This window comes from Myxocyprinus asiaticus, chromosome 23 (genome assembly GCF_019703515.2).
Source record: "Myxocyprinus asiaticus isolate MX2 ecotype Aquarium Trade chromosome 23, UBuf_Myxa_2, whole genome shotgun sequence".
Taxonomy (NCBI): Eukaryota; Metazoa; Chordata; class Actinopteri; order Cypriniformes; family Catostomidae; genus Myxocyprinus; species Myxocyprinus asiaticus.
This window is the reverse complement of record NC_059366.1, coordinates 39,118,036-39,345,750: the sequence shown is the minus strand read 5'-3', so window position 1 is coordinate 39,345,750 and position 227,715 is coordinate 39,118,036. Positions and strand designations below refer to the sequence as shown.

At 38.0% G+C, this 227,715-nt stretch overlaps 6 protein-coding genes and 1 pseudogene across 8 annotated transcripts; 2 read left to right on the top strand and 5 right to left on the bottom strand.

The window, feature by feature from the left end:
• Positions 1–15,343: 15,343 nt before the first annotated feature.
• LOC127414420 (dickkopf-related protein 1-like) lies at positions 15,344–18,768 on the bottom strand. Its single transcript, XM_051652440.1, has 4 exons — positions 18,243–18,768; positions 17,756–17,897; positions 17,481–17,648; positions 15,344–16,217 (listed from the first exon to the last, which is right to left on the bottom strand). Exons 1-4 carry the CDS (start codon positions 18,444–18,446, stop codon positions 15,967–15,969), a joined length of 765 nt encoding a protein of 254 aa, XP_051508400.1. The 5' UTR covers positions 18,447–18,768; the 3' UTR covers positions 15,344–15,966.
• A 2,483-nt stretch (positions 18,769–21,251) lies between these two features.
• LOC127414410 (cGMP-dependent protein kinase 1-like) lies at positions 21,252–137,700 on the bottom strand. 2 transcript variants are annotated; one of them, XM_051652419.1, is made up of 18 exons: positions 137,223–137,700; positions 120,522–120,688; positions 101,085–101,198; positions 70,186–70,291; positions 68,519–68,582; positions 52,010–52,087; positions 51,813–51,907; positions 46,024–46,089; positions 44,676–44,750; positions 27,475–27,571; positions 26,880–27,019; positions 26,232–26,321; positions 25,085–25,226; positions 22,764–22,927; positions 22,520–22,642; positions 22,359–22,421; positions 22,211–22,277; positions 21,252–22,079 (listed from the first exon to the last, which is right to left on the bottom strand). In XM_051652419.1, exons 1-18 carry the CDS (start codon positions 137,474–137,476, stop codon positions 21,981–21,983), a joined length of 2,004 nt encoding a protein of 667 aa, XP_051508379.1. In that variant the 5' UTR covers positions 137,477–137,700; the 3' UTR covers positions 21,252–21,980. The 2 variants fall into 2 exon arrangements, with proteins under 2 accessions (XP_051508379.1, XP_051508378.1); XM_051652418.1 differs by lacking the exon at positions 137,223–137,700 and adding an exon at positions 131,191–131,791.
• Positions 137,701–162,557: 24,857 nt separating this feature from the next.
• On the bottom strand, positions 162,558–164,446 carry LOC127413810 (NK1 transcription factor-related protein 2-like). Its single transcript, XM_051651224.1, has 2 exons — positions 164,218–164,446; positions 162,558–163,039 (listed from the first exon to the last, which is right to left on the bottom strand). Exons 1-2 carry the CDS (start codon positions 164,444–164,446, stop codon positions 162,558–162,560), a joined length of 711 nt encoding a protein of 236 aa, XP_051507184.1.
• Positions 164,447–185,062: 20,616 nt separating this feature from the next.
• morn4 (MORN repeat containing 4) lies at positions 185,063–191,507 on the top strand. Its single transcript, XM_051651104.1, has 5 exons — positions 185,063–185,186; positions 185,569–185,647; positions 186,077–186,191; positions 189,989–190,098; positions 190,601–191,507. Exons 2-5 carry the CDS (start codon positions 185,581–185,583, stop codon positions 190,747–190,749), a joined length of 441 nt encoding a protein of 146 aa, XP_051507064.1. The 5' UTR covers positions 185,063–185,186; positions 185,569–185,580; the 3' UTR covers positions 190,750–191,507.
• A 3,328-nt stretch (positions 191,508–194,835) lies between these two features.
• ankrd2 (ankyrin repeat domain 2 (stretch responsive muscle)) lies at positions 194,836–197,419 on the bottom strand. Its single transcript, XM_051651223.1, is given in 9 exon segments — positions 194,836–194,934; positions 195,093–195,191; positions 195,452–195,550; positions 195,740–195,838; positions 195,933–196,031; positions 196,101–196,205; positions 196,415–196,554; positions 196,557–196,572; positions 197,336–197,419. Coding segments are annotated over 9 exon segments (840 nt in total).
• A 1,308-nt stretch (positions 197,420–198,727) lies between these two features.
• On the top strand, positions 198,728–208,837 carry LOC127413808 (lactosylceramide alpha-2,3-sialyltransferase-like; annotated as a pseudogene).
• Positions 208,838–208,974: 137 nt separating this feature from the next.
• On the bottom strand, positions 208,975–222,808 carry LOC127413724 (BLOC-3 complex member HPS1-like). Of its 2 annotated transcripts, none has more exons than XM_051651101.1 (18): positions 222,652–222,808; positions 221,703–221,824; positions 221,354–221,488; positions 220,629–220,771; positions 220,290–220,398; positions 220,043–220,203; positions 218,716–218,818; positions 218,548–218,617; positions 215,576–215,631; positions 215,267–215,434; positions 214,034–214,213; positions 213,261–213,337; positions 212,966–213,097; positions 212,400–212,464; positions 211,757–211,902; positions 210,768–210,881; positions 210,573–210,655; positions 208,975–210,109 (listed from the first exon to the last, which is right to left on the bottom strand). In XM_051651101.1, the coding sequence occupies exons 2-18, from the start codon at positions 221,817–221,819 to the stop codon at positions 209,947–209,949; spliced, it is 2,022 nt and encodes a 673-aa protein (XP_051507061.1). In that variant the 5' UTR covers positions 221,820–221,824; positions 222,652–222,808; the 3' UTR covers positions 208,975–209,946. The 2 variants fall into 2 exon arrangements, with proteins under 2 accessions (XP_051507061.1, XP_051507060.1); XM_051651100.1 differs by having other exon boundaries at positions 222,660–222,808.
• Positions 222,809–227,715: the final 4,907 nt, after the last annotated feature.

Genomic DNA, 227,715 nt, shown 5'->3' with positions numbered 1-227,715 from the left:
GTTTTTCATTTCACTTCTGCAGTTTAATACACTAACAGTTAGGTTTAGGCGTTTGTTGGGTTTTTAACATCTCATTTATATTTGAAAACACTATTGGTTAGGTTTAGGCTAAAGTTTTAGGTTAGGGAGGTATGTTTTAATCATTAAAACATCCATCTAAAATTCACCTTAAAACCTCATCTGATTACGTCATCATTTCAATTGCTTTTGGCACTGCCAGCTGGACATTTCACTGGAAAACTGCAGCCAAACATGTTATACAGTAAATACATTTTGATTTGCAAAAATGTCATCATGGTCACGTAAATGTCATGAGTTCAGGCTGACTATACTTTCGTTGACACAAATTTCATCATCAGCACAGTATGCGTGCCATGTGCAGCCCAGTTTTTCTAGACACATGGACAGTCCGCATAGGCACATGCGCCTCATGTAGACTGTAAAAAGGAGTATCACAAACAGTCTTAGGGCACCTACACACTAGAGTTTATGCTGCATCAGAGAACGCTGAAAATGCATTGATCTCAATGAGGATGGTGCGTTGGAAGGATGGAAAGGGAAAACGCAAGGGTTTCCGATAGTGAAGCTCCATCATCGTGTGACCAAATGTTGAGAACATTTCAATTTTTGCTGCAGCACACTCTGATGTAGGCATCCGTTGACCAATCTGGGATTAGCTGCGCTGTGAAATCGAGAAAACATGGTGGACAATCTCATACATGTGGTTTATTCATTCCCTGTCCTTTTTTATTTTTTTTCTCTACCAGACAAAAAAAAAAAAAAAGTAATTGTAGAGAGAGAGCAAGGAGAAGTATTTTAATGTTTTCTTGTACATTGTTGAAAATATATATTTTAAATAGCCATCTATAAGGGCACGAGAGTATACTTCAAAATAGTGAAGCGCTCAACCGTACGTGAGACGGACATGTTAAGTGTGGCCCAAGTATATCATTGCCTTTAGGGTTAGGGGTTTGTTTGAATTTTGCCATTCTAATCTATCTAGTGACAGATGCCTTTTGTGCTGGAAGCTATTGATCCGTACATATGTAATATGAGGACAGATAGCTTCCATAATCATCTGTTTTCATTTCTTGCTCAGTTATACGTTTGTATGAAGTTTTGGATCGAATGTGAATTTTTCACATATTTCCGTAACTGCCAAAATGATACATATTTAAACAAGAATAAACCATGTATGTCATTTCAGATTTATGTATATGTTTTATGTCAGAAACAGAGTATACAGCTCTGGAGGGAAAGCACTGTAATTTAAATCAGTTTAGCCCTCGATTCCCTTCTTTCTGGATGTAAGCAGCATGATGCTGATACACACACACACACACACACACACACACACACTAGCTCTGCTCCAAAACCAAATAAGCTGCTAGGTTCTAATTGAAACTTAGATTAGATCTTTTACCCAACAGAAAACCCTTAGATTATGCATTATTAGCTTACCAACATGCTAACATCCAAATCCATTTTTAGTTGGGTCTCCTGTGCACTTCACATGAGGAGCTCTATTTCTGTGGCACACAGAGTTGCCGTCTAGTGTCTATGAATAGTGTTCCAAATCGCTCAATTATGAAGCTTTTTATAGGTTAGGATGCCTTCAATTAAGGAAGCTATTTCTCCAAATGAGTGCCACTCACTGATGCTTGTCTGATAAAAATAAAAACAAAAGTCTTTTATACTGACACAAAGGCTTCAAACAGTGCCTTCAACGCAGTGGCATAGCCAGAAACAAGACTTTGTGTGTGCCAAGAGAAAACTGGGGGTGCAAGATATAAAGCACAATTAAGTGAAATATAATAAATTGACCAGTAACAACCATTGCTTCAATTTCCTTTTGGCTATATATATATTTTTAAGCTATGTGTAGTTTAAATGACTGAAAAAATAAACAAATAAATAAATAAATGAAGTAAGATGCCCTATTAATATATAAAATATATGAGGCTTAATAATTCGTCAAAAAGAAAAGAAAAAAAAAAGTGTTGGAATGATTCATCATTATTTTCCAAAATATACTATAGACACAAATATATATGATGGTACAATTTGCACAATACAGAAAAATAATAATAATAAAAAAATACAGGTTTTTGTTACATTAATTGGTTTAAAACTAAATTGTGGAAAAAATACAAAACCTTTTTTGAACATTCTTTGTATTTATGGAGTACAGGGAGGTTTGGTTCATAGTAAAAAAAAAAATAAAAAAAATAATACTGTTGTTATGCTAATTATTAAGCCAGTATAAATAAAGGATAATACCACATCTGACATGATGCAAACAGTAAAGTGTAAAAAAAAAAAAATAATTGGTTTAACGTGTGCAAGCTTACATTTTGGGTGGCAGTTGCACACCCGTGGCTATGCCATTGCTTCCACGTCGTCTCAGTTAAAAGACAGTTTAAACTTATTTCTGCTGCCTTATTCTCAAGAAGAAAAAATATATATATTTCATCTTCAGAATTTCCACCCTGCTATTATTTAAAGTTAAAGGAATAGTCCACCCATAAATGAAAATTCAGTCATTATTTACACCATGTTGTTCCAAATCTGTATGACTTAATTTCTTCAGTGGAACACAAAATGAGATGTTTATAACAGAATGTCCAACCTGCTCTTTTCCATGCAATGAAAGAGAAGGTTGATCATGGCTGGATATTCAGTGAATAATGACTTATCAAATATCAGTCTGTTCCTCATAAGCTACTGTACAAAAGGACCTTATAAGACTTGGAATATAGTGTACAAGTCATATGGACTACCTTATATATATATATATATATATATATATATATATATATATATATATATATATATATATATATATATGTTTTTTTTTGTTGTTGTTGTTGTTGTTGTTTTTGCTTTTTGATTTTTGGTGCATTTTGGAGCTTGACAGCCCCTGATCTCCATCTACTTTCAATGCCCTGTTCTTGGCCAAAACAAATGTGAAAGTGTGCTAATACAGTAGGCCTGGCAGCCATGGACCCCAGGAGCTCTACATTTGTTCTGTTTATTCTGGCAGCCACTCCAGACTATTGTTTTATTATTTTGGTAAACAGTGGCCAGATTGTTGCAGGGAATAAAGTAGCAAACACAACCATAGGCCATGCACAAGACTCACCTGAAGATAGCAGGTGGCACGGTAGTTTCAGCACCTGTGAGAAACACAAGGGAGAGAGGAGAACAACAGCGCATGGGACAGCCTGAGAGATAGGCAAAGGAAACTGTCACAATCCTGCCAAAACAAGTATAAAACAAGACCAAAAATGCAGGATCATGACAGTACCCCTGGCGAGTCAGACCAGAGTGATGCCAGCAGGATGGACCAGGAAGGAGCCGACAGGTTGGACCAGAGTGGTGCCAAAGGGCTGGACCAGGGTAGCACCAACGGGACAGACCAGGGATACACCAACAGGACAGACCAGGATAGCGCCAGCGAGATGGACTAGGGAGGAGCCAGCAGGTCAAACCAGAGCAATGCCAGCAGGATGGAAAAGGATATAGCAGCTTGGCAGGATTTGGCAGCTGTACTGTGCTTGGCTGCTGGACTTGGCTTGGCTGCTGGAATTGGCTTAGCTGCTAGACTACTCGAGATGACTTGACGTGGCAGTGACGACTTGTTGGCACGACTTGGCATGTCTGCTTGACTAGGTATGGCAGTTTGACTAGGCATGGTGGTTTGGCTTGGTGTAGCGACTTGACAAAGAGTGGTGACTGGACTTGGCGTTGCAACTTGTCTTGTTGTAACAGCTTGACTGGATGAGAAGACTTGACTGGACATGGGGGCTTGAACAGGCTCGTCGACAGCCACAGGGAACTGGACAGGCTCAGGGAACTGGACAGGCAGCTCCAGGACAGGAGTGAGGACAGGCGGCTCCAAGACAGGAGCAAGGATAGACGGCTCCAGGATGGGAGCGAGGATAGATGGCTCCAGGACAGGAGCGAGGACAAATGGATCCAGGACAGGAGCGAGGACAGCCTTGATGACCACAGGGAACTGGACAGACTTGTCAAAAGCCAAAGGGAACTGGACAGGCTGTGCGGCAACCGCTGTGGTCGAGAGCGCTGGCACTGACTGGGGAATGACCTGACATGGGCAGGGTAATGGCCTCTGTGGCTGTGAGCACTGACGGGGCAGGGGAATGGCCTCCATGGCCGTGAGCGCTGACAGGGTAAGGTAACGGCCTCTGTGGCCGTGAGCATTTACAGGGGCAGGGGAATGGCCTCCGTGGCCATAAGCGCAGGCGGCGACAGGGGAACAGCCTCCATGGCTGTGAGCACAGGTCGGCTACAGGGGAACAGCCTCAGTGGCCGTAGCTGCTGGTGGCAAAAGGGAAACGGCCTCAGTGGCTGTGAGTGATGGCTGCGACAAGGGGATGGCCTCCGTGGCCATGAGCACAGGCGGCGACAGGGGAACGGCCTCAGTAGCCATGGGCACTGGTGGCGGCAGGGGAACGGCCTCAGTGGATGCTGGAGGCAGCAGGGGAATGGTCTCCGTGGCTGCTGGGGACAACAGGGGAATGGCCTCCGTGGCCGTGAGCAGAGGTGGTGACAGGGGAATGGTCTCCATGGCTGCTGGGGGCGACAGGGGAACGGCCTCCATGGCCGTGAGCAGAGGTGGTGACAGGGGAGCGGCCTCCGTGTCCGTGGGCACTGGTGGCGACAGGGGAACGGCCTCCATGACCGTGGGCGCTGGAGGTGACAGGGGAATGGCCTCCTTGGTCGTGGGCGCTGGAGGCGACAGGGGAAAGGCCTCCGTTGCTGCTGGCGGTGACAGGGAAACGGCCTCTGTGGCCATGGGTGCTGGAGGCAACAGGGGAACGGCCTCCATGGCCGTGGCAGCAACAGGGGAACAGCCTCAGTGGCTGTGTGCGCTGGCGGCGACAGGGGAATGGCCTCCTTGGGCGCTGGCAGCATCAGGGAAACAGCCTCCGTGGCCGCTGACGGTGACAGGAGAACGGCCTCTGTGGCCATGGGTACTGTCGATGACAGGGGAATGGCCACCACCTCCTGGTGGTCATAAGCGGGTACGGGCGGGAAGACTGCAGCAAGCTCAACTGACGACAGGGGAACGGCCTCCGTGGCCGTGAGCAGAGGTGGCAACAGGGGAGCGGCCTCCGTGTCTGTGGGCGCTGGTGGCGACAGGGGAACGGCCTCCATGACCGTGGGCACTGAAGGCGACAGGGAAATGGCCTCCTTGGCCATGGGCACTGGAGGCGACAGGGGAACGGCCTCCGTGGGCGCTGGCGGCATCAGGGGAACAGCCTCCATGGCTGTGTGCACTGGCGGCGACAAGGGAATGGCCTCCATGACCAAGGCCGCTGACGGCGACAGGGGAACGGCCACCGCCTCCTGGTGGTCATAAGCGGGAACGGGCGGGAAGGCTGCAGCAAGCTCAACTGACAGGTTAGGCTACTCTCTCCTCCTTCTCCGGGACTTGGAGGAAAAGGATGAGATGTCTGCCTCAGGTGGGGGAATGAGGTTGTTCTCGGACTGGGATGAAGACTGGAAACCTCCCGAGACACAGGCTTAAACGACCACCTCCCATTTCATGGCCAGTCTGATAGTCTTGAGAAAGTCTCCATCATTACCCTCCTCTGGAACACAGGACCTAATGGGCTCATTAAGGCCCTCCCTAAAATGCTCAATCAGTTAGGCCTGACTGTATCACAGATCCGAGGACAGCGCCAAAAACTCAAAAGCATACCCCCACACAGACTTATCCTCCAGCCGTAACCTATAGAGCTTCTCGATCCGTGCCACTCTCTGATGAACAGAAAAACCGGGATTGGGGGAAAAACTAAAATTCATCGCTGCTGGGTCCATAATAATAATAATAATAATATTAGATACACACAAAGAGCATTTTCTAGCCAGTGAAATGTTTTAGAGCATAGCACAAATTATATTCACAATAAAAAATTTACATGACTTTTCCAGGCCTGGAAATCCCTATTTTAAAATTCCTCAATCAAGTTTTCCATGACCGTTCTTTAAAATAAATGCCACTTGGTTTGTATCTAAAGCAATGACATTCATACATTTTTAAGTGCACCTTATGTGTCCAAATACTTTTTAGGTCCAACTGTACATCAAATCTCCTGCTTGAGTGGAAAATGTCCAAAATCCTTAATTCACAGATATCCATGGGAGAAAGTGCTGTTTTGTTTTATGGCACATTACATTAAGAATGCATTAGTCTGTTTTTGTGTGTATGAGTCTGTGTGCTTGAATGCATCATACAGGGACACCGGCATGGATCAAACCAAAAGACTGTCGTCTCAGTGAGAGCTCTGCTGGCTGTCTGTCTGTTTGCCTCCTGGATGCCACATGACAGTCTGATGTCAGAGAGACGCCTCTCCAGACAGACATTCCACCATGAAAACTACACAGCGTGGTGGGTGAGTTAAGAAAAACATATAATAATGACTTACAATCAGGGACTAAAAATGGTTCAAGGAACGAAAACCAAAAATGAATGCAGTTTTTTTGCAGAATGTAACCGAAAATGGGAACAAAGTGATTTTCAATTGTTCCGGGGTGAAAACGTTGCTGGTAACCGGTTATAACCGGTTAATTTCGTTCCAATAATTTTTTCGTGAAACCAAAGGCCAAAGGGTTTATCACAGTAAATATTCTGCAACTACACCACGTTGCCCATGTTGCCTGAAAAAATGAAACATGCTTTGATTCTGAAGGAAACTGTTGCAACACACATCTCTTAATTGCCAGTTGTGGATGTTGCATTCTGTGAATGAAGACATTTTTTACAGCTATGTATAATTACTATAAAAAACTGTACATGCATGGCTAATCCAGACACAAGAAAAACATTATTAGAGGTAAAAGTATATTTCTGTTACTGAATTATTGTTAGATGTCATGCATTAATATAGATCTGAGGCTGCTGGGTTTTGATTTAAATTGATTTTTTAATTAAAATTATACTTAACTGTTAATCAGCTGTTTGCTTGTTATGATTTCTATGCTGATAAATAAAAAAAAAATAGCTTTTAGCTTATTTTGATGAGGCAAATTGCTTATTTTGTGCTTGTTTTTCCAGACCATGTTGCTTGTTTCTCTTGTGAGATTTAGACTGCAACAGGTATTTCACCCACCCCTTAGCACAGAGTATTGCCATTTAAAAAGATTGTTATTAACTGTTCTTTTATTTTGTTCTAACCGGTAACCTTTTGGAAAGAATTTGTTTTTGCTCAGAACGAACCGAAATGAAAAACATTTTGTTTTCAGTCCCTGCTTACAACTGAGGTTTTCAAGCAGTGATCTATACAGTATAAACATGTATGGATACCCTTTGTATTTCATAAATGGATTCTAAATGAGGTACATTAATGATCTGGCAGGCGGGTGATTCTCATGAAACCTTTTTTGCATTCCGGCCATGAGCACTGGGGTCTGGGGGTAAAATGTGCGTAACTATCATGAAAGTAATGTCACAGTGTAAAAAATCGTAATCTCCCTAAAATAGGCATCGTTGTCTACTTATTTGTTTCTTTTGAATTGAGAGTAAAATAGGACCAGGAATTTTTCTTGACAGCTTTTGTGAGAATCACCCTGCCATTACAGAAGGCAATAACATTTATTATGGCAATAATATCAACTTTCAGTTAATAATGAAAGATTGTATAAAATTTTACAGAGAAAATATGGTGCTTTTTTTTTTGTAACTGGGGTCCTTGGGAAGTCTGACTCAGTATGAGTGTCTGGATGGGTTCTCCCTGGGTTTGTAAAGGTTGATAACAAACTTAAAATAACGAGTGCATTCAAACAAAATCACAAATCTCTTTAATAGCACATTTTTCTCCTAAACACCAACAAGATCAAATAATAGGCAAATGGCAAATTAAAGGATAGTTCACCCAAAAGTTCACCACAATCAAAAGTCAGAGATTTCTCATCATATTCTTCCAATACTAAATTACAGTATATGAGCTGTGCTATTCACATTCATTTTATAGCTCTATACTCTTAGTATACTGTATGTCTATTTGTATGTCTCCAAAAGACTTTAAGGGGACAGACACATCTGAGAAAAGTTGATATTTAAATAAAACATAACAGGGAACACCATTAGGCCTCCTGAGTCATGAAAGAGCAGCCTCTGAGCAAAACAATCTTTCATAGTTCCCTTGTGAAATATGAGCAGTCCTGAGGCTGTTTACTATTCACTCAGAACAAAAGTCTTTTTAATGATTTGTTTTGATAAGGAAGTTCAGCTAGCTTTGGAATGAAAGGGGTTTAATTAGTAAGTGCCAATCTCTTTTTACGCAACTGCCTTCATTTACCTTCCTCTGACCATCAGGGAGACCGTGGCACAAAGATGAATGGAGTGTATTGTTTAAGAACAGATCTGTTGGGTGTAAGAATGACACCCGTTCTAAGACTATTTTGATAAGCTCTGTATAAACGGACTTGTGCCAGGTGAGAAGCTGCTTTGATGTGTCTAATGTACGTTCCCACCAAGAACAAGGCCCACTTCTTCTGTCGAACATTGTTTGTGTGGTACAACCAATCACAACGGCAGATTAACAAAGACTCTTTGAATTAGGATTGAATTGCTGTACACCTGTGCCAAAGAAATCAACAGTGAATCAATTATTCCGAGATATATGAGAGGTTTGTTGCCACATTATCTCTAGAATCAACCATCATCTTTGTAATTTCTCTTCAAAGCAGGCTGAAGCTTTGTACACAGACAAAAAAACACCCCGCCCATGTTTCACAGTCAGAGAGGTGACACAATTCTGTATTGCGCCCCAACACTTAAGAAAAACTTGTCCCACGTAGATGAATGAGATAATTGTTGTCGCGCAAATCTTGAATATGATGTATCTGGCAGTGAGATCTTTGCTTTGGCTCAGTGCTGAAGTTCTGCCGTATTTTAGAGTAGTTCACTCCCACCTCAACCATCACCACAAACACACTTATACACACACTCACACACACATGCCTGTGGGCAGCAGAGGTTTGTGGTCAGCCCAATAACGAGCAGTTCAGCGTAAACACGGTTTCTAGACTGCCCCAAACCCCAGAACCCACTGCTGCTGAAATATTGCTCACAGCAACTGTCACACAGAGTGTGTTCATGCAAAACACTTGCGACTTTCTAAAGGAAATATGGCACATAAAAATATAAAGGATATAAAATATGCAACATCAGATTTCCAATTTAACACGTGAAGTTACAAAATTAACTGCAATGCAGACTTAAAGGTGCACTCAGTAAATTGTTCCCCATTAAAAAAGTTTAACTCCTCAAGAATTGAATTGTAATGTATAAAATCATGAGCACTCACAAGAGATGAGGACTCTAGTCATATCAGTAACCTTATAAAAGCTGTTTTATTCTACATGGGGCAGGGGCACCTCATAGGGGCTGCCATTTTAGAATCACATGACCAGCTGAATACTACTCGCTTAATTTCAGTAACCGTTGATATTGGACACTTTCACTCTTGGATTAAATAAATCACTTTTAATCAATTTCAAGGGGGCCAATTTTTGGAGGGTTTAAATGCAGAAATATGAAGCTTATAATTTAATAAAAGCACTTGCATTCATTCTTCTGTTAACACTTGTGTATTATTTGAGCTGTAAAGTTGTTTAAATTGTAATTTTTACAGTCATATTAAGGTTTATTGACATTACATCATCATGGCAACAATGTTGTAAAATTGGCTATAACTTTACACAGAAAAGGTTAGTAAGTGATTTTATCACACTAAACCCATGATTACAGGCATATTGTTTATGTCTTGTGGCTATACTTTTGAAACAGTGATAATTTTAACGTTCAAACATTGGCCCCCATTCACTTTCATTGTAAGTGCCTCACTGTAACCCAGATTTTTTTATTTAACCCAGAGGGGCAAGTCAAAATGTATTTTTGTGGTAATCAATACTATGCCACAAATTCTGTCGATTGAACTTAACTTGTATTGAACCCAGAATATTCCTTTAATTCAGCTGTTGGACTCTGGTAGGCTTAATATGTGTGTGATATTGAACCCAATCGCTGTCTGTCTGTCAAGCTCTCTAGATTTTGAACATTTTGTGGTCACATAGAATTGCGTTAATATACCTACATTCTTTGATAAATGATTTTTACGTGGCTCATTGTATGTATTGTGGCAGTTTCCTGGTGAAATGAACACCAGAGGCGCTAAAACAACAATGACTTTTAATCCATTTCATACAAATCATGACAAAAAGGGCAGATTATCAGTTCATAAACACTTACCTTTTGCGCTGTTGCTCTCACAATGCTATATTATGACAACTAAACACTTACTATAGCACATGATTTTAGATTTTTGCATTACATAACCAACTACATTTAAAAGCTGTTTGAGTGTGATCAAATTGTGATTCAAAGGACTGGGGTAAGAGTTCTGATGAGCATTCGAGTCGACACATGCGCCGAAAGTGTGGTAGAATTGCCACAAAATGACGTGATTGCTACAACAAATGAGTGTTTCATCTCAAATTTGCTTTTATGAGACTATCAGTTAGATTTAGGTTTAAAGTTTAGGGTAGGGAGGAAGGTTGTGTTTGGGAGCTAACTCACTTTGAGTGCCACTCAGTGAACATTTAACCTCGAAACTGCCACGATACATTTAAGAAACCACGCAATATAATGTTGCAAAAAATGTCAGCACAGTCACATAATAAGATCAGGATCTTTCTGGTTGTCAAAATTAGTAGAACCTTGTTGACCATGTCCGTGTGATGAACTGCAGGTCAAGGTCTTTATTGTCTTTAGAGGTACAACAGGATAATTGTATTAAATGCATTAAATTGTAATATATAGTAGAAGTATATTAAAAGTTTAAGTTAAAGTCAAATGCAATGTTATAGATATTTACAGTATGTAAAGACAAAACATATTTAAAAGTAATAAGAAATATTAAATAAACAAAAGTACAAATATACTACAAAAGCAATGGATACAAAAAGCACAACAAATAATAAATAAACAAACATGAAGGTGCAGTATCCATGGAATGATTTAACCAAGGCTGTATAAAATACATCCATGGTTACTCTGCTAGGACATCTATGTGAAGCGGAACTGACTTCACATTCACTAAAAATGACCTTTGCAGTAGTTAGTTAAAAGTATTTGCTAAAATGGCTCAGAAAAGTAGTTCTAAGGTAGGCTCTAGCATCATTTGTTTGCATATACCGATTAGTTTGATATCTTGTTATTAAATGTAGTGGAATTCATAAATATTTATGTCACTTAAGTGTCCAAATACTTTATGTGGCCACTATACACAGATCAGTTCTATTTACCTCTATCCAGAAACTGCCAAATGTCAAAACAAGACTCTTCATTAGGAGGATGATTGAATTTTCTACTCTTTCGTTAAAACGTAACCCTTCTATCCATCAGTTGACCCTTCTGTCTCTCTTTCCCTCTGTCTGTCTCTCTTTCTCTCTGGTGACAGACACTGTGGCTGAAAATTACAGACAGGCAGATCTGTTTAATGATGTCAGGCGTCACAGATTCGAGGGCTCAAGAAAACTGACTATTTTAACTGTGCACACGGAGACTAGAGGAGGAGATGGCCTTCACACACACACACACCACACACACTCATGCACACACAAATCATGATTGCACGTACACTCTAAGAACAAGCTTTGGTTTTCTGAGCTGTTCTCCTTGTGCGCTGTCAAAGTTACTCACCTCCTATCGAAGCCAAATGAGAAAATTATTCAGAAACAAGTCCAAACAAAACCGCAGAAATGCATTCAGTTTCATTTCAGTCGAGTTGGCCAAGTATGTGTGTATGTGTACATGTCATTCTGTGTTATTTGTGTGTAATTTTTTTAAATGTTCCCTTTTAAAGAAATAGTTCACCTAAAAATGTCAATTCTGTCATCATTTACTCACCTTAAGATCGTTCTGAACACATATTATTTTCTTTCTTCTGTGGAATTAAAAAAATTGATTTTTAGCATGTTTAGCATTAGATGTTGAGAAAGTTCAAGTTGCTCTTACATACAATAAAAGTGAATGTGACATTTCATTTGGTTTGACTTCAAAACTGGCATGACGGGTGTTGACATGCCATGTTTGAATGTACGCAAGCTTGAATGAGATTTGAGAGCTATGACAGAGGGAAAGATTTTCAGTGAATAACAACTTAAATTTCAGTTTGTTCCTCACACAAATCTGTCCTATGAATTTCATGGTGCCTTTTTTGCCCTATTTGGAGCTTGAGAGTATAAATCACCATTCACATTCATTGTATAGAAAAGAGTAGTGCACTTATGAAAACAATGGTTATGGAACCACATGAAGGTGGGTACATGATCACATAATTTTTTTTGGGTTGGGGGGGGGGGATAAATTATTCCTTTAAGTGTCTAAATTATTTTGGGGGCTACTGTATTTTAGATATGTCTTCCATCAACTCCCTTAATAATGGTGTCTTGATCCCACCATGGAGAAAAAAATAAATAAAGGTAATTCTGACATTTGTGACTTTATTTGTTGCAATTGTAACTTTATTTCTCATAATTGCAACTTTATGTCACGGAAATGCCACTTTATTTCTTGCAATTTCAACGTAATTTCTTGCAGTTTCAACTTTATTTCTCACAATTTCGTCTTTATATTTTGCAATCGCAACTTTACTCATAATTTATCATTTATATTTCACAATTGACCCTTCACTAAGCCCCGGCTTAAAAGTGTTTCTGACCAATCCTGTCTTAGCATATGTTGCCCTGCCGCCATTTCTCTGACAAGCGTTTGCCTTTTTACAATGAGATCCTACGGGAATAATGTGTGTTTGAGTAGTTTTAAGCAGGATTTTATCGAAATGATCCACAAAAAAAAAATAATAATTAAAACGTTGTTGCTACTGTAACGGTTGCCAGCTGGAAGGTAGCTGAGCAGTGTGTAAACCTCACTCCCCTGGCCTCAAGAGGCGCACTAGAAATTGATGCTAGAGGCTGTAGCCTTTAGCCTCCTCGTTGGCACGCCCACCTCCCATGCCGGAGATGCTGAGCAGGAGTGGGTTGAGTAGGACCGGTTACAGTGGTGCCATTACCTGATTGGGAGTGAGGTTTAGGGGGGTGAGTGTAGGTAGCTAAACATTGTTGCTAGTGTAACAGTAGCCAGCTGGTAGGTAGCTGAGCAGTGAGTAAACCTCACTCCCCTGGCCTCAAGTAGCACACTAACAATTGCTGCTAAAGGCTGTAGCCTCCTTGTTAGCGCACCTGCTTCCCATGCTGGAGACCCCAGTTCAAATCACACTTGGAGCAGATAGAGTAGAATCAGTTACACTGGGTCACTTGTAATAGTGACATGTGGTATCTAGAGAGGAAACACACAGTGTTTTTTCTTTCTTTTTTTTAAAAAAATCTTTAAACAAATATTAAGAAGAGCATGCTATGGCTTAAAGTGTGTCACTCCTCATTCCCAAATGAGCATTTATAACACCAGCGAGGACACCTACATTTCCTCCAAAGTCAATTAAAGCTAACAACTTAACATTAATTCATTTACTTATTGATTCAGGTCTGAGTAAAGGTGATAGTAATTAAAGAGTTCACAGCATCAAAATGAGTGTGTTATGAGACATTATAAGCAGTTCTTTTCACTTAAACTGATGTTATGAGGTGAAGTGATCAAGTGACACTTCTCTCTTTTTATGTGACTGTGATGATCTTTTGCCTCAGTTCTGATTTACAGTCTGCACAGTTTTCAATCAAATTACTGTGTAATTTAGCAATTTATTTTACAAATACATCAGATAAATATGCTTTACAATGTCACTCTTCATTCCAGCCCACATAATATTATTATCCATTCCGTTTATGGGAATATTTTGCCAAAAACTGAACCGTTCAGAGAAATCTCCCATTCTTTCCTATGGGGAGATCTGCAAGGCTTGTCAGTGCGAGTGACCGTAACCAAGGGAGGTGGAGCTTAGCGAAGGGTCAATTCTAACTATTTCTTTAATTACAAGATATAAACTAACATTTATGAGAGATAAAGTCAGAATTACTTTCCTATTAATTAATTTCAAATTAATTCCAATTAATTTCCTTTTTTGTGTGTGTGTGAGATCTGGCATCCATACTACATGGCCTAATATCGATGGAATATATTCAGGTGCAGTTTAACTGCAAATACAGGCTGCACAAATCATAAATATTGGTAACCTCAAATGCAATTGCTTAGTGGATCCAGAACTCTTTTTTTTTTTTTTTTTTTTACTAAACTATACATGCTACCTGCGTGCCAAACAGGCTACATAATAAAGTAATGAAAGGTTCAGATATCTTTATGATTAATCTGCACTTCAGGCCTGACTGCAGAACTAATTACAAGTTAGCCATACACACCATAGGATTTGTAGCTGATCCTCTTGTAGTTCCTTGGGATTCTACTCGTTTGATATCCTCCTGTCGGCTTTGTACTTCCCTGCTCTTTGGACCCATTCAGTCTTTCATGTGGTCAGGTGTTTTTCTGTAGACAGGGATATGGCTACTCGGAGGATTACATCTCTTTAAGAAGAGCTCTGAACTTGTTTATTTGCCATGATAACTTACGCCAGGGGTCAAAAACCAGGCAAGTACATCGGGGGGTTGTGGTGCAGTAGGAGGCTTTTATTTTAAAAGCAGTGTTGTCACCGCTCAGCTTGTTTTTCAGTAGGACAAAAATGCACGCTGTCCACAGCTCGGCAGACACCTGACCTCGCTGTTATGTCCTCATGTTCCACATGCATTATAAAATCACGATTTTTTCTGTGCACTGCATGACTGCACATCAAACTCAAAGAATAAAGCATGGACAACTATGTACTTCCAGTGCTGTGGAAGTCTTTGGGATGAAGCAAACAATGATTTTAGAAAACTTTACAGTCTACATCACCTACTGTAGTTTACTGTGCAAGCTTACAATGGTTGGCTCATAGACCTCCATTGTAAATGCATTTCTGTGTGCACTTTTTCTTGTAGCTGATTTTACAAACTAAGGTACGAGTCTGAATATTTTTTGTGTTAATCAACAGCAACTTGCTGTTTTGCAGTGTTTTGTAAAAACTGAGGTATGCTGTTGTCGATTAGATTGTAAAATAAACTGTACAGTGTACAACAATGCAGGAAGACAACACAACTCAAAACATATCTTGTTTTTTACTTGAGCTATACGCCTCTACTTTGCCTTTACATGTGCATTCATTAATCTAGCAATTGCTTTTATCAAAAGTGACGTTCATATGAGGAACGCTACAACTCAATATACAGCAGATTTTTGCTCAGTCAGTGATTACTTTCCCCATGTTTAGTTTATTTTCTCTTTGGATGCTGCTGGAAGCTACTGTAAACTTGCTGAATATTATGAACTGTCATTAGACTAAAGAGAGTGAAGTGTATTTTAGGTTGCAGCTGTGGCAGTATGGATCAGAAGAATCCATCGAGAAAACATAGAGTGTTCATCATTTATTATTATTACATTAATATATTTTAATAACACAAATATTTTTTACAATTTCCTTGAAATAAAAAGAGTACTGATAACACAATCTAAACCATATGGCTTGCATATTTACAATATGGAAGTGTGTGAATCATAAAATGCTATTTTTATAGAATCCATATGCTCAGTGTTAAGTGCAATATCTGACTACGTATTTACAATACAGTAATTTACTGCAAGAAGAATAAGAAGTTCCTTATAAAGGGAAACAAAAGCATTCTGCCTTTTGTGATGACCCAGGAAAAAAGTCTTAATAGCAGAGTGTACTATAGAAACATCCATACGGTGCAGTTTCTCTGCATCCGTCCAGGAAATGTGATCAGTCCTTTTAATGGTGCATCCTTCCGTGGAGTCAGTTTTCCTTTGTCTCCACACAGCATGTGTGTCTGCATGCATGCGTGTGTTGTGAAAGCAGTTATGCAGCGTCAGCGCGGTTGGCAGGTATGGAGGTTTCGGCTTTCTGCTCCAGCTCTCTCTCTCTGGCCTCGGCAGGCCAGACCAGCCCCGCAGTCACAGCGCTGGAAGATTTCCAGACCGTGAGCCCCTTTCCGCCGGTGGCGTGTGCACATCTGCCCCTCTGTCAGCACAGGTTTACAGATCCGTGACCAGAAGTGCCGGGCACAGCACAGCCCGTCCAAACAGTCCGAGGACCTTAAACACGTCTCGCCCTCGCCACCTGCGAGAGATAAGGTTTATATCAAATTGATGTACATTAGTTCTGTGCTGTAAAGATTGGATGTCATTTATAACAGCAACAAGAAGTTGTGGTTTTTTGGCAATTAACTTCCTGGTAAAGTTAATGTGAGAAAAGAAGAGACATGATGAGAAGTGAAGAGACGAGGAGAGGCAAGAAAAGAACAGAAGATACAAGAAATTAAGTAAAGAGACGTGAAGAGAGCATTAGAGATGAGGAAGACAAGATGAGATGAGGAAACAGGAGACCAAGATGAAAAGATATAGGAAAAGAAAAGAGGTTGAGAAGAAATGAGATGAGATGAGATGAAAAATGTCCTTTGTAAGGTGGATCACTGCAATTGATTTTTATTTCAGATAGAGAAGAGAAGAGGCCAGATGAGACTAGACCAGATTATACCAGACGAGAGAAGAGACCAGAAGAGAAAAGAAAAGAGACCAGACAAGACTAGATCAGAATAGACCAGAAGAAAAGAGATAGAGACCAGACCAGACGAGAAGAGACCAGACAAGACTACACCAGAATAGACCAGAAGAGAAGAGACCAGATGAGACCAGATTAAAAGAGAAGAGGCCAGACAAGACTTGAACAGAATAAACCAGAAGTAAAGAGACAAGACAACACTAGACCAGATGAGACCAGATTAGAAGAGACCAGACAAGACTACACCAGAATAGACCAGAAGAGAATAAAAGAGACCAGATGAGAAGAGAAGAGACCAGACAAGACTAGACTAGAACAGAATAGACCAGAAGAGAAGAAAAGAGACCAGACAAGAATAGACCAGATGAGACCGGATTAGAAGAGACCAGACAAGACCAGATGAGAAGAGAACAGACAAGGCAAAACCAGAATACACCAGAATAGAAGAAGAGAGAAGAGACCACATGAGACTAGACCAGATGAGACCAGAAGAAAAGAGGAGACCAGATGAGACTAGACCAGATTAGAAGAGAAGAGATCAGACAAGACTAGACCAGAAGAGAAGAAACCAGACAAGACGATGTGAACAGATTAGAATAGAAGAGACCAGATGAGAAGAGATGAGACCAGACAAGGCAAAATCAGATTACACCAAAATAGAAGAGAAGAGACCAGATGAAACTAGACCAGATTAGAAGAGAAGAGACAAGACTAGATGAGAAAAGACCAGACATGACAAAACCAGATTACACAAGAATAGAAGAAACGAGAAGAGACCAGAAAAGACTAGACCAGACCAGGAGAGGAGAGAATCACAATCACCTTTCACTGGCTGCTGTGATTTTGTTTGGATGGTGTTTCTTCTAGGATGCGGCACTGTTGTGATGTTTTGTCCACGTGTGACAGCCATAGTAGGAGCATCCGTTTTGCCAACCTGCTGGGTGGCATTTACCCTTCCAATACCATCTGTATCAGCAGACTGACACACGCCTAAGAAAGGAACAAGATGCATGTGAAAAGTTTAACTTTATGCAAACTGCAGCAGCAGTAAAATTATTTCAGCCCTCAAAATATAATAAGCATTAGGTGGTTTGTACCGTTAATGCATTGGTTTCCAGCGCAGCACATCCCGTTGCGGACGCAGCGCTTCCTCCGCCTGCGGCAGGTATGACAAACTCCCCGAGAGCCGTTACAAAATTCACCGAACTTGCACTCAGCATCAACGGCGCAGTGTGGTGACTGTGGACGAATATATAATAATTATAAATTTCATTCAAAGTGCGCCTTTTAAAACCAATGTTTACAAAGTGCTTCACGGGATGCATATTGCATATATGTACACACACACACACACACACACACACAAAAAAAAAAAAAAATATATATATATATATATATATATATATATATATATATATATATATATATATATATATATATATATATATATATAATTATTATTATTATTAATATAACGAGCTTTTCAAATGAGCTCAATAAAACACAAAGTCTAATTGCAAACAGTTGTATCCTCATAGTCTAGATCCTCTTTGAGTCAACGCATCCAGTGATGAGCACACGTACCGCCGGAGCGTCGCTGTCTCCGGTGCGGGTGATGCGCGGACTCACGCTGACCGCATCACTCGGGCTGGATGCGGCGGGCACATGCCTGATGGAGTTCCGTAACACTGGTCCTGCTTGAGCATCTGCAGTGTTTCCTCCGCAAACAGCGAGATAAACAGTCGCAACAGTGAGTAAGTAGACCATTCTCATGTTCTTCTCTGACATTATGTTTAGCAGTCCAAGTTGTTGAGTGAATGATTAAAGTCCAGAGCACTTCACGTGTCTCCAAGAGTTTGCGTTGGGACACATGAGTTTTATACATGCGGGACGGTTTGTATGTTCCCGCCCCTTTTAAATAACTTTTAAATGAGTGCATCACGACGCTCTCCACCTTCTCCCTGCCATCGACTGCGCAGACACGCGCCGTTTAAAGGCGTGTGGAATAGTTCTGCTTGGCGCACAGCATCCCCTGCTAATTAATATTAATTTGGTCACGCTGACGCCGCTTTTTAATATATAATTATATTCTTAATATATAATCAACGAAAAAAAAAAAAAAAAAATACAAAACGAAATGCTTTTTAACCTGATACTGCGTCTAAAAACGCGACACAACGATCAAAGACATACGTCTAGCCCATATTTACGACCCCCCCCCCCACAAAAAAAATAAAAAAAACAAAAAAAAAACAGTAGACACAAAATGAGTATATATATATATATATATATATATATATATATATATATATATATATATATATATATACATACATAGAATATTGAGTCACTACTTAAAAAATGTTCGAAGAAAACAGCTTTTTAAAAATAAATAAATAAATAAAAGAATATTGAGTCACTACTTCAAAAACAAAAAAAAAAAAAAAAAAAATATATATATATATATATATATATATATATATATATATATATATATATATATAGTGACTCAATATTCTTTTATTTATTTATTTATTTATTTTTAAAAAGCTGTTTTCTTTTTTTTGATTCACAGGTGCTAATTTTGCTTGGAAAAAATAGTAAATTATTAATAATAAAAAAAAGGGTCTAACTTCAAAGATTTTGACAAATAGAGAATTAAGGTATTCTCTCTTTTTTAGTTTAAAAATTCAATCCAAAACAGATGGTCATGTTTGATGACAAACGGAACAAATTAACTTTGCTAATCTATAATTTACTAGGTAACAGTTATAAATCCCTTTGCGATACTTTAACTATTTTGTTAGATAAAAGAAATGCCACAATTCTTTCCATTCTATACTCATACTGACGATGCTTGGTAACATCCTGTTGCATAGCCTATTGAATATTCATAAGTCACGCTCTCATTATAATAGGGATTGCGTCGTCACATCTTTCGCAATAGTTGTGCGTAATTACCGTCGTGCCCCCTCAGAAACGCAAATCTATTAAAGTGGAATATAAGGGTATCATTATACACGACAGTACCTGTCAGCAGCCCCTTGTTAACTATGTCCTGAGCTTCAATCTAACAACTTGTCGGTTAGCACATCAGACAAATACGTGCATTCATGTTTCATGTGCTTATCCAACTTAGTGTAATAAAAGTAAAATAAGTTCTTACTTCACCGAAATTAAGTGCATCTTCTATGTGAGGAAAAGTAGGCTATTGGGTAAAACAGTCATAAAGTTTATTCTACTTAATCTCAATTAACTGCGCTAATGGCATACTTGTTATGATAATTGAACAAATGTGAAATGACCCACAAACCTACTTTAAATATCTATTTTGTTCAGCTTTGGAGATTTGTTAATATTTATGCTGTTCTTTATTCATTTAATAATAGCCTTATAGTAAACATTAAGTACCCTAATTACAGTTTTATTAAACAGGTACATAATAGTCTGAAATAAAATGAAACCCGAAATCAGAATAAATTGAAACCTTTTCCATAGTTTCAATAACTGTCAGTTCAAGTGCGCATTGTTGGTTCATATAAATTCTTAGTATTCAGGTGTCACAGCGCTGAAATTCAGTGATGAACTGGTGCCCTCTACTGATCATGATGAAAAAAGCATTAACATTTTTTAAAGCAGCCATTAAGGTGCACACAATGGTAGCATCCCTGCACACACATGCAAACATCCCATTTAAAGTCACTGCAGCTATACGCCTTTTAAGTAATTTACTCACCCTCATGTCGTTCCAAACCCTTTAACTTTCTTCTGTGGAACACATAAGGTGATTTTTTTTTTAGAAGAATATCCTGGCCCCTCTTCAATATAATAAGGTGAATGGGTACAGGCTGTTAAGCTCCAAAATGAGAAATACAACTTATATAAATACTATATAAATCCAAACTTCATGTTTTGTGTTTAAAGAAGAAAAGTCAAATGAGTTTGTATATGACAGATTTTTGTATTTCTTTAAATTTCACACAATGAGCATTTCAAACATCATGCGAGGACACTGGGAGTGTCTAAAACACTTTTATTGTGTAAAAAAAGGAAAGAGAGCGTCTGATGGATAGCAGCAGGCTGAAGGGGTCATATACTGACATGCAGCATGAGGAGTGTTTCAGAATGCCAATGATTTAAGGCACTAATACTGTTCATGATCTGATACAGCTGAATCTCTGGAGAAATTATTACATTGTACCTGCATTCAGATTAGTCCTTAGAGCATACGAGTTTCAGAGATGGCCATAAAAGGCAAACCAATCCCAGTTCTGTTCCTGTTTTGACTCTGCCCTGTTCCTTTTTAAAATCTGGCCATTCACAGTGGTTTAAAACAGTCACTTCCTCCTGATTGTAAATGCATATGGGACAATAAATACAGTTCACTATTAACGGAGCTATGAATTTGAGATTACAATTTGAGAAAACCAGTGCAGGTCTCAGAATATCATAAACCGTAATGGCCATCATACTGGACAATAAATTAGTGGCAAAAAGAGGTGAGATAATGTGTCTAAAGATGCCTGTGTATGTTTGCAGAGATGATTTTAAGCCTGGTGCACAAGCCTGGTGGTATGTTATGATCATACAATGAAATGATCTCCGATTCACTCTGTGCGTTTTTTGCTTTGTTTTCTGCTCATTCTTCAGAGTGCACCAGGCTTTTGCGTGAAACTGAGCCATAAGGATTTTATGATTGACAGATTATGATACATGTGAAAGATTAACTGATACATGACATGAATGTCAGCATACGTGTGTGTTTTTGGGGTAGTGATACTATGCTACTATGTACATGTGCTATAATGAATGAGTATTACTTTAAGAGTAACATTCAGGTCTGTCTGGACTCCCTCGACACGTAGCTTTGACATACAGTGTTGTTTTCACATACATAGTCTTTGTAAGAGTAGTCTGCACAGGGATTGGTGAATAAGGAGTTTGCAGCCAATCAGGGAGAAGACAAAGCACTGAGGTCACAACCTTTTCCCTAAATGGACTGCCTCGTCAGTTACCTCACAGTAAAGGTGGTTATCTGGGTCAAAGGTGAGCACACACACACACACACAAACACACACATACACACAAACAAGATTCATTTTTTTGACTCTGCATCTCTATAGTCAGTTTAGTCACTCCATGAGAACTTCATTTCATGGTGAACAAAAATCATTTTTCACTCCGGCTTCTTCCTTAATTTCTCCTCAAGTCCATACAGTAGTGCAGCACTCGCAAGAGAAGCAAGTCTATCCCAGGCAAAAGTCCCATGTGAGCAGTGTTGAGTGTCTGTGCATGTGTGTTCATACGTGTGTTTAAGTCTTTTTAGAAGTCTATATCCCAGCCTGAGTTATCATCAGGTGGTGGATCTTCATTGTCCTCTGGAAAGCTGTCAAAGTTACTGGTGTCCGTAGATGATGTTACCTGCATGATGGAAAAAAACAGGGCAGAAAATGTTAGCTTGTAACATCCTGAACATCATGCTTACAATGTGTGTGTAATTTTGTAGAGTATGTTTCTGGCCTAACATCAGTGTCTAACATATAAGCACTTACACTGGGGATGATGGGGGGTATCAGTGTTCCTTTTTTCAATCCGTCCCAGTTAAACCCTTCAAACCATCTGTAGACACATTCACTACATGAGATGATTCTGAGATTCTCTTTATTCATGTCCATGTTTTAATGCATATCTCATACTCACTTGTGCTTTTGGATGTCTTTGACACCGTTTTTCAAGTTTCCTAGTCTTTCAGAGGGAGCATCTCTGAGAACAAAGAATAATGACATAAATCTGTGTTGTTAAGAGCCACCGACAGAGAGAAAGAATGTCTGTTTTTTCCCCATTTGTTTTGATGGACATACCTGCATAGCTTTTTGATGAGATTGGCAGCATTTTTGGTGATTTTTTTGGGGAATTCTATCATGTCAATGCCTCTTAGAATGATGTTGTACGTTTTCATTGGATCAGGGCCTGAAAAAGGAGGACTGAAAAGTATAAGGGGAAAAAAGTGTTGAAAAAAAGTAAAGAAATTACTTTGAATGTATATAAATTTGCAATCGTAATACTTGCTAATGTTTAATGGCGTAATGTACCCCTCTGACTTACCTTCCGGTCAGTAGCTCGTACATGAGTATACCGAGGGACCAATAATCTGCTGAGATATCATGTCCTTTGTTCAGGATGATCTCTGGAGCCACATACTCTGGAGTACCGCAAAACGTCCACGTCTTCTTCCCAAAGCCGATCTTCTTAGCAAAGCCAAAATCCACCTTAAACATATTTACACACAATGTGAAAGTTAGGCTCTTTTCAAAATTGGGGTCTCTTTTTATTTTCTCCACTTTTCTCCCCAATTTGGAATGACAAATCCTAATGTGCTCTAAGTCCTCGTGGCGGCGTAGTGACTCGCCTCAATCCGGGTGGCGGAGGACGAATCTCAGTTGCCTCCATGTCTGAGACCGTCAATCTGCGCATCTTATCACGTGGCTTGTTGAGCGCATTACCGCGGAGACGTAGCGTGTGTGGAGGCTTCACACTATTCTCCGTGGCATCCACGCACAACTCACCACGCGCCCCACCGAGAGCGAGAACCACACATTATAGCGACCACGAGGAGGTTACCCCATGTGACTCTACCCTCCCTAGCAACCGGGCCAATTTGGTTGCTTAGGAGACCTGGATGGAGTCACTCAGCATGCCCTGGCTTTGAACTCGTGACTTCAGGGGTGGTGGTCAGCGTCAACAAAATTGGGGTCTCTTGAAAGAAATCAACTCGGTAACACATTAGTTTAGGGATCAGGAATTAGACAGTAATTCTTGACTAATAATTACACTTGTAAGTGACTAGTTATGGACTTGTTTGGCATTATAACGTATTTAATTAACCTTTTATTGGCTGATTTCTTATTCTTGCTTTATAGCACCTTTATATTTGCTTTTGTCATAACAATGAATTTCTTAGCTAAAAACAAAACATGTCAATAGATAGTATGATGCAAAATACACCCTTTATAGGTTCTCAGGACTCTGTGTGAATGCGCGGCTTATAAGTATGAAATACATGTATAATGCATATAGTATTTCAACAAAGCAAGGAATGTTAAGTTTAGGCGTAGGGGTTGGTGTAGGGTGTTTGTGGGACTCTAAATTAACACAATAAACATGTGATCCCCCTATACTGTATGGTAGTATTTAATTAGGGATGCAAATAGCATCTAACACTATTTGCCCTTAGTGCAAAGAGGATGCTTTTTGTTGCTATTTACACTAAGCAACACAAGTCTCTGCCTTCTATATTTATTTTATACTTATAAGCTGCACAATCACATAGTGTAATGAGAACCTATAAAGGATGTATTTTACATCTTACTAACTATTGGTATCATTTGTTTTTACCTAGTAAGTTCATTGTTAGTAAAAAACAATTGTAAAGAGGCTATTAGGCAAGGGTAAGAAATCAATGAACAAAGGCCTAAAAATTAGCCTGTAACTAGTCCCTTAAAAGTCCAATTATTAGTCATTAATTACTGTCTAATTTCTGATCCCTAAACTAAAGTGATACCATAAACTCAGGCCTTTTTAAGTGAACCAAAAATTGTACAAAATGAAGAAAAAAAAAAAAAGAAAAAAACAACAACATCCAGTTCTCTTTGCCTTTACATTGTTCCTGGCCTTTAAAGTGGACTCTGAACTCTTTTTGGTCTACTTTGAGTTTCTCTGTGTGATGATAGTTTAAAAGAAGAAAAAGAAAATCAAGAAAAAACTTGTTTTGTGTGGTAACAACAAAGTATCTTTGGAATTATGTGAATGTAAAAATAAAATTAACCTTGAGCATGCTATAAGTGAACCGGACAATACTGTATGTTTCTTTGGCACTATTTATTTTAACATTTCATAAATGCATTTACAGTGGCCCCAAAAATATTTGGACACCAAACGTATGAATTTTAATGCAAGTGGAATCTGCGAATAAATGATGCTAGACATTTTCTCAGGACTAACCACTTTTTTAGTCATTGAAAAGAGATTTTTAGTGGATGTCTAAAGTCAGTTCCCCTCAAGTTTGTTGACACGGGTGTCCTCTCAGAATAAACACAGGTCTAGTTCATCAAATCAACTATGGACATGTTCCACTAAGTAACCACAAACTGTCCAAATACTTTGTCTTCATTTTGAACTGTAATACTATTGGTTTTATTGTTTTGCTTGAAAAGTGGGCTTGAGCATCTCTCTTAATAAATGCCACTTGGTTTGATATTTTGTAATCTAATTAAATGAACTTAATTCATTAATACAAGTGTATCTTCAGTATCCAAATACTTTATGGAGACTACTTTATGCTGTGCTCCCCCTGAAACTACTGAAGGGTGAATACTCGGTATCAACATGGGTGGCTTTAGGACACAGAAATCTCTTTCTGTTCTCACTAGTTTGGCATAGCCTCTGTGGTCCAGTATCAGGTTCTCTGGTTTGAGGTCTCTGTATATGATGCCTTTGGAATGCAGGTAAGCAAATGCCTCCACTACACATGCCGTGTAAAACCGCGTAGTTGAATCATCAAAGTTGCCCCTGTGATTAGAAAAAAACAAAACAGGTAATACTTTACAATAAGGTTGTATTCATTAAAGGAATATTTCACCCAAAAATGAAAATGATCTCAACATGTACTCACCCTTATGCCATCCCAGATGTGTATGACTTTCTTTCATCTGCTGAACTCAAATGAAGATTTTTAGAAGAATTTTGGTCCATACAATGCAAGTGAATGGGCGCCAAAATTTTGAAGCTCCAAAATCACATAAATCAGCATAAACGTAATCCACAAGACTCCAATGGTTAAATCCATATCTTCAGAAGTGATATGATAGGTGTGGGTGAGAAATAGATCACTTTCACATTCTTCTTCTCTTGCTTTTGGTGATTTACATTCTTCATGCATATCACCCCCTACTGGGCAGGGAGAAGAATTTCATGCAAAAAATGACTTAAATATTGATCTGTTTCTCACCTATACTTATCATACCAGTTCTGTAGATATGGATTTAAACACTGGAGTTGTATGGATTACTTTTATGATGACTTTATTTGCTTTTTGGAGCGTAAAAAAATTGTCACCCCTTCACTTGCATTGTATGGACCTACAGAGTTGAAATATTCTTCTAAAAATGTATGTTTTTAGAAAGAAAAGAAGAAAGAAAGTCATACACATCTGGGATGGCATGAGGGTGAGTAAATGATGAGAGAATTTTCATTTTGGGGTAAACTATCCCTTTAACGTTAGTTCACTACATTAGTTAACATGAACTGACAATGAACAATACTTTTACAGCATTTGTTAATGTTAATTTTAACATTTACTAATACATCGTTTAAAATAAAAGTTGTACACGTTAACAGGTGTTAACACGTTAATGCATTATGAACTCACAATAAACAATTGTATTTTTATAAACTAAAAAATGTATTGTTCATTGTTAGTTTATGATAACTAATGCATTTACTAATGTTGACAAATACAAACAGCAACCAAAAGAGAAAACATATTGATAATGAGTGAATGAAGGCAGCTCTCACTTATCTCTGAGAATTGTCCACAATTCTCCACCCAGACACGCTTCCATCAGCATGTAGAGGTATTTACTATCCTTAAATGTCCTGTAGAGTCTATAAAAGAACAAAAAGCATGCAGTCAGAAACACAAGACATTTTGAACCCTGATATAGTGGAGCGTTTGCTCATTTCCACAACAAAACTAGAATGTTAACACTTTATTAATAACTTGACTAAATTTCTGAAATAATATAAACAACAATTTTAAAAGCACACTGAATGGCTTTTTGCGACATAATTTCTCGGAAGTTTCACAGTTCTTTTCAATCAGCTCCAGTGCTTAAATGAACTTGCATATGACTTGCATGTATTTTGTCTGCTAGGGACAGAGTAAAGTAGGTCAGTGGATAAATACTTAGATCAGACACTAGTGTTCAGTCAAGACTTGTTGGCATCTATTCTTACTATTACAGCAGCTATCGTTAGTAAATGAAATGCCATTTTACACATTCAAGGGCAAAAGTAAAGTACTGTATTGTCACATACCTGATGTCACTGCAAAAACTACCCACAGTACACCACACTTTATGTTAATGACTTAAGTCATAAACAGGGCATCAGTTGTCAGAATGGATGAAGTTTAATGTACTAGATGCCCGAAGCTGGAAGTACCTGACAATAAAATCTGAGTGTGCCTCCTGCATGATGAGTTTTTCAGAGCGAATGTGCTCCTGTTGTCTCGTGTCCACAATGTGACACTTCTTCAGGATCTTCATCGCAAACGTCTTCAGCTCATCACTCTTAAGCTGCACCTGAGAACAAAAGAAGAGAAGGATATATCATGTAAGTCATTAGCTTTGCAAAATAATAATAATAATAATAAAGTAATAAGCAAACCCACATGGAATCAGCACACATTTTTCAACTTTTGTGTTATTTGTGGAATGGATTTAAAAAACTTTTTTAAACAGATCTGAGAGTATTACACTCTTGTTGGAAGATGAAAGCATATACCAGAATATTTAACAAAAACGCAAAGCTTTTCTGCAGAGTTCTGTGTGGGCCTGCTTATTAGGTAATAATTCCTGCATGAGTATGACTATAATATCTTTCTTTTATTGTTAACACAATAGGATCAAATAAATAAATACATACTAGCTGACTTAATCTATGCTGACATAATACTTTAGAAAACAACATAAATACACTTATTTAACAATTATATTATAGATATATTATTATATATTTTATATATTTTTGCATTTACCAGTTCAACACGTCCAAATCCTCCAACTCCAAGAGTGTCAATGATGTTGAAGTCAGACAGGTTTAGGTTTGAGAAAAAGGCATTCTCTGCTTCGTACCTGCATTTCATAAGCAGAACAATAAGTGAAGACTGAATGGAATGGAAGATTTCTTAAAATCATTGTAAATAACATCTTGAAGATAGGATAACTTTACAGTTGTCTTGAATCCCAAAAGGTAAGATGTTTAATGAATTTACTGGGTTGTTTCAAATGTGACACATTCTATCATGTTGGAAGTTGCAATGGGCTGATTAGAAACATAACAATTATATTATTAGAAAGCTGAGACTGTCCTCCACCACCCTTTACCATGCCTGCCTCTTACTTTCTGATGTGATATAATTATCAAGCTTCCCAAGGAGAACTTTTTTCCTTGTAGTAATTTACTCACAGTAAAACCTCTTTTTTCTCTCTTTCTTACCTCCATGCCAAATTAAAAGTTGTCAAATGGTTAAGAGCAAGTAAATTCTCCTATGATGGTGAATGTCATTAAACTAACACATCTCATGCACTTTACAAAAAAATAAATAAAATAAAATAAAAAAAATAAAAAATATATTGCAAGGTGCAATGGTTAGTAGATAATAGTTAATCGATAAAAATCGATTCTATCATTAAGATTTACCAGTGTTGATGTATTGAATTTGTTGTATTAGACAAGGTAACCTCATACGCAGGCTATAATCAGACAATGTCAAAGCCTGTCATTTTACTCTTAAGGAAAAAAATAAAATAAGACGTTCTTAAGAAAATATTAGAACATTTCTAATTAATTTTTCAAGAACTGCACTTGCACATTCTTACAAACTTCTTATAATTTATCCTAAGAACTTTTTTTTATTTTTTTTTATCCACTATAGTCACCAAGTGCATTTTAGGTCATAAAGCTTTTACACCATTAAACAGAGATAATTAACCTTAGAAGCCAAAAGTGTCACATTCAAACAGCAACAGATGCAAAGGGCCGCAGTTATTTATTCTCTGTGAATACCAGTATGGATTTAAACAAGTGTATGTCTTTGAATGGTAAGGGGTGGCTGAAAAATAACCTGAAACAAGGAACTTTATAAAGTATGTGAAATTATTTTCATGATAAAGTTGAAAGTGAAAGTGGAGATTTAGATTAAAAAAGGACTTAAATATTGTTCTGTTTCTCACCCACACCTATCATATCACTTCTGAAGATTTAACCACTGGAGTCATATAGATTACTTTTATGTTTCCTTTATGTTATTTTTGGAGCTAGAAATGTCTGATCACCATTCACTTACATTGAAAGGACCTAAAAAGCTGAGATATTCTTCTAAAAACCTTTGTTTGTGTTCTGGAGAAGAAAGAAAGTCATTCACATCTGGGATGGCATGAGGGTGAATCAATGATGAGAGAATTTTCATTTTTGTGTGAACTATCCCTTTAAGCGATTGAGCATCTTTCCACGACTAAAACCTGACGCCACATCCACACCCACTTTCCTTGTCTTTGTCGCCATCAATTAATGTGTAAAATATCACGCTGGTTTGACTGTTGAGCTCTTGCGATAGTTAACATTCACGTTGTCGGTTAGAATGATACTGTATTAGACGTTATTGCATTACACACTCATTAATAGGCATGTTGTGGGGGACAACAAAATAAAAGCTGAAGGGCTGGATGTGGCCCTTGGCTTTAGTATATGAGCTTGAAAGTCAGTTCTTTTAGCTCAGTGACAAATGATTCACTATAAAGATCAAGGAGGAGTTCTCGTCATAATCTTACAAAGGTGTTTTGATTTTGTTCGCCACTGACATTTCCATTGCATCATACTAAAGCAGGTTCAAGAGAGGTCAGGATGAAGTAGCGGTTCTGTTACACATTCTAAATAAAACTCTGCTTGATGTCTATTTACAAACTGTATTTTTATTCAGTCAGAGCCCTTAAAAGGGCCCATGACGCAGGTCTGGGCAATCTAATCCCCTTAAAATAACTAACTTGAGCGAGTTCATCTCGTGAACACAGACATGATTGAACTTGTGTTTGGCTTGGCAAAAATTGCTTTACAGTGTCACACCGAGGTTATGATTTTCCATGCACACTTCCAAGGGTCCTAAAAACCAGCATGCAAACACAAAGCGTAATTCAGTTATTAATCAGTCCCTTTCACATAATCATGATTAGGCTGGCTGATAGAGGGGAAAATCTTTTCTGGGTCAGAGATGTGGATCCAGGCTGTTGAACGCTGGCATGTTCTGCAGATACAGAGCAAAAATAAATAACCTCCATGCTATTTAGGGGTATGTACACTATACGTATAAGCTTATGTAGATGTTGACTTCTGTTCATACAGCACACAACTGAATTTCAAAATGTATTTTGCCGATCTCCTTAGCGAAGCCAAAATCCACCTTAAACATATTTACACACAATGTGAAAGTTAGGCTCTTTTCAAAATTAGGGTCTCTCTCTTTTTTTTTCCCTCCCCTTTTCTCCCCAATTTGGAATGCCCAATTCCCAATGCGCTCTAAGTCCTCGTGGTGGCATAGTGACTTGCCTCAATCTCAGTTGCCTCCGCTTCTGAGACCGTCAATCTGCGCATCTTATCACGTGGCTTGTTGAGCGCGTTACCGTGGAGACGTAGCGCATGTGGAGGCTTCACACTATTCTCCGTGGCATCCACACACAACTCACCACACGCCCCACCGAGAGCGAGAACCACATTATAGCGACCACGAAGAGGTTACCCCATGTGACTCTACCCTCCCTAGCAACCAGACCAATTTGGTTGCTTAGGAGACCTGGCTGGAGTCACTCAGCACGCCCTGGATTCAAACTCGCGACTCTAGGGGTGGTAGTCAGCGTCTTTACTTGCTGAGCTACCCAGGCCCTCTGAATTTTGAAACAAGTAGTCACTTTGGATGTGAATGCAATTGTAACAATTGACCATAACAGAACAGTGTACTGAACCATATTTAGCACTTCAAACACACCCAACAATATCTGCAGTATCACACTGCCAAGTTCCAAGAGTAGCTAGTACAGAAGCTACAGCAGAAGAAAGAAACGCATAAAAAGAGAACGATTTTTTTGTATCTTTTTTCCTAATATTTCAGTTTTTTTTTTCGTATTAATCTTTAAAATCAAATCAAAATAAAATAACAAAGAGATCATCTCATGTTTCTGATCATCAAATGAATTTATGAAACAGGTTTTGTTCAGATGCTGATGTGGATAAGGGTTAAGGTCATATAAATGGACTGATCTGATAACTATGTCTCTTACAAAAAGAACAGCTCATTATATATGAGTGTGAAAATGTCTGAATCTGTATTCAATTACACGTATAAAGCCAATCAACCCAAACATAATTAAGACTAAAGATCCCATAAAGGAATACATTGTTGGTGTATTTGACAGTCACGGCTGTCTGAAATCTGAAATGTACTATGATGTCACTTGTTCACAGGTGTTTTTTGTTTTTTTTGTTTTTTTAATCAGCATGCTTAACACTGTTTACTGTTTTGTTGGACAATTGATGCCCCAGGAATCAACAAAATACTCAGTTTTAAAACTGCTTTGAATAAATACAACAAACTCTCAAGCCACTGCTGATTGAGCATGTGTGTGACCAGGGGCAGCATTTGTGTATGGCAGTTGCCATACCCTAACATGCAGATAAAACCGGCAAAAAATATGCCTCATTAAGATGCAGTTTGCTCGTCACTTCAGTCTGTGTCGGCCTCGTTTCCCCAGAGCATTATAAGCCCAATTATATCGTAGAAATGACCGTACAAATCATCTTACAATTTTGGGCTTTTTCCAAAAGGCATCGTAATTTAAGTACATGAAAATGGTCGTAGATCTAGTGTTCTGGTGTAAGGACATATCTGAATTATGCAGACAGCTATAAGACAATCACAAAACTACACCTCATACAATTTAATACAGTTAATGTCTTACACATTTATGCACTTTATGCAGACGTATACAATGTGACCATGATAATTATTATTTTTTTAAATTTATATTTTAATAGAATATAGCCTAATTATAAAGGCCTACTTATATCAATTAACCTACATAAGCATATTTTTTATCTACTATATAATAATATATATTTTAAAATTAAGGCATAAAAAAGATCAATGAAAAAAAAAAAAGAATGTTTGATAAAATAATTAAATAGCATAAATCAATTAATTACTGACACATATTTGTGTGCAGGACCAAAGTGGCCACATGATTGAATTACAAATTAAATTCAGAGGGAATTGATATTGTGCACTTGCAATAGGCCCACTGACAACACGGTAAACATATTTGTGTAAATGAAACACTGAAATGAACAAAGCATTGATTGTGTAAAAATAATAGATCGTAATGTACTGATCAAACAGTAATAATAACAAAAATATGTGTAGTTAGTTTGTTGAAGAGAATTATTTTAAACCTTTCCCAGCCTGATAAATTACATGTATAATTTATAAAGTTATGCGGCAAGCTATAAAAAAAATTACAATGACGAGAGACTACACGGTCACATTTCAGCATTCACACAGGGATAGTGACTCTTAAGAAGCACCTGTGAAGTGAAATTTTGGGTTGGTGTTTGGTTGCCATACCCTAAGTTTTTGTGAAATGCCACCACTGTGTGTGATGCTGCTTCAGGCTCAAAGTTCCTTTAATTCATTATGAATAAAAAAGACTCTGCCAACACTCGCTCTCAACTGAAGATTTAATCTGATTGACCACAAGGTGGCAATATGGAGCTATATTTATCTAAATGCTATTGTGATGCATAGAAACAAACTTGTCACACACACTGACTTTTCATTAAATAAGAGTAAAGGCATGTTTTAAAACTCTGTTGAATTGAAGAATGAGTCTAAATTATATAGTAATAATAATATTAACAATAATTCTATACATTTTGTGTTTATATATTGTGACAGTTGGAGGGACCTGGTGGTGGATGGGTATTATGTGGCCACCAGATAGCGCCAATATCCAGGCCTCCAGAAGAGTACACACCTGTAGCGAATTTCTCATTAACTTCACTCTGAGTAAGGGAAAACCAGCTGTAAGTACTGCAAGTCTGCCCAAATTCCCCCAAGTTGTGTTTGGACTCTGAGATTTTTGTTGTTGTTTCAACCTGCTGGGACCTTTGTTGAAGCTTTTTCTTTTTTGGTTATGTTTGTCCCTTGCAAATTGCCTTAATAAAATTGCAAACTGTGGACTTGACCTCAAGTGTGTCCTGATTCTAGGGGTGTGCATCGAAGCCATTATCTCTGGCTGTGTCTCGTTTCGAAGGCTGCATGCTAGATAGGATGCGTCCTTTGAAGGCTGCAGTATACCGGCAGAGTATCCTCCTTTAAACAAGCCTCGTTTAAACGAGATGGCCTTCGTAGGACAAACGGAAACGGAACATAACATGGTTGCTATGACAGCACTCCACTCTTTAACAAGCACAAGCGCTTTGAGTGAGAAGGGAACAAAGTCCCTCTGGAAGGGAATGTATGAGGTACATTTTAGGAGAGTTATAATGATGTAAAGAGAAAAGAAAACAGATTTTACAGGTGTACTTTTAGTCTAATACTTTATTTTAATTATATATTAATATAATTATACATAATTATACATTTTAGACATTTCTGTTGAAGCAAAGAATTGTGGGTTGTGAGTGCCCACGAAGGATACACCTCATGCATTCTCCAAATTCCCGTGATAGAAGGTCGCATTCGAAGGCTGCATTCGAAGTGTCCTACTCAGTTTTATGAAACGAGACAGCCTCGATGACGTATGCGGCCAACAAATGCGACCTCCGGAGGACGCATCCTTTCAAACGAGCCTGTATTTGTATCTGTTACTATGACAAAATTATCTGTATCTGTCTCTGTATTTGGATAGAACCGGATGTGGGCGTGGCTTAAACAGGAAGTGTCTCAAAACTAATTTTTAAATGTAACTCTCTTACATTATCTGCATATAAAATATGCATCGGATAGGCCTATTTAATTATTAGTATTAATATTATTTAATTATATTATTGATATATTCTTTATTTTTTCTCGCCAGATGAAGCTGGATATTTAGGCTACATTAACTGTGGAATGTGCTTTTAGCTTTGGTTTCTCCTGGTATTTTTGACTAATATCTGCTGAAAAAGAATTTTGGTTTACGTCTGCAATGTGCAAGTATATGTTTAAGTTTATGTGCAGTGTGCAAGTATAACAATGTTATTCTGGAGGCACGAGGTGTCAAGCAATTGTGAAATGTCTAGCACACATTTTGCAGTGAATATTAAATACAAATACAAATATTAAAATAAATAAGAAAACAATTATTAAGCCTACAAACAGGTAAAAGCACCATCAATTTATATCAGAAAGTTTTATGATAGGCTACACTTGAGGCTTATTTTGTGTGCATATATTTTAACATAGTGTGGAGGGCATAATTATTTAGTTAAATTAAATGTGCAGAATAAGCTAAATGCAGTGGAATAAATAGCAAGAGTGAGCCTCTATAAATTTCTAGAAGGGAAAAGTGGGGGAAAATGTGCATGTTTTGTTTTCTCTGCAATCCTCCATGCATGTGCAGGAATGTTCTGAATAGATTTACAAGTATTTACTTTAATTAATTAATTAATTAATTTAATTAATTTAATTATTAATTATTTTTAATTTTTTTAATTAATTTTTAATTAAACATCTATGGAGCATTTAAACCGTTTGGGAATAAAGGCTAAACCATGCAGTTACCTTAACGGGTGAGGTGGATATAAATGTGGTCAGCTTTAAGAGACGGACAGATGAGCTCTGCTATAAAATCATCACTTCTCTGGTCAGGAACTCAACATCGTGCTCAGGTTGGTTTATGAATCCTTTTGTGTGAATTGTGTGCAACAGTTGGTGTTAATGTGTTAACAGGCATTTTAAGAAGTGTAAAATGTTTATGATATTGTCTCTTAGTTAATGTTACTCTTGACAAGATTAGACTTCTGAGATGTGCACAATTAACGGAGACAGAAACGGAGTCGAAACAGAGACCATCCGATGAACTTGAAATCACACCGTGTGCATTTCCATTCATACGGTTTACACTGTAGTAATACTGGCTTCACAGACTCATCATCACTTTGTAATTTTGGTTATGTTAATTTAAAATATCGCGTAATACCTGTGCTCCTTGGATGATCAGTCTTCCTAATATTTTTTGTATTATTTGGATGAATTCGTTATTCGTTTTGAAGTCATTATTCGTGCCTTTTTGAATAAGGTTTCGGCTTCGGGCACATCCCTACCTAATTCCTACTGTTTTGGGGACACAAACATACAGATTTGTTTTTTTATTTGTGCCACAATATACAGTGGCCCCAAAAAGTATTTGGACGCTTAAGCTGAACTTAAAAATGCATGAATTCCTTTGCATTTGAGAACAAAACCTCAAACCAATTTGCATTTATTGTAAAGGAAGATAACATAGGCACACTTTTCAAGCAAAACATTTCACAAAAAGAAGCTTATTATGTTTTAAATGATCAAACAACAGATATATGGTTTAAAATTAAGACAAAAAATGATTTGGACACTTGATAATGGCTTCATTAAAGATTACAAGTTCAAGTATTTTAGTGTTAGATTGCAATCCTTTCATTTGCAGATCTTCTTGACAATGTCTGGGCATAGAATCAGCAAATTTCTGTAAAACCTGTAGTGAAAGTTTCTTCCAGGTTTCAACCACCAAAGCTTTCAGTTCATCCACACTAGAACATCAACGACATTGTTTTCATAGGTGCTCTGGCCAGGTAAGCAAAAAACTAAATCTTCCATCCTCCACAATTGGGTATATTGCAAAAAAGTTAAAGGATGAAGGACTTAATGTGAACAGAAAGTGCACAAGCAGACACAGAAATGCAACCAGCAGTTTGGGCAGTATAATTGTGAATAAAATCAAAACAGTATCAAAGAGTATGGGTACACAGGGAGAGTAATGCGGCGAAAACCATTCATTAGCTTAAAGAATAAGAAAGCCAGGATAAAACTGGGAAAATAACATGCACAGAAAGACAGAAGCTTTTAGAGAACTGTCTTATTATCAGACGAGTCCAAATTGAACCTGCATGGATCTGATGGCAGAGTATTTTGTGTGAAGGCGGGGGAAGAATTCCAGCCACACTGCACTAAGGGTACTGTAAAGCACAGAGGTGGAAACGTCAGAGTCTGGGGCTGTTTCTCCTACACTGGTGTCAGTGAGCTTGAGGTCAATGATGAAATCATGAACCCTGAAGTGTAAAGAGAAATTCTGGATGCAAACTTGCCGAAATCAGTGAAGAAATTAAGACACAGAAGTGGCTCTTTCAACAGGATAACGACCCAAAGCATACCAGCCGTCTATTGAAAGAATACTTTGAAAAAATAAAATAAAAATAAAATTACAGTCCTAGAATGGCCCTCCCAGAGCCCTGACCTAAACCCTATAGAGCACCTATGGGATGCAATAGAGAACAAAATGTCAGATTGTCTATGTTCTAGTGTGGATAACCTGAAAGCTTTGGTGGCTGAAACCTGGAGGAAACTTTCACCACAGCTTTTACAGAAACTTGTAACACACTTTATGCATTTTTAAGTTCAGCTTAACAGAATACTGTGTATATATATATATATATATATATATATATATATATATATATATATATATATATATACACACACACACACACACACACACACAGTATACTGTATATGGCAATCGACACAGAAGCCACAGATACTGTCGAGAGACCTTCACTTAAATTGAACCCAAAATATTTCTTCAATAGACATAAAACTGCTTTTCCCAAATCAAGACACTCATCCAGACTACTCACTGCAAAATATAAATAAATAAAATAAATAAAAAATCTTTTTCTTCATTAAATTTGTCGTTTTCAAGTTACGATATTTAAACCCCCTTAAAACAAGAAAAATTTACTTGAGAAAAATTACATAAAATATTGTCTTGTTTTCAGATAAAATCTAGTGAGGTTTTGCTTAAAATAAGAAAAATATGTGAATGGAGTAAGAAAAATATATTTATTTCAAAATTTGTTTCTCTTCGTTGGCAAATAGTTTTTCCTTTTTTAGTTTTAGGTGTTTTAAATATACCTCACTAAATTTGTTTTAAATGTACATTAACAAATGAATTGTGTTTTTGTGAATAGTGATCTGAATGGTGTACACTCACATGAGATGAAGACTGTACTCATAATAGTTTTGTATAAAAAAGTGTTTTTATTATACATGGTGTGGGTCCCCCCCTTCAATGTGTTACGCCATGTTGAAATCTCATAACCCGCTGTATTTCAGTAAACGTCCAAGAAGAAAATCCTCGCGCTCATTGGCAGCCGCCTATGTAGATACACTTGTCTATGCTTAGCGCAGTATGGTTTGGTGACGCAAAGAGCGAAAAGAACATAATGGAACATACTTATTATCATGCTTTAGAAGCAGAGACAACAGGAGGTTCAGTAGCTGCACTACCGAAGAAGCGAAAAAGGTCAGAAGCAAGAAGACAGAAAGACCGGCAAAGGCAAAAAACTAGAGTAAACCTCGGTATGGCATACACAAGGTGGAAAGATTTGATGACGGAGAAAAACCTGAGTAGTGATGCCGATGTTGCTGCTTCTTTGTTGGACAGATAAGGAATTATTAATTGTTTAGACCACTCTCTAAAATAGTATCAGTGGAATTTACAGAAAACTACAAGTTTCCCTTGAACTTTTTAAAATTATATGTGTAGTCAACGTGTTAGTGATGGACAGTTTTCAGCAGTTTACAAACGCAACCGGAAAGCCACATGTAAATGTATTTTCTTTGTTATCACAGCTATAGTAAGAGGGGCCCACCCTACCTCCACCTCTATGAAATGGCGTACATCTTCATTCGTTTAGTAGCTTGGCACAGCGATTGTTGTGGATTTTGCGTAAACCATGACTTTGGTTTGCTTGGAAACAAAACGAATTCTTCAAATACAATATTAATGAACATGCTAAATTTGATCATCAAAAACAATTCTAATCTTTCCTTTACCATGACATCGTTAGATAATTGAGGTTTATTTTACGCTAAGCAGTTCTCTAATAAAGATTATAACTGTCTTTAGAAATAATGTGAAATATAGACAGTCTCCAAAGATTATTGATATGAGGGACAATAATAATCTGTCCTTAACTGTAGAAGTCTGTTCGCTTGAATTCTGACTTCTAACTCCACTGTTGTGTTGATACTTAAAGTGCACGAAGAAGAGCAATGCTAATGCTAGCTAGATAACTACTGAATGCCCCTTTAAGGGTGTTTACCTATTTTTACTGGACACCAAAACAAAAATACTAAAACAATATTTTTTTGCAATGCATACCTAATCTAAAAACAGTAGATTAGTAGATTAAATCAGCAGGCCCAGAAACAACACTGATCTACAACTGACTGTAAAGATATAGTGAAAGGTAATAAACAAAACTTTAACAGCGGGGCCAGACATAACTACGGACAAAAGTTACAAACATACCCTGGAAAACAGTTTTTGGTACTGTATCTAGTTAAGGGTGTATTTTGTCTCATTAGAGTGTTTTCTATCTGTCAGCGTGGCAGCTGGAGATTCATTTATTAGTGACAGGTTTGTAGTTTAGATCACAGGGGATGCAGAGCAGGAGGTGACAGCTGTAGAATTCTCTTAATAAGCTTTAATCTGTGACAGTCACACAGTCACGCTGACAGGTTTTCATTATTTATCAGCCGTAATTTACATTACAGATGAGCAGATAAGAGTAAAAAAAGTTAATATCTCTTGTCAGATGTAAGACATAGGGGATTTTTAAAGAGGAAAATTAGTTTCTATCCTGTCCCAGAATCCTTCTTTCTGTGTTTGTTTGTTTGTGTGTGTGTGTGTGTGATATTCTCTCTATGAATTCTGGTGTGATAAGGTTTCACATTTCTCTGAGCGTATTATTTTCTCATCGCCACACACTGATTGCATCTAGCTCTCATCATGTTTCTTGTGATAATGAACTGTCTGCTCTTATGCAACATGTCTGTATGCTCTCACAGCCTTTCCTACTTTAGAGTTTTAGTACACACTCTTGTGTAAGGAGAAATACTTGACTGCACTAACTAATACATAGTAATTCTGAAATAGAATGCTATTGATACAAATATTTTGAGGTAAATTGTTATTGCAACAACTCACATTTCATTTGGATGGGTTTAATTGTCATAATAAAGTATACTAATTTAAATAATAATGAAATAGTCTCACATAGCCAGACATTTGATAATCAGCATGAAGTCTGATCCACATTGCAGCTTATTCTGGTCAAAAACCACCCACTTAAACAGGAATGGGCCATCTCACCGACATGTTAATTGACAAATATAATTTCACTTGTTTATATGTGATTTCTGAGGTGTAAACACCAATCTGTCCTGATGCGTACAGCCTCAGTAACCATTCACTTAAATTGTATGAAAAAAAGATGCAATGAAAGTGGTGACTGTGAACGATCATAGAACCTAACATCTCTTGTTGTGGTTTAAGAAAGGTTAATTTAGACAGCCGTAAAGTATGGAGAGCAATAATATAAGTTGTATACACAGAGAATTCAATAAGCCATGACAAGAAAAAGGAATAGTTTTCAAGAAAAGAAAAGAAAATAAGGGGGACAGACCTTTAATTCAATTATTGATTCATGCTACCTTGACTCTGAATGGGAAATAAGGGATACAAAGGGTTTCCTGACTCTTTCAAAAGTAAATTTTTATCTTTCAGTACATACGTTATCTTTTCCATTGCTAAACAAAAAGACATATTATTAATTCACTGCACAACAGATGGTCTTTCCACTTTCTTCCAAAACAGAGCTATCAGACCTTTTGCTTCAAGTATACTTATGTCAATAAGTTTACGAGTGTTGCCACCCATGACAACATTCTCAGGAGTGATTCCCAAAATAAAAATTTCTGGATTCATAGGTAGGTTTACAGAAACCATCTGAAAAATTAATTGAGCCACCTCTTTCCAAAACTCTGCCTTAGGACAGCTCCACATGCAGTGTAGAAGTGTACCTTTAGCAACAGAACATTTACTGCAGGTATCTGGAATGTTCGGGTCGATTTTGTTTAGTCCAACTGGAGTAATGTACGTTCTCATAATCCAACTGAATTGTAATAACTTCAACTGAGTGTTAATAGTTTGTGACTGGGCTTCCATACATATTCCCTCCCATGTACCGAAGGAGATATCTACATTTAGGTCTTCTCTCCAGGAGATCAATTTAGATTCAGAAGTTTCTTTAGAATATGAAACTAACATATTATAAAACTGAGATAGTAAGCCTTTAGATTGAGAAGGTTTTGATAATAAATCTTCTAGTGGTGACCTAATGGTTTTGCAAGCTTTGTTCCTTGGTAAGAAGATATATAAACTCAGCAAAAAAAAAAAAAAAAAGAAACATCCTCTCACTTTCAACTGCTTTTATTTTCAGCAAACTTAACATGTGTAAATATTTATATGAACAAAAAGATTCAACAACTAAGACATAAACTGAACAAGTTTCACAGACATGTGACTAACAGAAATGGAATAATGTGTCCCTGAACAAAGTGGTAAAAGTAACAGTCAGTATCTGGTGTGGCCACCAGCTGCATTAAGTACTGCAGTGCATCTCCTCCTCATGAACTGCACCAGATTTGCCAGTTCTTGCTGTGAGATGTTACCCCACTCTTCCACCAAGGCACTTGCAAGTTAACCGGACATTTCTGGTGGGAATGGCCCTAGCCCTCACCCTGAGCCCTTGAAATCCGGGCTCTTCGCTGGCCATGGCAGAACACTGACATTCCTGTCTTGAAGGTAATCATGCACAGAACGAGCAGTATGGTTGGTGGCATTGTCATGCTGGAGGGTCATGTCAGGATGAGCCTGCAGGAAGGGTACCACATGAGGGAGGAGGATGTCTTCCCTGTAATGCACAGCGTTGGGACTGTCTGCAATGACAACAAGCTCAGTCCGATGATGCTGTGACACACTGCCCCAGACCATGACGGACCCTCCACCTCCAAATCGATCCCGCTCCAGGGCACAGGCCTTGGTGTAACGCTCATTCCTTTGATGATAAAAGCGAGTCTGACCATCACCCCTGATGAGACAAAACTGCGACTTGTCAGTGAAGAGCACTTTTTGCCAGTCCTGTCTAGTCCAGCGAAGGTGGGTTTGTGCCGATAGGCGACCTTGTTGCCGGTGATGTCTGGTAAGGACCTGCCTTACAACAGGACTACAAGCCCTCAGTCCAGCCTCTCTCAGCCTATTGCGGACAGTCTGAGCACTGATGGAGGGATTGTGTGTTCCTGGTGTAACTCGGGCAGTTGTTGTTGCCATCCTGTACCTGTCCCGCAGGTGTGATATTCGGATGTACCGATCCTGTGCAGGTGTTGTTACACGTGGTCTGCCACTGCGAGGATGATCAGCTGTCCTTCCTGTCTCCCTGTAGCGCTGTCTTAGGCGTCTCACAGTACGGACATTGCAATTTATTGCCCTGGCCACATCTGCAGTCCTCATGCCTCCATGCAGCAGGCCTAAGGCACGTTCACGCAGATGAGCAGGGACTCTGGGCATCTTTCTTTTGGTGTTTTGGAGTCAGAAGAAAGGTCTCTTTAGTGTCCTAAGTTTTTATAACTGTGACCTTAATTGCCTACCATCTGTAAGCTGTTAGTGTCTTAACGACCGTTCCACAGGTGTATGTTCATTAATTGTTTATGGTTCATTGAACAAGCATGGAAAACATTGTTTAAACCCATTACAATAAAGATTTGTAACGTTATTTGGATTTTTACAAAACTGTCTTTAAAATACAGTGTCCTGAAAAAGGGACTTTTCTTTGGAGTTTAGCTCCTAAATTGAAGAAATAAAAAATAATAATAATAAAAAAAAAAAATGTTTTTTAGGAATACCAAATTGTGTTATCTCTGTAAAAGACATTAGATCATTATCCTTGTAAACGTCCTGGATTTTTTGCAGCCCTTTGTCATGCCATAATTGAAATCCTAAATCTGAACTAGCTGGCTTGAATTTTTCATTTCCCCATATTGGAGTAAAGCATGAAAGGGTATTCGGCTGACCTAGACACTTGTGTACTTCACACCAGACATTAATTGCATTTATTAAAATAGGGTTAAAGGAAACCATATCTTTGCATTTTTTTAAGGGCTTTGGTATCTGCCAAATAGAGGTATAGATTAAAGTTTATTATAGTTTTGACATGATAAGGAGAGATTCGATTTCCATCCAAGATGGATGACATTCAGAGGTGAAATAATACAAAATAGTTTGTAACTGTGCAGCCCAGTAATACCAATGTAAATTAGGAAGTTGGAGACCACCCCTGTTGTAAAGCAAGTATAATAGAGACAAATGGACAAGCAATCTTTTACTATTTCAGATAAAATCAGTGAGACGCTTTTGAAGATTTGGGGGCATAGGTGAATATTTTGAAATAAATATAATATTTTAGGTAATACATTAATTTCTATTACATTTATACACCCTATCAGGGAAATGGGCAAACTTTTCCATCTATCAATAGATTTAGAAATAGTGTCTAAAAGGGGTTGATAGTTTAACAAAGATATATGATATATGTTAGCTTTAATTTTAGTTCCCAAGTAAGTAAAAGAATCTATAACATTGAAGTGTGTTACAACTGTTTTTTGTTTATCATCATTATTCAATAATAGGATACGTGATTTTGAATGGTTTATTTTGTCAGCAGAGAAGTTACCAAAAAGTGAAATAAGTTGTATTAGTGAGGGGATTGATTTCATCAAGTCTGACAAGTATAATATAACATCATCCGCATACAGAGAAATTTGTTGGTCCAAGGTGCCGAATCTGATACCTTCTATATTATTATTAGACCTTACTGTCATGGCAAATGGCTCAGTAGCCAAAACAAAAAGAAGTGGTGAAAGGGGACACCCTTGACTTCTGCCTCTTTGAATATTAAAAGCCTTGGAAACTATGTAATTAGTCAACACTTCAGCCGTTGGATGTGTGTAAAGGATATTAATCCATTTACAAAAAGATTCTCCAAATCCAAATCTTTTAAGAACCTCTAATAAATAAGGCCATTCCACCCTGTCAAAGGCCTTTTCAGCGTCTAAGGACAAGATGGCTGTATCTAAAGCCCGCTTTTTTAGATGTAATATATTAAGTACTGTCCTAACATTCTGGAAACCCTGTATGCCCTTAATAAATACGTTTTGGTCTCTATCTATTATTTCTGGTAGAAGTGCCTCCAGCATCCTTGCCAAAATTTTGCTTAATACTTTAACGTCTGTGTTAAGCAATGAAATTGGTCAAAATGATTCGCACTTGGATTAATTTTATTAGGTTTAGGGAGTAATGTAATAAGAGCACTTCTTAGAGAGACTGGGAGTACACCATTTGCAAACGATTCTTTAAACATGTTAAAAAGTGGAGGGACTAGTTTTTCTTTAAATTATTTGTAGACATCTACATTAAGGCCATCCGGCCCAGTGTCCAACCTGCCTTTAAACTATCAATAGCCTCTGAAATTTCCTCTTCTGTTATATCTAAATCCAGAGATGTTTTTGTCTCTTCAGAGATAGTGGGTATGTTCAGACCATCCAAAAAAGCCGTTTGTGCAGTAATATCTATATATTTTGAGCTGTATAAAGTTTCAAAAAAAGTGTTTAAAAGTATAATTTATCTTTACTGGGTCAACTGTTATTTTGCCATCACTATCTTCAATAGAGTTCACTGTTCTTTCAGATTGTATTTGTTTGATTCTCCAAGCTAACAATTTTCCAGCTTTTTCACCTTTGTCATAGTAATTGTGCTTTAACTTCATTAAACTAGCTGCTGCTTTGTTGGCAGACAGCTCGTTGTATTTAGTTCTGAGATTCAACAGTTCTTGATGGATGGCTTAATCGTTTCTATATGATAAATTCTTTTCAATGAGATTAATTTTCGAATCAAGTGTATTATTTTCTTTTTTGAAACTCTTTGATTTACTGCTTGTGACACTTATGATAGCACCTCAAATAAAAACTTATTTTTATTAAAATGCTTCCCATCAGATAATAGCTGAGGTTTATGTTGTGTTAATATCAAAATACATTTCTATCTGTTGTGTAACGCGTTTATTAAATTTTTCATCTAGAAACCATTTTAAGTGGTGTCTCCATTTTGGAGGGTTACCTAATAAACTAGGGTCCTTGTAAGTGAATAATATAGGAGCATGATCCGATATAACTATAGCTTCATAAAAGCAGTCAGCAATATTGGACATTAGCATTGCTAATATAAAGAAGTAATCTATCCTTGAGTAAGACTGATGTGTTCTGGAGAAACAGGAATACTGGATATCTTTAGGGTGTAACTGTCTCCATACTTCTACATGGTTCAAGTCATCTATAAAATAATTTAGGGGCTTTCTTGTCTGTTTATGTGATTGATCTAGGTCAGATGAATGGTCTTTTGTTGGATCCAGCATACAATTAAAGTCCTCCCATCACATAGAATCCAGAAAGGGTTGATAGAGTTAGAAAGAGGTTGCTGTAAAATTTTGGGATATCATCATTAGGGCCATAGATATTAAAAAGAATCAGTGTTTTGGTTAATAAAGTCCATTGAACAATTAAATATCTACCTAAAGGGACTTTTATTATTTTAGCTATTTGAAATGGTATTGCTTTATGCATTATGATAATAATCCCTCTTGCATGGGAACTAAATGAAGCTGAAAACACCTGACCAGGCCACCTTTTGCGCATTTTCTGATGGGTTATTTACATGTGATGTCAGTGTGTAAATGCAGTGAGTTTACGCACCCATCTCTAGGATCTCTACAGACATCCCTTTTCCTGTGCGCATCTAAAGTATACATTACAGACGTCCGCAGTAATAATTAATCTACAGTCAAACATTTGTCAGAAAAACTAATTACATCCAAATAGGGCTTTACTTAATAGCACCATCAACTGTTGGATATGGTAAATGCATTCAGTCTGACTAGAAACAGCTCAACGTATCCCATCCGGAGATAAAAGAAAATCGGGGGGATACGTTGTATGACACTTTTCGCACCCTGGTTATATGACACTTTAAAAAGGTTTTCAGAAAAGATTTAACCTACTCTGCCTTTGCCTCTGCGTCTTCACAGCCTTTGTTAGACACGTCTTCAAGACCTCCAATCAAGTGTTTGTATGAGCTGGAAAGAATGGCAAAAACAGCATTTTTAAAACAAATTTTGTGACAAATTGGTTTGTTTATCAAAGGCACCATTTGATGTCCCATGACTCTTCTCTATGAGGTTTGAAGCAAAAAAAGAAAAAGTCTGTCTATCTGTATGACTGCGCTACCATGTTTATGACCAACTGTCTGATAGTTGGCTAATCTAAATATTGTTTATTCCTGAAGTTGAGGAGAAGTGGACAATGTGACAATGTTCTTACTGAACTGTCATAAAATGAAGAACTTAATTCATATTTTACCCCAAAATGAAAATTATGTCATTTACTCACTCTCATATTGTTCCAAACCTGTATGCTGTTATTTTTTAACACAACACAAAAGTAGACATTTTTAATGAATGGTTACACAGCTCTTGCCATACAACTATAGTTCCACCAAAGCCTGCGTGTAGCCCAAATCTGCGTCCAGATTCAAAAATGGCACGTCAACGTCACTGACACCAAAATGACAGTATTACCCAAATTTAGGAACAATTTTAGAATCTGTACACGAACATGGGCTAAACGTGAACTAAACCCCTGGTTTCAGTCTTTGTATGGCAATTTTTTTTTCTTAAATTCTTAACAAAAATTGTCTCTTTATAACATAAAAAAAACAAAAAAAAAAACAAAAAAAAAGAAAGAAAGAAAAAGAGACAAGAGGGTGTAAATATGAGAGGGTGTTTTTTTTTTTTTTTTTCACTTCCATTTGTCTATCCAGGACCTTTAGGTTGAAGATCTATCACTCTAACTTTTAGGACTCTTAATTATCACTTTATGTGACATGCTAAATTTAGAAAGTCAGTAATATAGTTTAGTGAAATTTTATTTAAAATGGAATAATTCTCGAAAAATGTAATATACTGTCTTCAGCTAACACACAGATGGCTTATGGTGTCATGAGAGTCATACAGACTGGAATGAGAGTTTCCCCTAATGGAGGGCACATGTCTGCCTCTCTTTCCCTCTGTCTCACTCTCTCCAGCTTATTTACACATGTGACTCCTTAGCTATTTAGGTTGAGTTGATTTATTGACTTCTATGACTAACCTACAGATTCTGTGTCCCTCACACACACACAAATAGAAAGACAAGTGTAAAATCCAAAAACGTTCATTGAAACGTAAAACCTAGACTGAATTACTTCTGCTTGAATGTCAATGAAACTTTTAATGTTTCAAGCGGCATATATTTATATACAGAAACTTATGCCGAAACACATACCACTGAATAAATCTGACATATACTCACTCTCTGTCAATCACAAGGCAGGTGACAGTCTCTGCTGCAATGAAGTTAGCTGTTCTGATATCCTCCCTGTTCAAAAACAGATATAATACATGATATTTTTTTTATTATGGTGTGATAGACAGACAGACATGCAGACATACAGACAGATAGACAGACAGACAGACAAACAGACAAACAAATATGTTCACAAATGTAAATTTTTCACAAATTAATAAAATCACAAATCACCATTTAGCAATTTCAGTAAATAAGAATGAAAGAATGAAATTAATAGTAAACCTAAAGCCTAAAAATAATTGGCTGATTTAGATTGAAGAAATATCTAATCATGCCTCAGAATTTCCTGATTGTCCTCTTCCTCACTGTCGCCCCAGTCGCAGTCATCAGAGTCTGAAAGGCACTCTGACCTCATGATGCTCTGTGGGTGTTCACTTGCTACAGTACAGTACACCTCTACAAATGCTGCAACAATCACTTTGTGACATCTGCCCCACTATCGGATGTTCTGTTGAGAGGAAAAGCTCTCACACACTGACTGTTTGAATGCAAAGAGGGCTGGACACAAAACACACATGCACGCACATGCCGTATGATCCTGAGTCCAATCGCAAATAGTGCCGCACAATGAACACACACACGCTGTTGGATCCATTTCCAGTGAGGCACACTTGTATATGCAGAGGTGAGAATTCTTTACAACCTAACGGCTCTAAAGCTGTCACAACACAAATACATAATAACACTGCTGCAAAGGTCACAGCTGCTTAATGCAATACTACTGAATAGAGGAGAGGAGAGGACAGGAGAGGAGAGGAGAGGAAGAAGAGGACAGGACAGGACAGGAGACGAGAGGAGAGGAGAGGAGAGGAGAGGAGAGGAGAGGAGAGGAGAGGGGGATTAACTCACTCTCATGTTGTTCCAAACAGTATGACTTTTTTTCTTCTGTGGAACACAAAATGAGATGTCTGCAGAATGTCCAAGCAGCTACTGTGCATTCAATGAAAATGAATGAGGACAGGGGCTGTCAAACTCCATATTACTCGTGCACTGTATTACAAGTGCTAAAATTCTTCCTCTCCACTGTGGCTATAAAACCTCATTCACACCTGTGTGTATTCAGACATGGTGCTCAAATCATGTTCTGCCAGGTTTGACGTCAATGAAATCAATGTCAAATGCCATTAGATGGTAAGTATCTTGTGACCAATTATGATCATGTTTTTATATATGCAAGAATAAATGTAACAGCGGAGGGGAAGATTTTCAGCAAATAATGTTCCTCACACAAAGGTATCATATAGCTTCAAAAGATTTGAAATATAGCATACAAGTCATTTGGACTGCTTTTATGATACTTTTAGGGTTTTTTTGTTATTTTTGGAGCTCGACTTTCACAGTTGGAAAAGAGCAGCTCGGACAGTCTGCTAAACTTCTTCTTTTTGTTCCATGTAAGAGTCCACAATTTTCATTTTTGACTAAATATTGTGGGTTAGTGCATCTTTATTGGAACACATCCACCTGCTTGAGGAAATGCGACATGAAAAACTGACACCAACATCACTGCCAAACATTTGTTCATGATCCAATCAGTGTCAAATGCTTCTATGTACACATACACTCACACATGAATTTAATCCTGGGATCAAGAGATTCTTTGATCAAGTTCTGGTCGCTGTTAATATTGATCTCTGAGCATCATGACACACTCACACACACACGCAGACACAGTTTTCTGAGTTATACAAGGGCATTACATGTGCTCTTAAAGGAGAGCTTTAATTGATCCCTGAAGAATTGTGTTAGGAATCATATGGACCGTGTAAAATGTTCTGAACTTCAAAACCGTGGCCCGTTTTTCACCTCCATATATCACACAATTACACTCACAGCAGAAGACTGCCAGCACCAGGACACCTGATACACCAGAGCGTATCAACATGCTCTCAGGATCACTGTTTCCTAGAAACACAACCGGGGTAATCGGGGGTAAACAGTCCCCTTACCACAGACACTAGAATATAATATAATATATTAGAATAGAATAGAATGCAATATTTTATTTTATTAAGCCTTGCAATGCTATTTAAAAATTTGCTCAAGACCATAAAATTGTTTTGTTTTGTAATTAGATTTATAGTGCAGTCCTAAATAGAATAGAATATATATATATATATATATATATATATATACATATATATATATATATATATATATATATATATATATATATATATATATATATATATATATATATATAACTGAATAGAATAGAACAGAAAAAAAAATCTTACAACAGAACAGAACACAAACGAATAGGATAGAACACAATGGAATAGAATGTAGACTATATTTTATTTTTTTATCTAGTCTTTTGCTATTTAGCATTTACTCTGTCAAAATGAATGCTTTAACACATGTGATTAATTAAAAAACTTGTAGCACGTTAAATTTTCTTAATCGTGATTAACGCATTTACAGATTTCACATTTTATTCAGCTCCACGTGAGTTCTAAACACTGGTTGGAGTAGGGTGGAACCTTTGCGATGTGTCCGCTTGGGGTCATTACACTGACACACACACTACAACACACACAACAGCGATTCTGTGTCAGTGATCAAGTGATAGAGAAAGGACCCTTTTAATGCTATTTGTTGTATCAAACAAACCCAGAAGGGACTTGTGACAGAAATCAAGTACTTTGCAGCCTCTTTTTGGCGCAATTTAAATACTACAGAAGCACATCATTTCTTAATTATCACGTAAACGCAGAATGAGACGTTGTATGAAGCCCTGACTTGAATCATGAATGCGGCTTTACGATTGCTGTAACAGGCGGATAGCCAGTCTGCCGGCTGATTAATATTGTGAAGGATGAGAGTTTAAGAGATTTAATGTGCATTGCAATAAACACGTAACCTATGCTATTTCAATTAGTCAACCTCCAACTTAAACTTAGGAAACGTTTAATGTTGCTTGAATTGGTATTATAGTGCATTTCTATCTTTATACTGTGGAAATCTTTGTTTGGAAAATGTTAATGAAGCATTATTGGTACATATTGTTTTGTTTTCTTTCTTAAGAAGGAAATAAATGCATTTTGACAGGAAAAGAAGTATCGTCAAATTTCAGCACTTTCAAAATCTGTGATTAATCACGATTAGCTTTGAAAAACTATGTGATTAATTGCAAAAAAATAAACTAAAAATTAAAATATTCAACTGACAGCACTGTGTTTACAAAGTCATTAAACTATTTTGTTTTATAATTAATTGTGTAGTTCTAAATAGTATAGAATAGAATAGAAAAAAAAATTAAGAACAGAACACAATAGAATAGGACAGAACACAGCAGAAATAAAACAGAATAGAATACAATAGAAAGGAACCGAATAGAAAATAGCAACTCAATCAAATATAACAGAATAGAATGTAGACTATATATTTTTTTCATTCATTTTGCCTTTTCCTCTTCAATATTTGCACAAGGTCATAAAATGGTTTTGCTTTGTAATTAAATTAATTGTGCAGTCCTAAATGGAATAGAACAGAACGGAACAGAAAAGACTAGACTACACTAGACTAGAATAGAATAGAAACAAATCTCAACAGAATAGAACAGAATGCAGAAAATATTTATTTTCTTTATTTTGCCTTTTGCTATTCAATTTGCACAATATTTGCAGTCATAAATAGAACAGGACAGAACAGAAAAAAAAAAAAAACGTAGAATAGAATAGAACAGAACACAATAGAATAGAACAGAACACAGCAGAAAATATACAATACAATAAAAAGGGACAGAATAGAAACAGCTCAATAGAATAGAACGGAATAGAATGCAGACTATATTTATTTTAGTCCTCTTATGCTCTTTATATTTTCTTTAATATTTTATATTTGCACAAGCTCATAAAATGATTTTGCTTTGTAATTAAATTAATTGTGCAGTCCTAAATGGAATAGAACAGAATGGAACATAAAAGACTAGACTACACTAGACTAGAAAAGAATAGCAAAGAACAGAATAGAAACAAATCTTAGAAATAGAAAATGATAGTATAGAACACAACTGAATAGGACAGAACACAACACAAGGATAGATAGAATAGAATAGAATAGAACAGAATAGAACACAACAGAGGGGACCAGAATAGAAAAGAACAAATCTCAACAGAATAGAACAGAATGCAGAAAATATTTATTTTCTTTATTTTGCCTTTTGCTATTCAATTTGCACAATATTTGCAGTCGTAAATAGAACAGGACAGAACAGGAAAAAAAAAAAAATCGTAGAATAGAATAGAATAGAACAGAACACAGCAGAAAATATACAATACAATAAAAAGGGACAGAGTAGAAACAGCTCAATAGAATAGAACAGAATAGAATGGAGACTATATTTATTTTAGTCCTCTTATGCTCTTTATATTTTTTTTAATATTTTATATTTGCACATGGTCATAAAATGATTTTGCTTTGTAACTAGATTTATTTTTTAATTTCTTTTTAAAGACTAGAGTAGAATAAAATATAATAGAAAAAATATTAGAAACAGAGCAGAATTGTATAGAAAACAAAATAATAGGACAGAACACAATAGAAAAAAGATCAGAATAGAATGCAGACTATATATATATATATATAGTATATTGTCTTTTGCTATTTAATATTTTGCCATGAATTTATTTTGTTGTGTAATTAGTGTAGTCCTAAATAGAATAAAACAAAACAATAGAACAGACTATATGAGATGCAGCAGCCATATCAACCTGTAGCTCTAGAGTGTGGTCACTAACTGGATGGGAGACCTCCTGGGAAAACTAAGGTTGCTGCTAGAAGAGATGTTAGTGAGGCCAGCAGGTCTGTGTGGGTCCTATCACCCCAGTATAGTGACGGGAACACTATACTGTAAAAAGGCACTGTCTTTCAGATGAGACATTATACCGAGGTCCTGACTCTCTGTGGTCATTAAAAATCCCAGGGCATATCTCGTAAAGAGTAGGGGTGTAACCCCAGTATGCTGGCCATATTCCCCCCATTGGCCCTTATCCATCATGACCTCCTAATATTCCCAATCCATTAATTGGCTGTATCAGTCCACTCTCTCCTCTCCACCAACAGCTGGGGTGTAGTGAGTTTACTGGTGCACTATGGCTGCCGTTGCATCATCCAGGTGGATGCTGCACACTGGTGGTGGTTGAGGAGAGTCCCTTGTTCACTGTGTAAAGCGCTTTGAGTGTAGTATCAGAAAAGCGCTATATAAATATAACATTCATTCATTAGACTAGACTAGAATAGTACAGAATCAGACAGGAAACAAACAAACAAGCAAAACAAAAAAATCTTAGAACAGAGAAGAATAGATTAGAACTCCATAGACTAGGATAGCACACAGCAAAAAACAGTATAGAACAGAATAGGATAGAATAGAATTAGAGAAATGTAAGAACTAGAAAGCTCCCAGGGTAACACAGATTATCATGTATCTGATCATTTCTGATGGTAAAGTGGTAAGAGCATGAGAGAGTAATGTGTTAAAAGCTGAATGTGTAGTCATGTGGTTGTTCTGTAAGTGCAGCTACTCTAAACATTGTATATTACAAGACTTTTTCCAATTCCAAGAGTGCTTTTCATAGCTGCCACAAGATGGCACAACATCCTATAAAAGCTAATAAAAGATCTTCCATTATGCGTCTTCAAATATCTTTCTGTTTGTTTTTGAATTAAGAATATTTAAAAACAAATCACACACACACAAAAACAAAAAAACAAAGGGAAGACAATCTCACCCTTGTAGGGCTTTTTCCCCAAATGAGTCGCCCTTCCCCAGGGAACGCAGATGGTCTGGATCCTGACCCGGACATTCTTCTTGAGCCACAGTTACCTGAGCGCAGACAGCGTGGACAGGAGTGAGAACAAGAGAAAGAGACATCAACATGTTGTCTTCATGAAAACAGTGCTTGTGCTTTTTTTCAAATAGACTTACTTTTCCTTTACTGATAATGAAGAAAGTGTCTCCTCTTGCACCTTGTCGAATGATGTAATCGCCATCCTCATAGTGTGTCTGTGAATGAGACAGAGAGATGAATTGAGAGTTGTAAGCCACAAGTTGTGAATTTGCAGTCTGAATTTAATATAATCAGTTAAACTGAGCAGGATACTGCACAATTAACCAAAGAAAACACATTGTCTTGACGGGCTGTGCATTCTGTAAATGTAAAAAAAAAAAAAAAAAAAAAAAAACTCTGATTTATTAGTTACAGTTTTTCTCAGTCGATTGTATACATTTCTCCAAACTATAATCAGTGCTCTCAAAACAATTCACACAGCGGACGAAACAGACACACAGTTTTGCAAAACAATTCAATTTCACTGCATAATGATGCAACATATTCTTTCCTGATAATGCATTTATTAAAACTAAATACTAACATCAAAACTATAGATGTGTTCTCTGTTGAATTCATACAATTTTCAGCTATAGACATGCAACTATATGATTGAAATAACACATTTATCATAAAAAGCCATAGTAAAGAACTTTTTCCATCTGTTTTCATAAAATGCCTCTAAATTTCTAGTTGTTCTTGCTCTTCCTCTGGAAAGATGATGAAGTTTGCTGTAAAAAAACAAACAAAAAAAAACAACAAACAAACAAAAAAATAGCAGTCTTGCTAAATTGTATGAACCTAAGGCAGCACTATAAGCACAGATGGTACAGTAATTGTGGACACTGATTGACTGGCATGCAGAGGAATGGCATTTCTCCCTCTTCTTTTTTGTTGAGACTGAAGTCACATTAGGCCGAACACTTTGTGTGTCTCAGAGAGACTGTGATTCATAATATGATAAATTAGAGGAACTATCAGATCATTTGAGCCTCTTCTGTGTGTTCTTCACTCTTCCAGCCTACTGTCCTCTTTCTCTCTGCTCACCATCATTACACCATCTCCGTTTGGTCTTTCCTCAACTCTTTCAATGCAGTGGTCACCCCTGAAAGAGTTGAGAAAACCTTCCCCTTTTCTCATCTCTTCTTCCTCCTATTTTCTCTTCCTTTAACCATTACCTTTACCTACCTCTTCTCATTTTGCACCTCTTCTTCGTGTTGTTCTTCCTCTTCTTCTTCCTCATTGTTTGTTTGCTCTGAATTTTCATATTTGACCTCTTTTATAGATAGCAAATCATGACAGTTGTGTGAAAAATTTAGTAAATTGCATTTTCTTTGTTGTGTGCATTACTAACACAGCAGATATCAATAGGAAGGCATTTGACAACCTGATGTGCATTTGAGAGTTGTTTGTGTTAACTGTTTTAAAAGCATGAATTTTAGATCAGAGAAATTTGTATGTAGTGTTTTGAGAAAATGAGGAAAATCAAGAAAAATGCACAATCTGTTTAGGACAATTACAAAGTGTTCAGATGGCTGTGTTAATTGTATTGAGAGCAGTGACCCGAGTTTAGAGAAATGCATAAAATCAATTGAGAAAAACTGTAAATGGAATATTTGAAAATTGAAAATTCTCTCTTCATTTATTCACCCTCATGCCATCCAAGATGTCTATGACTTTCTTTCTTCTGCTGAACACAAATATTTTTAGAAGAATAGCTCAGCTCTGTAGGTACATACAATGCAAGCAAATGGTGACTAGAACTTTGAAGCTCCAAAAAGCATATCAAGGCAGAATAAAAATAATCCATACAATTCCAGTGGTTAAATCCATGTTTTCAGGAACAATATTATAGGTGTGGGTGAGAAGCACACCAAGATCAATATTAAAGTCCTTTTTTACTATAAATTCTCCTCACTGCCCAGGTGGCAAAGAAGAAGAATGTGGAAGTGAAAGTGGATATTTATAGTAACGAAGGACTTAAATATAGATCTGTTTCTCACCCACACCAATCATATGGCTTCTGAAGACATGTATTTAACCACTTGAGTTGTATGGAATACTTTAATGCTTTCTTTATGTGATTTTTGAAGGTTCAAATTTCTGGCCACCATTCACTTGCATTGTATGGACTAACAGATTTGAAATATTTTTCTACAAATTTTAGTTTGGGTTCAGCAGAAGAAATAAAGTCCCACCCCTGGGATGATGAGGGTGAGTAAATGAATTTTTTATGGGTCAACTATCCCTTTAAATTAGTCTACTGAAGCATTTACTGAATCCAACAGAGCGGTTACTGAATTAACACATTTATTTAATCAGCTGATCTGCATGTCAAATATGTGGATTAACAAGTGGATCTGCAGTCAAGACCCAGCAGATCTCTACACGGCTCGCTAGACAATACAACATTTCTCTGACCCCCTGTGTGCTATCCTTGACCTCCAGACAAATCAGTATGAAATCAAATATGACCAGGAACCTGAACCCCACCCAGATTTTGACACAAACAAACACTCTGTTTCAACATCACCTACAATCTGTCCTCTAACAAAACACACATACACCTCCTGCAGTGTGAGGTCTGTTAGTGTTGAGACAGATATTGTGATTTCTTATCCGGTTATGCTAGATAAAAAAGAGGAGGCTAACAACTTAGTGATGTATGCTTTTGTATTTTTCCTCTCTTGACCCTCACTATGGATTAAAGGCTTTCCTCTGTGTCTTAAATTACATTTAGAATGGCCCAAAAATATTATTGGGAAACATAAGTCAAATTAAAAAATTTATGAATGTCACTGCATTACATAATAAATATCAAACAAAGTTGCATCTGCAAACAAATGAGGCTGAGCCATTTTTGCAATTACTTTCCGATGGTCCCAAGATCATTTTAGTGGATGTATGAAGGCTCAAGTTCACACAGGTGTCCTAACAGTGTAACACAGGAGCAGTTAATCACATTAACTTTGAACTACTAACATTTGACAACCAGAAAGTGTAAAATACTTCTTAATTTTTTAACAGTATATTTGTTATTTTATCATTTGAAATCTAACAAAACTCTTTTTGTGAAATTATTCAATTGAAAAGTTTGTTTGTGCCATCTTAAAAAAAAAAAAAAAAAAAAAACCTGCCACTTGGCTTGATATTTTGTTACCTATGCAATGATATTAATACATTTTAAGTGTCCAAATACACACAGGGAAGTTATGAAGCAAATATATCTGGATTTTAAATGACATTGTATGCTCAATTAATGGAGTCGCTTCAAATAAAAGTAAAAAAAAAAAAAAAAAAAACAATAGAGGGAAGACTGATTCAATCCATGTGTTCAGACTGTCAATCCCCAGAGCACTCCAGCACAATTACATATGCAAAATTAATGTTCCAAAAGCTACAGCAAATTTCAGTTCCTCATTTAAAGTTAATTATTAGCTGAAGAGACTCCCTTCACTCCCTTCAAATTCATAACACTTGTTTTACAAATCATGTCACGATGTTATTCAAGGAAGGGATGAACGTTTGACCTGTGACTTTATACTGAGGGAGAGAAAAAAGTGATTGACAGTTTAGTCATTTTAATGGCACAGAAATCACGGTGGCATTCAAAACTCGCATTATTTCATTTTGCTTTCCTCAGCGGACATTTGTTGGTGATTTGATGGTGTCCATGTTAGACATATTACACAAACATGTAATAAATAATAATAGCAAAACCACTATGTGTAATTACAGAATGTTCCTTGACATAATTACATATTAAAATTGACATGTGTAATTATTTCCTTGTTTAAGTCTGTCTCGTATTCTAGCTTAATATGGAGAGTCAACTATAAGTAAGCCATTTGTAGGTCAATTTCAGCTGAGTGTAACAAGCTGACTATCAAAACATTAGTGTGCTTCTTTGAGCGGCCCATTAAGTCTGACACAGCAAGATTGGCTCAACCAATATTGTGAGTTTGGAGCGGGAAAATCTGTTTGAATGACCACTGGCAGACAGGGGAGATATTTCTAAAATCTGTTTGAAAGCAGTGATCTTTTTTGAAATTCCGTTGGGTGAAGCTGGTGCCGCAAAAATTACACACTTACAGTACTGACTTATGAATAAAACTGTAACATAATATTATGGGTCTTGTGTTGTGAATGTTTTATGATGTGATATTTTGAGTTGAGTTGTGCTGTGATATTTTGAGCTGCTACGATGAGTTGTGTTGTGCTGTGATGTTTTGAGTTATTGTGTCGTCCTGTGATGTTTTGAGTTGTTGTCTTGTCCTGTGAAGTGTTTGAATTGTGTTATGATATTTTGAGTTGTTGTGTTTTCCTGTGATGTTTTGAGTTGTGTTATGCTGTGCTGTGACGTTTTAAGTAGAGTTGTGCTGTGATGTTTTGAGTTGTTGTGTTGCTCTGTGATGTTTTGAGTTGTTGTTTTGTCCTGTGATGCTTTTGAATTGTGTTGTGCTGTGATGTTTTGAGTTGTTCTGTTGTCCTGTGATGTTTTGAGTTGTTGTTTTGTCCTGTGATGATTTTGAGTTGTGTTGTGCTGTGATGTTTTGAGTTGTTGTGTTGTCCTGTGATGTGTTTTTAATTTTGTTGTGCTGTGATGTGTTAAGTTGTTGTGTTGTGCTGTGATGTTTTGAGTTGTTGTGTTGTCCTGTGATGTTTTTTTAATTTTGTTGTGCTGTGATGTGTTAAGTTGTTGTGTTGTCCTGTGATGTTTTTGAATTGTTGTGTTGTCCTGTGATGTTTTGAGTTGTTGTGTTGCTCTGTGATGATTTGAGTTGTTGTGTTGTCCTGTGATGTTTTTGAATTGTGCTGGGCTGTGATGTTTTGAGTTGTTCTGTTGTCCTGTGATGTTTTGAGTTAATGTGTTGTCCTGTGATATTTTTTAATTGTGTTGTGCTTTGATGTTTTGAGTTGAGTTGTGCTGTGATGTTTTGAGTTGTTGTTTTGTCCTGTGATGATTCTGAGTTGTGTTGTGCTGTGATGTTTTGAGTTGTTGTGTTGTCCTGTGATGTTTTTTTTTTTATTGTGTTGTGCTGTGATGTAAGTTGTTGTGTTGTCCTGTGATGTTTTGAGTTGTTCTGTTGTCCTGTGATGTTTTTGAATTGTTGTGTTGTCCTGTGATGATTCTGAATTGTGTTGTGCTGTGATGTTTTGAGTTGTTCTGTTGTCCTGTGATGTTTTGAGTTAATGTGTTGTCCTGTGATATTTTTTAATTGTGTTGTGCTTTGATGTTTTGAGTTGAGTTGTGCTGTGATGTTTTGAGTTGTTGTTTTGTCCTGTGATGATTCTGAGTTGTGTTGTGCTGTGATGTTTTGAGTTGTTGTGTTGTCCTGTGATGTTTTTTTTTTATTGTGTTGTGCTGTGATGTAAGTTGTTGTGTTGTCCTGTGATGTTTTGAGTTGTTCTGTTGTCCTGTGATGTTTTTGAATTGTTGTGTTGTCCTGTGATGATTCTGAATTGTGTTGTGCTGTGATGTTTTGAGTTGTTCTGTTGTCCTGTGATGTTTTGAGTTAATGTGTTGTCCTGTGATATTTTTTAATTGTGTTGTGCTTTGATGTTTTGAGTTGAGTTGTGCTGTGATGTTTTGAGTTGTTGTTTTGTCCTGTGATGATTCTGAGTTGTGTTGTGCTGTGATGTTTTGAGTTGTTGTGTTGTCCTGTGATGTTTTTTTTTTATTGTGTTGTGCTGTGATGTAAGTTGTTGTGTTGTCCTGTGATGTTTTGAGTTGTTCTGTTGTCCTGTGATGTTTTTGAATTGTTGTGTTGTCCTGTGATGATTCTGAATTGTGTTGTGCTGTGATGTTTTGAGTTGTTCTGTTGTCCTGTGATGTTTTTTAATTTTATTGTGCTGTGATGTTTTAAGTTGTTGTGTTGTCCTGTTATGTTTTTAATTGTTCTGTTGTCCTGTGATGTTTTTGAGGTGTGTTGTATTATTCAGTGAGGAGCATCGCAGTCCAGACGGAAGCTTATGGCACGTAATTTTGGTGAACTCCATCCTGAGCCCATGCTTTAGACAGTGGCTAATGAAGAATCCCATGTCTTTGAGTTTGCATCAATTCATACTCTGTGAAGTCAGTCTTAGTAGACTGAAGTGAAGTCTGGCTGGCACATGCTGCAGTTGGTCATCATCACTCAGTGACACAGTGAGAATCAGACATTAGGCAGGACCAGAGATGGATCTGGCAGTCTCTGATATAATCCCGAGGTTTAGACAGGGAAAGAAATAGAATAAAAATAGCGTAGATGCCATAAACTTTAAAGCAGGGTTAAAGAATAAGAGAAGTATTTTTAGTTCCGGCAGAACTAACTAAAGCAGCATAATTATGAATTGAGGGATGAATTAGGTGTATGTCTGGCTGAATAGATAAGTCTTTAGTCTAGACTTAAACTGAGAGAGAGTGTCTGAGTTTCGAACACTGCTAGGAAGACTATTCCATAGATTAGGAGCCAAATATGAAAATGATCTCCCTCATTTTGTGGATTTTGATATTCTCGGTACTGTTAACAGGCTGGAGTTTTGTGATCATAATGAGCGTGAAGGATTACAGTGTGATAGAAGATCACTTAAGTACTTTGGAGCTAGACCATTCAAAGCTTTGTAAGTAATTAACAGAATGTTATAATTAATAAGAAACTTAACAGGTAGCCAATGTAACGCCGATAAAATGGGGCTGATATGATCGTATTTCTTGGTTCCAGTTAGCACTCTCGCTGCTGAATTTTGAACCAACTGAAGTTTATTTATTAAACTTGCAGGGCATCCACCTAGTAATGCATTACAATAATCTAGTCTTGAGGTCATGAATGCATTAATTAGTTTTTCAGCATCAGAAACAGATAGCATGTGTCATAACTTAGCAATATTTCTGAGGTGGAAGAATGCAGTTGTACAAATATTGGAAATTTGTTTTTCAAAGGTTAGATTGCTATCAAATATAACAGCTACATTTTTTGCTGTAGAAGTTGACGTTACAGTACATCTATCAAGATGCATCTTATTTTTTTGGTTTTTGTTCCAATAATTAGTACTTCTGTTTTATCAGAATTGAGTAGAAGGAAATTTCTAGCCATCCTCTCTTTAATATCATTTATACACTTTGTTAATTTGGAAAATTGTGAAATTTCATCGGGATTTGAAGAAATATAAAGTTGGGTATCGTCGCCATAACATTGAAAACTAATTCCATGGTTCCTGATAATGTCTCCCAGGGGGAGCATATATTGGGAGAAAAGCAGAGGCCCTAAAACTGATCCCTGTGGAACTCCATACTTTAATTTGATCTGACAGTTCCTCATTTACACAGACAAAGTGGTAGCGGTCAGAGAGATAGGACCTAAACCAAGCTAATGCCTGTCCACAAATGTCAACATTCTCAAGCCCATAGTTGGGAGGACCCTACCTTTTCTACTATTTTCGACATAAATGGGAGATTTGAAATCAATCTATAATTAGGCTATTTGCTTGGCTCAGGCTGTGGTTCCTTGATAAGCGGTTTGATAACTGCCAGTTTAAAGAATCTTGGGACATGCCATAAGGATAATGAGGAGTTAATAATATTAAGAAGAAGTTCTGAGATTACAGGAAATACCTCTTTTAGGAGATTAGTCGGTATCGGGTCTAACACTCATGTTGTTGATTTTGATGTTTTGATCATTTTTGTTAACTCTTCCTGACCTATAACAGCGAAGAACTGAAGTAGTGAATAATTTAAGTCTTCTGGGGTGCTGTGGCAGACAGATGCAAAATTCCAATTTTGCTTCTGCTGATTTCAATTTTATCAGTAAAGAAATTCATAAAGTCATTACTAATATGCTGCGATGGAACATCTGGTTCAATAGAAGTTTTATTCCTAACCGATTTATCCACAGTACTGAACAAACACCTAGGATCATTGTGGTTATTTTCTAAGAGTTTGATCAAATATGCAGACCTGGCAGTTTTTAGAGCCTGTCTGTAGTTAGAGACACTATCCTTCCATGCACAGTGAAATACCTTTAATTTTGTATTCTTCCACTTACACTCCATTTTCTGAGCTTCTCTCTTGAGAGCATGAGTGTGATCATTTTACCATGGTGCAAGATTTTTCTATTTAACTTTCTTTAATCAAAGGGGGTGACACTATCTAGAGTGCTAGATAAGACTGTATCCATATTTTCTGTAATAACATCAAGTTCTTCTGAACTTTTTGGCATACTGAGTATTTGAGACAAGTCTGGAAGTTTATTGGTGAAGCTATCTTTCGAAGTTGAAAGAATAGTTCTACCTGAACAATAACACTGCGTAGATTGAATTACCTTTGCTAAGCGCATCATACAAGAGATGAGGCAATTATCTGAGATATCATCGATCTGCGGCAGAATTTCTATATTATCAACATCAATTCCATATGACAAAATTAGATCTAGCGTATGATTTTGGCGATGGGTTGGAACTGTCACATTTTGTCTAACCCCAACAGAGTTCAGAATATCGATAAATGCTAATCCCAGTGTATCATTTTCATTATCTATGTGGATGTTGATGTCCCCAACGATTAAAGCTCTATCCATAGCAACCACTATATCTGACAGAAAATCATAATATGACCCTGGTGGTCTATATACTGTTGCAAGAACAAAAGATGACAAAGATTTTTTTCTTTCTGACGATGTCACATTAAGCATTATCAGTTCAAAAGAATTAAACTTACAGTATATTCAGACCTATGAGTAACACTAAAAATATCACTGTAAATTGTATCAACACCTCCTCCTCCACCTTTCAGATGAGGCTCGTGTTTATAACAATAACCTGGGGGTGTAGATTCATTTAAACTAATATATTCATCCAGTTTAAGCCAGGTTTCAGTCAAACAGAGCACATCCAAACCATGATCTGTAATAATTTAATTTACAATTAGTGTTTTGGTAGAAAAAGATCTAATCTTTAGTAGCCCTATCTTTATATGATGTTTATCTTCAATTTTATTTTTAATTTTTTTAAGTTTGACCTTAATCAAATTTTTTCTAAATGATTTAGTGAGGGGTATGTGTTTGGTATTTCGGGGAACAGACACAGTCTCTATATGATATATAGGTGATTCATTCTCTATGTGTTGTAGTTTATGTGACCTGTGTGATGTTTCAAGGCAGCTAGCAGACGTTCGGATAAGCCAGTTTGTCTGCTTCCTGACCTGGGCCCCAGTTAGTCAAATATAACTATTAAGACTATGAGCCGTATTACTAGAGAGGAGAGTGGCACCTTCCCTGGAGGGATGGAGTCCGTCTCTCTTTAGCAGGTCAGGTCTTCCCCAAAAACTCTTCCAATTGTCTATGAATCCAATGCTATTCTCCAGACATCACTCAGACATCCAGCCATTCAATGACACTAATCTACTATAAACCTTGTCACCACGACGATCAGGGAGGGGGCCAGAGCATATTATAGTGTCTGACATTCTTTTTGCAAGTTCACACACCTCTTTAACATTATCTTAAGTGATCTCCGACTGGCGAAGCCGGACATCGTTAGTGCAACATGAATAACAATCTTAGAAAATCTACATTTAGCATTAGCCAGCACTTGTAAATTTGATCTGACATCAGATGCTCTGGCACCCGAAATGCATTCAACAATAGTGGCTGGAGTCTTTATTTCCATGTTCCTTACAATAGAGTCATCAATAACATCACTGGGTGTAACACTGAGTGGGGAGAAATCCCAACAGGAACGGGAGAGTGGTGTCGCTTTGCCCTATGACTATGCTGCCGAGATGTCACCCAAACGCCAGTATCTATCAGCTTTCCTTTCTCACTAACCTGCACTACTGTTCAGATGTGTGTCTCTATACCCAAACCAGGGCCCACGGTTTGGCCCGCCTGGCAGTATATGACAAGAGGGGAAAAAATGAAAAGAAGAAATAAAATGCAATTGATGCAGCTTTTCATTGCATTAATTTAGCAGATTGCAGAGTAATGTTTTTTATATAATGAAAGGGAATATAAAGGAAGGGAACCAGGGCAACTTTCATATTTTAATATAACACAGTTTGCATGGCCTGAAATTCGGCGCAGAATTGCGGCTATTGCAAACAGTTTTAATCATTCCCGCAAGTTCCACGTTCATAAACATTACAGTGCAGCTGCGAATTAGTAAACCAATAGATACAGAAGAACAACTCAAATCAACCTGATATTGTATCAAACTGTAATTCCAGAAGCTGCGCAAGTAAATCTGCTCTCTCTCTCTCTCACGTGTAGCTTGTTGAATTTAGTGTAAGTGTGCGCAGTGAGGAAGCATTTTGTCACATAGTTACTGAGCTTAAGATGTTACAAATGTATAAAGCCTTTATACCTTTATACCTAAACCTGTTAATTCAACATGCAAATGGCATTATACCCTGTCTCCATAAGCAAGCAACATGATAAAACTACATAATTTCTGTTTATGATAAACAAAGCTGTCAACATTGCAAGAGCATGACGTTGCCGTGGAGCGATATAATTCAGCCACCTATCATATCTTGGCGCTTCCTCATTTGTCATAATGCAGCACATTTGCAAGAAAGGCAGAAATAGCAAAAATGCTTTGTGTAATGTACCAGCTGCATGGTGAAGAGAGTCCCTTAAACACCTGTTACATTTCTCATATCCATCTCTAGTTCCATCCATGGTCGGAAATTAAAGGGGGCTCTGGGCAAAAAAAATCCCCTGCAATCAGATATGGTTCTAAATACATAGATCACGATCTTCATTTGAATTATTGCTGAACATTATTTGTTTCACGCTGTCTGTTGTGCAGATGTTGCCAAGGCTCGTGCTATAAATGCACACAGACGGACACTTCGCTTCTCACGCTTTGCATCAGTTCAGTGTCCAGCTCCCGCACTAAAATTACCAAATGCTAAAATGTTATTAATAATAATATTAACCAAAATAATATCTGGATGTGTTAAATAGCCTTGATGTTAAATAAAGTGTTATTAATGATACAATAATAATTTTACAGAACATTAACCACTTTTAGTGTATGAATCATATCTCTGACTAATGTTCTCTGTTAAATGTTTATTTTTGCATTGTTTAATTCAATTGGCATGAAGGAGTTGCTATGTTATTTTATTTATTTATTTATTTTTAATAAGCTCCTTATTCCAAATCTGGAGAAATGCTATCATCTACTCCTCTGTGTCAGTGTGTTAGTTTTGTATGCTATGTTAGTTTAATAGCTAAAATACTTGGAAATACGTGAATGAGAAAAAAATTTTTTACCAACAATGCACATTATGCAATGTAGAGAACATGCAATTTTGTAATTATTGAAACATGCCATTTTAAAACTGAACTAATTGTTTAAATTAAAGTATTTTACATAAAAGGATGACGGACTCATTTTATATGGTTAGAAAAAAAAAAATACCTTTGTAAAGGTAAAAAATGCCCACCATATGAGCAGTGTAAGGGGTAATTCCCCCAATTTTCAGAAATTAATTTCAGGCCCTTAGTTTGTTATAATGCAGCATTTACTTTCGGCCAATGGTTCTCAGTCAAGTTTGATTTTTAGCCCTATGCAGGAAAAAGTTTGGGCACCTCTGCTTTAACACATTAACCTTATCTGTCAGCCTGACTAATTCCTTACATTTATCACATGTGAATCCCTCACTGCTGATGGAAGAAGCTATAGCAAACATGTGGCATGCAATGCACAAACGAATATGAGCAGATACCATGACTTACCGCAATTGTTTGTTGTTGTTGTGGTGGTGGTTTTTGATTCACAGTGTTTGAGATTGATGTGAATCTCTCACGTAATTTTTGTTGTTGTGGTGGTTCCTGATCACCAGTGGTTTGAGATCAATGCAATGGTCCATGTAAAAAATTTGTGTGATAAAGCATGCAGTTTTATGGTGATAAAAGTGGAAAGGCGGGTGTGCGTGTTAAAATGCATGTAGTTGTATCACGTTAAAAAGTATAAAAGTGGAAAAAAAAGTGTGCAAAAAAAATGGGAGAGATTAAACGCTGAAAATAGAAAGATAAGCAATGCTAAGCAGACTAGCAGGCTACAAACATGAGCGCTAGCAGCAACAGGAACAGGAAACAGTGTCACCACTTACTGTAGGTTTTCAGTTGTGTTGTGCTGTAATGTTTTAAAGTTGAGTTGTGCTGTGTTGCGTTGTTTTATGATGTTTAGAGTTGAGTTGTATTGTGGTGTTTTGAGTTCTGTTATGTTGTGTTGAGTTGTGCTGTGATGTTTTCATTTGAGTTGTGCTGTGATACCTTCAGTTGAGTTGTGCTGTGATGTTTTAAGTTGAGTTGTGCTGTGTTGAGTTGTTTTATGATGTTTAGAGTTGAGTTGTACTGTGGTGTTTTGAGTTCTGTTGTGCTGTGATGTTTTGAGATGAGTTGTGCTGTGATGTTTTGAGATGAGTTGTGCTGTGATGTTTGTGTTGTCCTGTGATGTTTTGAGTTGTTGTGTTGTCCTGTGATGTTTTTGAGTTGTGTTGTGCTGTGATGTTTTGAGATGTTCTGTTGTGCTGTGATGTTTTACGTTGTGCTGTAATGTTTTGAGTTGTGTTATGCTTTGTTTTTTTTTTGTTGAATTGTGCTGTGATGTTTTCAGTTGAGTTGTGCAGTGATGTTTTAAGTTGTGCTGTGATATTTTAAGTTGAGTTGTGCTGTGATGTTTTAAGTTGAGTTGTGCTGTGATGTTTTAAGTTGAGTTGTGCTGTGATGTTTTAAGTTGAGTTGTGCTGTGTTGAGTTGTTTCATGATGTTTAGAGTTGAGTTGTACTGTGGTGTTTTGAGTTCTGTTGTGCTGTGTTGAGTTGTGTTGTGTTATGCTTTGTTTTTTAAGTTGAATTGTGCTGTGATCAGGGGTGTAAATTAACAAATTTTTAACATGTGTATTTTGTCTTACTGTACTGGCAGTGTTTTTATAGTCAAAACAAGTGAAAAAATCTACCAGATTTAGAATACGTTACTGACCTTGAGTAATCTAACAGAATACGTTACAAATGACATTTTACAGCATGTAATCTGTAATCTGTAGTGGAATACATTTCAAAAGTAACCCTCCCAACCCTGGTGATGTATTTTAAAAGTTGTCAATCACAAACCCCTATAAAATACCTATATTTTTAATTCTTTCTGGCAAACAGCCATAAAAGGGAATGTAAATTACGGTATGTGAGCTACATTTTTAAATTGCAGCATAGAGTTTATTATAAAGGGGCATAGCTTTCACAACTCAGTACTCAATACTCACTACTCATGAGTACTTTTAAATGAGCTACTCTTTTACTCTTACTTGAGTAGTTTTTAGGAGAGGTACTTTTACTCTACTCAAACTTAATTTTTTAAGAAGTAACAGTACTTTTACTTGAGTATTATTTTTCAGTACTCTTTCCACCCCTGGCTGTGATGTTTTCAGTTGAGTTGTGCTGTGCTGTGTTGAGTTGTTTTATGATGTTTAGAGTTGAGCTGTACTGTGGTGTTTTGAGTTCTGTTGTGTTGTGTTGAGTTGTGCTATGATGTTTTCAGTTGAGTTGTGCTGTGCTGGGTTGTTTTATGATGTTTAGAGTTGAATTGTACCTTGGTGTTTTGAGTTCTGTTATGTTGTGTTGAGTTGTGCTGTGATGTTTTCATTTGAGTTGTGCTGTGATACCTTCAGTTGAGTTGTGCTGTGATGTTTTAAGTTGAGTTGTGCTGTGTTGAGTTGTTTTATGATGTTTAGAGTTGAGTTGTACTGTGGTGTTTTGAGTTCTGTTGTGCTGTGATGTTTTGAGATGAGTTGTGCTGTGATGTTTTGAGATGAGTTGTGCTGTGATGTTTGTGTTGTCCTTTGATGTTTTGAGTTGTTGTGTTGTCCTGTGATGTTTTTGAGTTGTGTTGTGATGTTTTTAAGTTGTGTTGTGCTGTGATGTTTTGAGATGTTCTGTTGTGCTGTGATGTTTTACGTTGTGCTGTAATGTTTTGAGTTGTGTTATGCTTTGTTTTTTTTTGTTGAATTGTGCTGTGATGTTTTCAGTTGAGTTGTGCAGTGATGTCTTAAGTTGTGCTGTGATATTTTAAGTTGAGTTGTGCTGTGATGTTTTAAGTTGAGTTGTGCTGTGATGTTTTAAGTTGAGTTGTGCTGTGTTGAGTTGTTTTATGATGTTTAGAGTTGAGTTGTACTGTGGTGTTTTGAGTTCTGTTGTGCTGTGTTGAGTTGTGTTGTGTTATGCTTTGTTTTTTAAGTTGAATTGTGCTGTGATCAGGGGTGTAAATTAACAAATTTTCAACATGTGTATTTTGTCTTACTGTACTGGCAGAGTTTTTATAGTCAAAACAAGTGAAAAAATCTACCAGATTTAGAATACGTTACTGACCTTGAGTAATCTAACAGAATACGTTACAAATGACATTTTACAGCATGTAATCTGTAATCTGTAGTGGAATACATTTCAAAAGTAACCCTCCCAACCCTGGTGATGTATTTTAAAAGTTGTCAATCACAAACCCCTATAAAATACCTATATTTTTAATTCTTTCTGGCAAACAGCCATAAAAGGGAATGTAAATTACGGTATGTGTGCTACATTTTTAAATTGCAGCATAGAGTTTATTATAAAGGGGCATAGCTTTCACAACTCAGTACTCAATACTCACTACTCATGAGTACTTTTAAATGAGCTACTCTTTTACTCTTACTTGAGTAGTTTTTAGGAGAGGTACTTTTACTCTACTCAAACTTAATTTTTTAAGAAGTAACAGTACTTTTACTTGAGTATTATTTTTCAGTACTCTTTCCACCCCTGGCTGTGATGTTTTCAGTTGAGTTGTGCTGTGCTGTGTTGAGTTGTTTTATGATGTTTAGAGTTGAGCTGTACTGTGGTGTTTTGAGTTCTGTTGTGTTGTGTTGAGTTGTGCTATGATGTTTTCAGTTGAGTTGTGCTGTGCTGGGTTGTTTTATGATGTTTAGAGTTGAATTGTACCTTGGTGTTTTGAGTTCTGTTGTGCTGTGTTGAGTTGTGCTGTGATGTTTTCAGTTGAGTTGCGCTGTGATGTTTTCAGTTGAGTTGCGCTGTGATGTTTTCAGTTTTTCTGTTGTGCTGCGATGTTTTAAGTTGTGTTTTGCTGTGATGAGTTGTGTTGAGCTGTAATGTTTTTTGTTGTTGTGTTGTCCTGTGATGTTTTTGAGTTGGGTTTTGTTGTCCTGTGATAATGAGTGTTTTTTTGGATCATGGAGTAAATTGTGTTGATTCGTTGTAAAATGCCATTTTCATTTGCATTGTTTTGCTGCTGTTTGTTTCTGCATTGTGCTGTGTCTGTGTTGTCTGTGATGTGGTGTGGTCTTGTGCTTGTACTGTGTAAAAAGGCTGTGAAAACATTGTCATATTTTAGCTAAGGCACACAGCTCTGACCAGAGGGATGGATGGACCACAGTTACTGCAAGATTATCAACAAATCCACACAGAATGGAAAACAATGATCTTTCACCCTTAAAACACAGAGAACTGTGTGTATCCATCGCTGACTCCCCTATGATGAATGTGTATGTAGACATTTATGTCTGTGAATGGCAGACTGACTGATAACTAAGATATTCACAATGTCTATGGCTTAACTTCTCATGCTATTCTGGGATTAAATCATAGATTTTTCTCCTTTGAGAAGCAGTTATTCAGTAAAATAGCAGTAAAAATATCTCCACGACATTCAAATTCACTCCAACACATAATACATATTGAACCATGTGCATTTACCACAAAAGTTCAAAACAAAACATTTTGGATAACAGTATAAATATGGAGCTTTAATAATATGAGTTGTGACTCTTTCTGAGCTTAAAAGCCTTAAAATGTGAAAGAACACATTAACATATATATATATATATATATATATATATATATATATATATATATATATATATATATATATATATATATATATATATATATATATATATATATACATATACATATATATATATATATATATATATATATATATATATATATATATATATATATATATATATATATATATATATATATATATATTAACCATGTAAAAGTGTTCAATGTTAAAATACGTTCTTCTTTCCAAGTTCACTGTTACTTTCTGGCGCTTTCAAAACATTGCTCTGTTTGTTTGAGTGGCCCGACAAGTAAACTTCTGGCCTCAGCCAAGGCATCAGATGGGGACCATTTGGTTTGATGCTGCTAGTGTCATAGAATTTACACACTTAACCTTTAACAATGCATCTTGAAAACTGTATAGTGTTGAGATCGTGACTTTCTTAACATAAACAGACATGAAACCAACAGTTGCCTATAAGAACATGGTACACGTAAGATGCCATCTGCAGTAAAATTTGTGGTGTTAAGTGTTGTTAGTTTAAATTATTAAATTAAGAAGATAGCATTTTGTGATTCAAAGTCTGCCAAACAATATCTAATGTGTATATTCAGACAAACAGGTTTGATTGTGGTTCTTTTAAAAGGAGTTTATAACACATAGAGTGAATAAACTATCATCAAAACAAGCTGGTGTGCTGTTTGTGGAGTTTGAATAATCAGAGATGTGTTGACGTTTTGATATAATAATGTCTGTGTTTGCTCAAGGATCAGCCAGATCTCTTACCTCTTCAAGGACATCAGCCAGCTTGCTCAGTATTTCCTCTGGATGACCTCGGAATGTCGGGACACTGTCCGTAAGACACAAATTACATCATTATGGTGAAAAAGAGAAACAATATCAATCCGTTTACAGGTGAAGGCAGAGTTCTTTATCCAAAGCTGAAGTGTCTTTGGTGTGTTTTGCACTCATCTGTTTCCTCATATTTTTGGATTTTATCCTTTTAATTGAATAGACACAAAAGAGAAGACTAAGTTATTGAGGCGAGAAGGGGAATGCATTTGGGACTCGTCACAGGCCAAACGTGAACCTGCAGAGTGTTAATTCCCTCAAACTGACTTTAGTGTGTCATTACTCCATAGAAACTTTCAGCACTCTCTCATTTTCTTTCCCACAATTTCATGTACACTACAAAAACAGTCTTAATTACTATTTTTATCTTCCAGTGAAAATTGCTTCAAGCTGTTGACTTTATATAACATATCTTGAATCAAGTTTATTTTACTTGCATAACCAAATAGTTTTTTCTTGTTTTAAGAATAAATCTAACTTGCCAAAAACAAGAAAATACAATTAGTCAAAGGGGTATGAAAATTTTAAAGCTTAATTCAAGATGAAATTTTCTCTGAAAAAAAGTCTTTTTTTAAACACAATTTTGCTTCAAGTAAACTGATCTTGTTTAAAGTATGACTAGATGTCTTTACTGGAAAGAAATACAAAAAAATTAAAATGGTTTCTTGTAGTGCAGGGCTTTGAAACGATGGAAACAGCTGGTCATCATCATCACAAATCGAAATAAACCCAGCTGCTCTCTGCCATGGAAACAATAATATCATTCAATCACCACAATACAAAACTTCTAAACATATCTGGTCTGTTACATAATAGAGGAAAAGGTTTCTGGCTAATTTGTACACAGAGAGGTAATAAGACACAAAGCCAAGGCATTATTTAGATTGCACAATATCAGCAGCAATTTATAATAAACCAAATTAATCATGTTTAGTATGAGACAGCAGGAGAGGTCATCTGATCTGCTGTCATGAGGGACCATAATATGTCCCTGATGAGATTTGTGCATCTTTGTGTGGTACAATAGTAAACGTAAAACATTTACAGGGGTGAGCTGTGTCTATGTTTCACTTTTGTGTGTCATGAGATGATCATACATCAATAACAGCTCTTGCATAAATATTTTAAATGACATAAAAAATTCATAACATATCATAAGAGTCCATTAAAGTCTCCAATTACAGTTTACAGCAAAAACAGCAGCAGAAAAATTTAAAGATGAGCTGGATACACACTGGTTATTCTCAGCAAACAATGCAATTTGTGCCATACAATTCTGGATCATTTCATTTAAGAAGGCTAATGCTGAAATCACATTTTCGCATATGGGCGGAAGTACCAGGGTCATAACCACCATAAAAACTGGGGGGCCATCATAGGGGGACTTGTCCCCTCAATATTGAAAAACAAAATGTGTTTTTCAGTGACTGGTCCTTAAAACATTACCCAGTCCTTGTGAAAGATCACATAATATATATATATATATATATATATATATATATATATATATATATATATATATATATATATATATATATATATATATATATATATATATACATACACAACTTACATACTGCCATGACGAGATAGCTGCTCACCTTTTCAATAACTCCATGTATTCGGCATGTTTGATGAGCCCCGTCCTCATCATGATGGTTTGGAAGCACTGTCTGTCGATGGCCCATAACTTTACACTGGTCACAGCTGAAACACAGTTCACAATATCAGCATTTAAAGCTTTTCTTATAACTTGAGTCCTCAATTCAAAGCCAAATGTACTTTACATTATTTATCAAGGTCCGACAGGGTCTAAAAGATTAAATTTGACTCAATTTGGATCAGTGTTGAGGAAGCTAGTCTGAAATTGTAACTTGCCAAGCTACAATCTCCTTAAGTTATTAATTACACTACAGTCAAGTTATCCATTTGAAAACTAGTACAAAAAAGCTATGTAATATATTCTCAATTGTATAACTCATAATATATATATATATATATATAATACATTATATATTTAAAGTTAAAAGTGCAGTATTTATATTACTTAAAAACAATGAGGATCTCAAATAGGGCAGCATCAACATAAACACACTAACCAAAACTACTAAAAAACTATTCTTTATGTAAATAAATAAAATGCAACATAATATTTTATTGTACTAAAAAAATAAAATAAAAATAATAGAATAATTAATCATTATATATATATATATGTATATTTTATTATTTTATTTTTTTTAAAGAAACTTCTAAATGAATGTTGATCACAACATTACCATTTAGCTAGATGTATCTACACCATCACCATCCAAAATGGTCAGAAACCTAGGGGTAACCATCAACAGTCAGCTCAACTTCACAGACCACATTTAAAAACAGCCCAATCATGTAGATTGCACTCTACAACTTTAGGAAGATAAGACCCTTTCTCTTAGAACATACCACACAACTCCTTAACCCCGTTTACACCTGGTTTTAAGATGCGCTTCGGGTGATCTGATCACATGTGGTCAGCGCCAAATACAAGTCTATACAGGGTCTAAAATGTTTTGTGATTGGATCACAAAAAACACATAAGAATGTGGTCTAAAATGCATGTGACCACATCACATTTGAAGTGTAAACGCCAATCCATCCTGAATGCGTCCTGGCAACAGCGAAGCACCACCCCTCTCCTGTCAATCAACCACTGCGCTAAAACAAGAGTTTAAACTTTGCCAGTTATAAGCGGCCTTAAAAGGAAATAACCGTCTGATCGGAAAATTTGAAAAAGTGGATACATACACAATCAAATCCCTTTATTGTTACTCAACCATATACACAAGTGCAACAGTGGGTGAAAGTCTTGGGTGCAGTTCCAAGCAACATAGCAGTATGACAGTTACAATAAACATCTGATTTACACATAACACAGTATACACATCTTGTTACACAACACAATATACAATATACAGTATACACAAAATAAGAAGACTGTATACAAAAACAAATAATATACATGATAATTATATACAAACAGTAAGCATGAGAACTTCACGGATCTTCTTCAGTGTGTCTGAAATCAACATGCACGGATGGACACTTATGAGAAGTACGAACATCTGAACTTCCTTTAATACAGGTACTACACAAAAATAACAGAATTCTGCTTGAAATGTTGTGTTTGTGCTTAGATTAAATTTCAGATGCATCTGGGAGAAACAACGCGCAAGTTTTTTCATGCTGTCTTTGTCTTATCTGATTTTTTTGTGGATTATTATCATGCAATAACACACTGACAGAGTGATTGATGTATGTCGTCATGAAATCAGGGACCCTCCCCTCGAAATCTGAACACAAGTGGTCACAGTAGACACATTTAAGTGACCAGGTGTAAACAGCGATGTGTCTCTCCTGACCAGGTGTGATCGGATCATCTGAGATGCATATTAAAACCAGGTGTAAACGGGGTCCTTGTTCAGTCTCTTGTCTTCTCCAGATTGGTTCTTTTACACAGTGTCCTAACCAGACCGCATGAACATAAAAAATGGTATCAGACTGAATTTGGATACGATTCATAAAATAATTTTGCCTTGTGTACAATATGTGTGGGTTTGCCGTAGAAAAGAGTACGTTCATACGCAGCTTCATTGAGAAAATGAGTTGTGTTTAATAAACCGACATCTGACTGTTCTTTTCTGATTTTATTATCATTTATCATAATTTTAGTGTATGATTATCGCAGTGTTGCATCACGCCTAGTGTGGACAGACAGATTGCTTGTAGCTGGAAACTTATCGTGTCACGTCTGGTTAGGACAAGGTGTTAGCCAGCCTTCCTGCATGCAAAATGTTAGCATACCTGCCAACACTCCCAATTTTACAGGGTTTCTCCCATTTTTCCACCTCTCCTCCCGCTGTACTCCCGATTTACAATTTCTCCCAATAAACACACGATTTTCCGCATCCATACTTTGCTCATGAGAAAGTATTAGACCTCCAGGTAGGGTTGCCACCTGTCCTGTAAAATACGGGATCATCCCGTAAAATACGGGATCGCCCCATATTTATATATGAATTGATGCGTCCTGTATTGATTCGATACAGTACGCATCAATTCATATTTTAATACGATTTACGGGACTTGTCCCGTAAGCTGGTCAGATGGCGTCATGGTGAAATCGTTCAAGATCGTACATTTAACATTTACATAAGTTGGATATTTTTCATACGGTGGGTAAGGGGTCATCTGAAAAGTCCACACATTGTGCTGAAACAGGTTAATACTGTGAAGGGTGTGGTAAGGGACCATCTGAAAAGTCCACACTTTACTAAAACTGTGGATTTTTTAAATGAAAAACAGAAGGTGCAATACAATTTTTCAATAAGATGTACAAAATTACACAGATCCAACAATGTATGAATATAATCACTGAGTCATACAGACAAAAAGTACAGGTGAAGGAAAATAAATAAATAAATAATTAAAATAAAGTAAATAAATAAAACAACAGATTTATAGCTACATAAATAAGGTTAAAGAAGGTAAATAATTTAAGAAATAAAAAGAATCATATTTTTATAAGTCATGGGTCAGGAAAGTTCTCAGCATATAAGAAAGGATATACTTTTTATTATTAATAACTCAACAAGCATTAATTGCTAAAACCGTGAAGGATGTGGTAAGGGACAATCTGAATACAAGGTCAATCTCTAGGTATTATTCATCTTTAGCCCTCCTATTGTGTTAAAAAAAAAAAAAAATAGGTCCTCCCTTTGTGTTAGAGGTCAAATTGACCCACACAGTATGCTGGGTTCATACAATTCACCAAAAATCAATTATTTGAAAAAACTTGTCAAAAAATAAACAAAAATGAGATATATGAGAATTTATGAAAATTAAACTGTATTTATTTTTAAACATTTTAGAATTTTATTTTACATTTTCATTTTCACAAGCTGTGACTCTAAACCAAGTATAACATCTATTTTTTTTTAAATATATTATAATTTCATTGAACATTTTCACAAACTTTATGTCATTTTATTGACAAGGTTCAGGAGGAGCAAGTTCATTTAATCCGACCAATCACACAGCCAGAGTAAGAATAGTGAGCCACACGTTTACACTCTTCTTAATACAGGATTACATTAACTGCGAACTACTGAAGCATAATTAAACTTCAAATTTCAGAAGCTGATTGTATGTTGTGGACTCAGGTGACAGCGAATCATGTTGGGCCTGGAGCCATTTTGATAACTCTGGAGGCTGGCTGTCTGCCTCTGCTTTTGTGTGTGTGTGTGTGTGTGTGTGTGTGTGTGTGTGTGTGTGTGTGTGTGTGTGTAGATCAGTGGTTCTCAAACGGCGTGCCGCGGCACACTGGTGTATCGTGGCATGGAATTTGTAGAGCTCCAGCATTTGCGAGTGAAAATTACTGCATGTGAATTTGGACAATTATTTGGCTGCATCGGTGCTAGTGACAGCTGATCTTACACCCAAAGTTATTAACTTATTATTGCAACCTACAATCAGAATAAAAACTCCCTGATGCATCTTGCATCATATACCAAGTACTTTTAAAAGAGGCACGTTAGTTAGTTTTGCATTCAAAGTGCCGTTTTCTCAGTCTCACACGGCTGCGAGCGCTCTCCTCTTCTCTCTTTCGCGTGCACGCATGGACCGAGAGATAGTGAAGATATACCATGTGAAAATGGTTTAAGCGGAGATTCATTGTATTTTGAGGAAAAAAATGGTGTGCCTTGGAAATTTAATATTTACAAAGATGTGCCTTGGTACAAATAAGTTTGAGAACCACTGGTGTAGATGACCATTCTATATTACCATCTTTAGATTTCCATAGCCCCACACTTCTTGATGGCTGCTGGGTTTCTTCGTTGCTATCAGATCCTAAGGCAAACTCGTCCTCTAAATCATCCAAGGAGAATTCAGCTTCTGAATTTTCAACTACTGTACATTGCCCTCTGTCTATAAAGCAACCTCTGTCTCTGAAACCTCTTCATCCATGGAAATATGGGGATTTTGATCTCCAACATAATTTCCCTCTGTCTCTGAAGGATCCCATGTCCCCTCTGTTTCTTCATCTATTTGAGTTTCACAGTCAAAAATATGTGAAAGGACATCTTCGATTGTAATTTTTTTGGAGCTCATTTTACACTCTTTTTCTGACAAAGTCTGTTGCAGCTAGGGCAAAGATTTTCCTAGTCGACTAGTAGTCGTTAGTTTAAGCCATTAGTCGACCAGTTGTCGCACGTTTATGATATTAATTTAATTACTTAAATATATATATTTTGGGGGGCATCAGAAAATGGTTTGAGTTCCAGGGCTGAGAAAGAATGTTATAAGTAACATTGCTAACACTGTTCTACATTACAGAGAAATACTAAACCGTAATAATGAGCCTTTAAAATATAAATTTTACAAGCGCACGCACGAAGGGAGCCACAGCGACACTGGCAAAATCGATAATGATTCTGAATGTGTTGGAAAAACCAGCAAGGAGACTGTCTGAACATTTTGTTAATTTATAGAGAGAAATGCACATTAGGTTGTGCCGACAGACGATGATCTAGGGGGTCGACGTTGGCCAGAGTGATCGGCAATATCTGATGCATTTGACGATGTCAAGACGATATTTGGCTTGTTTTCCCATTAATGTATTAAATTATTATTATTATTATTATTATTAGGCTATTATTATTATAAAATTAATATTACAAATAATTTGCCCGTAGACACACAGACACGTGTTTGAAGAAACACACTTTATTATATTATTAAGAACAGATAACAGAAAAGCCATCTATGCGCATGTATGACACGCTGTTTGTACAGAGGCATGCAGTCTCGTGGAACACGCGCATGTAAAAGGTTCTCACTCTTTCTTTGGTTCTGTCTTCTGATTTTTTTTTTTTTTTTTTTGCAAGATCAGTATCATCTATGAGTGCTGCAAATGACCTCAGACATCTCAGCTCAGGAGGTGCTTTGAGTTCAGTTCACTTTATTTCCACAGAGCAGTTCATTGTGACCACAACTCTGCAGCCTAAAAATCTGTGATTAAAACATAAAATAATACAAAAACACGTTCACCTCGAACCATGATTTACATTTCAGTGATTATTATCATCATTATAATTATTATTTGTACATTTATAATCGTTTTTATGTCTTAATTTGTGTTAAGTAATTTTCCACCTGCATGTTTAGATGGATACTTGCCTGACGGTAAATGGAAAGGTTGTTACTTATATATATATATATATATATATATATTATTATATTATTTTTTTGATTACTTCATTATTTTAATTGCTTTTTTGTTTTGTTTGAGTGCAATATGAATTTAGAAATGTATTTGATTTTTCATTTTTTAAATAAATTGATTTAATTTTCAATGCAAAATCTCTAAAGCAAGAATATTCACCGATCCCTCAGCCCGGGGGTTGCCGATGTTTTTGGATATTGCGATATGCTGTATATATACACATGTATATATCATGAAGGAGGGAACAAAAAAATTTATTCACACACGATGTACTTTCCCAGACAACAAAATACCTGAACGGTAGAGAATGCACAGATGAAGTAGGTTCTTTGCCAGAGAGATGTTGCCCTTCACAACTGTTGTAAAGCCATCTTTCAAAAAGTTTAACAACACACATTTTAATTGCACATAATTTTTTTTTTTCCAGTTTCATTTGAATTTCTAGTTAAAATAAATAAAAAATTAAGTTCAACGTTTGAAATCAAGGTGTCTTGCTTTATTGTGTAGGCTAAACCCTAACCCTAAATAAAATTTACCCCATAGTACCACCTTGCGTCCAACCCACGGTAATACCGGTTTTCGTCGGTTTCCTGTGGAATTATTTCTGCGACCAACCGACCAATCAAAACTTGGTCAACCAAGACTCTTCTCATCAACTAATGTTTGGTCGACTATTAGGGGTAGCCCTAGTTGCAACACTGAAAAAAGTGTGAGAAAGCCCCTTGTTCCCTCACAGGGCAGTGGGAACCAAACATAACAAAAAAACATAAGACATTTTTTTATTCTGTGACTGTGCAGCACAGGACCCTAAATGAGGTAAAGTCACAAAATGTCAAGAAGAAATAAATAGATTAACCAGTGTTTTAGACAGTTTAAAATTTGAATGTGGGTCAAACTGACAACACAATAGGAGGATTAATGTAGTATTACTGACTGGAACTGCCACTCACTATACTCCCAGTCTGCATAGTGAAAAAGACTGCATGCTACACCCCTCCTTGTCTCTCTACACTGGCTGCTGGTTGCTGCACGTATTAAGTTCAAGGCTCTTATAGTTCAAGACACCAGAGATCTTATAGTTCTGAAATAACAACCTTCGTGGTTTTATCATTGGAGAGTGTAACGGCTGTAACGGTCAACTAGCATTTTTCGACAGTTTGCTGATGCTATACAAATAAATGGAGAGAGCCATAAACTGACACCTTCCGATCATAAAATCATCTGTGAATTCTCTTATAAAACAGCAATTTTATCATAGTAAACTCCACACATAGCTCACTCCAAAAGGATTGTTTAGTGTAAAACTTGTAAAAGATTAGCGGACAGGCGGTTAATTCACTAAGTGATGAGCTGTTTCCACACAAAAATGGTTTATTCACCGTTGTGAAGCATCTCCTCCATAGACATCCATTAAAAAAGAATGACCTCTTGTCTCCTCGCCAGTGTACCGCCCATAGAACGTCTATGGAACGGCCGTGTTACACTAATCTATACTAGCCTTGTAGGCTTCTCTATCAGCTCCGGTGGTGACTTGTGTTACCAACACAAAGAGGCACCAAATCACTTTTCCAGACTTTCGCCTACAACTTTTTTACAACTCTGGATAAAAGCATCTGCTAAATGAATAAATGTAAATGTAAAAAGACAAACTGTCAGGCATTTAACACTAAAGCAAGAAAAACAATGTGACATTGATATGTGTGAAAGTGACTTTTAGAAAATGATGCTTTGATCCCTTGATTTAAAAAAATCTCAATTATGTATATAATTTAGCAGCATTTGCATAACAAATTAAATACTGACGTGCTAAAGACTGCACTGAGAAATGTACCAGCAGTGAATGATCTGAGAACACTGAGGCATAAATTTACACAGACATGTGCTGAGATGAACTGATAGCAGAGCCATCTTGTCTGAATGCAGTCACTGACTCACCTCACACTGGGAAATTCATCAGAATTTATGATGGGCTCAAATCATTTTCAATTATTTTAATAGACTCTGATAAAGACAGGAAATAAACATCCTTTCAAAATATAACTAATGTTGCACATGAGCTATTTATCATTTGAAGAGTGAAAATATTCAGCCTTCATCACACTGAGACACATACACGTATTAATCAAGGAGTTGTATAAAAAGTCTTTATTTTGCTAATATTTTCTGAACTATTTACCATTATTTTTTAAACTACTAATAAATGCTGCAAAAATGATTGACACACAACAGTCCTATTGGCTCTGTCGAGCCACCCTCTCTTTCTCTGTTCAGAGCGAGACAATTTCCAGCCCTGCAAATAACTCACAACACTACATTCACCAAAAGTACTTTCAATAGCTGCAGAGATTTTCAAAAGATGGGTGACTGAAAATTTACTTTATAAAAAAATATCACTGTAATAAGTATTGGGAGTGATGTGTAATTCTTGGAGTTGTTATATTGGCCCTAGTAAAAAGAGCCTATATACCCCCAAGTCTTCATGATATTCTGGTTTCTATGTGGCTCAGGTCCTCCTTCAATGTAAATCTATGGGATTTTATCTTCTACCAAAAGAAAATTATACTGCAAGTACAATCACATTGATTTCAGATCTCAATTACATCCACAGCATAAACGGTTCAGGACGAGTTACATGTAAGTGTATTACTTTGGTTAGGATCAGCTCAAATCCCTAATCCTATGAGGGATTTAGCAAGCACCATTAATTTTCAGTTTTGTGGAATTATGAAGAACAATGCTGAACAGTGAGCTCTTCTCTTCTCTATGTTAGTCTACACTGCAACCCATATCTACTTCATCCTAATCTATTTTTTGTCTTGTTTTCCAAAAAATATTCAAACACCTTTAAAAGAAGACACATTTACTTGAGAAGCATATGACATGAGATATATATATATATATATATATATATATATATATATATATATATACACACAGACTGGCAGCCAAAAGTTTGGAATCATGTACAGATTTTGCTCTCATGGAAAGAAATTGGTACTTTTATTCACCAAAGTGGCATTTAACTGATCACAATGTTTAGTCAGGACATTAATAACATGAAAAATTACTATTACAATTTGATTTTTTTTTTAAACTACTTCAAAGAGTTCTCATAAAAAAATAAAAATAAAAAAATAAATAAAAAAAAATCCACGTGCAGCAATTACAGCTTTGCAGATCCTTTGCATTCTAGCTGTCAGTTTGTTCAGATACTCAGGTGACATTTCACCCCACACTTCCTGTAGCACTTGTCATAGATGTGGCTGTCTTGTCGGGCACTTCTCACACACCTTACAGTCTAGCAGATCCCACAAAAAGCTTATTAAGATCAAGGATTAAGATCCATAACACTCTTTTCCAATTATCTGTTGTCCAATGTCTGTGTTTCTTTGTCCACTCTAACCTTTTATTTTTGTTTTCTTTGCAATTCTTCCCATAAGGCCTGTACCCCTGAATCTTCTCTTTACTGTTGTACATGAAACTGGTGTTAAGCGGGTAGAATTCAATGAAGCTGTCAGCTGAGGACATGTGAGGTGTCTATTTCTCAAACTAGAAAGTCTGATGTACTTATCCTCTTGTTTAGTTGTACACATGACCTTACACATCTCTTTCTGTCCTTGTTAGAGCCAGTTGTCCTTTGCCTTTGAAGACTGTAGTGAACACCTTTGTATGTAATCTTCTGTTTTTTTTGGCAGTTTCAAGCATTGTATAGCCTTCATTCCTAAAAACAATTGACTGATGAGTTTCTAGAGAAAGCTGTTTCTTTTTTGCCATTTTTGACCTAATATTGACCTTAAGACATGCCAGTCTATTGCATACTGTGGCAACTCAAAAACAAAAACAAACACAAAGACAATGTTAAGTTTCATTTAACAATCCAAATAGCTTTCAGCAGTGTTTGATATAATGGCAAGTGATTTTCTAGTACCAAAATAGCAATTTAGCATGATTACTCAAGGATAAGGTGTTGGAGTGATGGCTGCTGGAAATGGGGCCTGTCTAGATTTGATAAAAAAAAATTACTTTTGTTAAATAGTGATGGTGCTATTTTTTACATCAGTAATGTCCTGACTATACTTTGTGATCAGTTGAATGCCACTTTGGTGAATTAAAGTAAAAATTTCCTTCTGTAACAGCAAAATTTGTACATTATTCCACACAGTGTATATATATTATTAATACTTGTATTTTACCAGGTTAGGCTCTTAAGATTGCATATCTCTTTTACGAGAGATCCTGGCCAAAATGGCAGCATAAAACTTTGTAACAATAAACATGAGACGCACAAGTAAATAAACAAGTATACAAAATTTGGTAAATAAAATACAATTAAAATTAAGATAATTATACATTAAAAACATTGACACTCACCAAAGTTGCTGTCTAAAAAGTCTCTGACTTGACTCATGAATACATTTAAATGCACTAGAGTTTGTAATTTCAAGCTTTGCTGAAGAACAATCCCAAAAAAAGGAGCAGCGAATGAAAAAGCTTTCTTTCCAAACTCAGTCCTCACCTTAGGGACTAGGGCACATAAAATATCATCAGAGTGTAGGCTATAGTAAGAGTTTGTATGAATATTAACAAGTGTTAAAAGATACTTGGGCAACAAACCTATTAGTGCTTTATAAATGAAGGTGTACCAATGAAAGAGTCTATGTACAAACAGAGAAGGCCATTCAACCTTTGTATACAAGACACAATGATGAGTTAAAACCTCCACATCCAGTAATACATTTCAACACACCATGGTAAATTGCATCAATAATCTGCAATGAAGAAACACTAGCATTCCTGTACAAAATATCGCCATAATCAAGAACAGGGAGAAAAGCAGCAGCAACAAGTTTCTTTCTTGCAACAAATGAAAAACATGATTTATTTCTAAAACAGAAACCCAACCTAAATCTCAGTTTCTTAACCAAATAATCAGTATGTGGTTTATCTAGTAAACCTAGTATTCAGTGAAATATAACAAAATTAAGTGAGGTTTATACTTAATACAAAGAAAAGCCTATACTTGCCAATGGGTTAAGATGAACAAACTGATTTCAAAAGGAAACAAGTCTACTTTTACAAGGTCTATCTTGTTTAAAATATTTTCTTTCTTGTTGTAAGCATAAACCTCTTAATGTTGCTAAATTTCTCTTAAAACAAGACTTAATAGCAAATGTAATTTTGCTTCTCAAATAAATTAATCTTGTTTAAAGAGTGTTAAGATATTTTCACTTGAAAACAAGACAAAAATAGTGATTACATTTTGTTTATTTTATTTTTTGCAGTGTATGTAGTTCTATGTTGCTGATGCAAGTTCATCTGACTGATGATTTATTTTTCATTCAATTGGTTGAACAGAACAGTATAAACAGAACTCTCTCCATTTTTTTCTATCACAAGTAGTATTGCTAGGATTGAGCTCAGTTTTGTGCCTGACTGACTTCATCGAGTCTAAGCTAAATTCATCATACTTTCATCTGACACATTTTTTCTGCATCCTGGGAGAGACAGAGAGTGAGAGAGAGACTACACAATGGAGAGACAGACAGCCCTGGTAGATTTATAACTTAGTGCCAAACAGCCTGTATGCAGACGGGTTACTATTAACCCTTTAAAACACCCACTCTCAGCTGTGTATTAAAGATCAGACTCAAGGGGAGAGAAAGATAGTGAGAAAAATCAGCTCCTGTTTGGATCTGTAATGACATTCATACCTCTGGCACAATTCATCAGACACACACATCGACTTAACAGTATCCACCTACACAACTGCCACGCAACATATGTTCATGAAGACAAACATTTCTTATACTTACTCCGTACAATATTTACCTGAATCTAAATCCCTAAAACCATCTCAAATGTCTATTTAACAAAACCTAGCACAGCTTCCATCCTCTGGTTTATGCTTGCATATCAGATGCCTGAGGAAATGTCCATCAATACACATGAAAGCAGATCTCAGGAGCTGATCAGGAGCTATACACATTTTCCAAAGAGAAATATGTAATTTTGCGCTTAGGGCTTGGCGATATATTGAATATTCATGATATACTTGTGATGGCATTGCAGGCAATATAAAATCAAGCAGCTTGTATATGAACCTTAAGTTTCCTAAAAAGCCATTTGACTAAGAGGCCGTTCAAACCAAATGCGCTAAAAAAAGCTAATATAACAGAACACAGGTGTCTAGAGACGAGTTTTTAAAAGTCGAAGTTCTTTTAAACTTGACACAGTGTCTAAGAAACAGTGAGACACAGTGCAATAGTCAAATACGTCCATCTAGTGCATGTTTACATACAAAAACAATTGAAAACAGTGTGTTGCGTTTGGTATGAACAGTCCTTAAAATGTCATTGGATTAATTTTGCAAACCCTCTCTGTTAAGTCAAGTCAGGCTTTATTTATAAAGCACATTTAAAAGCAACAGGAGTTGACCAAAAGTGATGCACAATTCAGAAAAACACTCACTGTCTCATGTCTTGTGAGTATAACAGCAGTGAGATGTTTTAATAGTGTCATTTAAACTTCAGAAGGAAAAAAAGATAGAGTTGGTAAGTTCAATGCATTTCCGAGAATCAGTTCAAAATTTGCAGTGATTTAATTCAAAATGCTGATTCAGCAATTCATTTACAGTACATTATCACTCAAACATGTTCCCCACATGGCATTTTTCATGTTTTAAAATGCTTAAAGCAAAAGTATGTAACTTTTTCCATGTTAAAATACATTCTCCTATTCAAATTTAAAATGCAGAGACAACTAAAAGTGAGCCATTAAAAAGTAAATGTTTTAGAATATTGCGACGCACTTAGACCCACCCCAACAATGTTACCAATGGCTTGAGCTAAGGGTGGGACTATCTCTTTGTTTGATCAATGGCAGATGGGGGACATATTCAGAAAGCTGTTTTAAAAGCAACGTTTATTTTTGCAATCCCATTTGTTGGTGCTAGTGTCCCTTTATTTACATACTTTAAGTACAAAGTAAATGTATTTAATATGTAGATACTGTTGTTTATTGCTTTGTATTTGTGCATACATATAAATGATTAAATCAAATGTTTCCTGAATTGATTTAGCAAAACAGTGGAAAACATGCCTTTGGTCATAGATTCAATTAAAAAATTGATGATTAGCTTGCATCATCAATCAAAAATGTTCATAGAAGCCCCCGTGGGACATTTTTTATGCTTTCAAATGTTTTAGCAATCTTAGTCTGTCTTGTGTTCACTTAGTGAAAACTGCAAAACATGCCTTGGCTACCATTTAACTAGATTTTTGAATTATTATTATTTAACTAAGTTTTGACTGTCTTTCACTTCCTGCATCAGACATTTTTTATATATTTGGCTATACAACGGCTCAATGGTCGAAATAATGATTCCTTATTTCAACCAAACAACTGTTTAAGCCAATTCTGAGCAAATATTTAAAAATCAAGATATAATAAATAATGTCTAAAGGCTGAAAAATGTTGAGATTGCATTTGTTTAAGGTGCATTCAGTAATATTTTTTTCTCATTTTAAAATTTTACTCCAAAATTCATTAATAGTAATTTTGAAACTAATGTATAAAATCATGAGCACTCACATGTTATAAAGACTATAGTCATTAAAGTAACCTTATAAAAACTGTTTTAGTCTACATGGAGAGGGTCTCCTCATGGAGGCTGCCATGTAATAATCACATGACAAGCAGAATACTACTCGCTCAATCTCAATAATCACCCTGTTATCGAACACTTTCCCTCCTGGATTAAAATAATCTTGGCTGACTGTGATTAGTTAATTTCTACAGTGGCATCAAAAACTGAAAACTATTGCATTTAAATGATGCTGCATCCAGACCCCAAGGTGTCAGTGTAAGTTCAAGATTACATAAACAAACAAATTACTGACTGCACCTTTAAGTTATATCGTCAAGCATGTGTGATATGGGAAATATCGGGCAGTAACATTTCCCTGCAGACCATCAGCATCCAGAAATGTATTCCAGCAGGGCTGATAAAAAGGAAGTTCTCAATTAACATAAAGATAGAGCTGTGTGGTCAGAGGGGATGCACGTCCAAGCTTGCTCTCTGATGACACATCAGTTAATATTATTCATGAGGGAGCCGGAACGTATCAATATAGAACTTGCCCTGACACGACCCGTTCTCTGCCAACCTATACTGACAGATTATCTCGCCCATAAAACAAGATCCACACAATTATGATTTATTAGTACATTACGTTGTCAAAATTGACAAGCACTGTCATACACACAGAGGTTGTTTTCATTAAGAGAAAGCATAAACATTAAAAAAATTTATACTGTATATATTTCAAATAAATAGACTTGCATTGCCTAAATGAAATGCATGACATCCAGTTGCTTTGTCACTCTAAATCAAGTCATTGTGAAATATTCAAGCTTTAATCATTAATGTAATCTCAAATTTGGTTTATAATACCAAAAAACACAGCACAACTATGACCACAATTATGTTTTGTTAAGATGAATTAAAATTGTGGAGAAGAAGAGTAACCTTTTGTTTTATGGACCATAATAAACCTTGGTTCAATCCCAACTGCATGCGGAAATGTTGAAGCTACAAGAGTTTCATACTTTTAGCGGGATGCCTTCTTCAAGTCAGATTCAGTGAATCATTCAAGAGAGATGATATAAAATTGAAACCTCAGGGACAGAAAGAGAACTGCAAGATATTCACAAAACATGGATGCACAGAAACCCATTGAAACAGCAGTATGTATATAATATATAATACATTATATAATATAATAATGCTGCCATCACATCAAATTTGAAAACATTTTCCAAAGGAATATATATATATATATACACGCACATTTTAATGGTAAGAACAAAAACAAATCATTGCAATCCTAGTCTGCCAATGAAGGGGAGTCGACAAAGACATAATAAAAAAAAGATTCAAAACAAGATATGAATGTCATTGTATTAGAGCAGGGGTTCCCAAACTTTTTTGTCAGCTGAACCCCTTTGACCTAAATAATTTACTTGAAGTTCCCCCTGTTATTTTGAGTAATGTTAACCTTTTGAAATATAATACATTTGGCATCTTTGCACTTTTTTTTTTTTTTCTTATTTCTGATTGTTTTATTTTAATGAAACTTTATTACATATTAAATATTTATACATTTCATTTCAATTCATTCACCACTGGCATTTTTATCCCAATCAGAGATTGCACTACATACAATCATTATCCATCACAGTAGTACAAATAAAAAAAAAAGTAAAATTGTCTATTTTTGTCATTTCTGTTTTAATTTTCCTGAAAAATTTGATAAACGCATGTCATTCCATTTGTTTAGATACAGTATGTTGATATGATAAAGCCAATATTAAAATTTTCAATAATTCAACATCTCTTTTCATTGACGTTAAGCCAGGACCGCAGTAACCATTATATGCTGCGGTGGCGGGACATGTCCCTCTTACTTCTAGAATTATTTTCAGGAAATAGAACATTATATTTATATATATTTAATTTTCAGCAGCCATGCAAGGAATAGCAGCCTGCCGCCTAAATGACACTTTTAAAACCCATCAGAAGCCTCTCTGTCAACAAGTTGGTTCAGAACTGAACCAACACACAAGCGGTTATACAACCCAAGTAGGTACAGCCATAACCCACAGCATTTCAGGACTAGGGCAGACACTCAGGGCAAAAAAAAAAAAAAAAAAAAACCCTCTCTCTCTCTCTCTTAGTTTCTCATGCACACATACGCAGAGTTATTAAAATTCAGTAATGACAGAAATATTTTTGTACGCAACCTCCACACTCTATCACGAACTCTCAGGAGTTCCCTCATGGACCCCCAGGGGTTTGCAAACCCCTGTTTGGGAAACCCTGCATTAGAGAGAGAGAAATAGAGACAGACAGGTGAACACAGTAAAGGCCATAATTCTGTGGCCTCTACAGTTTACAAAATATCATTATGAATATTATCTGTACATAAGCTTTGTGTTTTTGTGCCAATAATATCTAAAAAATGATAGATGTCCTCTCAAGATCAAATAAAAAAATTATATGATCATGAATAAGGCTGTTGTGTAAATGTACAAGCATTTAGCATTTATATTCTATATTTCTATATAGGATCTATAGAGATCCTATATTTACTGTGCATTTTCACAATGAAAAAAAAAGTTGCTTTCAGGAGGCTTTATATGGATTTAGGATGAAAATAAGGTGCATTTCGAACTGTTCTGAGACCAGTACAGACAGACAGCACACTAGTGGTTAAGTTAATCACTAAATAGGGAGCAAGGGAGCATCCAATGGCTTTCCTATGCAGCTAATTGTGCGTCCCGAAACCGGAACTGACAAATGGAACGCCCCCCGATGTCGGAATTCCTACTCGGAAAGTCGGACGAACTCAGAGGACCCTGAGCCCTGAGTCAGAAAGCAAGATGGCTGCGAAGAGCATCGACTGTAGTATGCTGTGGGTTTAAAGTTTTTTTTTTTAGAACTTTTGTCTTTTTTGCGTCCAATTTAGTAAGTCGTATTCACAATACTGTATTACCGTTGCCTATAGGCATGTTGCTACAATCCTGTTATGCGTGAATTACCGCGTAATGTGCTGTTTATAAACTGGTACAGCTAAAATTGGCTAGGTCGCTGATGCTAACAACAACAATGGTCGCTGCTGCTACAAGAACAATTGTCAATGTTGCTAAAACAACACTGCCTAATGTTACAAACCGTAAAACCGTTTACACATAAACCCCGTTAGGCAAATTTATATTGCAAATATATGTTTGTACTTCCATAGGGCATTGACCTTTGTTTACACCGCTGGTTCGATTAAAACATGGTTAACATGTTTTGATACGATCAAATACGCGGAAAAATAATCATACCTTCTCTGCTTTCTGTCATCTTTCTCAAGGTCTCTTAGGTGAAGGGCATACTTATTTTGTAGCTCTCTGTACTCCAAAAGAGCTAGTGCAACAATTACTTTCCTGGAGGCATCCATCTTTTTTTCTGACTTGACGTGTTGTGTGTAATGGAACGCATCCAACTTGGATTTCTTGGTTTTTTTTAACGGATATGACGTCAATCCGAGTCCTGAGCTCCGACTTCCGAGACAAACGGAACGCAGCATAACACTCCTTACATATGACCAAAAGTTCAGTTTCAGGCTGCTGATGATGTTTGCACCACTCAACATGGTTGGCAGACATGGGACAATGGCAATCAGTACTTTAATTTTATTTTAACAAGGTTGGCAGTGATTGAATGATGCTGGCCATTACTTGTATCAGAATTAATTATGCTAATTTCTGATTGGTAAAAATGATTCAGCACTGTTATCACTTGTTTGTTTGACAGTGCAAAGAGAGAACATTGAGATTTTTTTGCAAAGTAGAAAAAACGTTGTAACATAAGTCAAATTAAGTCAAATATTTTTTATTTGTATATTTTTTTTTATGCTTTCCCCAATACACATTGTTCAAAAGCAGCTTTACAGAAAATCAGCTGTAATGTACAGTCTTAAAAATCTGAATAACCAACACTCCTAGACACAATAAAAATAAAAATACAAAATAAAATCTGACTTTCTATAGCTTGGTATTATTTAAAATTTCACAAATTAGTCCCACTGTCCCCATATGAGGACAACCATTTCTAGGAAAAATACTTGCTCAAATTTTTGCCAAATTGTTTTTTTTTTTTTTTGCATGTTTATTAAGGGCTACTAGTTACAAATCAAAAAGGGAAATGAAAAATGCACACAGAAGTCATGCTCGGGTCTCAGGAGGATACGGAAAAGGTCAAAACATCTCCAGCATCAGTGTTTATTTCTCAGCTGGATCGCTTCATACAGAAATTAACAAAATAAATTGCACAGGTGCTGCTAAATATGTTTTGTCTAAAGCAAGTTCAATCTGAAATGTAAGCTGATCCCTTACTGGGTATTTTGTTGCAATCAAACAGAGAACAACACAAATCACATCTAAAACTCCAACTGTTCTATTGAGTCTTCATAAACACTACTTCAGGACCACAGTTTGAAATGTCTGGCGTATTGCCAGGATGGTCTTGTCTATGAGTACATATCTCAAACTTGGATAGAAGTAAAAAACTTGAAGTCATAGCTGGCAAAGCAGCAAATGAAGGTGCCATGTCAAACTGTCACTGATGAAGCATTCGGACGTCAGCAAAGGAAAATTTTTATTTGTGATGTTTACAAAGCCCGTACATCTTTCCTTTGATTTTGAGGTGAAATATGACCCAGATATATTAAAGCTGAGGTCTGTCATTTCTGCACCACTAGCACTGCAAAACAGAAGTACGGTTTTCAAACAGCTTTCCAAATACCCCACTGTCTGCTGTTGATTGAACAAACAGATAGTCCCACCCCAACTCATGCCATTGTTTGAGCCAATGTTGTTGTGTCAGGCTGGACGGGTTGCTCAAAACAAACAAAGGAATTTTCATAGCACCACAGAGACACAGTGTTTACAATTTTCGAGAAAATTAACCAACGAACGGCTTACTTGAAAGTTGCAGTTAAGTAAGTAGTAAATAGCAGCAGTTAAGAGTTTGCAAGGGGTGCGCTTCCCAAAAGCATCGTTAGCCAACTATGGTAGCAAGTTCCATCGTTACCAACATAGTTCAATGATTTGGTGTTTCCCGAAACTATAGTTCCAACGAACATTCGCAAACAGCATTGCACAGTTGTGTGGTTGGAACAACAGCTCTCCACCTGTGGTTAGAAGCATAGTTTCTTGTTAGTTTGCTGTGTGGACATAATTTCACTTCGCTGAGGCTTCTTTATCTTTCATTCCATATATATATTTTATTCTGTCAACACTTTGACCACGTTTACATGCATTTAAGAAAATATCTTATACCGGGGGTTTTCAGAAAGCAGCGTTCTGAAACATCATGTAAACGTGAATGCAGCTATTACCTGGTATTACAGTTTTTCTGAATTTTCTGAATTGCTAAAACACATTTCTTGAAACCTTCACCCATTTTCTCACAACTTTAAATACAAAACCAAATCTTCAAACTACATTCATAAAACCCCTGACTCTCCTGGCAAAATCAAACAATCACCTCAAAACCATTTCATCTGTGCTCAAAATCAAAAAATACTTTTAGATCATACACACAGCAAGTCAATATATAAACACTACAGAGCATTCATTAGACACTACATCAGAAAATGGAGAACACAGCATCCAGGGCATGTAATTACAGAAAAAAATGTTTATTGTATAGTATATACATATATATACATATATATATATATATATATATATATATATATATATATATACATATACATATATATATATATATATATATATATATATATATATATATATATAGTGCATTTTGCAATTGTCAAAAAAGTATAGTAATCACAACTTACAGTAGTACAGTGAACATATTGTATACTGTAAGTATTGCAAGTATTACAGTATTGAATGTCTGTATATTCAGCAATTACATACTGTCAAAATACAGTAGTCCAACTGCAAAACCCCAAAGGACACTCTAAATGAAAAACACATTACAGTACACTCATTCAAAAATGTTGTCCAACTGCAAAATCAAAGTCAAAGAGAGATTCATTCTGCCTCAGCATCACGTTTTCACATCAGTAGAAACAAATGTGAATAATTTTGAGTCATTGTGTGTAAACGATGGAAACTGTGTTGTAGTTATGTTTAACTTTTGCTGCCTGTGTTTACCCATTTGCAACACAAGTGCTCACAGTGTGAAATGTGTTTTAGTGAGTGAGAATGTGTTTAGAGTTTTGCCAAAAGAGTGATTGATTCGACAAATGAGTATAGGCCACTGAGCATTTAGTTCAGAGAATGGGGTTTAGTGTTTTACCAATTCAGAAAAAACTGTAATTTAAAGGTGCACTTAGCAACTTTTTGCTCGTGTCATCTTGGACTTACAGTGACACCTAGTGGTGTGGATGCAGCATCATTCAAAATCAATAGTTTTCAGTTACAGATGCCATTGTAGAAATTCACTATTCACTATCAGCCATGATTAATTTCATCCAAGAGTGAAAGTGTCCAATAACTAGATGGTTAATGAGCTTAAGCGAGTAGAATTCAGCTGGTCATGTGATTTAAAAAATGACAGCCTCCATGAGGGTGCACCTGCCCCATATAGAAAAAAAAAAACACACACACACAAAAAAAAACAGCTTTTATAAGGTTTATAAGGTTACTGATATGATCCTCATCTAATGTGAGTGGTCATTATTTTATACACATGTTTCAGAATTACAATTAATTTCTTTAGGAGTAAAGCTTTTTTAATAGGGAAAAAATTACTAAGTGCACCTTTATTATTCGCGGGAGTTATTACTTCACCCCCTGCAAAAGGTCATTAACGACAGCTCTACTGTATGTTGTTGAACCAACGTGGCTACAACAATGGATGTGTGACATACAGTAGTTACTACCATTTCGGGAAACAGTCATGACTAGCTAATTTCTCCAACGATGCATCGTACTATGTTGGTTAAGCAGTGAGTAACATTGTTGTATGAGAAACACACCCCACATTGTTAAGTTCAGATTCAAAGCTTTTACACAACACCTATTTTATTTCAAGTGAGTTGTTTTTAATTCATTAGCTAGCAGCTCTATAAATGAAACGGTATCTGCCCAGAATTTCCATATCAGTGCATCCATAGTTTATAGCAAATAAAGGCAAAAAACATTTAACATCTAGATACTTCCAAAGCTGCAGAATTCTCTCAAGCAATGACAAAGGTGCCATATTAAACTTATGCTGTAATATGTTTGTTTTCCTGCAGGGTCATACTGTGCTTGCTAAGAGTGGGTCAATTTTTCTCTTACAATATCTGCAAAGCATCCACTGGGGTTCAATAATTACAACAGAATAATGTGATTAAGAGACTTTATCTTGGATTGCCCTTTCAGAAGAATGAATCATTGGGCTTTCTCTCTCCTCTGCTGAGTCCTCCTCTGCTCTGTTGTTTATAGCCTACTGCTATGAAAGGACAAGGCAGCAGTAGGGTGGATGAGATCACTACAGGGCACTTTAAGCACTGGCATATCTGTGCTGTTTCCCCTGAGCATTCTAATACTCTAAGCCACAGCTTCTCTAGAAAACTCATTTACATGCTAACACCACTGGAAACCAAATACAACAAAAGGTGTGTGTTTGAGAGTGAGAGAGAGAAAAATAACCACACATGCAGCTATGCAAACATTTTTGATGCCATAAATTAGAATTGGGGTACTCAAGTTTGGACTCAAGCCTTTCCCTGTCCAGCCGAGCCCATGACATTTGTGATGCAATGAAATAAAAAGTAACTAAATAACAAAACAGAAATTAATGAACACATCTCTGTCTCTGTAACGTTGCTGGCTGGCAATGACAATGACGTGAAGATGAAGAGAACCCAAGTGCAGTTTATTTACAAAGTGATAATCCAAAAAACCCTAACTTTAAACGTGAAAGAAAACATAAAACATGAACATGGACTTGACTATGGCCTGACTTGACTACAAAGTTACATTCAACATTCACATTCAATACTTGACAACCAGACATAAACCAATGAACAAACAGAACTGATAACAAGCTAATTAAACAATAAACCAATGAAAACATGACACATGAACATGAAGGGAAAACATGAAATCACATGACAAGGGAACAGGAACTAAACTTTTCAAAATAAAAGACATAAATCAACAAAATACACATGACATACCCCCCCCCCACTAATGGGCGGCTCCCGACGCCCCAACACATAAACAAAACACGTAAAACATGACATAAATTCAAAGTTCTGCAGGGAACTGGGTGGGGGGGGGGGTGTCTTGAGGCGTGGGGCGTGTGACCAGGGTAGAGTCCGTGGGGGATGGAGCCATGAGAGGCTCGAGGGGCGGAGCCATGGAAGGCAGAGCCATGAGAGGCTCAAGGGGTGGAGCCATGGAACTTGGTGCCTGGAGAGTACCCAAAGACTCGAAGGGCCAGGGTGGAGCCGATGGCAGGGAGGACAGACCAAGGAGGAGCAAGAGGGACGAGGGACCCGGGCAAAGCCGACAGGTTGAAGGACTGGAGTGGAGCCGAGGGAACGCAGAGCTGAGGCAATGTCGAGGGACCAACAGGCCAAGGCGAAGTCCAGGGCTCGGAGGGTCCAGGCGGGGCCGGAGGGCCGAAAGTTCCCCTTGCCTGCTCAGAAGAACTAAGGGTGGGTATAAGGGTGGGAACCATCTCCAGGTTCAACTGCTCAGGCGTTGCTGTGACGTGGCACGGCGAAGGCCGAGGCGTTGCTGTGACGTGGCACGGCGCAGGCCGAGGCGTTGCTGTGACGTGGCACGGCGCAGGCCGAGGCGTTGCTGTGACGTGGCACGGCGCAGGCCGAGGCGTTGCTGTGACGTGGCACGGCGCAGGCCGAGGCGTTGCTGTGACGTGGCACGGCGCAAAAGATGGTGCCAGCTCAGCGACCATGACTAGGAACTCTGGTTTGGCGGCCATGACGTGGAACTGTGGCTCGGCGGCGGCCATGTCGTGGAACTCTGGCTCGGCGGCAGCCATGTCGTGGAACTCTGGCTCGGCATCCGCCTCCCCCACAGTGAACGTGGAACCAATGATCTGTAGGGCGTGGTCAATTTATTGAGCCAGGCTGAGGGAACTGCAACCGCCAGGCATGACCGATCGGCTCCCTTAACCCCACCCTAAAAATGTCCTTGAGGGTGACCACATTAAAATCCACCTGTCTGGCCAGAGCGCAAAAGTCCTCTACGTACTCCTCCAGGGGACGATTCCCCTGACGTAGCCGTATGAGCCGAACTACTGGGTTCATTATTTGGTCAAGTATTCTGTAATGTTGCTGGCTGGCAATGGCAATGACGAAGACGATGATGTGAAGATGAAGAGAACTCAAGCGCAGTTTATTTACAAAGTGATAATCCAAAAATCCTAACTATAAATGTGAAAGAAAACATGGACTTGACTACAAAGTTACATTCATCATTCACATTCAATATTTGACAACCAGATAATGCAAACATGAGGGCTTAAATACAAGACATGGGAGAACATAAACCAATGAACAAACAGAACTGATAACAAGCTAATTAAACAATAAACCAATGAAAACATGACATGAACATGGAGGGAAAACGTGAAATCACATGACAAGGGAACAGGAACGAAACTTTTCAAAATAAAAGACATGAATCAACAAAATACACATGACAGTCTGCATGCAGCAGTATTAGCCCCTGAAGTCGTAGACGTAGCGAGAGTTGTTTCACTGTGTTTAAGCAAACACACACACACACATATGCACGTGCACAGGCACACTCATCAGTCAACCAATACGCTTGAATGTTACTACAGAGACTACTGTATAACATCAACTACCGAGGTGGCTGGCATGATGAAAACATAAAGACGGGTATGTATCCAATGTAATAGAAACTAAACAAAGCAGTTTCACATGACACGGGACCTGACAACTGGTGTGTGGCATTTGTGCAGTCAAGACGGTGCTCGCATCGTGGTTTCATCATGGTTAAAAACTTAATTGAGTCAAGTCACCCACCTCATGTCCCTCACAGTTTACTAAAAACAGCATATCAAAATAAAAATACATAAAAATAGTATTAATATTGGATATTAAGTATTTTTAGGTGTAATGTATCAACACATGTAGGATTCTGTAGTCTCTTGTGGTCCACACAGTGTTATCAGCTTGAACTGGTCCATAATAGCTTGATGAATTATAGTTTTTCTCGATTGCTAAAAATTGGTAGTGTAAGCCATCCTCACAAAACCATTTTGCCATTTCCCAGCAGAAAGACCATGTACCCCAGTCTATAAACACTATTTACACTTTTTGCCACATTTCTCTGGTCCATTCACACTTCTTTGCAAAAGTCTAAACACACCTCTCACTTTAAGACAAAATTGTCACCATGTTGTATTTAGAAAACACTGCCGTTCAATAAGTAAACTCAAACCAGCGCAATTCAAACACCCTAAACAAACAATTGTCCACATGTAAGCACTTACGACCAAAATTACTCAAGCAATAAGGAGATTGGAATTAATAAAAAGGGCAACAGGTAAGCTCACCTGTGTTTCGGAATCATAGATGCAAACATCAGAGAATGAGTCAAGTCAAGTCAGTTTTATTTGTATAGCGCCTTTCACAACACACATAATTTCAAAGCAGCTTTACAGAAATTCATGCATTAAAAGAAAATGAAACTGTAATTTCTATTACAGTTTCACATACTAATGCCAATATTACTTGTGTATAGTGCAAGTCATGGTTTAAAATTATTATACCAAGTAAGTGTTAAGGGTCAGTATTTAAACAAAGATTTTGTATGAACTGTAATATTAATGACTAATGTCTTTGAAGTCCATCCTGGATTAACGATGGATTAATGGTAAGAATGAGAGGAGGTAGACAAGGGAGAGGCAGAGGAAGAGGAAGAACAACAACAATCTCAAATAAGATCCATGCTACTGTAGTTGGCCATGTTGTTGTACACGGTAGGACAATGAGGGAAGCTGGGCTGAGAGTACAGCCAAACCTGAGCCGTTTCAGTGTTGCATCAATTGTCCGGACTTTCAGGGATGAAAACAGGTACCACACTATGAAGTTGTACTATTCTGTACTGTACGTACCATGCAACTATATGCATTACAGTAGCAGAAGCAGGCAATACAAGAAAATGACATGAAGTTGAGGATTCATATTGTCAATAATGTGTGACAATGTCAAACACTGTTGTTTGTTTGCAGAATTGAAAGACAACCAGTTGTTGGTGGTAGACCAAGCATTTTTTCTGAGGCCCAAGTCAATGCCATCGTAAACATGGTTGTGGTAAACAACCTCATATGCCTCAGAGAAATCCAGGCAAGAATTATTGAAGACAATGACATTTTCCAAAATATAGAGAGAGTCAACAACTGATCGCATCCTTCGGCACAACCATATGCGCATGACACAAGTGTACCGGGTTCCGTTTGAGAGGAACTCAGAGAAAGTAAAAGAGCTGCATTTCCAATATGTCCAGGTAGGTGTTTACATGTATTCCATAATTTGTGTGTAAATATCAACTATTGTACTGTGTAGGCAACAGATAACTTACATGCTGTGATATAGTTTTCTTGGCTTACTGTAACAATACTGGATTGGCTGTATTGAAATGTAATGTAATCAAATCTCATACAGACAATACTCCAGTTTGATGCCAGTGACACCTTGCATGAGTTCATCTTTGTGGATGAGGCAGGATTCAACCTCAAAAAGCGAAGACGAAGAGGGCGCAACATTATTGGCCAACGTGCTCTCGTGGAGGTCCCTGGACAGCGTGGGGGTAATGTTACACTTTGTGCAACCATGGACTCCTTCACCACCATGCTACTCTCGGCCATATAACACTCAAAGTCTTCTGACTTTTCTGGATGGCCTATGGGAAGCTCTTTTCCAACATGCCCAGAGAGAAGTGCAGCATTGTTATGTTGTTGTTTGGGACAACGTACGTTTCCTCCATACTGTTCTGGTCCGGAACTGGTTCATGAATGATCCAAGATTCACAAATGTGTTCCTCCCACCATACTTGCCTTTCCTCAATCCGATAGACAAGTTCTTCTCAGCATGGCGGTGGAAGGTCTATGACAGAAATCCCTATGTACAGAACAACCTTCTCCTAGCTGTGGTGGAAGCTTGTGGGGACATTGCTGTGGAGTCCTGTCAAGGATGGCTCAGGCATTCCAGGGCATGTTCCCCCTGCGTTTGGCTAGGGAAAACATAGCCTGTGATGTTGATGAAAATCTCTGGCCTGACCCTGATGCTGACTCAGAATTAACTGTTATTGCTATTACAGTACTGTAGCGTACTCTAACTCTCTTACCTAGGTGAAAATGCTCTGTTTCTTTCCTTGTTTTCTTAGCCTCCTTTGTTTTCAGAATTTGTGTTGGTGACTTACATTACATTACTGTGACCACTAAAGTGACAAGCATGATTGTTCAACAAGCAACTGCAGTACTGTACTGTGAATGGAAAATAAACATCCTGTAAGAAAGACAATTGTAGTATTTGTGTGATTGTATGATTCACATCATGTCAAACTCATTGAGTGGAACACATCTGAAATTCAGGGACACGTTATATTATTGGTTCATGAAAATCTTTTTATAATAGTTTTTTCAATTCCTCCCAGCAGTGTGTAAAGGGTATTCAGAAGGTTGATTGTATTTGATGGTTTTGTGTGTAATTTGTATGCAAAATTTGGTTTCTACGACAGATAATATGGTTTTGACTACAATGTTTACTTTTGGGTCAAAAGTCAAGGGTTTGTCCAAAATGGTGTGAGTATCAAGACGTGTATTTAGGGTTTTGAGAAAACATATTACATATTCAAGAAATGTGTGTTAGCAATTGAGAAAAATTGTAACTGTGTAACTTTTTAAATAGGCGGAGAAAAAAAGCATTATTGCTAAAGCAGACAGCAACTCTAAACAGATAAACAGCACCTATTTATTATTGATTCACTATTTTCAAAGCATTAAAATACTGCATAATATACATTCTTTTACAGCATTTGTCCACCATTCACAACATTCAACCATGGACAATAAAATATTAGGATATTTTGGGCAGTGAAACATTTTGTTTATAATTTAATTATAGACTATAAAATAAATGTATTATTCGATGACAGAGTTTGTGTATGAAGCTAAACTTCATGTTACAAGGTTATGACGTTTTTATTATTTTTATTTTTTATTTTTTTTAAACCACCGGGTAACTTATGCACATCTTGTTTTAGCCTACACCTCTGACACTTTTGAAGGACAATTCTGTTAAATTATGACTCAAAATTATTACCCTCCATGTTAAAGAAGAACTTTTCAAAGAAAATTTTCTTTGGTTGCTATTTAAAAATGTCACATTTGATTGCAGACCAACGTGGCTTCCGCTCAAGCAAATATATATATATATATATTATATTAATCTTCTGCGGCAGCTGCTGCGAGACGCACATGGACGCATCAGGGATTTAGGTACACGAGCAGCACGCAAAACTGCCCTGCATTGTGAGGTTTTCCGCAAATTAACTAGAAAATCATATCCGTGACGACATGGCCCTAATATTGTCAGTGGGCTTTTCCAGTGTTTGCAGTCAAATCGTGAGACAGAACTTCTCAGCGAGTGCTAATTACTACAGTGTTAACTCATTTGTATGTACTGTATTTTCCCAAATCAGTCGGCAGATAAAGAAAAAAGATTCAGAAAGAAATCTCAGTATAGAGATTATTATTATTTCTTTAGATAGGGATAATTTTAAATAAAACTAAATTAAACTGAATTGATAAATTGAAAATGAAGAAATAAAAACGACGTTAAAATTTGAAACATAAAAACCTCGGTTGTAATGACTAACACAGCTTTCACATTCTTTAGTCTATGTTTGAGTGGAGGGGAAAATGTAACAAATAATTTAAATGTCAACAGAACGCAATAAGAATTGTGTTGAAGGTTTTTTTTGTTACATTTATATTTACAGACTGTTTTTCTTAGTTGTGAAGTTTAAAATAAGCTTAAAATATTGATGTTGAGTTAACAGTTACAATATTAATTCAGATTCATGAACAGATTCTTTCGGACTCGGACTCGGCTCGGACTCGGCCTGTTATGGACTCGGTCTTAAGTCCAACTCTGCCCCTTTTGGACTCGGACTCAACTCGGACTCGATTGTTTAAAAGACTCGGACTTGACTCAACTCGACTAAGGTGTACTCGAACCCAACACTACCATAAATAACTAAATTGTTACATTTTCTAAAGAAACACTTGCCACCACAATGTTCTGAATGTGGTTGCTAGGAGATTACTTACTTTGCCAAGTCAAAATCCCCAAGTCTCTATAATATTCTGGTCTCTAGATATGGCTCGGGTCCCTTTTTCAATAAGTCTGTGGGATTTTTTCACTTGTTAGCAAGCAACACTTATTGAGCCAGCAAATTTTGAACTGAATTAAAGGTTTAACACAACTTAAGCTCTATGGACAGCATTTGTGTCACGCTGATGATTACAAAAATATTTCTGACTCATTATTCGGTTGGTAAAACAAACAAAAATCATGTTTACACTTTCGCACTAACAATGGAAGTCTAAGGGGAAAGGCATTTCAGGCGGTTTATAAGTAGAAATGTGCAGCTTACATTATTTCTTATATTTATTCTTCCCAACCATAAAATTTTTATTTAAATGGAGTTTCATAACAAAGTTAGGGAGAAGCATGTTCATTTACTCCGACCAATCTCATCACCAGAGTAAGCATATATAAACAGCTGCTTACCTCCATGGTGGTGACGATTCTTCCGGCATTCCTCCATCCACCCCATCTCTTCCATCCACTCATCAATAACTCTACAAGTTAGGGGGGTATTCAAGCTCGGGTCAAGTTTCAAGCCTCGAGCCCTCCTCCAGGGATAGCGAGCCAAACTCGTTTACACTATCCTCACTACAGGATTACATTAACTTGCGAACTACTGAATCTGTAAAGTCGTCTAAATCATCCTTTTGAGGTAGGACTACTTTTCCATGTAAAAAGTGTTTAACAGATACATCACATTCCTCTAGTATCTTTGAGCATATCAAGTGAAAGTTTACACGGGCTTTACATGGCCATTACATGAATTGAGACATGGATGCAAAATATGCACATAAAAGATGCACAACTCTTTCAAACAATGTGATAAGTTACATATAAATAATACATTTGTGTTTATTTGAGATAATGTACATTTGTCCTTTTGGCTTCCATTATAAGAGCATTACTGTACACACATTTCACCAACCAAGTAAAAAAAAGAAATTCTGTGGAAATCGAGATTAAATATAATTTAACCCAGGATATTCCTTACATAAATTGAAGTGAAATTACATTTAATGAGAATCATCCACGCTCTTCTACAAGTGAGATTAAAGATTGCTTTGCTCTAATGGTAGTCATGCACACAGTTATGTGTCAAATTTGGCCGTGTGTTGGGAGATCAGACACATGCATGTCCCCTAATCCCAGCCCCGCTAACTTCCTGTCCCAGACGCTAACCAGAGAACCAGGGTGCAAGCTCACAGGAAGCATAAACACTGCCGGAGAAGAGGAAGAGCAAAGGGAGTGAGAATGGAGAAACAGAGCCAAGCAGAGGAAAAAAGAGAATATGTATGAAAGAGAATGATGGCACAAAGGAAAAAGAAAATGAAGAAAAGAATGGAATAAGAAATGAGGGAAAGGCTTGAAAATGATCCAGAAACAACAGAGTGCACAGGCCTATGCACATAAGATGATCTACTTAAAAGAAAAAAAAGAAAAAAAAAAAAAGAAGCATTATGGGATAACAATGGATTTTATTACAGCTGTGTAAACTAGCTGGTAATTCCATAATGAGTACCAGGGGCCATATTCAAGAAATATTCTAAGATATAAAATTCTTTTCATAGAAAAATTCCAGGTACAATACAAAAGGGATCTGGCATCCCAGATGTGCATGACTTTCTTTATTCTGCAGAACACAAATTAAGATTTTTAGAAGAATATCTCAGCTCTGTAGGGCCATACAATGCAAGTAAATGGGTGCCAAAATGTTAAAGCTCCAAAATCCACATAAAGGGAGCATAAAAGTAATCCATATGACTCCAGTGGTTAAATCCATGTGTTCAGACACAATAAAATATGGTGTGGGTGAGAAACAATATTTATGTCATTTTTTATCATAAATTCTCCTCCCTGCCCAGTAGGGGGTGATAGGCATGAAGAACGTGAATCACCAAAAAACAAAGAAGGAGAAAGTGGAAGTGAAGGAAAAGGGCTTAAATATTGATCTGTTTCTCAGCCACACCTATCATATCACTTCAGAAGATATGGATTTAACCACCAGAGTTGCCTGTAGTACTTTTAAGTACTCTTATGTGGATTTTGGAGCTTCAAAATTTAGGGCACCTATTCACTTGCATTGTATGGACCTACATAGCTGAGATATTCTTCTAAAAATCTTCATTTTGTGTTCAGCAGATGAAAGAAAGTCAGACACATCTGGGATGGCATGAGGGTGAATAAATGAGAGAATTGTAATTTTTGGGTGAACTAACCCTATAAGCTCAGTCAACAGCATTAATGGCATTATGTTGATTACCAAAAAAAAATAATTTAAACTTATCTCTCCTTTTCTTTAAAAATCTGTTACAGTGAGCCACTTAAAATGGAAGTGAATGGGGGCCAATCCGTAAATGTTAAAATTTTAGTGTGATAAAATCCCTAACTAACCTTTTCCGTGTAAATTTATGTCCATGATGACATAACAACATAAATCCTAAAATGACTGTAGAAATGATGATATAAACAACTTTACAGCTCAAATAATACACAAGTTTTTACAGAAAGATTAATGTAAGTGGTTTTTAAAATTATAAGCTTCACATTTCTGCCTCTAAACCCTCCAAAAATTGGCCCCATTCACTTCCATTGTAAGTGCCTCACTATAACTGCGAATTTTTATTTTTTTTGTAGTCAACACAAATGCTGTCAATTGAGCTTAACTTGTATTGAACCTGGAATATTCCTTTAACTACTGTTTCTTTTAATTTTCTAACTTAAGAAAAAAATATTAATATTTTACTTATTTTTTACAGTTTATCCTACTATCCTACCATTTATTCCCACTGATTTGTTGTGTCTCCTTTTATTTCTGTTAAAACCCCTCATATATATCTGAGTCCGGCCCCTTCTCTATCGATGAGTGCACACATTACAAACACAGATAAAGTGATTTCTAGTGTCACTGTTGTATTCAGTCACACTGAGAATTCTTTGCCCAGAGAGAAAATCCTACAGTAGCAAGATTACATTTACGCATTTGGCAGACACTTTTATCCAAAGCAACTTACAGTTCACTTATTACAGGGACAATCCCCCCAGAGCAACCTGGAGTTAAGTGTCTTGCTCAAGGACACAATGGTGGTGGCAGTGGGGATCAAACCGGCAAACTTCTGCTTACCAGTTCTGTGCTTTAGCCCACTTTGCCACCACCACAAGCTGTTTAATATCACTGTGTTTGGTGAACAAAATATCCCTTAAATGTTTTTTTGTGTTTTTTACTCTTTGAATGAGTCATCAGAATTACTTCATTCGCTACTGCAGTGCATATGTATGTTAGTGTACTCACTTCTCACAGTGGCTGTCCTGGTGCAGTTATAAAGGATGGCGAGTTCTCCAAACACCTTTCCTGGTCCCATAGTGCACAGCTTTAATCCTTCTTTAGTCACTTCCACTTTCCCCTCTGGAATAAAATCATTTATACATACTTCAATCATTTATAGGCATGTTTAATCTTGGCTTTATCAGTTTTGGAACTAGTTCATAGCCAGTTTTTGAAAAATTCAATGAGATTTGCACACACACATACAAAACAAAACAAAAACAAAGAACACTAGAAACATGTTCAAGTCTTATTTCAACCCAAAATCAACGAGGAAATTATATACACACATACAGAAGAATATAATATTTTATGTGTTCTTTTATAATTTTTCATTTTAAACACCATTTTCTCCATTGTGATGGAAATAAGTAATAGAGAATAGATTGATAGAACTGATAGAATAGAATGAACTGGTCGATAGGAAATTATATGCTGTGCCCGAATGGTGCTTTATCACAAAAGTAAAGAGCGTCTATTCTCACTTTTCAACTGATGAGCAGACACAGAGGTGATGACACAGGTGAACAACCATGTGAGACGAGACTAAGTGATGCAGAGAAATGTATCGAAAAGGTGTGAAGGACATCTCAGGGTTTCAGAGGAGAATTTAAGAACACAAGGAAAGAGAGAGAGTTGATGACCCATATCTTCTTATGGACGATTTAAATTATCATTAATATTCTGCTCTGCCAGAAGAGGATTATGGGGTGGATTGACTTTCATATGGCCTTGACCTTCATCAAACCTTTCTCTGCTTTCATTTATTATGACAAGGGTCCAAAATTCCTTTTTTGCCACACCTGCCAATGGCTGAAGTGCAGTAATTGGAATGAAACTTTATTTTGCATTATTGTTTATAGAAATACATTTTGTCTGAATGACTATATGATTATTTAGCAGTTTTTTTCTTGCATATTTGTGATTAAAAGCACAGAATCATACACAGTATGAGATCTAAGTCTCTAAGTGAAACCGCCTCAGTCACAAAAACATTGTGATTTTATTCCTCATATGTTCATTTTGGTGCAAAGTATATTCCTCATATGTGTTGCTAGGCAATCATGGAGTTCTGGAGAAAAAAAATCTTTAGGCATCTTTGATAAACTTCTGATTTTAAAACTTCCTCTGAGAAAAGCTGCAACTTGCGATGGATGTTTAATTAAGTTTTTACACACATTAAAGTGTGTACACAAGACAGCAAAATACAACCAAATGTTTTAAGATCACAGTAAAATGTATTGGTTACGTATGTAACCTTGGTTCCTTTAGGGAAACAAAGACACTGCATATGATCGCTATGGGACACCATCAGAGTGTCACGTGGTCTGAAGCCCTTATACAGTCATGCCAATGTATTGGCTGATGGTGCTTAAGCGACGCCCCCCAGGAAGCTACGTCACAGGCTCCATAAAGGCGCTCGCTTTCGCACCATTGAAAATCAAATCAAATCAAATCTTTATCACACAGCCATATACACAGGTGCAATGGTGTGTGAAATTCTTGGGTGCAGTTCCGATCAACATAGCAGTCGTGACAGTGATGAGACATATACCAATTTACAATAGCATCAAATTAACACAACACAATTTAAACATCTGTTATACATAATTAAACTCAACTTAAACATCAAATTAACACAACACAATTTAAACATCTGTTATACATAATTACACAACTTAAAACATCAAATTAACACAACACAATTTAAACATCTGTTATACACTTATATAATTACACTCAATATACAAATAATAACATACACTGTACAGTATACAATATGCTGTTTTTGTTTTTTGTTTTTGTTTTTTTGTTTTTACTATATAGATAATATATAGATACACATTATTCAATAAAAATTAAAATATATATAAAAAAGTATATATATATATATATATATATATATGTATATATATATATATATATATATATATATATAGAATGTACAGTATTGTACTGTATTGACATTCAGGCTGTCGGTTGATAGTCAGTTGTTAAGAGAGACATAATATAATAACAGTAATATAATTTATGACAGTCCGGTGTGAGATAAAAGAGTAATAAAGTGCAGGGCTGATGTATTTTGATCGTGGGAGATCAAGAGTTCAGAAGTCTGATTGCTTGGGGGAAGAAGCTATCATGGAGTCGGCTGGTGCGGGTCCTGATGCTGCGATACCGCCTACCTGATGGTAGCAGTGAGAACAGCCCATGACTCGGGTGGCTGGAGTCTCTGATGATCCTCCGAGCTTTTTTCACACACCGCCTTGTATATATTTCCTGGAGGGAGGGAAGCTCACCTCCGATGATGTGTTTGGCAGTTCGCACCACCCTTTGCAGTGCTTTGCGGTTGTGGGCGGTGCTATTGCCGTACCAGGCGGAGATACAGCCAGTCAGGATGCTCTCTACAGTGCAGGTGTAGAACCGTGTGAGGATGTGGCGGTTCATTCCAAACTTCCTCAGCCATCTCAGGAAGAAGAGGCGCTGATGAGCAGTCTTCACAACGACTTCAGTGTGGACGGACCATGTGAGTTCCTCAGTGATGTGGACACCCAGGAACTTGAAGCTGCTGACTCTCTCCACTGGTGCTCCATTGATGGTGATTGGACTGTGTTCTCTGTCTTTTCTTCTGAAGTCCACCACAAGCTCCTTTGTCTTACTGACGTTGAGGGAGAGGTTGTGCTCCTGACACCAGTGTGTCAGAGTGTGCACCTCCTCTCTGTAGGCTGTTTCATCATTGTCAGTGATCAGACCTACCACCGTCGTGTCATCAGCAAACTTAATGATGGCATTGGAGTTATGTGTTGCCACACAGTCATGTGTGTACAGGGAATACAGTAGTGGGCTGAGAACACAGCCCTGCGGGGCTCCAGTGTTGAGGGTCAGTGATGAGGAGATGTTGCTGCCTATTCTAACCACCTGGCGTCTGCTTGACAGGAAGTCCAGGATCCAGCTGCACAGCGAGCTGTTTAAGCCCAGAGCCCGGAGTTTCTCATCAAGCTTGGAGGGCACTATGGTGTTGAATGCTGAGCTGTAGTCTACAAACAACATTCTCACATAAGTGTTCTTTTTTTCCAGGTGGGAGAGAGCAGTGTGTATTGTAGATGCAATGGCATCATCAGTGGAGCGGTTGTTGCGGTATGCAAACTGCAGCGGGTCAAGATTGAGTGGTAATACAGAGCAGATGTAATCTCTGATTAGTCTCTCAAAACATTTGCTGATGATGGGGGTCAGAGCAACAGGACGCCAGTCATTTAAACAAGTTATTTTTGATTGTTTTGGAACAGGCACAATGGTGGATGTTTTAAAGCATGTGGGGACTACAGACAAAGAGAGGGAAAGGTTGAAAATGTCCGTAAAAACACCAGCCAGCTGGTTCGCGCACGCTCTGATGACGCGGCCCGGAATGCCGTCTGGACCCGCGGCTTTGCGAATATTCACCCGTCGGAAGGATCGGGTTACATCCGCTACAGAGACGGAGAGTGAACTAACCTCTGTAGCTTCGGCCGTGAGAGCTCTCTCCGCGAGCGCGGTGTTATTTCCCTCGAAACGAGCATAAAAATATTTAGCTCATCCGGTAGAGAGGCAGCGGTGTTCATGGCGGAGTTTTTATTCCCTTTAAAGTCCGTGATGATGTTAATTCCCTGCCACATGCTTCTAGAGTTGGTGGTGTTAAACTGTCCTTCAATCTTGCTCCTGTACTGGCGTTTTGCTGTTTTGATTTTTCGGAGGGCATAACTGGCTTGTTTATGCTCCTCCGCGTTCCCGGAATTAAAAGCGGAGGTCCGCACATTAAGTGCCGCGCGAACATCGCTATTGAACCACGGCTTCTGATTCGGATAGATTCGTACAGTTCTGGTCGGAATCACTTCCTCTACGCACGTTCTGATGAAACACATTACGCTATCAGCGTAAAGCTCGATGTCGTCATCAGAGGCGGACCGGAACATCTCCCAGTCCGTGCGATCAAAACAGTCTTGTAGCGTAGAATCTGATTGGTCCGACCAGCACTGGATCGTTCTGAGGGTGGGTGCTTCCTGTTTCAATTTCTGCCTGTAAGCGGGCAGAAGCAGAATGGAAGAGTGGTCCGATTTGCCAAATGGTGGGCGGGGGAGGGATTTGTAGCCATCCCGGAACGGAGAGTAGCAATGGTCCAAAACCCGGTCCCCTCGTGTGTTGAAACTAATGTGCTGGTGATATTTTGGTGCAACTGATTTTAAACTGGCTTTATTAAAGTCCCCGGTCACAATGAACGCGGCCTCAGGATGCGCGGTTTCCTGCTCACTTATAATCCCATACAGTTCCTTGAGTGCCCGGTCTGTGTCGGCTTGTGGGGGGATGTACACAGCAGTGATAATGACTGCTGTGAATTCCCTCGGTAGCCAGAATGGTCGACACAGGAGCATAAGAAATTCCAGATCAGGAGAACAGAAAGACTTGATGGAATGTACGTTCCTCTGATCACACCAGTATTTGTTGATCATAAAACATACACCACCTCCTCTAGTTTTACCTGAGAGGTCTTTCGCTCTGTCCGCTCGGAGCATGGAGAACCCCGTGGGTTCAATGGCTGAGTCTGGAATCTCCGCAGACATCCAAGTTTCCGTAAGGCAGATAATGCAGCAGTCCCTCGTCTCTCGTTGGAAAGAGATCCGCGCTTTCAGCTCGCAGAGCTTGTTATCCAGAGACTGAACATTTGCCAGTAGAATAGTGGGTAGAAGGGGTCGATTTGCGCGGCGTCTTACTCTGATGAGAACGCCGGCTCTGTTTCCCCTTTTCCTTTTGCGTTTCCGCGGCCGTGCTGCCCAGACAAAGGGCTCCGCTTGCGTGTTTGTAAACAGCGGGTCGGCATTGAGGAATGTGAAGTCCGGTTTTCGGTGTGAGATCGCTGAACCAATGTCCAAAAGTGTTTGTCTGTCGTAGACAATAAGGCAGACAACATCCAAGACAAAAAACATAAGAATTGTAAACAAAACAAACAAACCATTGCTATGTTGTGTCGGAGCTCGCAACGCAGCAGCCATACTCGGCGCCATCTTGAGTCCGGAGTCCAATTTTCTGCAAAAGGCATGAGCCTATGCAACAGTATGGCCAGGTATGCAGAGTCTCATTCCCCTCAGGGAACCAGTGTTACGTACGTAACCAAGACGTTCCCTTTCGTGGAACTCAAGCAGCGTATGATCGCTATGGGAATGAATACATTCACACCATGCGAACAGTAGCTGCCAACTGTCTAAGCCCATGTGGCAAGAATACAGCAGCGCACAAGCGAGCTAAAGCATCTGAATAAAAGGAATTATGAATTCACTCCTGTTCCAACAGAGAGAACCTGGGAAGCAGGAGTCAATCCCTCGTCCAGATTATAAAATCTAACAAATGTATGTGGAGAGGACCACCCTGCCGCCATACAAATGTCCTCCAAGGACACACCTCTAGCCAAAGCCCATGAGGATGCCATGCTCCTTGTAAAAGGTCTTGAATACCCGAAGGCGAAGGTAAACCATGCGCTTTGTAAGCACTCGAAATTGCATCAATAAACCAATGAGGCAGTCTTTGCTTGGACACCAAAACACCTCTGTTGCGGCCACCAAAGCACCCAAACAACTGTTCTGACTTACGCCACTGGCTAGTACAGTCAACATAAACTCACAGTGCCCGAACTGGGCAAAGCATATGTAACTTTTCATGCTCCTCCAACTCAAATGGGGAAGGAGAGAAAGCCTGAAAATTAACTGTCTACGAGCGAAACAACGTAGAAATAACCTTGGGAAAATAGCCCAAACGAGGTCTTAACACAACTTTTGAATACCCTGGTGCAAAATCCATACACAAGGGACTGACCGACAGGGCATGGAAATCACCAACTTTCTAAAACGATGCAAATGCCATTAACAGTGCCATCTTGAGAGTCAAAAACGTATCAGTAACTGTTGTCAAGGGCTCGAACGGAGCACCCAAGAGCACCTCTAAAAGAACAGATAAATCCCATAAAGAAATGTGGATGGGATGAAAAGGTCTAAGCCTGCATAACATGTGCATAAGGCGAGAGACAAGAGAATGTCTACCAAAAGAGACTCCATCGATAAGCGCATGTTCAGCCGCTATTGCAGCAACATAGACTTTAGGCCCCAAAACGCTCCTGCGAAAATTCCAGCACTGTACCAACAGGGCAGTGAACTGGATTTTCACTTTGCGTGTACACCAAGAAGCAAAAATACACCACTTAAACGTATATAGCCTCCTCGTTGATGGAGCTCTAGCATTTAGAATGGTTTCAACCACAGCAGGGGATAACCCATCATTCAAAAGTGCGCCCCGTTGAGGAGCCACACCCATTACTTCCACAAGTCCGGCAGGGGTGCCAAATGCTGCCCCGTGCCTGAGACAACATGTTCGCTCTGACTGGATTCTCCCAAGGTGTCTTTTCCAGGAGGGAGACCAGAGTTGAAAACCATACTTGAGATGGCCAATACGGTGCCACTAACAGAAGATGAACCTGATCCTCCCGTACCCTCTGCAGAACTGCATGCAGCAGACTAATCGATGGAAACGTGTAAAGGCGCACTCTTGACCACTGATGCGCCAGCATATCGATGCCCAGTAGTGCCGGGGGCGAGAGAGAAAACCAGAGGGGACAGTGTGGTGTCTCGCTCGAAGCGAACAGGTCCGCTTCCGCTCTGCCAAACCTCCTAGAGATTTGTTCCATAATCTGAGGATGTAATGTCCATTCTCCAGGCATCAGACCCTGTCTGGACAGGAGATCTGTCCCCAAGTCCAACCGGTTCGGAACATGTACGGCTCATAGAGACAGTATATTGTCTCATGCCCACAGAAGAATGCAATGTGCCAGCCTTATCATGGCATGAAAGCACAACACTCCCTGGCGATTGAACAGGACCACTGTCCTGTTGTCCAACTGGATGAGGACATGGCTGTCCTGAATCTCCAGAAGGAAAAAACTTAACACCAGCAGCACCGTGAGCATCTCCAGCCAGTTTATGTGCCAATATTGCTGCTGGCCCGTCCAGACTCCATAGGCTGGACAATCTTTGTGTACAGCGCCCCAACCTGTGGAGGAGGCGTCTGTCATTATCACCTTGCAGTGGCACACCTGTCCCAACTGAATGCCTGACATCAGAAGGCAGGTCCGTTTCCATGGCAGCAGTTTGGTAGCACCCATGCATCACTCTGAAAGGACGAAGCGCATGCGTCAGTGATTAAAGCCTTTCTGGAGTTCATCCAGCACTGAAAAGCTCTCGCATGCAACATGCCCAGGGGAATGACAGCAGACACCACAATCATGAGCCCGAAAAGCCAGTGAAATGTTCTCGCAAGGAGAACATGTCCCACTCTGAAAAACGTTAAGACATTGGCGTAATGACAGAACGTGAGCTGGAGATAGACGTGCCTGCTTCACCTGCGAGTCCAGCTCCACTCCTAGAAACATAGTCTGTTGCCTTGGCAACAGGATGCTCTTGTCTAGGTTTACACGCAGCCCTAGATTGCTCAAATGGTTGAGAACAACATCCTAATGTTGGGCAGCCAAAGTCTATGAGTGAGCTAACACCTACCAACCGTCAAGATAATTCAAAATGCGGATGCCTTGAAGCCTTAAGTGTGTCAGAGCTGCATCCATGCATTTTATGAAAGAGCATGGTGCCAGTGCAAGTCCAAACGGAAGGTCGCAAATTTGGTACGCTTTCCCCCGAAAGCGAATCTGAGAAAACGCCTGTTCTTCGTGATATCTGATTATTGAAATAAGCATCCTTCAAATCTATTGTCACAAACCAGTCCCCCAGCTGTACTTGTGACATTATTTGTTACTGCATCAGCATTCTGAATTGACATTTCATTAGGATGAAATTCAAACATCTCAAATCCAGAATGGGATGCAAGCTGCCATTTTTTTCAGGAGTAGAAAATAATGGCTGTAAAAGCCTCATTCTCTGAGAAGGGGGAATCTGTTTTATTGCACCTTTTTCTAAGAAAGAGTGAATTTCCCAAATCAAAAACGGGGCTTCCCGAACAGAAACGTCTGTCGGAACAACCCCATTGAATACAAACAGGAGAGAAAGGGATACATTTGTACAGTCCAGTTTCGTTCACTGAATGGGGGCTCACCCTTCGTTTCACCTCAAGTCTGTCAGGCTCACTTCTGGTGCCCTGCCGGCCGTTTAAAAGGGGCCAGGCCAACATCCAATTGCCTATGCAGATGCACTCGTGATGGCGGGAACGTACGAGGACCCCAATCCCTCTGAGGGGGTGCAAAACTCAGGTCCGCCACCTTATGTGGCTCTCTGGTGGGACGTTGCAAAGATGCCGAACGTGAGCACACTGGAGCTGCAATGGGCTTTTTTCTCTCTCTCTACGAGGAAGCATCTGCTGGAATGTGGCAGTCTGCTGTTTTACAACATGGAATTTTCCACCACCAACTGGACTGCATCACCAAACAGCCCAGATTGTGACACAGGGGCATTCATTAGGAAGGCCTTGCCCTTGTCATGAATATCCGCCACCACGAGGCCCGCCATATTGTGACCAACAGCACGAGCAATGTGTTTGGTAGCTCTCAGTGCCAAATCAGAAGCCCGGGGTAGTTCCATGATGGCCTCAGCACCCATCCCAGCTCCCTCATCTAAATCCCTCATAAAATGGGCTTGGTAGGCTTGCAAAACTACCAGCACTAGCAAAGCCAAAACCGCTTGACCTGAAGCCAGGTAGGCCTTGTTCGACAAAGTCATCCTGCAAGGCTTCGAGGGAAGAGTAGGCCTCGGCTGCCAAGAAAGAGAGAAATGGGCAGCCAGTGTCTCCTCCATCGCCGAGACGATGTATATCCATGGTCGGAAGCTTGACACACATTTGAAAACTCTGAGGTTGATTGGTTTGTAATCCTGAGTAAGGTTGATCCAAGGAAATCTCCCGATGGAGGTCAGGGGAAAAAGGGAGCGGCCTACGAGGCGTAGATGCGCATTGGCCCACTAAGAAACGATGGTTTTATGATCCTCTGACTGCGTTTCATCTGGCCAGTCCAGGTGCAGCTTCTCCACTGCATGTATAATAACCTCCAGCAACTCTGTATAAGTTACCGAGGGCCTGGAAATCCGTCCGCTAGGAGGCAAGGCCTCAGCCTGGCCACCAGCGGAATCCTCGGAATCTGACACCGCCGTAGACATGCTGTCGTCATCCTCAGCACAGAAGGAAACCGGTGTGCGGGCCTCAGGGCTAGGACGCAAATGCCCGCATGTAAACTCCATGGGAGAACGTCGAGCCGAATCCGGGGTGGGTGACAGAGAGAACCAAAGGTCGACCCGCTGCTCAGCTCCCGTCTCCTCAGCATCCATGCCCACCTCCCTCCAGTCATACAGCCGTGTGGCACTGGCAAACAGAGCACATGGCTTGACTGAATCCCTTCCAAAGGAGGCAAGCCTTTCGCAGAGCGTGCTGACGTTCATCAAATCACACTGCGGGCAATCCAAAACCCCAGACAGGAAACGCACATGTAGTGGGAATCCTCACCGACGATGAACACTTCTTAAAATCCATCCTGTGTTGCCACTCAAAAGGGAGAAATAATAATCCTCGCTTCGACGTGAGTCGCTAGTACAACACAGGCCAGATGAGATCATGCACTGAAGAACAGAATATCTGACTCGATGGCACGAAAGCGAGAGCCTTTATGGAGCCTGTGACGTAGCTCCCTAGGGGGTGTCACTTAAGCGGCATCAGCCAATAAATCGCCGTGATTGTATAAGGGATTCAGACCACATGACACTCGGATGGTGTCCCATAGCGTCATAAAGTCTATTAAATAAGTCTATATACAGTGGTGCCAAAAAGATCTGGACACTTAAACCTCACTTAAAATGTATGAATTTCATTGCATTAAATAACAAAATATCAAACCAAGTGGAACCTGCAAACAAATCATGCTAGACCTTTTCTCAGAACTTCACTTGTCAAGCTATTTTTGCTTTTCCTTTTAAATAGTGGATGTATGAAGTCGGGTGTAGTTCATCACATCAAGTATCCACATACTTTTTGGCTCAATTTTTCACAGCTTATCTGTTCTTTTATGATTTAACAAACTTCTTTTTGTGAAATGTTGGAATCTTGAAAAGTCTGCTTGTCCTATCCTCCTTTAAAATAACTTGTTTTGATATTTTATGTTCTAATGTAATGCCATTATAACTTTTTAAGTGTGTCTTAAATGTTGTCCAAATTCTTTTTGGGGCCACTGTGTCTACAGCATGCATCTTTTTTTAAACTGAAAGTTAATTCAATAACTGAAGTGATATTCATGAAATTAATCAGTGCACAAGGTTTTTGAAGATTGTGAGCATGAACAGGGTCAAAGTTGTAAGGTTCAGCACAAGGTTTGCTCAAACTGAAAGACTAGTCATTTTTAAATGTTTTTCCCAAAGTTAATACACCCACCACCAAAACAGGAAGTAATAATGTACAATAATGTGACCTCCAGTTCCTCCTGCAACAGACACAGGAAGCTATGACCTTTAAGGGCAAGGACTTTGCTGTAAACAACTCATTACATTTCCCAACATGCACTGTGCTTCTTTGGCAAAGAATGGAAACATCTCTTGTAATGCCACACGGGGACCTGACACTGGCGTGTTAAGAGCTGGCACTGCAAGATGACTGGTGACCCCCCTCTAACCTGTTCATACTGTTTGCTCTGTCATGGTTATTAGTAATGCTCAGAGCAGCCTTGAACTTCTATTAATGCCCTACAGCCAATTATTACGCATGATTCACAGAGATAAGAAAAAAAGGTATTAGATAGGTATTAGATATTTGTCCCCCATGCTCCCTACTAAACAAACATTAATAACTCAGAGACAGACGCTAAGTGATCAAACAGGCAGGAAAGAAATAATGCATGAAATGAAATAAAGAGCGGACTATCTGTGGACTGCAGATAAACCCAGCGAAGACAGATATTAAATGATGGGAGATTGTCTTGTGTTTACTCTGCAGGCTGAAAGGGACAGTGCATGCTGTACACCTGAGTAAAACTAAATATTCTGCAAGAAGTAATGTAGTATGGGACACAACAATTTTGTGAAATTGTGAAAAGCTAAACTTTTGGAATATAATAATATTGGTTAACTTTAATCTTTCCACGCCCATGCATTCTTGGTTACGTCACAGAAAAGTTGTTTAAGAGTAGTGACTGACCAATATGTCAGCCAGGCCAATTAATCAGCCCATTTTTGCCTAGTTTGAAATGATCATCATTATTTAACAGAAATGTTAGTTACCCCTCGTATCAATTCCAAAATCTACTGACAGACTTGTCAATAAATAATACATGTTGTCTGTTTTCAGTGTTTTAGTGAATTCTGAGTCAACATTGTGTAAAATAATTTTTCTTTGATTTCAGCCATTTTTGCATGTTTCATTTGTCATCATTAAGTTGTATTATGTGGTATTGTGTTATGCACTGTACAGGCCATTAAAATACTCATATTGGTTGAACACTATTTCAGGGACGTTATTTAGAATAATGTGTACTGATAAAATATAAAGAATAAAAAGAACATACAGTATCTTAAGTAAATCCATCTTTAAAAAACAATAGCAGAAGATAGTTCAAAGCTTATAGGAAAGTGACAGGCATCTTATTGCAAGTCTTCTAAAACCAAATGATGGGTTTTGATTAGAAATAACCCAATGTCGTTTATCAGTGAAAATTTTGATATCTGTTCTATGTTCTCGAGCACTAGAAAGCGTTCTTCACAATTGTACATGTGTCTTCAATATTCCTAAAACATTCCTCCTTTAGTGTTCCACAGAAAAAAGAAAATCATAGGGTTTTGGGACAACATAAGAATGATTATAAATTATGACAAATTATGACAGAATGTCCATTGTGGGGTGAAATATTCCTTTAAAAAGCGCTTGAATGTGTACTCTTAGCATATAAATGCAGAAATGACTGTGTTTTTAGGGTCATCCTCTCTTTTTACACGATTACTAATGCATGACTTTTGGGTAATCCACTGAAATCATGCATCAAATGCACAAGCTGCAATTTTAGAGCTGACATTATCTGCAGTCATTAAGCGTGTCTTAATTTATTCAGATTGGGGCTAATTAGCATGACGACTTCTGCACACAGACTAATATGACATTCAGGGCACAATAATAGCATGGCATCATTTCCTGTCTGGGCTTTCCTATCGTAAGGCTAAACTAATTATCTCAGCTGAAACATCCCATGTGTGTCTGAGAGTGTAAATGCTCACTCCAGTCCCTGATATACAGTGCATTCAGAAAGTATTCAGACCCCTTCATTTTTTCACATTATATTATGTTGCAGCCTTATGTTGAAATACTTCAAATTATTCTTTTTTTTTACATCAATCTACATTCCATACCCCATACTGACAAAGCAAAAAACAGATTTGATAACTTTGCAAATTTATTAAAAAGAAAAAAACTGAAATACCACATTGACTTATTTATTCAGACACTTAACTCAGTACTTAGTTAAAGCACCTTTGGCAGCGATTACAGCCTCAAGTTGTCCCTAAGACACTCTTGTGTTGTCTTGGCTGTGTGCTTAGGGTCATTGTCCTGTTGGAAAGTCCTGAGTGCTCTGGAACAGGTTTTCATTAAGGATATCTCTGTATTTTGCTGCGTTCAGCTTTCCTTCAACCCTGACCAGTCCCCCAGTCCCTGCCACTGAAAAACACCCCTAGAGCTACCAGCACCATGCTTCATTTTTGGAATGGTATTGCGCATGTGATGAGCGGTGCCTGGTTTCCTACAGACATGATGCTTGGAATTGAGGCCAAACAGTTCAATCTTGCTTTTTTTTTGCAAATTCTAAGCAGGCTTTCATGTGTCTTGCACTGAGGAGAGGCTTCCGTCTGACCACTCTGCCATTAAGCCCAGATCGGTGGAGTGTTGCAGTGATGGTTGTCCTTCTGCAAGTTTCTCCCATCTCCACACATGAGCTCTGGAGCTCAACCAGAGTCTCTTACCAAGGCTCTTCTCCCCTGATTGCTCAGTTTGGCCAGGCGGACAGCTCTAGGAAGAGTCCTGGTTGTTCCAAACTTCTTCATTTAAGATTTATGGAGGTCACTGTGTTCTTGGGAACCTTCAGTGCAGCCTACATTTTTTTGTAGCCTTCCCTAGATCTGTGCTTCGACACAATCCTGTCTCTGAACTCTGCAGGCAGTTCCTTTGACCTCATGGCTTGGTTTTTTCTCTGATATAAATTTCAGCTGTGAGACCTTATATAGACAGGTGTGTGCCTTTCCAAATCATGTCCAATCAATTGAATTTTCTACAGGTGGTCTCCAATCAAAGTGAAGAAACATCAAAGATGATCCAGAGAAATGGGATGCACTTGAGCTAAATTTCAAGTGTCATAGCAAAGGGTCTGAATACTTAATGTGATATTTCAGTTTTTTTATTTTTAAATAATTTGCAAAGTTATAAAAAAATCTGGTTTTGCTTTGTCGTTATAGGGTATGGAGTGTAGATTGATGTGACAAAAAATAAAGCATTTTAACATAAGTCTTCAACATAACAAAATGTGAAAAAAATAAAATGAAGGGTTCTGAATACTTTCTTAATGCACTGTATCTCATCTTCAAGACTTTCTTTTGAACCGAAAAATACAGGACTTGCAAAACGTGATTTGAGGCTTCAAATGGAAATGCTGGTCAGTTCAGCTCAGATCACTATTAGCGATCCTCTGATTACTATTTTTATACTTTTACTGTAAGACAAAGCCATAAGCCTAGTCGTCATTTGGTTTTTGCCATGGCTGATATAATAGGAATAATAGAGTTCAAAACAGTGTTACTATGAATGCAAACTTTAATACAGTGAAAAAGACACTCTATTAGCATAATATAAATATATATATATAAATAAATAGAAATTTCCAACATTCTTTTGAATGTCCATGTACTAAAATAAAATATTTGATGCCATGAGTGTACCTTCATTTACTATTACTATTATTCTGAATGGCCAGGGAAAATTAAGCAATGTGATAACAATTTTACCTGGTCGCAAAAAGTAGTCTGTTAATTTACCTGATGAACTTTCACCTTTTGCTGACCCTTTATGCTTCGCAGAGCTAATGTGTGCTTCTAAATCACTTGCACCTTTATTAGCAACTGACACATAAGTGCCAGCTTTAATGTCATACATTTTGCTTCTCACGGATCTCGACCTGGACGAAAGCATGGGAATTTTTTGTGCAAATCTTCTGTAAATTTGCACTTTCGTTTGGGCATTTTTTCCACTCAGCTGTCATTTGCTGCTACTGTCAAGCAACTGTTTGATGCTGAACACAACAGAACTTTGCACGTTCCTGGAGAGATTGACAGGCAGGAATTTGGCCAATAGTTGCTGTAAGCCTCTTATAATTGACCAATTGGTGTGCGAGAAGGCGGGACTTACAAAGAGGGGTTAAAGCAATGCAAATATGCATGCACACAATGAAGTATTAGACCAGATGCACATCATAATGCAACCAAAGCCGAATCCCGAACATTTTCGCAAATTTAGAAATCCCTGTTACACCTGCGGCGCCTGCTACCTCTCCTGTACGCCACCAGAGGTCATCATCCCCTGAGTATTAACATCCCACAAACTACATTTCCCATAATCCTCTGCTTAGACTAATTACTCTCACACTTGTTTCACATTAACTCTGGTTATTTAAGTTCCCCGTTTTCTAACATTCAGTGTGAAGTCTTGTTTGCCTTGTCAACATTTCTGAGCGTTACTTGCCCATCCTGGTTTCCCTGTGATTTGACTCCTGCCTGTTTCTCGTTTTACCCAGCCTGCTTGTGAGTTTTGTGGATTTATTGCATGTTTACTGGATAACCCTTCTGCCTATCAGATTTACTTGGTTAGCCTTCCTGGACTGTCTGCCTGTGTACTGAACCACTGCCTGCCTTTTTGTTTTCTCTGTTTAGTTACTTTGTTTTACTAATATATATATATATATATATATATATATATATACTGTTATTAAAACTGCATATGGATCTTAACACTCCTGCCTCGGTGTCCTCGCTACAATCCTGGCCGGACTTTTTTTTTTTTTTTTTTTTGTAATGTCTGAAAAAGAGGACATGTCCGGGAAAAAGAGGCCGTATGGTCACCCTACATCCACACCACCAATCACGTCAGTTCTCACTGAGAGAGCAGGTAGGTTTGAGTTCACAAATTCATACAAAACACCGCCTGAATACATTAAAAATACACTAACAATATATTAAGAAAATATCCATACTTGCATTATTTAAGTGTGTTTATTTAAAGAAGCCCTATTATGCTTTTTGGGATTTTACCTTTCCTTTAGTGTATAATACAGCTATTTGTGCATGTAAAAGTTCTGCAAAGTTACAAAGCACAAAGTCTACACAAAAGGGAGTTATCCTCTCCCACAGAAAACACTGCTCCTGAACTACACAAAACACCTGGTTTGTAGTCCAGCCATTTCATCCGTAAAGTACCTATGTAACACATTTGCATAATACCCACCTAAGGGCTACTTTAGCCCACCCTCAAACAAAGGTAGTTATAGCCGAGGCCAGGATGTGTTGGATTAGTGTTGTTGCCATGTCGAGAAGATGCTGTTTTCTTCACTGTGAAAGCAAAACCTCTTTGTTAGGACTTCCAAAGGCAGATGAATTGAAGAATCGGTCGTTAAAATGTATGTTTACCACTATTCCTCAGCAGTACAACCACAACCAATGCCAGATTTTCAAGATGGTTACTCCTGAAAGATGGTACAGTTCCCACTTTTTTGGGACAATCTGGCGCATCAGATCATAACCTGTAAGTATGCTTGATTATTTGTGGATTTATCTGCTACCGAGGGTTCAAATGCAGAGTTTTGAACTGTAGCTCTACAATTGTGTAGAATTATGTAGATTGTTTGTTGTTCTTACTATCATGAATAGTGATCAAGTGTGGAGATTATTTTTACAAACTGTAATTTTACATCTGTAATCCACATTAGTACTCGGTTAACTTGTTATGTTATTGTTTTGGTAAGGGTTTACTATTCAGCTGTGAGCCAGCTTTTACCTAAAACTGTGTAACAAAATGGTCGATCTCAAGAGTCTTATATAATTACAAGCTGTAATGTTACAGCCACTATCCACGATAGCCCACGGCTAGCTTGCTCACGAATTCTCTAATACCACCGGTAATGTCCAACTGGGAGTAAGCCTCTGTTCTCTGTTCATAGCTCAGGTGAAAAGTTCGGCTACCGTTCCAGCAAAAGATGACTAACTTAGATGCACTACGTGACTTTTACTTGAAGCGTTGTTAGGTTCACAATAATCAGTGTACTTGTAAGAAAGCTACAAAATTAAAACTTACCACTGTAAAACATCCTGCTCAAGTCGTGCTTGCGAAGGTGGTTCGGGTCGATCAGATTGTTCTTCCAAACTTTCCTTATCGGGCTCGAACTGGTACGGCAAAAACGATGCTGCTGTTACTGTAGTTACAGTAGTGTTTACAGCTGCTCGGGAAGCCTGGAACTCGGTTATGGTAAGGGGCGTTACACTTCCGACACAAGCTCTAAGTGGTTGACCAATCCCAACAGACTGGGCTTTTCGGAAAGGGGGGCTTTAAAGAGACAGGAGCTACAAGAGCGTTTCAGCCAGTGAGTGAAAAGAGGGGCTGCAGCAATGTACAGAATGAGGTTTTTTTTTTTTTTTTTTTTTTTACATTAAACATGTAAACATATTCTAGTAGACCCAGCTCTTTATTTTTAAATAGTAGGCTACGTGCACATACTTCGGTGTTTCATGTTTTCACGTTTCCTGCTACAGTAAGGAATTTGTCAGATCTGGACATTTTCAATGCATGTGAATATGCATGTGAACAGTTGATCAGTCAAAAAAAAATCAAACTTTGTATAAATAATGCTTTGCTTGAAGAAAAATACGCGTCTTGTATTTTGTGTTTCAAGCTGTACACCACATACAGTTTTTATTGTTATTGGTAATGTTTAATCGATTTTCATTCATTAATGCTAACAATTGTAGATTAAGAACATTTCTTGAAATTTGCAACCCTAAATACAAAGGAAGCATAAGCAGGAGTTTTCATTAATAAGTGGATATTACAAAGAGAGGTGATCTGGCACTTAAATGCCTGGCACCTCCTTTTGTGTTTCACAGAAGAATGAAAGTCATATGGCTTTGGAACAACATAAGTGAGTAAATGAGGGGGTGAATCTGGGGTGATCCCTTTAATAAATTATTTACATTTCAGTTTTGAAAACCCCTTTAAAAACTTGTTTAGGTGTCAATGTCCCCACCACTTTAATACAAAGTGACACCATGGATGGGGTGAGTACTGAGATTCAAAGTATAGGTGTCATCCTAAAGCTGAAGTTTCAATGGAGGATTCCTGTGAGATCCAATGCGTTCTAAAATCTCACATTTCTCTGCTTTTGCAATCTATAGCGTTTATTTCTGCTGCTCTCAGCTGTAAAGAATTCAGCCAGGAAGACAGAAGCCCAGCTGTGAAGAGTTTGTTTCTCTTTCTAATAGAAAATCCTAAAGAAATGGTCCTCTTTCCATGTCCTTTCTCTCCAAATTCTCTGTCCTCCCCTGATCTACAAATTATTTCTATGGCAGTGGCAATATCTGAATGTAACAGGGCTAATGTTGATTAAGCAGAAGTTTGTGTATGTTTGATTGTATTTGTTTTATTATTATAAACAATCAACATGTCATATTTGCACTTTCAAAACCTAGTGAGTTGCCTATGGAGGCAGCATTTTAAGGCACCTTGGGCACACTTCTGATGCAAACACTGTTCCAAAAGGTAGGCAATCTAATTATGCTGCCTCCTAAAATACACACTATTTGTGTGCCACACACTATTTGAGTTGCTGCCTATGAAGAACATTCAAAATCGTTCACCAATCAGGCAGCTGCCAATGCAGACAGTAAGCAGCAAGGGCAGCTCACAAGGTTTTGGAAAAGAGCTAATGTGTTCTGGGAGTGTATATGGCACATATCAACTCACTTTTTCCCTCTCTGTGTAATTGGCTTGTGTCAGGTTTTGGTGTGTTGGGGAAATGGCTAATTTGTACCACAAAAGCATCAAATCTTCTGGGCATGACTAACAGAAATCCTTTAATTCAAACCAAGTGTTCCTCTACTCTCTCAGGAACACAAATAGAGAGAACAGAGAAAATCCTCTGATCCTTACAAAAGACAAACCTCTCTTTTTCTTGTTAAACCACACCCATTGACAGATGTACAGATGTCAGAGACAGGTCCATTGACCAATCGGGGACAGCAACAACACCAAATTCCAAGACAAATAATATTGATGCTTTAAATAAAATAATGCAAGATATGTGTAAATAGTGACAGACCATTTTGATATACTAAGCAAAAGCTGTTAACAAACAAGTCAGCTTGACTGATAATATATAGATAAAATAAAGAAAATATTAAATTTTTAGAACAAAAAAAATTAAATTGAGTAAATATTGTGTAAAATAAGTATTTAATTGACAATAAAATTGCTGAAATCTCATTTGCTTTCATTAAAATACACTGCATACAGTATATTGCATTATATCTGCCGTCAGCCACTGACTCTATATATTGCATTGTATGGGACATTGAAAATTTGTTGACCACTTGTAAAAATGGTTATAAATATTGGGGCAGTGAACAACGGAACGGCAGACTAACAGCTCTCGCAGGATTTGGTTTCTCTGACTAGATCAATTTATAGGCAGCTAATTAACTAAATCTAATGAGATAGTGTCATGGAATTACACATAAATCATGGATTCATGCAGAGGTCTACAACAGAAAGCCTTGTGACAAAGTTTGACCCCTGACACTAAAAACACACTAAACAGTGCCTTAAAAGTGCCTTTGGTAAAAAATTGCCAGCCAATAAAATAAATGGAAATGTACGACAAAAATGTTCTTTGTATCATATCCTGTTCCTTATAGGGATAGTACACTCTATAATAACACCACATCGTAATGGTTAAATTTGGATATGGCTTTAGAAGTCTTGGATATATAGCACACAAGTCGAATGGACTACTTTTATGGTACTTCATGCTCCTTTTTTTTGTTGTTTTTTTTTCCTTTTTGGAACTTGACAGTTGGGGTCGCAATCTACTTTCACTGAATGCAAAAAAAAAAAAAAAAAAAAAAAAAAAGCAGCTCAGATATTCTGCAAAATATCTCCTACTCTATTCCACATAAGAAAATGCTTATGTATATGATGACAGAATTTTCATTTTGGGTGAACTATCACTTTAAGAATTTCTGAACACACTTAAATATCAGCTCACTCACACACAGAGAAAGCACAATCTCTCAATCTCTTTTCAAAAGGACATTTTCCATTCCTGTCTCTCACCTTCCATGACGTAGACAAGGGAGCCCACATCCCCCTCATTAATAACACAGCTGTTTTTGTCATAGTCCACTGGATGCATACAGTCCACTATCTCCTGGATCTGAGACATCTCCAGGTTCTTCATGAAGTCATTGTCTAGGATAGCGGACTTGATCAGTTCCTTAGACCTGTACAGAGGAAAGATGATGTTAAATAGGGCTGTGTCATTTCTTTGAAGCAGTATAGATCATGGCTATGTTGGGAATGGAATTCTAGCCTACTGCTTATTGCATACTGTGCAGTATAGAATACTTCAGGACATACTACTTTAAGAAATAGTTTGTAAAAAATAAAGAAAAAATAATAATGCATTTTGCCACACTAAACATTTCAACTTTGCTGTCACATGAACAAACTCGAGAAAGTGTATTTCCGTAAGATGTGTCCACTTGACATTCCGGAAATAAGAAGGTTAATTAAGCATTTTTTGATGACTTTACTCTTTTCAGTCCAGTCAAACTATAAGCCAAGAAAAACATGTTAAGTTGATTTGGTTATTCTATGCATACAAAAAAATTGCATATTATGCACAGTATAATGTACACACTATATTCTGCAGAAGTAAAGGCTTGCTAGGATCAGAATTCAGAACATAACCAATTAGATGCCTCAGGAGTGAATCTGGGAATGTGGGCAGCAAAAAAAAAAAAACAAAAAAAAAGAAATTAAATGAGTAGGATATTTTCAGGAGATTAAAGTAAATAGACCAACTCTCTTAGACCCCATTTACACCTGGTATTACAGTTTTTCTGAATTGCTAAAACACATTTCTTGAAACCTTTACCCATTTTCTCACAACTTTAAACACAAAACTACAATTCTTCAATTCTTCTTCAAACTACATTCACAAAACCCCTGACTCTTCTGGCAAAATCAAACAATCGCCTCAAAGCCATTTCATCTGTGCTCAAAATCAAACAGTACTTTCAGATCATACACACAGCAAGTCAATATATAAACACTACAGAGCATTCATTAGACACTACATCAGAAAATTGAGAACACAGCATCCAGGTAATTACAGAAAAAATGTTTACTGTATAGTATAGTAAGCACATTTTGCAATTACTGTCAAAAAAAGTATACTAATCACAACTTACAGTAGCAGAGTGAATATATTGTATACTGTAAGTACTGCAAGTAATACAATATTGAATGTCTGTATATTCAGCACTTACATACTGTCAAAATACAGTAGTCCAACTGCAAAACCCCAAAGGACACTCTAAATGAAAAACACATTACAGTAAACTCAGAAATGTTGTGCAAATGCAAAATTAAAGTCAATGACAGATTCATTCTGCCTCAGCATCATGTTTTCACATCATTAGAAACAAGTGTGAACATTTGAGTCGTTGTGTGTAAATGATGGAAACTGTGTAGTTGTGTTTAACTTTTGTTGCCCGTGTTTTCCATTATGCAACACAAGTGCATCACAGTGTGAAATGTGTTTTAGTGAGTGAGAATGTGTTTAGAGTTTTGCAAAAAGAGTGATTGATTTGACAAATGGGTTTAGGCCACTGTGCATTTGGTTCAGAGAATAGGGTTTAGTGTTTTAGCAATTCAGAAAAACTGTAAGATATGCCTCGTTTTCGATCACGTGGTCAGGTGAGACACATCACTATTTAAACCTGGTCGCTTAAATGTGTCTCCTGTAACCACTTCAGTTCGGATTTCAAAGGGAAGGTCTCTGTTTCATGACAACATACATCAATCACCATAGTGTGCTACTGCACAACATTAATGTGCAAAGTCAGAAAAGACAAAGAAATTCCTCTTTCAAATACATTTTAAGTAATTAAAAGTCAACGTAACCTCCCACTCAGGCACTCAGTAATGAAAACAGTCTGATATACACCTCAAAGCAAAATATTTTTAAAGATTAATCAATAAAAAATTTGATTTATCAGAGTCTCTAACGGCTCTTAAAAGTGAAGTTTAAAAAAATACATATTTTAAAATTACGGCTGTCGATTTAACGCATCAATTAAGTGCAATTATTATATTTTAAAAAACAACGCGTTCATATGAGCACTTCAAGCTTGAAGTACATTTGTTTATACGATCCGCATCAATAGGTGGCAGTGTGCCTCAACAAACCTCACAAGTAGTGCAGCCACAGAATGAGAACCGCTCACATCCTATTAATGTGCCGTTCATGACGTTGAATACCAGTCAGATGCTCTAAGCATGTCAGTCTGAGGCACGTACATGTGCATAGAGTGACAATTATAAATGCAGCAGATGGAACGCAAGAACGCATACCGTGAGAATTGAACACATTGACAAACTCCATGTAAAACGGATTGCTGTCAACTGTAGGCCTGTTCAATGATATGAGAATAAAACAAACAATATAATGAGTTCTTAAGTCACTTTTTGTATTGTCTAGTCAATGCTTTTCATCTGCCACGATAATGCAATTTATTTCAAACTGAATTTCAATCAGTATTATATACTGTATTTATTATAGTCCCTACATACTATATTTAGAAATATTTGAATTATTAGGCATTATTTATATGAATTATCTTTATTTGGGGGCCTTTCTCAGCAAATTATAATGTTTAATTGTGATTATGTATTTACATTTATGCATTTGGCAGACACTTATCCAAAGCGACTTACAGTGCACTTATTACAGGGACAATACCCCTGGAGCAACCTGGAGTTAAGTGCCTTGCTCAAGGCCACAATGGTGGTGGTTGTGGGGATCGAACCAGCAACCAGTTATGTGCTTTAGCCCACTACACCACCACCATAATTAATGCATGAAATTAATTAGATTAAAATTGTTAATTGCAGAACCATCTATAATTAAGCAATTCGTAAACTGAGTTCTGGCTCAACCAATCACATGAGGTTTTTGTGTGTGTGTGTGTGTGTGTGTGTGTTTGTTTGGACAATAGCAGACAAGAAATGTTTGGTAAACCTGCTTGGTTTAGGTCTTTTTTTATTGCAATTCTGTTTGCTGCTGCTAGTGGCACTGAAAATACACACTGCACCTTTATTTGCTCAAAGGATGGTGAATGGATAAACGTGGCTTGATGTGGTGATGTGTTCTTTAAATCTCCTGTAAATCTCATTATCGCTGTAAAGTTGACATATGAGACATATTGTTCATAACACACTTCCGAACACTTCTGAGTGTTCCTCAACCAAAAGTCTATCATTATGACAGCAGGGCTCTTGTTTGTGTGAACCTGGACTAACGCCAGACATCAGATTAGCTGCTAAAGCCCACAAAAGCTCACCTATGAACCACACTCTGTTTACATTCCACAGACACGTGGCATTTAAAGATCTCCACATTACATTTTGTAGTGCCTCTTTCACTTGACTCCACACACATGGACAGTCTCACGCAGAGGAAAATGTTAACTTTAACTTAACAGAGTTCTCAGTTGTGTTTCATTTAAGAATTAACTTTGTCTCTTATGTTTCTCTTGCAGTTTCTTAGGAGAAATTAAAACAGACACAAATTGCTGACATACTGTTAGATTATAGAGCTATAAAACTAATGTATAGCTCAGATCATTTGGTCTTTGAAGAATGAGAAATTAGCCCACATTGAAATCTATGACTTTTGAATGCACATCTAAGCCTGGTTTATACTTTGTAAGAAGCCAAACTTTTTTTCTCCTGGACGAACTAAAGCACCCTAGGCGAACGAAGCCGCCGTTTATACTACACATGGTGTCGTTTTAAAATTAGTTTGTTTAGGGTGATGTCACGGTGTTTAACGTACTGTTCCAGCCGCAAGTAAAGCCAATAATGTTGGTTTTTCTCTCCGTGCACCGTCGCTTCTAGCGCTGTGCTGCTTCTAGCATTGTGACGCTTCTTTGCTTTATTAAACTTGTCACGGCCCCTTTCACTTATAAAAACTCAAATCTCTCTCCACTCATTTGTTGTGGCCGTGCTGTCTTTGTAGAGTTTGTGTTGCAAATCATGTAAAAAAGTATACTTCCACACAATCTCTGAGACACTGGCTTCAAATTAATCAGCAGCCAGCAGCCAGCAGCCATATCGCCCTGGAGCTCAAGACTGGTTGCCTACTGAAGCTAAGCAGGGTTGAGCCTGGTCAGTACCTGGATGGGAGAGCTCCTGGGAAAACTGTGGTTGCTGCAGGTAGAGGTATTAGGGAGTCCAGCAGGGGGTGTTCACCCTATGGACTGTGTAGGTCCTAATGCCCTAGTACAATGATGGGGACACTATACTGTAAAAAGGGACCGTCCTTCGGATGAGACGTTAAAATGTTGTCCTGTCTCTCTGTGGTCATTAAAAATCCCAGGACACTTCTTGAAAAGAGTAGGGGTGTAACCCTGGTGTGCTGGCCAAATTCCCCCCATTGGCTCTTATCAATCATGGCTTCCTAATAATCCCCATTGATTAACTGGCTCTATCACTCCACTCTCTCCTCTCCATCAATAGCTAGTGCGTGGTGAGCGTACTGGCGCTCTATGGCTGCTGTTGCATCATCCAGGTGGATGCTGCACACTGGTGGTGGTTGAGGAGAGTCCCCTGTTCATTGTGTAAAGTACTTTATAAATGTAACATTCATTCATCATTCATCAATTTTAACGACAGTAACCTAGGTAATAACTCCTCAGCTGACATGCACGATTGTAAATAAAAAGCATCACGTCCAAACCACACCCATGAATAGTTTTGACCAATCATCAGCGCTCTTCGACCAGCAGAGTTCTCTTGGGTCAAGAATTTCAGAGATGTGTGCAAACAGGTGAAATCTCACCAAACGAACACCTTGGCAGAACAAAAACGTCACTGCATTTCGTCATCATTTGTAGGCGAACTATGCGAAGCCTGTTCACCCAGAAAGTTTAAATTAGCCTTTATAATACACACAAACACACCAACTTTTTGAGATAAACTGGGGTCTTACCTCTAATGTTGTGCAGTTGAGAATGAAAGACAGCAGGAGAGTATAAATAACAGCAGACCAATTTTAAAAGCCAACCGCAAAACTGGTATGACCCATTTGAATTCTACTGAGCATTCTCCACTTTGAAGCCCTAGTAAGTAAAACATCTCAAATGGCTAGGCGCTTAACTGAAACTATGTCAAACAGCTCTGACATTCTAAACAGCATTGATGAGGAAAACATCTTAAAGTGAGACTTGAGGTCAAAGTCTGTCAGTTATTCAATATGCCAAATTAATTGTTAATTATTAAATGGTACTTATTAAATAAAGGTAGGGTTCACCCAAAATTTCTGACAAAAATGTTATTTTTGGGTGAACTATCCCTTTAATTACAAAAACATAATCTACCAACAAAGACCATTTTGACCCAAGAAGAACCCTGTAAAACCATATAATGCATATAACAGCTCTAAGATTCAGAGACTGTAGCTTAATTTTTCTAGACTTGTGTGGCATTTTTGCATACTGGTGTTTATTCAGCTCTCTGGAGGAATGGTCAGGGGAAATATTTTACATCCAGTAGAAGTGCAGGGATCACTGGCCTCATTTACAGCAGACAACCTCTGGAGCTTCCCGTGACCAGCCTCAACACTTTAGCCTCTGTTTGACTTTTACTCATTGCCTTTTGCTAAGGATATTCACATCACACAGGTCTACAGACTGTCTCCCTTAAAAGGACAAAGTATGCTAAGGCTCAAAGCTAAGAAATTTGGAGTAAGCGGTGGACGTGGAGTTATAATGGCTGGACAGCTTGTTGTGGAATGCAGACAGTGAATACATCTTGCTCATTGCAGACTAGAACTTTTATCAGGATATGTGTTGATCATTTCAATCACATAGTTTGGGTTACGGATCTTCGTCAGTTTACTTGTGCTGTGTCATGTTGCAATATGAAGAAGGGCTGAGATAATCTGACGTTTAACCAGCAATTACTGATCAAAATAATTAAGACATTTCTCTTTAGAAAGGCCTTTTCTCTGTCTCACAATATTCTTCCTTGAGGGTGAAATAGTAAAAATACTTCAGACTGGAGAAATAATTTTCTATAAAAGGGAAGGGGACTGTCCCGAGAATCTGTTCCGATTCACATAATCTGTTCCAATTCACATTCTCTGTTGATGCATTCACTGTATGATTGGTATGGACTCATTGGAAAGTCATTGGTAACTTTGTGGTTTTCTATAGAGGTGTGTGCTAATGAGTCAATGGCCATTATCTCCCTCCATCCTTTATTCTGTCTTCTCTGCAAAGTACTAGAACACAAAGCAAGGCCTCTGCAGAGATCATAGCTTTTATAGCATGGTGGTTGAGGAGTCCATTGTGGATTTAATATTGATTTCAATAATAGTTTTCACCGATCGTCAACGACAGATCTCTAGCTTTTCGTGTGCATATACTATCACTTTTTAATGTTTCAGTAGTTCGTATGTTAATGTAATCTTGTATAGAAGAGGTAAACGTATTTGGCTTACTGTCTGTATACTGGAGGGCTCAGAGCTCGAGAACGGGAGGAGATGGGGTGGAGGAAGGATGTCAGGAGAATTGTCACAAGAAGCAGGTAAGCAGCGGCTTATATACTCCTACTTGCGGGCTGTGATTTGTCAGATTAAAATTAACATGCTCCTCCCAAACCTCTGCTAATTAACTCCACTATGTGTATAATTGGTGTAGAGCCAAGGAGGGCGGGGCCGGGCTGGAATGACGCACGCCTGGTCCCCCATCAGGCTGATTGGGGACCGGGCGTGTGTCATTCCAGCCTGGCTCTGCCCTCCTAGGCTCTACAATTGGTTAAAAAACTTCGTTTTATTCAGTTTCCCAGAAATGGAATCTCTCATATTCAATTTCTATGCAATGGTTTTTTATTATTATTATTTTTCTTAAAGCAAGTAAGTTTAAAATAAACATTTGGTATTGTTGTTTCAAAGAGGATTTTAGTATTATGGTGAGTCTCTAAAACATTTAGACATGATGGAGAATGGTCCTGCACATAGCTGTAGCTTGCAAGATTATTATATTTATTTAAATAGCCACATTTGGTCTACCGGTGATATACTGTAGATAGCTGAAAAAGTGTGCCTGTATATATAAATATAATATTTTTTTGCGATTTACGGCGGTGTGTGAGATGAACAGTATGTTCTCCTTTCTATACATTTGACTGTTTTAGGCACCTGCATGCAACCATGTTTTGGAGTTGTTTATTTGTTCATTTAAAAAATGGGGTTTGGTTGTTGTTATTATACAGTATGTGTGCCCTTTGCATTTCAGATAAAACTTGGTTCATGATAAAACTTTGTAATGCTTTATTGTCAGTGTGTTGCATATAATTATTTAATAAAAACAAATATTCAAGTGTGAGTTTTAAGTGTGTCCCTTTGCCCTACACATTTTGTGGCTTTTTCTAATATTTGTAAAATTGTTTGTCAAAGAAAAACATAATGTATAAAAATGAAACACACACACACACATACACATACAGTATAAATGTAAAATTTGTTGGTCAATTTTCAGCTGTCTTTCTCTTCATGACTTTCTATCTTGTTACTTAACAACCACCCAATTCTGTAATTTAGCATCTAAAAACAGCCATTTGCCTCCTCATTGTTTCAGTTCAGTTTAGTTTGGATCCCTGGGGAAAGACAGAGACGTAGAATCTTCTCCAAACACATTCTGAGCTTTCAAAAAAATAAAGCAATATTGATGCCACTATGTTCCCATCTCGCAGCCCAACACAAGCTGTTCTGAAGCTTTCTCTTCAGTTATTTTCCTTTAAATGTTCATAATCATTCCTTAAAGAGCTCATCAGCTCAAGATACAAGCAGAATAGACAAGGATGACAAGAGGCAGAACAGGCTCTGCTTCACTGTGGTTCAATGGGTTTTTTCTGAACAAAACAAAGTTATGTTGTAGATTAACAGTGTTAAGCTGCCAAACGTCAGATGCACCACAGACGGGGGGCCACACTGGTCATAAAAGGAAGAATGATGTTCCTCTGCTGCCAAACCACTTGTAATGGTAAGGATGGGCAAGGAGGAGGCAGGAACCGGCAGAACAGTCAATATAACTTTAATGACATAAAAGAACTGAACATAAACACATAGACGCACACACACAGCGGCCGCATGTGTCTCTCTCGAACTGGAACTCCTGGCTTGTCTTTATCCCCCTCCTAGCTGATTACGACAATTAAGTGCCGGGCTGGCCGATTCAGGCCGGGGAGACCTCCAGCATGACGTACTCCCCTCCCCTCCTGGAGGGGAGGTGTTGCTCTTCTGGCCATCCTTCTGCTGGCAGGGCTTCCCCGCCTCTTTGGAGTCCTGGGAGAGGGGAGAGGGAAAGAGTGAGGGGGAGAGACATAGAGAGAGAGAGGAGAGAGAGAGAAAAAGTGACTCGCCGGTCCCCGACACACTGTCGCCTGGTCCTCGGCCAGCTGGGCAGCAGTCCTCCGCGACGATGGGCGATGGCACTGGACATCGCCTCCTGGCGGACAGCAGCCGGCTCCTCTTCCCCCTGGCGGATGGCAGCAGTTTCTCTGTCTCCTGGCGAACGGCAGCGGGCTCCTCCGCCTCCTGGCGTACCGCTCCAGTACAACCGTACCATACCTCCTCGCCGTCACGACCCTCCAACAGCGGCGAGGCTCTCCGACAGCGAATCCCTCCTCCTTCCCGGGTTTCGGTACCAGTGTAATGTGTAAGGATAGGCAAGGAGGAGGCGGGAACCGACACAGCGGCCGTGTGTGTCTCTCTCTCTCGAACTGGCGCTCCCGGCTCGTCTTTATCTCCCTACCAGTTGATTACGACAATTCAGTGCCAGGCGTGCATCATCACAGCCTGGCCACACCCTCCTCCTCGTCACACCACTAGATGCAAATTAATTAAGGGAAAGCAATGTGTGTTCTTTGCAGCAGGTTGAAACACAAAGATCCTTCATGTCCAGGAAAATTGTTCAGCCTGGTTAGGTCCTCTGGTCCTGTAGTGTCCATTTTAATTAAAACAACACAGTTCACTACTATGCTGTGTATCATAACAGTTGATTATGAAAATAACATGAGCAAATGTTCCTGACCCACCTGCAGGATGGTATAAGCAAATATCATGCCGCAACCCTGCCTGCTTATCAAATACCATTTGATAAGCAAATTTAACAGACTGATAGTCTGTTAAACAAGGCAGTTATAATACAGTGTATTATATACAGTAACCAGTGTTTGTGCATTTCTCTCTTCAGTGCCCCTACATCCACTCAGTACTGACAAACTATTCCTGGTTCAGATGTTTCCTTGTGGGAAATCAAAGTTTTGTTAGAGCATCATCAATGAGACACTTGCAAATGTCAATGAATGCCATTCTGAACAAAACATAATGAGTTTGGATAATGGGCAAGTTGTCAGATTTACTGCAGAAATTAGAATGATTTTAAATGTGCAACCTGCAAAACTCACGATACAGCCTTCACTTTCAACGAGTTGCCATGGTAACCATAGTTTCTGCCAAAATGCCATGGTTACTCAAGTTATTGTTAAAAAAAAATAAGTGAGTACTAGCCACAATTGTCATCAGAAACAAGAATTACACGACAGAAATTCTGAAAGTTTCTTACACTGTTTGAATAAGATCCCATATACTGTAAATACTTTATATTGGGATTTTACACCAGTAACAATAACTGGAGTAACTATGGTTCTATAGCAAATACCATTAAATGATACCAGGGTATATTTAGGGGTGAATGAAAAGAGTGATGTTCTGATGAACATTCATGAAAAGTAATTAAAAGTCTGTGCTTAGGATAAATATCAAACGTCATGATTTAATTATTTTAATGTGTGTTTTGATTATGTTAATGATGTGTTTAAAGGGATTGTTCACCCAAAAATTAACATTATCTCATCATTTACTCACCCTCATGCCATCTCAGATGTGAATGACTCTTTCTTCTGCTGAACACAAATAAAGATTTTTAGATTTTTAAGAATATCTCCACTCTGTAGGTCCATTGAATGCAAAAAGAATGGTGACCAGAACTCTGTAGGTCCAAAAAGGACATAAAGGCAGCATTAAAGTAATCCATAAGACTCCATTGGTTAAATACATTTTGTCAGAAGCAATATAATAGGTGTGGGTGAGAAACAAATCAATATTTAAGTCTTTGTTTTACTATAAATGTCCACCTTTGACCAGCCCCAACCAGTAGGTGGCGATATGCATGAAGAATGTGAATCGCCAAAAGACAAAAGAAGAAGAATGTGGAAGTGAAAGTGAAATTGGAGATTTATAGTACAAAAAAAAAAAGACTTAAATATTGATCTGTTTTTTCCCCCACACCTATCATATCGCTTCTGAAGACATGGATTTAACCACTGGAGTCGTATGGATTACTTTTGTGCTGCCTTTTTGGACCTTCAGAGTTCTGGCCACCATTCATTTGCACTGAAAGGACCAACAGAGGTAAAGTATTCTAAAAATTCTCCTTTGTGTTCTGTAGAAGAAAAAGTCATGCACATCTGAGATGGCATGAGGTTGAGTAAATGATGAGAGAATTTTCATTTTTGGGTAAACTATCCCTTTAAAACGTTGTTTAAGGTGCGGCATTAGATGACTGTAATGGATGTTTTGAATTTAAGGTGGTATTGGATGAATTTAATGTCATATTTGATAGATTATTATATTTTATCATGTTTAACCTACTTGGCGCTTTTGGGGACGTTGGGCAGGGTCACGTGACTCAGCTGCTGGACGTTGGCAGGTTCGGCGCTGATCGCCTGACGTTTGGTGCGGTGATGCTCCGGCAGCTCCGAGCGACTCTGGACCTGTTGGGTCGCCGGGCGGATCACGGAGCGGTACTTATCCAGTTCGTTCTGCAGTTTCTGAATGAGTTCGTATTTCTGGTCAAGCTCGAGCTCAAGTTCGTCAATGAGCGCGTCTCTCTGCCTCAGTTCTTCGATCTTTTCCTGAAGCGCGTACTGGAGGTCGCGTAAAGTTCCCATCGTCATCCCTTCCGAACCGAATAAACCCGATCAGAGCCGAATAAAACCAAACTGATCCACAAAAATCTGCACTTTTAACAACTTTACTGAGAGGACAGAAATCCTGCTCACTAAACTAGCTTCTAGTCTATTATAAAAGGACGACAACCATTTAAAAAACTGAGAAGCCCGTGGGGGGTAAAAACTATGTCGGTGTATCCATGTAACACAAAAAAAGAAAAGAAAAAGCGCTCAGCCTCACAGAAGCGCACAAATCCAAACACTACACTCACTGACAGAAGTGTATCCGTGTGAGCGCGCGGGACAGTGACGTGACGAACGAGATTGCTCACAGCCTTCGCGCGCTCCTCGCATGCGTCACAGAACGCGGGATTCCTGGGGCGTTTTCCAAACTGCATTTTTGCGCCATTGAAGGGCACTTCGCAAGGGGGACGCCACTCGAAAGGTCTTTCAAACAAAAGTAATTTTTTTTTTTTTTTTTTACAAAGTGCCCTTTCAGAAGACTTTTAGTGAAGGCTACGTTTAAACTGTAATGCCATGTTCCCTTCAGAGTGCCCGCATCTTTTGAAGTGAGTAGGGCATAGGGGTGATCATTTTCGATTGGAATTAGCCCCTGGACATTCAGACGGATGTTTCGCGCTGTAGAGCTGTATTGCACTCTGTAATGATTTAATAGCCTAACATGAATCTTAATACATTTAACATGCATTTGAATCACCCTACTATTCAACAGTTAGGCTATGTGTCAGCTTTACACTACCGGTCAAAAGGTTTGAAACACTTGACTGAAATGTTTCTCATGATCTTAAAAATCTTTTGATCTGAAGGCATATGCTTAAATGTTTCAAATTAGTTTTGTAGACAAAAATATAATTGTGCCACCATATTAATTTAATTATAAAACGTATATTTATATATATATATATATATATATATATATATATATATATATATATATATATATATATACAGATATACACACGCACGCACACACACACACATATATATATATAATTTTTATTTTATTTTTATTTATTTTTTATTGATGACTTGGACCAAATAATAAAGAAAAGCAGCCAATAAGTGCCCAACATATACACTATATTGCCAAAAGTATTCGCTCATCTGCCTTTAGATTCATATGAACTTAAGTGACATCCCATTCTTAATCCATAGGGTTTAATATGACGTCGGCCCTCGCTTTGCAGCTATAACAGCTTCAGCTCTTCTGGGAAGGCTTTCCACAAGGTTTAGGAGTGTGTTTATGGGAATTTTTGACCATTCTTCCAGAAGCGCATTTGTGAGGTCAGACACTGATGTTGGACGAGAAGGCCTGGCTCGCATTCTTCGCTCTAATTCATCCCAAAGGTGCTCTATCGGGTTGAGGTCAGGACTCTGTGCAGGCCAGTCAAGTTCTTCCACACCAAACTAGCTCATCCATGTCTTTATGGACCTTGCTTTGTGCACTGGTGCGCAGTCATGTTGGAACAGGAAGGGGCCATCCCCAAACTGTTCCCACAAAGTTGGGAGCATGGAATTGTCCAAAATCTCTTGGTATGCTGAAGCATTCAGAGTTCCTTTCACTGGAACTAAGGGGCCAAGCCCAGCTCCTGAAAAACAACCCCACACCATAATCCCCCCTCCACCAAACTTCACAGTTGGCACAATGCAGTCAGACAAGTACCGTTCTCCTGGCAACCGCCAAACCCAGACTCGTCCATCAGATTGCCAGATGGAGAAGCGTGATTCGTCACTCCAGAGAACGCGTCTCCACTGCTCTAGAGTCCAGTGGCGGCGTGCTTTACACCACTGCATCCGACGCTTTGCATTGCACTTGGTGATGTATGGCTTGGATGCAGCTGCTCGGCCATGGAAACCCATTCCATGAAGCTCTCTACGCACTGTTCTTGAGCTAATCTGAAGGTCACATGAACTTTGGAGGTCTGTAGCGACTGACTCTGCAGAAAGTTGGCGACCTCTGCGCACTATGCGCCTCAGCATCTGCTGACCCCACTCTGTCATTTTACGTGGCCTACCACTTCGTGGCTGAGTTGCTGTCATTCCCAATCGCTTCCACTTTGTTATAATACCACTGACAGTTGACTGTGGAATATTTAGTAGTGAGGAAATTTCACGACTGGACTTGTTGCACAGGTGGCATCCTATCACAGTACCACGCTGGAATTCACTGAGCTCCTGAGAGCGGCCCATTCTCTCACAAATGTTTGTAGAAGCAGTCTGCATGCCTAGGTGCTTCATTTTATACACCTGTGGCCATGGAAGTGATTGGAACACCTGAATTCAATTATTTGGATGGGTGAGCGAATACTTTTGGCAATATAGTGTAGATGGGAACTCCTTCAATACTGTTTAAAAAGCATCCCAGGGTGATACCTCAAGAAGTTGGTTGAGAAAATGTCAAGAGTACATTTCTTAAAATTCTAGGCAAAGGGTGACTACTTTGAAGATGCTAAAATATAACACGGTTTTGATTTATTTTGGATTTTTAGTCACAACATAATTCCCATAGTTCCATTTATGTTATTCCATAGTTTTGATGACTTTACTATTATTCTAAAATGTGAAAATAATAATAATAATAATAATAATAATAATGATAAAGAATGAGTAAGTGTTTCAAAACTTTTGACCGGTAGTGTATGTACTGTTTTCTCATTTCACAGGACAACGGTGTTTTCATAAATGTCAGGTTCGTGCAGGTTGTCATAAATCTATTATTTTTATTGGGTCAATAAATACCCCGGAAATCCAAAATGTGCATGGGAGCAAAAAATAAATTAAAAAATGCCCTCATAATGTAACACCTATTATAGTCATAGTTATAAGTATTATGGCATAACATATGAATTAATGTTGATTTATTTCTTAGGGTAAGAGGTAATTATTCTCAGTTTTGATCAATTGTATTAGTGAATCAATTAAATTAGTATTTGACAGTAATATTTGACATTAACAGATGAGACAGTTTATGTTTTGAATTGTTAGAAGAAGAAAAAAATATGCCCTCATAAAGGTGCCCCTGAAAATGAAATCCAGTGGGCAAATATTGCCTCTTAATGTTAAAGTTCATTTCTTACACTATATGGACGCATCATGTCTGGTTTGTCTTAGCTTGCCTCAGGTTTGGGCTGACAACTTTTTTTAAGAACATAAGGCGCCCTCTGGTGTTTGAATATGCAGGACACGCAGGCCAAAAGAAGTGATGTACGGACTTACTGTGACTGAACAAGACGAACTTGGGAGTGATGTAAATTGGGGTGTTAATCTTCATGATTAAGTCTTATGGAGTTGATTCCTGTGTCAGATGCGCTATTAATTCTTAATACATATATTAATTAACATCATCATTTCTGAAGTAACAGCAGAGTATCTGTGCCCCATTGGGCGTACTCTGGATGAATGTTCAGTTTCAAAGCGCTCCATGAAAGCTTTTGTTGATTAACAAATTAACGAATGGCGAGGATGGAACTTTTGGAAAGCACCAAAAACTTGGAGATTGTGAGACAAACCTTGGTATTGTGAAACAAAAGATTCTAACAGCCCACAAGAGCACCCAGATTACATTTTCATACCTACATTTCTTTGGGTATTCATATCAGTCAAAAATCCTACACAGTGAACAATCTAAATAATATCCGAATTTGACCTGAAGAATGTATTGTGCAAGATTATTCCTCCTCTCTAATGCTCTTTTTTGCCCCTGCATCTATCTCTCTCACTGCCATTGTCCTCGAATGGACCTCTCCCTAGAAAACAGGCTTTAAATTTCTTCTCTATAAACTCTTCCTGCCGGGTTCTTCCTCTGTGGATCGATGGAAAGAGGATCTGTTGTAACATGACTGCTTGCTTCACCCACAGACTCACAACTGCCGCCATTTTGTCTCTTCGTCACCCTTACAAGTACACTAACTCTTTTTTTAGATGACACCGACATGATCTCAACATTCAACAATAACTCTAGAATCCATCCACATTGTTCAGACAAGTCCTTGATAACTTCAGATTTTACCTTATAAATAAAGCATAACTTACTTATTATTCAATTCCTTATGTTCACTATGGCCACGTATACACAATGCAAAATTTTGGGAGTAAATCACCAACTTATCGTTCCGTGTGTAAAGGAGTAAGTCTTGAAATTGCAATGGTTAACATACTGTTGACATTGGTTCTGTTCACAGTCCCACTACTCAAATTTTATGTAAATGCGGATGTCACAACTCAGATTTTTCAGAAGTGACTTTGGTTGTAGAGTGCCGTTTTCACTCCCATAAATACCCGAAATCTGTAACTACAGAAAGGGAATAGGGAGTTAGGAATTAGCCTCAGTCACCATTCACTTTCATTGCATATGTGTTTTCTTTCAAATTAAAGTTAAAGGTAACTGAAGCTAAAATTCTGCCAAACATCTTTCTTTATATTTCATGGAAGAAAGACATACAGGTTTGGAACAGCATGAGGGTGAGTAAATGATTACAGAATGTTCATTTTAAGGTGAACTGCTTTAAGATTGTGATTGTAAGGAATTGTGATATAGTACCTCTACATCACTGCCAAGGTGCTAAAAGTAACTTGACATGGATTGCAACATCAGGACACTGTTGGTTTATCAGCATATGGTCTCAAGTGCTCATTAAGCTACAAACGACTTTAATCTCTTTGCCTCTTCAATAATGAAATCATTAAGGTAAGAGTTATAAGACCAGCACATCTATCTTCATACAGTAGCCTACTTACTACATGCCACAAATAAATAATTGCACATACTCTTCTCCAAGGGTGATTATCCTTAAAAATGCCATTGAAAAGTCTATTAAAGCTCTTTTGGTTGTCAGTTATGGCCCTTAAGTGATAAGGAGAAAAACAACAACATAAGGACCTTCTGCCCTCTTGTGGGCATCTCTGCATGCAAATCAAATGTGAGATGATGCCAATATTATTCAACATGGTCTTTTGAGCATTAGACCACCATAACTCATAAACACTGCAGTGCAAAGGATAAAGATTTTCACAGACAAAGTATGAAAATACCAAGGCCTGAGTTGTATTTACCTCAAAACAAATTAGCTGAATACCAAGAAGCAGTAATAGCAGAGGCATTTCAGATTTAACAAAAATATGATCTACCTGTAGGCCTACTCAAAATCTGTTTAAAACATTTTCAAGAGATTTGAAAGACCCTATGGAAGGCCACCTCAGAACAGAAGTGAAGCCATAAACTTATATATTGCACTTTAACTTCTTAGAAAGTTCCACCAAATCTTTTTAAAAGATGCTCACATGCAAATATGGCCCGAATCAGAGGGACAGAGCTGATGGGAGGGGAAACATATGGTCAAACAAAGCACTTTCCAATAGCGTATTAAATATCCTCATACAGGCTCTTGGGCGCTACACGTTCAACCCCTAAAAGCCGATAATGCATGAAGCTTCCTGCTCAGAGCCCTCTGGGAGCAGATGATGATGGTTTAGAGATCAATGATACACCCTCTCTCCTCCTCCTCTCTTTGAGGCTTTACAAAGATGCTCTGTCATCATGAGAGCTTCTTCATTCATGTCCTGAATCCTCAAAACACACTGAATGATGCACCCAACACGCCCTTCTTGTGACAGTGCAATCAAAAAACACCCACCCAAAAAAGTACCAAACTATTAAAAGCGAAAATCATCATTTGCAGATGTTTAACAGATGGGATTTTTAGAATCTCTCACCTGTCAGATTTGGCAACTTTCCTACAGCTTTGATTTGATATGTCCTGGTGCGTCTGCGGTTCGGCTGATATTCCCTGCGCTCGGTGCGTCCGTGGTCCGATCTGCGCGCACGGTAAAACCGACTGACATTTGTGCAGCTTTCGCTTCAGTTCGTTGATCTCGTCTTCTCGCTCCGCCAAACGCCTCTCCAGATCTCGTATCCTCTCCTCCTTCAGCATTAAAATCTTTGCAAAGTCTCCCTCCAGGTCACTCATTCTGAGGTAGTAGATTTAAAAAAAAAAAAAAAAAAAAAAAAAACTTAATCCCCGTTAAATCAACCAGGCGCGCTCTCCAACTGTATCACGCGTCCAGAGAAGCTCTGGTTTTCAAGATCCACAGCTGATTTATCCACGTGCTTACTGTTGGAAACAGGAGTCGGTGTCAGTCCCGCTGTTCGTCATGTGCGCCAGTGCTAATGTGTCGGCCACTGTCCCAAACATCCCCGTCCAAAACTCGCACCGGGCACGCACTCAGACTGTGGCTCCACAGAGTCTTTAGTTATAGGCGGAGTTTCACTTTTATGAGTGGGTTGGGGTGGGGGGTGGGGGTGGGGGGTCTCAAAAGCCCATGGAAGCCGCCTGTAGGAAAGTTCTGCAAAAATCGCTTGAGGAGTAACAAGATGTTCTGGGTAGGCTACATGCGCAATACATTGCTGTCAGCGCTCTCAGAGCGTTTCACATTAGAAGTCAATGGCTTCACGTTTTTAAGTACCCTAGGACTTTGGGTTCGGGTTTGTAATATATGAAAAAAATATTCAGGCCTTCCGAACTTGTTTCTGAACATAGATACACGCAAACGGATGAGTTAGGGGCCGTTCACACCGAACGTGTTTTAGCATGCGTCTGCTCTGTTTTTTCATTGTTTTCCTATCTAAACACGCTGGACGAACATCCTTGACTGCTGCACTGTCTCACACAGGACCGGCACATTTTTAGACACTGTGTCAAGTTAAAAATAACTTCAGGTTTCAAAAACGCATGTCGAGACACCTGCATTTTGTTTCAATTGTTGCACTGCGTCTAGATTGTTTTTAATGCAGGTGTCACAAAGTTGTTTTGTTTGTTTCTCCCCTTTTCTCCCCAATTTGGAATGCCCAATTCCCAATGCGCTCTAAGTCCTCGTGGGTGCGTAGTGACTCGCCTCAATCCAGGTGGCAGAGGACAAATCTCAGTTCCCTCTGCATCTAAGACCATCAATCCGTGCATCTTATCATGTGGCTTGTTGAGTGCATTACCGCAGAGACGTAGCGCATGTGGAGGCCTATTCTCCGCGGCATCCACGCACAACTCACCACGCGCCCCACTGAGAGCGAGTACCACATTATAGCGACCACGAGGAGGTTACCCCATGCGACTCTACCCTCCCTAGCAACTGGGCCAATTTGGTTGCTTAGGAGACCTGGCTGGATTTACTCAGCATGTATTGAAGCTGACTACCACCCCTGGAGTTGCGAGTTTGAATCCAGGGGTGGTAGTCAGCGTCAGTACTCGCTGAGCTTCCCAAGCCCCGACGGTGTCACAAAGATTTAACATTCTGAACAAGTTCAGGTTGCAAAGAGGTGACTGTTACAATTACATTATTCCAAATTGTTCTGCACCAAGCAAAGTTCCAGTGCTTGATAAATGCTAATGCTTTTTTGCCCCCTTCTGCAGTGCTTAAGTGTGCTGAGGGGCCACAGTGCCTTGTATGTTTACTGTTACAATACTGTTACGAATGTTGCCTATGATGCTTACAAAAATACAGCCTTTTGCAACATGGGGAACAATACACTGCAGCATCAGAATATAAGCTCCACATGAAAGGAAAGTAAATAAGACAGGAATATGTTACTATTGTATACAACAAATCCTCAAAGTAATTATAAAAATACTGTATCATATTATAATGACAAACTGGACAACAATAAATAATTGTTGTGTTAGAATATTAATAAATAACAACTGAATTCCAAAATGTTACTGGGTGATTAAAAAAAAAAAAAAAATGTTTTGTAAGAATATATGCAGGTAAATTTTGCTTTATTTATCACTGTATTGTGGAAAAATTGGAAAACATGCATTCATTATCTTTAACTAGATTTTTTTAATTAACATTTTGAATGTACTTGGCTACAATGGCTAATAGGATTAATTTTAAAAATATGATGTAAATCAATTTTGTTTAATTTTTTAATCAAAAATTTTCTAAATGGGGCCCCGGGCTGGTCGGTTGCTTGGGGCCTCAGAAATCGTAAACCCGCCACTGACGCCAATGCGAAGTATTCAGAGTTTTATAATATTAGCCTATATTTGTTTAGTCATACAGGAACTACAGCATTCTACACACACAAAAATATTCAGCATTTGGCACCCCCCAAAAATATAGTTCCTAATCCTTAAAAATGACGTACATTTACAAATGAAGTTTAAACTTAACCATACAGGGCACTGGCACATTAAAATCCTAATAAAAAATGCATAGCTGTGATCCGGAATGCTGGATCTATGCTAAAAACCACAATAAAGTAATGCTATGACATGAAACTAATGCAAATAACTGAGCAGCACCTACAGAACAACTTTCTGATACTGTACAGTATACCTGTCAGGGACTATATCTTCTAGCAGAAAGATGCCACTTGGCTGCATCAAATATGCATAAACTTCCCTACTAAATAGTCTGCCAAAATCAGTATGCCAATGGAACAGGGTGTCCAAATCCTCAGTATTCATAAAGCATAGACAAGAAATACCTGGATGAACTATTACATCCGGTGAGCTTTTGAAGTGCATATCAGCTGGAATCTGTACTATCCCATATTGCCACTGGAGCAAAGGAGATGTCATGTTTAAAACGCTGAATTTAATATTTCAGAGTATGTGTTCACGCTACTCACCTGCATACCCAAAGAACATACTTTTTTACTGGCCTAGAAGTGTGTTCTTCATCAAATGCAGTACATACTCTTAAAGGAATATTTTACCCAAAAATGAAAATTATTTCATTTACTCACTCTCATGCCATCCCAGATGTGTATGACTTCCTTTCTTCAGCAGAACACAAGCAAAGATTTTTAGAAGAAAATCTCAGCTCTGTGATTGGATCACTTCAGAAGACATTGATTAAACCACTGGAGTCATATGGATTGCTTTTATACTGCCTTTGTATGATATTTGGACCATCGGAGTTCTGGCCACCATTCACTTGCATTGTATGGACCTACAGAGCTGAGATATTCTTCAAAAATCTTAATTTGTGTTCTACAAAAGAAAAAAAGTCATGCACATCTGGAATGGCATGAGAGTGAGTAAATGATAAGAGAATTTAAATTTTTGGGTGAACTATCTCTTTAAGAAAAATTTGCTTAAAGGGGTAAAGACATGAGGAATATTTTTAGCATATAGTATAAGAGGTCATTGTATCATAAAAACATATGTTTCAGAACTCAAAACATCCTCCTCACTGCAAAAAGAGCATTTATTAAAACCAAGCTGCCAAAAACGACTTGTCATACTGTGGTAGACATTTGCATCTGACCGCTACCACAACAACGCATCAACGCCTAATTTACCTTATCACTTCTGTAGCCCCGCCCAGTAGTGGTGAGCAGTGAGATGGCAAGGAGAGAGCAAGTCAGTCAAGAGCAGAAAGCTAAGCATAACAGTGGTTACTGTCAAGTCTTAAAGGAGAGCAGCACTGAAACCGAGCGTTTCTGAAAGAGGGTCAGAATGAGGGTGGAAAAAGATCATGTTTTACAAATATATGACAGTTTTTTGTAAAAAAAAAAAAAAAAAAAGCAAAAACAAAAAAACATTACTAATATTATAAGTGAACCTCAAGGAACATATTAAATTAATAAAAAATAAAAAAACAGGCATATCATGACCGCTTTAATAAAACAGTGTTTTAATGAAAATTTGTGTCCTTAATAGGCATTAATTTTTTTTGAAAAATTACTTTGCTGCATGTTTTGTCTAGCAACAGTCTTTTGTCATGATTATATTCAAAATACAGCATATACCTCATTGCATTAATAAACAAATTGGGATCAAAACTGATTTTATGGCTGTGACATAATGACACTGCAATGAGACTTTACCAATGAAACTCACTCTATTACTTGAGTTATATTTACAATGATTATTCATTTTTGTTGTTTTATGTTAGTTTACAATGTGTCTGTCAGTGTACAGAATGAGGTAGCCTATTTTTTTTTTTATTTGTTATTTTTTTATCAAAGGTGAGCCTGTTTCAAAATAAGTTATTTGACTTTGGTGTGATTACAGAGATATGATATGATCTCATTCTCTCACTCTCCAGCAGTGTGAATGATGACACAGTGATTAGCACAGAACTGCTGTGCACCTGAGGGACCGATCGGATTACAGGCTTAGAGGGGGTGGGGGCTAGTGGGAAGTGCTGAGGGTAAGAACAGTGGCAGACATTACTCACCCCTTTCCTGTTACAGTCTCCCTCTCCCCCTCTCTCTCATTGAAACTCAATAGGATGGCTCTGAGCTTCAGGACCAGAAGACATTTTGTCAGTCATTGATCAGTTCTACCTCTGAGCTCTAAAATCAGTGATACAGGAAGTCAGTAAGTAGATATGGTCAATATGGCAGATCTGGTCAAGGGTTCAGTGATAATTTATGCTTAATTGCTTGCTAGGGCAAGTATACCTATTGCTATTGCTCATACTTACTAGGTTTTCTGCCCCAAACTAAAGTAACAGTGAAGGAGGCCACCCAGCCATCTATGGACCAGAATATCATATAGAAACCAGACTTTTTTGACATGGTTCAGAAAGTAACAGACTAACAACACCTAATAGCATCCATCCAGAACATCATTGCAACCACTAAAACCATTCAGAACACCTTGATATGGTTTGTCAAATAATGTGTAGTTATAGTCAGGACAATTCCAAAATCATGGCAGCAAGATTTTCATAGGCAAGCACCACTCATTTTTTATTTTTTATTTTTTTTCAGAAAATAAGAACCTAGTCTGGTTATATTGTGTTTATAATAGGTTGACCCCTGTGCCTGTTAAAAAAAACAAAACATATATATATATAAACATTCCTGTTTCTCAAATGAAGAGTCAGTCTGATGTTAGAGGTGGGGATGCTCTCCTCAGCAGCTTCCATATGTGTCATTATAAAACAAGAGCTGAGAAATGTGAAGAATTAGCAGATGCTATGCTCTCTTCAAGATAGACTAGAGCTCAGCCTAATTACTGTCTCTCTGTCTGCTTATATTTTATCGACTGTCAGTTCACATGGCCTGAGCTCACATTCTGCAAATAAGGAGATTCAGGTTGATATAAACTGAACTGACTCCTGCTTTCATGTCTCTCAACTCTCTCCCCCTCTCTTTCTCTCTCTCTCCCCTCTCTTTCTCTCTCTCTCCCCTCTCTTTCTCTCTCTCTCTCGGCTTCTCACTTATTCTGTATTCTTATGCTGTTGTCTCCCCTCAGGTTACACATGCTATATTTTTAGAGGAGCATTTTTACACACTGTTCTCAAAGGGTGATTATTTTCACTTACTCGGGTGTCTTGTATAGGCATCTTTTAAGACTTCACTCTTCTAAGGAAAATACTTGGTGATCAGACATGATTCATTAAACCAATGGACTATTCAAATGGGCTGATCATCTCTAATCAAGTGGATTTTCCCTATTTGAGTACTCTGTAATGTTCTTCAGGGTTATTTTGATTTAATGGACTTCCACTTTACAGTAACAGGCTGCTAAGGTAGTTTTAGAAACAAACTATTCATCTGCTTTGGCCTTTTAGGGAAACATTTTGAACACAGTATTTACAGTGAATAACCAAATTTTTGACTCATTTACTCTCTATCTGACTCATTCTTTCGACCTCAGTACTATCGTGGCCATCAGCATGTAGGAGCATGGCCAAAAAAAATATTTTATGGTGGATCCTCAGCTTTCCTCTCCCAGTCTGCCCACATCTGGTGGAATTTATGGGTCTTAGCTTTGGAGTGTTTTCCCCATGTCCAATATGGACTTTTATTCTTGCCCTGTCTCTCAAGAGTCCTACAAATACCTGCCTACACTGGTGTTCCTTTCTTATCTCAGGTCAGGTCAAGTTAACAGTCATCCAAAATTCTTGTCATTCAGGGATGGGGTCATTGGCTCAATCAACTAATGCACAATCACAGGTGTGTGTGTGTGGTTTACGAGGATTTTTATTTATTTATATAGTTCCAAACTGGTAATTACAAGGGTATTATGCTATAAATGTGGTTTATGAGGACATTTATAGTGTCCCCATAATTCAAATCGCTTAAATTTGAATATGTAAAAATGTAGAAAGTTTTTTGTGTGGGTTAGGTTTAGGGTTAGGGTTAGGGTTAGGGGTTGGAGCCTATAGTTCGTACAGTATAAAAATCATTATATCTGTGGAGAGTCCTCATAAGGATAGCTGTACCGGAGGGACCCTCTTCCTGCCACGGGTCTAAAGACAGCAAACAGATCTCCCTACGTCAGTGACAGAGTGGCACAGCAAGACCACAGTCAGTCACAACCCTTCCTCAGATAACCTGATCTAATTGTAGCTGCTGTGGAAAAACAGCAATATTTGTCTTAATCGCTGCCCCTTCCTGTGTGTGGTCGCTGCAGTGTTTAGCGTGAATGTTGTTTGTGTGCGTGTATCATTCAACTGGGAAAGGAATCATTGAAGGAAGGTCAACAGGCATATGTCTCAGCTAGCAGACAGAGGCGGAGGAGCTGTCAGAGAGCATAAGTTGCTGTATTTTTTTAGGAGCGGAAAAACTTGGAAGTTAACTAGGGCTCAGTCCTTTCTGAAGACATACTGAACAGGAACTGGAATGGATAAGGCCTTTTTTTTTTTTTTTTTTGTCACAAACAGGCAAACTCTTACGACTAAAGGAAGCACTCTCAGGATAATATGTAATGTTACTGTACCCATGCATGGGCCTCAGTTCTCAGTTTTTCAGAACATTTGCTTGCTAGAACTCAAATATTCGTGATTATAATGCTAATGGACTAGAAAACAGGCGTATACTGTTTGTATGTTTCTTTTGTATTTTTCATGTAGCACTACTCATTCAACATCCAACAAGTTGTACAAGTTGCAGGTATCAGTTGTAAAAGTTGCCACTGTTGCTCAGATTAGTATGATGTGCTGCTGCAGTGACACATTTTCAGATTTTAGGTATGGTCCAGGTTCAATACGTGACATGTTGTATGAATAAAATAATTTTGACATCACCCTCAGTTCCTAAAAAAGAAAAAAAATTACATTACATTAATGCACTTACAATGGATGTCGATAAGATGGTGGATGGTTTAAAAGCAGAAATGTGCTGCTCATACTGTGTTAAAGCACTAATTCTGTATATATTTTCACAAAGTGAAATAACTTCTGGTTATGCATTCCCAGCGTATTTCCTGTGAGTGGATTTTGCTCTGTTTAAACAGTTCTTTACAGATAATTAAGTTAAGTGTCCTTTCTAGTATCATACACTAATTCCGGTGTTCAACAATTGCGCTATGGACTTCCATTGTAAACAAAATTTTTGGCTGTTTATACAAACTGAAGGAAGAGTGCATATTCTTTTCTGTATTAAAATCAAAGATGCTGTAGATCAGGGGTCGGCAACCTATGGCACGCGTGCCAGCATTGGCACACGGAGGGGTAATCACTGGCATGCCAGCAACAGCGAGAGAGGAGTAGACTATTTTATTTATATAAATTCCGCACCTGCATTCCGATCTACATCTTGATGTAATCCTTCCGCATGATCACGCACCGTGTTTTCATGAGCTGAATGGGAGGCTAAACAAAAAGTTAAAATGTGACAAGACTTCAATATACCTAACAGACTCTTGCAGCATGTGCAAGCCATTCGTGCATCACGAGCCGGCACATCCATTGACCAGAAAAATAAAAAAAATGGCACTCCATGTCAAAAAGGTTGCCAACACCTGCTGTAGATAGACCTTAACTCTTACTGATCCTGGAACTTTAATCTTACAAATAAACTTATGCAACAGTTTCATCTGGAATTATCCAGAAGTGAAGATAATTTTTAAAGCAACTGAATACATTTGTGCATCTTAATTTAGTCACTAAACAAAAAAGGATTTAAAATGAGTCAAGTCTGTCTGCTACTACAAAAATGCTATGCAGTTTAACATTTTTACTTTTAAACTTATTGAAAAAAGAATGAAAGACAGGAACAAAGTAGAAATCAATGTTAAGGCTAATGTAAGCTCTTTCAAAAGTTCTGTTTAAAAATAAACACATTCAGATGGGATATGGGCAAACTGGTCCAAAGCAGATTTTTCCAAATCATATATTCCTAGAGGAGGCAAGTTCAAATTTGGGAATCAGATGTTATTTTCTTAACCATATATGTGCCCCTCCACAGTGTGAGTTCTCAGCCTGATTGGGCTCTTGGGTGCATTTCAGCTGGACTCAACCTGTACCAGTGTGTGTGTTTCTGTGGAGATGCTTGCGTTAGTTAGCTAAATCTGACAAACCTCCCTCTGGCATGCCCGTGGATGTCTTCAAATGGAATGAATAAATAAATCAATAAAATAGAAAAACATACAAAATCATAATAAATAAAATGAATAATAATGTTTTCCTTTAGGGGTAGGGTTAGTCTATATTAAATATAATTAGCTTCATTTAAAAGCAATTGAAGTCTATGGTATGTCACTTTTGGGACATCAGTGTATGTCCTCAATTGGAAAAATGTATTTATAATTCAAGCAAAAAAAGTTTTATTTCTAAAAATCCCAAAGGTTTTCTTTTAGGGGTAGGATTATGATTTGGGTTAGAGTTAGTCTGTAGTAATTTTAGTTAGCTTTATATAAAACAAGTCTATGGAATGCCCTAATTTAGATAAGTGTTTGTGTGCCTTAGGCAGGTATGTAAGGCATGATTTTGTGGTGTTTTGGAGAATCAGTGTGTAAGTAGCAGGTCAGCTTCTGTCAACTGTCCAACCAAAATACAGTTTCCCTCAAACATCCTCATAAAAGCCCGGCATGCTAAAGATAGATGTAGACTCTTACAGGGGCTTTCATAAATCATTGCATGACGTGCACTGTTAAATCAAGACTTAAACTTTGAGTCCCAAACAACATCACCTCTGAAACCCAAGACCATATGGTCTAGACTCTCTTCTTGATTAACATAATCACAACAAACCTGTCCTATTTTCAACAGGTTAGGGATTAGTTAACCCAACAAATACATACATACAATAGCTTTGAGTGAGAAACCAAAATTTATAGAGCACCTATTATGGTTTTTAAACGTGCCTAATTTTGTTTGAAAGGTCTCATACAATAGATATACATGCATCCAAGGCAGTAGAGGATTTAGGCATGGGCAACATGTACCGTTGCCCAGGGCGGCAGCATCTTGCGGGGGGCGGCATGAGGCACCCACACAGACCCCCCACCCACCACCCGTCAACAACTTTGGGGGCGTGTTGAAGCGGGTTTCGCCCAGGGTGCCATATAAGCTAGAACTGCCACTGATCCGAGGTCAAAAAACACTTTAATTTTCTCATAATTTAAATTGCAGCATTACCTTTTTTCCCCCAGTGTTAAAAATGACTCGTTCAATGATCCGTTCTAAAGGAATCATTCTAAACTCCTCCTACTCTGCTCTGATTGGTCAGATGTCCCAGTGTGTTGTGATTGGTCTACCGCTTAGTGTAGTGTTAGAGGGCGGGTCAAAGCTGTTCGCGTTTCAGGAAGTAAGTCTGGAATTACTAACGACTCGTTTCAGGTGTTCAGAATGGGTTCTTTCTTTTGGGAGTCAATAACTCCATTTGTCGTGCACTTTGATTTTTGAAACTTTGCAGACTTTTTTACATTCACAAACAGCTATATAACACACTACATGAAAGGTAATATTTGAAAAACAATAATAAGTGCTCTTTAAGTCATTATTCACTGATGCAATTGCACTGGCATTGCACAAATTGCATTGGTTCTCACATGTGTAGTAAATGAACAGCCATATCATACTGTTCATGTGTTGTACTTGCTATAGTTTACTTCCTTGTTGTTTCAGTGTTGCTTCAAATAGCAATGTCAAATGTAAATCAAGCCAATCACTGAAACAATAGTGACACCTTGAGTAAGGAATAGCATGTATAATATGTATGTGTTCACGCATATGGGATACTGTTCCCATGTAGGATAATATTCTCCACTGTTGCACACAAAATCGACATGCTATAGTAGTAATTTGTATGAATATAGAACTAATTAGTCTTGTAATAAACAAATAAATCTATATCTTGTGATAGCAAGCTTATTTGTTTGTGTTACACTATTTATAAGAGAAAGGTTGAAGACTACTAAAGAGGTGTGGGCACAACTCCAAAAAGTTGATGAGGTGCAGGGGGTGGAATGTGGTCCCAGGTCACCAAAGATCTGAGGTATGCAGTTAAGGGTTAAACACAGACTAGATGCAAACTTTGGAGAAGGGCAAGATTATCAGTTATTAATGACTATAATTCATGTAAAATTAATGAACTTGTTGAGTCAAATGGAATACTTTGATGATGCTTTTATGGTGCTTTTTTGTCCTTTTTGGAGTTTGACAGCCCCTGGTTTTGCAGTATCTGTTTTGTTTTGCTGAACTGAGTCCCACTGCTCTGCTGTTCAGTGCAATGCCGACCCTGAGTAAACATGCTCTGTTCCGTGTCTCTGACAGAAGAGCTGTGCCTCAGGTGTTTTAGTGCTCACAAGGGCCCTCTGACCTCTGACTTTTGTTGAGTTTGATCTAGTAGAGCCTCAAGATCTACTGCCCTTTCCAGTCACACATTCCAGCAGGTCAACACCTGTTGAACACGCTGAGAGAAAGAGAAAAAAACAAACAGATGACTAGGAAGATGTATGAAATAAAGAACGAGGACATCCAAAAAAGAATGTCAAAAATGTGAGGGACAGAATCTGGTCAGTTTGTTGATCTGTACAGTAATTGAGCTAATCCAGATAGTCTCAGGATTGTGTTTACTAACAAACCTGTTAAGCAAAGAATAGAAGATTAGAAATGACTAAATTATTAAAAAAGACATCTAGAAATAAAACTTAACATACAGATATTACAACTCTATGCTGTATGCTGTGAACATTTAGACTTCTGACATTCTCTAAGATCTTAATAATATATTATACTAAATATATACTCCAATCAGAGTCATCCACCCAAGCTCAAATAATGCACACACTTTGGGAACAGAGCTCTGTAATCCCTTTTCCAAACTGTGCTTTATATTGGTGCAAATAAATGTATATACTATTATAGATTCTAATGCAATAAAAAGTTTTCCCCTTTGTTTCCTTAAAATGTAATAATAAAACCAAATTAAGTTTCACCCCAAATTCGGACTGAAAGCCATCCTGCTAAAGTACAAGTACAATTTCCCATGGTGAATCTCATGAAAACATGTCCAGGTCATATTTCACCGAAAATCAAAAGAATGAAATTGTCCTAAAAACCATATGTGACAAGTTTTAAACTACTGAATACAAACCAAAAGATACCTGATATTAGAGTTGGGGTACTCGAGTTTGGATTCGGACTCGAGTCAGAGTCACGTGTCCAATTTTAATGGACTCGGATGTCACGGACTTGGATGCATTTTTACTCGGACTTGACTCGGACTCGAGCCTTTGGGACTCGGGAATTTTTTCCGAGTCCAGCCGAGTACATGACATTTGTGATGCAATGAAAAAAAATAAATAAATAAATAACAAAACAGAAATTAATGAACACATCTCTGTCTGCATGCAGCTGTATTAGCCCCTGAATTTGTAGACGTAGCCAGAGTTGTTTCACTGTGTTTAAGCAAACACATGCACATATGCATGTGCACAAGCACACTCATCAGTCAACCAATTCACTTAAATGTTACTACAGACACTACATTATAACATCGACTACCGAGGTGGTTGGCATGACAAAAACATAAAGACGGGTATTTATCCAATGTAATAGAAACTAAACAAGGCAGTTTCACACGACACGGGACCTGACAACTTGTCAAATTGCGTGTGGCGTTTGTGCAGCCAAGGCGGTGCACGCATCGTGGTTTCATTGTGGTTAAAAACTTAAAATCAAGAACTTCAGTAGTTTTGTATGTTAATGTAATCTTGTGTTGAAGCAGTAAACGTATTTGGCTTGCTGTCCGTATACTGGAGGGCTCGGAGCTCGAGACTTGACTCAAGTCCTGATTAACCCCCCAGACTTTACTTATTTAGATAATGAATCAAGAGAATAGGTGGAGATGGGGTGGAGGTGGAATGTCAGTAGAGTTGTCACAGAAAGCAGGTAAGCAGCGGCATATATACTCCTGCTTGTGGGCTGGGATTTGTCGGATTAAAATTAACATGCTCCTCCCGAACCTCTGTTAATTAACTCCATTTCATTGAGTCAAGTCACCCACATCATGTCTCTCACAGTTTACTAAAAACAGCATATCGAAATAAATTTCCTGAAAATTAACTAGAAAATCACGTTCGTGACGACATGACCCTAATATTATCAGTGGGCTTTTCCAGTGTTTTTGGATGTAGCATTTGCAGTCAAATTGTGAGATGAAAAATCTCAGCGAGTGCTCATTACTACTGTGTTAACTCATTTGTATGTACTGTATTTTCCCAAATTTTTTAGATAGGGATAATTTTAATACAACTAAATTAAATTGAATTGAAATTGAAGTAGAAATAAAAACTAAATTACAATTCTAAATATAATAACCTTGGTTGTAATGACTAACACAGCTTTCACATTCTTTAGTCTATTGAAATGTCAGCAGAACACAGTAAGAATTGTGTTGAAGGACAAATTTGTCTTCATACCCCTAAAGCATATGCTTTCATTCTGAAACCACTTTGAAGTCTGTTCAGCAGGATACTAATCATAATATGTATGTATGAAATGCAACAGAGGTTTTTTTGTTACATTTATATTGACAAATTTTTTTCTCAGTTGTGAAGTTTAAAATAAGCTTAAAATATTGATGTTGAGTTAACAGTTACCATTTTATTTCAGATTCATGAACAGAATCATTCGGACTCTGACTCAACTTGGACTCGGCCTGTTATGGACTCAGTCTTGAGTCCGACTCAGCCCCTTTTGGACTCGGACTCAACTTGGACTCGATAGTTTAAAGACTCGGACTTGACTCGGACTCGACTAAGGTAGACTCAAACCCAACACTACCTGATACTATGAAGAGTAGTTTCTCAAGACCTTTCTTGGTTCCTCTTGAGTATGATGCAAAATGATGTCCATGGAAACATGATGTTTTAGTGTAATCCTGTAGATAATGCACTGTGTTACTGGCGTCTCAGTGACAGATCTATTAATCAAATAAACTTAGATAAAAGCCATTTCTAAACATTTCCACTAACCTCTCCTTCCAACATTCTGTCTTTTTAAAGAACACAGGATTACTCAACCTGAAAGGCAATCATTAGTGGTGCTCTGCTAAGCATCACTGTTACTATTGCTCGTATTTAGGTTTGGGGATTTGAACTAACCCCTAACTCTTTGTATTAAACTTTGGCTATTGAACTTCGTAACTCATCTCACAGTGTTTGTGAAATTACAATTGTGCCTAGGTGTGTAACTACATTTCTGAGTGATCAGACTTACTGTATGGTCTGATCAGGGACAGAACCAGTGGCAGGGCTGCAGTTAGAAATTCTTGGGCCCAGTACAAAACGTATTCAGTGGGCCCCCCTCCACTTAGTTTTCCAACAGGGGGTGGGTTTTGACAGTTCTTCCATCAAAGTGTGCTGCCCCGGCATCTTTCGCTGTTGCGCGCTGTCTCCATGTTGATATCCGTGTCTCCCGCTGAACGCGCTTGAATGTGCTTTACAATATGGAACAGCCTTTCAGCCTTTTGAGTTGGGACTACATGAATACTTTTTGTAGCATTGATGAAACTGGGCAGGGGATTTCCATTTCCCAGCGTACTTTGCATGGGACTGGATGTGTTGAAGAAATGCTAAAATTAAGTGTTATTTTATGCATTTTTGATTAAGATGAGAATAGGGGGAGATTTGTTCATGTTTAATGTTCTGTTATATTGGCAAAAAGGGTGTCTGTTAGGTTAGAGTTTAAGCGCTTGCAATTACGTTGAGGTTGGACTCTCAAGTTCAAGTGAAGTTGAATTAAGTGCTGCTTAGCTCCATAAGCAGTTGCTATCAAATTGACAGTATAACAGTTTCACTGTCATTTCATTTACTCACCTGGCATACACTAATGATTAATAAGTTGGACTGACACAAACAAATTTAATTAAACATTTTTTAATTTTTGGGGGAGATTTTCTCACCTTTTCTTCCCAATTGGAATGCCCAATTCGCAATGCACTCTAAGTCCTCATGGTGGCCTAGTGACTCGCCTCAATCCGGTTGGTGGAGGACGAATCTCAGTTGCCTCCACGTCTGAGACCGTCAATCCGCGCATCTTATCACGTGGTTTGTTGAGCACATTACCGCGGAGACCTAGCACGTGTGGAGGCTCACGCTATCCTCCACGGCATCCACGTACAACTCACCACGTGCCCCACTGAGAGCGAGAACCACATTATAGCAACCACGAGGAGGTTAACCCAATGTGACTCAACCCACCCTAGCAACTGGGCCAATTGGTTGCTTAGGAAGCCTGACTGAAGTCACTCAGCATGCCCTGGATTTGAACTTGTGACTCCGGGTGTGGTAGTCAGCGTCTTTACTTGCTGAGCTACCCAGGCCCCCCAAATTAAACATTATTACATTTTTGACGAGTTTATTGAGTTTGATGTACCTGATGAAGTTGAGTTAAAACTACTGTAGTGACACCATAGTTAATTGTATTAAAACTATAATTTCTGCCAAAAAATCATGGTTACTACAATATTACTACAGTAATACAGTGATGCAATATACACACAAATGATGCCGAGCTGCGGTGAACGAGTGCAATCAACAGACCCTGCCTCTGGATCAAACCCTTCTCTACACTCCCCGACATTCATTTAGAACAAATCACTGCAATGAAATCAACATCAATATGAATTTTTATCTATTATTTTAAGTAGTATTAAAGGAAAAATTAAGAGTAGAAACAGGAAATCGGATGGGAAAAAGAGTGGGAAAAAGCACGGATTCAAACCGAGGTCGCTAGGACAACAGTACATATTCACACTGTCTTTACACCCCATGCCAGGACAGCACCATCTATTTTCTAGTCTGTTGTATATTCCTGTGGTTTCAGCAGACTATTGGGGTGCAAATAGCTTCACTGTGTGGCAGATGCTATTTACACTGGGGTGCAAATAGTAATTCCATTAACTAAATTATGTTGCCTCAATGGGACGGACTTAATCTGAGTGAATGAAATTAAATTGTTTGTAAAAACTTTCTTAAATTCAGTTAAGTGTAATGACGTTTTTTGAGTGAATTGGAGACTCTAAATTGCCCCGTAGGTGTGAGTGAGGGTCCCCCAGCCCCTGGGGGTTGCGTCAGGAAGGGCATATCATGAATGGAATATCAGAAATATCATGGATGGTCCGCTGTGGTGACCCCTAACGGGAGCACCTGAAAGCAGAAGAAGAAGAAGAATTAAATTTTTTGAGTGAATGCCCTGGCAACCTCTGGCAGCAGGTTTTACATTCAAAACAATTGAAAAATCTCAACCAAGTCTCATTACAAGTTATAATAATAGTATAAAATGTTGAAATCGTAACTAATCATGTTGGCAAATTCAAAAAGATGAAACTTTTACTCCCACAGAGAAAAATAAACAAAGTTCTGATGACTTTAGGTTTAAACCTAAACCTAACCATTAAGTCTAACCTCTACTCAAACCTAAAACTTAACCCGACCAAAGTTTAACCCCTTACTTAAACCCTAAACCTAACCATAGGAAATTAACTTTTGTGTGCCGCACAAGCCGCTGGGTAATTTGGGCCGGCCCGTTGCAAGGCAAGTAGCGCCCGTTCTACAGGTGAAATAGACAGCAGCCCTGGGCTCCAACATGCCCACGTGGACCCCATTACAGAGCAAATATTCTATCAACTTTGTGAGATAAAGCCCACTGAATAGCTTTTATTTTGATAAGTTAAATAACTTTTATTTTAAAACTACTTTTAAATTCTAACACTTTATGTAACTGGTGTGGACCTAATTTTTTTAACATACAAATCACAATAATGGTGACAACCAAAGACAACATGTTAAGTATATGATGAACAAAATAACAAATAACTGAAAATTACAACAAATACAATAACAGCAGCATATATAAAATCTGTAAACTTTACAAACTGTAAAGCTATGAGCACTACATGGTAATTTGCATAATTTATTCATAATGCAGGGAGCTGATGTGCGGCTTGCTGAATAATGCTCATACCTGATAAAAATGCAGAAAATAAGTCATTAAAAATATCACTTTGTGGCTATTTGAGTCTTTGAGGCTTACTTTGTTTAAAGGATAGCAGAAACAGCGCTTGTCAAAGCATAGGGCTTTTCACTTTTTCTCAAGAATAATCTGAGGAAGGAATTAAAACACTGCAGATATAAAGATGCAACAAACTCACATAGAGTGAAAATATGAGCAATTAATCTGCAAAATATCTGCAAAGATCTGCACTTTAAGAGGTATGTTTATTTTGTTTTACATATATTTATATTTGTTTATGTTTATATTTATATATGTACATATTCTGGCTAACATTTTTTCATAGTTGTTTTTAAATAAACATTCACACATTCACACACAGTTATGTGAGTAACTGACATGAAATTTTAAGCATTGTTATTAGTGTCCTGCTGTGTGACACTTTCTTCATCTAACTATTTTAAACATAATTTTATGATCTTTTATAACTATATACACATAAATAATATAGTATTATTATACTTACTGTTTCCGCAATCTCACATTAACTAAGACTATTGTTTATATGCACTTCTAGAAAAAAGTTGCAAGGTATTAAGATCTTTAAAAACTTTGAAGAAATGCTGACTTGCCACAGTACATAAAATACACACTTCCCTTGAACTTTCATGTACATTTTAACCTAACATCTGTATGTTGGGAAAAAAAGTTTTCGGACATGTTATTTTTCTGAGCTATAAAGTGCTTATTTTTAGTGCTTTCTCTAAAAAAAAATCAGTTTTATACAGTGGTGGCCAAAAATATTGGCCCTTGGTAAATATGAGCAAAGAAGACTATGGAAAAAAATCTGCATTGTTTATCCATTTGATCTTTCATTCAAAATATTCACAAAAATCTAACCTTTAATTGAGATAAAACAATTGAGAGAGGGGAAATATCTCATTATTAAATAAATATTTTTTCTCCAAAACACGTTGGCCACAATTATTGACACCCCTAGAAATTCTTATGAGTAAAATATATATGAAGTATATTTCCATTCATATTTTAATTTCTTTTTTTTTTTTCTTTTTTTTTTTGGTGCACCTGGGTGACTAGGAACATAAAATTGTTCAGCCATGACTTCCTGTTTCACAGGGTTATAAATATGAGGTAACACAAAGGCCAAATTCCCTTAATCATCAATTACAGTGGGTTAGATTAAAGAATATAGTTCTGATGTGTGACAAAAGGTTGTTGAGCTTTACAAAATGGGAAGTGGCTATAAGAAAATAGCTAAAGCATTGAAAATGCCCTTTTACACCATCAGGGCAATAATTAACAAGTTCCAATCCACTGGAGAGCTTAAGAATCGGCCTGGAAAAGGACATCTATATTGTGTATGTCTATATTGTCTCCATGCATGGTGAGGAGGACGGTTCAAGTGGCCAAAGAATCTCCAACGATCTCAGCTGTTGGATCTTGGGGTCAGAAAGTCTAAAAAAAAAAATATCAGACATCACCTACATCACCACAAGTTGTTTGGGAGTGTTTCAAGAAAAAAAGCCTCTGCTCTTATCCAACAACAACTCAAGTGTGTCAAGTGAACTGAAGAGGAGAGTCCACCAACATGGACCTGGATACTGGATCTGTAGAGATTCTGTATGGAGGAATGGTCTCAGATCCCTTGCCAGGTGTTCTCCAACCTCATTAGGCATTATAAGAGAAGACTCAGAGCTGTTATCTAGGCAAAGGGAGGTTGAAAAAATTATTGAATAAAAGGGTGCCAGTAATTATGGCCAATGCGTTTTACAGAATAATATTTATTTAATAATGAGATTTTTCCCCTATTTCAATTGATTTATTTCAATTTAATGTTAGATTTTTGTGATTTTTTTTTTTGAAAGAAAGATCAAACAATGGGTAAACAATGCAGCTTTTTTTTTTTTTTTCAAAGCCTTCTTTGCTCATATTTACCAAGGGTGCCAATATTTTTGGCCTCCACTGTATGTTTTAAAGTTATGACAATTTTTGCACTGGTGGGGCCCGTTGTCATGACTAGCAGTCAATAGAAATATATTTTTTTAACACATAAAATTGAAATTGAGCCAGAAAATTAAATCAATGAGCCGGTGAGTTATGGTATGGTATGTTGTGGGCTGGGTTTGGTGGGCCGCTCTGGGCCAAAAAGTCCAGGGCCACTTTTTAGTCCCACTCCGCCCCTGCACGCAAGAAAGTAAACATCTGGGTTTGGAACGAGATGAGGTATAAGAGGCTATTGACATGCATCAGCCATTTGAATTGCATGAATAAATATGGAATGCATAACCAATTTGTTAACAGTCGTTACCTTTCTTAAAATAAGGTATTGTATAGGAGGCTATCTAAAATTTGATGCCTAAGTTGTGTCCATTTGGAATTCTGTTTGTTGATTGGTTGGCCTCTATGAAAATGAAAGAGTATGATATCTTACAATTTTGCCATCTCATACGAATCATTACAAGTTGTCATCTATTTTTTTACTGTTCAATATTCAGAAAATTCAAAATGTAATATGTATTTTGTGGACTATACAAAGAAGTGAACATTGTCAGCAACATACATGACCATTGACTGTTTTCAAACAAACACAGGCTTTCTGTTCATCTCTTTTAGCAGCCACATCAAGCAGTGCCATGTTTCAAACTAGGGGCATGGACACAATCAAGTGGTCTGATTCTGATTTTCAATCAGGGTACATTTAGAGAAGCACCAGCACACAACAGCGAGATCAGCATCAATCAGAACACAAGAGCATGAGGAAGCATAATTTACTACAAAGGTATCTAGTGCACGATCAGATAATCTCAAACAAAATTAATTAACAGAAGACAATTTCTCAGATACAAAGACAAGAGGCCTCATCAATTGCTACGTTAACGTGTACACCAATACTCTGATTATTGCAATAATCAGAGGATAAGGAATAATTAAGTGAAGGACCAAAGAAAAAGACTGAAGAGTTAACAGTTAATCATAAATTTAGTTAGTTAGATGGAGAGGAGGAAAACATAGAAAAGGAAGACAGAAGGTTAAACAGAGATAGAAACAGAAGAACAGCATGACAGAGAGAGACTTTTATATTTTGTGTTTAATGGTCCTGTTACTGCTCCCCATTAAGACACACTTGACTAGCATAATCTTCTACAATGAGAGCTCACACAAACAAGAACACAAGACGTGCAAGTCAGACATGAGAGTAAACATTGCCCTGGGACAGAAGACCAAAAATAAAAGCATAATTTTATGTATCACAATCTCTTCAGACAAAACAAAAAAAGAGCTGATCTCCTAGGGTCTCGCACATCTCTGCCTGCAAACGCTTCTGTTAGAGCCTCTATTTAGAGTCGCCCTGTCTTAAAGCCGTACAGGGAAGTCTTTAAATATTGCCAAAAATGGAATGTACTGCATGCACATTTTAGTAGAAATAGCTATTGGAGGGCTTTGCTTCAGATTTTTGTGCATGGCTGCACTGCACTGGCCCACATTAGACCACACGTATCCCAGCATTCTATGAAAATATGGCAGTGGAACAGTGTGACAGGAGAGGCCCTTGGCATACACAGCTTATGAGCTATTCCTTGACCGAAACACAACTTTTTTCCAATTAGTCCCAAATTAGAGCAGATAATTAGTGCAGAAAATAAGTAAATTTTACAATCCTTGTTGAGAACATTTGGTCCAGTAGGCAAAAGCTGACGCATACACATACACACACTCCTGCTTAAGTATTTACTATTCACGTATAACGGAGGTATTTTTAATACACTTGATACGCCTGAGCACCACCAAAGTTAATGGATCATTCAACCTCTACAACAATGACTGTAACTCATGTTTAACTGAGGCTTTGCATAAAGGGATTAGTTCAGTATTTCACCTCTCGTCTTCTTTTAAGAAAACTTTAAGAACTCGATGAAATAATGCCACTTAATTCATCTTAAAAACCCATGTACTCAAAAATTTGCGATTTTAGTCCATGTCTATTGGTTTTAAAGCCACGTGTATGCTAGTGTACTCCTAAAAATTACCATTACATGCATTTAAAATATCTCTTTCTGGAAAACACCCCAAAAATATGTATGTATACAACTGGATGAGAGAATGTCTGATCACACTGTTCACTCTCAGCTCTGCACAGAAATATTCAAAGACTATGTCAGGTACAGACTGTATTAAAAGTATATGTATGTATCCTAATATAAACGCACTTCTGGCATGTATGTTTAAATTGAGTGTATCTGAGACCATAATTCCATTATGTATCAGTCTAGTTATGCAAACACAAATGATCTGCTGAATTTCCCCTCTGGGGTCTATAACTAAACAATACACTTAACTTTTATCAATCAACACATCAATTATAGGTTTCATTTAATGAGAGAATAGCTTCCTTTTTTATCATTGTCAGATGTTCTATGATCTAAAACAGGATAGAGAAATTAATTTAAATTCAGTTAAATTCTGAGACCAAACAAATAAATTGAATTCAGCACTTCAGTAATAAAACAGGTCCATTGCATTCCAAGTCAGTCTAATGACAGATGAGCAAATACTGTCCTCTAGTGGGAACATTGTGTTATAGCTCTGCTTCTATAAATTACTACAGTTGCCTGCAGTGCCACTCAGATCAATATTTCCCAGGCCCTCTTGATCTCTGACACATTAAAACCGTTATTCATGCTGCTCCATTGATCTAGTCAGACCGTCTTAAAACAGGCAATTCCCACAAGCTAAAAGTGTTTAAATATACCCCGAAAAACTAGACTCTCAGGGTTGTTAAAAACGGAATGGAATACAAGTAGGGTTGGGAGGGTTACTTTTGAAATGTATTCCACTACAGATTACAGAATCCGCTGTAAAATGTAATTTATAATGTATTCAGTTAGATTACTCAAGGTCAGTAACGTATTCTAAATACTTTGGATTACTTCTTCAGCACTGGTAGATTTTTTCACTTGTTTTGACTATAAAAACTCTGCCAGTACAGTATGACAAAATACATTCTCTAAAAAAACCTAAATATTTTATGCAGTGTTGTTCTAAAACAAGATAAATCAAACCAATCTTGTTTTAAGTATTTTTAGATATTTGTACAGGAAAACAATACAAAAATTATTATCAAGAATACGATTTTTACGGCTTTTAGGAGAAGCCTACAACATGAACAGCTCCATTATTACTAATGCAACAACATGTACTTTGCCTGGCCTGTTTTATACTTTTGTTATGTTTAATGTTGTTGGTGGTATAATGGTTGTTATTGCCATTCCAATTTGATCTGTTTTTCAGGTCCAACACAGAGAGTGAATGGCCTACAAATTCTACCCAGGGTTATGTCTCAAAGGGATGGTATCATGTACTTGCTGCACATTGTACCTGCATGGTAGGACTGGAGGAACTTATAGGCTGTTAACTGGCTAATGAGAGATTGAACAGTGAGGTAAAGCACATAGATTTCCAGTCCAGTACAACTACACCGATCAGCCACAACATTAAATCCACCTGCCTAATATTGTGCAGGTCCCCCTCGTGCCACCAAAACAGCGCCAACCCGCATCTCAGAACAGCATTCTTCTCACCACAATTATACAGAGGGATTATCTGAGTTACCATAGACTTTGTCAGTTCGAATGAGTCTGGCCATTCTTTGTTGACTTCTCTCATTAACAAGGCATTTCCGTCCACAGAACTGCCGCTCACTGGATGTTTTTTGTTTCTGGCACCATTCTGAGAAAATTCTAGAGACTGTTGTGTGTGAAAATCCCAGGAGATCAGCAGTTACAGAAATACTCAAACCAGCCCATCTGGCACCAACAATCATGCCACGGTCCAAATCACTGAGATCACATTTTTTCCCCATTCTGACGGTTGATGTGAACATTAACTGAAGCTTCTGACCCATATATTACTTATTTTATTCACTGCAATGCTGCCACACGATTGGCTGATTAGATAATCACATGGATGATTGAAAGTAATCCATAAAACTCCTGTGGTTAAATCAATGTTTTCAGAAGCGATATGATAGATGTGGGTGAGAAACAGATCACTTTCACATTTTTCTTGTGTTTTTGGTGATTCACATTCTTCATGCTCAACTGGGCAGTGAGAAGAACTTCAAGCTAAAGAGTACTTAAATATTTATCTGTTTCTCACCCACACCTATCATACCACTTCTGAAAATATGGATTAAAACACTGGAGTCATATGGATTACTTTTATGGTGCCTTAATGTGCTTTTTTGAGCTTTTTATTTTTTGGGGGGGAATTTTGGCACCCATTCACTTCCATTGTATGGACCTACAGAGCTGAAATATTCTTCTAAAAATCATAATTTGTATTCTGCTGCAGAACGAAAGTTGTACACATCTGGGATGGCATGAAGGTGAGTAAATGATGACAGAATTTTCATTTTTGGGTGAACTGTCCCTTTAATCAAGTTGACTGCGTTCACCCAAACTGATCTGCAGAATCAAAACGGGGACTGTGACATGTGACTAGCCAATGTAATTACCACTTTTGAGTTGCCCGTTGTACAAAGGGGCCTCAGTTTGTTCCTGGGAGGCAGCTTGATGCCCTAATCCCACCCCCACCCTAATCCTAACAACATTGAGCCTGTAAGACTGAATACCCTCCCAGGAACAAACTGAGGCACTCTTCTCCCATCGCGTTTTGAGTTAGTTCCACCCACTGCCAAAGCAACCAGCCTGCAGAGGCTTCTGCTGGTTCTTAAAGGCTTTGTTTTAAGCAAATGGCTGAATTTAGTTATTTCTAAAAGTGAGGGGGACATGCCCCCCCCACCCCCCAGTTATAATGTTTGCTACACCCATGCATCTAAGAATGAAGAGAATAGCATGCATAAACTTACTTATTTTATTTAAGAAGTAGCCTTTGTTAAGGGTGTTGGCACACATTTATTTTGTGATGGATTTTAGGTTTAGGTGGGGGTGGTGGGGAGTGCGAGCTCAATTTAGACAAACAGAGGGGGGTGCATGTTAAAGGTTTAACTTTTTGGATGTCAAAATACTATCCCAGTTTATTGTTCATTGACAACTATAAGGAAGTCATTCATGGGTTTACCTCCCCCAAAAGTGTAAACACTGAGCCTCCCAGGCACTATTAAAACATTGATATTTATATTTTGAGCGGCCCGCTCAGCTCCACACATCTAAACCTATAGCGTGAGTTTGGGGCATTTTAGTGAACTGTTCAACCGGTAGAATATAAACGTCCATGGCAGACGTGCTACAGAGGAAACTAATCTTAGCTTTGCCAAAATTCAAAGACTTGCTAAAACACAAAGAGACAGGGAATGGAGTAAAACCAGAGTGAACATTTACAAGCTGGGAATTTTTGGGGTTCGATTCTTGCTGTGTTGCTTTTCGACAGGTAAGCTACACTCTGGTATTGCCACACAAGCAAATATGGAACGTAGCCTCATACTGTGGTTTGTATGGTCACTGTTACATTTTGGTTTGTCAGCCCTGACTTTTTACGGTGGTAAAAGTCAGCAGGCTTATCTTTGAACGTCGGGTGTTAGGTTTGTTAATGGTGCACTCAGCAATTTTTGGAATTTGTCATCTTGGACACTGACACCTAGGGGCATGGATGCAGCATCATTCAAACACAACTGTTTTCAGTTGCCAGTGCCACTGTAGAAATTCACTATTCACAGTCAGCCATAATAAATTTAATCAATCGGAATGTGTTTTCAATTAATTCCTATTAAACGCTATTAAAACGCTAACAGATGAAAGTCGCCACCCACTGGCGGAAAGTTGTATGGTACAACAGGGCTAAAGGCTCCGCTCCTTTGATTTTATTTTCTCCCAAAACACTAGCATCAAAAACTACCACAGTACTTTCCTAAACACCGAGTTTTAGTTTTTGACACTGTGAACTGGAAAAATTTCCTGTTACATGAGATCTTTGTGTGTAGTGTCTAATGGTTGAATTTGAGGCAATTTGATCAATTTTTTTTTTTTTTTTTTAAATATTGCAAATTTATGTAGCTAATGAAAATCCCTGAAATTAACACATTTCTTTTGAGACAAAATACAAATTTGTCATTTTCAGTTTTGTTTTCGGTCATTAAATCTCTTTAATTTTCAATAATTGTCCAATAAGTGAAAGGATAGCATTTGGGGTAAAAAGCCCCCCTGAAGGCCCCTATTAAACACATTGTTTTTCTTAAGTGGGGGGAATAGATTTGCTATGAAAAATGTTCAAAGTGGGCTCACATTGACCACCCCCCCCCCTCCCCCCACACACACACACACAGGTTGAAAAGCCATGCTGACCCTCATATATGTTGTATTATTTCGGTTGAGCTAAAATAAATACTAATGGAGATTCAAATTGATAAATACCTCAGAGTGAAATAAAATCAAGAAATGGCCTTCAGTCTGATTTTATTGTTATGTTGACCTCAAAATGCTTTTACACACTGTAATAAACATCAATGACTTTATTTGAAAGTTCAGTCAGAATTTGATGTCATTCATCCACAGTAGTTAATGTATCAAATTGCTGACATTACTTAATTTATGTTAAAAAGGAGCCAGAAGCTTATACACCCACAAGAGCTGTCTCAAATCCTTGTATGCTCATGTGATCAGATCATTCCGATATATCATTTATTTGGTTGATACATCTGAAATGTATCTTTGCTTGACCATGGAGTCTCTGAAAATAAATTAATAGAAAAAAAAAAAAAAAAAAAAAACTGCAATCTTAAAATGTTCACACAGTGATGGAGTGTCTGAATCTTCAAATTGATCAGATCTGATCCAAACAAATCTTGAGGATCATAAACACTTACAGTATAGTCTGATGTTTATAAATTCACATTTACAGGTCGTCTATGATCATTCCTCCTTTGAGACTTCATAAATGTGGAGTGAAGAATGCTGGCTGCAGAAAGCCATCAGTCAAAAATGGATGCAAGAGTCTACCGGAGGATGCCAGGTGCACCGGGCCAGCAGAATGAAAGATCACGTTCCCGGTGCTGAACGGATGGTGGAGGGCAGGTGTGGATCCACAAGTCGGGCTTGTGCCTGGCAGAGCGTTCGTGCCGGGTTGCAGGGAACTGTCAGCCCCAGGGTTCTGCTTTTTCCACTTGGTTCTTCGGTTTTGGAACCAAATCTTGACTTGGGTTTCGGTCAGGCTCAGGGACAACGCGAGATTTAGTCGCTCGCACACGGATAAATAACGGGTTGCGCGGAACTTGTTCTCCAGAGCCATCAGCTGTTCGTAGGTAAACGCGGTTCTGGCACGGCGTGGCTTCGCGCAGCTGTGATCGGACCGACGCCGCCGCTGGCGTGACAAATCATCCGCTGCTGGTCCGGTTACTGAGTCCGAGTCAACATCTGGATCAGGCGGATGCAGCCTAACACAACTTTGATGTTCTTCAGCTGAACCTGTCAAAAAAAATAAAAATAAAAATAATATATATATATATATATATATATATATATATATATATATATATATATATATATATATATATATAAACATTTGTTTGTTACTTTCAGTTTAATATCAGTGTATTGCATTTATGGCCAATAATTGACGTAATAGCTTATAAACTGGTTACAAACTGGTAATTACAAGGGTATTATGCTATAAATGTGGTTTATGAAGACATTTCTAGTGTCCCCATAATTCAAATCACTTAAAAAAAAACATACTAAACTATGTTTTTTTTTTTTTTTTAAATGTAAAAATGCAGAAAGTTTTATTGTGAGGGTTAGGTTTAGGGGTAGGGTTAGGGCTGGGGTTAAGGGGTAGAATCTATAGTTCATACAGTATAAAAAATCATTATGTCTATGGAGAGTCCTCATAATGATAGCTGCACCAACGTGTGTTTGTGTGTGTGTGTGTGTGTGTGTGTGTGTGTGTGTGTGTGTGTGTGAGTGAGAGAGAGAGAGAGAGAGAGAGAGAGAGAGAGAGGTGGAATTGGCCATAATCCCTCAACAATTTCTAAATCACAAATCGCCTCAAATGTCATGTTGCGGAAAGACACCAGTTAAATCCAGCTCTGCCATCCAGCCATGACGCGCTAATGGAGTTTCATATTTGTCGGCAAATCGATAAATGTCATCTATTTAAAGGGAAGTTTTAATCGAACGAAATTTGGGATCAGACATGGCAGGGGTTTGAAGTTTGGAGGCGCAAGCTGCTGGAGGGAGATATGCAGCATCCAGTAATGGGATATCGATCAAAGTGAGCGCAGGCATCCTCAATGGGACGATTTAAACAATTATCTGCCCTGACTGTCCCAATGGCAATCACTTACTCAGCTGTGGCTGCTTAAAGAAAACGACGCCTTGGAAATGAGGGGAAGGTCAAATTCTCATCTAATGACACAATGTGACAAAAGATCTGTTTGGAAGAAATCTTTCTCTTTGCATTTCCACCAGAATTAGCTGTAGTGGGAAAGTACTATTTAATATACAACTACAAACGTAAAATTAAAAACATAAATACGCATGCAAAATAAGAACAATACAGGGGTGTCTGGTTATTGTTGAGTGTATTTCCTTACTGGTATTTTTGCAGAGACTCGATTCCCCATGTCCAGGACTTTCCCTGCTGGTGCGCTGTTCCTCTAAACTTCCAAAGTCTGTGTTTTCTAAAGGTGGTGTCCGTTTTTTCTCCGATGTTACATCTGTCTTTTTACTTGTGAACTTTTTGGGATCCAAAATGTCAAGAATTGAAAAGGAAATCCGATGACCTGGTGTCGTTTTCACTCCTGACTCCTGATATTGAAGCATTTTCCAAGATGTCCAAATTCCAGGAGTATTTCTGAAATGGTATCTTAATTATGTATTCTCGTATCAAGCAGACACTTGAAGTGCAAGCAGCTTCTCGTCGGATGTGATGCGGTCAGATGTCAGTGGATGAAGGTGTGCTTGAGCTCTTTAACAGGTCCATTAGAGGAGACGCGCGAACACGGGTGTTTAACGGGATCCCTTTCGATTGGCTGAGAGCATTCGGTACTAAAACCTGCACTCATTTCAATCAATACATTCTGGACGAGTTTCCAGTCTGACAAGTGGCATAAGAAAACTGTTGCATCTAATCCTTTGCCTACACTCGTAAAAATAAACGTTCTTCAAAGGTTCTTTGCAGCACCTTAAGTTCACCAAAGCACTACTTCTGTATAGAATATTAGCATTGCACTCCTAAATAAAACTGATATCGATTTTGATATCAAAGGCAAAAATGTTTATTTTATTCAAATGTTTATTACACAAACCATGTTTAAATGTTTATTTTATTCATATCTTTATTACTCAATAGCTTAAGCCAGCGTCTTCACATAATGTGGCGTCAACTGGACAAAGCTTGATATGGATCAATAAATGTGTGTCAAGCTTAAATGAGGGACAACCCTTTGGAAGCTACTATTACTGTTTCATTAACTACCAATTTAGTGCTGTTAGTTTGTTCCCCCAATATATATACATAGAAATAAATAGAGAAATAATTGTAGGATAACTCCACAAAGGATCTACATATTTTGTAACTCACTTAAAACTCTTTGAGTCCACATGAAATTACAAGTCTGTGTTTTACCATTGACCGTAATTGTTCTATCACAGCCATGGCTCATCAGCATAAACATGATAAAGTTTATCAGAGAGTGCCAAAGCTATTGACTCCTATGCCAAGAGATACTTCAAGTGGCCCCAAGAAAGTATTTGGACCCTTAAGCCACACTTAAATGTTAAAACAATAGATATGTTTTTCCAAATTAAGGAAAAATGTATTTGGACACCTCTGGCTGTCAAACTTAGTGAAACATATAAATAGTTAATGTGATGAACTACACCTGTTATTCTGCTAGAACAGCAGTGTGAACTTGAGAGGAACTGACAACATCCATCCACACACAAACACAATAATAAATAAAAATCCATTTGTGACCAGCAAGTTAAAAAATAACTTAGTAAAGTTAGTTCTGAGAAAAACAATATCTCTGCAGATGTCACTTGGTGTGAAATTGAAACTTTTAAAAGTATGGCTTAAGAGTTCAAACACTTTCTGGGGCCACGGTAGATCAAAAAGAAAAGTGCATTGTCAGAGCACCACACAGATGCACAAACACTGCCAAACCACTCCTCAGATCACAGATGTTATTTGCTCTCCTCTCTTTTGTGGAAAAGGGCGATATAACCTCCCTGCCCTGCCATTCAATTGCATTTCTGCTTGTTTGCAGGGTATATTTTGTGGATGTAACATGGTCAAACTTCAGACAGTTACAGTCCGAACAGGAGCTGTTTGCTTGCATTAGCATGTGTAAGCCCAGTGGCTTGCACTGAGTGTGCTCCATAAGAATGGGGACTGAAGCCTTTCCTGAAAGTTTACAACTTCCTCTCTGCAGGCCGGACATCATGCACATCTGTTTACACAGGACTAGAGCACAAAAGTGTGGCCCAGGGGGCAAAACGCAAGTTCAGGTACTGGAGATAAAGAACCCACAAGAGGTAAGGTGGAGAATCTGAAGACAGCAGCTGCTGGGGGCAAAAGCATGACTTAAACTCAGAGGTGCACAGCCTGGGGAGGAAGCACACTTATGAACAAACCTCCCCACTGTTCCAGCGTTCCCACCTCCTGACCCATAAAGTCATCAGAGCAACAGGGAGGCCAGTTTGGTGTGCTAAATGTTGGATCATTCATATAATCCTGTCTTAAAGTGAGGCTCTGTTTACGGATGGGCGCATACTCTTTGTTTGGATTTGTCTCTTTATTCCTGTTCAGATTGCAGATGGACAATGGAATGGGAAACTGCTAAAATGTCACTCTTTTGAAGATTATAGCTTCAGAGCACTACACATCTTGTGGATTCCCCTATTTAAATGGAAAAAAGTAAAAAATGTTATGAGGGGTGTAAAAAGTTCACACATGTGTAATACATTGATTAAAAGGAATTTGATTATCTGTCTAAAAAACAAAAAAGAAAAACAATGTGTGTCAGGTAACTGACAGATTTTATTTCCCAAAATACAGTAATCTGCATTACAGGCAATTCAGAGAGAGTGTGCCTATCAGTGGATACAATTTGCAGCATGTATCAACTATTTAGATCCAGGGTTTTCAATCAGTGGCCCTGTGAGATCATTTTGGTTTGTGAACTGATATGTAAAACATTTAGAAATGTAAAAATAAACTTAAAAAAAATTATTCTGTTTCTAAAATATTCTGTGTTTCTAAATGTTTTTAATATGTTCTGTAGCTTTAAAGAAAATTTGGTTGAAAGAAAGAACCTTTTAAACAATCTTTGAATGATTTGGTTGCTTCTAGAGCATAAAACCATCATAAAATGGATGTAAATCTGTGTATAGGACAATACAATGGGATGATGAATCCAGGACGTGGCAATGAAAAAAATGTAATGTATAATGTTAATTGTTATTAATGGAAGTTTTACAATGTTACCAGGACAATCTAGATTGTCTGAGGCTGTGTCCATAATAATAAATGTTTGTAAGAAAACACTGATTTTGCTACATTTACGCCATTCTGGAATGATGTTTCTGAGACTTTCAAAAATGTTCTCCAAAACTGCAAACTTTGGAACTGAAAACGGATTAAATGGATTAGTGTGAATGTGACCTGAGAGTCTGAAAAGGGGGTCCTTGGGTTGAAAAAGGCTGATAACCCCTGGTTAAGATGCATCTGAAAATAATTTGTACAATACAGATCAGATGGGTCACAACCACCTTTGAAAAAAGCCTTATTGAACCATATGAAAAGCATGAACAAAAAGGAGCCACAAACAATTTACTCAGTAAGCACATTCATAAAAATCATTCGATGGAAGGCATTACCAAAACTTTTGGCCATAAAATGACAGTGATGTGTTAGGACGTCCAGGCGGGCACAAGGTCAGCAACATTGTTTGGTAATTGCCAAACAGTTCTACCTGTTCAGCAGCAGGCATAATGAAGGCTCTCAGGCAGCGTCCCGGACGGGTGAGCGCGTCTGGCAGATGCTGACATGCAGCAGATGTGGAAAGTGGCTTGGTGATTTGTTAAGGGGCTAGATCATAGCAAAAGAGGGCAATTACACCAGGGGACACTGTCACACAGTCATGGAAACCAGGCTCTTTGTACAAACACACACACACTTTCACTGAGGTAAAGGTCAGTCCACTCTACAGACTTTCTACATGCATACAGGATCCACACATTCAAAATATGAGAAGAGAATGCTGGCATTGCCAACCCGGTCTCACGACAAGATGAAATAATAGTATAAGGTGTCAAAATAGTATGAAATTATACAAGTTGGCTCATACAAAAATGTACAAATTTTACTCCCATGAAGAAAAATAAATGAACCAATATTATAAAATTCATAAAATATTATGAAGAATTTTCCTAAGGTTAACTTCTAACTCAAACCCTAAATCTAAGCATAAAGTCTGACCTCTTACCCTAACCCTAAACCGCATTATTTTAATATGAGAATAACCAGGGAAAACGAGGATTAGTGTACCAGGGAAGAGGAAAACATTGAGGTTTGGAATAAGATGAGGGAAGTGTATTACAGGTGCCCTATCTGTCACTCACTCGACATTGTGTCGATGTAGTGAAACTAGGTGTCACTCTTGGGAGCCCGAGACACCACTGGTCTTTGATAAAAGGCCAATGAAAATTGGCGAGTGGTATTTGCATGCCACTCCTCCGGACATACGGGTATAAAAGGAGCTGGTATGCAACCACTCATTCAGATTTTCTCTTCGGAGCCGAATGGTCACTGAGCTGAATTCCCACAGCTGTTCATTCACCTCTGCTGGATCTGTCGGCACATTTCAGCAGCATCTCCCTCCTCTGCACTGGTGCACTGCAGAGAATGCCCCTGGGCTCTTCGCAGAAATAAGAGTATATTTCTCTAAAAGAATATATTTCTCTAAAAGAGCGGCACACACTCTTTGGTCCCTGGGCTCACGGCGCTGCTCAAAGCCTCGCCCCGCCCCCGTTCCTTTCTTCCCGGAAGTGCATGAAGAGCTGACAAGGTCGTGGGAGGCACTTTTTACTGCCCGGTCCCGATCTTTCAGCTTCCCTGCCCTCACTACCCTCGATGGTGGGGTGGCCAAGGGCTATTCGGCAATACCCCCATTGGATAAAGGCTCTCGCAGTGCACCTATGCCCGCAGAGCGCCGCCACCTGGCACAGGCACCCAAAGCTCCCGTCCAAGGCCTGTAGGTTTACGTCGTCTCTGATGGCCAAGGCCTATGGTGCCGCTGGACAAGCCGCCTCCGCCCTGCACTCCATGGCTCCAAGGAACTGCACGAGGGTAGTTCCGCCCCGGGATTGATGCAGGAGCTGCGCTCGGCGACCGACCTCGCTCTCCGGGCAATGAAGGTCAAGGCGTGGTCTCTCGGGCGGGCGATGTCCATCTTGGTGGTCCAGGAGAGCCACCTTTGGCTCAACCTGGTCGAGATGGGAGAGGCCGACAAGGCATGGTTCCTTGCTGCCCCATTTCCCAAGTTGGCCAGTCCGGCGACACCAAGGACTTTGCCCAGCAGTTCTCAGCGGTGAAGCAGCAGACGGAGGTTATCTGGCACATCCTGCCACGGCACGGCTCAAGATCCCGCACCCCGTCTGCTCGTTGCCAAGGGCGTCCCCCTGCGGTGACTGCACTGGCTCCGCTGCAGCCCGCCCTTGCGGCCCGGTCCCAGCGTGGAAGACCCCCAGAGATGCGGAATCAGATCGGTGCTTTCCTTCCTGCAGGAGAGGTTGGAAGGGCGGCTGTCCCCTTCCACCTTGAAGGTGTACGTTGCTGCTATAGCAGCACACCATGACACAGTGGACGGTAAGTCCTTAGGGAAGCATGACCTGATCATCATGTTCCTGAGAGGCGCCAGGAGGCTGAACCCCTCCAGACCGTGCCTCGTTCCCTCATGGGACCTCTCTGTAGTTCTTCAGCGTCTACAGAGAGCCCCCTTTGAGCCTTTGCTGTCAGCTGAGCTTAAGGCACTCTCCTTGAAGATTGCCCTCCTGACTGTGCTCACTTCCATCAAGAGGGTAGTAGACCTGCAAGCATTCTATGTCAGCAAAACGTGCCTGGAGTTCGGTCCGGGCTACTCTCACGTGATCTTGAGACCATGACCGGACTATGTGCCCAAGGTTCCCACGACCCCTTTTAGGGACCAGGTGGTGAACCTGCGAGCGCTGCCCCAGGAGGAGGCAGACCCAGCCCTGTCATGCTGTGTCCGGTGCACGCTTTACGCATCTATTTGGATCGCATGCAGAGCTTTAGGATTTCTGAGCAGCTCTTTGTCTGCTTTGGTGCACAGTGGAAAGGAAGTGCTGTCTCCAAACAGAGGATCTCCCACTGGCTCATTGACGCAATAGCTATGGCATATCACGCCCAGGATGTGCTGCCCCCGGTAGGGCTACGAGCCCATTCTACCAGGGGTGTAGCGGCCTCCTGGGCCCTGGCCAGAGGTGCCTTTCTAACAGACATTTGCAGAGCAGCGGGCTGGGCAACACCCAACACCTTTGCAAGGTTCTACAACCTCCGGGTAGAACCGGTTTCGTCCCAGGTAGTGGCACGCAATACAAGCGGAAAAGCCCGGGATAGCCGGCCGGGAGTATCACTTGCACATAGCGCCTTTCACCTCCTCTGAGCTGAAGACTTGCGCCATTAATTCCCAGTAGTGTTCACAAGCTATGTTCCCCGGTTGACTTCCTCCGAGCCCTGTGGCAGTCGAGATTTCGGAGAGACTTGCTGCCGGCCCAGTACACATGCTAACTAAGAGCCCTGTCCTGGGGTAGGTGCTCCGCATGTGGCGGTTCCCTGTAAGGTAACCTCATGCGATGTATATCTTCCGCTAATTAGTTCCCCTGTTGGCAAACTGCGTCTTCCTTGGGCAGAGCCCCCCTGCCTCAGTCTCCATGTTTGTAGTAACTCCTGCCCCGTTGGGTAGGATCTACCATGAGACTTCTCCACATGGTCGGCAAGACCATGTGATGTATTTTCCACTTAAATATCCCCCCCTCTCTTTGGGCGAGGTGTGGTCTCCATGGTGTCCTCCCCTTGGGAGGGAAACCCCCCGACTAGACATGGCGGCCCAGTCGGTTAATCCCCCTTGTTTTTTAGGGAGTGGAAAAAAAGAAGGGGAAAAGAGGCCACGACTGGGTTAGCCTGTCTCTATCTTTTGGGTAGTCGACTTGTCCCCAAAGGGCCGTTCGACACTCATAACTATATTGGGGGAGGTTACGCGTAGGCCTGGTGCGCTGGCTATGAGGCACACAGTTGTCTGCCCGTCACACACCGCCAGTCCACAAGAGTGACCCCTAGTGTCACTACATCAACACAACGTCTCGTTCCCTCCATCAGGGAACGGAGGTTACGTAAGTAATCATGATGTTATTGACAGTCATTTGTATTGCATTAATAAATATGGAATGAGCAACCAAATATGTTCACAGACGATTTTAAATTCTGTTTGGCGACCGTCTGGTCTTAATAGGAATAAAAGTCGCACCTTTTCATACAAACCAAGTTGTATGATATCTTACAATTTCACCATCTTTGTTATGAAGCTATGTTGCCATTGCAGTCCAGCCACAATCTACTCACTGCAACAAAGCTGGACGTTGGCCCTCAGTAGAATAGAATAGAAGGGCTAATGAAAAATGACAAGATGACATTATGTTTGAAAAAAAAAAAATGGACATACCAAATAAAATGTTCTTCCATATAAACTTCAAGGAGGCAGAACCAAATCCAGTTGTTTTTGTGGAAGAGAAATATTGTTTTTGTCCCTTCAACACACAAAAATCAACCAATGGTTTCCACTCCCTGAGTTGTTTACAAAAGGTAGCATTAAATGTGTGCAAATCTTTTGTTGGCGATGCTTCTCTTGCTCATACTGTAGCTGGTTTCAGAGAAATGAAAAAGGTTGACATTGGTCCAGAATAGAACAGAATGGAATAGATGATTGCCACACAATTGTGGCTGAAAGAAAATAACATAAAATTACATAAAATAATTTTCTTTAAAATGTAATGTCACAGCAATTGGAGGGAAATCTTATCAGAAGACAAGGGTTTACCTCTGCCTTTCACCATATCTACTGTGGTCTTACGATGTCAGTAGAAATGACAAGACTCTATGAGCAGTGTAAATAACTATTGGCTGTTGTCACATGGTAAATGCACACATGTCTGTGTGTTGTGTCAGGTGTTTAGAGATCCACATACTAAATATATGTGCATGGGCCAGACTTCATTGGCTGAGATCAAGTAGAACAACAAAGGTTATACAGAGAGAAAGGATGCATTTAGGACTGCAGGGTGCAGCATAATCACAAACTCTCCTGTGAATGGACACTCGGGTTAGTGCACTGCTAATGTACAGTGGAAAAGAAAGAATTACACAGTCTGAGGTTATGGGCTGCAGTCGATGTGATGTTCTGTCACTCAGCGCTTGCATTGATTGCTCATTGTTCGCAGAAGGTCGCATCATAATTCATTAAATCTTAACGAGTCCCCCTGGAACCACCTGCACGCCTTTCCTCGATTGCCCCCTTCAATTATGAGCGACTCTCACGCTCGCCGCGCTCAAAAATGAAGATATATTCTCCATGTAAAGAAGAGAGCTATTAGTTACATTATTTACTGTAAACAGCCCTCTTTAAAGCCAGGGGGAAACTGACTTTATGAAGGGCAATTAGGTACTCACTATAATTGATAATTCATACTCATCACAATTAGGCAGTATAAATAGGGTGCCTGGGATTAATGGTTATAACTGTTTAGTGAGAGAGGCACTGGGCAGAACTGGCCAGGCATGGCTGATGGAGTGGAAGAAGACAGAATAGAACAGATTGTGTTTGTCCCTTCAACACACACCCAAATAATCCTGCAGTTCCCTCACCTTGAGCTGTTTAGGTAGCAATAATCTTTTTGTAGGTGAAGCTTTGAAAAAGCAAATGTGTGTATCTTAAAGCAAATTGAATTGTTCCATTGTTCAATTCAAGTTAAGCTCAATCGACAGCATTTGTGGCATATGTTGATTACCACAAAAAATATTTTCAACTCGTGCCTCTCTGTGTGCTGTGTGCACTTTATGACCATTACATAGACCTTTTTGTTTACTTAAAGTCTTTTGCTGATTTTCTATATTAATCTTACGTTTATGGAAGCCGTAGGGAGATGGGTGCCATTTCTTTTCTATTTGTCCTCTCCTGTTTCTGCCAAACAGTGGCGTAGCCAAGGGTGGGTCGGGGTGGGCCCGGGCCCACTCAAATTAGACACATGCCCACCCAGAATATTAGAGATTATTTTTTGACATCAAAAATATATTTATAAAATAGTTTTAAAAAATGCATAAATTCAGATTTCTGAAAGTGTGAAAGAACTGTTTGAATGCGGCACCTTTCTGTTGTTAAGGAAATTTTGGTAAAAAAACATTTGGGCAAAAATTTTGCCCATCCATTTTTATTGAGGCCCACTCAAAAGCAATTTCCTGGCTACACACTTGCTGCGTAACGATGGAGTCAGGGTGGATATTTGTTGTTTATTTGTACTTTTAATTTATTAAGTAATTCATCTTGAACCCTATTTAGATAGATGGTATTTTTGTTTGTTATTTTAGTTTTTGCCCCCTCCTGAAGCCTGGTGTTGCTTCCTTATTGTCATTTAAATAAAAGTACTTTTGTTACTTTTGAAAAGTGGTGGTTGTGTTAATTTCTGGAACAGGAGAACTCTCCACCTGGAACTCTCCAACCTTAGACTGGGGAGGTTGTAACAATAGCCACAAGACGTAAATACAGTATAAAATCACTTACTAATCTTATGAGAGTAAAGTTATATCCAATATAACAACTTCACTGATGTGACGACGCAACGCCGATTAATCATGTATGCGTTTTTATCACACTAAAATCATTTAGAGCAGAGATTTGATCACATTAAAATCATGGTAACACAAATAATGTTAACATTTTGTGGTTATACTTTAGAAAGACTGTGTATTTTAATGTCTTTATGCTGGCCCCATTTACCATTTCCTGTAATGAAGAATTTGCTTGAATTTGCCCCCAGGGGGCGTTCAAACGATGCCAGGGGGTGCTGAGAGCAAATTAGTAGAGATGGGGCATTTGGTGACAAATGGGCAGGGTTGGAAGGGTTACTTTTGAAATGTATTCCACTATAGATTACAGAATACATGATGTAAAATGTAATTTGTAATGTATTCCGTTAGATTACTCAAGGTCAGTAACGTATTCTAAATACTTTGGATTACTTCTTCAGCACTGGTAGATTTTTTCACTTGTTTTGACTATAAAAACTCTGCCAGTACAGTAAGACAAAATACACATGTTAAAAATACATTCTCTGAAAAACCTAAATATCTTATGCAGTGTTGTTCTAAAACAAGATAAATCAAATTGATCTTTATTTAAGGATTTTTAGATATTTTTTTACAGGAAAACAATACAAAAATTATTATCAAGAATACGATTTTTGGGGCCTGGGTAGCTCAGTGGTAAAATACGCTGGCTACCGCCCCTGGAGTTCGCTAGTTCAATTCCCAGGGTGTGCTGAGTGACTCCAGCCAGGCTTCCTAAGCAACCAAATTGGCCCGGTTGCTAGGGAGGGTATAGTCACATGGGGTAACCTCCTCGTAGTCGCTATAATGTGGTTTGTTCTCGGTGGGGCGCATGGTGAGTTAAGCGTGGATGCCACGGTGGATGGCGTGAATCCTCCACACGCGCTGTCTCCGTGGCAACGTGCTCAACGAGCCACGTGATAAGATGCGCGGGTTGGCGTTTCGTCCTCCACCACTCGGATTAAAGCAAATCACTACGTGACCATGAGGACATAAAAAAAAAAAGCACATTGGGAATTGGGCATTCCAAATTAGGGAGAAAAAAGGGGAAAAATCCCCCCCAAAAAAGAATATGATTTTTGCCCTAATATCAAAGGTCTTACTAGAAAAAAAGAAATTATGATCCAACGTGAATTTTCTTGATAAAAAAATATGATCGTGTCTGGTAACGTGCATGTAAAATGGCTAGAAATAGCATTTTATCTTAGCGTAAAGCTGACAATTTACACAAGGTTTATTTCTATTTCTTCTGCTCCAAACTTACTTCAAACTTACTTCTCTGTCTGCTCGTATGAATGAACACATCATAAGAAAGTGTTTCACCGCTGTTCAAATGCACTTTGGATCGCATCATTTATATGTATAAATGTTTTCCATCTGAAAGGACTAAATATTAAATGAAACAAATGACAAAGTAATCTCTTCAGTAATCAAAATACTTTTTGAATATAACTATAACATTCTAATTACCAATGATTTAAACTGTAACTGTAGTGGAATACAGTTACTTATATTTTGTATTTTAAATATGTAATCCAGTTACATGTATTCTGTTACGCCCCAATCCTGCAAATGGGAGGTGTTTATCAGTCATATTAATCAAATCGATCGTCAAGTTCCTGTTTGCATTAAAATGTTTATCTAGACTCCATTATACCGGTTGGTATGCAATTGCACCACAGTTCACCTGATTCTGAACTCTAGCAAGGCATCTGAAGTGTCTGGTTTAGCAGTGTCAAATAGACAGGTGAAGTCACAGCCTCCACTAATGCACCTGTATGGCTTTGTAGTTGGATATGGCTCAATGTACAGAACAGAGCAGGGGCGTTTTTACTAGAAGACTGGCCTCAAACTCTTAAACGCACACTGTTTATATTTACAGCACTGCGAGAACCATTGAGAAGCCCGACACGAGATTCGGAAACCATTTGAATTCGGCACAGAATTATACATCACCACCCTTGAATTTACTGTAGTAACACTAACTGTACTTTAGACAGAAATAGATTCATAATAAATATTATCACTACTTCAGCTCTATTAAATTTATAATAGTCTTCATTAGCGGAGTGAGAGAATATAATTAATTTTTGTTACAACGTATGTATGTTTATATTTTGTATTTATTGTTTATAAATGTGTTAAGGGTAGGCCTTCTGTTTATAATTACAAAACTGCCATAGTTTGTTTTATAGAAATCATGTTACATCTAACCATGGTTGTGAAGATCCATGCTTCCATGGTCTACACACACCATTGTTAAAACTACGAATAAATAAATAAATAAATTTAAATGATCATAAATGCAAAATATACTTTTTATTTTATTTTATTTTATTTATTTTTTTAGATGAAATAGAAATGCATAATTCCTAAATGCTTCAATCCTTTAGCTTAAAAAACAAGCTAAAATATGTATTTCTGAGTGTAAGAAAAATATAACTGGTTTTGTTTGCCTTCAGAATTTCCAAGAGATGACTGAATTTTAATCAATAAGAACCTGATGAAAGGAGTTTCAACTCAGTCATGTCAGAATAATTTAGCCACAGAAATTATGTTAACTTTTTAATTTTTATAGATGTTATAGATATCCTTACTGTTGTGAATACCTGCATCCAACTCAAAATCAATGTCGTACTGTAGAATGAGCATTTCGGTGGGACAAAATATGCAATATTTTTGGTCTTTTCACTTATTTTTTAAATATAATAAAAATATAACTTTTATTATTAGTTTCTGTCTTCGCAGTTTCATTTTATTGGCCCCAGGTATAGCCCTCCATCTGCTTGAATTCAAGAAATGCAAGGTTTGATGTCACATTCATGACACATAATCCTGCTGAATTTAATATCAAAACTAAAAATTTATTACAAATATTTTTTTTATTTTTTTTAAAGGGAATGAAGTAGGCATTGTTCATCCAAAAAAGGACGAAAACCATTGATTTAGTCCACTGTATCAAATTTGCTTCATACTTTTAAATCAAATTGTATAATGACTTTTTTCAACATTAAATATGACTACAGAACTGCATATAACAACAGCACACACAACAAGGTAGAGATGAATTTACTATTTGAATCTCCCAGCATGTCAGTGGTCACTGACACCATTGCTGACTGTTTTGGCAAACTTCCGGTGATTTTTATAACCAGTGGCTTCCTAAAAACACTTTCATGGGGAAAAAAGTATAGTATCTTAGGGTTAAAATGGTCATTTCAATTATCATCATTAAATGCTCATAGGTGGCTTAAGAGAGATTGGTTGTTCTCCACACATGTGATCATATGCTGTGTTTAGGTATCAGATGGCTGAGGTGAAGGTCTTTTGTAACTTTGCTTTCTGTTGCACCAACATAATTGCTATACTGCGTGCTGGATCAGGCAGTCCTCACTAATCAATAAAGTCTTCACCAGCCATTTCCCCCAGTGATTCTGCCCTCATTTCTCCTCTAATTGTTCTTTTCCAGGTAGGAAGGTCTTTGCCATGAGCAAGAGGTGTGTATACGTGTGCATGTTCCCAATACTGTAAACCGCAATCTTAAAACAACACACTGCAGAAGGGAACTAAATATCACATTCCACATGTACTAGCTTGCATATGCTGTATAATTAAAAAAATGTATGTTACATTTTACTTTTTATTTTTATTTTTTTTAACCAAGTGTCTTTACAAAGCAGAACCGAAGTAAAACTAATCCCTTTTCTAAATGTATTGTGCTAAACGAAAATTTGACATAAAAAAAATTCCTTGAAGAAACATTACTGAAAAGGAATCTCAAATAAAGACACACCGCTCAGATAAAAAACAGAGTAATTAGTGTGCAATTACACTAATATATGAATCTTATAAATATAAAATATAATCTAATTAATAAGACGTCCAATATAATAAAACGTCTTATTTATCCTTTAGACCATCTACATTTCTGTCCACTCTTATGTGTTTGAAGCTTCTATTAAATATAGAGTAGGAACATCCATTGAAGTGAAATATTACCAAAACCAATTTATGAAGTCAAGAATAAAAATATCATTATTAATTTGAGAAATAAGGCTATAAATAATGTAGGACATCTACTAATTTAAATTAAGGCAGATTATGTGTTTTGGCACTGACAGATGAAAGTAAATTTCGGTTTGCAGCGAATACGACGTCCTTTAATAATCCTATATCTTTTTAATCACAAAAAAGGGACATATTCATGGATAACAATATAGATTATGAAATAAAAAAAAAACTTTTCCACTCAAGGACAGGAGATTTAGAACCAGAGTTTGACAGCATGACTTCTCTAACCTTGATGTTGGATGCTCTGATCACGTTCAACCAACTTTTCTCATACATTATGGCTTGGAGAGAATTATAGGTCAATTTAGGCTCGGCAATGAGACGACCCTTGTCAACAACCTCTGTTCCGCCATCCTACCCATTTTAGAAGTTGACCTTTGTGATTTTTCTTGCAAGGAGAGCAGACTCTCTATTGCAGTGATGTGTGTGTGTGTTGGTAGTGTTAAAGCGTGGTCAGTCCTCATGAGCAGTCATGTGTAGTGATGCTTGCAGGGCCCATCCGGACTCTGGGGCATATGGACTCTACTGCCCATTTCCCTGGGGCATTATTGCCACGCTGATTTACTACCAGTGAAGGACAATCATCAGGGACCAAATTATACCCCAATCATGCTGTGTGAGTGTTTGTTCATGGTCTTTAGGTTAAAGCAACGAAGGGTGAAAACTACTATAGACAATCAATTATCTCACAATTAGTAAGGTATTAGCTTCCGTTCCATATTTGAGTAGTTATAGGAACAGCTTGCTTAACATTTTTTATATATTTTTTTTTAATCTATAACAGGTAAACACACAAGATTAAAAAGTTGGGGGAATGAAAAAAGTTGAGTGAATGAGTCTAATGGTCATATTATTTACCCACATTGCACTGACAGTGTTTGACATACTGCACCATATTTAGAAAATGGGTTTCTCGTTGTTTGGAAGTGAGAAGCACTCATCTTTAACATTAAAGGCCATAGATCTCCAGGGTGAGATTTTTATCGACATTTCCCATTACCAACCAATTGGTGTTTATAGCGATGACTATAAATGGTCCTCCCTGTGGGGCTGTGTTTTATGAAGAGATCAGCTGTCAAGGTATATGAGTTTGAACTTTTGCAGGATGCACTGTGAATCACAATAAAACCAGATTGGCATTTATTCAGCTATATTATAAAAGCATATTTTAACAGACAGACTGGGTTCCTCTGGAAAAAAAATATATATATAAAAATTCAGGTTGGGGCAAGTTGTCACATTTTATGTATATTTAAATTTTATGCAATTTATTAATGCAATTTCTGTTGGCCAAAACAACTGTTTCATACTTTTGTTTGTTACCATTTCATTTTTTGCTGTTTCATAATCATTTTACAGTTAAAAAACCGCATAAATGTCATTAAATAGTCTATAATAATAAATAAAATAAAAAATACAGATACTGTATATGGTTGAAGACTTTTATTTAGATATTAGTATTTTTTTATTTTATAAATGTATTCCTATCAAATCAGTGTAAATAAACAGGAAGCCCCACTGTGAAAACACATACAGTGTGATAACATGCCGCACTATAGGGTATAGTGCTATACTAAATTAAATTTTATCTTTTTTCTAAGCCAAAAACTAAATCAATAAAAACTAAATAAATAAAAAAATCTTTTCAAGATATGAATATTGACAAAACCTGACTTTCAAAACTAAATCTACCCTGAGAAATAATCACTGGTGTCAAAAGTGTGACAATTAGCCTTTTTATGTCTAATTTTAAGAGCTGAATTTCTAAAAATAAATAAATAAATAAAGTCCTCGGAAATATAGTAAAACATATAGAAAACATATAGAAAACAAACAAAAAAACAACAACAACTTGTGAAGGAGTCCTCACTTGTAAACAAAGTGTATAGGGTTAGGCTGTTTTTATTGTAATTAATTTAAAAACAACAGAAGTCAGTGGAAGATCCACATACAGTAAAGTGCTGTATGTCTTTTTCCCTGTGTTAGAACTGTCTTTTGTTAATAAATGAAGCTTTTGAGACAATTTCTCATTCAAATGAGAAAATACTTTCTCCAGAATAAATTACACCAACTCTCTGTTCCCATGTCTATCTGTCAGTGGACTACCAGCTTTCTGATGGACAGGAAGCAGCATGTGAGACAGGGGAAACTCACTTCTAGCACCTGTACAATCAGCACTGGTGCCCTCCAGGGATGTGTGCTCTCCCCACTACTCTTCTCCCTCTACACCAATGACTGCATCGCCAAGGACCCCTCTGTCAAGCTCACTGAAGTTTGCAGACGACACCACTGTCATCGGCCTCATCCGAGATGACAATGAGTCTGCATACAGAAGGGAGGTTGAACAGCTGGCTGTCTGGTGCAGTCAAAACAACCTTGAGCTGAACACACTCAAAACGGTGGAGATCATTGTGGACTTTAGGAGAAACACCCCAACACTGACCCCCCTCACCATTTTAAACAGCACTGTGGCAGCAGTGGAGTCATTCAGGTTCCTGGGCACTACCATCTCACAGGATCTGAAGTGGGAGACCCACATTGACTCCATTGTGAAAAATGCCCAGCAGAGGTTGTACTTCCTTTGCCAGCTGAGGAAATTCAACCTGCCACAGGCGCTTCTAATCCAGTTCTACTCAGCAGTCATTGAGTCTGTCTTCTGCACTTCAATAACTGTCTGGTTTGGTTCAGCTACGAAATCAGACATCAGAAGACTACAAAGGACAGTTCGGACTGCTGTGAGGATTATTGGTAGAACTATACACTTCCAGAGTGAGGAAAAATGCTGGAAAAATCACTCTGGACCCCACTCACCCTGCCCACTACCTTTTTGAACTGTTGCCTTCTGGCCGACGCTTCAGAGCTCTGAGCACCAGAACCATCAGGCACAGGAACAGTTTTTTCATTCTGGCTATCCATCTCATGAACAGTTAAACTGCCCCATTGAGCAATAACTATGTGCAATACACAGTTTAGTCTTTCTTATATTTATCCAACACATCCAACCTCTTCTGCCATTTCATTCCTCTGAAAAAAAAAAAAAACAGATTTGTATTTGCACTGTACATAACAGATTGTATTAGATTTGCACTACCCATGTGTATGTGTGTATGTATGTATGTGTGTGTCTGTACGTATGTGTATAATTCATTTTATTTTTATTTTTATTTTTTTTATCTATGTCTTGCTGCTGTTTTTGTATTGTTTTTGTATTGTTGTACACTGGAAGCTCCTGTCACCAAGACAAATTGTATGTGTAAGCATACTTGGCAATAAAGCTGATTCTGATTCTGAAATGACTCTGTGGTCTAATAAATTAATGCAGAGGCGGTACTAGGGAGGGGTTAGCGTGTGCTTCAGCCTCCCCAAGAAAGTCCACAGCACCCCGTAGCACCCCCCAGCAAATGTTTGTAACAGCCAGCAGATTATCCTCTGTATAAAGAATCAGAATCAGAATTAGAAAGAGCTTTATTGTCAAGTATGATTCCACATACAAGGATTTTTTTCTTGGTGACAGAAGCTTCCAGTGTACAAACAATACAACAACAAGAAAAAAATAAATAAATATAAAAAAAAGAATACAAATAAAAAGTGAATAGAAATATATGCACTTATATGGGAATGTAATGCAGAAGAGGTAGGATATGTTAAATAATATAACTGACTAGGCAGTATATTGCACGTAATTATAGTATAGTTTTAACTGTTCATGAGATGGATAGCCTGAGGGAAAAAAACTGGGTGAGTGGGGTCCAGAGTGATTTTACCAGCTATTTTCCTCACTCTGGAAGTGTATAGTCCTTGAAGGGAGGGCAAGGGACAACCAATAATCCGCTCAGCATTCCGAACTGTCCTTTGTAGTCTTCTGATGTCTGATTTCGTAGCTGAACCAAACCAGACAGTTACTGAAGTGCAGAGGACAGACTCAATGACTGCTGAGTAGAACTGGATTAGAAGCGCCTGTGGCAGGTTGAACTTCCTCAACTGGCATAGGAAGTTCAACCTCTGCTGGGCCTTTTTCACAATGGAGTCAATGTGGGTCTCCCACTTCAGGTCCTGTGAGATGGTAGTGCCCAGGAACCTGACTGACTCCACTGCTGCCACAGTGCTGTTTAGAATGGTGAACGGGGACAATGTTGGGGTGTTCACAATCATCTCCACTATTTTGAGCATGCTGAGCTCTAGGTTGTTATGACTGCACCAGTGATCCAGCCGTTCAACCTCCCTTCTGTATGCAGACTCATTGTCATCTTGGATGAGGCCGAACTTCAGGAGCTTGACAGAGGGGTCCATGGCAGTGCAGTCGTTGGTATATAGAGAGAAGAGAAATGGGGAGAGCACACATCCCTGGGGGCACCAGTGCTGATCGTACATGTGCTGGAAGTGAATTTCCCCTGTCTCACTAGCTGCTGCCTGTCCCTCTGTAAGCTGGTGATCCACTGACAGACAGACATGGGAACAGAGAGCTGGGTTAATTTATTCCATAGGAGAGCTGGGATGATGGTGTTGAAAGCCACAAAAAAGTATCCTTGCATATGTCCCTGGTCTGTCCAGATGTTGCAGGATTTGATGTAATCCCATGTTGACTGCATCATCTACAAACCTGTTTGCTCTATAAGCAAATTGAAGGAGATCTAGAAAGGGTCCAGTGACGTCCTTCAGGTGGGCCAACACCAGTCTCTCAAATGACTTCATGACCACAGACATCAGAGTGACGGGTCTGTAGTCATTAAGTCCTTTGATCTTGGGTTTCTTTGGGACAGGAATGCTAGTGGGGTATTTGAAGCAGGAGGGAACTTCACAATGCTCCAGGGTTCTGTTGAAGATCTGTGTGAAAATGGGGACCAGCTGGTCAGCACAGGTTTTTAGACAAGTGGGTGAAACACCGTCTGGGCCCTGTGCTTTCCTTGTCTTTTGTTTCCAGAAGCTTCGGCACACCTCCTCTTTACAGATCTTAAGTGCAGGTTGAGTAGCAGGGAGGGGGGGAGGAGGGTGGTTGCAGGACGTGTTGGTGTTTGTGTGAAGTGAAGGACAGAGCGGGAGTGGGGTGTGAGAATGGGCTTTTCAAATCTACAGTAAAACACATTCAAGTCGTCAGCCAGTTGTTGGTTCCCTACAGTGTTGAAGGATGGTATCTTGAAGTTAGTAATGTGTTTCAGGCCTCTCCACACTGATGCAGGGTCTTTCTTAAAGATTGAATGAAGAAACATTTTCCCTGACAATATTTTAGCAATCATGTCATGTGTCCTGTATTTCTGTCACCTGTTTAGAATCAGAACTAGTGATGCCCGATTTACGAATGAATTAGTCATTTGAGTCAATTCCTTCCAAGAATAAGTCAAACAGTTTAGCAAATGGTCAGAATCGTTCAGACAGCTCATGCACTGTATCGTTTGGGCATTTCTCACTCTGTAAAAACAGAAATAAAATAAATAGAACAGTCAAGTGGAATATTTACTGTCATGATATACAGAGCAGATGAGGATGTAAACTTAACTGTTGAAACTTTATTAAGCATACTCACTCTAACTGTATGTCTCACAACAACTCTCTCTCAGTAATGGTGGAGCAGCCCTGTAACCTAGCAGCCCCGGACCATGCTTTGTAACAACCATAGCCCTTCTACCAAGGTAAGCCCGCAAAGTTAGCAAAAATAGCATAACATAGCAGTCCAATAGACATTCTTATGGCGGTTCACTGGTGAGGAGACAAGATACAAGAATAATAAACTGCTTTTGTGAGGAAACAGCGCATAACTTAATGAATTGGCCGCCTGTCTACTAATCTTCAACATGTTTTACACTCAATAATCTTATTAGAGTGAACAATGTGTGGCGTTTACTATAATAAAAATGGCTGTTTTTAAAGAGAAGTCATGGATGATTTTGCGAAATGTAGGTGTCAGTTTAAGGCTCTCTCCGTTCATACGGTGATGGAGATATTTTGAATCCAAACCTGCAAGTGCATCCTTTGTTTGAAAGTGATGAATAATGTCTTTATTAAGTTCAATACCTGCATGTGCAGCTTTTGAACAACTCAAGATAAAGCCATTTTTCCAACCAAACAGGTATCGAAAAGTATCATTGCATGTTTCTTTACATGTAAAATGGAGTACTATGTAAATACCATGGTGTACATCAAAGCACCGCAATATTACCATCTGATACCATCACGATACAATGGTTCTGCCACAGCAGTCCATTTTTTTTAATTTTTTTTAGCTGATTTTGAGAAACTTTAGCTAGTGCTGGATGTGCTGTGTGAATAAGTCTTTTAATAATACTTTGTAGCCCGTAGTTACATTAAATGTTACACAAGATATATACTTCTGAAAAGCTAAAAATGCTGGTCCTAAAGTCACCAGAATTAAATGCTTTAGCGCCACTTTTGCAAAAAGTTTCTCCCGGGGGATCATGTCCCCAGACCCCCAATAAGGGTACAGTGCTTTGCTGTACCTGTGCTTCAGACAGTACTGTAAAAAGCTGAAAACACCCTGAAATTTTGTTGCCTGTTTTATTGAGCCTGCAGCGTAGAGATTTCACTTCTGTTGTCACCACGTGCAAAATAATATTAATAAAATCGCTTGGCCATGCCGGGTTTTGCACATATTTAGTGACCAAAGCTCAGCTCCTCCTGTCAATGATTTAGCACCTCTTCAGCACCAGCAATCAAAATTCGCTGGTGCCACCCTTGAATTAATGTCTTGACAACACAAATGCATGCATTTAGAAACAAAGGTCACCAAATGCTAAATTAAACAAGAGCTAAATAATTAAAAATAGATGAATGTCTGCCTACAATGAGCGCTTACACAGCAAATACCTATAGCTCAAAACTATCCCACTCATTTGTCAACCAAATATTTGTGAATGTTCACTGGGTTTGTGCATAACTCTTTATTTGGATCTAATTTACTTTTTTAACTGTTACTATTTCAATTTAGAATGGGTATATTTACACTATATATAGGATTGTATTTGTCAATACTATAATTATATTTATTTATCACACATTTGCACATATACAGTGAAATTCTTTTTTTTTTTTTCACATATCCCAGCCAAGCTGGAGGTCAGAGTGCAAGGTCAGCCATGATACAGAGCCCATGGAGCAGATAGGGTCAGGAGCTTTGCTCAGGGCCCCAACAGTGGCATCTTGATGATGCTGGGGCTTGAACCCCCGACCTTCTGATCAGTAACCCAGAGCCTTAACTGCTGAGCCACCACTAGCCCCCTGTTCTCAAAATTCTTTGTTCAGGCAGAAAAGCTGTTAACACTACTTACCCACTCACAACATCACACACACACACACACACACACACACACACACACACACACACACACACACACACACACACACACACACACACACACACACACACACATACATGGATCTAGGCAACTGCACCCGCCGATTAGCCAATCAGCGCTCAGTATGATTCCAGCCAGTGAAACAACGCGAGATCTGCAAGAGGAGAGAGATTCAGCGAGAAGAACCGAGACCCGGCGAGTGAGAGCACGATTCTCCCTGCGGATCCGCTAAGGACAAAGCGAAAGGTTTTCATGATATTGAAGCTCCATACAAATATCTCAGGTAACGACTTCTTCCTCTGCTGTTGCGAAAATAGCGTTCAAACGCAGCGCTCGCGTTTAAACGGGCTGCGAATACCAGGTGGAATGACGTCACCGCTGTTGCCGTTCTTATTCCGTCCGTAAATGTATGAGTGCATTCAGTGTAAAAGACCCGTTACTCTATGACACAGTGCGTGGGTGAAAGTGAACTATCTCTAGGCCTATGTGCTTTAATCTGTTTGACGGAGCTTTTACCATTTTTCAATGTCGGTTATGACATACTTGGTTTGGTCTCTCTCTCTCTCTCTCTCTCTCTCTCTCTCTCTCTCTCTCTCTCTCTGTATAATCATTGGATTTCATTATGTTAATGTTACCTTCTTAATATTCATTTGTTTTGTGTGCAGCTTGGTGGAGGTATGACATTAACCAGGGGCTCCTTCACTTATTCCAGTGGAGAAGAATACACAGGAGAATGGAAGGAAGGCAAGAGATTTCTGCGCGGATTGCATGCATCATTGCTGTTTTTATTATGTCCTTTATCTTCTCATTAACACATTGATATTATATATTAATTTTTCAGATGTAAGTAGTTGTTATACAAATATCTGTTATGCAATTTAACTTTGATGATCATAATGGAAGCTATTTGGAGACCCTAGGTTTCTACCATCAAAACAAGTCAAATTTAAAAGCACTAAATTGGGTTTGTTACTTATTTGGATTCGTAAGGCTCCTGTATTTGTGATTAATATGGGAATTGCAGGCTGAATGGCTTGAGGTGGTGGTAGTTCATTGCTTAATTATCCAAAGTGGTATTGCAATACTTGCTGTTAACACATAGAGAGACATCCATATGTTTAGTGTATTGGTTAAAAAGTGTGAGCTAAATGTTAAATTATATTTGCTGTGCAGGTCGGAGGCACGGTAAAGGAGAGCTGAAGTTTGCTGATGGCACCTGTTATAAAGGTCACTTCGAGAATGGCCTGTTCCACGGATCAGGGGTGTTAGTATTTCCGGATGGATCCAGGTGAGTGAAGTTGTGATCAGATTCATGGCTTATAGATTTTTTTATTTTTATTTATTTTCCTAAAATGAGGTGAATATGTTAGAAGGGATTTTGTGATTGTAGCGACAGAACTGGGTTGTTCATTGGCCGATACAGATAACTAGAGAGTAATATAATGGCACTATGTGATATAGGCTAATACAGTTTAATTAAGGCAATTGAGATGTACACCTAAAAGTTGAAATTGAAGTGATTTTTTTTTTTCTCCGATCCGATGTTTGCAGATTCCTCAAAGTCTGCCACGATACTGTTTCGATTCAGAGGCCTGCGATCAATATTATGTGCCTATTTTACACAATCAGTTACATTTATTATGTAAAAAATGCAACCAAAATATAATTTAAATATTTTATTGAGCTCTCTGAAAAGTGCAAATCCAGTATCCACATTGGGACATTCACAACAAAATAAGGTACTTCAGTTAATACTGAAAAATTATACATATATATATACAGGTGCATCTCAATAAATTAGAATGTCGTGGAAAAGTTCATTTATTTCAGTAATTCAACTCAAATTGTGAAACTCGTGTATTAAATAAATTCAATGCACACAGACTGAAGTAGTTTAAGTCTTTGGTTCTTTTAATTGTGATGATTTTGGCTCACATTTAACAAAAACCCACCAATTCACTATCTCAAAAAATTAGAATACATCATAAGACCAATAAAAAAAAAAAACATTTTTAGTGAATTGTTGGCCTTCTGGAAAGTATGTTCATTTACTGTATATGTACTCAATACTTGGTAGGGGCTCCTTTTGCTTTAATTACTGCCTCAATTTGGCGTGGCATGGAGGTGATCAGTTTGTGGCACTGCTGAGGTGGTATGGAAGCCCAGGTTTCTTTGACAGTGGCCTTCAGCTCATCTGCATTTTTTGGTCTCTTGTTTCTCATTTTCCTCTTGACAATACCCCATAGATTCTCTATGGAGTTCAGGTCTGGTGAGTTTGCTGGCCAGTCAAGCACACCAACACCATGGTCATTTAACCAACTTTTGGTGCTTTTGGCAGTGTGGGCAGGTGCCAAATCCTGCTGGAAAATGAAATCAGCATCTTTAAAAAGCTGGTCAGCAGAAGGAAGCATGAAGTGCTCCAAAATTTCTTGATAAACGGGTGCAGTGACTTTGGTTTTCAAAAAACACAATGGACCAACACCAGCAGATGACATTGCACCCCAAATCATCACAGACTGTGGAAACTTAACACTGGACTTCAAGCAACTTGGACTATGAGCTTCTCCACCCTTCCTCCAGACTCTAGGACCTTGGTTTCCAAATGAAATACAAAACTTGCTCTCATCTGAAAAGAGGACTTTGGACCACTGGGCAACAGTCCAGTTCTTCTTCTCCTTAGCCCAGGTAAGACGACTGTGACGTTGTCTGTGGTTCAGGAGTGGCTTAACAAGAGGAATACGACAACTGTAGCCAAATTCCTTGACATGTCTGTGTGTGGTGGCTTTTGATGCCTTGACCCCAGCCTCAGTCCATTCCTTGTGAAGTTCACCCAAATTCTTGAATTGATTTTGCTTGACAATCATAAGGCTGCGGTTCTCTCGGTTGGTTGTGCATCTTTTTCTTCCACACTTTTTCCTTCCACTCAACTTTCTGTTAACATGCTTGGATACAGCACTCTGTGAACAGCCAGCTTATTTGGCAATGAATGTTTGTGGCTTACCCTCCTTGTGAAGGGTGTCAATGATTGTCTTCTGGACAACTGTCAGATCAGCAGTCTTCCCCATGATTGTGTAGCCTAGTGAACCAAACTGAGAGACCATTTTGAAGGCTCAGGAAACCTTTGCAGGTGTTTTGAGTTGATTAGCTGATTGGCATGTCACCATATTCTAATTTGTTGAGATAGTGAATTGGTGGGTTTTTGTTAAATGTGAGCCAAAATCATCACAATTAAAAGAACCAAAGACTTAAACTACTTCAGTCTGTGTGCATTGAATTTATTTAATACACAAGTTTCACAATTTGAGTTGAATTACTGAAATAAATGTACTTTTCCATGACATTCTAATTTATTGAGATGCACCTGTATATATATATATATATATATATATATATATACAGTACGGTGCAAAAGTCTTAGGCACATAAGATGTTTCACAAAAGCATTTGTCTTAAGATGGTTATTTATATCTTCAGCTTTAGTGTGTCAATAGGAAATATAAATGTTAGACTCCCAAACATTACTTTTGCAAATAGAAAAGATTAGAATAGAAGAACAGGGAGCCCTGCAACAGATGTCATGGCCCCCACAAAGCCCTCCACTGAACATCGAGTCAGTCTGAGATTACATATAGAGACAGAAGCAATTGAGACAGCCTAAATAGATAGAAGAACTGTGGCAAATTCTCCAAGAAGCTTGGAACATCCTATCTGCCAACAACCAAGAAAAACTGTGTCCAGGTGTATCTAGGAGAATTGGTGCTGTTTTAAAGGCAAAGGTGGCCACACCAAATACTGATTTAGCTTTTTTATGTTTACTGGACTTTGTATGAAATTAAGTGATAGATGATAACTATTTATGTCAATATTTTTTAAGACATCCTCACTATGCAACATTTTTCAACAAGTGCCTAAAACTTTTGCACAGTACTATATATATATATATATATATATATATATATATATATATATATATAGTAATACAAATAAAGTCATACAGTCACATACAAGTGATCATCAATCATTTGATGGCAGCTCATTGCCTTGTGAAATGAGGTAAACACTACAATTACAGTTTGTCATCTCTACAGTAGTCAAGCAAGTCTTTCAATCCAAAATACTTACATACCCATGACAGGATGTGCTATCCGTGTTTTTTCTTGTTTTTTTCCACGGTTCTGTTGAAAAAATTCTGTTACCGTTTACTGTGATAAATGTTAGTAAGGGTGTTGATGTGAACAGTCTTGTAATTGATGTTGGTGCAGCAGAGCAGGCGCTTTCCCTTGTCAGCGTGGTTCAGAATATCGGAGCTCTTTAGCTGTTTTACATAGTTGAATTGCTCCCTTAGTTATCGGGAGACAAGACAGTCTTAAAATGGGCAAATATTGGCTGATTTAAAATCAACTTTGCTGAGATAAAAGTATTGGCCTATCACTAGTAGTGACTAAAAGTCAACCAATATGGGTTTTTTAATGACAGATGCCGATATCCAGAAAGCAGGATGGCCGAAAGGCCGATATAATGCTGATATATCACACAATTTGATATTATCTTAAATGACATACATAAATTGGCAAAAAAAATTACACTTTTATTTAGCATTATATTTACTTAAAAGTTCACACAAAACTTTACATTTTAGTAATTGTCTCCACAATTGTAATACATTAGGAAGAAGAAAATAAAAACCACGGACAGTATGGACGCATGAGCAGTCGCATTTTCTCACAAAATGTCTGAGTCAAACTAATTGTACATACAGAGCACAGTGAATGTGGCATTTACTTATAGCGCATGTGAAGCGCTTTTACTCTGAAGTTGAAATGAGTTGAAATGACACTGTCTTGCACACTATTGTGGTAACACAATGGCACATTACAACAAAACAAACTGTGATTGCTCATTTACATGTCTCAAATAGCTCCTTCGTGCACAAGTAGGTGATTCTCGGCACCGTCAAGGCTTAAGAAACTAATCGGCCAAACGTTTTTAATTTTAAAATACCAAATATCGGCGATATATTGGTTGACCACTAGTGAAACTGTAAGAGCAGTAATGTGGAAAAAAATCACCATGTCTGTTCAACAGGTATGAGGGTGAATTCGCTCAAGGAAAATTCCAAGGGGTTGGAATCTTCAGCAGATTTGACGGGATGAAGTTTGAAGGGGAATTCAAAAGTGGCCGTGTTGAAGGATTTGGTAAATATTCACCCTTAATTTGACACTCACCATTTCATAGAACCAACTGAATGTTCAGATTTGTTCTTACATTTAAAAAAAAAAAAAAATTGTGTTATTCTTTGTGGCATTTGGTGAAGGGTTCAGCACGATACAATAAATGTAAATTTAGGATGATTGAAGATTCATAGCATGAATAATTGAAAACCTGGAAATATCAGTGAATTTTATAAAAATTCAAAAAGTAATTTCCAAGCCTAGAAAAGTAATGCTAATTAAAAAAATCTTTAAAAGACATGGAAAATCATGGATATTTATAATATAATAAATAAATAAAAAAAATGTCCATTGTCTAGAAATTGCACTTTGTGAGTGTAATCTTTATAAAATGATTTTTGAAAATCCTTATTCACTAATCATTAACGACTGCCAAAAGTCATGAAAAATGGATGAAAATAGTCATGGAAATCCATTGGGTAAAAGGTGTGTTAACCCTAAAATGTGGTCTTTCTTGCCCATCTAGGGCTGCTGACATTTCCAGATGGTTCCCATGGTGTTCCACGGAATGAGGGAGTTTTTGAGAATAACAAGCTTCTGAAACGTGAAAAGTGTCAGGCTGTGGTGCAGAGAGCCAAGAACTCTGCATCCACTGCCCGAGGCCTCTCTGTATGAAAAAACTGACCTCAGTGAGAACACCCCTAACTGTGGCTTCCAGATCAGGCCCCCAAATACAATACAAATTGCACAGGCACAAGTAAAAAGAGCAACATGGATCAGTGTTCAGGGGTGATCTCTGCCTTCAAACAAAGGAGCTTGAAAATATGTGAGAACAATCATACCCTCAGGGATGGATGAAAGACTTACCATTCCACACGTCTCTATCTCTCTCACATTGTTTCTCTGCCTTGGTTTCCTCTGTGGCTTAAGAACATCACAAAATTATATCAGCTTGAGATGGGGGGCATGGAGAAACTTAGGCAGGTATAGGGACGGTCAGTATGTGGGCGTTTTTTGTTTTTTTTAAGAACTGAATTTGCCTTTGTGAGCCTGTGATTGTATAACTTATGTTTGATTATATCGGTTTTAGTCGTTACTGTACAGGGTTCCCACGGTCATGGACAACCTGGAAATATCAGGGAATTTAAAAACTGGCATTTCTAAAGTTGGGAAAGGTATGGAAATAAGAAAAAATATAAAAAGTCGTGGTCATTTCTATAATGAAATACTGGAACTTGACATAAGTTGTCATCTGCAATCTCTGTGAAGTGAATAAAAAAAAAAAAAAATCCAGTAATCATGAATGATGAGAGGAAAAAGAGGAGAAAAAGTGTGGGGAACCTATTTTTACTTATTTGCATCAACAATCAACTCTTTCTTTTTTGCACATTTGCCTAAGTTCTTGCATAAAGAGTCACGTTACTTTTAGATAACAGCTGAGAAAGTTTTCATTAAATTGTCTTAATGATTTATTTATTAGTTAATTTAAATAGCTCTAAATGAGTACATATTATTTACTAACAGATTATAGGCTATTGTGAAATAATGTTTTTAATTATATTTTTCTTGTAGAATGCAGGGAAGTAAAATTGTTTCAAACGTATTAGGTGATTTGCAGATATACAGTACATCAACTGCAGTTGTACTTTTATTATTATTTTCTGAATTGAATGCTTATGGTTCACTCTTCCCATCATGCACAGTGTCAGAGCGACGCCTTAGTCACTATCAGAAATATACAGGCACCAAATAGAATTTTTCACTGTTATTTAAATGAGCATAGAATCAAAACACTGACATGGAACATAAAATAAAAATCAGAAAACACTAATCTTGTTACATTTATTTTTCTCATGTTCATTCTGTCATATATCATTTTTGCTGTGATATTTTGCTATCTAATGCAATGACATTTATACATTTTTAAGTGTGGCTTAAGTGTTCAAACCTTTTGGTGCCATTGTGAATCATTCAGTGATTTTTTGTTTTGTTTTTGTTTATTATTGTTTCTACAGCAAACAATTCAAAACAATGTTTTCACAGTTTCAGCCTCACTATTTCAGGTATGAAAGGGCACAGAATGGTAAAAAGTTCTATCTCCAAACATTAAATGTAACCACTGCATTCACTGAAAGGTTTCTAATTACAGAGCAACTGAGCGCTTAAAGATGATTAACAGGCACACTGTGATGTTTATATCAGCTGCCAGCAGCACAAAGCAAAACAATTCATGATACCAGGCCAAGAGATCGGTTTGTGAACAGGATGATCTCAAATACAGCAGCAGAATACATATTACATGAGTGTTAAAAAAGAAGAAAATTGCTTGCTTATTGATTTATGAAGAATGTCTGCTTTTAGAATTGGGTTCTGTCTGTGGGACTGTCATCACATTATAAGCACAAGATGATGGATGTGTGACACTATACAACATGCAAATATATGTAGGAAAAAAGATCAACCATAATTCAGCATGTAAATTTAACAATGATGTCCATCTCAAATTCCTTAAAAAATAAAGTTTACAAAAAACTAAATTACTTAGCACACTAAGGCTACTCTGCATTAAGGTTAGTATTTAATACCTACCACAATGTTTGAGAAATATCAATGCAGTGAGGCTTTGGAAGCACTGTAATAATTTAATACTCCATCTTAGGCTACACTATCTGAAATTATATGTTCCCCTGAGCAATGCATACATATAATCAGCAAACAACATTATGTCTGATCATGCAATTTAAAAATGATCATCTGTTCATCAAACAAATTTTGAGTAGAAACAGAACGTCTCACTCTGCCCTTTAAGAAAACAATATATCCTGTATATATACCTTTCACCACTGATTAAAGGCATAGTTCACCCAAAAATTAAAATTCCCTCATGATTTACTCACCCTCCTGGCATCCCACCCTCCTGGCAGACTTTCTTTCTCCTGCAGAACACAAATTAAGATTTTTAGAAGAATATTTCAGCTCTTCATGTCCTCATAATACAAGTGAATGGGTGCCAAAATTTTGAAGCTCCAAAATCCACATAAAGGGAGCATAAAAGTAATTCATATGACTCCAGTGGTTAAATCCATGTGTTCGGACACAATATGAGAAATAGGTCAATATTTAAAAGAATAGTTCACCCAAAAATGAAAATTTGCTGAGAACTTACCCTCAGGCCATTCAAGATGTATCTGAGTTTCTTTCTTCGTCAAAACAGAATTTTAGATTTTTAGGATTTCATTTCAGGCCTCCTCCTCTAAACAATGCAAGTGAATGTACTCCATTTTTTTAACGGTCCAAAATGCATATTTAGAGTGCATCAAAATAATCCACATGACTCCAGTCGACAAATAAAGTTCTTCTGAACCCAAACGATTGATAATTTGTAGAAACAAAACAATACTTATATACTTTTTAACTACAAATGTTCACCTCCGTACATCTCTGTGACGCGTGCTTATAAGAGAGATGACGTAAGCTCGTTGGTAATGTCACGTGTGGAGGAGGAGGCAGGAAGCACGTCATTGTTTACAAGAGAAACTTGCACAGACCACAGTCCAAAACAATTTCAAACACAGAAGAAATTTATTTGTCGACTGGAGTCGTGTGGATTATTTTGATGCACCCTAAATATGCATTTTGGAGTATATTCACTTGCATTGTTTAAAGGAGGAGGCCTGAAATGAAATCCTAAAAATCTTAAATTCTATTTTGATGAAGAAAGAAACTCAGATACATCTTGAATGGCCTGAGATTGAGTAAATTATCAGCAAATTTTCATTTTTGGGTGAACTATTCCTTTAAGTCATATTTTATCATAAATTGTCCTCCCTGTCCAGTAGGGGCGATATGCACGAAGAATGAAATACCAAAAACAGAAGAAGGAGAATGAGAAAGTGAAAGTAAGGTGAAGATTGACAGAGCAGGGAGGAGAATTTATAGTTAAAAAGGACTTAAGGTGGCCTGAGTAGCTCAGCGAGTATTGATGCTGACTACCACACCTGGAGTCACGAGTTCGAATCCAGGGTGTGCTGAGTGACTCCAGCCAGGTCTCCTAAGCAACCAAATTGGCCTGGTTTCTAGGGAGGATAGAGTCAAATGGGGTAACCTCCTCGTGGTCGCGATTAGTGGTTCTCACTCTCAATGGGGCGTGTGGGAAGTTGTGCGTGGATCGTGGGGAGTAGCATGAGCCTCCACATGCTGGGAGTCTCCGCAGTGTCATGCACAACGAGCCACGTGATAAGATGCATGGATTGACTCTCTCAGAAGCGGAGGCAACTGAGACTTGTCCACCGCCACCAGGATTGAGGTGAGTAAATGCGCCACCATGAAGACCTACATGAGCAGTGGGAATTAGGCATACCAAATTGGGGTGAAAATGGGATAAAAAAACAAACAAAAAATTTACTTAAATATTGATCTGTTTCTCACCCACACCTATCATATCGCTTCAGAAGACTTGGATTTAACAACAAGAGTCGTCTGGAGTACTTTTATGTTGCCCTTATTTGGATTTTGGAGCTTCAACATTTTGGCACCCATTCACTTGCATTGTATGGACCTACAGATCTGAGTAATTCTTCTAAAAATCTTCATTTGTGTTCAGCAGATGAAAGAAAGTCATACACATCTTGGATGTCATGAGGGCGAGTAAATGATGAGAGAATTTTCATTTTTGGGTGAACTATCCCTTTAACTCAGAAAGTGAATTGTTAGCACCGTTTACAGGTGCTCTTATGAATCCAGTGCATCTCCATGCATCTGTTAGACTAGACAGACATCCCTCATCTGTTCTAGCTTCTCCAGTGTCTCCTTTGTGTCAAACTGCCATTGCTTCAGCTGTTCAGTGGCTGCAATGCCCTCCTGAAACACATGAGAAATGGGGGTGTTTAGGCTACAACAAGCTCTTGGACTGAATTGGAAATACTGTATGTAGCATAAAAAGTAGCTTTTTTATTATTCATTTTCATGTAGCATGATGTAATGTACCATTTAAATTCATTTTAATGTGCAGTACTTACAGCATTCTTGATCTGCATATCCGCTCCTGCCAGTATGAGGAGTTTGACAATTTTATGTCGATTTAATCTGACAGCATCATGTAGAGCTGTGTCCCCCTCCTTTAAAAGAGAAAAGAAAGGAAGAAATAAATAAAAGGTAGTGTTATTTCTGTGCCAATAACAGCACCAGACAAGTTTCAAACATTCCCAAACAATGGGACAACAAGAAGTCCCAAACTCTTGCAATTGAATGAATCAGTGTTGTTAGGAGTCAGGCCTCTTGAACAAACAGTCTGCAATTTAATTCAGTGTAGTGGTGCAGAAATTACACATTTAATCTCATTTTTTTTTTTTTTTTTAAGGAATTATTCATCTGTTACCCAGTCTTTGGCATTAATGTTGATTCCGCTGACTAAAAGGTGTTGAACAATGTCGCTGTGACCTGTCCGTGTGGCCACATGTAATGGTGAGCTTAGAAGCTGTAGGACGGGGTACAAAAAATGATTACATTTTGTCATGCCAAGCACACTTTTGGAAAGCTTGTTTTTACACACAGTAAACTGTATACGCATTGTATAAAATTAAATAAAAGTATTGTCACTAGTGGTGTCAGACTTTTGGAACCCTCTATACATATGTTTTTCACTGTATCAGACAAAAGCTATCACTTTGTCTTTGACGTTGATGTCAGCCCCCCTGTCCTGAAGAACTTTCAGTGCTGCAAGACTTCCACCTCTGCAAGCCCAGTGTACAGCCCTGCAGTCCAGCTGAACCAACAATACAAAAAGTAATGTTTATGTTGAAATAATTATAACAATGAATCTATCTTTGATTACATTAGAACAATTTCAAAGTTCTCACCATGTCTTTAAAGTTGATATCAGCTCCTTTCTCCAGTAATGTTTCCACAACTTTAGCATGATTTTCCAGAGCAGCTCGTTGCAGAGCTGTTTTCCTGAACTAAGTCAACAGTTATGTCAGCAACTGCATCATAAAGCAAGAGAATGTGTCATTTTTGACATACTACACCTCATCACAAGTGTTTGGATCTCCTCCGTCTTCCAGAAACTTCTCAATTACTTCCAGCTTTCCCTGAGCTGCTGCTTTCAAAAACTCCTCAGGATCTACAGGTCCCTGACAACATCAGATACACAGAGCAACACTGACTACTTGAAATCGTTTGCAGTAGCATTTAGCTTGTTAACAAGCCTGGTGGGTACAACATAAGCTGGTCTTTTCAGCAAGGTGATGAAGCATTGCTAGAATTCAACATTTTTGTTGAATGGAAAATAAATTATTAGTTTTGACAGATGATAACTTAAAACCACATAAAAAAAAAATACAGACAGATGGGTTTCTCTCACCACAAAAACATCAGTTAGGTCTTTACAAGCTGCTATCTTGTTCTTGATTTTCTTCTTTGTACGCAGCTCCATAATGTTCTCAGCACCTCCCAGATCAACAATCTCACGTCTTAGATCTTCCTAACCCGTTCTTCAGCCTGCATGAAAAATTTATTCCTCTTCATCGTTAACTTTTTCAGTCCTCATACATACATGTTTGATGATTCTTATACTAAAAATCTTTGTTTTTGATTGACAGGATTGTAAAAATCTTCTATTTTTATTGACTGTGCTCCTGAATGTATATACAGTGTGGTGAATAAAATTGATATAAGATACCAATTCTGATATTAGGCAGTAATACTATTAGTAAGACATTCTGGAGTACAACAGTACAGTTCAGTTCCAAGGGGACTGATATATGTGTGTGTTAAGGTTCAACATTTAAGAGGAAAATTGTATTGCTCAGATGTTGCAATTATATAGCTCAGGAGACTTAAATTCTTTCTTTATGCCTAGTAGGAGCAGATACGCTATCTATCAGTGGTTATGTGTTAGGATAATTGTTGGCATACAGTTGATGTATATAACATAGCTCAGATAATTTGGTCTTGTTAGTATTTGATGAGAAATATTTTCACCCAATGAAATCTCTGACTTTTAATGGCAGTCTTTGGTATCTTGGCAAATTTGAGAACAATATGAGACATTTTTGAGGTCTCTTCTGAAACTCCAGAGAGAGAGAGAGAGAGAGAGAGAGAGAGAGATCTGAAATTACTGAGGATTTTTTCTGAGGTGTCCACATTTGCTCTTTATTTAATCCCATTGCTGTTGAGAAACCATTCTCTTAAACAAAAGACATCTAATTTTTCTTTCCCATGGGAAAAGATATTGTGATCTGTGTTGTGAATCTTCACTCACCTGAACATTTGCAACAATCTGATTGACAGATTTATTACCCGCATCTCCCCTTACAAAACGTACATCCACAATCAAAATACCCATATTTTCATACCCGAGCCTAATGCTTCTAAACAATTGAAATACTAGACGAACATAAACTTTCAGACTGAGGCTTCAAAAATATCAGTGATCTTAAACATAAAAATAATCAACAAAAGTATCATTAAAAGCAATATCCATCTGTCTCTAGGGTGACCATTCTAAAATCAAATGTAAAACTCATTCAAATAGACAATGTGTAACGGGAGCCAGCTGGTACCTGATAGCTGTGCAGTATGTGTAAACCTCACTCCTTTGGCCTCAAGAGGCACACTAGCGACTGACGCTAGGGGCTGTAGCCTTTAGCCTCCTTGTTAGTGCACCTGCCTCCCATGCCAGCTGACACCGGTTCGAATCCCGCAGGACCGGATGCAGTGGTGCCGTGACCCAGATGGGAGTGAGGTTTAGGGAGGTGAGTGTAATGGGAGCCAGCTGTTACGTGATAGCTGTGCGGTATATGTAAAGCTCACTCTCCTGGCCTCAAGAGGCGCACTAGCAACTGACGCTAGGGGCTGTAGCCTTTAGCCTCCTCATTAGCGTGCCAGCCTCCCATGCCAGCTGACGCGGTTTGCATCCCGCTTGGAGCGAGTCGAGCAGGACCGGTTACAAATGCACACATAATACATAGATATTTAAAAGAAATCAAGAAACTAAAAGTATTATTTGAAAATTGTACCTCCTCCCATTTATCAAGGGCTGCTTTTCTGTCAACCACAGCTGTTGCCCACAGGATGTCCTCATCCATAATGAGAAAAAGTAAATGCTTATTCTTTACAAACCAGGCAGCTAACACAGAGTATTGTCAAATTGTCCTTCTCTTTCAAGAAACAGTTTTGTCTTTTAGAAGTAGCAACTGATGGCAGACCAGCCCTCACAAATAATAATGTGACTCATAAGCTGTGTGGATCCTGTCATTAATACCAGACCTGCAGGACTGAGATTTGATGGTCTTATAGCTCACAGCAGGAATGTAAAGCCATGTCAGGCCCTGTGTGACAGCTGTTGACATAAACTGGACCGCACACAAGCACGCGAGCCTCTCCTTCCCAGCGAGCTCACTGTTCAGGCCAGTAGCCTTCTGACCACCTCTGTCAGGCACTGGAAGTCCACTTTTACAAGAACCACAACACAATAAACACTATTTTTGAAGATTAGTGTTTCATTAGTGTCAAGTGATACCTCATAAATGCCTTCGAGTCTCTAAGAATGCTTGTTACAACACAATGTCCAACCACAGAACAGCATTCGGGACATTCTGTTAGTTATACATGGGCAAGAATGTACACTAATGTGAACGTCTGGTTAGTTACGATGCATGTTTTACCATATGTAGCATCCTCCAGTAGCATCTTTGAAATACGAACAGATACAGATGGTAGCAAAGGTGAGAAGCACTGAGTAACATTCAAATGAATTAAATGAAATGTGCAAGAGTCATTTGAATGCAAAAGGAAATGAATACTCCCAATGCTTTCATAACAATTCATGCATGTTGTGTATAAAGGTGCACTCAGTAACTTTTTGCTTGTGTCATCTTGGACTTACAATGACACCTAGTGGTGTGGATGCAGCATTATTCAAAATCAACAGTTTTCCGTTACAGATGCCATTGTTGAAATTCACTATTCACACTAGTCAGCCATGATTAATTTAATCCAAGAGTGAAAGTGTCCAATAACAAGATGGTTACTGAGATTGAGCGAGTAGTATTCAGCTGGTCACGTGATTCTAAAATGGCAGCCCCCATGAGGGTGCCCCTTCCCCATGTAAAATAAAACCGCTTTTATAAGGTTACTGATATGACTAGAGTCCTCATCTCATGTGAGTGGTCATGATTTTATACATATGTTTAAAAATTACAATTCGTTTCTTTTTTAATGGGGAAAAAATTACTGAGTGCAACTTTAAGTTCTTATATGGACCAGTTACAGGCCCTGCTGAGAGTTAATACTCAACAAAATGTTTATTGGTTTACTGACTTGCCATTGACATCTGTTGAAATACATGTGCCTCTTCTTTTGCACATGTTTTAAAAAATTATTATTATTCATCCCCAGGTTAAGATAAATAAGATGTGCCACACAAAAACCTGGCTAACAAGCAGTGTTGGTTAACATACTCAAAAAAGTAATTCTCTACAAATGACTAATTAATTCTCTAAAATTATGATCGGATTACTTCATCAAAAAAGTAATCACATTACAAATTACTTTACTTTTAAGTTACTTTTTAAAACACTTTTCACAGAATTTGTTTTACACTCAAAAATTCAAAATATTTGTTGTCTATACTTCCTCCTTGTTCATTGTCGCACACACTTCAGCTTTCTTCACTTATGTAAAAACATTTTAATGTGTATTTTAAATGCATTATCTATAACTACTGGGGGCCTGGGTAGCTCAGCACGTAAAGATGCTGACTACCACACCTGGCGTCGCAAGTTCGAATCCAGGGCGTGCTGAGTGACTCCAGTCAGTCTACCTAAGCAACCAATTGGCCTGGTTGCTAGGGTGGGTAGAGTCACATTGGGTTAACCTCCTCGTGGTCGCTATAATGTGGTTCTCGCTCTCAGTGGGGTGCGTGGTGAGTTGTGCGTGGATGCCGCGGAGAATAGCATGAGCCTCCACATGCGCTAGGTCTCCACGGTAACGTGCTCAACAAGCCATGTGATAAGATGTGTAGATTGACTGTCTCAGATGCGGAGGCAACTGAGATTCGTCCTCCGCCACCCGGATGGAGTCACTACGTGGGCCTAGAGGACCTAGAGCGCACTGGGAATTGGGCATGCCAAATTGGGTAGAAAAGGGGAGAAAATCCGCCCCCCATATATATTATTTTAGAAATATGTGCAACCCAAGTAATGTACTTAAAAGTAAGTACCTAAGCTGAAAGTAACTGTAATCCGATTACAAGAATTTAAAATGTAATGTGTAACACACTACTTTTGACAAAATAACTAAATCTTTTTCAATCAGATTACCCAACACTGCTGACAAATGCCTTAAAAAAAAGACAGATAGACTTAGAAAGTTAGAGTAAGAAAGATGTGTAGTTCAAAAGAAATGAAAGGAAAATTGGCATGTCCATGCTATTAATTTGCGTATGTCATACTACAGGACCATTTCAAAGTAACTGTGCAAAAGCAAAAAGTTATATAAAAATGATGGAAAACTTGGTGAAGAGTAACATGACCCAAGATTAACACTTTTCGTTATATATTCATACAAATTGTAACATAAAATCTTGCTGTTTTTTTTTTTTGTTGTTTTTTTTAAGTCCATGCACATTGTGTCTTTTACTCTAAAAACATTTCTTTAATAGCATGAAAATAAAATTAATTAAGTTAACTACTGTTTCTTCTTTGAGCAATAGTTCTACCTAGAACTTTAACATGCTGTTTACAGGACCTTTGAAACACCTCGACTGATATAAAGCATGATATCAAGCATTTAAATTAATAAAACTGCAGGGTAACGTGAGGTTGTTTAAACAGTCGCTTAGATAAAGGACTGTGGAATACAAAGTGAAGCCTTTGAGGCAGGCCAATTATTAACTGTGAGGAGGGGTCAGAAAGACAATACACTCTCACAACAGAGCAGCGGAAGACCAGGACAAAACCACAGCTCATTTTTAGTACAACACAAACATGTTTCTATCTTTTCAACTAGGAATAGAAGACAGCACCTGAAATAAGAGGTAAACAGCAAATATACTGTAAAGTAGATAAAGCATAAAAGGTGTTGAGGCCTAAACTATTACACGTAGTATTCCACTTTTGTTCACTTCAAATTAAGTCATATAAAATCTTAGTAAGTATGAAATAACAAAAAATGATGATGATGATAATGAAGATGATGTGTGTGTGTGTTGCTGTATTTATAATTTAAGGAACAGGAAATCTGTAGTTGCCTTGGCAAAAATTAACAGACTGAACAAGAAGTCTTGCATTTATTGAATAAAAAAATTAAAAATGGCTAAAAAAAAGTATTGTAGGTACACTTTACAATAAGGTTATATACTGTACATTATACTGTATACTGTATGCATTATTGCTTAATGATTTAGGTATTATGCATTAACAATGAAAAATATGTTTTACAGAATTTTTGAATATAGTATTGCTGATTGTAAGTTCATGTTAACTTCTACAACTTTCAATGATAGTTCATAATAACTTATACAATTTTGAATGATAAATATGCATGCGTAGAAAGTAACATTAACAACAATTTAAATATGCTGTAAAATAATTATTTATTGTTAGTTCATTTTAACTACTGTGTTAACTAATGTTGTGTTAACGTATACAACCTTGTAAAGTGCTACGGTAATTTTATTGAGGACTTTAAGACAGTTGTTGAGAAAACTCAATGTTTTTTATTTTTATTTGTATTTTATTTTGTTTTACAGTGAGAAAGTATGTCTCCTGGTTTAATGAATGCCTCATAACTGACACATTAGTTTGGTACTGGGTAGAATAATGGTGACTCTGAAACACTATCCTGTGTTAAGGATAATGAGGAAGACAGCGTTCCTCTGTTATCGGACCAACACTCGAGGGCAGGGAATTCTTCCTCAGCCGGTGAGTTTGCCCAAGATAAGCACTGTGACGGGATAGAAAAATGTATGCCATTTCCATGCATCACTGGGGATTTCACAAGCTGTTTACAAATTCCATTCAAATCAATGAAGTACACCACAAGACTGAAAGCTTTATGAGACTGGTGTTTTATGATTTCAGGAGGAAGAATCTAATTTTAAGTGTATTTCTGTCATTGAGCTGTTACTCTGCACTTCTGGTTCCTGCATATCTGCCAACCCCAGAGCTTACATGGACTAATGACAGTTCTAATGAAACACTGGTACTGTAATTCACTTCTTTACCACATGAGTCTAAAGACTTGTGAGTCACAATCTGGAGGATTTTTGACACGACGTGTTGTGTTATAATTTAAAATACTTGACTTGATAATTTGACTTTATATCTGACTTCAGATGAAACCTTATAAAACCAGAAACAAGAAAACTTGTTTTAATTTTCAGCATCATTTTAAGCTAAATTGTCAGCACTTGTGGCATAATGATGATTTTCACAATAAAATAATTTCGACTTATCCCTTCTTTATATATATATATAAAGAAATTTGTGAAAGTTAGGCACTTACTATACTATGGAAGTGAATGAGGAAAATCCATAAAAGTGCCATTTCAAAAGTATCGCCACAAAACATAAACTTTATACATGTTAACATGATTTCAGTGTCATAAAACCACTTATTAACTTAATTTGTGTAAAGTTATACCTAATATTTCAACTTCGTTGTCATGACAACAAAACCCTGCATTCCCATCCATATTGGATATAACTTATATAACATATAATATAATGTTTATGTTTTATGGCTATACTTTTGAAACAAGGTGTATTTAAACCTTTATGGACTGGCCCCATTCACTTCCATTGTAAGTGCCTGAACTGAAGTACCTTAACTCTGTTTTTAAAAAATAAAATAGGGGCGAGTCAAAATAATTTTTTGTGGTAATCAACATTTTCCTCGTGAGACCCTGTGTCCACATGCGTGGACATTACATTTTGGCTTCGCTATAGGCTATGCTTAATTCTTATTTTTTTAAACCAACAGTTCAGGAGGCTCTAGGCTCTCATTAAAGGGGTAAACTTTCAGCACACAGAGTCATGTGACAAAACAACATGGTGCCAATCTCAGCCGAGTTTGTATTTCGAAGAAACTGCAATAAAACTACATCGGGTAAGAAACCAGTTTAAGTTTTCACATTAAAACCTGTTTGAGTCAAAAGAGTAGAGTCTCTAGTTTCAACCAATATGCCATTTTAATAATTGCATTGATTTATCGTGAAACGGCATGCTGTTAAACACAAACACAGGACTAACATTCCATAAAAATCCTACATTCACTGTGCATGATCACATTGAGAATCAATGGACGTATCCAAAACTGAAAAATGTTGCTTTCAGAGGCTGTATATGGAGTTAATAAGGTGCTTTTCAAACTGTTCTGAGACCAGTGAAGTCAGACAGCACACTGGAGGTTGAGTCATTCACTAATTAGGGAGCAAGGGAGCAAGGAAGCATCCTATAGCTTTCTTATGCAGCCTAGCGCATTCACTTCTAACATCTTGTTAAAAGTTCAGTTTCATGCTGCAGATGATGTTTGGACCACTTAATATGTTTGGCAGACATGGAACAATGATAATCAGTACATAGATTCAGAATTTTATAATGCAGAATTTTATTTTACCATGGTTGGCAGTGATTTGATGATGCTGGCCATTACTTTTAATCAGAATTTTTTATTCAGCTTTACAGAAATTCAGCTGTAATATCTATAACATCTCAAAAACAAGAAGTAACCAACTCTCCAGGACACATAATAAACTATTTGATTAAAAAAAAATCTTTCTTTCTATAGCTTGAAATTACTTAAAATTTCACAACATATGTGGACATCAATTGTTAGGAAAACGATTTGCTCTAAATATATATATATATATATATATATATATATATATATATATATATATATATATATATATTTTCCTTGTTTATTGGGTGATACTAGTTACAAATAAAAAAGGGAAATAGAAAGTGCACACAGCAGTCACGCGGGGGTCTCAGGCGGTTATACCACAAATGCTGTTGTGTGAGATTAACTTGTATTGAACCCAGAACATTCCTTTAAACCAGACATGAAAACATTGGCTAACCCTTTTCACAAGAAGAATTACCATTAGTCCCTCAGCTATTAGTACAAGTTCTTCAGAACCAACTAAATAACATATGAGGCAGCACATTAGTCATTATTTGAGAGTTAACTCTTTTGTTTGTATTGACCTTCAACCCTGTTACATACCAAATATTTCAAGGTTGCATGTTATGGTGTTGAAGGTCAGTGCAAAAAAGTCATTTTTTTAATTGCTGCATCACAAAACAAATAAAAATAAATATTTTGAAACTTTAAATACATAAAAACATTTAAAACATATTATTGTCAGATGTCTAAGCTTTCATTTGCACACACCTCAGGCTCTTCTGGATCACTCAGCGGCACTGCTGAGTCTCAGTCATGTCGCAGTGAATGTGGACAGGGTGAAGACACTGTCAACACCTGCCGGGCTCTTAAAGATTCCAGTGTTCTTGGAGAATGGCACAGGTGACTGGGCACTTCCTCCTCCTCTGGGTATGCAGGGCACTGAGGAGATGATGGCTCAGACCCTGAGAGCTTTACCTCATACTGGTTTCCTCTCTGGCACTAAGACCTGCAGGAAATGTTTGGTGGTTGGAAGTGGTGGCATTTTACATGACAAAAATCTTGGACCTCATGTCGACCAGTATGACATTATCATCAGGTTAGTTCAAATTATCATGCCATTATCAGTACTACCAGTCAAAAAGATGGATGCATCTAATCATTCTTCATTACAAATTTCCACATTTTAGAATATTATTGAGAGCAATACTTTGAAATAACACAAATGGAAGCTGATGCACACTTGAGCTGATGCGGAGATGGCCCTTGTCAGCGAGTCAGCATAATGCGCCCGATCCTAGGGTACTGGAACTCTCGGAAACAACATGCTAACTACCCGTGTGATCATGTTTCATAGACAGTGAGTGTTTACATGCATATTTTTTTTATAAATACATTGATTATGGCCACATCCACACTAATTCCTTTTCAGTTTCTGAATGTTTCTCAGTTTACGGTGGAGGAAAACGCTGTTTATAGTGTGGATAAGAGGTGATTTTGTACATTTTCAAATGGAAACTGATTAGTGTGGACGTAACCTATGCTTAATGAGCCGACAACTTGTAAGATCAAGTAAATACCTTAAACAGCTTTTCTTAATGAGTTACGGTCATAAACAGTTTAAGCAAAAACAATCGGCACACATTTTTGCCCATTACCTCAAATTCACGCTGTAGGTAAACACTTTTATCAGTGTTTTTACCGGCTTATCCAATGTGAATCAAGTGTTGTGAGCATATGTTTCACATCAAAAGAAGAGAATAACCTGATGATTTCAAATCTCATGCAAACGCATTTTTCTTGCATTGTCAGATGTTTTTGAATAATCTGATATTTGTTAGATATCAGCATATTGGTGTGCATGTAAACACGCTCGGTGATAACAGCATTAATTTCTATCACAGTAGGCCAGATTTTCTTTGGCCTTTTTATTGGCATAAATGTATTTCCTACACCCATTATGCTTTCTACGGCTCTGAAATCCTTGCCGTATATTTGTATTTTAACCTTTACACCCACAGAATGAACAATGCGCCAGTACTTGGATTTGAGAAAGTCACTGGCTCTAGAACTACCATTCGACTCATGTATCCAGAAGGAGCTCATTCCCTGTCACAAGAATACATGAGTACTGAAGTAGTGGCCTTGGTTGTATTCAAGAGCTTAGATTTAGCCTGGCTTACCTCTGTAGTAACCAAAGAACCTCTGGTAAGTGCCATTATAACATTTGGCTGAAAGTTCCTTCCTTCCATGTTGATGTATTTCCTATTGAAACATAAGGTTTGGGCAGGGCATATTGAAGGGCTCATCCCTTTTAAATAGCCAAAAGGATTTAGTTATGTCACAGCCATGAACAATAATTTGCTACTTGGCAGATAAGGGGTATTTTAATTCTAAAGCACTTTATTGGACAAAAAAATTGTATACCCCTATAGTGTGAAATTAGTCATCTAAAATGTTGCACTTGTTTTCCTGGAAGAGATTGTAAAATTTAAATGTGAATATCACCTTTTATGAGTGCACTACTAGCGTACTGCTGACCTTAAAGGGGACATATCATGCCCCTTTTTACACAATGTAATATAAGTCTCAGGTGTCCCCAGAATGTGTCTGTCAAGTTTCAGCTCAAAATACCTCACAGATCGTTTATTCTACCATGCCTTTATACCCCTGTTTTGTAGCCCTGTTCCAAACGGGCTGTTTTAGTGTCTATAGCTTTAAATGCAAAGGAGCTGCTACTCCCCACACCCCTTTCTGGAAGTGAGCTGTGCCTTTCCTGCTGGTGCCATGGATACCCCAGCGACATCAATACAGGAGAACCAATATGGCTGCTACTGAAAACACCGGAGTTCAGCCGTACATGTTTGATGAATTTGTGGAACTTTTGTGGAGTTATTTCAGCCGTTTTTCTACTATGGATGATGTGTTGTTCGGTGTCTAACGGCAACTTTAGCTTTCTCCGCTTTCTGTTGTAGGGAACGGTACTACTTCAATAAGCAATACACAAAGTACTGTAATGATGTTCGCTAAGCGCAATATATTGGCATGATACATTTTGTATAATGCATATTTTTTAATTGTAATATAGGTGCTCATGTGGAAACTGCGATACGAAGCAAATTCAGAAAGCCAAATTGCAAACATTAAAAAGTATAAAGTGCGAAACTTACGACTTGCAAATCTGAAGTTGGGTCATGGAGAGTTGGTATCGATCCATCCTTGATCCTTAGCTTGGAAGCAAATCCAGCCTTGTGTTGGCCCTCGTTTATGAAGCAGTCCGACGTAAAATGGTTTGCACAAACATAAAGGGATTTTCCTATTGTTGTGGGCACATTGCCATCAAAAATAAAACTAATCCACTGGGTCTTCAGTGGCTCAGATGCCGGGAGTACATGATGACTCTTGTGTTTGCTCTTGCAGCCAACAATAGAACATTTGGCGTGTTTACCTCGTAGCTGGGACATTCTTGAGTTAGCACAAGCGGCTCTAGTGAGGAGATAATTATGGTGGACTGTGCGCTGCTTGCTCAGGTTTAAATGAGGGCGGATCTAAGCTACTTGGGCGGATCTCTTCGCCAGCTGTGGGTGGTAACTTTTCCCTTTTGACGTCATAAGGGGCTGCAAACCTGAATGGCTTGTTGGGAGACACTGTTTTTTATTGATGGGGAAAGGAAAGAAAGGAGGGGATGGTCTTTTACCATATTTTGTGGTTGTCTACACACATGGGGGACACATAATTATGTCCAAAAAAATTGAAAAAGTGGACTTTGCATAATATGACCCCTGTAAAGCTGACAGATGTGGACTAAAAAGCACAAAACTCAAATTTTGATTTCATGGGGTCTTTAAATTATTCACAAAACAGCACCACAGCGCTGAACAAATACTCTTAAGTTAGCGGGTAAATACAGGCCACACAAAATTGTTTTCTGTCACTATATCTGTAGAGTTGGTGGTCTAAATTGTGGTTCTGGAGGGATATGATAGACTCGATTCCTCTTCAACCAGAAAACTTTCGCATCCTGAACCCTGAAATCATGTACAGGACTGGACAGGTGCTGCAGACGTATGCAGGGCAACAGAGGAAGGTCCGTCCTGCAATTACCATCCACATATGCAAAGCTCTCTTTTTAAATTCAGGAAGGTTACTTACTAAATCATATATATATATATATATATATATATATATAATTATTAGTGGTGCTTGCTTAGAACAAACTCTAAACCTTAAGTATTAATCTTCGGCATGTAACTTGTCACACACTGTTTGTGGTATTGATATCTCAAATCAAGTGACTTGTGGACAAAAGTTAAACTATTACTTTTCTAATTGATCAGATTAACAATTTACTACATGTAGTAGACAATAAAAAAGGTTTACAATCCCAAAGATTGTTGTTGTTTTAATGGTAAAATACATGACTACAAAATTATCATAAGCAATAGATTTACCATTTGAAGTTCAGGCACTGGAATTTTAAAACTGGCGAACTCTGTCACTAACATTATGATGGATTTTTAATACACAAGAACACTTCAAAATGTTTCGTTTTGTTTTTGTTTAATTATTATTGAAAAAGTAGCCTCAAATCTTGGATGGATTGTAATCAAACTTCTACAATGAATTCAAACTTCTGCTAAAAAAAAATTTTTTTTCTTTCAGAAAGTCTATGCATTCCACAAGTAGGCCTCACAGACAACATGTTGTCCTTAACAACATGTTGTTTTTGTTAGATGGTGCCAACCCTGGGCATAAGTGCAGTAGTTCTGGCCCTGCAGGTGTGTGATGAGGTGAGTCTGGCTGGATTTGGATACAACCTGCAGCACCCTGGAGCCCTGCTGCATTACTACGAGTCTCTCCGCATGGACGCTATGATGACACAGGTGGTCCATGATGTCAGTGCTGAGACAGTCTTACTGCAGGAACTGGTTAAAGCCGGAGCAGTGCAAGACCTCACAGGTGCATTATAATGTGGTCAGACACTCTAAAACAGTTGGGAGGAGTTCTCTTCTATTACAAGTGGAAATTAGATGACAGTCAATGAAAATGAAGATTATTTTTAGAACCATCAATATTGTCATTTTTATTTTGGGGTGAAATATGACCTGGGCATTCCTTTGTGAGATTCACCCAATAAATTAATATACAGAAAATAGCAGTTAAAACATTTAATTAGCTTTTTAAAAAGTAATTTAATTAAATCGAAAACCAAAAGTGACTTTAATCCACATAAATTATATATACATACATTTTTTATGAAAGAAGACAAAATATTCCATTGTACTTTATTTATCTTGGAAAATGATCATATTGTATGTTATATAAATTTTTACAAAACACTATATATCTAAGCAATATTCAGTCAATAAATCTGTACTGTTCTCAATAAATATGTCCTCTGAGATCTCACATGATCTGTTTAGAGACATTAAAATAAGCAGCGAAGGGTCAAAAACAGACAGTTTCTGTCTTCATTATCAGCTTGCTATAATTAACCTTTTTTTAACTTAATTTTTAACTTAATGCAGTGGAAAAAATATTGGGAATGTTTTGTAGCTTCAAAAAACTATGGATGAACTTCTGTTAAACACACAACATCCATCATTTCAAAAGAAAGGAAATCATCTGCTTTTGCAGTACAATGGACATATTTTTGACCGCTTGATCGGACAATTATAACTGTATTTTAGCTGTACCTCCAAAACACTGAGGATAACAATATATGTTCTGCACAGTTACAAAAAATGTCCCAATAAAACTGTTGTAAAAAACAGGGAGATTAATAATGATAAATGACTGTACTTTTTCATCAACTGTCTTCTACATAGTTTTATGAAATAAAGTATACTAAATTCTGTTTCTTTCAAGATATGGCAGTTCGGTCACTATACAGGAGCTCTAAATGCATATAACATACTCATTCTCATTGAGCCAGAAATCTGATGAAATCAAAAAATAAAAATAATAATAATAAAAATAATAATAAAAGTTTTCCTACAATAATTGGTCCGAATTGTTTGCATTATGAGAATCAAAGGGGTAATTTCTCAACAATATTGACTCTGTTCAATTACATATCACACTCAATTCACTAAGCACAAGAAACACATTGTTATTTTCTACAAATAACTTAAATGAGAAGTGCTTGTGCTAAAAGTGCAGGGAACTCTGTCTCTAGACAACAGATCACCTATTGAATAAAGTGAACACAGCAGAATTCCTCTGAGGACCCCTGAGTGTGGTTCACAGGAGGGGAATACGGGAGGGCTCCCAGAGCTTGCGGGCCAGCTGACTGCAGTGCTGAAAGATATATTCATTGGGGATCACACCCAGATGCAGAGTCAGCAGTTCATAACACTTCACCACCTCATTCTGATGACTTTTGCTGTAATATCGCAGCAGTTTCCTATGACACCATCAGACACAACAGACAGACAGACATGAAAGACATCAGTTAAGAAAATGTAGCTGGTTTCCTGTTATGCTCAGGGGTTAAATTGGGATTTTTGAGGAGTGCCGCTCTAGCGGACCAGGTTCTGACAAAACTAGACAGAAGCATTATGCATATGTAATTAACTTTAAAGATCTTTAAATGTGTTTTCAAGCGAGTACACTTGCGAAATGGAGACAGAATGCAATATTTGGCAATATTTGTTTTTTCTGTTTGAATTTATTCTTTTTTCTTTGCCCCAATTTAACCTCTGGTTATGCTTAAAATAAGTTTATATTTTGATTTAATAAGGCCCTAAATACAATCTGCACTAGAAAATCAATCTAATGCTGTATTTTAATTTTATTGGCATGTACATGCAACTTTGATAGAACTGATTCAAAGCTAAATAAAACAGAATTTATAATTAATGTCATACTTATAATAATCCAAGGCGAGCATTCCTATTGGAGCATAGTCCTCTGGGAGGCTGGGTATGTCTATCACTTCCAGTTTGTAACCCTGTTAAAACAAAAATCACACCTGATTGTTTCTAAACAAGTAGTTTTGTCCTCAACATCAACAATGTAATTGGTTAAAAAAAACAAAAAAAAAAACACATGGGGCCACTTACCGTTTCGTTTTCAAACCACAGGAAGTAACAGTAGAAATAATCTCCATCTCTGTGTGTGACAGTGGTGTAACCCTTTTGCAGGTATCGCCGGGCTGTTGCCACAAGACCCCATATCTGTTCAGAGATACAGTACATGGTGAAACTCGTATAACGCTAATATCAGTAACTTATCACAAAAATCATATAAGGGATTACATTTCAATTCAAAGGGCAAGTAACAAGTTTTTTGAAGACGCTTACATTTGGAGTAGACATATTACAGAAAATATAATATTGTATAGGGCTGGGTAGTGTAGCTATAAAATGAACAATTAAAAATTACTTGTCAATTAAAGGAGCCCATTTGTTAAACAAACAGCCATTGAAGAATATTCAAAATGATTCATAATGTAAGAACTAAAACAGTAAAAATCTAATTAAAAATAATCAAGGCAAGTTTTGTACACAGCTGTTCACTAAATGAACATGAGGAAGAATGATATTAAATAATTTCATTTATGTGCGCAGCAATATGTACCTGTGCATTTTTTTTAAACTGTGTAATTTAATTAAATACAAGGGATTTTCAAAAGCTTTTCTGAATGATGATGCAAACAAATGATAAAAGCAGAGCAGAGTTTTGAACTGATTAATTGAAAAAGACAGTTTCAACCAATTCGTGGCAAATGAATGGAACTTACCAACTCTAACTCTATTTGTGCTACTGAAGTTTCAATCAAACTTTTAAAATATCACTCAATATTAAAACATCACTCTTAATGGCCATATCTAATTTTATTCTCTAGTAAAATCATCATGAATACAGTATACTGTAACACCAGCATTTGCTACATTACCCAGTCCTAATTCTGTATGTTATCTATTGCCGCCAAATAATACAGAAACAGTATAAAAGAGCAGCTCAAGGACAACTATACGTGCGTCCAAAAGAAAAATATTGAATTCTTTTTTAGCAAAGAACATGTAGCTGTAAACAAACACAGCAGCACCTTGTTCTTTATGAAGTGTGCTACAGGCCCCTTTCCGAGCTCGGAGACAGTGCGATCAGTCACATTTAGAGAGGGTGCGATCATATGTCCAGCTGAACGATCCACATATATAAAGTGGATAAGACCAGGAAACTCCTCCAGGTATGTGAGAACATAGTTAAAGTTCAAACTGAATCATGCATCATTCTATAATAATAATCTTCTTCTTTAGGCTGCTCCCATTATGGGTCGCCATAGCAGACCATCCGTGATCCGCATATTTGACTTGGCACAGGTTTTACGCCGGATCATCATTCTATAATAATGTCACCAGTTTAATAAACATAATTGAGGATTAAAGAGCATCAATGGAACACATCTAAAGATATTTAAGAAAATTGAGGTTTTGTTGTTTTTAGGTAATGTCTGTTAGCTTGGAGCATACTCCTAAAAGCTGACAAATTTCACTTTTTCAGTTAATTCATTACATTTTTTGCCTTTAAAACATTTAAAATACACTCTTTTGTCTTCTGGGAAAACTGACCAAAATATTAATGACTCATTTGCAAAAGTGTTTCAATATGTCCCATCCGAACTTCCCTTTGTCAATAGGAAATACTTCAGGTATTAATGTACAGTATACTGAATATCAATGAAGGATATGACACCATTGTGATGTTTCTTTTGCTTTTCACCAGCAGAAAATCCTTCCAGTCCAACAACTTCTCTCTGAAATAAACGTGAGAAGAGGACAAAAGTTATTCCAATGCTTACACAGCCAGAGAATAATATATATCCATCCGTATAGTAGAGGTTATCAGTTTTACTGATTAATCGGTGCCGATAGTTGCTTTTTGGAACTATCTTTATAGGCAAAAATCTATGGCGATAGTTGCATATAGTTTTTTCATCATTTCGTCATTTCAAAATTAGAGTTCCTGGAGTGTTTTGGGCTTGTTCATACTTAAAAGTCCAAATTTGAATTTTGTTCTGGTTATTTTTGGGGTTTTGGTTGAACAATAAACTGCATCTGGAATTTTATTCATTTAGGACTCTTTGTCTGTGCCCGTCTTAGTAAGGAAAGAGCAAGACATTTTCTTTGACCTTCTATAAATCAATTTTAACTATCAGCCGGTTAACCGTTTATCAGCATTTCCCACCACCTTAGTTATCGTATTGGTAAAATCCACTATCGGTTGACCTCTAGAAGAGGTGTCCATTCATACATACTGGACCATGTTTAGAGCTCGTTCTTGAAGATGAGGAGCCAATCGCTGACTGCTGCTCATGCATTTAGCAGCAAAACACTGTCTGTACACACCACACAACTGAGTCTTCATGTTACGACAGGAGGGCAGCAACCTACACCACAAGATGTAACATGTGAGTTCAGACCAAGGTTGGCCTTGAGCACAGATGAGTCAGAAACCAAGTTCAAATCCTGATTTATGGGGAGTGAAGGGTCAGAAACCCCCACAGTTCATTAACAGCAAAGATTGTTTGGTATAATATAAAAAGCACTCACTCTCTTGTGACTCCAGATGCAGATCTGGTGAAGACTTTGTTCTTAAAATCTGTCCACACATTTTGAAGTTGGGAGGTCTGAACACAATCAAATTATTATTATTTTCAAAATGTGATGTTATAACAGCTAGGTAAGGCAATCAAGAATCATGAACTGCTTCTTTTTCAGAACTGGTTCCATTTCTTTAAATAAAATATTACCAACCAAACCAAATTATTTGCATGATGTTTAGCTCCGTTAATGGCCCAAAAGTTAATGCCTGCAATCTTCTGCCAATGTGGATGGGACACCATTTTAAAATACTAAACAACTGAATCTAAAGCTCCATGGCAAATGCTTGCAATCTGAATTGAACACAATGACAGTTTTCAACACTTCGACACTTCTTTCTATTGTGTTGTCCTTGCTGGTTACATACAACAACAAACATACAACACGGTCATGTGGTCAAATTCACAGGCAAATGACTCTGTACCATTTCTTTTTAATGAATCAGTCAAAAGGACTCACAAATTAATACTGAACTCATAATTTATTATCTTATGTGTAATTACTGGTTTGTTCATATGACAAAAAGAACTAAAAGAATCATATATCGAATCGCTGAAGAACCAGAATCATTAAGTTTGTTAAGGAACCAGAATTAAATCCCTTACGATTCCCATTCCGTATTTTTACACATTATAATGTAGATCGGACAATGAGGAAAGAGTAGGTGTGTGTGTGTGTGTGTGTCTGTGTGCAGTGATAAGGTTTACTTAGCGCCCACACACCTGAATGTCCATGCTGACCAAGTTTTTGATGAACTTGTCGAGTTTGACCCGGATGTCCTGGACAGAGGGCTGACCCCGCATGGCTGCGGCTCCCTCCTGCCCCTCGCATAACCTCTTCTCCAGATTCACAAACGTATCCAGATAGTAGTAAACAGACATCGCCACCTGACTGTTGGGGATCTGTTGAAACACGTAAAAATACAGTGGAAAAAGGTTGAATGCTATTTTTGCTAAATGAATTATAAAGGAATTTCTGTTTGCAAATAAATGGTTACATTAGACCCTTGCTCATTTAAACATTGACATAAATTTCAGAATTATTTTTTTTTGTAATCCCCTTTTCTCCCCAGTTTGGAATGCCCAATTCCCACTACTTAGCAGGTGCTCGTGGTGGCGCGGTTACTCACCTCAATCCGGGTGGCGGAGGACAAGTCTCAGTTGCCTTCGTTTCTGAGACAGTCAATCCGTGCATCTTATCACATGGCTTGTTGTGCATGACACCATGGAGACTCCGCATGTGGAGGCTCATGCTATTCTCCGCGATCCACGCACAATTTACCACGCGCCCCATTGAGAGCGAGAACCACTAATCGCGACCAAGAGGAGGTTACCCCATGTGACTCTACCCTCCCTAGCAACCAGGCCAATTTGGTTGCTTAGGAGACCTGGCTGGATTCACTCAGCACACCCTGGATTTCAGCGTCAATACTCGCTGAGCTACCCAAGCCCCTCAGTTTCAGAATTTCTTAGCTTTTGCTACATCACTCTTTTGCTGTAATGAATGTACGCACTTGAGCTGGCATGGCCTCCACAATTTTTGTGCAAAGCCCGAGATACATGTTATTCAGCATGATTTGAGAATATTCCAAAGACCATCTTGTGTGCTTCCATGGAAGCAAGGAAATCTGACCTTTTGTACCTTGAGTTAACATTGTCAATGTGAATCTTACATATTACTTGTTACTTTTGTCATAACTTTTCTTTGTTTTAAAATTCTCAAAATCATAAAACACAAAAAAAAAAAAAAAAAAAAAGTACAATGTGGTTTCAGACTTTTGAGCCCAACTGAATAAACAAGATGGACACAATCGAATTGTATTTATTTTATTCCAAGTAATTACCTTTGATAATGTTTTAGGGTAATTTTTCCCAAAGAGATCCATGTTCAATAAGTCAGAATCAAAAACTACAGGTCAAGTATTTAATATCCACAAAATTTACAAAGACTGTCACCTTGGTGAGTAGGACTAGTGTAATTCCAGGCCAAAGAGGCAAGCAGTACATAGAGTGAGGCATCATTGGAAAGAGGCCCTCTTTAAGTGTGGCTTCCAGGAATACTCTGGACGGGGCCGAAGTGTCAGGGATTGGAACTTCAAGAGTTTGCAGACTGTCCTCTGCCATCTAAAATGAAAAGACCTTAGAAATGCGAGAAACTTCTCTTCTATAAATGCACATTTTACAAGGGTGACGTTCCTACAAACACAATCATATCATGTTACTTTCAGGGCAACAGAATTGCTTTGACATGCTTAGGTGACTCACCTGAATATCAGGATCAACAAACTGGAAGATGGGAGCGCTGTCACCTCTTGTTTGGACTATTCATAAAAGCACAAGAGGTTATTTAGAAAAATTCTTCCTTATTGAACCACTTTAAAGGGGTAGTTCTCAAAATTGAAAATGATGTCATCATTATAGTAGATTACAGGCAGAGGAATTGAACAATTCTAAGCAGAACAAAGGTTAAAATCCACACACACTGGTATTCTCCAAAGCTATAAAACTTCCCTGGCACTGGAGCCAGTGAGTCCTGTAAGAGTCTGCATCTGTGTGATGTAGTGGGTTCCAAATGCCAAGGAAGAAAAATAAAAATAAATACAAAATATACTCAAGTATCCACAATATATACTTAGTTTGGGGTTTTGACTCGCTCGAGGCACCACAACTGCACTCTTGCTCATCCGACGTTGCAAGAACGGTCAGAGCAGGGTCCGATGCTCCCTTTTATAGCCCAGGCTCCTCCCCCTCAGAGCCAACCACACTCAGGTATGCATATACAGATAAATGTACCACAAATACATCTATTTACGTATACACATCACAGAGTTAATATAAAAGATGTGGGAAGTGGAACGCGATGTGGGACTAACGTGATAAAAGCCAGCCGCTAGCGAGCACTCGGCTTGGCTGACGCAGCTCCGCCTTCCAGAAGACCGACTCCACCGACACAACGAACACCAAACAGGTAAGTACAAAAACAATACAAGAATGTGTGTGTTTGTGGGTAACAGGGATGAGTACTGATGGAAAGTATGTGGGTGGAAGGGAAACGACCATGAGCTAAGGAATCGTGTGTGCACCTGCGTCTCCGATAGCGGATAGCGGTGTGGGGAATGAATGGGATGTTGGTGGTGTGTAAATGTGTGCCAGTGCTGCCTCGCCAACGTTGACAATCTACTCTGTCACAATCTGCCTTGCATTAACTGTCACAAAACAAAGGAAGTTTGTCCAGGATAGCATATAATCTTCATTTACATTGTTGGACCAGGTCAATTATACCCCAAATCAAATGGCTATCACTAGGCTGGTACACCTTGTGGAACATGCAATGAACACATGATTTAAGACCGAGGGGGGATTCCTCCCTAGAGTTTAACAACTCGCAAGAGCATTCCAAAAAACTGTTGCCATGGAAACCATGGAATTCCAGAACTGATTATCTATTTCCAAATACACAGACTGAACTTTTCTTTGTCTTCCCCATTTAATGCATCTACACATATCCTAGGATATATTAGTCCACAAACTCTTAACACACTTTAAGATTGACTCACATTTATTTCACACTCTACAATGCACAGGATCTATGTCTTCCATGCCAAAGTGTATACATACATCTCACACAGTTTAACCTGATTGTAGCCTGAAAATTTTTATTATTGCAATCATACATTTACTCATGTTTTAAAACCAACAAATGAACCATTATGATTTTTTTTATCATGTATTTTCATGCCTAGCAATTAGCACACAAATTATTAATGAAAGTATAATCATGTCAGGTATGAGTGTGATCGTGGTTGTATGTCCAGGATGTTGATGTTAAGTAATTTCATATCACTACTATCGTACTCATGATATAAAGGTCATGATTAAAATATTCTCTTTTTTGTGTGGGAAACTGGAGCACATGTGACCATGAGAACAATATGTTGATTACCTTAAAGGGGGGAAAAGTTGGTCACATCTTTTAGAAAAGAAGCTTCTGAGAGGCTCAAAACCCATTTGGGGCAGGGTCAAACAGAAAAAGTACAACTCCACACCTTGAATGAGTGGAGTTCTGGATTTCTGAAGAGCCTCCGAGTTCTCCCATCGTGTGAATTCTCAAGTTCAATCAAGCACTCAAAGTTTCGAAAAATATTTTAAGCTTTCATCTGCAGCCGCTTCCAATCCCTTTCGATCACTTCTTCATCGGAACTCCAGACCATAGACGCAGTGCACAAGACTTCATACGAACCAAGCCAAAGGACTTCCAAGCAAGCAAGTACAAACCTACAGACTTTTGCTAAAATCTGGTGTTTTATCATATAATTTGGGTAAACCAGTCTCAAATAAAGGTGTATTAAATGAAGTGTTGAAGGTTTGTTCAAGGCATGGTCAATAGACTCCATACAACATCAGTATTCAATGTGCTCATTTTCCTCTGATACAGTCCAGATGTATTGCAATAATACAATTCTCATTCATTTTCTGCTGAAGCTCATTTACTAATCCATGTTTATGCATGTCTAAATGCCTGCTTGTTAGTTTAGTTTTATGTTGTACATTAGTCAATAAAGTCCTGCTTGTATTCAAAGATACGTTGATTATGGTGTATGATTTATAACTATTGGTTAAATCCATTGATCCTTACAGTAAGTTACTTTGCTCATAAACAGTGTTTTGACTATTTTTGAGGTATTTATTGTCGTTTGGCCAACAAAAGTAATATTCCTCATTCACTCAAGAATTGGCGATACGTTCACATCAACTCATCGCTTGCCAAATAGTTTGATCAGGCGTTAAATGGTAATTCTTTCAATATTCCCCGAATTAATTATAATTCCCTTATTGAGCTAAATTCCTTACATCATTTACTCAACCTCACATTGTTCCTAAACCATATGACTTTCTTTCTTCTGTGAAACAAAAAAGATGTTAGGATGAATCTTAGTGACTAACAACCTCAGTCACCATTCACCTTCACTGCATCTTTTTCCATACAATGACAGTGAATTGTGACTGAAGCTGTCAGTCTCTAACATACTTTACAACATCGACTTTTGTGTTCCACAGAAGAAGGAAAGTCATGTGGTTTTGGAACAATAGGAGTAAATTTATACCTTTTCAAAGCACCACTGCTAAAGACACATTACTCACTAGTCGACCTCACTAACTGAGAAGTCGATTATCCTTGCACATCCCTAGTATAGATCATGATTAGCATTATTGTGTATGATTGACAGCAGATTCACCTGATTCCTGGTCAGGAGGAGAGGGCTCTGGTGTGTAGAATACATCAGGAACTGAACTTCTCTCTAACTCCTAAACACAAAGAAAATACAGAAACAGTGTACTGTCAGAGCACAATAAAAAATAAAAAAGGAATTATGACTGCAAACTGTGATTCAGTGATATCAAACCTCAGAAGTCGTGTCATCCAGGTCGGTTTTGCTGGGATACAGATCCTGCACCAGGATGATCAGAGCCAGAAGATCAGAGATGGTTAGACTGCTTGCATTACGACTGCACAAAAAGTAACAATGCTGAAATTATGTAAAGGTCCTCTTTAGCAGCTACATCATAATTCTTCCTGTACGGATAAGGCCTGTGCACAAGCAGTGACATCATGCAGAAAAGTTTATAGTAAGGCAATCTAGCCCTCCTTTAGATTTCCAACAAAAGTCTCATGACAACTTGTCATAATTTGTATGAGATATGGCAAATTGTAAGACACTGTACAACATGGCTTGTGTGAAAAGGCACTTCAGACTTTTATTCCCAGACCAGCTGATCAACAAACACAATTTCACATTAGCCCCATTCACACATGCAACCAGGTAAATTACAGGAAAACCGTTAGGTTGCATTTACTGGTAAACGTACCACATGTGCAGTTCACACATACCATAAATATGGAAAATTATAGGTAATGATACAGCTTCTCATTAAGAGAAATTTCCAGAGCAAAATTTACCAGTATTTTCAAAAAGGCTGTGTTCACACATGACCTCTAACCTGACATTTGCAGGTAATTTTCTGGAAAATGCTGTATGTTTGAAAGGGGGTATTGATACAATACAGGCATCACATTTTAGCAAGACTTCTGTCCAACACTTTATTTTAAGGACATGTCTGTGAACAAATTTGGTTACTTATTCCATATTTATTTATGCAATACAAATGACTGATGAACTATATGTCAATACACTTTAAGATGCTTCCCTCGTCTCGTTCCAAACCCGGATGTTTTCTTTTTTTCTGTGGTACACCAAAGTTATTCTCCTATTAAATCATGGTTAGGTTTAGGGTTTAGGTATAGGGGCTAGACCTCATGGTTAGATTTAGGTTTAGGTTAGAGGTTAAACTTAATTTAAACATAATTCATTAACTTATTTAATTTTCTCTATGGGAGCTCAAGTTTTGCCATCTCGTACTATTATTATGACTTGTTATGAGACCAGGTTGGGATTTCTGCTGTTTAAAAGTTTATATATGGTGGTGTACCAACTGTTCCATTTCTCATTTAGTGCGTGTGTTATTTTTTGCTATGCACGAGAATCAATATTCAACATTTGAGCCTATGATATATTGTATCCAGTGTGAATACTGTACATTTATGCCTCTTTACAAAAATGCTTCTTTTTGTGGTATATATGCTGTTTCAGGTTAGGCAAGTAACCCCTAGTGAGGGCCCCTTGCACCACGTGACCTTCAGATGTGTTCCATACACCAGTGTGTTTCTAATACCTGGAGTAGAAGGCGAGTAGTTTGGTGTGCACCAGTATGAAAGCATGCAGCACTTCCTCTCCTGCCCTCTCCACACTGCTGTTAATCTGCTGCACCAGTCGACGCTCCAGAAACTCAATACACTGCTCACACAAGGTCGGGTGGATCAACCTCTCCACCGCCTGGACAGAAGCAGACAATTCTCTTAGTGATAACAAAAACTGAAACTAGCGCAAAGTTACTCCCTGAGTCAAAAACATGCACTTACCTCAACTAAAAAGCTCTGGTCCTGCTCTCGTAGGCGGCTGTATGTTTCCAGGAGGCTGCGCAGTTTCTTCCACAACCGGTTCCTTTGCTCTGTGTCTTGAGGGCGCAATCTACCAAACGAATAAATGTAAGATGTATGAAGCAGTCTACTAAAAACACCATGTTTGAATGGTTTTGTTTGCTCAGGGAAAAATTCAAAGGCATGGGCAGATTTACCAATTCACTGCGATCACTAGAGTAAAATTATCCTTGTTATAGGTTATATAAATTGAAAATTATTGTTACTGAGTGGTTACACTTCTGTACAACAGGGTATAAAGAACTAAAATGCACTTCTCACTCTTTCCTCAAGAGGGTACTGCTGAGCGTCACCATCCCAAACATAATACTTATGAGTTTCTTCATCACATGGATCTTTCTCTTTAAGTCCTCTTCTGACTCATCTCCATCTCCATTCACAGCGATGTACAAACACTCCTCAAACTGCATAACAGATAGCAACAGCGTTTGGTTTGCAGGGATATAGGAATGATTTGAAAAATTTGAGAGGCAGATTATTCACAAGCATGGGTTTGTGAAATGTACTGATAATCTAGTCTATAATGGGAAAATGTATAATGTATAATATTGTTTATTAAAAAAGAAATTTCCTACAAACATTTGGATATATATAAATCTATCTTATATTTTAGTTTCTTCAAAGAAGCTTTCTATCTATCTAATCACACATATATACTGTATAGAGTGGTCTATATAAATTATTTTATAAAACATATGAAAACTTAAATATTTCATAGGCATACAACAACAACAAAAAATATTCTGAATATTTCATAACTAATCTATAAAGAAAAAATGCATCTCTTTAATCAGACTGGTAGGTAATTCATTCATACACTCTAACAGATGCTATTGCAATGTTTGTTCAAAGGTGCTCTGGCATATTACAGGTGTATTGAAAACTCCCCTGTTCTGAGGGAATAGTAAATACTGAGAGCTGGAGTATTTGTGTGTGTGTGTTATTAGTATTTGATCAGATGACTCTTTGATTCTGCAATGGCTTACCTGATGCAAAACATAGACTTGATTGTTTTCTGTGCAGAAGGACGTGTAATTGTCCCCAAGTCTGTCCACCATAGTGCTGCAGGAGATGATGATGGGCGCGAAGAGAGTGTTGATGCTGTCTTCAAACGCAGGTGGCTGACAATAAAAACCATCACACGTCACTGAGACTATACATGCAACATATATAACAAAAATAAGGATAATTCCACAATAATGAACAATAAATATTTATGACTCATTCATGCATTTTAACATTTCATTAATTAAATATGTTCATTTCTTTATTATAAACTGCTTTTATGCTTCTTTTTTTAAGCTAAAGAGAATTAAAATAGAGCATCTTTCTCACTCTTTGTCCTTCCTCCTGGGAAACTCCATACTGCTCTTGAATGCGCTGCTCGAACTCTGCATCAGTCCAGTAGAACAGAACCTCTGCACTCTCGTTGGCCACCAAGAGACACTTCATTTCATCTGAACACAAATTCAGTTTATATTCACAGAATAGCTTAACTCAGATTTCTGTTTGAATAAATACCTTTAATCAGTGTTTAATCTCTTATTAAACTTTAAAAGCCACAAAGTCCAAATAAATAAATAATAAGGGATTCGTATTGTAATTTCTGTCATCATTTAGGAACCTGTCCTTAAGTATCCAAATGGGAATTTTCTTAAAGGATTCCAACATAATAATAATAATAATAAATAGAAAATAAAAAAACATGTTCCCAAAAGGACTATTCTGATTCCTAACAGAATAGGTTCAATCCTACTACAGGACATCAGTAGAATAAAAAAAAAAATAAAAAAAAAAAAAAATAAAAAAATATTTAAAATCCTTGTACAATTGTCAGTTTCTCCAATAGGTTAAATTACTAGATTCTTAAAGGATTCTTAAAATAATTCTTATTTGTTCCCATTATAATGCTTTAGGATTGCTAAATTAGGTTAGAAATTCCTACAGCAACCCTGTACATAACCTATCCATTATGGATTTTTGGTATAAAAGATCAAAAGTGCAGACCTGGAATCTTTGCAAGCAGCTCCACATAAAGTGAGACTTTCATTCTGTCATGAGTAAATATACACAGACAGACAGAATGATCTTCGAGTGCAAAGTCTAATAATCACAGTCTGCTTGCATCTATCTACACTAGCCTACACACTGTAGCAGAAGCCAAAACCTCTCGGTTCCTCCAAGATTAAACTAAAGCTGTAAGTAACATTTAATGACACAGCACGAAGAAGACCTATAAAGTCAAAGTGGAAAACATGTCAAATGATGCACGAAGCCTACTGACCTACTAACCTGTTATAACAAAGGAAACTTATTTTAGCTGTTCGCTTCTAGAACAGAAAAGTTTCATTGTGCCGAATCTTGATCCAATTCTATTTCGCAAAACAACGGTCAGTTTGTTATCAGCTGGAAACTGTAGCGCTGCACTTCCGTATGTTACACTGTATCACTGAGCGTGTCATGTGACCTGATGATCAAAACGCGCGTCACGCGAATTCAGATCATGTGAAGAAGATCAGCAGCGCATGACACCGTTTACTGCTCATTCATATAATAAACTCTATTAAAACATGAGGTGAACAGGGTCAGTTATTGTACTTATTAAAGCTTAATTTCTTTCTTTCTTAATTATTACATTTTATATTTATTTACGGTAATTATTATGATAATTATGGTATAATGAATGCATGGTATCTTCAGTTGAAACATAATCCAAGTTTTTGTTTACTGATATACTTTACAGTTTTGTTTATTAATGTCTATACATTGTGGCTGTTAAACAAAATCTTTCTTTCTATCTTTGATTTTCTCCCCAATTTGGAATGCCCAATTCCCAATGCGCTCTAAGTCCTCGTGGTGGCGTAGTGACTCGCCTCAATCCGGGTTGTAGGACGAATCTCAGTTGCCACTGTGTCTGAGACCGTCAGTCTGCGCATCTTATCACGTGGCTTGTTGAGCGCGTTGCCGCGGAGACCTAATGCGTGTGGAGGCTTCTCGCTATTCTTTGCGGCATCCACGCACAACTCACCACACGCCCCACCGAGAGTTAGAACCACATTATAGCGACCACGAGGAGGTTAACCCAACATGACTCTACCCACCCTAGCAACTGGGCCAAAATGGTTGCTTAGGAAGCCTGACTGGAGTCACTCAGCACACCCTGGATTCCAACTTGCGACTCCAGGGGTGGTAGTCAGCATCTTTACTTGCTGTGCTACCCAGGCCCATTCCTTCTTTGTTACTTTCTTTCTTAATTATTACATTTTATATTTATTTACAGTAATTATTATGCTAATTATGGTATATAATGAATGCATGGTATCTTCAGTTGAAACATAATTCAAGTTTTTGTTTATTGATATACTTTACAGTTTTGTTTATTAATGTCTATACATTGTGGCTGTTGATTTTCTCCCCAATTTGGAATGCCCAATTCCCAATGCGCTCTAAGTCCTCGTGGTGGCATAGTGACTCGCCTCAATCCGGGTTGTAGGACGAATCTCAGTTGCCACTGTGTCTGAGACCGTCAGTCTGCGCATCTTATCACGTGGCTTGTTGAGCGCGTTGCCGCGGAGACCTAATGCGTGTGGAGGCTTCTCGCTATTCTTTGCGGCATCCACGCACAACTCACCACACACCCCACCGAGAGTTAGAACCACATTATAGCGACCATGAGGAGGTTAACCCAACATGACTCTACCCACCCTAGCAACTGGGCCAAAATGGTTGCTTAGGAAGCCTGACTGGAGTCACTCAGCACACCCTGGATTCCAACTTGCGACTCCAGGGGTGGTAGTCAGCGTCTTTACTTGCTGTGCTACCCAGGCCCATTCCTTCTTTGTTTCTTTCTTTCTTAATTATTACATTTTATATTTATTTACAGTAATTATTATGCTAATTATGGTATATAATGAATGCATGGTATCTTCAGTTGAAACATAATTCAAGTTTTTGTTTATTGATATACTTTACAGTTTTGTTTATTAATATCTATACATTGTGGCATTGACACTGTTAAACAAAATGTTTCTTTCTTTCTTTCTTTCTTTTTGCATAAAATTCTACTTCATGACTTTTCTTTGTCCATTGTATGACATATGCCTCCAAGAATTTAACTTTGCTAATACTTTAAGCCTCTACATAATTGGCTTATACATTGTATAAACATCATGAAATCCACCATCTTGGCTTAGGGGGATGGGTTTTTCATACTCCAAATTGGGTCAAAAGTGTAAACATTTTCACTCTGGGTTTGGCTACAGTATGCACGGCAAAGCCGGGAAGTCACGCAATAGTTTGACTCTTCACAGAACTCCAAAGCTTGTACATATTCAACAGAGAAAGACACATCAAACTTTATTATGTCTGTATACAAATCCATTCTGTTGATTTTAAGCTTTCAAATGACAAAGACCTACACGATTGTTCCACAGGGTCATAAATATTCATAATCTCGCAGATTAAACCAAGATTGCAATTCAGTCAGGTCGGTTTGCATTAGCAAACAGCTTTATATCACAATTCCAGTCAATAGGAAGTCAGTAATTCTAAACCTATTTGTTTTCTATAAATCATAAAGTTGAGCAGTATGTGTAGGATATTTACAGTGGGGTTCCAAAGTCTGACATCGCATTGAACATCTGGGATTAAAAAGCTAATTTAAAAATGGAAATAAACAGTTTTAGAATTATTATTATTTTTATTTTTTTTTACAACAAAGAAACGTTAGGAATAAGACATATTTTGATTCTGCACTGTTTCTACAGCAGGTCACTAATCAAACACACACATTTGTGCCAATGACCATTTTAACTTGTACAAAAGGTCAGATTTTCTTGCTTATATTAACGCACACAAGGTGCTCTTTGGCACATTCTCAGATCATACTGGTATAGCACGGATCATCAGGTTTTCCACAAACATTCTAGCTCAAGTGCATGTTTAGTCATTAACCATTAGGGAGAAAACAGGGGAAACTCAAACCCAAAACGAACGAACAAACAAACAAAAAAATTAAAATTTTTAATTAAACTTTTTACTCAAAATGTTATGCTGATACATAATATGATTTCTAATGAAAAACAACAATAATAAAAAGTACTATTTAAAAAAAGAAAAAAAAACAAGAAACGTGAAATACTTTTAGATCCCACTGTATTTTGTTTACATTTCTACAGTGGATCTGTTTTAAGGGAAGCATTGTCTACTTGTATCTCTTTTTCATAGTCCACATCTTCTCCCAGAACTCACCTATGAAAATGCTAATCCTCCATATAGGCAATAGTAAAGTAAACAGATGTTTTCATGTTTTCTACTAAAGTCAGTATTTGTTCAGTTTTGTCCAGTTCTGTAAATAGAATGATGAAGTGGACCCATAAAGGCCTGCTGGGTCATGTCATGTTTTTTTTTTTGTTTTTTTTTGGTTCTTGATCAAGTGAACTCAAATGTGAATGAGTCTGGATTCTGTTCGTGAATGGACCACGTTGGCTATTTTAAGATGAAGCACATGTGAACTGGAGACATGATTCCCAAAGCCCTTTTTATAACATAATAATTTTAATACACAGTAGTTAAATGCAGTTAAAAGGTAGTATTTATCTTAGTTTAATGAGAGCATCTGGTCATTGTCAATATACAGTTATACAGTTTTATGTTTTGACATAAAACATATATGATTATGAATAAAACAAACAAAAAACAAACACAACAAAACAATTGCAATAGAACATATTTATGCATTACATTTTAGTAAATCATTATAATGTATTCTTTAGTATTACTTTTAAAAACCTAGCCTATCATTTAGTTTTTTTGTTTGTTTGTTTGTAATTTTTTTTGGTGTATTTGTTCCAAAAACATAATGCAGCTACATGGCTATATAATATAACAGCCAAAGAGGGAAACAACAATAAACCAGCTTTTTCATAAAAACAGATCAGAATCTCCTGTATCTTTTCTAACTTGATTTTACTGTTGTCCACAGTCTCATTCAGGTGCAAATGGTTCCCATCACTTGGTTGTACACAGGATTGCTCTGACACCAGTTCTCTCCCATTCCTCAACAAAGTCTGCTCCCAGCTGCTTGGAAGGGAAACATCTGCTGATGTGTTCTGCAACCTCTGGCTGACCAAATTGGCTCCTTCCCTTTGCGAACCCTCAAGCAGTGGGCTGAAGACCCTGCCGGGCCTTTGAAGACTAGTCGGTTCATCCCCCCCCCGCCCCTGACCTCATGGGACACAAAGCTCTAGCTCTTGGGTTACCAGTTGCATTGTACTGTCACAATTTATTTCTGCTGTTCTTTGTGTCCGGGCCTGTGTATAAATCACTGAGCTCTTAGTCTGCTTTTATCCTCATATCTCGCACTAGCAAACATATGCTGGAATACCACTACAATTCAGCCTCTATATTTCATCGGACAGACTCTTAAAAGGTCATATATTGTTCATACCAGGACAGCTTTCAAAATAACTTTTTATTTTTATTTTTAATGGAAATTTGGTTGGGCTGTTGGGCAAGTTATATCATCCTTTTGTAAAAATGAATCAGTCTGAAAGAGGAAGTCAGTATTTACTCTATAGTCCTCTGGGTCTGTTACACACTGTAGCAGTTCACTCCTGCCAATTGTCTATTTGTTATATGATATTTCTTTACAATGTGTTTTGGGTCACATTAACCCTAAACAGGTGCAATCTACCTAACTATATTGAGTAGCACTCACATTTCTGAAAATAACATTTATTTAATAATTTAATGGAGGGTTACAGTAAATCGTCCAAAATAGCTGCAAAATGGGCTTTGGTTAGTTCTAAGGACTTTATTAAATGGATACAACATGATGGTGAGTAAATGATGACAGAATTTTAATTATGGGGTAAACCATTCTTTTAAAAGGGAACATAATAGGCTAAATTATATATATATATATAATTTATTTATTTATTTTACACATAAATCTTTGGGAACTCTGAGACCCCAAACCTAAAGTTAGTCAATCTCATAAGGGATATTAAATACGTATGTATTATATGTATGTAATATCTAAATGACATTGAAAATGCAAGAACTTTAATAAACATATTTTATTTTTATATTTAGACAAAAAACCAAATAAATTCAGACATTTCCATAATAAAATAATGCTCTTTAACAGAAAAATATTAACAACTATGCAATAAACACATTCAAAGAAGAAAACTGTTCGTAAAATTGTCATTTCACAAAATTATGGACCTAACAAATTTCTAGAACAACACAATCTCCCAAACCTAAGACAATTCACTGATGAATACAGCATTACTGACCCTGTCATTAACAACCATAAAAAGAGGACAACAAACAGTGAAATGTC

Excerpts from the sequence above, each read along its gene's own strand:
- LOC127414420 (XM_051652440.1), bottom strand. The coding sequence starts at position 18,446 with ATGTCAGAGAAGAACATGAGAATGGTCTACTTACTCACTGTTGCGACT. Across the intron at positions 17,898-18,242 it reads GAGACAGCGACGCTCCGGCG|TCACCACACTGCGCCGTTGA; the intron begins GTACGTGTGCTC and ends ATTCGTCCACAG. Across the intron at positions 16,218-17,480 it reads ATCACAGCAGCCAGTGAAAG|GTGGCGAGGGCGAGACGTGT; the intron begins GTGATTGTGATT and ends TATCTCTCGCAG.
- LOC127414410 (XM_051652418.1), bottom strand. The coding sequence starts at position 131,495 with ATGACGATGGGAACTTTACGCGACCTCCAGTACGCGCTTCAGGAAAAG. Across the intron at positions 52,088-68,518 it reads TGGCTGATGTCCTTGAAGAG|ACACACTATGAGGATGGCGA; the intron begins GTAAGAGATCTG and ends TCTCATTCACAG. Across the intron at positions 26,322-26,879 it reads CACTCAGATTTTATTGTCAG|ACTCTACAGGACATTTAAGG; the intron begins GTACTTCCAGCT and ends GTTCTTTTATAG.
- LOC127413810 (XM_051651224.1), bottom strand. The coding sequence starts at position 164,446 with ATGCTTCAATATCAGGAGTCAGGAGTGAAAACGACACCAGGTCATCGG. Across the intron at positions 163,040-164,217 it reads GAGTCTCTGCAAAAATACCA|ATGTTGACTCGGACTCAGTA; the intron begins GTAAGGAAATAC and ends CGCCTGATCCAG.
- morn4 (XM_051651104.1), top strand. The coding sequence starts at position 185,581 with ATGACATTAACCAGGGGCTCCTTCACTTATTCCAGTGGAGAAGAATAC. Across the intron at positions 185,648-186,076 it reads CACAGGAGAATGGAAGGAAG|GTCGGAGGCACGGTAAAGGA; the intron begins GCAAGAGATTTC and ends TTTGCTGTGCAG. Across the intron at positions 190,099-190,600 it reads TGGCCGTGTTGAAGGATTTG|GGCTGCTGACATTTCCAGAT; the intron begins GTAAATATTCAC and ends TTGCCCATCTAG.
- LOC127413724 (XM_051651101.1), bottom strand. The coding sequence starts at position 221,819 with ATGAAGTGTCTCTTGGTGGCCAACGAGAGTGCAGAGGTTCTGTTCTAC. Across the intron at positions 220,204-220,289 it reads ACCAGAGCTTTTTAGTTGAG|GCGGTGGAGAGGTTGATCCA; the intron begins GTAAGTGCATGT and ends GCTTCTGTCCAG. Across the intron at positions 218,618-218,715 it reads TGGATGACACGACTTCTGAG|GAGTTAGAGAGAAGTTCAGT; the intron begins GTTTGATATCAC and ends CTTTGTGTTTAG.